General features: G+C 36.1%; 62 protein-coding genes, 4 long non-coding RNA genes and 1 pseudogene across 79 annotated transcripts in view; 29 read left to right on the top strand and 38 right to left on the bottom strand.

Annotated features, from left to right (window-relative positions):
* The window catches only part of LOC9319208 (oleosin 1), an 828-nt gene extending 447 nt beyond the window's left edge, over positions 1 to 381 (top strand). The window contains exon 1 of the mRNA XM_002885217.2: positions 1 to 381. This exon is cut by the window's left edge and continues 447 nt beyond it. Within this exon, the coding sequence (XP_002885263.2) occupies positions 1 to 107 (107 nt within the window). The 3' untranslated portion in view covers positions 108 to 381.
* A 1,416-nt stretch (positions 382 to 1,797) lies between these two features.
* LOC9319207 lies at positions 1,798 to 2,827 on the bottom strand. Its single transcript, XM_002883094.2, has one exon. It carries the CDS (start codon positions 2,587 to 2,589, stop codon positions 2,002 to 2,004), a length of 588 nt encoding a protein of 195 aa, XP_002883140.1. The 5' UTR covers positions 2,590 to 2,827; the 3' UTR covers positions 1,798 to 2,001.
* Positions 2,828 to 12,728: 9,901 nt separating this feature from the next.
* On the bottom strand, positions 12,729 to 15,464 carry LOC9321329 (transcription factor TCP18). 2 transcript variants are annotated; one of them, XM_021030568.1, is made up of 5 exons: positions 15,076 to 15,464; positions 14,079 to 14,952; positions 13,873 to 13,968; positions 13,300 to 13,748; positions 12,729 to 12,989 (listed from the first exon to the last, which is right to left on the bottom strand). In XM_021030568.1, exons 2-5 carry the CDS (start codon positions 14,722 to 14,724, stop codon positions 12,915 to 12,917), a joined length of 1,266 nt encoding a protein of 421 aa, XP_020886227.1. In that variant the 5' UTR covers positions 14,725 to 14,952; positions 15,076 to 15,464; the 3' UTR covers positions 12,729 to 12,914. The 2 variants fall into 2 exon arrangements, with proteins under 2 accessions (XP_020886227.1, XP_002883139.1); XM_002883093.2 differs by having other exon boundaries at positions 12,729 to 12,992; positions 15,076 to 15,463.
* A 6,374-nt stretch (positions 15,465 to 21,838) lies between these two features.
* LOC9319206 (DNA mismatch repair protein MSH2) lies at positions 21,839 to 26,502 on the top strand. The gene is made up of 13 exons (XM_021033289.1): positions 21,839 to 22,142; positions 22,246 to 22,295; positions 22,525 to 22,557; positions 22,647 to 23,720; positions 23,861 to 24,415; positions 24,503 to 24,613; positions 24,714 to 24,803; positions 24,909 to 24,980; positions 25,059 to 25,169; positions 25,255 to 25,381; positions 25,524 to 25,717; positions 25,856 to 25,999; positions 26,090 to 26,502. The coding sequence occupies exons 1-13, from the start codon at positions 22,094 to 22,096 to the stop codon at positions 26,291 to 26,293; spliced, it is 2,814 nt and encodes a 937-aa protein (XP_020888948.1). The 5' UTR covers positions 21,839 to 22,093; the 3' UTR covers positions 26,294 to 26,502.
* A 1,883-nt stretch (positions 26,503 to 28,385) lies between these two features.
* Positions 28,386 to 32,864, bottom strand: LOC9319205 (histone deacetylase 15). The gene is made up of 18 exons (XM_002883092.2): positions 32,749 to 32,864; positions 32,307 to 32,490; positions 32,025 to 32,210; positions 31,800 to 31,902; positions 31,613 to 31,677; positions 31,397 to 31,472; positions 30,910 to 30,974; positions 30,752 to 30,807; positions 30,467 to 30,590; positions 30,234 to 30,359; positions 30,069 to 30,119; positions 29,888 to 29,956; positions 29,554 to 29,662; positions 29,303 to 29,382; positions 29,117 to 29,199; positions 28,990 to 29,035; positions 28,735 to 28,909; positions 28,386 to 28,653 (listed from the first exon to the last, which is right to left on the bottom strand). Exons 2-18 carry the CDS (start codon positions 32,439 to 32,441, stop codon positions 28,544 to 28,546), a joined length of 1,659 nt encoding a protein of 552 aa, XP_002883138.1. The 5' UTR covers positions 32,442 to 32,490; positions 32,749 to 32,864; the 3' UTR covers positions 28,386 to 28,543.
* Positions 32,865 to 33,787: 923 nt separating this feature from the next.
* On the bottom strand, positions 33,788 to 34,874 carry LOC9319204. Its single transcript, XM_021033658.1, has one exon. It carries the CDS (start codon positions 34,519 to 34,521, stop codon positions 34,363 to 34,365), a length of 159 nt encoding a protein of 52 aa, XP_020889317.1. The 5' UTR covers positions 34,522 to 34,874; the 3' UTR covers positions 33,788 to 34,362.
* An 8,915-nt stretch (positions 34,875 to 43,789) lies between these two features.
* On the bottom strand, positions 43,790 to 44,474 carry LOC9319202. The gene is made up of 2 exons (XM_021033779.1): positions 44,209 to 44,474; positions 43,790 to 44,118 (listed from the first exon to the last, which is right to left on the bottom strand). Exons 1-2 carry the CDS (start codon positions 44,314 to 44,316, stop codon positions 44,011 to 44,013), a joined length of 216 nt encoding a protein of 71 aa, XP_020889438.1. The 5' UTR covers positions 44,317 to 44,474; the 3' UTR covers positions 43,790 to 44,010.
* Positions 44,475 to 44,578: 104 nt separating this feature from the next.
* Positions 44,579 to 47,647, bottom strand: LOC9321328 (carbon catabolite repressor protein 4 homolog 3). Its single transcript, XM_021033778.1, is given in 14 exon segments — positions 44,579 to 44,790; positions 44,876 to 44,960; positions 45,059 to 45,144; positions 45,220 to 45,319; positions 45,425 to 45,531; positions 45,620 to 45,652; positions 45,737 to 45,829; positions 46,180 to 46,269; positions 46,370 to 46,451; positions 46,548 to 46,600; positions 46,766 to 46,831; positions 46,916 to 47,085; positions 47,273 to 47,421; positions 47,423 to 47,647. Coding segments are annotated over 14 exon segments (1,305 nt in total). The 5' UTR covers positions 47,554 to 47,647; the 3' UTR covers positions 44,579 to 44,730.
* Positions 47,648 to 50,310: 2,663 nt separating this feature from the next.
* LOC9321327 (protein ASPARTIC PROTEASE IN GUARD CELL 1) lies at positions 50,311 to 52,214 on the top strand. Its single transcript, XM_002885215.2, has one exon. It carries the CDS (start codon positions 50,505 to 50,507, stop codon positions 52,005 to 52,007), a length of 1,503 nt encoding a protein of 500 aa, XP_002885261.1. The 5' UTR covers positions 50,311 to 50,504; the 3' UTR covers positions 52,008 to 52,214.
* A 6,953-nt stretch (positions 52,215 to 59,167) lies between these two features.
* Positions 59,168 to 64,301, bottom strand: LOC9321326 (protein CASP). Its single transcript, XM_021032734.1, has 19 exons — positions 64,007 to 64,301; positions 63,448 to 63,558; positions 63,132 to 63,310; positions 62,900 to 63,049; positions 62,575 to 62,663; positions 62,369 to 62,478; positions 62,110 to 62,204; positions 61,949 to 62,004; positions 61,673 to 61,838; positions 61,458 to 61,550; positions 61,203 to 61,331; positions 60,959 to 61,078; positions 60,770 to 60,850; positions 60,264 to 60,371; positions 60,022 to 60,165; positions 59,830 to 59,931; positions 59,652 to 59,731; positions 59,485 to 59,577; positions 59,168 to 59,399 (listed from the first exon to the last, which is right to left on the bottom strand). Exons 1-19 carry the CDS (start codon positions 64,104 to 64,106, stop codon positions 59,339 to 59,341), a joined length of 2,067 nt encoding a protein of 688 aa, XP_020888393.1. The 5' UTR covers positions 64,107 to 64,301; the 3' UTR covers positions 59,168 to 59,338.
* Positions 64,302 to 64,934: 633 nt separating this feature from the next.
* LOC9321325 (protein PLANT CADMIUM RESISTANCE 7) lies at positions 64,935 to 66,021 on the top strand. The gene is made up of 4 exons (XM_021033873.1): positions 64,935 to 65,126; positions 65,242 to 65,313; positions 65,471 to 65,683; positions 65,787 to 66,021. Exons 1-4 carry the CDS (start codon positions 65,072 to 65,074, stop codon positions 65,846 to 65,848), a joined length of 402 nt encoding a protein of 133 aa, XP_020889532.1. The 5' UTR covers positions 64,935 to 65,071; the 3' UTR covers positions 65,849 to 66,021.
* Positions 66,022 to 66,709: 688 nt separating this feature from the next.
* On the top strand, positions 66,710 to 67,733 carry LOC9321324 (protein PLANT CADMIUM RESISTANCE 4). Its single transcript, XM_002885212.2, is given in 4 exon segments — positions 66,710 to 67,071; positions 67,179 to 67,250; positions 67,348 to 67,557; positions 67,663 to 67,733. Coding segments are annotated over 4 exon segments (552 nt in total). The 5' UTR covers positions 66,710 to 66,872.
* A 1,434-nt stretch (positions 67,734 to 69,167) lies between these two features.
* Positions 69,168 to 70,251, top strand: LOC9319200 (protein PLANT CADMIUM RESISTANCE 5). Its single transcript, XM_021030327.1, has 4 exons — positions 69,168 to 69,363; positions 69,451 to 69,522; positions 69,618 to 69,827; positions 69,984 to 70,251. The coding sequence occupies exons 1-4, from the start codon at positions 69,168 to 69,170 to the stop codon at positions 70,058 to 70,060; spliced, it is 555 nt and encodes a 184-aa protein (XP_020885986.1). The 3' UTR covers positions 70,061 to 70,251.
* Positions 70,252 to 70,446: 195 nt separating this feature from the next.
* Positions 70,447 to 73,253, bottom strand: LOC9319199 (aluminum-activated malate transporter 9). The gene is made up of 6 exons (XM_002883086.2): positions 72,706 to 73,253; positions 72,257 to 72,394; positions 71,908 to 72,177; positions 71,690 to 71,826; positions 71,445 to 71,591; positions 70,447 to 71,324 (listed from the first exon to the last, which is right to left on the bottom strand). The coding sequence occupies exons 1-6, from the start codon at positions 73,100 to 73,102 to the stop codon at positions 70,620 to 70,622; spliced, it is 1,794 nt and encodes a 597-aa protein (XP_002883132.1). The 5' UTR covers positions 73,103 to 73,253; the 3' UTR covers positions 70,447 to 70,619.
* Positions 73,254 to 73,729: 476 nt separating this feature from the next.
* Positions 73,730 to 75,501, bottom strand: LOC9321323 (calcineurin subunit B). Its single transcript, XM_021031735.1, has 7 exons — positions 75,344 to 75,501; positions 75,082 to 75,167; positions 74,875 to 74,999; positions 74,684 to 74,780; positions 74,479 to 74,588; positions 74,082 to 74,156; positions 73,730 to 73,964 (listed from the first exon to the last, which is right to left on the bottom strand). Exons 2-7 carry the CDS (start codon positions 75,149 to 75,151, stop codon positions 73,914 to 73,916), a joined length of 528 nt encoding a protein of 175 aa, XP_020887394.1. The 5' UTR covers positions 75,152 to 75,167; positions 75,344 to 75,501; the 3' UTR covers positions 73,730 to 73,913.
* A 6-nt stretch (positions 75,502 to 75,507) lies between these two features.
* On the top strand, positions 75,508 to 76,734 carry LOC9319198 (protein SLOW GREEN 1, chloroplastic). Its single transcript, XM_021031734.1, has one exon. The coding sequence runs from the start codon at positions 75,615 to 75,617 to the stop codon at positions 76,575 to 76,577; it is 963 nt and encodes a 320-aa protein (XP_020887393.1). The 5' UTR covers positions 75,508 to 75,614; the 3' UTR covers positions 76,578 to 76,734.
* A 31-nt stretch (positions 76,735 to 76,765) lies between these two features.
* LOC9321322 (NADH dehydrogenase [ubiquinone] 1 beta subcomplex subunit 10-B) lies at positions 76,766 to 77,912 on the bottom strand. The gene is made up of 3 exons (XM_021031736.1): positions 77,574 to 77,912; positions 77,275 to 77,332; positions 76,766 to 76,970 (listed from the first exon to the last, which is right to left on the bottom strand). Exons 1-2 carry the CDS (start codon positions 77,860 to 77,862, stop codon positions 77,301 to 77,303), a joined length of 321 nt encoding a protein of 106 aa, XP_020887395.1. The 5' UTR covers positions 77,863 to 77,912; the 3' UTR covers positions 76,766 to 76,970; positions 77,275 to 77,300.
* A 2,750-nt stretch (positions 77,913 to 80,662) lies between these two features.
* LOC9319197 (protein CUP-SHAPED COTYLEDON 2) lies at positions 80,663 to 83,659 on the top strand. Its single transcript, XM_002885209.2, has 3 exons — positions 80,663 to 81,649; positions 82,273 to 82,541; positions 82,960 to 83,659. Exons 1-3 carry the CDS (start codon positions 81,496 to 81,498, stop codon positions 83,479 to 83,481), a joined length of 945 nt encoding a protein of 314 aa, XP_002885255.1. The 5' UTR covers positions 80,663 to 81,495; the 3' UTR covers positions 83,482 to 83,659.
* A 673-nt stretch (positions 83,660 to 84,332) lies between these two features.
* Positions 84,333 to 88,826, bottom strand: LOC9321321 (CRM-domain containing factor CFM3, chloroplastic/mitochondrial). Its single transcript, XM_002883083.2, has 8 exons — positions 87,821 to 88,826; positions 86,908 to 87,376; positions 86,688 to 86,818; positions 85,947 to 86,291; positions 85,624 to 85,780; positions 85,198 to 85,490; positions 85,041 to 85,100; positions 84,333 to 84,910 (listed from the first exon to the last, which is right to left on the bottom strand). Exons 1-8 carry the CDS (start codon positions 88,739 to 88,741, stop codon positions 84,746 to 84,748), a joined length of 2,541 nt encoding a protein of 846 aa, XP_002883129.1. The 5' UTR covers positions 88,742 to 88,826; the 3' UTR covers positions 84,333 to 84,745.
* Positions 88,827 to 88,902: 76 nt separating this feature from the next.
* On the top strand, positions 88,903 to 91,471 carry LOC9319196 (protein SAWADEE HOMEODOMAIN HOMOLOG 2). Of its 3 annotated transcripts, none has more exons than XM_002885208.2 (9): positions 88,903 to 89,165; positions 89,429 to 89,514; positions 89,607 to 89,652; positions 89,751 to 89,952; positions 90,120 to 90,195; positions 90,310 to 90,361; positions 90,447 to 90,590; positions 90,675 to 90,794; positions 90,925 to 91,471. In XM_002885208.2, the coding sequence occupies exons 1-9, from the start codon at positions 89,112 to 89,114 to the stop codon at positions 91,192 to 91,194; spliced, it is 1,050 nt and encodes a 349-aa protein (XP_002885254.1). In that variant the 5' UTR covers positions 88,903 to 89,111; the 3' UTR covers positions 91,195 to 91,471. The 3 variants fall into 3 exon arrangements, with proteins under 3 accessions (XP_002885254.1, XP_020888724.1, XP_020888723.1); XM_021033065.1 differs by having other exon boundaries at positions 88,928 to 89,165; positions 89,751 to 89,943; XM_021033064.1 differs by having other exon boundaries at positions 88,928 to 89,165; positions 90,928 to 91,471.
* Positions 91,472 to 91,568: 97 nt separating this feature from the next.
* LOC9319195 lies at positions 91,569 to 96,138 on the bottom strand. The gene is made up of 13 exons (XM_002883082.2): positions 95,572 to 96,138; positions 95,093 to 95,167; positions 94,888 to 94,995; positions 94,717 to 94,749; positions 94,545 to 94,634; positions 94,341 to 94,466; positions 94,098 to 94,241; positions 93,601 to 94,011; positions 93,389 to 93,523; positions 93,076 to 93,294; positions 92,725 to 92,985; positions 92,508 to 92,636; positions 91,569 to 92,413 (listed from the first exon to the last, which is right to left on the bottom strand). Exons 1-13 carry the CDS (start codon positions 95,764 to 95,766, stop codon positions 91,829 to 91,831), a joined length of 2,511 nt encoding a protein of 836 aa, XP_002883128.1. The 5' UTR covers positions 95,767 to 96,138; the 3' UTR covers positions 91,569 to 91,828.
* Positions 96,139 to 97,839: 1,701 nt separating this feature from the next.
* LOC9319194 lies at positions 97,840 to 99,059 on the bottom strand. Its single transcript, XR_002333310.1, has 4 exons — positions 98,878 to 99,059; positions 98,371 to 98,439; positions 98,098 to 98,221; positions 97,840 to 98,005 (listed from the first exon to the last, which is right to left on the bottom strand). It is a non-coding gene; the product is annotated as an uncharacterized LOC9319194 (long non-coding RNA).
* A 473-nt stretch (positions 99,060 to 99,532) lies between these two features.
* LOC9319193 (VQ motif-containing protein 20) lies at positions 99,533 to 100,954 on the top strand. The gene has a single exon (XM_002885207.2). It carries the CDS (start codon positions 99,854 to 99,856, stop codon positions 100,682 to 100,684), a length of 831 nt encoding a protein of 276 aa, XP_002885253.1. The 5' UTR covers positions 99,533 to 99,853; the 3' UTR covers positions 100,685 to 100,954.
* Positions 100,955 to 101,029: 75 nt separating this feature from the next.
* Positions 101,030 to 105,066, bottom strand: LOC9321319. 2 transcript variants are annotated; one of them, XM_021031977.1, is made up of 10 exons: positions 104,714 to 105,066; positions 104,112 to 104,332; positions 103,585 to 103,819; positions 103,339 to 103,508; positions 103,116 to 103,255; positions 102,861 to 103,038; positions 102,409 to 102,746; positions 102,009 to 102,196; positions 101,572 to 101,928; positions 101,030 to 101,493 (listed from the first exon to the last, which is right to left on the bottom strand). In XM_021031977.1, the coding sequence occupies exons 2-10, from the start codon at positions 104,294 to 104,296 to the stop codon at positions 101,263 to 101,265; spliced, it is 2,022 nt and encodes a 673-aa protein (XP_020887636.1). In that variant the 5' UTR covers positions 104,297 to 104,332; positions 104,714 to 105,066; the 3' UTR covers positions 101,030 to 101,262. The 2 variants fall into 2 exon arrangements, with proteins under 2 accessions (XP_020887636.1, XP_002883125.1); XM_002883079.2 differs by having other exon boundaries at positions 102,009 to 102,253; positions 104,714 to 105,060.
* Positions 105,067 to 106,235: 1,169 nt separating this feature from the next.
* LOC110229891 (putative F-box protein At3g18330) lies at positions 106,236 to 107,526 on the top strand. The gene has a single exon (XM_021031002.1). It carries the CDS (start codon positions 106,363 to 106,365, stop codon positions 107,524 to 107,526), a length of 1,164 nt encoding a protein of 387 aa, XP_020886661.1. The 5' UTR covers positions 106,236 to 106,362.
* Positions 107,527 to 108,287: 761 nt separating this feature from the next.
* On the top strand, positions 108,288 to 109,716 carry LOC9321318 (putative F-box protein At3g18330). Its single transcript, XM_021033641.1, has one exon. It carries the CDS (start codon positions 108,403 to 108,405, stop codon positions 109,564 to 109,566), a length of 1,164 nt encoding a protein of 387 aa, XP_020889300.1. The 5' UTR covers positions 108,288 to 108,402; the 3' UTR covers positions 109,567 to 109,716.
* Positions 109,717 to 109,891: 175 nt separating this feature from the next.
* LOC110229890 lies at positions 109,892 to 113,737 on the top strand. The gene is made up of 6 exons (XM_021030999.1): positions 109,892 to 109,901; positions 112,611 to 112,666; positions 112,753 to 112,878; positions 112,967 to 113,092; positions 113,206 to 113,331; positions 113,411 to 113,737. The coding sequence occupies exons 1-6, from the start codon at positions 109,892 to 109,894 to the stop codon at positions 113,666 to 113,668; spliced, it is 702 nt and encodes a 233-aa protein (XP_020886658.1). The 3' UTR covers positions 113,669 to 113,737.
* Positions 113,738 to 113,788: 51 nt separating this feature from the next.
* On the top strand, positions 113,789 to 114,078 carry LOC110229780. Of its 2 annotated transcripts, none has more exons than XR_002333179.1 (2): positions 113,789 to 113,881; positions 113,999 to 114,078. It is a non-coding gene; the product is annotated as an uncharacterized LOC110229780 (long non-coding RNA). The 2 variants fall into 2 exon arrangements; XR_002333178.1 differs by having other exon boundaries at positions 113,984 to 114,078.
* A 5,637-nt stretch (positions 114,079 to 119,715) lies between these two features.
* On the bottom strand, positions 119,716 to 122,890 carry LOC110229654. The gene is made up of 2 exons (XM_021030268.1): positions 120,008 to 122,890; positions 119,716 to 119,911 (listed from the first exon to the last, which is right to left on the bottom strand). Exons 1-2 carry the CDS (start codon positions 122,819 to 122,821, stop codon positions 119,822 to 119,824), a joined length of 2,904 nt encoding a protein of 967 aa, XP_020885927.1. The 5' UTR covers positions 122,822 to 122,890; the 3' UTR covers positions 119,716 to 119,821.
* An 812-nt stretch (positions 122,891 to 123,702) lies between these two features.
* LOC9321317 (F-box/kelch-repeat protein At3g44120) lies at positions 123,703 to 125,036 on the top strand. Its single transcript, XM_002885205.2, has one exon. The coding sequence runs from the start codon at positions 123,839 to 123,841 to the stop codon at positions 124,955 to 124,957; it is 1,119 nt and encodes a 372-aa protein (XP_002885251.1). The 5' UTR covers positions 123,703 to 123,838; the 3' UTR covers positions 124,958 to 125,036.
* Positions 125,037 to 125,690: 654 nt separating this feature from the next.
* Positions 125,691 to 127,019, top strand: LOC9321316 (putative F-box protein At4g09870). Its single transcript, XM_021033283.1, has one exon. It carries the CDS (start codon positions 125,738 to 125,740, stop codon positions 126,857 to 126,859), a length of 1,122 nt encoding a protein of 373 aa, XP_020888942.1. The 5' UTR covers positions 125,691 to 125,737; the 3' UTR covers positions 126,860 to 127,019.
* Positions 127,020 to 128,014: 995 nt separating this feature from the next.
* LOC9321315 (F-box protein ETP2) lies at positions 128,015 to 129,543 on the top strand. Its single transcript, XM_021033747.1, has one exon. It carries the CDS (start codon positions 128,117 to 128,119, stop codon positions 129,317 to 129,319), a length of 1,203 nt encoding a protein of 400 aa, XP_020889406.1. The 5' UTR covers positions 128,015 to 128,116; the 3' UTR covers positions 129,320 to 129,543.
* A 3,179-nt stretch (positions 129,544 to 132,722) lies between these two features.
* On the top strand, positions 132,723 to 135,542 carry LOC9319192. Its single transcript, XM_021033346.1, has one exon. The coding sequence runs from the start codon at positions 132,837 to 132,839 to the stop codon at positions 135,405 to 135,407; it is 2,571 nt and encodes an 856-aa protein (XP_020889005.1). The 5' UTR covers positions 132,723 to 132,836; the 3' UTR covers positions 135,408 to 135,542.
* Positions 135,543 to 135,649: 107 nt separating this feature from the next.
* On the bottom strand, positions 135,650 to 137,111 carry LOC9319191. Its single transcript, XM_021033014.1, has 3 exons — positions 137,073 to 137,111; positions 136,705 to 136,756; positions 135,650 to 136,635 (listed from the first exon to the last, which is right to left on the bottom strand). The coding sequence occupies exon 3, from the start codon at positions 136,619 to 136,621 to the stop codon at positions 135,797 to 135,799; it is 825 nt and encodes a 274-aa protein (XP_020888673.1). The 5' UTR covers positions 136,622 to 136,635; positions 136,705 to 136,756; positions 137,073 to 137,111; the 3' UTR covers positions 135,650 to 135,796.
* LOC110230359 lies at positions 136,705 to 138,741 on the bottom strand. Its single transcript, XM_021033015.1, has 4 exons — positions 138,062 to 138,741; positions 137,254 to 137,954; positions 137,073 to 137,173; positions 136,705 to 136,756 (listed from the first exon to the last, which is right to left on the bottom strand). Exons 1-2 carry the CDS (start codon positions 138,620 to 138,622, stop codon positions 137,877 to 137,879), a joined length of 639 nt encoding a protein of 212 aa, XP_020888674.1. The 5' UTR covers positions 138,623 to 138,741; the 3' UTR covers positions 136,705 to 136,756; positions 137,073 to 137,173; positions 137,254 to 137,876.
* Positions 138,742 to 139,403: 662 nt separating this feature from the next.
* Positions 139,404 to 146,079, bottom strand: LOC9321314 (zinc finger protein BRUTUS). The gene is made up of 14 exons (XM_002883077.2): positions 145,435 to 146,079; positions 144,783 to 144,992; positions 144,463 to 144,657; positions 144,023 to 144,387; positions 143,420 to 143,648; positions 143,106 to 143,274; positions 141,778 to 143,010; positions 141,441 to 141,612; positions 140,864 to 141,082; positions 140,625 to 140,762; positions 140,284 to 140,518; positions 140,137 to 140,196; positions 139,963 to 140,034; positions 139,404 to 139,881 (listed from the first exon to the last, which is right to left on the bottom strand). The coding sequence occupies exons 1-14, from the start codon at positions 145,759 to 145,761 to the stop codon at positions 139,741 to 139,743; spliced, it is 3,765 nt and encodes a 1,254-aa protein (XP_002883123.1). The 5' UTR covers positions 145,762 to 146,079; the 3' UTR covers positions 139,404 to 139,740.
* Positions 146,080 to 153,162: 7,083 nt separating this feature from the next.
* Positions 153,163 to 156,018, top strand: LOC9319190 (AP-3 complex subunit delta). The gene is made up of 2 exons (XM_021030959.1): positions 153,163 to 155,856; positions 155,894 to 156,018. The coding sequence occupies exon 1, from the start codon at positions 153,231 to 153,233 to the stop codon at positions 155,811 to 155,813; it is 2,583 nt and encodes an 860-aa protein (XP_020886618.1). The 5' UTR covers positions 153,163 to 153,230; the 3' UTR covers positions 155,814 to 155,856; positions 155,894 to 156,018.
* On the bottom strand, positions 155,894 to 156,498 carry LOC110229875 (non-specific lipid-transfer protein 2). Its single transcript, XM_021030962.1, has one exon. It carries the CDS (start codon positions 156,431 to 156,433, stop codon positions 156,143 to 156,145), a length of 291 nt encoding a protein of 96 aa, XP_020886621.1. The 5' UTR covers positions 156,434 to 156,498; the 3' UTR covers positions 155,894 to 156,142.
* Positions 156,499 to 158,573: 2,075 nt separating this feature from the next.
* On the bottom strand, positions 158,574 to 160,844 carry LOC9321313 (L-Ala-D/L-amino acid epimerase). Its single transcript, XM_021030960.1, has 6 exons — positions 160,389 to 160,844; positions 160,129 to 160,239; positions 159,618 to 159,834; positions 159,120 to 159,453; positions 158,979 to 159,040; positions 158,574 to 158,876 (listed from the first exon to the last, which is right to left on the bottom strand). The coding sequence occupies exons 1-6, from the start codon at positions 160,812 to 160,814 to the stop codon at positions 158,803 to 158,805; spliced, it is 1,224 nt and encodes a 407-aa protein (XP_020886619.1). The 5' UTR covers positions 160,815 to 160,844; the 3' UTR covers positions 158,574 to 158,802.
* A 476-nt stretch (positions 160,845 to 161,320) lies between these two features.
* On the top strand, positions 161,321 to 162,661 carry LOC9321312 (reticulon-like protein B9). Its single transcript, XM_021030961.1, has 5 exons — positions 161,321 to 161,550; positions 161,722 to 161,902; positions 161,995 to 162,136; positions 162,233 to 162,302; positions 162,392 to 162,661. Exons 1-5 carry the CDS (start codon positions 161,439 to 161,441, stop codon positions 162,559 to 162,561), a joined length of 675 nt encoding a protein of 224 aa, XP_020886620.1. The 5' UTR covers positions 161,321 to 161,438; the 3' UTR covers positions 162,562 to 162,661.
* A 1,998-nt stretch (positions 162,662 to 164,659) lies between these two features.
* Positions 164,660 to 165,070, top strand: LOC9319189. Its single transcript, XM_002885199.2, has one exon. The coding sequence runs from the start codon at positions 164,694 to 164,696 to the stop codon at positions 164,919 to 164,921; it is 228 nt and encodes a 75-aa protein (XP_002885245.1). The 5' UTR covers positions 164,660 to 164,693; the 3' UTR covers positions 164,922 to 165,070.
* A 24-nt stretch (positions 165,071 to 165,094) lies between these two features.
* LOC9319188 lies at positions 165,095 to 167,116 on the bottom strand. The gene is made up of 4 exons (XM_021032922.1): positions 166,788 to 167,116; positions 166,300 to 166,701; positions 165,585 to 165,999; positions 165,095 to 165,510 (listed from the first exon to the last, which is right to left on the bottom strand). Exons 1-4 carry the CDS (start codon positions 167,035 to 167,037, stop codon positions 165,309 to 165,311), a joined length of 1,269 nt encoding a protein of 422 aa, XP_020888581.1. The 5' UTR covers positions 167,038 to 167,116; the 3' UTR covers positions 165,095 to 165,308.
* Positions 167,117 to 168,254: 1,138 nt separating this feature from the next.
* On the bottom strand, positions 168,255 to 171,019 carry LOC9319187. The gene is made up of 2 exons (XM_021031861.1): positions 169,743 to 171,019; positions 168,255 to 169,254 (listed from the first exon to the last, which is right to left on the bottom strand). Exons 1-2 carry the CDS (start codon positions 170,954 to 170,956, stop codon positions 168,465 to 168,467), a joined length of 2,004 nt encoding a protein of 667 aa, XP_020887520.1. The 5' UTR covers positions 170,957 to 171,019; the 3' UTR covers positions 168,255 to 168,464.
* A 1,390-nt stretch (positions 171,020 to 172,409) lies between these two features.
* On the bottom strand, positions 172,410 to 174,437 carry LOC9319186 (probable lipid phosphate phosphatase 4). Its single transcript, XM_002883074.2, has 7 exons — positions 174,245 to 174,437; positions 173,767 to 174,004; positions 173,570 to 173,657; positions 173,341 to 173,450; positions 173,139 to 173,232; positions 172,797 to 173,045; positions 172,410 to 172,705 (listed from the first exon to the last, which is right to left on the bottom strand). The coding sequence occupies exons 2-7, from the start codon at positions 173,980 to 173,982 to the stop codon at positions 172,536 to 172,538; spliced, it is 927 nt and encodes a 308-aa protein (XP_002883120.1). The 5' UTR covers positions 173,983 to 174,004; positions 174,245 to 174,437; the 3' UTR covers positions 172,410 to 172,535.
* Positions 174,438 to 176,663: 2,226 nt separating this feature from the next.
* On the top strand, positions 176,664 to 178,274 carry LOC110230210. The gene is made up of 2 exons (XR_002333337.1): positions 176,664 to 177,737; positions 177,929 to 178,274. It is a non-coding gene; the product is annotated as an uncharacterized LOC110230210 (long non-coding RNA).
* A 3,847-nt stretch (positions 178,275 to 182,121) lies between these two features.
* LOC9321311 lies at positions 182,122 to 184,037 on the bottom strand. Its single transcript, XM_002883073.2, has 2 exons — positions 183,633 to 184,037; positions 182,122 to 182,901 (listed from the first exon to the last, which is right to left on the bottom strand). The coding sequence occupies exons 1-2, from the start codon at positions 183,795 to 183,797 to the stop codon at positions 182,332 to 182,334; spliced, it is 735 nt and encodes a 244-aa protein (XP_002883119.1). The 5' UTR covers positions 183,798 to 184,037; the 3' UTR covers positions 182,122 to 182,331.
* Positions 184,038 to 187,910: 3,873 nt separating this feature from the next.
* On the top strand, positions 187,911 to 189,224 carry LOC110229889. Its single transcript, XM_021030998.1, has one exon. It carries the CDS (start codon positions 187,911 to 187,913, stop codon positions 189,222 to 189,224), a length of 1,314 nt encoding a protein of 437 aa, XP_020886657.1.
* Positions 189,225 to 189,467: 243 nt separating this feature from the next.
* LOC9321309 (uncharacterized PKHD-type hydroxylase At1g22950) lies at positions 189,468 to 192,284 on the top strand. The gene is made up of 9 exons (XM_021032934.1): positions 189,468 to 190,042; positions 190,310 to 190,357; positions 190,445 to 190,621; positions 190,705 to 190,855; positions 190,955 to 191,041; positions 191,166 to 191,290; positions 191,384 to 191,502; positions 191,625 to 191,736; positions 191,820 to 192,284. The coding sequence occupies exons 1-9, from the start codon at positions 189,710 to 189,712 to the stop codon at positions 191,850 to 191,852; spliced, it is 1,185 nt and encodes a 394-aa protein (XP_020888593.1). The 5' UTR covers positions 189,468 to 189,709; the 3' UTR covers positions 191,853 to 192,284.
* A 1,900-nt stretch (positions 192,285 to 194,184) lies between these two features.
* On the top strand, positions 194,185 to 196,412 carry LOC9319185 (WAT1-related protein At3g18200). The gene is made up of 6 exons (XM_002885196.2): positions 194,185 to 194,450; positions 194,568 to 194,630; positions 194,731 to 194,847; positions 194,937 to 195,333; positions 195,416 to 195,567; positions 195,647 to 196,412. Exons 1-6 carry the CDS (start codon positions 194,260 to 194,262, stop codon positions 195,810 to 195,812), a joined length of 1,086 nt encoding a protein of 361 aa, XP_002885242.1. The 5' UTR covers positions 194,185 to 194,259; the 3' UTR covers positions 195,813 to 196,412.
* On the bottom strand, positions 196,260 to 198,216 carry LOC9319184 (T-complex protein 1 subunit delta). The gene has a single exon (XM_002883072.2). The coding sequence runs from the start codon at positions 198,091 to 198,093 to the stop codon at positions 196,483 to 196,485; it is 1,611 nt and encodes a 536-aa protein (XP_002883118.1). The 5' UTR covers positions 198,094 to 198,216; the 3' UTR covers positions 196,260 to 196,482.
* A 1,664-nt stretch (positions 198,217 to 199,880) lies between these two features.
* Positions 199,881 to 202,322, bottom strand: LOC9319183 (annotated as a pseudogene). The gene is made up of 3 exons (XR_002333255.1): positions 201,549 to 202,322; positions 201,227 to 201,459; positions 199,881 to 201,107 (listed from the first exon to the last, which is right to left on the bottom strand). The product of XR_002333255.1 is annotated as an uncharacterized LOC9319183 (transcript).
* A 2,241-nt stretch (positions 202,323 to 204,563) lies between these two features.
* Positions 204,564 to 206,914, bottom strand: LOC9319182. The gene is made up of 3 exons (XM_002883070.2): positions 206,373 to 206,914; positions 206,009 to 206,290; positions 204,564 to 205,870 (listed from the first exon to the last, which is right to left on the bottom strand). The coding sequence occupies exons 1-3, from the start codon at positions 206,527 to 206,529 to the stop codon at positions 204,693 to 204,695; spliced, it is 1,617 nt and encodes a 538-aa protein (XP_002883116.1). The 5' UTR covers positions 206,530 to 206,914; the 3' UTR covers positions 204,564 to 204,692.
* A 2,096-nt stretch (positions 206,915 to 209,010) lies between these two features.
* On the bottom strand, positions 209,011 to 210,029 carry LOC9319181 (defensin-like protein 229). Its single transcript, XM_002883069.2, has 2 exons — positions 209,648 to 210,029; positions 209,011 to 209,468 (listed from the first exon to the last, which is right to left on the bottom strand). Exons 1-2 carry the CDS (start codon positions 209,712 to 209,714, stop codon positions 209,260 to 209,262), a joined length of 276 nt encoding a protein of 91 aa, XP_002883115.1. The 5' UTR covers positions 209,715 to 210,029; the 3' UTR covers positions 209,011 to 209,259.
* A 114-nt stretch (positions 210,030 to 210,143) lies between these two features.
* LOC9319180 (pre-mRNA-splicing factor SPF27 homolog) lies at positions 210,144 to 212,361 on the bottom strand. Its single transcript, XM_021033369.1, has 6 exons — positions 212,002 to 212,361; positions 211,357 to 211,535; positions 211,193 to 211,276; positions 210,780 to 210,849; positions 210,551 to 210,684; positions 210,144 to 210,468 (listed from the first exon to the last, which is right to left on the bottom strand). The coding sequence occupies exons 1-6, from the start codon at positions 212,239 to 212,241 to the stop codon at positions 210,414 to 210,416; spliced, it is 762 nt and encodes a 253-aa protein (XP_020889028.1). The 5' UTR covers positions 212,242 to 212,361; the 3' UTR covers positions 210,144 to 210,413.
* A 177-nt stretch (positions 212,362 to 212,538) lies between these two features.
* LOC9319179 (peroxisome biogenesis protein 3-1) lies at positions 212,539 to 215,149 on the bottom strand. Of its 2 annotated transcripts, XM_021033191.1 has the most exons (7): positions 214,778 to 215,149; positions 214,452 to 214,613; positions 214,135 to 214,325; positions 213,907 to 214,037; positions 213,397 to 213,524; positions 213,041 to 213,247; positions 212,539 to 212,894 (listed from the first exon to the last, which is right to left on the bottom strand). In XM_021033191.1, the coding sequence occupies exons 1-7, from the start codon at positions 214,789 to 214,791 to the stop codon at positions 212,651 to 212,653; spliced, it is 1,077 nt and encodes a 358-aa protein (XP_020888850.1). In that variant the 5' UTR covers positions 214,792 to 215,149; the 3' UTR covers positions 212,539 to 212,650. The 2 variants fall into 2 exon arrangements, with proteins under 2 accessions (XP_020888850.1, XP_020888849.1); XM_021033190.1 differs by having other exon boundaries at positions 214,135 to 214,613; positions 214,778 to 215,128.
* A 1,186-nt stretch (positions 215,150 to 216,335) lies between these two features.
* Positions 216,336 to 218,673, bottom strand: LOC9319178 (putative F-box/LRR-repeat protein At3g18150). The gene is given in 4 exon segments (XM_002883066.2): positions 216,336 to 217,010; positions 217,112 to 217,285; positions 217,486 to 217,914; positions 217,917 to 218,673. Coding segments are annotated over 4 exon segments (1,404 nt in total). The 5' UTR covers positions 218,433 to 218,673; the 3' UTR covers positions 216,336 to 216,725.
* A 586-nt stretch (positions 218,674 to 219,259) lies between these two features.
* On the bottom strand, positions 219,260 to 221,264 carry LOC9321308 (carbamoyl-phosphate synthase small chain, chloroplastic). The gene is made up of 8 exons (XM_021030243.1): positions 221,191 to 221,264; positions 221,034 to 221,094; positions 220,852 to 220,919; positions 220,637 to 220,765; positions 220,435 to 220,547; positions 219,999 to 220,346; positions 219,573 to 219,738; positions 219,260 to 219,482 (listed from the first exon to the last, which is right to left on the bottom strand). Exons 1-8 carry the CDS (start codon positions 221,228 to 221,230, stop codon positions 219,433 to 219,435), a joined length of 975 nt encoding a protein of 324 aa, XP_020885902.1. The 5' UTR covers positions 221,231 to 221,264; the 3' UTR covers positions 219,260 to 219,432.
* Positions 221,265 to 223,612: 2,348 nt separating this feature from the next.
* Positions 223,613 to 224,387, bottom strand: LOC110229640 (carbamoyl-phosphate synthase small chain, chloroplastic-like). Its single transcript, XM_021030244.1, has 3 exons — positions 224,258 to 224,387; positions 223,943 to 224,075; positions 223,613 to 223,823 (listed from the first exon to the last, which is right to left on the bottom strand). The coding sequence occupies exons 1-3, from the start codon at positions 224,382 to 224,384 to the stop codon at positions 223,742 to 223,744; spliced, it is 342 nt and encodes a 113-aa protein (XP_020885903.1). The 5' UTR covers positions 224,385 to 224,387; the 3' UTR covers positions 223,613 to 223,741.
* Positions 224,388 to 224,555: 168 nt separating this feature from the next.
* LOC9321307 (protein LST8 homolog) lies at positions 224,556 to 226,777 on the top strand. The gene is made up of 10 exons (XM_021031449.1): positions 224,556 to 224,921; positions 225,004 to 225,105; positions 225,198 to 225,310; positions 225,493 to 225,562; positions 225,730 to 225,807; positions 225,892 to 226,008; positions 226,092 to 226,174; positions 226,255 to 226,334; positions 226,413 to 226,472; positions 226,556 to 226,777. The coding sequence occupies exons 1-10, from the start codon at positions 224,814 to 224,816 to the stop codon at positions 226,660 to 226,662; spliced, it is 918 nt and encodes a 305-aa protein (XP_020887108.1). The 5' UTR covers positions 224,556 to 224,813; the 3' UTR covers positions 226,663 to 226,777.
* Positions 226,778 to 226,890: 113 nt separating this feature from the next.
* On the top strand, positions 226,891 to 228,528 carry LOC9321306 (receptor for activated C kinase 1C). The gene is made up of 2 exons (XM_002885194.2): positions 226,891 to 227,953; positions 228,237 to 228,528. The coding sequence occupies exons 1-2, from the start codon at positions 227,072 to 227,074 to the stop codon at positions 228,336 to 228,338; spliced, it is 984 nt and encodes a 327-aa protein (XP_002885240.1). The 5' UTR covers positions 226,891 to 227,071; the 3' UTR covers positions 228,339 to 228,528.
* A 159-nt stretch (positions 228,529 to 228,687) lies between these two features.
* Positions 228,688 to 233,867, top strand: LOC9319176 (pentatricopeptide repeat-containing protein At3g18110, chloroplastic). Its single transcript, XM_021031443.1, has 4 exons — positions 228,688 to 232,444; positions 232,603 to 232,803; positions 232,937 to 233,027; positions 233,176 to 233,867. The coding sequence occupies exons 1-4, from the start codon at positions 228,927 to 228,929 to the stop codon at positions 233,686 to 233,688; spliced, it is 4,323 nt and encodes a 1,440-aa protein (XP_020887102.1). The 5' UTR covers positions 228,688 to 228,926; the 3' UTR covers positions 233,689 to 233,867.
* A 101-nt stretch (positions 233,868 to 233,968) lies between these two features.
* Positions 233,969 to 238,116, bottom strand: LOC9319175 (myb-like protein L). Of its 3 annotated transcripts, XM_021031447.1 has the most exons (8): positions 237,463 to 238,116; positions 237,318 to 237,347; positions 236,463 to 236,944; positions 236,131 to 236,330; positions 235,823 to 235,975; positions 235,368 to 235,682; positions 234,455 to 234,958; positions 233,969 to 234,365 (listed from the first exon to the last, which is right to left on the bottom strand). In XM_021031447.1, exons 1-8 carry the CDS (start codon positions 237,926 to 237,928, stop codon positions 234,056 to 234,058), a joined length of 2,460 nt encoding a protein of 819 aa, XP_020887106.1. In that variant the 5' UTR covers positions 237,929 to 238,116; the 3' UTR covers positions 233,969 to 234,055. The 3 variants fall into 3 exon arrangements, with proteins under 3 accessions (XP_020887106.1, XP_002883109.1, XP_020887107.1); XM_002883063.2 differs by lacking the exon at positions 237,318 to 237,347 and having other exon boundaries at positions 237,463 to 238,113; XM_021031448.1 differs by lacking the exons at positions 237,318 to 237,347; positions 237,463 to 238,116 and adding an exon at positions 237,232 to 237,305.
* Positions 238,117 to 238,206: 90 nt separating this feature from the next.
* On the bottom strand, positions 238,207 to 244,135 carry LOC9319174 (DNA-directed RNA polymerase D subunit 2b). 2 transcript variants are annotated; one of them, XM_021031446.1, is made up of 8 exons: positions 243,929 to 244,135; positions 243,273 to 243,710; positions 242,673 to 242,900; positions 241,644 to 242,524; positions 240,954 to 241,245; positions 239,922 to 240,815; positions 239,519 to 239,826; positions 238,207 to 238,951 (listed from the first exon to the last, which is right to left on the bottom strand). In XM_021031446.1, exons 2-8 carry the CDS (start codon positions 243,675 to 243,677, stop codon positions 238,450 to 238,452), a joined length of 3,510 nt encoding a protein of 1,169 aa, XP_020887105.1. In that variant the 5' UTR covers positions 243,678 to 243,710; positions 243,929 to 244,135; the 3' UTR covers positions 238,207 to 238,449. The 2 variants fall into 2 exon arrangements, with proteins under 2 accessions (XP_020887105.1, XP_002883108.1); XM_002883062.2 differs by having other exon boundaries at positions 243,942 to 244,135.
* Positions 244,136 to 245,832: 1,697 nt separating this feature from the next.
* On the bottom strand, positions 245,833 to 248,782 carry LOC9319173 (beta-glucosidase 44). The gene is made up of 12 exons (XM_021030372.1): positions 248,479 to 248,782; positions 248,315 to 248,373; positions 248,139 to 248,214; positions 247,975 to 248,046; positions 247,811 to 247,898; positions 247,439 to 247,691; positions 247,202 to 247,317; positions 246,879 to 247,099; positions 246,722 to 246,753; positions 246,532 to 246,634; positions 246,242 to 246,422; positions 245,833 to 246,158 (listed from the first exon to the last, which is right to left on the bottom strand). The coding sequence occupies exons 1-12, from the start codon at positions 248,720 to 248,722 to the stop codon at positions 246,062 to 246,064; spliced, it is 1,542 nt and encodes a 513-aa protein (XP_020886031.1). The 5' UTR covers positions 248,723 to 248,782; the 3' UTR covers positions 245,833 to 246,061.
* A 4,050-nt stretch (positions 248,783 to 252,832) lies between these two features.
* On the bottom strand, positions 252,833 to 255,758 carry LOC9319172 (beta-glucosidase 43). 4 transcript variants are annotated; one of them, XM_021030373.1, is made up of 12 exons: positions 255,485 to 255,757; positions 255,331 to 255,389; positions 255,160 to 255,235; positions 255,003 to 255,074; positions 254,830 to 254,917; positions 254,469 to 254,721; positions 254,259 to 254,362; positions 253,948 to 254,168; positions 253,706 to 253,737; positions 253,517 to 253,619; positions 253,255 to 253,435; positions 252,833 to 253,157 (listed from the first exon to the last, which is right to left on the bottom strand). In XM_021030373.1, the coding sequence occupies exons 1-12, from the start codon at positions 255,696 to 255,698 to the stop codon at positions 253,061 to 253,063; spliced, it is 1,500 nt and encodes a 499-aa protein (XP_020886032.1). In that variant the 5' UTR covers positions 255,699 to 255,757; the 3' UTR covers positions 252,833 to 253,060. The 4 variants fall into 4 exon arrangements, with proteins under 4 accessions (XP_020886032.1, XP_002883106.1, XP_020886034.1 ...); XM_002883060.2 differs by having other exon boundaries at positions 254,259 to 254,374; positions 255,485 to 255,756; XM_021030374.1 differs by lacking the exons at positions 252,833 to 253,157; positions 253,255 to 253,435; positions 253,706 to 253,737 and having other exon boundaries at positions 253,520 to 253,619; positions 254,259 to 254,374; positions 255,485 to 255,758.
* Positions 255,759 to 255,923: 165 nt separating this feature from the next.
* Positions 255,924 to 259,426, bottom strand: LOC9319171 (actin-interacting protein 1-2). Its single transcript, XM_002883059.2, has 6 exons — positions 258,927 to 259,426; positions 258,385 to 258,546; positions 258,078 to 258,264; positions 257,359 to 257,784; positions 256,567 to 256,974; positions 255,924 to 256,486 (listed from the first exon to the last, which is right to left on the bottom strand). Exons 1-6 carry the CDS (start codon positions 259,313 to 259,315, stop codon positions 256,229 to 256,231), a joined length of 1,830 nt encoding a protein of 609 aa, XP_002883105.1. The 5' UTR covers positions 259,316 to 259,426; the 3' UTR covers positions 255,924 to 256,228.
* Positions 259,427 to 259,783: 357 nt separating this feature from the next.
* Positions 259,784 to 261,486, top strand: LOC110230366. The gene is made up of 3 exons (XR_002333467.1): positions 259,784 to 259,956; positions 260,767 to 260,835; positions 260,971 to 261,486. It is a non-coding gene; the product is annotated as an uncharacterized LOC110230366 (long non-coding RNA).
* Positions 261,487 to 263,477: the final 1,991 nt, after the last annotated feature.

Here is a 263,477-nt window from a genome sequence, read left to right as displayed (position 1 = left end):
ATGCACGTAGTCGGATCTATGACACGGCCTCTCACGTCAAAGATTACGCTAGAGAATACGGTGGTTACTTCCATGGCAGGGCTAAAGATGCGGCCCCTGGTGCTTGACCTGAACCGGTTGGTATAGTCTGGTTCAGGGTAGTATTAACCGATCGCGGTACGATTTATGGAGCAGGAACACGGTTCATGGTATTATACTATATTTTCTTATTTTGTTCCGTTATAAGATGAAGAAGAATGTCTAGTTATGTATAAGAACATCGAGTTATCTTGACTTGTAATATTTTATTTTGTTTCCGAGTTTTTTATCTATATATTTTTGGGGAGATACTTACATAATCAAATGTCTTCCGGTTATGTTTGAATAATTAATTTCGAAGAACCAATGAGAGTAAATAACTAAACTACCTAGGTTCGCGTTTTTAAGTATCTTCGTTGATTATTTCAGACGATATGGAAGAACATGTTACATCCTTTTTGTGTTCTTTTTCTAATAATGAAAATGTTCTTTATTCTTTTGAAATAGTCATGTTCAAAGTTTGACAAAAGTTCCAATAAGAACCTTTTGTTGTTAAAACCAATGACTTAATAACCAGTGCGGAGCTATAACCAATTTTTATTGGGGTCAAAATTTTATAAAACAAAAAATCACAAAATATAGTATTTCTCAAACAACTTTTCTATAATTGTAAGCCCAGATTTTAAGAGGTTTACCTGGTCTAAATTATTGTATTATTGATTTGGGTTCAATTTAAAATGATCAAATATATTTTTAACTCAAAAATGTTAGTTTTGGGCTTCTTTTAAAATAAAACATAGACATAAGTTAGATTTATAGGGGTCAATGTAAAATTTTCAGTAGGATCAATTTAACATTTTATCAAAAAACATAAAGGTAATTAAATTTTGTTGGGGTCAGTTGACCCCCTAACTAAAGCATTGCCTCCGCCCCTGTTAATAACCCTCCCTATCTATACGTTTATGAACATGAAAATTGTCTATCTGTGTATTAACATTGTACTGAAATCTAAAGAGAATACGGTGTTGGGTGCAAATATGTTTCTAGTGAATCCAAATTTATGACATCCCTAGAATAAATATTATGCAAAAGAAAAGGATTGTAAAATGTTGGGTACAAAGCCTATTCAGGGAAAGTCTTAAATTATGTCCACTGGTAATTGGTTTGACAGAATTCAAAGATTCCAAACTTCATTAAGAAAATCTTAATTCGAATGTTTACCCTTTATAGTAGCTAATTTATGACTCACTGTGTATTGATGCATGAACTGAGACAATTTATTGTAGCTAGTTTATTAACATTGGAAAAATCAGTCACTGGAGATTTTGAAGAGGCACAGAATACGCATACAATGGTTACATATTTACAAGCTCAAACGTTACATTACGGAAAAAAAATCTAATGTGACATTAAGCATATATAATTAATTAGATTCTAAGACAGTTGGAATCTTCTTCACCCCTACTTTTTTTTTTTTTTTTTTGACTTCTTTGTGTTTTGATTTTGTAGTCAAAGCCAGCCAGACAAAAAAGCCAAGTCAACACCAAAACTTGCTGAACATCAACCGTTGATTTGGTCTAATGTATTTTTGAAAACGATTATTTTGGCGTTTGTAATCATTAACATGGCTAATTAAAGGTCATCATTGGAACCTTTTTACCGCATAGTGGATTCAAATTCTCAATTATTCCATATATATAAATGGAAAAATATAGTTCAACCACATGTAATCGCTTTCTCTAATTAATGATCCATTTGAATGGTAATGAACGGTTGAAATGGGAAAGAAATCTTAGCCTTTATTATATCGGATTTTTTTTTTAACTACTAAAGTTTTAAATTTGCCAAACGTATTAAATACTACATAAATTACACAATAATATGCATGCTTCTACCAATAACAACGGAACAACCAAAGCTCCTAGAGAACTTACCACTTGCCTGATGACACCTCAAACAACAATCAAATTCTCAAACTAAAATTTAAATTTCTTTTCCGGTCGGGTTTAACAGTGACCCGACATAAGAACGGGTCTGGCGCTCCGGAACCAAACTGGCACGTGGCGACCTTGGAGGCACTTCTCTTAGCTGATGTCCACTACAATCGTAGTAGATCACGCCGGAGTAATCCAACGGCTCACATTTTCCTCCCATCAAAATCTCCCTCTGCCAAACGCCGTACTCCTCCTCATCCTCCTCTATCACCATCTCCACCGCCGTCTTCTTCGTCGGACCACCGTTGTAAGCTTTGTTTTTCCGGCCAACCATAGTCATCGCCTTGTTGCTCAAGGTCGTATAAAGCTCCTTAGGACGCACCCTCATCGGAGAAAAAGTCCGTGCGGGACTCCATCCAAACCTTCCTCCTCCTCTGTCGTCTTCGCCACCGTTTCCGTTAGACTTAGGGCTTTCGAGATAGTCTTCGAGATGAGTTTGCTTCCGACTCGTCTTAGGTTTAAGCTTCTTGGAAACTCTGCTTGCGTGTCTAGCACAATTTACCATGAGAGATACGAGGAAGCTCACACTTAGGCGCTTGTGTGCGGAGGAGACATGTTCCGGCGTTGATCTCTCCATTTCTCCGGTTAGTGAAAAAGGGTTTAAACTCAAAAAGATTCGTTTGTTTTTTTGTTAATGCGATTCTCTCTCTTGTATGAAATGGTTGGGTTACGTATATTTATATAAATGCACGCGTTAATGTAGGTCCCTTAATATAAAAGGGTGTTAGGTTACCGGATGACTCGGTAGCCTTTGCGTTGACATCTTTTATTGTGTAATGTGTTTGACATTTTCTTGATTTTCTGTATTGATCTTGTGTTATATAATATGATATCATATCAATGAATAATAGAATTCTATTTATTTGTTTATGTTTTGTGTATAAAACCTAACGAGCATGCGAGAGACATGCATCAACGATCTTGATAAAAACTCTTACGCGTTTGAATTCATTTCTTCATAAATATTATTTGTTTCAATACATGAGTTCTATTAGAAAAATGATTATTGTTGTAAATTCGTCAGCTCCTCCTTAACATTTTTATTTTATCATATTTGGATTTTTTTTTCTTTTTTCTATTTGTTAATTTTTGCATGCTTGGAAAGTTTAAGTTTTCTTTTTCTTTTCTATTTTGGTTCGTGTATATACGATCGAGCACTAGTGGTGGGGCAAATAGCAGCAAGGCAATCAAGTGAGGTGAAAAGCCCACTCAAAATTTAGGTGTTGGCCGATATGCAATAATTTATTTTCTTGTGTGTTGTCACAAATTCACAAACGTGCGTCAGCATTTATAATTATCAACAATACCATAGAAATTCGAACCACATATAAGGCTGATTAATTAGGAGTTAGATATTGCAGCAGGCTGATTCAGCCAAACCCAATTTGACTTTGTTAGGTTATGCGCGACTAAATAGAAGTTTGGATGCGGTCTTTATTTTTTCTAGAGTTTTACATGCAATTAACTGCCAAATACCTAGCGATTAAGGGAAAAAAACGCTAAATACATGCATATTTACGTGTATGGATCTGCCAAATAAATAAGATTTTTTTTTTTGTTTTTTCAATTCTGAAAAACATGCTTGTTAATTAAAAAAAACAATTATAGATATGAGCTCTATTCAGTTTGTTATTACTTAAGTGCATAATGTAATTGTGTTTCGGATGTATATATCCTAAATCCTAGTCAGAATTGCGAAGTGCTGTTTCATGATCACGACTTACATTATCCTCTACGTGTTGCGAAACACGTGTCTAAGTACATTGAAGAATAAGATGAAATGGGTCGGGCTAGCTTTGGTTGGGTCGGGTTAGTGATAGTGGACCTATTTGGCTTCTCATCAACTTGATCTTTGTCACTGAACATCATCAACCAAACACAACGCGACGGTGACCGGTAAAGGGACCCACTTAGTTTTCTATTTCGGTTTTTGTTTTTGCTTTTGTAAAAAAATCTGACTCGGTCTCTCTCGATCGTCGACGTCGTTTATATTTTGTTGCGATAGTTTTGTATGAAGTTTTACGGTTTTACTCCTACATATATAGTGCGATTGTTTGTCTAATTACTCAAGGCAATACTTAATACTCTCTCCGTTTCACAAAGAGTGTGTTTTAAGGTTTTATTTTTGTTTCATAAAGAGTGTCGTTTTAGGTTTTCAATACAAAATTTAATGATTTTTTATGTTTTATGACTATTAGTATTCTGCAGATTGTTTTACTATTGGGCAGATTGTGTTTAAATATATAGTTAATGATGTTTTTGTTTAGAAAAAATAAAAAATTTAATGTTTTCTTAATCTGTGTGCAAAATTCTAAAACGACACTCTTTGTGAAACAGAGGGAGTATAATAATTTTTGTGTAGATTTTTGTACTACGAGGTATCGTCTTTTTCCGTTACCACATTTATAAAGAATCATATATGAACACTTTTAATTCGATGTAGCAATAACCATCAATAATCAATTCAATCTCATTTAGTCTAAAAAGCCACTTGATTCTAAAAAATTACTTCCTCTGTTTCAAAAATATAGGATGTTTTAGAATTTATTTTTTGTTTCAAAATATAGGATGTTTTACAAATTTCTATGCAACTTTAAATACATTTGATATTTTATGACCTTTTATATTCTTCAGTCTTTTATATCATTGGTTGAACTTTTTAAAATTAAATATTAAATGATAGTTTTAAAAACAAAATTAAATTTCTTAAAATGTGTGTTTTTAGGTAAAATATCATATATTATGAAACAGAGGGAGTACTAACTTTTAGTATCATTCACATATGGAAGAAAAAAAAACTAATTAACAGTTACGTTAGCCATTCAATTAATTAAGGCTCATTTATTAGAACATTATGAGACGCTAAATGTAGTTGACCGGCACGACCTATATTCTTTTATTAACCCACTAATCAAGTTTCATTTATTTATTTGTTTTTGAGACTAATGTATAAATTCTCAAAGTTCATTACAATTCATAACCCTATCATATTACCAAGAGCTATTAAATGCGATGTATTAGTTTATAAAATTTTCAACAAATTTGGTGGAAGAGGAATTTTAAATCATTACACCTTAAAATCTTAAATTCAAATAGTTTGGTACAAATAATTAACAAGAAGACTCGGTATTGAAGGGGAGTTAGGAAGCACGATATCCAGGAGTGTTAGGTAGCCTCCCTCTAAAATTAAATAAAATTTACTCGCAACAAAACATAAAATTCAAAGCTAATATTCTTATCCCATTTGCCCATGGTTTACTTGGGTTATTTTATTTTATAACAAATTCTCATTATTCAATTAATACTACGTTTTTTCCATTTTAAAACGTAAGAACTAATCCAAAATTAGCACATACAGACGTGATACGTGATCTCTTCACTATGTGGTTCCAAGAAAAGTTCACCTTAGTGCATGCACGTTTGAATCGCAAAAGAATTTTGATTATCAGATATTTGCTGTTCCATTTAATTAATTAAATAGTTTTAATTATATATTTTGAACTTTGTTTTGTTTGTTTCGAGTTGATTATCTTTATAATTAGTACGAGGCGATTCTAACATTTCAAAATGATGATACAAAATAGATGAGTAGAGAATCACAATCACAATCAGATCTATATAAATCATTATCCATGTAATCAGCAAGTAAATAATTAAAACAGAGAAGCAAAGACTTTATGAGTATTTGTTTTTCCAAAATTAATTTCAAATTTTTTTAATTACGATACTACATATATAAAAACTAGGAGGTAGGCATGTGAACGCAAGTACAACTAGATTAAAATCTGCGCATACGTAGACATGTTAATGTGAGAAGTCACGTATGATGATGATATGCCTCTGGAACCGATATACCACTTAGGCCGAGAGTCACACAATTCGACTCTTCACTAGGCTCAAACTCCCATCTTCCACTCCATCCCGAAAGAGTTATTTTTATTTCTCAAGTTGTACAACCATAAACCAATTGCATCCTGAACTATAAATTTGGATTGCTCACCTGTAATTTGGGCTTCGTAACATAAACCTACTATAGGCCCATTAAGATATGAAAATGTATAATCATCATATGATGATATAGTGTTTGTATCTACGTGACAAGAATCAAGGAGCAAAAGTAAAAGGGATTATTCTTTTATTTTTTTTTATTTTTTTTTTGCTAAGAATATAAATATTTCATAAAAATGAAAAATGTCAGGAGTTACAAGAATGTAAGACTTATAGCTTGGTTCCATGGCAGAAAAAGGATAAAAAACATGGAAGCAAATATCATTCGGTCCACTAAAATCAACAAAAGCAATTAAGCTTTCGGAATCAATGAAGCGATAAAACTATTTTGATGAATCGCCTAGAAGACGCCTCAAGGAGGAAGAAAACACGTTGTCAAACGGCAAAAGCCGATATACTGGAAACCAAGTGTATGGAAGCCTTTCACCGGTAGGCCGATAACTCTGAGCCGTCAACGGCGAAGCACACAAAGCACAAAATCAGTGACTCCACTCGCATCACAAGAAAACGGCTTCATGAACTTTCCATGAGCTCTCTCAGAACGGAACCACACGAACCAAAGAAAACTATAACGCAAGCTCACTCTACCAAGCTCATTCCCCGAGATCGCATAGCGCAGAGCAAAATCTAACAATCCAAAACAACGCTACACATCCGAATGGTCTTACTAGCTCCTCCAAACACGAAGTTAACCAATCACCAAACCAAAGCACAAGCCAACACATATTAAATATTCATTACCTTTTTCCTTCTACAATTGTAATACACATTATGAAATTTCAATATGGGTTATGCCTCAATAGTGATATTAGTACAAATCATAATGATAAAGCTCTACATAAATTTCCAACACACCCCATAACGAATGAGTGGAATTCAGAATAATCAGATGAAATGTAGATAACATATATGAATAGTGCTAAAATAATTTGAATGGACAATTATAGTATATACTCCACAAATTTCCAAAATTAGCATTAGTGAGTTTAATTTACACAGTAAAATTCATCAGTGTCAAAAACTTACACGAATGTGTGGAAAACTAACGTAGATAACAAAAAAACATTATACTGTATGTAGTTGAAAGTTAATTTTTTTTTTAAGTGGAAAGTTAAAACATTATTAATTTTAGTATACTTCTTACCAATTCAAAATTACATCCATTGTTAATTTGTTTCGCACTTATGGAGAATCAATTTCATCGAATAGGAGTTAATTTGCCTTGTAATTTTGATTTTTTACATATAAACTTTTTTTGTAAGGTGACTCATATTATCAATAAATTAATGTTATATATAAATATGAATTTAATCTAATGAACAAAGAAAAAACAAAGAAAATCCAACTTATTTCAAAGTCAAAAATTGTGTGCAGAGAGAATAATGAAAGAAAAGATGTTAAAAATATATTCTATGCTGAAAGAAAACCATGAATATTGTTGCTACTGCTATATCTCATTGTGAATAGAGAGAGGTGGAATTTCTAATAGATATTGGAAGAAATTAAAGTTTAAAAATCATAAACTTATACTTAAAAACTGGCTATATATTAGCCTAATGAGCCAGCTCCCTAGCTCTGCTGGGTATGAATAGCCTTGACCGCTTCTCCATTTGGTTCAACCAAACAACCACAACAAAAAATGATAAAAAATCAAAGAAAAAAATTAAATCAGCAAGATACTCCAGAAACCCTAAAAATCCGCCATTGATACCGGAAGCCTACAGTTCTCTCTATTCCTGTTTCTTCTAGGGTTGATATCTGTCTTTCAGAGCCACACTCTCTCACTAGGGGCTTCTAATTTAATTATAGGGTTTGACAAAAAAAGACAAGGTCGGGTAATTAATTTTGCTGTTTTTTGGATCTCACTAATTCTCTATATATCTATGTCTGGATCTGCATCTCTATCAAATACATTTCTGGTCGGGTTCTTTTGGTTTTTGTAATAACAGTCAAAGTTCTTGTTTCTTATAACCCAGATCTAGGGTTTCTTTTTTCTCTGGTAATTCAGATCTAGGGCTTAATTTCCTTATTTAGTTTTTAGTTTCTTCTAACTTTGTTCTCTTTATTCGGGTTTGATTACAGTTTTTGCAGATTAGTAAACTTCTTATAAATTGAGAAAAAAAACTTGCAGATCTGTGTCCGGTTCTTAATGTTTATTTCTTCGTATCTTATTTTTCTCGATAAGAAAATCAATCTTCTTTTAAGTTCTTCCAATTTGTCCCCTTTTTTTGGTTTTCCAACTAAAAAGAGACATTATTTAACTAATTTGGCTTTCCATTCGATTTGGCATTTTTTTTTCTTCTTTTGGGTCTCGCAATCAATTTGTCTTCTCGACGCAATACTGTTTAAAATGATTTTTTTTGTCATAATTATTTAAAATATTTTTAAAATTTCAAACTATGTTTAAAGCCTTGACAAATATAGGCATGGAGCCTCTTTATTTATCTATATACTTTAAATTTCTGTTGTTCTCACATAGTTGATTTTCTTTCTCTTGTTCTTATTCCATCTTTTTCTGCGAGAATAATGTAACCTTAATCATGCTTTAGGAATCCTCTGATTGTCACTCTCTTTATAGTTCAATCACATTTCCTACCTTACTAGTGCTTTGCTTATTTAATTTGGAAAACATCATACTAATTAATATTCACTAGATATATTCAAAGTTAGCACATATTGTTGATAAAATTAATCTTTTCAAAAAAATTCGACCGGAGTCCAAAATAACTGCATTCTCATTGTGTTTTCATGTTTGGCATTGCATTGCACATGACTTTAGAAAACATAAGCATATGTTTTTGTCGACTAATTGATATAATACACACATATAAGACCGGTGTATCATGAAATGTTATGAAGCTGTACATCATTTTTACTTTGCTTCTTTTCCTTTTCCTTGTGTACTTGTTCATTTTTCTCTTTCTCAAATGTCTCTTTATTCTTTTAATTAACTTACTTTTGTCATTTCAATGACCTCATAGAATGTCATTGAAGTAGTTTTTACATTTTCCATATTCCTTCATAAAATGTCGACACTTCGTGTTTGGGACTTCTTTAATCCCTTACTGGTGTAATCTCTTTCTGATCCAGTTTAGTAATTTTTTTTTTTTTTATCAAGTTTAGTAATTATCTAGGAACTAGTACAATCAAATCAAACTTTAGATTAAAAACAAAACACTAAATCTCCTCCCCCATATTGTCTTATATTTTTGGCGCTAGGATGTAATAGTAATGGATCCATGTATATCATTATATGGGTGTTTACAATTAACTAAGACATGTTCAATTCAAACATGTCGCGACTCAACTTTTTAAGGCATTGTAAATCAAATCTAATTAAAGTTTCGTTACTTTAGTAATTATGTCATTCGAAAGTGATTCGATTTTTTGTTGATAACCAAAAAGTTCCAAATAGAGGTCTCTTATATACTCCATATCTGATATTACAGTCAATATATATCTCAGCATCAGATGCCTATATACTTATTTTAATATATATATATATATTTTAATTCTGATAAATCACGAAACTTTATGAGGCTGTAGATGAATTCTACTAGATATTTTAGTAGTTTGTTTTTTCTAGTGTTCGTATGGATATGTATTTTTTAGGAGCAAAAGCCAAATCATAGACCAAAGAAAAAGTGGGGAACCAAGGTACACAACACAAGCTAATATAGAAAACCATAGATATCCCAATATTAAACAAACATAATGAGATTTTTACAAAAGAGGTACTTTTCATAAGAGAATTGTGAAACTAGGCTCTTTGTAAAATTTATCATTAAAATAGAGATTTTTTCACAATAACAAAATATATTAATAATAAAATCCTAATAAGACTTTTATATAATCCCAAAGTAAAATCTTTTTTTTTTTGAATTGCAAATATGCTTAGTGCCTTAAAATTTTAATGTCTTATTTTCACAAATCCTTTTTTAATTGCTCTTTACATTATGCAAATTAACTTTAACACAATATATATATATATATATATATATATATATATATATATATATTTATGAATATATATATATATTTCAAGTGTAGAATATAACGGTATGTGTGGTCTGAAGCTCACAGTTGTGTAATTTTGGATGATTTAACATTCCTACGCCGGACTACAACAACAACGACCACCCAAGGTCATAAGTTTATCTGGAAGAGGCATCAAATCAAATTAGTGTCTTCTTGTTCGAGGCTATGAAATAGTGAGGGACATATATATATATATATATATATATATATATATATATTCTATTATAGCATAAAAGTGGAATACAAACTACAAAGACCAAGCTTAGTGCAACCTATCATCAGGTTCATAATTTACCCTTTAGGATCTATCTAAAAATACTGAATAAAATTCAGTTTTTTTAATAATATATATCATGATCAGTAGCAAATTCTAGTTTGGGAACATAATAAATATACCAATCTGAGTAAGCCAAACTCTCCAAATTAAGTAACTCAAACTTATCACAATAGAAGTAACTTACTACTCCCAAGACATTTTGATTTATCAGAGCAGAAGTTAATAAGTTATCATTGGTTAAGGGAAAAAGCAAATAGCTTCACATCATTAATTTATGAGAATATATATTTTAAAATGATAAAGTTTCCAAATAATATACTTACACAAATGACACAAATATAAACTTGTCTGTATACAGTATACGCTAACCCACTTATACATAGATCACATTGCCGCATTTTTTTTTTTTTATCAACTGATATGTTGTCGCATTTAAGTTAATAGCCTTGAAAAGTTTTGAATTGCCTGATTACTAGAATTGACGTCCAGGACTCATAAAAGAATATAGAAATAGAGATTGAAAATATATTGAATCATGAATCCCTACTTATATATATTTTTTTCATCAATTTGTCACGTTTCCTTTTGTTTTTGTCATTTGTTGTATTCCTAAAAGCAAACGATAGACAAACTCAACACATAGACAGTGGATTTTAGCAGGTGACACGATTAGCAAGATCGATGATGATGTCCAGGAATGGTTTGCAGCTCAAATTCTTGAGATAGTGGATGCGGAGCAAAGTGATAGACCGTCTGCAGATTTGAATGGTGCTGGATTTCTTCCCGAGGTTAATGACCGGTCTGCTTGGTCTCCTCCACCACCAAACTGGCTAAAATGTAATGTAGGTACCGATTGGTCTAAAAGAAACCCTCTGTTGGGTTGTTCTTGGGTTTTGAGGAATTATCAAGGGTTGGTGCTGCTTCACAGTAGGAATGCCATTCCAAATATCAGGGATAAGGATTCTGCTTCCTTTCAGGCGGTGTTGTGGGCAGTAGAGAGCCTGATTAGTCATGGCATTTCCAAGGTAGTTGTGGAAATTGAGGATTCTACCCTTGTGGGTTGTGTTTTGCGTCCGAAAGCGTGGCCATCTTTCAAATGGGAATCTGTTGAGTTGCAGAGGGTTTTGGAAAGGTTACAGGTCTGGAAATTAGCAGTGGTGTGCTCGCAAGCGAATAGAGGAGCTCGTCTCATCGCGCAAAGTGTTTCTGGTGGCTATAGACTTCGCTCCTATGTTGCCTCTAGTCATCCTTTTTGGCTAGATGAGGTCTTTGCTAGTGAGAGAGTTTTATCCTCTGTGTGATCGCTGTTGATGGCTCTTATTGGGAGTTCCATTTTTTGTATAGGCCATGTTCATATAAATGGCTTAAGTATAGGTGGAAGTTTTTTTTGGTTCCTGTTTCCAGTTTGCGGACATTTGTAGAATGTTCTGTTTTAACCCAAAAGATCAATATAAGAAAACCAGTTGACAAAAAAAAAAAAAGACAAACTCAACACAGAGATATATAATAGAGATAATTAGCTCACAAGTAAAGATCTGGGATGAAATTAGTTTTTGATAAAATCTTGTCGGGGTCTAAAACAATTCTAACATTAGTCCATCCTCTTTCCATATTTAGCCTCACGCGCTTAGTAAACCGACGAAGTTTTTTTTGTTTCTTCCTAGACGAATATGAGTGGTTTTGTAGCGTGCATGCATGTACACAAATGTTAACAACGTTCTATCTACGTGTTTATATGTATATAAATATTAATAACGTTCTATATACGTGCTTACATGTATTTTAATGTTAATAACGCTCTATGTACGTGTTTACTTGTATATAAATGTATTTTACTTGCTAATAACGTTCGTTCTATATACTTGCTTACATGTATTTTAATGTTAATAACGCTCTATATACGTGTTTACTTGTATATAAATGTTAATAACGTTCTATTATATATATGTGTATATGTATATATTTACATATATACATAGATCCAATAGCTTAACACTATAATAACTTTTAACGCTCTATTTATGTGTTTACATGTGTATAAGTATTAAAATCATGTAATATATGTTTGTAGCGTGTTAAAATTGCTCTAATTCGAGAAACAAACAATTATTGTTAGTTTGGTAAGAGTCAGTTCACGTGTTGAGCATTTAATGTCTGTCAGTTCGTTTTTATTCTCTCCCAAAAGTCAAAGCGTCTGTCACGCGCATATCAAAAAAATCAACATGGTTTTTTCGTTATTATTGAGAAATTGAGGGCCACTTGTTACGTGTTTTTTCTATTGTTTGAGACAAAAAAAAACATTTACCGATTCGCAAATTACTTACTCTGTTTTTACCTCTGCACAAATTCTCCCTATATAATATTAACAAAAAAACGTTTAAAGGCTAAACATATCAGTTAAGAATCCACTTGAACTATGAAAACAAAATATCATACAAAATGCATTAATTTTTTTCACATAGGTTTAATATTTGACACTAAAATGAAGAAAAGGCCTTCATATAAACATGCATAAGATTAATTAATATATATCTCTAACCAAACTATTATTAATTTGAGATATTAATGGTTAATCACTATCAATACATGTTTTGATAGTTGTACATGAGGTCTGGTTTCGCCACCAAGGAGTTATGAAGATCCGTAAACTGATGCTGCTGCAAGGTCCCCAAAAAAATTAATTAAAAAATCGATGAAAATTTGAACAATAAAAACCATAATAGTATAAGTCAGTTGAAAAAACGGCGCCTTCGAATCGCTGATGTGGAACTAGATAGTAATAACCAACCCACAAAACACAAAACTAACTCCTAATTAAACTATATATATAACATTAATTAATCAATGTTGGTGCATTAGTGTCATTTAATTTGATATAGCCGCCTCTAAAACTTGAATAATTGTGTATAGCTTTAGTTAAAAACCACTAGAAAAAAACATAAAAATTATAAATGTGACTCGTACCTCAATGGAATTAGCTGCCCCTTGGCTGCGGTGGTGATTAATCACTGGAAATGATGAGTTCAATTTGTAGTTGACTATGTCATAAGATTCGTTTGAAATGTGATCTTTCTTATTCATGACAAATTCGTTGCAAACTGCAAATCGATCGTTCTTGCAAAGTTTTTCGATCTCGTCTTCGCAGTGTGACATCTCAAAAGAATTCCGATTCACTTCGCTAATAGTATTCTTCATGATCTCACCATGATGATGAGCTTCTTCTTCCACAACTTTAACTAATTGTGATCTTCCTTTCATCTTCATCATCATTTTCTCCATTGTTCTATCCTTTGCTCTTTCTCTTGCTTTCGCTCTCTCGTCCTTGGACAACTTCTTCAAAATGGGCGTTCGCGGTTCTGGCCTCTTTCTCTTCCCTCTCATTGACCTACCGTCTACCTTGTTTCCTCTTGTTTCTAATATAAACCCATGAATATATAATTTGTAAACATATATTCCTCTTTTTTTTCATAACTTTGAGAGAAAATTTGAAACTCTATACAATTTTAAAAATAGAAAGGCGACGGTTAAGGTACGTACCGGTCGTGTTAGTATTGCTGCCTCTATCGTCGACCGTCCACATTGATGGAAGTTCACATAGATCAGATGATGTGTCCATGGATCTTAACTCCGGTCCTTATAATTAATTTGGAAATTTACAATTTTAGATTAACCATTTGTAAAGATAAAAAAAAAAAACTTTTCATAAAAGATAAAATTAAAACTAGAAAAGAGAGCATATTTACGGGTATGAGACTCGTCGCCGCTGCTGAAGCTGCATTGGTAAGAAAGGGTTTTGGCGATCTTTATTATCTCGGGTTTCGCTTGTGTGAGCAACCATTCAACGGTTTTGCTGGCTTTATCGAATCCAAGCATGTCTTGTAAGCCAAACAACTCTTTGGCGACATCTAGCGAGAGTCTCATCCTACGATCTCTTGTCCCTTTGGCCGTTTTGATCTTGCTGTGCCTGTCCGTTCTGCCTAGTTTCTTGACTTTTTTCATTTTTGGGTCTGAGATTCTCTGGGAATCTTCTATGTGGGTTATAGTTTCCGAGGGCTCAGCGGGCTGGTCTCCAATGGTGTTATTCAAGGGAAAGTGAAGTGATGGATGATGATTGTCGTTGGGGATGGTTTGGTTATCATCATGGCCATTGTTTTGTGGGTGGAAAGTGGTGAGGAGGGCACAATCCGGGACAAATTCGAATTGAGAAAAAGGAGAAGGTTGTAGGAATTGATGATGATGATTGTTTGATGTGGAGTGAATCAAGATATCGTTAATGGAAGAAGAAGGGCTAAAAGGGAGCAATGGCTGTGAGGAATTATGGTCATTATAAGGGAATAACATGTAGTCGTCATTGATGGTGGTAAGAGTACTGAAAGTGTTGTTGTTCATGTCTTTTTAGGGGAGTTTTGAAGTAACAAAATTAAAAATTAAAAAACCCTAAGACAAAATTTTGAGAATGACACTTGTACTATAATCTTCTTCAGAGACACAAAAAAAGAGAGGAAAATGAGAGAAAGTTTAAATCAAAGAGAAAGATTACTGTTCTAATGACGAAGACATTGATCTCAGCCAAAATGAAAACTAGAAAAGAAAGAGAGTTTTCTTTTTTTCCTTAGCCTGCAAAATCAAGAAAATAGAAGAAAAAATAAATAACAGTAATAGTGATTAGTCAAATAGTACAATATGTCTTTGTTCTAGAGAATCTATGTGTGTGTCTAAATGTGTAGAGAGAGAGAATACCTTTATTGACGCAAAGGACTAATGGTTGAGAAAGACAACACAGGCGATGTATTTAAATGAGTCTATGTGCTATGAACTAGAATGGAGAGAAAGAGAGAGAAAAAGTGAGAGATGGAGAGCCATAGAGAGAGAGAGAGAGAGAGAGAGAGAGAGGCAAAGAGGTCATTATGGGGGAAGGAACAACATACACGCTTTTGACGAATCATTTCTTTTGTTTATATATTTTTCCTAATTCCTAGCTTCGGCATGAAAAAATAATATATTCCTTTTGTTTTTGTGATCATAGATATTGGTTTTAGTTGATTATCAAGATTTTTTCCTATAGTTAGGACCTTGTGTTTGTTTATGTTCTTATATTTCTTTGAGATAGTTCATTACTAATTAATATTTAGATAAGAACTCAGTATAAGTCTTTGATAGATATTAAATTGTTGACAGCTATATATCAACTAATCAAAGATTGTATTTATCTTTAAAATTAATAGCATGAATCAAATGATGCCTAAAAATAGAGTTCAATATGAAATATTTCACTGTATCTGTTTATTATAGAATATATGTTATAAATTTAGTTTTTTTTAGCTATCACAATGATATATTTCATAGGATAACTAATATTACAGTTTGTTGACAAAACATATACTTACCAATTACATTAACCTTTCAATTTAAATAAACAGATCTTTATTATTATTTTTTTAGCAAAAAACAGATCTTTATTTAACTTATTGAAATGACATGTAAAATTTAGTTAATTATATTATTAACATTAGTTTAGTAGATAAAGGTCAAGGTATAGTAAAATGAAAGAAATAGAAGGTAATGAGATTTAATTTTACCCAATAAAATAGACATATAAATGTATGTTTGCATATTAAGAAGATCAAAATTAAAAGTTGGATATAATAAATATAAAATAAATTAATGAAATTCTAAATTATGCTGAAATTAGGATAAATTTTATTTGTACTGCCTGTATTTGGAAAATGATCTAAAGAAGAAAATGAGAAGATTTTAGATTATGTTAAAGGAAATAGGAACAAAGAATATATAATTAAAATATTAAAAAACATCTATTTGCATTCCAATGTAAGAGAAAATTAAGATCAAATAAAATTATAAATCTTTTTTGGTGGTATTTCTGAAAACACTATAAACAAAATTATTTTCATCTTTTTTAAAGAGTATTTTAGTGAATTTCTTATGACCTAATATTTACACTAACTATTGTTCAGATAATAATGTTTGTATTTCCATCTAAAAGATTCTTCCGGTACCTATTAAAGAATCAATCACTATAGATCATATACTCACATATAACTTTAAAAAGGCGCTTAAATTTACCTAGGACAAAAATATTGTTATTCCAATTAAAGCTCCTCCATGCTTAAGTCCAAATCTTTTAATCTGTTGTTTTCATAATTAAAAATCTTATATTAAATTAAAACTTGTCCCATGGCGATCCCTCAAGAAAACCATACAACTCATATTTATTTTTCAAAATTCCATTTTCGGTACCAACTTTAAGTTTAAATACATTTATATTTTTTTCAAATATTATCTATGAAAATAAATAAATTGTGTTTTAAAATATAAAGTATGAATTAATTAGTATATTATAAATATATATATTATAGAGGTATCAAATAAATTTAAACACTATTATAACAACTTATAACCATGCTTAATATATATTTTTCAAAATTAATTTTAGTAATAGATATGATTGTTCTAAATTGTTATGCAACATTACTCTTGTACAAATTTTAGTAATTAAATCGAGAATAGACCAGGTAGTTTTTGAAAAAGGGTAGCTCCTTTATCTTTCGTAGACTTATTGGAATCCAACTGAGTTCAAATAGCAAAACTGACGAAAGCATTGGAAGAAATTTTTTATTTATATATATATATTTTTTTATTGGAAGAAATTTGCATCCGAGATACAAAACTTTAAAACAAGATCAAAACTCGGATGCAAAATTCTGGTCTCATATCACAAAATCCATCTTACTCTAAGACATTGGTTTTCATGATATGGAGAAAATAATCATTTTGCTATTGGAGAGTTATAATACAAAGTTTCATTTTCAAATTGGATGAATGCACGTGGCAGTGTGAAGCCCTAAGAAAATAAGTCTGTAATAATTTAATTTAGGAAGAAAAGAAAAAAGCTTTACCTCTCTGAGTCTCACTGTTCAGTTTTGCATGACCGACCAATCTTTTATTTTCTTTTGACTCTCTCACACACTATCTCTCTCATACTTATGTTAGAAATTTCGAAGTCGCTTTCGCTAAAAAGAGAACCTCTTTTCTCTCTCGTGCTTATCTTGTAAGCTTTTGTATCATTATTTTCCCTTGTATTTTTATGTAAAACATATTTTACAAATATCTCTCTGCTTCTGCATAGGGAAAAATAATATATCCTAAAAGCATATATTAGAAGTTAATACGGTTAACGGTTGTTAAGAGTTTATTAATTAGGTAGTTAGTATTATGTTGACCTTGTCAGCGGTTTAAGTGATGTGATGCATGTTTTTAAAAGTAACTCACAACTCACAAGAAATGAAAGTCAATAATCCACATCTATTTACGTAGATATATATATATATATATATATGCACGTATGTATACGCAGGTAAAGCACGAACTTAGAAGTTACGTGCAAAGATGAAACACTGTCATTGTAAATAAAAACTCCTATTTTGGTCATCCATTGTTATCCACTCTTTCCATTTATACATGCCGCCTTCTCCACCAAATTATCCAGCACATCCCATGCTCTTTCTTCTTTCTCTCTCTCTATCTCTATCTCTAGGCCTGCCATTACCAGGAGGACCACATGCATGACTATAATGGATGGACTTGCTGGCTTCTTCTAAGGTTGCTTTCAATTCTTCTTTTTCTCATAATACATGAAGAAGACAACAACATATATCATATCACAATTTTGGGTTTGTTTCTTTTGAAACATTTTAAAGTTGTTTATTAGTGAGACTCAAAATTAAAGTGTCAATCTTTGGTTAGTCTTTCAATCTTTTTTTTTTCCTTACAAAAGTTGGCATTGATTTTGCTTTCCCCCTGAGTGCTTTCATTATGTGTTCTATTATCTATCTATTCCCAATGTTGTTGGTTACAAATCTCAGTCACTCATTATCATCATTCTCAAAGTACAAATTTATTTTTACTTTGTATAATGGGTTTGTCATCATTTTGTTGTTGTGTGGATCTTAGGTTGATAACGAATCATTTTCTATATATAGCAAAGGGAGTCAATGCTCTTTTAAATTACCATTCATTTGCGCAATTTCCTTTCATGGAAATGTGTCTGGAAAATTATGTGTGTTTGTCACCACTTTTTTCACTGGAATACTCAAATATTGACTACTTCTTCTTCCTTTCATATTCTTGATTTTAGTTTCTTTTTTTCTCTAAAATACTTGAAATTATAAGAAACGAAATTTGAATTTTCTTGGTTGGACTACAAAAGAAAGGAATAAATCTCTAAGAAAATAAAAGATTGCCACCTCACAAATTTTGTGTAGGTACTAGAAATTCAAATGTCGCCACAAAATTTCTGAATAAATCGTCACCAAAAGTTTCTTCGAATTAGTAACAAAACTTCAAGTCTTCAACTATATATATATATATAACTTATGAGTCTGTCATAAAATTATGAAAATCATCCTCTTTAAAAAAAACAAAAACCGCTTAGAATGATTATTTAAGAGTTAGTCTAAACATACTATTTCGGTTCAAACGATTTTATTAAAATCAATTATAATCACCGCTTGTAAAATACATCACAGATTTTAAGTTGGTTATGTCACTTTCGTTTACAGGAATGAAGAGAAACGGTTTTCTTCTTAGCTAATCAAACAAATCATCGCGACAAGCTTAATGGGATGAGTAACAAGTTGATGTAGAGCTTCTTTGAGGTTTAGCGATAGAGATAGCCTATGTTCCTACTTTCACGCTTAAGTTAAGGAGATTTGACAACACCACATTTTCATATTATTATACTGATTTATATATATATGCGTGATTTTTATTAGAAACATATATTATGTAACCAAGTGTATACCTTGTTCAACATTGTAACTTCAGAAAATAATCTAATAGCTTGGTGGGAAAAACAATTCAGAGTATATGGTAGGTTATGTAAGAGAATAAAAGTCATATATATACCACTCAATTTCTACTATCAGAACTCCAAATTTACGAAGTACTTATTATTCATATCAGTGATCTAATAACTGAATAATTTTGTTCAGTTGATTACTTGATCACTTTAATAAATGGTCTTTCTCATGTCTTTATCTTGTTGGTCAGCTTCGCATATCGTGTATATGTTGAATCATATTGTTTTTAATATATATATACAATGATTATAAATTGATTATCTTTTGAAAAAATCTAATTCCAATCCTATATGTCGATGTCTGAATTTTAACCTTCAATTTACTAGTTTACTTAGAAATTGATGTTCTTTCCCCCTGACGATGTAACATCATCATGCCCTTTTATTTTAATCATTTAAAACCTTTATAAATGGCTTCGACCACACTCAAATAATGTCCAGTTTGCTTACTTTATTGTTTCATGCTTCACCTCTAAATATGGTTTATGATGTAATAGGTTGTTTGCATATAAACGTACATCTTATTTATGTGCCATGTATATAGGTGCATTATCCTAAAGACGTCATGTCTTGATATGGTGTATGTAGTTTTATTTTGATCGAATTAATAATAATTAATACTTTCTTTCTTTTTTGGTAAAAGGTGAAATTAATTAATACTTTCAACATAATTGAACGTTATATAAATGATGAGAGACCACTTCTATACATATATCCAGTATTGTATTGTGATTCTATTTACTCCTTATAATTATTTTTGTATGCATGCTAAAAAAATTTGTTTGTTCTATACCATGGCAAAAAGTATAATTTATAGATTTAAAAAACATATATATAAATCGAAACCAGATAACTTTATAAGAAAACGCATACTAAAATTCATAGACTAATGAAAACCCTTTGACAAAATAAAATAAAACTCATAGACTAACCCTTGAAATGATGGATGGTTTTACTTTTGGATGATGGGTTTGATAATTATTAAACGTGTACTAATTGGAGCTTAGTGTTATTAAAAGTTTGATGTCACACAATGTCGAAGTGGGAAAAGACATAACAAATTAAATAGGTTTTGACAGTTCTAATTGCATAAACACACTCACACAAAGACATGTATGGTCAGTATGGATGTATAGGGAAATCAATATATCTATGTGTGAGCGTGTGTGTGACTACTACATATATGTATAGAGATAAGTTTGTATATCATGGGTTTGTTAGGTTGGCTGTACTCTATAAAGTTTTTTGGTATATCATCATGACAAGAAATTGGGGACCCTTGAAACTCTATGATGTGATAATAATATCTTATCTTCTGTCAATACCATTTTCCAAAACTTATAAATTAACATCATATTTACTTTTAATTAGTTTTTAACTTTGTATACTAATTTTCTTGACTTAAATTATAGGGTTTTCTACAAAACAACCATCTAAGTTAATTTCGTTTACAAATTTATCCTCCAAATCTGAATTATGCAAGTCAACCTCACAATCCCAAAAGTCACCCGCAATATAACGACTCTCCCGTATAGCGATGACGTGACACCGATAACTCCGTTTGAAAACATTTAGAATTTTTGCGAAAAAACCCTCCATGTAATTTTTTTTGCAAAACAAACCTGGAGGGTAAACTTGCAAACAAAATTGATTTAGAGGGTTTGTCTTGCAAAAGAAAAATTACATGAAAGGTTTTTCAGCAAAAATCCATTATGTTTTCAAACAGAGTTATCGGGTGCCACGTCATCGCTATACGGGAGGACTGTATTGCGAGTGACTTTTGAGATTGTGGGATTGACTTGCATAATTCAGATTTGAAGGGTAAACTTGTAAACGAAATTGATTTAGATGATTATTTTGCAGAAAACCCTAAATTATATTAAATGTATCTTAGTGGTTGTGGTTACCTCGTCGTTTTGTCACCATTTTGACATTTGAAATTCAAGGAGATGTAACAAAAAAAAATGTTTGATATAGGGTTTTAATAGTTTAAATTCTTACATTAAAATTAATCTTGAAAAAACATAGAATCATAGCATGTTAACTGTACATGTACTCCTTAGATTTTGGAAAATGGTAAAATAAACAAAACTATTTGAGATTTGTACAAACTTATCCTTTTCAGTATCTCTAGTAAGCTAATAAACTTATTTCCAAAAAGAAAAAGAGTGTACTAATGAAAAGATAATGAGATTGATGAAAATATAATACGTTCGAAGTTCATCAAGAATAATTCAAAAATACAGAATGCAAGTTAAGATAGATGTGGAATCAATTAGATAAATATATATAAAGGAAAAAGGGGAATATAACCTGACTATTTGGAACCATAAATGACATAAAGATAAGTTCATATGACTTTTGTGGCTCATCAAAGGCCATCATCGTCCTCTACAGGCAATTTAGTGCTTTATCGTACAAAACCGTCCACTTCCCTTTGTCCAAAGTTTTCCAAATTAATGTTTCAACAGAAATAACATTATCTGAATCATAATATGAAAATATCTACCATTATCCAAATAATTTTGTCGTGAATCATGTTTCTACAAAGAAATGAAATCCTCATTAGAATTTTCTTCTTTATTTGTATAAACTGTGGATTCGCGACTTCTGCTAGGACAGATGTTCGTTAGCCCAGTAAGCCCAATATGAGCTTTAATGGGCCTTTATCTTTTAATAGACCAAACATCGAAACATACACGCGTGGTCGTTGATACACGCGCCGCCGGTTGCCGCCAATCCGTTTTCCCGCCAAATTCGACACCATAAATTTCTTCTAGTCGCTTTCTATTCCAGTTCCATTGGAATTCCACGAAAGAGTAACATTTACACCGGAGTCGCAGAACGTAGGCGAAGGATTTTTGCTTTCTCTATCTTCCAATGGAGGGCAATTTCGAGGAACAGAACAAGCTTCCGGAGCTGAAATTGGGTAATGTTAAACCCTAGTTTTTTTTTTCATTTTCGGATTCAATTGTTCATTTGGGTTTATGGGTGATTCAAAAGGTCTGATTTTGGTTGTGAATTTTTGGAAGATGCAAAGCAGGCTCAAGGGTTTCTCTCGTTCTACAAAACCCTACCAAATGTAAGTTCTCGTTTTTTTGTTTTCTTTCTATTTCTGGGAAAAATAGAGCTTGTCACAGAGCCTCTAATTGCAATAAGTACCACCAATTCAAGTCGGGATTTAGATGCTTTAAAATTAGGGTTTGAAGCAAGTGTAGACATTTTGTTTATTGTGAAGCGAATTAGGAAAAAAAGCTGGAGTCTTTAGCAATTTCTATGCTGATGAGGGTTTTGATTGTTCTTTGCTTCAGGACTCGAGAGCTGTTAGATTCTTTGATCGCAAGGTGAGTTCATAGTTCTCAAATGGTCTAAACTATTTGGTTGTTTAAATGTTGTCATTGATATATGGAAAATTGCTTAAATACTTTTGCAGGATTATTATACAGCTCATGGTGAAAATTCAGTTTTCATCGCAAAGACTTATTATCATACAACCACTGCTCTACGTCAGCTTGGGAGTGGATCAAATGCTCTTTCAAGTGTAAGCATTAGTAAGAACATGTTTGAAACGATTGCTAGGGATCTTCTCCTGGAGCGTAATGATCATACCGCAGAACTTTATGAGGGAAGTGGATCGAATTGGAGACTTGTGAAAACAGGTTCTCCTGGAAACATTGGAAGCTTTGAAGATGTTTTGTTTGCAAACAATGAAATGCAGGACACACCAGTTGTTGTCTCCATATTTCCAAGTTTTCAGGATGGAAGATGCGTTATCGGTATGGCCTATGTTGATCTGACTAGGCGAATTCTTGGACTAGCTGAGTTTCTTGATGATAGCCGCTTCACCAATCTGGAGTCTTCGCTGATTGCTTTAGGCGCAAAAGAATGCATTTTTCCAGCTGAATCGGGCAAATCCAATGAATGCAAAAGCCTGTATGATTCTCTGGAGAGGTGTGCCGTGATGATAACAGAGAGGAAGAAACACGAGTTCAAAGGACGAGATTTAGATTCAGATCTTAAGAGATTGGTGAAGGGGAATATTGAACCTGTTAGAGATTTGGTATCCGGGTTTGACCTTGCGACTCCTGCTCTAGGTGCATTACTCTCCTTTTCTGAACTTCTCTCAAATGAGGATAACTATGGGAACTTCACGATCCGCAGATATGATATCGGCGGATTCATGAGACTCGACTCTGCAGCTATGAGGGCGTTGAATGTGATGGAGAGCAAAACTGATGCTAATAAGAATTTCAGTTTGTTTGGTCTCATGAACAGAACATGCACCGCAGGGATGGGTAAGAGACTGCTTCATATGTGGCTGAAGCAACCTCTCGTGGATTTGAATGAGATTAAGACGAGATTAGATATAGTTCAGTGCTTTGTTGAAGAAGCTGGATTAAGGCAAGATCTTAGACAGCATCTGAAGCGAATCTCAGATGTTGAGAGGCTTTTGCGCAGTCTCGAGAGAAGAAGAGGTGGGTTACAGCACATTATTAAACTCTATCAGGTACTTTCCTCACTTCAATCTGCTTCTTTGGATGTTAACAAAATTGCACTTTCATTGTCCTAAATGTGTTTATGTATCTCTGAATTTATAGGTATGTTATTAAGTTCATTATTAATTAAGTCTTCATCTTTTCTCTGCAGTCAACTATAAGGCTTCCCTTCATCAAAACAGCTATGCAACAGTACACCGGAGAATTCTCACCACTCATCAGAGAGAGATACTTGAAAAAGCTTGAGGCGTTATCAGATCAAGATCACCTCGGAAAGTTCATTGATTTGGTTGAGTACTCTGTAGATCTTGACCAGCTTGAAAATGGAGAATACATGATATCTTCAAGCTACGACACCACATTGGCATCTCTGAAAGATCAGAAAGAATTGCTGGAGCAGCAGATTCACGAATTGCACAAAAAGACGGCGATAGAACTCGATCTTCAGGTCGACAAGGCTCTTAAACTTGACAAAGCAGCGCAATTTGGGCATGTCTTCAGGATCACGAAGAAGGAAGAGCCAAAGATCAGGAAGAAGCTGACGACACAGTTTATAGTGCTAGAGACTCGCAAAGACGGAGTGAAGTTCACAAACACAAAGCTTAAGAAACTGGGGGACCAGTACCAAAGTGTTGTGGATGATTATAAGAGCTGTCAGAAGGAGCTTGTTGATCGTGTAGTTCAGACTGTTACCAGCTTCTCCGAGGTATGTTTAGTTATTTATATTAAGCGTTGGACTGTTACAGAATTGGTTGTTTTAAATCATAGTAAAATATATATTGTATGGTTCTAGGTGTTTGAGGAGTTAGCTGGGTTGCTCTCTGAAATGGATGTTTTGTTAAGCTTCGCTGATTTGGCTGCCAGTTGCCCTACTCCATACTGTAGGCCAGAAGTCACCTCTTCGGTTAGTACAATCTCAAGTTGATTGTTTTGTTCCGAAAATGAATAGTTTTGGTTTTGCAAGTTTATGACATAATGTAAAGAGCATGCTTTACAAATTGTAGGATGCTGGAGATATTGTATTAGAAGGAAGCAGACATCCATGCGTAGAAGCTCAAGATTGGGTGAATTTTATACCAAATGATTGCAGACTCGTAAGTATTGTAATTGTAAAAATAAACTGACGCTTATGTTTTTCTTTGTTGCCCTTTTGACTTGAAGCAATTTCTTTTTTGCCCTTTAATGTTATTTGAAATCAGATGAGAGGGAAGAGTTGGTTTCAAATAGTAACAGGGCCTAACATGGGAGGAAAGTCCACTTTCATTCGCCAGGTATGGCGATTTCCTGTAGTTCGGTTTTGTTTCATAGGCGTATGATTAAAATCGGTTTCCTGCCATTATAAATCCCAGGTTGGTGTGATTGTGCTGATGGCTCAAGTTGGTTCCTTTGTTCCTTGTGATAAAGCATCAATTTCCATCAGAGACTGCATCTTTGCCCGTGTAGGAGCAGGCGATTGCCAAGTGAGTTTAAGTTCATCCCTCGATGAACGAAACTGCTGATTTCCTGAACACTCTTACTCCAACCTTTTTTCCTTTGGTGTTTTAGCTGCGTGGAGTGTCTACTTTTATGCAAGAAATGCTTGAAACCGCATCGATATTGAAAGGTGCTACAGATAAGTCACTGATAATTATCGATGAACTTGGTCGTGGAACATCAACTTATGATGGTTTTGGTTAGTTTCTCTTCAGTTTCTCTTCTTTCATTTGGATGTTTTTAGTACGTTTGCTATTCCATCGCTTAAGACTTTTAATGTTTTCTTTTTTTCCATTTGTGAGAAGTCAATGTTCTTGACATTATCTTGGTGAATATATCAGGTTTAGCTTGGGCTATATGTGAGCATCTTGTTCAAGTGAAGAAAGCACCAACTCTATTTGCTACTCACTTCCATGAACTTACTGCCTTGGCTCAATCAAACTCTGAGGTCGCTGGTGACACCGTTGGTGTGGCAAACTTCCATGTCAGCGCTCACATTGACACTGAAAGCCGCAAACTCACCATGCTTTACAAGGTTTGTTTAATTAAAAAAAACTGCATCTGCATCTGCTTATCTGTTGCAGTAAAAAGTCTCTGTTTAATCTAAATTGCTTGTTTGGTTTTTTTACAAAGACGAAATTAATTTTGTGTGGTGTGTCGTTTGTCTGGTTAGGTTGAACCAGGGGCCTGTGACCAGAGCTTTGGGATTCATGTGGCGGAATTTGCCAACTTCCCTGAAAGCGTAGTGGCCCTCGCAAGAGAGAAAGCAGCAGAACTGGAAGATTTCTCTCCGTCTTCCATGATAGTCAACAATGAGGTCTTGATTCATTTTCCCCATTCGGCAGTTTGTGCTCTATTATTATAAATCTATGTGACAAAGATTAAATTCTCGTGTTGTTGTTTGCAGGAGAGTGGGAAGAGAAAGAGCAGAGAAGATGATCCAGATGAAGTATCAAGAGGGGCAGCGCGAGCTCACAAGTTTCTGAAAGAGTTTGCAGCGATGCCACTTGATAAAATGGAGCTTAAAGATTCACTTCAACGGGTACGTGCGATGAAAGATGAGCTAGAGAAAGATGCTGCAGACTGCCACTGGCTCAGGCAGTTCCTGTGAAGAACCCTTGACGTTTTTTGGTTTTCGTTTTGTAAATAGCCTAAATCGGTTCTTGTAGTTGTGGTCGTTGCTTGGGATGAGACTAAATGAGGGCAAAAACGTTATTCTATAATTTTTGTAAGTAAAGACTCGTTTAATTTGCTCCCTAGTCTGATGTAGCTAACAATTATTTTGCCTATTAGTATTATTAATCAAGTAATTAGCTACCATATCAATAATTACAAAAATATATCAAAAAGTAGAAGAGCCATTTTGCATTACAATGTATTTAAGAGAAATTTGTTTAATAATTCTTATTCACACCATTGCATTGTCTAGGAATTGTTCTAATAGCAAATTGTTTTTATGCTCTTTAGAAACTCGAACAATAGAATTCTGAAGTTAATCAAAGCAGATTGTTAACAAATCAAAACTATACTGGAAAAATGTAGCTAATATCATATTATGAGATAGTTTATTTTGAAAACAATTTAGAATTTTTTCATAACGATTGTTGTTGACTTAAGATAGTTTAAAGAACGAAGGAATAAACATTCATATAAACTTTTAAATAATAGTTAATCTTGAAACATATAAGCCAAAGATGAATATGTGAAATTGTGAATAACAAAATGAATACCGAGGGAGATAAAATAGTTATGGTAACTAATCTTTTTGTAGCTATCTCCTTGTTTTTTTATCACCAATCTATTTTTTTTTGTGATCTTCTCTATTTATAAACCGGTCACATGATCAAATTATAAGATTTTCATTCAAATTTAGGATTGTCATCTTATCATATTAGTTTTTATTGTTGTTTCAGATTTAGTACAAATTTTCAAACAAAAATTAAAATAAGTGGCTATTAGTCAATCATAGGGATCCTTGATTCATGTTTTTTGGATTGATTTATGCTTGAAAACACGTTTTTTTAATCAAATATTTTATTTAGTGCTCTAGTTCTTTTTGATAAAATAATATGCTTTTTTTACTTTTAAACTATTTTTAATCCGTTTTGGATGTCTATATATGTTGATATGACTCTACTTGGGACGTGGATTGGTTGTTGCAACATAGGCACAAGCTTGAGTTATGTTAAGTAGGTTACACGAGAATTAGTGATCCGATTCAACACGGGCATGATTTTGACGTTTCTACCCGAGTTCCTCATGTTGGTTCTCGTGGTGTCTTCCTCTTCAAACGCCGGAGCTACTACGATCACGGGCATTGGATAAATTTTCTTACCGGAGACTTTAATTCTAAACATACCTTTCGTGGTGATGGACTGAATATAGACATCACAGAATTGAGATGAACCGGGCCAAATCGAAACGTCAACAGGACTACTTACCGTAACTTCGGCCAATATGGTATATACGTGATTGTTCACTACAGCTAAGGTGATGTTTCTCTGTGACAGAGAGAATAACAATGAAGAAGATAAACTTTTCTTTGACTTTTTGGGCATTTAATATATTTGCAAGACCACGTACAGTGTTTTATTGAAAAATAAAAAATCAACAGCTTAATCACTACAATGAGAGAGTTGGAATTAAAGAAGAGTATACATGGCAAATATTGAATAAGTTCAACACGTTGAATAAAAAAAATGGATCATGCGCTGCCACATGTTAGTGTATGAGAGGACCGAATTTCGTTGTGTTGTCCACGCACATAAAAATAAATAATTTTTGCTGATTTATTAGTTGTGTTATGTGTTTATATGTGTATTGTATTAAATTTCAAAAATTTCGTAATTTATTTGTTTTATAATGATTATTATCTTTTTATTTGCAAGAGAATATTATTTATTTATTTATTTTTACATTATTTTAATTTATTTTTAATCGATAATTGTTATTAATATGTCATCAGTAAACAATAAAAAAAAATATGAAAATAAAATATGGTGGAGTAAGGTGTTGAATTTTATTAAACAAAACCATTGTAGATGATAAAAATTGAATGGATGTTGAAGTATTAGGTGAAAAATAGAGAAAATGATGTAGAATGTTAAAAAACAAGAAGATGATGTAGAGTGTTAAAAAAAAAAAAAAAAATGGTGTTGAATGTTGAAATCATTGTGATGGCCTAAGTAAACGACGTTTCATAATTCATTTAATCATCTGTTTGTAAAGAAATATATGGAACAATGAAGATATAACTTGATTAATGACCTCCGATTTAATAGTATTCTCTAGGTATCAAAAGTTGAGAGTCATAATACAGTTCCTACGATGGATTAGGAAGAATGCTTTCTAAAATCATAAATCATTTTGATCTTGAAATCATACGCCCTGAGAGAAACTTGTACAAAAGCTTCTTTCGTCCCCATTTCCACCATGTCGGAACCCGAACAAGCTTCCTTTTCATCTGATTTTCTGTAAAACCAGTGAGATTTTATCAGGAGAAAGTAGTATATATGAAGAAGGAGATAGTTTCTTTTGGGAAGGATCACTCACTTTTGTTTTCGATCAGACGTGCTTCCCACTCTGAGAGTAATTTGGAGTAGCTGATAGCAAGTGATGGCCAGAACTTCATTTGAATATTCATTACATCAAGAACAGTTTGTAGGCCTTCTCTTGAAGGCGTGGCTGCGATGGGCAGGTTATTCTCCGGAATTTCACCCAGAAGCACCTTTATAGATTAAGACGGATCATAAGCCTCCGTAACTATATGCAGATTTAAAGGATATCAAGTTTGAAAAAGAGAATAACCTTGATCACTGCTGTTGCAGAAGAAGATATGGAGCGAAGATTGTAGCTGCATTTAGTGAAAACAAGAGACTATTCAAACGCTGCCCCATAAATATAACAGGCTATTCAAAAACGGCAAAACGCATACCCCCCCTCCAGAATAACTAGCATTTTCCCACCGCACAGATCACCCAACATCTGTGTCATTCGAGAATAGCCAGCCGGAGTCACCTGAAAGTAAAAAGAGTAGAACAGAACATTCTTTGGTGAAATCCACAAAACAATACACTGATTCCAGAAGTTGTAAATTTCGGCCCTCGAATATGATGCTTACATCACAGCATCCTAATGGGTCTCCTCTAGCAGCATCAAATCCCGCTGATATGATGACAAAATCTGGAGAAAATGCAGAAGCTGCAAGGGAAGGTTCCACTTAAAATTTGACTGAACGCACATTCAAAAGTGAGACTAATGTATTCGGTTCACTTCTTGAGCATATTAGTCATCATTTAAGCCAAAACGTTTATCAACACATCCAGATAGAGTTGAACAAACTCAAAAGAGGAAAAGTAGAACCCTCTGTACCTATGGGAAGAACCACATGTTGAAATGCAAAGATATAGTCTTTATCACCAACTCCACCGCAACTCCAAGGAACATTTACACAATAACCTTCCCCACCATTTGTACCAACCTGCACCTCATAATTAACATTAGCAAACTATTGCTCTGCTGCATAGAGAAAGTTCAAATAGATTTCGGAAACAGGACCAAAAGAAGAAAATAATCCCAAAATTCAAGACATAAAAATCATAATGCAAACCAAATACACAAATAAGGTATATGCATATATATACCAATAACTAAATCTACTAATGAATGCTGGATGAGACAATGTAAAACAGAAAAGCATGGGTACCTCATCAGCAGCTCCAGTACCGGGATAGAAGTGTCCTCCCTCATGTCTGTGCAAGGATATGTACAATACCTATGCAATGGTTCCCGATGATAAGTTCAAACAAGGTCAACTCACAAAATAATTTAATGCATCCAACACTGTAAAATTGATGCGCAGACACGCATAGCATTAGGCAGCTTACAGATTTGTTTTGTTCGAATATCTCTTGAGTTCCATTTCCATGATGTACATCCTGCAACGGTAGATAAACCATTGATATCAGCCAAACCACAATGCAGAGTATAACGAATTAAAGAAGTTTGAAGTTCTACAAAATCACTCAGTATAGAGTTATCAGTAACATTACCCAGTCCACAATCAGCACCTTCTTTGCCCCTGCTGCTTGTGCTACTAATGCAGCAACGGCTGCATTATTGTGAAGGCAAAACCCCATAGCATGCCTGATGCCAGCATGATGACCCGGAGGTCTAACCTGATACAATCAGATTATTTTTTTGAGACTAATGTGGTGTAATTTCAATTTAAGGCAATTGTGTAGTTTCATCTTTAAATTTAAAAATTATGGTGAATTAGACATACCAAAGCGAAACCATTTTTTACACGGCCAGTGAAAATTTCTGTTGCTAGATCAGCGCACAAACCTGCTGCAAGTCTAGCAGCACGTGCTGAATACTCATTAGCATACGTGTCAGAGGTGAAGTAGCTGCCAGACAATGGTAAAAGAACGGGTTTAAGAGCAAAAAGAGATAAATGAGGAGCAGCTAAGGTAAAGGAAATTTCGATTCAAGTTTGAACAGTCAGGTTAACAAGCAAGGATATGCACGGTGAACACAAAAAAAGTAACAGATGGTTTAAAATTCAAACCTATAGAGAAGCTGGCTTGTAGTATTAACAGCATCAACATGCTCTGAAGTGTGGACCTCAAAATTGACAAATACAAACCAATTATGGAATTTCTTGCAAAAGTACTGCAATGAACAAAGTATTAGAATTGTCTCTAAGACAGTTATGTAGCAGCTCACCATCTGGAGTTCTTGTTTCGTGATTTCCCTTGCATTAATAGGCAAGCATCTTCCAGGAAAAACACCTGCAAAAAATTTTAAATGTGGTGAGTACCAAACTTACTCCCAACAGTATGATATTGTTAAATGAAACATATGATACGAGATATGGGATCAAGTATCAGAGAAGTAAGACAAAGACGCTAGAAGCTTCTTAATTATCGAAGTTATGTTCTGATGTTTTCCTTTTAGAATTAGACTTTTAATATTTTCTTTTTTAGTTTTAACTTACGTCGGTTGTAAGAGATCTATATAATGATCTCCAAATCTTAATAATAATCAGCTTCCAAACATTAACGTTATTCTCAAGAGAGGCTAGGGTTAAGGAAAGTTTAAGCTGCAGCTATTCTTTGTGCAATTCAATCATTACGGAGATAACAAGAGCAAAAGCAAAAGCTTTGGCTCATAACAACATATTGATATTCTCATGACAGTAAATGCAACATACCAGCTGTGGCAAGACTAGCAGCTATAGCTCGAAGACGATCAGGTCTCTCTGGATGTGGATGTGGCTTCACTTCAAACTTTAAAAGCATGCCATCAGCACATATTAAAATAGAAACACTTGCACGAAGAAAAGCTTTGGAGATAATAACGTAGAGATGTCAACAGATACTAGAGGTTTCTCAGGAAAACATAACACATAATGGTAACAGGATCATACTTCTGAGTGTAGCAACATTCTCTCGTCGAACCCAACAGCTGTTGAGCTGGTTGCAGATGAGCTTCCTAAGATCAAGTTAAAAGAAAAGTGAATATGCTTACAGTTACTTAAAATCAAATAACATGGAACTGAGATTAGCAATATTTATAAAGACATTTTCAGAAAAAGCAAGGCAAGTAATTCCTACCTCCATATTTCTCTTCGACTTCAATGAGACCAGTGTCTTTAAAAAAGGGAGACGCTAAATATCCATGCCTCAGGATGCCAGATTCCTTGTGTTCACCGCATATCTACATCAAGAAATAAACTTTACAGATACATAACCAATGCACATTGCGCACAGACGTACGTATGTCACTTTGAGATCATAAAATGTAGTAGTCGATCAAGAAAACTTAAATAAAAAACGTACATAACAGTGGACCATATCACCAGGGTTCGACATAGTACAATTAACACAACACCAGTTTACAAACTCCACAGGCGCCTGCACAGGTTCCCAATCACAATCATCCTCCTCATCATCATCATCATTCAGTAATGCATCAGCACCGTAAATATCTTGAAACGTCATTTCTCTAGAAACCCTAGCTCTTTTCTGCATAAGACATAACAATGACCGATGTCACCAAGAGCAGAACCAACCAAAATCCGTGGCAATGCATTAGAAGGAAAGCCATGGTTATTAGCTTACTGCTGAAACTACAGGAGCTGCATTAATATCTCCATTGCTAAACTCATCGCCCGAACAAGGAACAGCGACATCACCACCATTCACATGTCTTCTCTTTGAACCCTCACAGGACCTCTCAAGAGTTTCTACAACCATTTTACCTCAGTAGTCACTGAAACTACTAACCAGCTGAAGCTGTGCCAAACTAGTAACAAAGAAAAAATCCAATTAGAGAAATTTTAAAAATCAAAAAGTTGCTCGAAAATTCCATATACGAAGAGCTAAATCAATATCGAAGAAAATGTAAATAACTTCACACACAGCTACAACAAATAACTTTACGAAGAACCTAACTTTTCTTGTGTGTTTCGAAATCGATCGCCGATCCAGAACTCAGGAATTGCTTTTTCTCTATGAAAAAAAAGCCGAATAAAATTTCAACGACGGTCTCGAAATATCATACCTGTAAGAATTTCCGGCGAAACGATGAACGGGGAAGGCTGCGTCCGTCGCGTTTAAAGGAGCGTGACCCTACGATAGCACAACAGAGCAGAAAAGAGAGAGATAACGACGGCGGCGACGACGACGTTCAGACTTGAAAGAGTAAAAGATTATTTGGGCTGAAGGTGAAGACCCAATAAGCCCATTAACAAATTTGAGTCAACTATTTATATTTATTTCCTTTTATTCATTTTTTTTTTTCCTTCTGAAACTTTTATTAAACTTGTTTAAATATCATTGTTTACAAACTGAGTAAGGAAATGTGGGCATGAATGATACAAAAGCCACGGATTTGAATTTGAAACAATGTTCCTTGCCAATAAATCCGCACACGAATTTTGCTCACGATGTGTAAAGAGGAAGGAGATCGCCGTAAATCGTTTACTCCAACTCCAGATTGTGTCCAGGAAGTGTTGTAATCTCGGATTAGCTTCTTTGTTGTTTATTATCCTCACCACATTTTGGTTGTCACCTTCAAATTCCACCACGCGATATCCCAATGCCCAAAGCAACGCCGTACACTCCGCCTCCTCTGTTGTTACTCTGCCTTCAAATTGACCCATACCGCAATCCAGGAAGGTACCACTATCATTCCGTATTATCCAGCCGAGTCCGGAGACATCGTAGTTACATTTGATCCATCCTCTCGGGGGTTTCCTCCACCTGTCGCTTCTTCCCCTTCGATTACAGTGGTTCCCTATTGATGGTGCTGCATTGATAGTGTTATCTAACCATTCTTTTGTATCTGCAGCCGCCTGGTTGATAACGTTGCATCGCGAGGCACCATGTTGGTCATCTTGAACCTTTGGTTGGAATTTTCCATTAATGTTATTGAAAGAAAGGAAACTATTACTTCACATAGCCAATTTAGGAAACTTGTCTTCTCGAAATGGATTACAAAAGTTACCATTTTTAAAGGGGATAAGACTTTAGTTGTTATCTTGTGTTATGGAATTTTTGTTTGGTAAGTAACCTAACCAATAACTCTATGTCTCTATCATATATATAGTGAAAAATGTTGGAATCATGAGGTAATCAGAAAAACAACACTGCAGATATATTGTGGAGAGACTAACGGTTAAACTAAACGATAATGACCAGCTAACATAATCAAAATAGGCCCAAGCGCATTAACACATGTTGAGACTGATATATTTTTCCCCTTACTTACAGTTTCCTTTTCCTTCCTTAACCTAATTGGCTAATTCTAACTGTAAGTGAATCCAACTTCTTTTTTATAGAAAACATTTTTGTGTGCATGTTAGTAATCTACAATTTCCATAGTACTAAAGCATCCTCTCTTTGTCTTTTTCTCTCTAAAACCTTATACATTAATATAAATTCTACAAATATGGGAGATAGTATTCCGTTATATATTTAGTTCACAAGAAGAATTTAGTGATATATTTCCCTTATATATAACGACAACGACAACAACAACACACTTACATAAAAAGAGAGATAAACACCGAAATGTCAAAGATGTAAGTATGTGAGCTCTCTCCTTTTTATACCTCTATCATCATCTATGTATATACATGATAACATTTATGTATAAAAATGTGTGTGTTGATGGTCACTTGTGAGAACAAAGAAGCATAGTAATACATTTCCCAATAATGTAGAACCTTCCTTTCTTCTTTTTCAGAAACTCTCCAACTCCTTTTGGTGAAGAAGGCTTGTTCTTCTTCTTGTCCCAATTCTTCACTGCCTCCTCCTTCGACTTCTCCTTCATTCTTTAATGTGTGTTTATAAAACAAGATTTTTTTTGTTTTTTCTTATTATGGGGGATTTAGGGTGTAAACTGATGATTGTGTGATGTTTAAAAGGAAGTGAAGGTTCATCATTATATATATTGGAGTGAGAGAGAAAGAGATAAGGAGAAAGTATTCCCTACCATTGATTTGGGACCCTTCAACGAAACAACCCAAAAACAAAGGCCACTGGTGAAGTGTGACCGACTAGCTTCCCATTATGGTTGAAAATATTTGATGTATTGTTTTCTTGTCTCCTTTCAGTTCAAAGATTCATCATCGGTAGAGATTGATTCATCAGTTCGATTATTGGAATATTATGTTAGAACATACGGTTTTGCATGAGGACCGTCCATATCTGATCTTAATTTCTTTGAATTTAAATTGAACATGCATACTAACTTTATGGTTAAGTACTGCTAAATATAATAAACACATAAAATGCAAATTCGAAGGGATTTGATCAGATTTCGGGTTTGTTTTGAAAACAAACGTCTGAAAACTTCTGCATGACTATAAAATTTCACTAAGTAAAATCATAAGCCTTTCCTTTAGAGAAATGCACGAGTCCAAAGTTATCGAATCACAATGTCGTTATTGTATATATTACAATTATAACTAATTAATCACAATCCACATTCAACCCCGCATGCACATTGTTCATTGTTGATAAAAAGTTATAAATTTAGTGTTCTTCCCTTAGTTTTACGATTAAGGATCTAAAACTTTTAACACATTCCTATTTTCAGAGATTATAGTTATCTACCTTTGAACATCATACGCCACATTCATACGACACTTACGAGTTACGACACATTCATACGGCGAGCAAAGTACGACTAAATCTTATTCTCAAAAGAAACCACCCACTCTACTGACTCCAGCCATTATGATATTTTGCATTTAAATCTCTGGTCAGCTAATAATTGAAATCCATCACGAATTAAGGTCTAGTCAGTCTTCCTTACAATATGGACAGCTCATTTCGAGTAAATCGTCAGAGACCTCAAAACATAATTAAGCTTTTGTTTTTTTGTTGAACCACATATATACTTCTCATCTAAAATATCGCATAGTTGACGCCAACAAAGAAAATGAATAGAAGACTAACGTAGTTTGTATTATTTACTCTTATATAGTTTACGTTCTTTCCACGAGTATTATTGGTTTTTAATGTTTTTTGGGTACTGTGCTTGGCTTTTTGCTAAAAGAAAATTCCGTACATTATACAGGATCTTTTTATGGAATCTCCGACGCACATATCTCTCTTTCAAATAAAAAAGTGTGATTTCAAGCGATTTTACCAATTCTCTTGTTTCTTACTATTTTGGCGGTGCAAGCTTTGCTTCTTCTTTTTTCCTCCTGTTACAAGCAACTTTTATTTCTGTTCTTTTTTTGGTTTTGACTAGAAGAGTGAGACTCAAACTATTTCTGACGAAACTGAATACAACTACCACCACTTAGTCTAGACAAATATATAATCATGTTTTTGTTTTGATTTTCTTTTCATTTTTATTTATGTGAAACATTTGGTGATTCCATCTTTTTCATTTTAAGATTTTAGTGATTCTACTTTGAAAACGTGTAATAATTGAATCCCACAACTCCGATTGAAACTAAACGAAATTAGAGCTTTGACAGAGATTTATCAATCTTTCAGATAAGACGACAAAATAAAATAATTTTGAGTTGCAAGATTTATAAAATTGTATAGCCTCACAAACTTCTAAGAATAGATATGGGACCAAACAAAAGTACCGTTTTCTGATTGTGTAATCTACGTATTACTACATATAAATTGTCGCAAAGTTTAGGAGAGAAAATGTTTACCAATAAAGATTATTGAGCACCAAATAGCTGATATACAGTTCAATAATATAATGTTTCAAACTTTTATGTTAAGAAATCTTACGTTTTTGAACCCAAAAAAAAAAAAAAAATCTTAAGTTTGAAGAAGGATAATTTACGTATTGTAAACCCAACAAAAAAAAAATCCGTTAGAGATCTATGGACATTCAGGATCTAAAATTTGTAAACTAAAAAGCAAATTCAACTATCTTAAGTAGGAAAAAAAAAGAGAAGAGTCAATTTAAGTGGTATATTTATGGTGTATCATTTTCCATAAAAAGTGGGAAATCACATGGGAGATTTATATATTTTCAAACGTAAGGAAGTGAAATGTCGAATCCATCACATCTTTTTAATCATAATTGAGAAAGTAATCAAACTTAATTAATTACGATCTTCACGAAATGGCAACGGGGAGGGGATGCACCATGCACGTGAAGTTCACGGAGACAAGACATCTCTTGCCTGTTGGCTGTTGCACTCATTACAACCTTTATTTCTTTGGCAAACACTCGATACAAACCTTAATTTTTTGGATCTCCACAAAATATTTATATATGTAGGGACGTATCCCTTCATTGGATATTTTTTTTGTTTTTTTCTTGCCAACTTACTGGCTTTAGTATAACAAAGACATGAACCTCGTATTTTCTATTTTTTACGTGTAACATGAGATCAAAGAAGAGTAATTGCACTATATAGCATATTTGACCAAATTAATTAGATAGATGGGATAAATTAACATAGCATTTTTAAATTCTAAGTAAATAGCATAACATTTGTCATGATATTACAACTCTTAGAGCATGATTATTGGTAGTATCTTAGAAATAAATCTTAGGAATATTTAAGTAATATATTTGTAAAAGTGATAGTTAAGATATAGTATTTTTGGGTTAAGATTTTTGTGTGATTAATGGTAGGTTCTTAACATGTGGTTCTTAGAAAAAAAAATATTAATACAAAAATAAAATTTATAATTATAGAAAATTTAATAATTGTTGCAAATTAAAAAAATTAAAACATACATGAGATACAATTTATAACATAAATAACATAAAGCACAAATATTTTAAACTTAATTTCTAGAATATTTTGTCCATATATGCTCGACCAAATCCTTCTTCAATTGTAGATGCATACCTCGATCACGAATTCGAGTTCTAGTGGCCATCGTATCGAAGAAATTTGAAGGCATATCTGTAGAATATGTGAAATCCACCCGTGAACTTCCTGCAGATTCCGCTTGTTCGAATTCGGTCGTATCAAACAGAGTATACCCATCTCGTTCGTCTTCTACTATCATATTGTGAAGTATTATACATGCTCGCATAATATTTCCTATTTTTACCTTATCCCAAAGAAGAGCCGGATTTTTGACAATAGCAAATCGAGCTTGCAAAACTCCAAAAGCACGCTCGACATCTTTACGGCAAGCTTCTTGATGGGTTGCAAATAAAGATGCTTTTTCAGTTTGTGGAAGTGAAATAGATTGGATAAAAGTAGCCCATTTAGGATAAATGCCATCCGTGAGATAGTAACCCAAATTATACTCGTTCCCGTTGACTGTATAATTCACTGCTGGTGCTCGCCCTTTTAAGATGTCATCAAAAACCGGAGAACGATCTAGAATATTAATATCGTTTAAAGTACCTGGCGGTCCAAAAAACGCATGCCATATCCAAAGATCTTGGGAAGCTACAGCCTCTAAAACGATCGTTGGTTTTCCAGAGGCACGTGTATATTGTCCTTTCCAAGAGGTAGGGCAATTCTTCCACTCCCAATGCATACAATCAATGCTTCCCATCATCCCGGGAAATCCTCGAATCTCTCCAATATGGAGTAGTCGTTGAAGATCTTCTGCAGTGGGTTGTCGTAGGTACTCATCTCCAAAGCAATCAATAATTCCGTCAACAAAATGTTCCATGCACTTCATCGAAGTGGTTGCACCAATCCGGAGATATTCGTCAACCGCATCAGCTGCTAAACCATATGCAAGCATACGAATTGCTGCTGTACACTTCTGTAGTGTAGAAAAACCGTATCTTCCTGTAGCATCTCTTTTTTGTTGAAAGAATGGAATTGTGGAGAGTCGATCAACAACACGCATGAATAATGGCTTGTTCATTCTAAAACGGCGTCTGAATAGATTAGGAGGGAAAGTTGGATTTTCTGCGAAATAATCGTTCCATAACTGGATGTGTCCTTCTTCTCGATTTCTTTCAATATGGACTCGTTTTTTCCTCGGTTTTGCGGTTTGTGGACGATCACCGTAAGAATACAAAGAATTATCTATTTCTTGCTGTAAAATATTACTAAATTCTTCGTCCAACGCTTCTTCTAAATTTTCATGGGAAGATGATGCCATTTACAATGTAGAATTGTTTTGGATTTTTTTGAGTAAAAATAGAAGCCTTGGCGTAGAAAAGAAATTGGAGATTTTAGTTGTAGAAAAGAAAAAGAAGCCTTGGAGATTTTTGTTGCAAGTAACTGTTTTTAGAGTAGAAAAGAAATAGAAGCAAAGTAAGAAGTAAAGAGTCTGGACAATTGATATTACAAAGTGATATTACATGGTCATATTTATAGTGGACTACACAAAACATATACATGGTTAAGAAGCAAAGTGAAACATGTGGCTACAATGAATACTTGTGTCCGTGAACAAACAGAGAGGACTTGTGGTAAAAAGAAAACTCATTCAAACATGTGGTTAGAATCAAGACTTGCAGTGTCCGTGTACTTGCTGGAATCTTGTCCTCTTTAACATGTCCCCTTCTTGTCAACTTGTCTTTTTGCTTCACGTGTTGCTAGTGAAGCAACTTGTCTATCCTGCACAAAAACACAAACGTGTTACCATCACAATATCACAACTCCACTTGTTTGTCATGCACTTCAACTATTTCAAGCAAAACTGATTCATACAAACACTGATTCATTGATTCAAACAAGTTCATACAAGCAAAAGACTTAACTTATGACAGAAAACACAAATTGAAATACAACAAAAAGACAAACTTATGATACATGAAACAAAAGAAAGCCGAACTTATGATACATGAAACAAAATAAATCCTTCAAGCATTTGACAACATGTCATTTATGAGCTTGTCTTTTAAGGCAATTTCTGTGTCACTAAGCTCTGTTTTTGCAAGTAGACTATCAAGCATACTATGCTTGCTCTGTTTCTCTTTTAACTCAAAGTTCTTTTTTGAGATCTCCCATATGCCCTGCAACCTAGAGAGACCATTGCCTTCTTCTCCCACAGTCTTTTTTGCGTTGGCCTTTGCAGCCTTAACACCAATAGGACGATGCATTGCTTCCTCTACTCCATGGGACAGTGGCTGACAGCTTGAAGGCTCAACAGACTCCTTAGTCTTTCTTCTTTTAGACTGTCCAGTCGGTTTAGTAGTAGGAGCTGAACACCATTTTTGATCATGGCGAAGCTCTCTCCAAGCATGCTCAAGATTGAATTTTGCATCATAGTCGTTGGTGAAGATTTGGTGAGCCAGTTTCATCACATCATCATCATTCTGGCCACTTGATTGCTGTTTTAACGCAGCCTCATAACTCCCTACAAACTTGCATACACCATCATTGATCTTAGCCCACCTCTGCTTTATGTGATCTGGCTCTCTCCTTTCCACACCTTTCAGATTTGGACTTGCACCATAATAGTTAGCAATGCGTGACCAAAAAGCATTACCCTTTTGTTCATTGCCTATTACTGGATCCTTACTTGTGTTGAGCTAAGCACTGATGAGCACCACGTCTTCTGTGGGAGACCATTTCCTTCTCCCTCTTTTCACCTTGGGTTTGTGTGCAGCTTGGCTTGGAGAGTCAGCTTGGCTTGGAAAGACAGGGACATCATCATACGGATTGGCTTCTAGATTGTGAACCTCTTGTTGACTAGTTAAGAGGTTCACAAAGCCTGATCCATGACTATATGGATATGAATCCATAGCCTAGTTCTCTGGTTGGTGTTGAAAGGAAGCAGGATAAAAAAAGAAGAAGTGTTTTTGGTGTGTGTAAATCAGTATTAAGTTAGAGAAGAAGAGGTTCATATATAACAAGAGAAACGCTTGGTTTGTGTTAAGTGTGACACTAAATTCTTTACCTAATCAAATAAAACACAGAGGCTATAGGCATTGATAACAAAGATTTGTTGTTGAGTAGGCAGGGCATTATTAAAAAAGAGTAGGGGTGTGTGTTTAAGTGTACGTGATAGAACATAATGAGAGATAGAGTGTTTAGGTTTTTATTAAAAGGGAAGAAATCAATTAGACAAGAAGTTTGACAGATAAGAAATGAATTAGACAATAAGTGCTAGGTGTTTTAAGTGTGACATAACAAGCAATCAATACCAACTACCAAGCATTGAGTAAACACAATGTCACTAAGCAGAGCCACCAAGCATCAAATTCAATAGAACCAGTCAATGTCACTATCTCTTTTCAACTCAGCTTTTGCAAGTTCTCCAATTAACCTCGCCAAAAGATAAACAAATCAAAATCAAGCCAAACATAGTTCTCCAATCGACCAATCTCATCAATCACAACTTATCCATATGACCATATGTATTCACCTAATCTAAATCATGAAACATACCAAATTCAACCAAACAACTAATCAAAAACGGATCAAAATCAAGGTTAAAATGAATCAATCTACCATTGTTAATGGAGACACATCAAACAGAGAAACATTAAATGGGTCAAACCAATAGAGAACACATCAAAAAACAGAGAAAACTCTCCATTTCTAAGGGAAACATAGAACACATCAAACGACATCATAAACCTCTAATTTTGCAAACATCAATTCCCATTTCTAAGAACCCTAATTTTGCTAACATCAAATCCCCAATTTCAGAAAATCCTAATTTCGACACCACATCAAATAACCCGAATATTACATGAAAAACAATCGAAAGCAGAGATATGCGTACCATGGAAAACAGATTGGAGCATCCAATAACCAAATTCTTCAATTTGGTGAACTCTCCGATATTTTGATCCCGATTTGGTGAACCAGAAATCGTCGATAGTCTCCATCTTCGGTTGAATGATGATGACGGCAGACGAATGACTAATTTCCGACTCATATCTCTTCTCAATTCATCGGATCGAGCCGGATTGAAGAGCTCTCGCAGTGCGTTTTTGGATGTTGAGAAAGAGAGAGAGAAACACGATGAACTGAGAAAAAAAGTAAAACGCGTTAAATTTTATTTTTGGTTTTGTCTTTTTTCTCGCCCACTTATATTAAGACACATGTACACATCTTAACACACAAAAAACATCTAAGCTAAGATTTACTTCTTAGCCTTTTAATCATTTTTGATTTAATTTTAAATGCTAAAACCTAAGATAATTAACTAAGATATGGGCTAAGATGCTCCGTTAATCATGCTCTTACTCTTATGACTTTTTGTAATGTTTGGAAGTAAATAGCAGCGGAGAGGAATGCTTATGAAAACGGAGGAATGGAGACTTCCTTCCTAGATAGTTGTAGGAGCAGCGCAAAGATTAAATGTGACCTCTTTATGGGTGAGGTCGGTGCCATGGGGTACATGTTAGAGACACCCGTCTGAAAGACCCGAGAGGAAGTCCAAGTCGCAGGTGACGAATAGGTCCATGATGGGTAAGACCAAGGCTGATCTTACATATATGGTAAAATAATATAACAACTTCTTTTTTTTTTCACAAATAATATAACAACTTCTTTTTTCTTTATGTTTTTGGCTTTCAAAATATCGTATTTTCTGATACATGCTAGCTAGAGTTTTCTTTTTTTTTTCTTTTTAAAAATTCTATTTGGCAAATTAACCTTGATAAAAGTAACACTAAAAATTCATTTTAGGATAAATATTTCATACTAGACTGGATAGACAAATCCATAAGATATAGGGACAACACTTGTATACTGAGAATTCGACTCTTTTTTTCATAATTGCCGAATCTAAGGCAGCTCTCCCGAACAAATATGGTTGCCCACCATATATATATTCTATTAATAGGTTAATAAGTTTTCTATTTTTGTTCACTAGGACTAGACATGTCAATTAGGGCCAAAGCCCGCGGGCTAGCCCGGCCCAGCCCTGAAAAACAGCGGGCTCGGGCTAGCCCGAAAAGCCCTTTAAAAAATATTTTGATCTTTTTTTTGTTAATATTTTCGTTTAATTGTAAGATTTGTTGTAAGAAAAAATTTTGATAGAGTTGAAAACCCTAAACATAGTTTTTTTGTTATGTATTACTATAAATCGAAAAAGCAAATATTAGCTCTACTACCTAATTTGAATTATTTTGATTTTATATTTTATCTAGTATAAGTTTAAACAATTTATTTGGATTATTTATTTGATTTTAACTCTCTTTTTAAAAAACTAAATTAGCGTTAGTGGTTATTTAAATTTTGATTGACTCGTTTCATATATAGATTTTTTTTTAAGAGATATTATAAATTATAAGTTTGTTTTTTTGTTGTCGGAAGAAAAGCCCAAAAAAGCCCGGAAAAGTCCTGTAGCCCTGTTAGGGCCGGGCCGGGCTTTAAAATATAGGCTCGGAATTTTTACGGGCCGGGCCGGGCCGGGCTCAAATATGTACGGATTTTGCGGGCTTCGGGCCGGGCCGGACCGGGCTAGCCCGATTGACATTACTTTTTATTTTTATTTTTATTCAAAAACTATGGGTCGGAAGTTGTGGAACCTTTTTACCTCTTCACTGGTTCATCATCCCTACCAGGTTTGCATCTAATTATTAAACTAAATATTCATTCTAAGAAATGAAATTTTATATATTAATGATTCAATTCTTGAGAGAATAATCGATTTTGCCATGATAACGTAACCAAACTGGAACAGTATATGTAATACTTACTAGTATTGTTCTGCAATTGTTGTTTGCTTCCAAACAAATAACAACTCTCCTGTCTTTTTCATGTTAATATTTAATGTTCTGTTTTGGACATGTCTTCATTGTGTGGAATTTACCATAAAATTCAGGAATTGGGTTGACCCTACTAAATGAAGACTCTTTCATTGAGCACAAAGTACACCATCTAGAGATTTTTTTTTTTTTTGGCGTGTCTTTAAGTTGTAGTGGTGAAAAAAAAAAGGAACCATTCCGACCAAACACTTGAAGGTTCAGAAGTTTTGAACTGGATCGGTTCCATATGCTTTGCCTAATTATTATTTTTCTATCTAACCTCTCTAAAATTGTTAGCTTAGTAGAACCATTCTAACCATTCCAAAATCAAAAATTTGCAGATAACAATACATCAATCCTCATGATAGACAGACTTGTTAGAGGATAATTTTATAACATATAACAGACAAACAAAAAAAACATAATTGATTAAGTATTTGGATGGAACAACAATTTTGATGTGTAATAAGAATTTTAGTTGTTTCTTTAAGAAACCTTTCAATAGATGAAAATACATATCATTATCAATATGGCAGCTTCTCTGGTCCACCATCATGGTATATAGTTTTTAAACCAAAGACAAATGAAACCTTTTCATAATGCCAGACCAAACCAAACCGAAAAACACAAAGAGTAAAAACAACATAAAACATATGTTGGGCATTTCATCGAACACTTTGAAGGCATGCTACCAAGAGAAAGCTAAACGGATTCTTCATTGATCTGACTAAGATTCTCTTCTTCTTGTCTCTTCAGCATATCCTTCTCGTATTGATTCTCGTATTGATTCAACGCTTCCTCCATCCTCATCTGCGTAAAACCCAACAGTCTAAGGTCGAGCACAAGCTTTCTGAAGAAGAAGAAGAAGAAGAAGAAGAAGAAGAAGAAGAAGAAACAGACCTTGTAGCTAACTTCGATGCGATGCATTACGTAGAATCCGAGAGTCCCGCCGAGAAGTGTTCCAGCTATGATCCGTGCGTAACCCCATGTCATTGAGCTCAACGCCATTTCCTCACTCTCTTCTCTCCTCTTCCTTCGATTCCAAATTTACAGCTCTCTAAAAGAATATCCTTTAGCGATCTCGTTTTCAGTTTACCGGAACCAAATTAGAACCGTACCAATTGGTTCAATTCTTTCTTTTTTTGGTACATTATAAACCAAGCTTATGTCCGCTTCGGTTTAGATCTAGAATCAAAATAAACTGGTTCTCTCACTTCCAATTACGCTCGAAGAAGTCGGTTTAATATCCTAGAGCAGCACACAAGGACAAGATTCTGATTGCTTCATTTATTTATCGAGAAGTCGGTTTGATATCGTACCATGATTAAGATAATTTCGGTACGCTTATACATTATACATGTACAATAAACAAACATTTGTAACCGTAAGCAAAATTAAGCTGACACTACTAGATATATGCCTTTAACCGTTCGGTTCAAAGAAAAATTCAGAAACAAGTGCCAAGTGATCGCTTCCCAATTCCTACAAACCAAAGACGAAGAAAGCTTAAAGCATTATTAAGCATACAAGTGTACTCACCAAATTTAAACTGTTTGATGATACATACTTGACAAGGAAGGCCTTTGGTTTTGCAGAGAACATCAATAGGAAGTGTATCAAGAACTCCTGCAGGTACAAGACCATCAGAGTACCTAAACCAGACCACACATTTTTTTTTCCAATTAGTTAGTTCATTAGCCAACTGTTAAATTTATCATTTTGAGTTTTGGTTGTGTTTAGAATGTTTTACCAAAGATAATCAACCGTTCCGAGAAATTTCAAGTGATACGAGGTTGCTAGAGGTTCACCAACAGAGTCCCTGGTATTTGGTGAGCCCTGTTGTGTACCATGATCATGAGTATATTTAAGCTCTTGTCATATAGACAGAGACATTAAAGCTTTGTTTGTTACCCTAACTGAGGCGTATGAGCTATTGAGTTTCAAGGGATGCACAGCCCAGTACGAGTTCTCTTGCCCAGTCGCAACTCGGATCTCTTCATTGGTCCAAGAGCTACAAAAACGTCAACCAGAGGTGAACACAATGGCTATTTCACCAGGCAGTCACCAGACAACCATTCACAGTAGAACTGATCAAATCTTCAAAAAACAATCTTACCTGAAAGTTATTGTACTACTAGATTTGCTTCCAGTCTCAAGAACTTTGGCTGGATGACAATTTTTCTGGCCAGAGAGCTCTCTTTTGTCATGTTCCATGACATTCAGCTGTAAGATAAAAGCATAATTCGATTTAAAGAAACTACAAGCGGACAAATGTGTAGTTTGACTGAAGCAAGACAATGAATAGTCATACCTCAGAGGACGCCAAGAAGTTGTACAATGGACTCTACACGTAAGAAGATAAAATCAAATAATGAATAAACAGATACACAAAACCAAAGTGGAGGAGTTTATTTAAAAAGATATGTACCTGGGGAGTGCTATTGAAATCCCCGCATAGAACAATGGGAATGTCTCCCCATTTCTTAGAGAGCAAGTGAGCCTTTGAGCAGAGTGAACGGATCTATCAGTCAAGAAAAAGGCAAATCAGGAACTCCAGAAAAAACATGAAGCTATGAATTCAATACGTTTTCATGCGCATTTGGACAAATACTAGTGACCATATCATGACATATACTAGTAACTTAGACATGTCTTAGACATTTGAACAATGCTTCAACATCTCTTGACTGAGATTCAGTACATTTTCACTCCAAACCCCATGAAAAGAAACAAGAAAAATATGAATCAGCTAAATAGAACTGATGTAGTCTTCAAGCATAGGGGCTGATAAAATGAATCAACATTTTGTAAACTTTCATGACTGTCAATTGCTGGTGTAGTGGATATACCAATTGAAATGACGAGACTTACCTGACCCAGCTTCACATCTCCTTTATTTGGATTATAAAGCACGTGAATGTTACCCAGCAGTATCTTTCTTGACTTATTAGACTTCCGCAGCTGACAGAAAACCCAAAACAAAACTAGATCAATCAAGGAAATCATCTAAGCATATTCAAAAAAAAAAAAAGTTTGTAAAACATTCATAATAACTGCTTACCTCAAGAACAGCAAGCTGTGCAACATTATCGCGCATACCAAACTGGCTAAACTCAATGTTTTCCCTCTCCAAAACTCGAAACCTTTTCAAAACAAGATATTATCTTAAACAATGCTGAATTGATTTTGTTGTTTTTCCTCACACTAATACAAATTAAGTCAAGCCTAATATGTGCTACCTGTCGGCCTTCCAAAACATTGCGCACCCATCAATGTTATCTCCAGTTCGCCGCTGCCATTGCAAAGCTTATATTTGTAGTCCTTCTATAGAAACACAACTTTTGTTGAGGCTTGAGACGAAAAGGTAGATAAAACCAACCGACAACGATGTTTTACATGTCATACCATTCAATTTATAAGCATACAATTTTTTCATAGAACAAGGAAATACAGCAACCTTATAGGAGCCAGCATATCCAGCTTTCTCCGTCGTGCTGAACAGATCAAAATACTTGTCTACTTCCTACAAGGATCCGCAAACAAAATCAACATAACTCTCCTAACACTCAACCCTAGAATCGAGAAAAAACAAGGAAAAGTTCATTACCTGCATACAGATTATATCTGGATTGAGACGAATGAGTTCTTCGCATATCAACCGTTTGCGGTAGCCCCACTTGAGGTAAGGAAAAGACACATTGGAGTACAAATCTCTATGATATGATGAATTTCTATCTCCCAGTATGTTGTATGACACTACAGTGAATCTCTCTGAAGCTAATATTACATAGAGATACACTAGTAAGAACCCAACACATCCACAATTTCACATGCTTCATCAACAAATAGAAACTCAAGCCTAACTAATATCTCAAACGACATTAAGTCTAATTTACAGAACCCTAACTAGTTCACAAGTTCATGAGTAAGAGCATAATTTCCATAAGATCATTATCATATATACCTTGGGAAACTGGAGTTGTATCTGAATCGATCCAATCACGAACAATCCGAGATGACGGCATTTGATCGGGATGTCGACGCCGGGGAAGGGGATTGTGCCATCTACGGCTGTAAGAGCGATTCGAAGATGGTTCGGGGTTTGAATCGGACACACACGAAAGAGGAACGGAAAGATAGAGACGATGAAGGACATTGATGGAATCCAGACGAAGCGAAGGGGATGATACGGTAAGCTTCGCTTGGCCGTGACCAAGAACAACTGACGCGATTCACGCAACGCATTCGATTTTGTGGAGGTTTTGAGACGAATTCAGAAATTTGGAAGAAATCGAAAACCGCACAAACCGCTTGGCGCCATACGGATAAATATCCTTTTTTCTTTTTTCTTTGATCAGATAAAAAAAATACATACTCACCCATGGGCCATGGGCCATGGGACATGGGCCAATACTAGTATACTACACCAGGCCTTGTTTAGCTGAGATCCTGTTTCTGTTATTTGGATTTGTTGTTTTAATGTCTATTGTTTTTTCGAGTTTGATTTCAATTTCTGTGATTTTGTTTCTAATTTGGTAGGATGTCAGTTTTGTTTGTAGTCTAACTTTATCATGCTAAGAACTTGGAGATGATATTTGATTTTGAATTATGATCTCTTTTTTTTTTCATCGTCCTTGTTGTTTTTTTTGTTTTTCAAATACGATGATATTATTTCAACATTTAGTGGAGTATCATTTATTTTGATTTCATAGTAGCTCAGTACGTCAATTTTCTGAGACAGTATCAAGGTCATTTTTCTCAATATATGATTTTATATATTCTTATCGCAGACTAGATGTCATGATTTTGTTTAATCATGATCATTTAGTTTTTTTTTTGTGCCTTACCATTTAATTCTTTTAGTTTGTAAGTTTTCGACGCATATGACTGCAGAGTCATGTTTACGTTTGTAGAAGTTTTACACAATTTTTTAAATAAAATTAACGGTCGACAAATTCGTTTTAATATCTTATTTAGTTTTGTTCTAAATGTGTACTTTAGTCTTAATTTAGTTTATGAATTTAAAATCGGCAAAAAAAAATTATCTTTAAATTTTGAAATCTTATATCGCTTTCTTGAGATTTTTAATGTATTTTTTTTTTGTTGATAAGTAAAAGAGTAGCAACTCAGAACAAAAATCATCTTTGTTTGCAATTCTTTCTTTCTACCTCACTGCAACAAATATTTTATGTCTATTTGGATGTCTTTAGTGGGCTGAGATTGCGCTAAGAATTATCACCAGAGTTGAACCACACAACCAGGTAGATTTGTGATATCGCTTTTACCAATAAAGGTTTAACGATAAGAATTTCTATGAATGGTATGTTTTACACTTAGGATGAATCATGATTTGGAATAAATTAGGCTTTGACATCCTTCCAAAAAAATCAACTATAAAATAAATGAATTGTGTAATTGTATAATAAACAATTTTACTTCCATATCTTTGGTTATTTTAAATAGAATATCGTATTTACAATTCATATTTGCAAATTGATATGCCCATAATAACTAGAGTGAAAAATGTTAAAACGATCATGTAAACATATTTTATATTTTTTTTGTGTTATTAAGTCATATGAGACTAACTGTTGAATTAACCAATAAAAACCTACTAAAAATATTACAAAAAATAGGCCCAAGCACAAGTGTGACTGATATTTTTCACTTACTTTGCCATTTTCATTTGATTTTCTTCAAAAATGTTTTTTATGTTTATAATATTGACATCCATACTATTTTTTCCTAGCATGCCTAGTATAGTGGTACAATCACACAAACTGTACCAATAATAATGGCTGTTCGTTTCTACCTTTTTTTTTTTTTTTTTTTTTTTTTTGCAATATTCCCTTTGACAAAGAAAAACTCTATGATTGCGTCTGCATTATAATGTTCTTTAAACTTTACTATAAAATATTACTAACGAATCTTGAAATACAAATGAGTGAAGCATATTTTTTTTTGGTGAGTAATTAGTGAAGCATATTGATAAAACATAAAAGTGTATGCGATTTAAAACATTACTGATTGAATATGCATAATCTTAATTTAGGGAAAAAAGTGAAGTAGGTATAAAAAAATGGATATAACAAGATTAAAAACAAAAGAGAAATAAATGTTACGCAACAACCAAAGCCAAAAGGGTGCGTTACCATTAATTCAGGGAAAGCGAAATAAACCCAAATCTCTCTTCTAACGAAGTAACAACTCACCCACTTCTCCTATTTATTCACTCCTTTCCACTTTTTACCTATAGCCTTCGTTCATCAATCACCTTAAACAAATTGCATTCACAAAAAAAGGTACAGTACTTAACAAATTTATTTATCTGTTTTTTTTTTCAATTATGGCATCTTAGCGAATATGCACCACAAATTAGCATTAGCAAATATACAACACAAACTAACTTAAGAAATATCCAACACAAAATGACATTAACAAATATCCAACACAAAATGACATTATCTTAGATGATTAAGATAATTCGACCCCTATAACTACTAGTTTCCAAAACTTTGCCTGACTTTTCTCTCGATAGCGATGGTTAAGAGATAGATACAAAGTTTTGAAGCCCGAAAATAACAAAAGGACACAAAGCTTTTAATTTTCTAGGGATAAGAATTAGCTTTGGTCACGTAAAAAAATTAAAAGTGATTAGTTTAACATATAGGAGTATTTTGAATTCCAAGGTCCTTGCAATAAATAAACACACGTACTCTGTAGTCACACATCTCTAGGAGCTTAATATTGGATAATCGCTTGTAGTAAGATATTTAGCAGGTCAAATCCCTATTAACCACTATCTTCTACTCACGTCCGTACAGTAGTATAGTTTTGTGTTGAATTCTATAAAGTACAAATTCTTCTTTCGGTGCCAATAAAAATAAACACAATCTCAAATTACATTTGTATTTTATTCGGTATAAATGTTATGCTATGTTGGGAATCATATGATAAAACTAGATTAAGATTTCTGATTTTATAAACTTTATATTTGTAAAGTTTTTATACCGATCGATGATAATGTGAATCCAAATATTTAACAAGATGATAAATAATTGATTGATGTGGCTTTTATAACCACAGCAATTCTGGCGTGACTCTCTCCGCGACATTTATTTTTCTCTCTATAAATTAAAAACATTACTTACTCTTTTTCTCTTCCACTTAACTCATATCAACCTTCGCCGGAAATAATGGCTTTCCCGCGATTTCTTTCTCTCCTCACCACCGTCACTCTCTCTCTTTTCCTCACCGCGACCGATGCTTCCTCTCGCTCTCTGTCCACTTCAACTAAAACGACTGTACTCGACGTCGTTTCATCTCTCCAGCAAACACAAACTATCCTCTCACTCGACCCGACTCGTTCCTCACTCACCGCCACCAAACCCGAATCCATATCCGACCCGGTTTTCTTCAATTCATCTTCACCACTATCTCTAGAGCTTCACTCTCGAGACACTCTCGTCGCGTCACAGCACAAAGACTACAAAAGCTTAGTACTGAGTCGACTCGAGCGTGACTCATCCCGAGTCGCCGGAATCGCCGCAAAGATCCGTTTCGCCGTGGAAGGAATCGATAGATCCGATCTCAAACCCGTTAACAACGAAGATACTCGATATCAACCCGAGGCTCTAACGACACCTGTCGTCTCCGGAGTCTCCCAAGGAAGCGGCGAGTATTTCTCAAGAATCGGAGTCGGAACTCCGGCGAAAGAGATGTACTTGGTTCTCGACACCGGAAGCGACGTGAATTGGATCCAGTGTGAACCTTGCTCCGACTGTTACCAACAATCCGACCCGGTTTTTAACCCGACTTCATCTTCCACATACAAATCACTCACTTGTTCTGCTCCACAGTGCTCTCTTCTCGAAACCTCCGCTTGTCGTTCAAACAAATGTCTCTACCAAGTTAGTTACGGCGACGGATCTTTCACCGTCGGTGAACTTGCTACCGATACGGTGACGTTTGGTAACTCCGGTAAGATAAACGACGTCGCTTTGGGTTGTGGCCACGATAACGAAGGTCTCTTTACCGGAGCAGCCGGTTTACTCGGTTTAGGAGGTGGAGCTTTATCGATAACCAATCAAATGAAAGCGACGTCGTTTTCGTACTGCCTCGTCGACCGTGATTCGGGAAAATCGTCGAGTCTTGATTTCAACTCGGTCCAACTCGGTAGCGGAGACGCGACGGCGCCGCTTCTCCGTAACCAAAAGATCGACACTTTCTACTACGTCGGACTTAGTGGATTCAGCGTCGGTGGTCAAAAAGTCATGATGCCTGATGCTATCTTCGACGTCGACGCTTCGGGAAGTGGAGGAGTGATCTTGGATTGTGGAACCGCCGTGACTCGTCTTCAGACTCAGGCTTATAACTCGCTACGTGACGCGTTTCTTAAACTCACCACGAATCTCAAAAAAGGAACTTCGAGCATCTCTCTGTTCGACACGTGTTACGATTTCTCGTCTCTCTCCTCCGTGAAAGTACCGACGGTTGCGTTTCATTTCACCGGAGGAAAGTCGCTTGATTTGCCGGCGAAGAATTATCTGATCCCAGTAGATGATAACGGAACGTTCTGCTTCGCATTTGCTCCGACGTCGTCGTCGTTGTCGATCATCGGAAATGTGCAGCAGCAAGGGACACGTATCACTTACGATCTAGCGAATAAGATTATCGGATTGTCAGGGAATAAGTGCTAAAGAAGAAAAGTAGACAAATTAATAGTTTTACAGATATATCAGTAAAACTTTTTATGGAACTACGGTAACAAGAAGAAAAAACAAAAACCTTCAAGTGTGAATTTTTCTTTTATCTTCTTTAATTGATCATAAGTTATTTTCGTCTTTTTATCGAATAATAATAGGATTGATTAATTATTATATAAATTTGAAAATGTTGTTGTCTCAGCAAGAAGTTTTCAGTGTTTAGTAGTTTGTGAGAAGAAGAAGAGTCAATAAAGTATGAAGTTACAACAAAGAAGGGCCTTTTTGTAACTAAAGAAAAGTCTTCAAAGAAACAGACTTGTATCTGTTGTTGTGGCCCCTATGTTGTTCTTCAATATTTTGAATTGTAGTCTGCATTACCAGCTGTCTGGAAATCAATGTGAAAGTTAAGTTGGGGTAGTAAAAAAAGAAAAGCCAGGATAGAAAATTTGCCTTTCTCACACTCACCTTTGAAAAATACTAAATATTTGGTTGTGTCAGCGACTTGAATTATCATTTTAATCACTGGATTTGCCGATTACAATAGTCCGACATAGTATAAAAAAATATATTTCCTCCGTTTCAAAAAAATATCGTTTTAAGATTTTATTTTTGTTTCACAAAAAATGTAAGAATCCATTTTTAATTCTATTTCTTTAGTCTATTAATAAGAGAAATAATTTTATTTAGTATATTGATAAAAAGTATGATACTCTTTGTGAAAGTATATAATAAAGTTTTTAACCAAATTTGTTTTCCAAGTTTTCTAACACGTTTATTTGCAAATGACACGGATTATTGATAACAAATGACACGATCGAATTATTATGTCATTAAGTGCGTAAGCAAATATGCATGCATGGAGCCACGTCTTGGAACGAATGACGAGGGTGGACTTTTAGGGTTAACTTCCCTTAGCCATTGTAACGACTATCGAGTAAGCATGTGCATATATAGTCACGGGCCAGTTAGTTGGCCCGTTATTAATTTCGTCATATAGGTTCTTTTTCTTACCGTTTTCTAATTCATTTTCTATGGATATTCCACTTATTCTTTGTAATATAGCTATATGTAGATGATGATACGGATCACTACTATATACTATACACTACCTTGCGGTGGTATTTAATTAGCTATATGTGGATTATTGGCAAAGAAATTCACAACTTTTAAGCAACTTCAAGAAAATGCCATTTCGTAGTTAACGCTACATGACGCAAACGTAAAAGGTGACGGTGGAATATTGGTAGTGGCGAAACATAGAATGCCATTTCTGTTGAGATTTAATCATATGGGAAATTATTTAAAAGAATATATGATTTTGCGCACAAATACTATGAATTTAATCTGCCATCAGCAATCCTATCCCAACTTTTATTGTAATCGTGAAGTTTTATCAAATCGAAAACTAAATAAATTATATATGAAATTGAAATCATGACTGATTAGTTAGTGCTTCTGATTGTATAAAGTATTCTTCTTCTCAAAATCCCAAAATAGTTATAAGAATTATAAAAAAACAATATCTCAAAAAACTAACATTTAAAAATGGACATAGTGGCGTTGGGGGTGATGAGAGGTGACGTAATTGAAGAATAAGAATCACATGCAAGAGTGGCCCCCCGATCTCATTATGCTCCTTTTGGACAATGCCATATGAATGCTGCCTACGCTATTTCTATCTCCCAAACTCCTTTTAAGATCTTCTAAAATCATATAATACGACATATATAGTTAAATACCAACAAATATCAACATTCTTTGCATGCGTTGTGACCAAATAATAACTATTATTATTGTCTAAACACATGTTCAATTCAAGGTTCGAAAAAAAGATAGAAAGAAAGAATAAGCTTTGATCATGGTTGGGTGCTTAAGATCTCAGGATCCGGTGTGATCACTTGTGATTGGCTTGTCCTCAAGTAATTCGGATGAACTAGCCCTGTGATTTGATTGATGGTTTTCGATTGGAGACTAGTACTGATCTAACCAACAATTTGTTCACATGACTTTTTCAAAAAATATCCGACAAGTTATGAGCGAGCATAAGGGTGAATATTGTGGTCCATATATTTTCGGCTAGGACGAGTTTTGATCATCACCTCTTGCTGCTATTAGTTTTGTTTCCATTGCAAACTAGATACTTTGTTTACACCTCTAATTATCCTCTTAAGATATAAACGCGGGGGTAAACAAGTGATATATATATATATATCTTTTAAAAATGTGTATTAAGGAAGAAATTTAATCATAAAAAAAGGAAATCTAATGAAAGACAAATATATTGTTCTAAGTTTTCATTAATAATGTGGAATGCTCTGATTCAATACAATAAATCCGTATTACATGTTCTAGATGATATTGTTGAATCGTTTTCTAAAAAAAAAAAGAAAGAAGAAGATGATGAAGATGATATTGTTAAACCGATGAAAAAATCTAATGAGGTAATCGATATAAGACTAGCTAGGAAATTTAGGGTGTTAATAATTTTTCATGAGATTTCATTACTTCACATAACAGATTATAATAACATGACATTTTTCCCAAACTTATGTTTTATTCAAATTCTTGATTAACATTAGAGTACTGTTTTCCTGGAATTTTCATGTTTTGTTTTTATTGTATGAAACAAGATTTGTGTAGTCTTCTGGAATAATTGCATAATGGCGATGCATTAGCAACTATTGATTGCATAGAAGTGATGTATTAACGAATTTTAAGCGTCGTAGTTTAGATTTTAAAAGGACAGGAAAGTAAAGGAGCACCGTTCCCTCGTTGTCCTCATTACGCATGTGGGCCCCACTCTAATTTGTTCCTCTAATTTGTTGTCGGCAGGATCTTAACTCAATAGTTAGATTACACGTGTCGCTGTAGCCTCGCGGATGACGAACTTCCATTTTTATTACAGTACCAGTTTCACATTAGATAGTAGATACTGTGGCCACGTGTACCTGAGGGCTGAGGCAGATGACGCCAAATATTACTTCAATTTAAATGAATAATAATACTACTAATTCATGCAATTATGAATTATCCATTGTTACAAGATAATGTATACACTCATACACTGATCAGTCTTTTAATTAACACAATAACTAGATAACAATCTGCGCTATGTGCGGAACAAAACGATTATTAACCAATTTTAATATATTGATGATATTAAAAGTGTTCGATTTTTATATTATTAAATAAACAATAGTGTATTATTGATTAGTGAAATTTTCATTTATGTATTAATGTTTATATTTATCATAATTTATGATATATATTTTGGTATATCAATCAATATACAAAATATTAAGTACTCCATTTTGTATAGATTTTTATATCTTAATTGCATATTTAATTGTATTTTCGTTTTAATTAATTGAGTAAAATACAAAACATAAATTAAGTAGAAAAACAAATATAATTAAAACTAATGACAAAATCTATAAATATCTTAATAAATGTTGGGTTTTAATTAAATGGATTGAAAAACTCTATGAGAACGACACGTCAGCATGACATTTTTGTTAATCACACATGATGAGGTTATTTTTTAAAAATGCTTTTCAATTAATATATAAAGGATTTCCAGTAAAAAAACACAATAATTTTAGATATAATCATTATCGTTATTGTTTACAAGAAACTGTGCATGCCTACATAATTTTACGTATATTATTCTCCTTTTTAACAAATGTCATTTTATCATATTTTATACAAAAAAAAGAACATATACATACACTCTTAGAAAAAAATGATTTTTTTTTAATTCTGCTATATATTATATAGTTTTTAATAATTCTGAATAGGGAAATTACAAATATATAATAAAGTTACATTAAAATCTAAAATCACATGCATGTTAATGAAAATATAAGCAAAACTATCCAACACTTTTTTGTGTGTGGAAACGATGGAGAATTTTGTTTTTGATAAAAAGTTGTTTGGATTATGCATTATTGTTTTAGCGATAAGATAGTTATAAGGATGTTGATATATTTGTCGCAAAAGACAATTACTGGATTTGATAACTTGTGTATATTCGACTGGTAGGTTATTTCAAATAAATTTATACTCCTAATTATAGTAGGACGTTCATTATAGTATCCGTGGGGACATGTAGAAGTAAATTTTTGAAGCACTCAAAACGTTGGGATTTGAATGAAGACGTTGAGTTTCATCAGTAAATGAATGTAAGTGAAGTCACTATATAAATGGGCCACTCATGTTATGTGCATCTATTGCTCTCCAGTCTCCCACACTTACCTTCTTCCAAGTTCACACGCACACAGTAGAACATATATTAAATCATTTGCTTAATGTTATAATCCTTTTAAAATTGATGAAACTGAAAAAATTCTTTAAAAAATATAAGTGAAATTCTATTTCAATAATTGTATGAAAACATGAAACGACATTTAAAAAATATATAAAATCTTAGATTTAGATACATTATAGAGATTTAGATACATTATAGAGCAGAAAGAGTGTAAGTTATGACTAACAAACACATAGTTTTTTTTTTTGAAAAAGACTAACAAACTAATATTTAATCAGGGCATGCATAACTAGGCAGAAAACTTATACTAGTAGGAAAACTTATGATCATATAAAGACAAGACGAGTATGCGACATTAAATGCGTTTATTTAGTTGATTTATTGTAAAGAGAATAATGCAAATTCATTAAATTCTACTTACTAGTTCCAAGATGCGCATTACATTGGATACTTGTGACATTTTTCTTGAAAATGTTTTAAAATTAGAGTTTACTCTATTCACATTGATTCCTCTATCGTGAATTTCGTTTCATAAATTTAGTTCGAGTTTGGAAAATCACGAAAATGGAGGTTATATGTATATATTGATGTATGGATAACGAAATATGGACACATACATTAATTTCGGATGACAAAAAAATATATATATATATGGACACACTGACACACACCTTTGTAGGGTCGATGCAATGATTCCGTTCTCATTTATGCATGAAGGAATGAACTTGTTTTCATGGAAAGGGTGACGACAAGTAATTCGGGGACCTTTTTTTCTGCCAAAGAAAAGAGCATGTGGTTTTACTATTGAAGCTAAAAAAACATTAAGAGTGAAAACGAAAGAAAGGACATAATAAGGGACACATTGTAATATAACAAACTTAAATGACTATACTTGTTGGGCGGTTGACCTAAGTTGACGGATGGAGAAGAGTCGTCGAAAGAGTCTGGTCGCCAAGTGGTGGTGTACATCACTCTCTCTGTTCTTTCGGTCTCCCAAATTATAATTTCCACACCACACACATATTATACTTACGGATATATAAACATATTATAGATACGCATTCGTATGTACATCACATGCATGCCATTTGATAAAGAATTAGAAGAATCTTTGTGGGATTTTCCCATTTATATATGTTTCATCGGATAACATTCTTTTTTTCTATACATTCTATCGCCAATTTGTTTCCTTTTATTATGTGGCGGTTTTGGGAAATAAGGAATGTATTGATCTTCTAAGGACATACATAAGGAATTTCCACTCTAGTTAATTACCAAATTTATTATGTGATGCAAAAGCGTGGCAAGGAAATAAAAAAAAAAACAAGAATATGACTCTCTTCCGATTTTATTCAATCAACAACCATTTCTTTTTGTCATCTAAATGTGTTGTTTATCAATGCTTATGCTCTTAAATAAAGCAAATATACATAAGCTATTTTGGCTACTATCCCAGATGTAAAGAAACTAAACTGATTCACATGTGCTTTGTTGACAACCTCTTCAACCTCATAGAGGGACTTCTACAGTCCAAAGTGTTCTGTCCATTTTTTCAAGACTTGGAGCAGAAATTTGCACTGACCTCAATCAGTATCAAGAAGACTTTTTAAATTTTCCACTGACCTGAAACAAGCGGAGATTACTCATATATATACTGGTTTTACCCATGGGACACTACCAAAGAGTGTCCCCAAAGAAGGTCACTCTTGCAAACTGATTTCAATTTCAACCAACTAGTAATCAACAAAATTCAAAAATTTTGGTCTATTTGATAGCAATGTAAAACCTCACATTTCTGCTTTATAGACGTTTCGTGGACTGCTCCGAATATCTCTTTTGTTCTTGCATGAATTATATATGATAATGAAGAAGACCATGCACAAGTTTGGGGACACTCAACAATGCCTTATGCCTAATTGCCTACATTTCTCATAATCTATAGAAGCCGAAGTTTGACGGCTACTTTTCGAAGCCTGACATATCGCTTATACTCACATGTTTGTTTTTTCAGTGATTCTTACATACTGACTGACCTCTTTCAGAAACTAAATCTGCTTGAAAAACTCATATAGGGAAGACATCCTAAATTTTTGTATGTAAAAAAGAATAAGAAAGCCAATGCTCAAACTGATATTTTGACAAAAGTTGCTAGAATTAGACCAACAACACCTACCCTTGTGGCCTTATGTAACGTCCTACTGTTGTAATGTCATGTAAACATCGATTTTACTAATGGAATGAATGAGAGACAAAATAATTAAGGTTGGAACTAAAACGCGTTCAAATAAAATTATATTCTAGCTAGTCTAAACTTAAAATTGTATTCCAATTTTTTTATCTATTATAAAAAATTTATGTATGTGTAATTGAGTATATTACCAACCTGTATCGCCGATAAGCGTGCAACCTATGAGTTCAGTTACCAGCTCAAAAGCACAGCTCGCAACCTCCCTCCCTTTGCGGAAGCTGTTGCCGCCTTCTCTCAGACACATATCAGGATGTTTCCTAACCATCCCCTTTTTCGGTACGGTTGGATCGAAAACTCTTGATCATGGCCTGTTCTGGAAAATAAGGCCTCTTGGCTCCGGCCTTCCTGATAAAAGCGCTTACCTTACCATCCCATCGATTGTCAAGCAAGCATTCAAAGCCAGTGACCCAGCGACGTAGGTGTAGTTGCCTAACAGATATGAAGTAAAGACTTTCATAATATATTTTCTTGTACTTGAATAGCAAACAATCCTGTCGGCTTTGTTATCATTAAGGTTGTTAACTATGTTTAATGGTAAACCAGATCTCAAAGTCAATCCGTATGAATGTTATGTAATATAGTATATAATGCTCTCGTGGGAGATTATTTTGACGATTATCGCCTTTGAGATTTCTGCAATTTTTCTAAGAAAGCTTTTTCTGTGGCTTTATATATGTATTGAGTGATTCGGATCCCTCTGTACAAAAGATATGATAGTTCAACCGTTTTAAAATTGCCCAGTGAAACAACACTATAAGGACAAGAAAAAACATAACTACCAAAAACGAATTAAGTCCCTAGGGTGAGAGCTTAAAGACCGTGAGGGAGGTTTGTGGTTGCTTCTGTCATCAGAGTCTCCTCTGCTCCATGGCTAACCAAAAAAATGAGAAGAAGAAATTAAATAAAATCAATCACATAATGGACTTATAACCAAAGATAATAATTGGTGTGTTTACCTGAGATAGCTGTAAGCAGACATACGGTAGAGACAAGTGAAGACAAGTACGTGCAATCCTATTGTGTAAAAGAAAGCAAATGTCCTTGCGTATCTGAAAGATCCAATCGTGGAATTGAATAACTTATCGAATTTGAATATGATTGATCTTAAGAGTGAGAGGATTACTTGTTTCCTAGAAGGAAGCGACCACTGCTTAGCGTAATCCGATCTCTGATTCCCAAATCTTTGATCCGTTGCTCTCTTTCCTATTAAACACAAAAAATAGTTGCATATGTAAAAGTCGAATAAGAAAGAAATCTAAGGCTTGTGTTGATGATAGGAGAATGTTTTTTTTTTTTAAAACCTTTTTCGAGAATGCTGCAAAAGGGTTGATGTCATCTTCGTAAATTTTCTTGTATTTTGATTCGACATCCGAGCTGAATCCACTTTCAAGATCTTCCACATACTGAGATTGGAAAACAATATCAACCATGGAAAAAAACCCGAGCACTAGACAGAAAAGGTTCAAGGGAAATGTAATGTAGAAAATAAGTACCTTTTTCGATCCTCGGGAAACAACTTTATCGTGGTTATAGTCTTGGACATAACGGATTTTCCCATAGAGTTTGACGTTGTCAGCTTTGGTCTTCTCCAATTCGTCTGTGAGAAATCCTATCTTCTCTTTTAATCGCCTTATTTCCTGCAATGTTAAGAGAGCACATAATATTCAGTTCAAATAAATCTAACTAGAGATAGAGAAGACGGAGGGAAGAGGATCATTTATATGTACTACTGTACCTCTTCTGTTTCCCGTAATCGTGCTCGGAACCGATCTCTTTGGCTGCAGATGACTTTTAGCATTGAACTTTGATCTTGATCTGATGGAATATGTTTCTGATCCATAGGCTAATAAAAGGAAACAAAAAAATGACAAAGAGCAGTAGTTAGTGATAAGTCTATTAGTTGTGAGGTATATACAATATCATGGAAATACTTTCTAATGTATTGGCAACGAACTTCAGAGACAGTTTGCTTTGAAAATAATTTTCGATCATGGTAATATACATGTACCACAATTCCTGGCAGTATTTTCATTCACACCATAAATAGAAGGCAGAGTGAGCATACAAGTTAGACCGTTTAGATTATCTAGTTGAGAACTTAAAGCTATATGTTACTGTTTATTTAGATCTTAATTCTGAACGATTCAATCCCCTCTCTTTACTTTTAGGGAATTTTCTCAGCTTCAAGAGCATTGCATGAGAAAATTATGACTCATCTATGCATAGGTCAGATAGAAGTACCTCAGACTGCTCAGCCACACCTGCTTCTGAGAACTCCCACTCGTCAAATAGAGCACCTTTTCGCTCTTTTGAACTGTAACCCTGTGTAACAAGTAAATAAGGTTTTCAGTATAATCAAAGACTTTTATCTGGTTTCTCCTTTTTAGTAGCACAGTTACCTTAAAATGGTAACTAAACACTCTTACGTACCTTCAAAATATCATCCTCCAACTTCTGTATCAGTCTTTGTTGTTCATTAACCTTAGCTGTCAGTTCTTCTCCCTTGGCTTCAGCCTTCTCAAGCAAGGAAGTTTTCTCAGAAAGTTGAACCTGGGAGAAGAAGCGGTATTAATCTACCAGTGACTTTGACTAGTGTATGTTCATTGGAAAGGGAAAGAGTAACGAAAAGACAGAATTACAGATGGTTAGGGTTCATTCCGTAGAAATTATGTACCTTTAACTGAGTGACCTCATGTTCCATTTTTCTGTTTTTATCAAGAAGAAGCGACTCCATTTTGCTCATCTCTTCACCAGTGGTAGCAGCATCCCAGTCTTCAGCCTCAATTGAATTGTAACCTACAGCCTAATATGTAACAATGACATTACACTATACACGATAATAGCGTTACCAGAAAGAACAAAGGATGGATCTGTGGCAAGAAGTCAATTAGAAGTAAAAGCACCAAAAATCACTCCAAATGATGTATACCTGCAGAATTTTCACTTTTTTGCGCAGATCATCAACTAATTTTGCTGATGGTCTTTCTCGAAGCTCTTTCTTCATCTCTTCAATGACAGTATCCTGGTTTAATACCAATAAAATGACGGTAGGCTAACATTAGACATGGAAGCGATAGGAAACTGACTTTCAAAACAAAATAAAAATTCTCAGCATAAAAGACAAAACATAGCACAAAATTTCACCTTTTTATTGAGCAAAGAATTCAATTTCTTTATTTCAGCAACATGACTTTCTCGCTCATTTGCTAAAGCTGTCTCAACATTGTGAATCTCCATATTAAGCTCCGAAATAATCTTCTCTTTTGCAGTTAAAGAGTTCTCCAGCATACTATTTGAATCAACATTATCACTGCAGTGAAAGAGCACAACAAAAAATCAAAACAAAGCAAAAGCTTAGATAAGAGGTATTTGAAATTATGTTCCTTGTTATATAGACGCATAAGTGTCATGTCACCTCACCTTTTCTTGTTATCAGTATCTTCATTAGCTGTTTGCAACTGAGAACGCAGATGTCCCTGTTACAAACCAATAAACAAAATTAGGGAGCTAAACACGGCGGTTTCTCTTAAGGCATTCCCTTAATTCAAACATGCTATCCAAGAGAGCATGATATAAAAGACCTTTTCCCTCTCAAGAGTAAGGAGCCGGGTTTGAGCACGCTCCACTTCATCCATCAATAGACTAACTTCAGATTGCTTCGCCGCGGTCTCTTCGTCTGATGTTTTAGATAAAGGTGACGTATATTAACAAGAGAAGAAGGAACTTCGAATGAATAAAAAGTGAAATGAAAATTGAAAAACTATGGATGACTAGTAATGTAAGGGAGACAACCCAATTAATGAAGCACATGAGTCACCATATTAAGGCTCAATGCACAACCTGATTGAGCACGGATTTCAAAAAGTTGGCTCTGCGCTAGCTCATGCAATTTTTGCATAGTGGAGACGCTGTCTTTCGCTTGCCTTAACTGATCTTGCAAAGCTTGCTCCCTGTATAACAGTGAATAAGGAAAGGTTGGTGCTGGCTCGAAAACTCCCTAAACACACAAAGCATTCAGAAAATCAGAAAAGAAAAAAATCTTGTACCTATCCTTTAAAAGCTCCATCGTTTTCTGGTTTTCCTCAGCCAGATTTCGTTGCTTGATCTCAACAACTTCCTTGATTTTTTCTTCCATCTGAATCCAAATACAACAACACAATATCACTGTTAATCTTCGACAGTTATCCGTTACAAGATCTTAAAATAGCATCACTACATAACTCGTCTATATGGCTAAAGTTAATTTGCATTTGACCTCCTAGAATAGGTTATAGTCTCAAAATATTTAAGGAAGATGTGCTTTAGAGACTACTACATTCATGTAGTTTTGTCCCTATATCAATTAGAACAAGAGGCTAAAAGCAAGCTGACCTGTTGCTCAAGCTGGCGGTTCCGTTCTTCTAGCCTTCTTATTGTGGCCTGCTGATTTTTCAGATGAGTGGCTTCTGTCCTAAATTCCTCAAGTTCAACTTTCATTTTCCGATTCTCAGATTCCACTTCAGATAATTTACGATCTTGGTCCTGGAATACAGAAATTAGTTAGTTCTCAGGCTAAAGAACTTTAGGTTTCTATTATGTTGACATTATATAAGTAGATAATTACAGCAATAGAAGCAAGAGCAGGAAACGGATCTGGTGCTTCATAGAGTTTCTGATAGATATTTAGGAAAGCATTCTCCCCAAACTTGGCCCTCTTGGTAATATTATCTACTTCTTCTTGATATCCCTTGAGGAGGGAATTAAACATACTAAGTTTGTCCTCAGGGGAAGCTTTCTTGAAGTCTGTTGTTACCAAGATAAACCAAATAATATGTTAACATCTACTATTATCTTACTCGTGCTTCGCTGGAACTATCGAGGCCCCTTATGAAAAAAAGTTGAAGTGATAAGCAATATAAAAGGTGAAACAAAAAAAGTACCTCGAGTGCTCTCTGCAAGCTTCCGCCGATTCTTTTGGCTGTTTTCTTGATTTTCAGCTATTTTAAGCCCTTGCTCGTCAAGCAGGCTTTTCTCCTTCTCCAAATCAAATTCTGCAACAAGTAGTTTAAAGACATGTGAATGAATCATTCGGGAATAGATTTCTTCAATGATGTCTATCAAACCTGATAAACAGCTGGCAACCACGAAAACAGTTCTCTAACTGAAATTGATTTCGTATAAGTAACAAATACAAAAGCCGGAGAATCGAGATGAAACAAGATATCAGTACTTGCTCAAAAACTAAAAAAATGAGTTGATAACTTTTAAGAGCAATCAACTGAAATTTCTCAATCCGATCGCATTAAACTACCAATGCAATATCACGAACATCCAGTGAGAATCTCATCACGTCTCTAATTTGATTTAAGCTTACTACTTCAGCGGAATCCAAAATAAACCTAAACACGAACTTCCCCTGACTACAAAAACAAGCTCATCCTCAGCTTCGCGTGACTCGAAGCAAACGAATAGATAGGTAGACATGAATATGAAACAAACCTTTCCAAAAATTGGTGACGACAGGAATGGGAGACGAAGAAGACGAAGAGGAAGGAGGAGGAGTTTTATCTCTCTCCGATCCATCTTGCAAAACCTCCATTGTACTCGTATTCCGATCCCGATCTCGTTTCTCCGAAAAACACAATCAATACGAAGAAAGTTTCTGGGATAAGTGATTTCTTTTCTTCTTCGAGTCGATTAATGAATTTAAAGAATTTTGTTGATGTTTTTACTACTTCGATCGGATCTCATCTGCCGATAGTTACATTGGAGTTTTGGTGGTAAAATAGTAATTTGTTACTAAATGTTCCTGCTTTTGTTGTAATCAGTGTGGTCCTAACCAGGCTTCAATATCTAACCAAAAGATCTAGAATAACTAATGGGCCATTCATAGGCCCATTATCATTTAGTTTAATATATTCATGTTTATTGAATTTAAGTTGAAAAACATTTGTCAAATTTCGTTATGACTAATTGACTGTTATTAATTAATGAAATTTTCAATTTTAAATCTAATCTATTTCACTGGTTAGACAGTTTAATAATATAGCATAATCTTTTCCTTTGTTTAATTACTTTTGCATTTTTAGGATATATCTTTCTTTTTTTATTCATAATTTATTTAATTTTTTTATACATAAAATTAAATTCTTTGTATCTTGTATATACAATATATGTGTGTATTAAACCAATCCAAAAACGCGTTTACATATAATTCAAATTAGACTAAAATCTCTCACAATTCCTAATATCTCTCACCTTCCTTAAACAAAAATCATTTTTCAAAACATTTCCTCATTTTAACAAAAAGTGCAACGTACTAGTTTTAAGGGGTGAAGAATCTTTCTCTATGTTCAAACTTCAAAGTCTTTTTTCAACTTTTATGATTTTTCCGAAAGTGCAATGTACTAAAAATTAAACATTTGTAGGTCTCTCGAAGCGACACCATCAACTATATATATACCCATCCTCCATTCTTAAAGCATCTCACAACAAAATTTTATCTTCAAAATTTACGATCTCTTAGCAGATCAACAGATCGATCAACAAAAAATCTACTTTACAATGGAAAAGCAATGGACTTCTGGTCTTTTCAGCTGCATGGAAGACAGCGAAAATGGTTAGAAATTCTATATAAAATTAATCAAGTGTCCTTTAATATTTATACATATATAAATATATTTTCAGGATTGTATAATGATTAAATTTCTTACTTTTGGTTTGCGTTGGATAAGCTTGCCTCACATGTTTCTGCCCGTGCGTCACTTTCGGACGGATCGCGAATATTGCCGATGAAGGAAGGTTCGGTAAGTCATATACATTCATATATATATATATATTATTTTTCTTCAAGTCATATACATTCATATATGTCCTTTTAATTGCATTTGTATTTGTATACATATCTAAACATGCATGTGTGTATCTGAATTCATGTAACGTCGTATATGTAATGTAATGTAGGTTGTGGGAGTTGTGGGGTTTTTTACGGGCTGATATGTTTTGTGGTCGGCTTGCCTTGCTTGTTCTCATGTACTTACCGGACCAAGATCCGAAGCAAATTTGGGTTACCGGAGTCTCCAGCTTCGGATTGCCTCACTCACTGCTTTTGTGAATGTTGTGCTCTTTGCCAAGAATACCGTGAACTCAAAACCCGTGGTCTTGACCCCTCTCTTGGTAATTTACATTGTTTTGTGGACTCAATTTCTATGGAAATTAGCGTCTTTCATGATATGTTGGTTAATTATTTGATTTAACTTTTATTATTTTTATGTGATAGGATGGAATGGAAACATGCAACGGACGATGGCTCCTCCTATGAGTCAGCAGATGATGGGTTGATTTAAAAGATAAATGATTTTCAATATGATTTAAATTAAACTAGGGGTTCACAAAAACAGCACTTTTAAGTGTAGTTTTTATATTGAGCACATTAGTTTAAACTATTTTCAAATTTTATCAATATTGTTTATTTTGATAAATGAAAATAAAAGAATTGGAAGATCGCAAATTTTTACATCCAAGAGGGCTTATTTTTCCCCTTATTCGATAAATTTGGTGTCTAGCTTTGGTACAAAATAAGCTGTATCTAAAACGTCAACTATTTGCGCAAGTCAAGGTCATTCAAGTTCTGAGTTCTGACCAAGCAAATTAAACAATACCCATTAGTGCATAAATCATGTTTACCATTATCAATTATCATTATATCAATAATTTTCAAACTTAGTTGCAGTTAATATTTTTGTTTTCATATATAGAATAGAAATTTAAGAATACCACCAGCTGGTCAACCACCAATAGGCAATATAGAAAGCCAGTAATACCCCAAAACCAATTTTACATAATAAATAAAGATTTAATATCCACACATATTTTGCAGTCACTGTATATATGTACATAAAGTCATAAACCCATATTCAGTACGTAATCGATCATCTGAATCTGTGTATTTGTATATACACTTTAATTTCTATTATCGTCACTTATGATATCGGATCGATATAAAATTTATTACAACTAAATTTTGAATACAATATACGCAATTGGTTATTTGTTTTTAAGGACGGTGATCGACAGCCAAACTATTTTGGGGAATAATGTTTCAAAGTAGTAAGCTACAAATGAATTTAGTTATATATATACAAGATGGAAACAACTATGCGAAGAAAAGTAGAGCATCTCAAAAAGTTTAAACTAATTCAAACTGAGATAACCATAGTTTATATATCCCTAACCTTCTATCCATAATTTTCACAAAAAAAGGATAAGAGCTATTCGTTATAACAAAAAACTTAAAGACCGTACCAAAAGAAGAAGCAAACGTTTTGTGTTGCAAAATCCTAGCCGGGTAATTACTATTATCTATATGGGTCGACCAGGTGGACAGCCGAATGAAGCACAACCACCTCCGGTTCAACCAACGGTTAACCGGAACAACCAGGGAGATTCCCAAAACGGTGCAATTGGTCACCAAGCAAACATACGAACGGGCATACCGTTCAATAACCAAACGCAAAATCGCTGGAGTTCTAATCTTTTCGATTGCATGAACGACAGTGAAAATGGTTAGATAGCTTTTTAAAATAAAATCAATCACGCAAAATTGCATACATATATACGAAGCATAATATGATTATTCTCTTGATTTTGTTGTTGTTGTGCATTGGTCCAGCCGTGATCACCTGTTTAGCTCCATGCGTGACGTTGGGACAGATTGCTGAGATCGTTGACGAAGGCGCTACGAGTAAGTCATTCATACAAACACAGACATTTTACAAACAAAGAATCGTAGATTTTCATTTCTGTAAACATATTAATATATGTGTACATGTATTCCGCAGCTTGTGCGACAGGTGGGTTGTTGTATGGAGTGATATTTTTCATTGGGGTGCCGTTTGTCTACTCATGCATGTTCCGGGCCAAAATGCGAACCAAATATGGGTTACCGGATGCTCCGGCCCCCGATTAGATCACTCACTTATTCTGTGAGCATTGTGCTCTTTGTCAAGAGTATCGTGAGCTCAAGCACCGTGCTTTTGACCCCAATATTGGTAATTTCATTATCTTATTAATTAATCCCTTTGCTTATCTGTTTGATGATTTTTATATAACCAATGCTGGTATTGAATATCATTAACTATAAATTGATGCAATAGGGTGGGCTGGGAATGTGCAAGCACAGCAGCAAGTGATGTCTCCTCCGACAGGTCAACGGATGATGGGTTGACTTGTAAAGTTTTGTTATTTTTTTCACAATATGTTTTAAATAACTTTTTTTTTTTTTTTTTTTTTTGTTGAATTTTTGCCTTTTTCTGGTTAATTTTTTTATATTTTTCATTGCTGAAAATAAATGTAAGGCAGTGATTTATGTTGTGGGAGCCCATGAATAAAACATGAGTGTGATTTCACGTAATTTCTTCCTATTTCCGAAATATGAATAAATATATTGATCAAAATATTCGTAATTCTACAGAAGATTTTAGATTTAATTTCAAGAAAAACATTTTTTACAGATCGGGCGTTGCAAATAGAAGCCAGTATAATCCGAAACCAATTTTATATGACAAATAAGGATTTAATGCATATCCAGTTTTGTGATATCAAAAAGGTTTTGAAGTTAAAGTTACTATCTTGCAGATCACACTATATGTAAAATAATCATTTTTTGGTCAAACCCACATATAGCAAGCGATCATCTGAATTGTATATACACTTTTCATTATCGTCACTTATGATAGCAGCGGATCTAAGTAAATTTAGAGCAATACTTGGGTTCACCTTATAGGTAAATCTTTTTATTCCAATCAAAATTCGCTATATAATAAAAAATATTAAACTTATTTAATTATTAAGTCTAATCCCTAACCATTCTTTTATTAACCCAAACCGATATATAACCTCGTTTAATTACATAATCTAAACCCTAATTCTCCTTTGTAAACCCAAACCGTCATTTAAACTCGTTTAATCGTAAAAAATCTAAACTCTAATTGTACTTTTTAAACCCAAACCGGCATTTAACCTCGTTTAATTATAAAATCTAAATCCTTTATAAACTCAAACCGATATTTAACCTCGTTTAATCATAAAATCTAAACTCTAATCGTACTTTCTAAACCCAAACCGATATTTAACCTCGTTTAATTGTAAAATCTAAATCCGTTTATAAATCCAAACCGATATTTAACTTCGTTTAATCATAAAATCTAAACTCTAACCCTTTCTAATAAAAATTTATTATTATTATTAGGTGGTAGATTCTGATTGGCTGAAATAAAAGGGGTGAATATAAAAGGGTGAATCCAAGTATTTTTCGTAAATTTATTACAAAATCCAACATAATGTTGTTAATACTTGATTACAAAATACGCAATTGGCTGCTTTTTTTTTTTTGTGGTTTTTAAAGAAATTGACAGCCAAACTAGTCTGGAGAATAATGTTTCAAAGTAGTAGTTACAAATGAATTTAGTTATATACAAGAGGGAAATAATTATACGACGAAAAGGAGCCCACCATCACTTATTCAAGCTATAAACATAACCATCATCTATAATGCTTTCACAAAATTAAACGATAAGAGAGTTGTTATTATAAAAAAGTCTACAGAAAAAAAGAGAGAAGAAAATCTGTTTTGTTGGCAAACTCTAGCCGGTTAAAGACTATGGGTCGACCAGATGGCCAAAAGAATCAGGCACCTCCGGTTCAACATACGGCTAGTCCGAACAACAAGGTACATTCCCATAACGGTGCACCTGGTAAGCCGACAAACATACCAACGGGCATACGGGTCAATTACCAACAAACACAAAATCGCTGGAGTTCTGAACTTTTCGATTGCATGAACGATAGTGAAAATGGTTAGATAACTTTCTAACATAACAAAAACTAAACAGTCTACGATTGGTCGTTTTTCAATTTTTTGTTGTTGTTGTGCATTGGATCAGCCGTGATCACATTGATCGCTCCATGCGTCACGTTCGGACAGATTGCGGAGGTTGTTGACGAAGGCGCGACGCGTAAGTCATTCATACATATACACAAACCTTATAAATTAAAAAACACACATAGATGGTCATTTGTGTAAACATATTTACATATTTCTATCACGCAGCTTGTGCGACAGCTGGGTTGTTGTACGGAGCGATATTTTTTTCCGGGGCATGTTTCGTGTATTCATACATGTTCAGGGCCAAGATACGAAACAAATACGGGTTACCAGATGCTCCGGCTCCGGATTGGATCACTCACTTAGTCTGTATGCAGTGTGCTCTTTGTCAAGAGTATCGTGAGCTCAAGCACCATGGTTTTGACCCCATTCTTGGTAATTTTATTTTTGTGATGAATCCATTTTCTCATTAATTATCTTTCTTTAATTATATTTTTTGCATCTCTTTTTTGATTAGATATGTTTTTTGATGATTTTTATATAACCAATGTTGGTTTTAAAGATTACAACTACTATTGATTTGTACAATAGGGTGGGCTGGGAATGTTCAACAAGCACAGCAGCAAGAGATGATGACCCCTCCAACAGGTCAACGGATGATGGGTTGACTAATAACCTTTGGTTATATTGTTGACATATTCTTTTTTCCTGTCTTTTATTTTTCGTTACTTTCTATATTTTTCATGGTCGAAGATAAAAATAAATGTAAGCGAGTAGTTTCATGTTCGTGGATGAACGAAACAGGAGTGTGAATTTCACGTAATTTCTTCCTATTTCCGATATATAAACAAATTTCTTCAAGCTTTTAATCTACATGATCATCAAATTATCAGCAATTCTGCATAAGATTTGAGAGTTGAATTCCCGAGAATAAACCTTTTTGGACAGATTTCGTATCGTTCACAGTAAATATAAAATGTTTTTTATTTCAATAATATGTTGGATTACAATATATACAGTAGACGAAAATAATTAGATTTCAAGCCTCTTGAGCTTATGATGAAAATGGTCCAATACACATTTCCTTAATTCTGATATAAGGTTTAACAACTGCCTCTGATTTTTTACCATTATTTACGAATCTAGTTGAGTTACAGTTTACAGTTAACAGTTTAACCTATAATCTCTCGCGCGTTTAAGTGAAACGCCGATGCAAAAACAAAAACCTTACATCCCAAAACACCCACGGATCTTCTGGCCAAGTCCAACTCTTTCGCCCGAGTATTCAACATCCGTCCCCGTCGTAACAATCTCAGGCTCCTTGAAATTCGCCTTCTGGCTCAACTCCTCGAATGCGTCGACCACGTTCTGCAACCGAGCAACGAACTCGATGAGGAGAGACGCGAACGTAGCGAGAGACAATGCACTCGCGCTTTCATAAGTCTTTGTCGTATCCATCAACGGTGAAGCTCCGTTAGTTGTCTCCGGATGCGGCGGAAGCACAAGCCGTGCAGGCCATGACACCTGTTTTGAGAGAGTAGGTCTATGGTTCAACGGCTGACGATGATTCTTCTCTCCCCAGCTCGGCGGTATCTCTAGAACTGCCTCGCTTAGAGATTTGATGGCGTAGATTGGAGGCGCGTGGTTTTCTGGTGGATCTGAATCTTCGAGGGAGAGCAGTTCTTGAGGCTCTGATTCCTTTATGGCTCGGTTTCCGATCTCCCAGCATTCGGAATTGACGAGAAGGTAAGATTTCTTGTCGATCTTGTGCTGTAATTCTTCGGCAGCTAGGTGTACTTCAAAGAGAAGGTCGACTGGTCCTAGCTTCTCCATCTTCTTCACCTTTTCACCGAGCTCTCGTAACAATTTGGCTCCTTCTACGCCCACTCTCTGAAGTTCTTGCCGAAAAACTTGTCTCCGTTCCTCTGGTGCCTGTGAAATGTTCCCAGATTAAGCTCTAATCATGAACTAATCATGAACAGCTGATTTCTTTATAAGTACAAGAAACATCGGAATCCTTAAAAAACCATACAAGTCTTTCTACTATGTTACCTGGATTTCTGAGAGAATGCAGCCGTGCAATGCCATGACAGTGAATGCACAATGCTTGAGAGCACCGCTGAGCTTGACATAGTTCTTCCATGGGTAGTTAAATGACTTGTATCGTCCATGAGGCGGCTCCCATATTGCGAAACTCATCTTTGCAATTACAACAGAGAAAACACAAACTAATTAAGAGATGAGAAACAATGGAATAAAAACAGACTTATTGAAGATGATTCCGCAATGACAAATACCAGAGACTCTTCTTGGCTGGTTGATTCAACTGCTGATCTGTAACCCTTGTAAACAGGATCCTCTGAGGCTTGGTATGTGAGGATTTTGGATGGGATTCTCTCGTATTCGACACAACGGAGGTATCCGTTCACACAACCTGCAAGACCAAAGAAAACACCAGTCAAGCATCTCCTTCCCGAGACTCAGAAAGCCCAAAACCTTTGTTTTACTTACTAACCTTCAAGGGAAGTCGCAACATTCATAAAATTCTTCACGACAAGGTTATGAAGATCCTCTCCAGCCCATATAGGATAAATAAACATATTAACACCTAAACTAACACCAGCACCAAGAGCTATAAGCAGAAACCGGGAAATAGCCACTTGTATGAACTGCCCAGTTCTGAACCCCGAAATCAGAATATAGCAATACGTAAGCAAGAAAACCCTGAACCCGTATTCATAAGCTTTCATCGACGGATATAGTTTCATGAAAGTTGCGAGAAACCCTGTCAGACAGAAACATATATAAGCAGAAAGAAAACCAAAATGATAGATGTAAAAGAACTGAAGATGTTGTTAACATACCAATGCAGAAGATACTAAGAGTGCAGAAGAGCTCTTCCCAGTCACCGAATAGTGTCGAAAGCTCAGCCATTCCAAGTGCAAGACCTCCAGCTGATAAAGTCCCAAGCGCTCGATTAAACCCTTTGCTTAGAGTTGCTCCTATTACAACCAACAACAGTCATCACAATGTAAAGCTTCTATACACAATTACCATTTTAGCAATGTTAAGCACTGTGAAGTATAATTAAGCTCAATGATACAGTAATCGTCAATTACAGTCAAACAAAAGCAAAACACTTGCCTTTTTAATATAATTATAAAAGAAGAAAACGACGAATTCATTCTACAGATGAAAGCAACGACGCATACTCTTTCTTTAACAAGGAAACAAAACCAAATCCAGAAAATTCAATTTCCAATGAACCCCAAAATCATGGGAAACTAAAACCACTGGGAAAAAAAGAATTTACCGATCGTGAATTCGAAGACGACGACGACAGTAAGAATAGCCCAAACAGAGTATCGACTAAGATCCGGATTAGGTTCCTGATAAAAAATCAAAAGCGCCACAATCGTCAGAGCAAGACCAATCTTCGCGGAGAAGACGATCTTTCTCGGATCAGATACTCCCATATCCCAAGCTTTCCTCGCTACATCTTTAGCATCTTGGTACACTCCAGAGATTTTATCAGATAGATTACCACACGAACAACAGCAACATAACCTTGTTCTTCCATAGTTTTCGTTTTCGAGAAGATCGTTAGATTCGATGTCGGTGAATCTGAAATCGGAGAAACCATTATTGGAAAGAAGCCTCTCACGTTTCTCGAGTATTACATGCCTGAAGGAACCTTGCTTCGCCGCCATTACTAGACGCGGATTCTCAGAGAAAAAAGCTTTGTTTGAAAAAGAATGGTGAAGATATTTTTATTTTTTTGACTGACGAAACGAAACTGTTAGTGGTGGTGGACCTTTTAGTAGGTGAATAAAGTGGTCTATTATGAAGCAAAATGACGACGTTTTAATACCTTTTATTAGTTTATATAATGACTTGTGTGGACAATATAAGTAGATTTCAATGCTACTTTAATTACGTTACGTCACCATTTGTTAATCTAATTACCATAATTAGTATTTGTTAATCTAATTACCATAATTAGTATTTTTTAATCTAATTACCATAATTAGTATTTGTTAATCTAATTACCATAATTAATAAGCTTTCTTGTCGACATACCATTTGTTAATCTAATTACCATAATTAGTATTTTTTGTTTCTTTAACCCATAGTTTAATTACATGCCAACACTTGAGCGTTGAAATTCAGACTCCTTTTTGACAATTCATTACAAGCTACACAAAACAATCAACTTTATTACTTTAAAATATGGAGATTCCGTGATTATTCATTCCATTCCAACTACATAATTTTATTTGTGAGATAAGGATCTAAAGTCTAACATATGCCATTATTGGTAATGCAAAAAGCTAAGGAAACAATTGTAATTTCCTTTAGTAGAACAAGTTTCAATTGAAAATACTTTATAAAGAAACTTAGTAAAAGTGCTGAAAAAGCCTGCAATGGTGTGTGATCAATTAACAAGGATTATTCTAGTAACAGTGTGGACAAAATACAAGATGAGATTTGAGTGTTGTGTTTGATGATATGGTCATAAACCTAATCCACAGGAATTTCAACATCCATCTCCGGTCTACTACTCCCAAAGATCTGTGACAAAATTGGAGATACAAGAAAGGAGATGCAGTTTCAGATTCTTGGAATGTGACAACTTAGAACATTACTGCAATTCTGATGATAACAATCACAATAAGTAAGAAAATGTACCTTAATGAAATCCTCTAGTGTTAAGAAAGAGTCACTTGTGTAGCCCGATTCCTTCAAAACCTGGCTCAGTACTTGCTACAACCCCAAAGTAAAACACAAGACACATGGTCAAAACACTTGTCTACTGAATTTATACACTGATCATAACTATAGAAAAACAAATGAAAGAACTCTAGCTTTTATCCCAAAGTTCGACTAATATGACAAATGAGTAATGGAACAACAAAACAGTTAAAATGGAAATATTTTAGCTGAATAGAGTTTCAGCAGAAAAATCATTACACGCTAACAAAGAAGGTTTTAGTAGATTAATGATGTTTCACTTTTTAGTTATAGTTGAACATAGTGTAGTCACTTTCCATAACCTTAAAAGTTACTAACTTTCTAAACATCATACCTCTCTTTGCTCATCAGACATGAATGATCCGGATAAGTCACGCAACACTTCCATGATATCTTTAAAGGAGACCTTACCGTTGCAGTCCGAATCATAGACTTTAAAGATCACTGGGAAACAAAGAAGTCTGATCATCATTCCATACAATAAAGTGAAAAAGAAGATTTTGCCACAAATTCGATTTAAAGGAAACGTATCAACTTACACTGAACTTTCTGTCTTAGACTAGCCTTGGCACTAAATGCAGACAAGAAAGCCACAAAATCCTTAAAGTTCAAACCATCAACCATCTTAAGCAGCCTCTGTTATTAATAATATCCAACAAACAATTCAAACAAACCTAATTCAATGTAACAAAGATTTCATAGATTTAAGATTAAGGAAATTGTCAAAAACCTGAGATAGTGGATTCATGGCAAACTCAGGTACAGAGAGAAACTCATCAGAAGATATAAATCCCTTTGCGTTTCGATCTAACTGGCAAAACCTTTGATATAGAGATAGAATTTCCTGCTGCTCAACTGAAGCAAAACACACACCAAAGCATTAAATTTTTTGAAACATATAAGAAAAAGACAGAGAGAAGTTGTCGGAAAATCTCACATAGATCATGACAATGGCTCTGAACTTCTTCGATGTCGTATTGAGTCAGCATCGATGAAGTGTTTCCCATTTCACGCCTTCAAAATCTGATTCAAATATGGTTAATCATCACAACCCTAATTAATTATCGATCATGTAAGATTCATGAAATCCCTAACTCAGGAAAATTAATGATTTTTGGGTGGAATTATTGCGGATAAAGGGTTGATTCGAGAAAAAGTGATACTGATTTCAAAATCAAAACATGAATTTATCAACTTACTGATGTAAAAGCTTATCTCTTTCTTCTCAACCCGCTTTTGATTTTCTTGGTCGCATGCGTTGATCTGATTCTTCCGTATCTCGGTCTAAAGTTTCGCCGGAGATCTGCCTCAACAAAACCAAAAGGCCTAAGACCCAATTATTTAAAGGCCCATTATATAAAATCAAGCCCAATAACACTTCACACGCGCGTCTGATATATCGCCATGGTCTCTTTCGATTTTGATTGTGCTTCTGCAACCATTGATACTCTCTGAAGCTCTGAGGCCGCCATGTTTTCGTCTCTCTCAGTTTCTTCTTCACTTTCTTCTTCATTGGTTACTTCTTTCGTCGCCGTCAAAGCGGTTCCGGTCACCGGACCTCTGATTCCCCGTCGCGATCTTCTTTCTATTCGTATCAGGGCTAGCTCGAATCAGAATGGTTCCGGTTATTGTTTTCCAGAGAAGCTGAAATATTTTGCCAAATCAGCGATTCTCATCGGCGCTGCTGTTTCAATGACCGGAAAGTTCTCAACTTTACCGGTGAAAGCAGAATCTCCGGTTACGACTACCGAAGAAGCCTACCAGGAAGTGAAAGAAGAGAAACTGTCTGAGATCGCGCCATTATCTGAGCTTTTGGATTCCACTCCTGAGGCTGTTGAGACACTGAGATCACTCCTGCAGCAGAAGCTAGAGAAGGGAGAAGATGAAGAAGCTCTTAAGCTCTTAGAGAGACTAGTAACTGCACAACCAGATGAAACAGAGTGGAAGTTCTTAATGGCCAGGCTGTTGGGCGAAATGGGTCGTCCCGAAAACGCACGCCAGATGTTCGAGGAAATTCTCCAACGAAACCCACTTTCGTTTGAGGCTTTATTCGAGAATGCATTGCTCATGGACAGGTCCGGGGAAGGAGCTGCAGTGCTGCAGAGGCTGGAAGATGCTTTAGCTGTAGCCGAGGCTGAGTATTTGGTGAAGGAAGCGAGAGACGTGAGACTGATCATTGCTCAGATACATTTCTTGCAGAAGAATGTGGATGAAGCATTGAAGAGCTACGAGCAGCTGACGAAAGAGGATCCAAAGGATTTCAGACCGTATTTCTGTCGAGGTATGATCTATAGCTTGCTTGACAAGAACGTTGAAGCTAAGGAACAGTTTGCGAAGTACAGAGAGCTTTCTCCGAAGAAATTTGAAGTAGAAGGGTACTTGAGGACTCCATTGTCTAAAATGAAGCTTTTTGGTGGTAATGAAGAGAACTAAGTTTAATTGATTATTGATAGCTCTGAATCATATCAGAAGAATAAGACACAGAAGACAAGATTGTTTTCTGAGAAATTATGCTGTGTTTTTGCTTTGTTGAATTGAACTTTGAAACTCCATTTTTGGATTTTGTTTTATCATGTGATTCTTAATTTGATAATAAAGTAAAATTAACTGGAAAGAAGAGAGAGCGAAAAAAGGGACTTATTTGACAATCAGAAACGGATACTGTGGAGTGTAACAATACTCAAAGCTCAATTACATGAATCCATTGGTCCAAAGACCCACAAGTTTCTAAGAATAAGAGAAATTTGCACAGCGTTCGGAAGAAATCAGGGAGCCATTATCTTCTGAAAAGATCCATTTTATGTCCCATATCAAAAGCTCAGACATCTGCATCAAAAAAAGAAGAGCCTTTGAACCAATAGTGTGCACCAGTTTGAATTCCACGTTTGGCACAGTTCATAACATAACAGTGGAGGTTTCACCTAAGCTTTAACACATGTACAACTTTCCACAAGTTTCATCCCTCAGATTGTTGTAATACCTATTTTGCTAGGAATAACTTCTACAACATATTCTAGGTTAACACAAGCATGGAGGCCAAATTTGTCTTACGTTTTCTTTCAGTTTATTAAACAAGTTAAACAAACAACCCACTGCTTCCAGTAACATAAACACAGAACCAGCTTCTTACCTAAGAGATCACTGAGGCACACAACATTATTCAGCTTCAACAGCCTCCGGTTTGGGACCTGCACAGTCAAATCAATATCAGACCAACAATTCAACATGACAGTTTCTCATTCATCGATGAAACAAATGCACTAGCTCAGAGCCTCAGACTAATCTATATCAACATCAATCCAGTATGAATTCGATGATTTTGCTAATCAAGGCACTGATTCATCAAGAAATTAACCAGTGAGAACAAAAAAAAAAACCCCAAAAGAATCGAGTAAAATGCTTCAGCAAAGCATCCACCATTAAACTCACCGTGGAGCGAAATAGGACGATGATCCTTTCCCCAACCGACGCCGCGAGTGGAATCAAGATACTGCTGAACAAGATGACGACATTTCTGGTAGTGATTGACTCCTTCGACGCGGTAACACCATTTGACCTTCTCACGCAAGATCTTAGCTTTCTCGATTTGGATCCATTTCTCTCGAACGATGTGTTCTCTCATTTCAACCATCGCCACCGGATCCTTGTAAGGATTGGCCGGATCAAATCCATCCGGCGCCGATTCTTCGAACTCCGGTAATCCCTTCTTTCTCCCCATTGCTTTTTCTCCTCTCTTCTTCTTCACTCGTCGTCTTCGTGATTTTCTGAGTTTGGGACCTTTTTCTTCATGTTCACAAATACTTTTGGGCCTATTCTTTAGGCCCAATATAAATGGGCCTAAACTTCCAGCATTAACGTACTCTGTGGCCTTTTTTAATAAGTGAGTGATATTCAAATTTTTACTCCTAGAAATAAATAAGTTTAGCAATTTATTAAGTTTTAATATTAGGGGATTGACAAAATATCACTAAAATAAGTTTTCTTCCAAAAATAGTACTATATTTAAAAATTTTCACAAATAACACTATAAACTTTAATTAAATATTAAATATTAATAATTAGTTTAACTAAAAATAAATAAATAAATAAAATTGAAAATTTCCCGCCAAAAAAATTTTTGCAATGCAAATTTATTTTCTCGCCAAAAACAAAATTTCAACATTTTCTCACAAAAAAAAATTTCGTCAAAATTTTTCCGCCAAAAAAATCCACCAAATTTAGGAAGGATATCACAAAATTCATGAAGAATTCTTTGAATTTCAGGAAAAAATTCCTTAAAGGATTGCACAAAATTCATGAAGGATTAAACAAAATTCAGGAAGATTTCTGCGTAATTCAGGAAGGATTTCATGAATTCATAAATTTCAAGAAGGATTCCACGTAATTAAGGAAGACTCTTCCTGAATTACGTTGAATCCTTCCCAAATTTCGTAGAATGCTTCCTGAATTTCTTGGATTTTTTTTTGCGAGAAAATTTTGACGATATTTTTTTTTCGGAAGCGGAAAATATTTTGGAGGGAAATTTTGAAGAAATTTTTTTTGGCGGAAAAATATTAACTTGAATTAGTGATTTTTTTTGTATTTATTATAATTATTTATTAATTTTAAAAATAAAAAATAATTTTCTATTTTTGTCCACTTAATTTTTGAGTGTTATTTTTGTTCCAAAAACTTGATTTGGAACGACAATTTCTTTTTAAGGTTTAATATTTCCAATATCAAACGTTATTTGAGAACTTTTTTTTTTTGATATATCCGATCGGCTGATCCGGTCTGCTCCGGGGGGAACGCACCGAAGTGCTACCATGTAGACTCGTCGCCAACACTTAGGTGTTGGAGTATCATACTGTCTAACCCCAAATTTGGAATGCTTTCCGACTAATGCTCGAAAGTATCCAAATAGCCTGATTCCGAATACTATGTTAGACTTTCCATACAAATGTAATTTTTGTTTCAGGGTTATTTGGAAACTTGCTTTTCTTGTCTACGACACTGTAAACAAGACTAGTATTTTATTTACGTAGATAATGACAAAACATTTGACCTCTCACACAAACTTTCAAGGATTACAGAAATCTACATTAGAAAAGAAAAATCTAACGTGTAGACAAATTTGTAGATTATGTGGACTCCAATCTTACGATTTTAAATGAATTATAAGATGTTATTTCCTGGTGTCACTTCAGCTTGATTATCATATTTTTATTGTTAATGTTTATTAAGTTAGTGTAAATAATATACTAGTTGCAGGGTATGACTGATTCAAGTAGCTATTAATTATTATTTATATTACACTGGTTCAAATAAAATTGATAATTTCATCCATTTACCGAAAGATTTGACAAATGAAACAAAAGAAAGTATACATTATATTGTTCGAATCTTGAAAATCATAAGTTATTCTACAAAAAAAATTGTAATTATTCAATTCATATTGGTTTTTGGTAGGAAATAAAATCGTGATGATAAGTTTGTTTGATAAATAGGTCACCGTTAATAATCTATATACTATACGTGTCATGAGTTATAACCATCATAGAGTAATATTAATTGAATCACAACAAAGATAGAATTATCAGTCATTATATATATATATAATTTCTTGATATTTCTAACCATGCATGTTATATAAATATGTATAGCATATTTAGTAAACTGGCAAATCTCTATTGGAGCATTCATATAAAATATTTATTAACCTGTAGTGTGAATGTGTGATTCTAGAAAGCCAGAAGCCTAGAAACAAGGACGAGAAAAGTATGGAGCTGAATTGAATTAATTGTGAAAAAATTCCAATGGTAGGATTGACAATCTAATTACATATATGACGACCCAACTCCAACATATCTATCTGTGTATCAAAAATCTCCCAATAACTCTGCCTACTACAAAATTTGAAAAATAACAATTTAATTTCATGTCTGTATAAATATAATACACACATTCCATTAGGTTGGTGAGATTTTTTAACCACTCTTCCAGAGTAATTATTTTAACCTTATAGGCGCTGTTCTATTCAACCAGAAAATCCAATGTGAACAAGTTTGATCTTCTAGGATTGGTTAAAACTTTAAAACACAATCTTAAAGAAAACATAGGATAGACTAAAAAAATTCCTCCGTGCTAACCATCCCATATTTTTGGTTTTTTTTTTTCTCTATCAGTATTAGAGAAAAAGCTTTTTAAGGTAGACAATTATATTTACCGAGAGGACCAAATAGAGTATGTAATTTTCGTTGATTTCTGTATGTAATTTTCGTTGATTTCTGTGATAGTTTGAGTGAAAGACAAATACATGATTTGGGTCATTTTATTTATCAACGTATCAAGAAATAACTGGGTCCACCAAATCAATATTTTGGTTCACACCCGATAGTCGAGGAAACATTTGCACGAAACATTTTAACGTAAAATATGAGCTATACAATTCGAGTTATGTATAAGAGTCGCAACGCAATCTGATGTACGAAAACCCAATTTGAGCGGATAATTTATATAAACATATTTTCTTTTTGAACATTGCATGTGTCTATTTGTATGGATGTATATGGTAGTGAGATAAGATCAAAAGACAAGTGTCAATAGAGTAAGATGGATGCAATATGTGTCAATAGAGCAAGAGAGGGATATGATGCAATAATAAAACTGGAAGCATTTACTCTATAATCGCAGATATATAACAGTTATGATTTTGGACGACTAGTCTAGATTTAGATTTGAATTTTTATATAATAATTATAAAAAGAAGAAGCTGAAATGATCATTGAGAAGCCATGCATGCATGTTCACATTACATTGGACATTAGGGCTTCATGGTGGGTAGAATTTGGTGAAGTTGGTTGGACAAATCCTCACATAAATCCATATTATGTTTCTATAATTATATTTATGCAGATATTAAGACGGACGTTATTTTTATAAACATAGTAATGTAATCTAAAAGGAACATTAATATATACGCCGACATATATTTTATTACACACTACAGTTGATATATTAAGGTCATATAAATACACATATGTTTTATAATAATAAAAAGGGTACGTACGTATGGGTAGAGAAATACCTTGAATCGTCAAAATGTTAGCTGTAATTATCAACAGTTGAAAAAGACTACCCGTGGCCGCTTCTACCTCAAGATCGGTATTTGGTACACAAATCATTATTTATTTTAATATATAGTTTAGTTATATAAGTGAATATATAAACCCCATCTATGTCACATTAATTATTGAAAAGCTTCTAAGCAGTCAATATTCTCCTTCGTCCTCTTCAAGAGAGAGAGAGAGAGGAGAAACCCTTCTTTTTCTTTTGTTGTCTTTCATTTAGATTTGTAAAAAGATAACAAGAAATGGAAGAAAATCTTCCTCCGGGATTCAGATTTCATCCTACTGACGAGGAGCTCATAACTCATTATCTATGTAGGAAAGTCTCCGATATTGGATTCACCGGTAAAGCTGTCGTCGACGTTGATCTCAACAAGTGTGAACCTTGGGATTTGCCAGGTAATTATACTTTACTAAGTCTTTATAACATATGTTTCTTGTATACAATTCCCCCGTGTTTATATCATGCATCTCCAAATAACTTGCGTTGATTTGTTTACCAATAATAGTTTTGGCCTTTGGGGATAAGAATATATGTGGGTATGCTTCTTGTTCTATAGTTTTTTTGTCTATGGATTTTCATATAATAATTTTAGAAAACATATAATATAATATAATTTTTTTTAAAATCAATCAATCATGTATCCAGCAAATTGGATGGATTAGTCATATCATATACCATCACTAAAAGACATAACATAACAATATATGGATGAATACGTGCATCGTATACCACCACTTTATATAACTAATATAAATGAAACAAAAGTTTGTTTCAGTAACCATACATTTCATTTCTCTAGGAGACTAAAAATTACGTTATATATAGGTGTATCTAGCCTACCAAACATGTGGAGAGTAGATATAATTTTCTAGCTAGTTATTTAATATTGTACTTGAAGCATTATATTACAATTATCCAAAAAATTGTTCGTGTGTTCGTATATATACGTAGGACATACCATAGTGATGTGATTACTGAAAGTAACATATGCTAATCGAAATAATGTGTACATATGCAGCCAAGGCTTCAATGGGAGAGAAAGAGTGGTATTTCTTCAGCCAAAGGGATCGGAAATATCCAACCGGTTTAAGGACAAACCGGGCAACAGAAGCTGGTTACTGGAAAACCACCGGGAAAGATAAAGAAATATACAGAAGTGGAGTGTTGGTTGGGATGAAGAAAACCCTAGTTTTCTACAAAGGAAGAGCTCCCAAAGGTGAGAAAAGCAATTGGGTTATGCATGAGTACAGGCTTGAGAGCAAACAACCTTTCAACCCCACAAATAAGGTACATTACATATACATTATTAATTTGTCAACTATTTTGAAGTTTGATATATATATGCACATTTTCAAACAAAATTACATAAAGAAACCAATATTGATTAGCTCTCAAATTTCTAAAAACAAGACACATGATTCATTCTGGACTTACAAATATGAATGAAACTACAATTTTGTTAAAATATTAGGGACCATGGGTTCTTACACGCTTGGCACATGCAAAATACCTGACTTGTATACCCTAATTTGTACCAGTATAACCTACTTAAGAAATCAATTATATATAAAACCTACTCAAGAATATTCATATATATAGCTGGTTTTAATCTTAATGTTTCCTAGAGTGGAAATTGCATAAACAAAAAAATACATATACATACACTCATTTCAATCTAATCTACCATATATTATATGATTTTCAGGAGGAATGGGTAGTGTGTAGGGTTTTCGAAAAGAGCACGGCAGCAAAGAAAGCACAAGAACAACAACCTCAATCTTCTCAACCATCTTTTGGATCTCCATGCGATGCAAACTCATCAATGGCAAATGAGTTTGAAGATATTGATGAGCTTCCCAATCTGAATTCAAACTCATCAACCATCGATTACAATAATCATATCCATCAATATTCGCAACGCAATGTTTACTCAGAAGACAACACTACAAGTACGGCTGGTCTCAACATGAACATGAACATGGCTAGTACTAATCTTCCGTCTTGGACAACAAGTCTACTTGGTCAGCCTTTATCTCCAATCAACTCTTTGTTGCTCAAGGCTTTCCAAATTAGGAACTCTTATAGTTTCCCAAAAGAGATGATCCCCAGTTTCAATCATTCTTCTCTTCAACAAGGAGTCTCCAATATGATCCAAAATGGTTCAAGTTCGTCTCAAGTGCAACCCCAACCGCAAGAGGAAGCGTTTAATATGGACTCCATATGGTGAAGGGATTCAAATTAATTCATGTATATTAGATTTGAATTACCCAACTTGTTCTTATGTAATCTCCATCAATTTTATCAATTGTACCATTTACACAAACATACATAGATCATTTATGGGATCAAGTAAATTAATTAGTGCATCTTATATGTGAATGTAGGGAAAAGTCTTCCCATGCATACGTCCTTTTATGTTTATATATGATAGCTAAACATAGATGTCGAAGAAACGTCTTATATATAGCCTCTCTATTTTTCTATTTTATGTATATTTAACGTTGATGATTAGAAATCCATTTTTTTCCATCTTTTCTTGATTTCAAGTTTAATTAATTTGATTTTAAATTTATTTGTGAGACTTTAAATTTTCAGCTACGTTCCACTAATAAATTACAATTTGGGAAGACTTTAAATATACTTAAAAATAAATTATTACTTAGCAAAATAAATGATAAATCTAAAAATAATAAAGAAACTATCCTCACAAAGTTAAATTTTCACATATACATATTTTTGCTAGAATATAAAAATATATAAATGGGCCGTTACTAAGAAGAGCAGATGTAGAGCAAAGGAGCCCAAAATATGCAAATGAATATATATCATCACTTCATCAGCTCTCATTGATTTGGACATTTTTTGGTTTCCATTTGGTTTAACAGAGAGGACTAATGCATGGGTTGGTGAAGCACTAAAGTTCTTGAGTAGTCGATTTGAAACTTTGCAATCACAGTTTAGGGCTATGAATATGTCGCATGACAACTTCACACTGATGTCTTTCATGTCTCTACATCACACAAGGACTTCATATTTTGGATTTTAGCCAATCTTTAAAGGATCATGAAATCACTATACCAACCGACCAAAGTAATATGCATTGGTTAACTAATGCTCACCAGAATGTAGTAGTTGTTCAGATCACAATTGCTGCCAGAACTTAAGCAAAGGTAGTAGAACTAATATACATTTTGTTGAATGTTATTAATATTTTTAAAATAATGATACATTGGCAAAACTTACAATGTATTTAAACTATAGATGCTTATTCTTTTCTCCCCTGACATACACAGACAGGTTCTGCTTTCTGAGCTCGTAGATTTTGTGATCTCTGCGCCAGGAGACTTAAACATTACCCACATTGATGATGAATCATCACTTGCTTTTCTATTCCCACCATTGCACAGACAAAATCAGAACCATTTCTCTGCATCATTGTCAGCTTTAACCTCCTGAGATAGAACAATCTCTGTGTTCAAAACTTTATCAGCTTAGCGCGATGAAATGTCAGCTTCGTCGATATTAGATATTGTAGATTCGCCATCAGTTTCATCCCAATCACTCTCATTATCTTCCACATCATCTTTCTCCTCCTCCTCATCATCATCCTCATCGTTCTCCCATTCTGATTCACTGTATGATGGGGTTTTCGAAGTCTGCAAAACCACCAGTTAGTGAATTACAGCAGAACACACAAGCTTTACGAAAGCAAATGGAGCTTGATAGTGTCAAAAGATTGATTTTATTGGATTATTAGCATCCCCAGTTGAGGAAAAGACCACTTACGAGTTCGCTTTGCATTTGCTCTATTGTTCTCTCCAGTTCAGAAATATGCTGACTAAGTGCCTGCAATTATTGTCAAAAAAAAAAATTCAATAAGCACCCTTTGATCAACTTGTGAATATAAATGCGATTCGTGTAGAATACTTCAGGAACTTCGAACCTCGTGGCGTTGCATTGCAATGGAACGTTTCAATGCTTTTGCTTTTGTCAGAAGATTTCTTGGTCTCAAGCTAATGGGTCTCCTGTAATTCTTCCCACGGTAATAAATAAGCGCAAATCCTTTAGGAACCTTTTCTATTGCCACAAGAACTCCACCACTCTCATATTCTAGTAGCCGGGCTGTGTCCTCAACAAATGCTAGGTTCTTCTGTTTTGATATAAGCTTCACCAATTCTCTGTGCTTCCAATGCAGATGCATGTTCTCAATGACTCCATCAAAAACACCACGGATACCTGTTAGGTTCACGTCAAGAAACAGTTAAATTCATATAACAAGAAGACATCTGTAACGTTCTATCACAACCTTTCGATCACTGCAGGCAGCCATACAGGAAATAGCCACAATACTTAAGAGACCAGGACGCACCTAAGGGTAAGTATGCCTTCATTTTCAATCCCACTTTCCGGAACATAGCTCTTTCTTCCTCGGAGATGACCTCTTGATCATAATCAGGGCCATTTGGAATCATAGAGGCTTCTATTTTGGATAACAGTTTCTCTGCTCTTTGAAACTTTGATTGGGCCTGTTACAAACCAAGGGAGAAGTTATATACACTCATAACGACTTGCTATGACAGTTGCCACTAGACATCTCACAGTAAGCTTCTTTTTCTTATTTTGGACAAACCGTATCTCATAGTAAACTTCAAGTTGCAAATTAACAAACAACAAAACCAAAGGTTTACTTACAAGGTTTAGTTTGTGCTGGATTCGTTTAACAACTCTAGCGTTCGCGACCCTTGAAGCTTCTTCAATCATCTTTTCACGATGGTCCGGAGTTATTTCCTTCCCCCATCGGGCTTGAGCCTCATAAAACTCGGCCAGAGTGCCAGCTTCTGCTGGTACTTTGTCACCAACGGGCTGAACAGCCTCAATCTCGCGATTTCTTACCCTCTCTTCGACATCTTGAATCTCTTTTGTTAATTCTTGTCTTTCTGCCAAAGTAGCTGCCACACTTGAAGGAAGGAAGTCCTTCCCACGATATATTACAATGTAATACTTATTTCTGAGCAGCAAGACACCCCCTGTCAATGCCTATAGCAACAAGACAGGTAAATGAAAGAACTTAGCCTTCCTATGTGAAAGTTTTCTGTTATATAAGCGATGGCCATTCAGATCCTCAAGAGCTTGCCGGAGATAATAAAGGTCACACTATGGTACAAATGCAAGGGTCTTATATGTCCTTTAGTGTCCTTACTTCATTTAGTTTGGATATTAACACCAGTTGTAAGGTTTCTCTAACTTCTAGAAATCCCAATATAAATCATTAGACTTAAATATATGTACATTTTCCTAAACATTACCCATAATATTGGGCTCAGGGATTGACAGAAACTTTTCTGCTATGCACTATCAATTTGTGGATTGTCTTTGTAATTACTTTTCCCTACCCTAACCATTGAACTTTAGATAAAAAAAGATAAGAGAGACCTTCACTTCATCCGCCATTAGTTTGTTATTTGTATTCTGGATACCTCGCTTCACAGCGATCTTTGCAATTAGACTTTTCTCCCAGATCTGGAGTATAGCAGCTGCCAATCCTTGGTGATTTCTGTTCCTGCCTGTAAAGTGAAGATTCAAGCCTAAACATTGGCACACAAAACAGAAGAACCATCTGAAAAAAATCATCTAGGATCAGAAAGCATCTTACCAAGAGCAAAATGGCATGGGAGAGTTTTACCAATCTTCCTGAGATTTGTCATTTCGGCATTGGTCAAATTTGATCTCATCCCAGTAGGAAGAAGCCTGAAAGGTGTTTTATAACCAGGAATTGTAGGAGGTAGTAAGTCAGCGTCCACAGGTAGCACCCCAGTACCCCACCACTCTTGAAAACGTGGACCTAAGCTGTCTAATAGACTGTTAAATTCAGCTTCTTCTTCTGTCATATTCTCTTTACGAATAGGGTTCTTGATGATGGGATCTTTGATTTCCGAAGGAGGACTTTGGTTATCTTTGGCATTTGTTGCTTCATCACCAGCAGAAGATACATCTGGGACAAAAAGAGTCTCTTTAGGTCCAGCCATTTGATTAGAGATCACAGGAGGTCCTTTGTAGTCAAGTCCACGATAAACCACCATTACACTTCCGGCCCTCCATATCACCATCCCTCCAGTTCGACGCTGCCCATTAGAGTAAATCCAATCAGTTTTCTATTAAACCTAAAGTTAAGACATGCATCTCCTGCACTTTCTTGTTACTCAAAGAATTCTAACAGCCATGCTCAGCTCCATCCACTCTAGTTATTCCATACCTCAAATTCACCTTATTCACAACTTATTACTGTTCCCAAGAGAGATTCAATGTCTTTCACAGAGTTTATACTGTTCTAATAAAAGCTTTATAACCATTCTAGTACAGAGCTAAAATGAGCTTAGGTACTTCAGAGTCTCCATTATTATCCTATAAAGATCATGTAGCTTCCGCAAATCTTATCCCCAATAGATAAGAAAACCGTTCTCTCTAGGGATAATCTCGTATCATATTTTGCACCTCAAATTCAGCTAACCTTCTTAAAACCTCTGCTACTGTTCTAATCAATGAAGTATTCAAGAGAAGTAACTAACCTCAACAATCTCATGGGCCGTCTTCATGTCACGAGCAAGCACTTCATGGAACTTTAGCCTCACAAGTTCTTCTTTCCTCCAAGTATCATAAATCTTCTCCATCACTGCCTGCGTTAGCCCAGCTTTTGGTATATTGATCCTTACCCTCAGATACATTCCATCCCTCCTCAACCGCCGTAACTCAGAATCCTCAACGGTAAGCTCCGCCAGAGATGGAGCTCTAGCTCTCCCCTTCTTCATCACCGCCACTCCTCCTTCTCCTTCTACTCTCTCCGCCGCCTGTTCTTCCTCATTCTTCTCCCATGGCAATAACACCTCATCCTCTTCCTCACTCTCTTCTCCCTCAGCAAGCATCATATCAGGTCTCACCCACTCCCTCTTCAACAAATCCCCCAATCTCTCTTCTCCAGTCACCGGCTTCACATCTCCGCCGTTAATTCCACCTCCCTCTTCATCTTCCACATCCTCCTCATCATCCGAACCTAATCCTAAATTCCGTAGCCGAAGAACAATCCTCTCAATCGCGTTTTGTCCTTTATCCCGCTCCAAATACCGAAGTTTCGCTTCCGCTTCCTCCTCCGCCGACCGAATTTTATCTCCGCCGTTGTTTTCACCACCTCTCTTCCCAGCATGATCACCGCCAACTCCGGCGGATGAAGGAGGCCACTTATCAATCCAAGGAGGAGTAGGTTTATGATTCCGTTGATCCACTCGACGATTGTTATTGCTCCTGTTGTTGCTACGTTCGCTAGTACGGAGCGAAAAGAATGGCCGAATAATTTGATGACGCGAGGGTTTCGCAGCTAACGAATAGAATAACAATGCGTGAAGCGAAGGAGACGAACAGTAGCGAGAGCTAGAGGTCAAAGGAAGAGAGCTTCTCAGTGGCATTTCCGTAAAATTAAGTGGAACCAAAGCCATTGACACTAACTGGGAAAATAAAGCTTCAGCGAAGTGTCTTCTTCGCCATCGGCTTGGATACTGAGAAAAAAAAATCAGGCGGATAAGCTGGATTTCTTGACCATATGGATAAGATTTTTTTTTTGGTTTTAAATATTGGGCCTTTTAAAATTGGGCTGTTAAGTTAAAAATAAAATTACACAGGTGAAAAGTTATATAAGCGACGGAGTCGGGTCTGAGTAAAACCGGTTTCGCTGTCGTTGGGTCACCGGCCGTACTAGAGATTCACCGTGAATTCGAAAATTAAGTGAGAGAAGCTCCGATTTGATTCCAGTTTCTGCCGCCAATTTTTGTTTTTTTTTGTGTTCCCCGGTGAGACGAAGGAGATACCATGGGTCGACCTCCCAGTAATGGCGGTCCGGCGTTTCGATTTATCCTGCCCGAGGTTTATCTCGATTCTTTGTAATGTGTTGCTTTGAGGGATTTTGAGCTTCTCGAGCTGAAAAATCTGATTTTTTGGCTCGGTTTTGTTTCTTAGGTTTGGGTCTTCTTTTTGGGTTCATGATAGGGTTTAGATCCTGAAGACCAATTCAATTTTTATAATTAGTTAGTAGAAACTGGCTTGTTGTTTGAGCAATTTGCTTTAATCTTTACGCAAGACTTGAAGGCAATTCGATTTATGTTCTGAAATCTTCAATTGTTATGAAGGTAACGGAGATGGAAGCAATTTTGCTACAGCATAATACAGCAATGCCAGGTCGACATATTCTTGAAGCTCTTGCTGATAAGTTTAGGTATTTTACTTGTTGTTGCTCAATTCCTTTGTTTGAAAGCGCTTTTGTGTCTTTATCATCTAAAATGTGGTTGCTTTTGTTATCTGTCTCAGTGAATCACCTGAGCGGAAGGGGAAAATTGTTGTGCAATTCAAGCAAGTACTGGGTTTTCCCTTCTCGATTCTTAAGTTTTTTTAGACAGAGTTTCTTGGAATTGCTCTTTAAATTAATGGGAATGTTGTTTTAATGCATCACAGATCTGGAACTGGTTTCAAAATAGGCGATATGCTTTAAGAGCAAGGGGAAATAAAGCTCCTGGGAAGCTAAATGTATCTTCCATGCCGCGTATGGATTTACCAAATCAGATGAGGAATGTGGTTCAACCATTAGCCGTTCCTAAAACCACTCATATGACTGGAAATTTACCCGGCATGACGCCTGCCCCTTCCGGTATTTTAGGTGCCTTATTTATTCTACTCGCTGTAAAATAGGTTGAGAAGCTTATTTGAATGAATAGGTTTCACTGGATTTTGTCAGTTTTATTTTCTTATTCATAAGCTTAGATCAGTATGGCGTAGATTGCATAGATGCCACTTTCGTAACTGTTTACTGTTTTTTTCTCATAGTTCCTGGTGTCATGAGGAGTGGTTCAGACAACTCTTACTTAGAATTTGAAGCCAAATCTGCCAGGGATGGTGCTTGGTGATTCCCTTGCATTGAATCTTCAGTATTTTTGGCTGACCTATGATACTTGTCAACAATATCATTACATTCCACTGTTTTTCTCTGATATGTAACTCTCTTGCTTACTTACAGGTATGATGTGCAAGCTTTCCTAGCTCATAGAAACTTGGAGATTGGTGATCCGGTAAATCCAAACCACTTTCTTGTTGACTTTTTTGTTCCCCTTCTTCGTTTTTGCTATTAACAAATCTTTCTGTTGGGTATTTCAGGAAGTGCAGGTTCGATTTGCGGGTTTCGAAGTTGAAGAAGATGAATGGATAAATGTGAAAAAGCACGTAAGACAACGGTCTCTCCCATGTGAAGCATCAGAATGTGTTGCAGTTCTTGCCGGAGATCTCGTACTTTGTTTCCAGGTCTAGAACTTCGTTCACTAAGCATTTAGTGATAGGTGTCATGTAAGTTTATCCCTGACTGGATTTTTGTTATAACATCTTCAGGAAGGAAAAGATCAAGCTCTTTACTTTGATGCCATTGTTCTTGACGCACAAAGAAGAAGACATGATGTCAGAGGTTGTCGTTGTAGGTTCTTGGTGCGTTACAGCCACGACCAGTCCGAGGTTGGACGATCATCTCTCTCCATACTCTTGCGTTTTATTTACCCGTCAGTTCCATTTGGTTTTATGGTTTAGACCCTAAAGCAAAACCCTCCTCACTCACCTATTCTGGATTTCTTTTCCGTTATCCCAGCAGGAAATTGTTCCCTTGAGGAAGATTTGTCGGCGGCCCGAGACAGATTACAGGCTACAACAACTTCACAATGCTGTAAACGATTTGGCTAACTCGAATCAGCATCAGATACCCGCTCTAGATGCGGCTGCGAAAACCCCTCTTTCACAATCTGGAGCTACAGTTCCCATTGTTGCATCCAAGCCAAAAGATCCGAGCCTGAGCGCCACTCCAGCCACTTTGGTTCAGCCTAGCTCCAATGCAGCCACTGTCCCCGCTGGTTCTGCCTAGGCCATGTAATTTCTATCCCCTTTTGTAGCCACCATTTTCACAGTTACTAATAGAGCCTTAGAGGTTAACGGATCATATGCATTTGTAATCTCACACAGTGACTTAGTCATCTAAAGCTGTATCATGCCATGTTACTTGATCCTTCATGTATGATGGAATAATTATGGTTTAGTCCGGTTTATTCATCATCTGTTGATGGTCACCGGTTTACTCTTTTGAACAAACATGCTCGAATCATGTTGATTTATTCTCAAGGCTAAAGTTTACAAGTTAAGTATCTTAAATGTGTACCTCGAGTCATTTAGCTTTGCAACTTTAGTGGGGATGAGAAATTATTAATGTGAAAAATATCTTACTGTGATGAACAGATTACATAACAGGAGAAAAAAAACATTTTGTTTCTGTAGTTTTCAGTAAATGATTGATCAGACTACTAGACTAGACACAACAACAGTTTTACAAACAATTACAACTGTTTTTATTGTTACTGAATTGTTGTTATAAAATGAAACTTACAGATTGATATTTCTAACTTTGTAACAAGGGCTCAACTTTCTCTCTGAACATTTTATCCAATGCCCTACATATCTATCTATATACATCATAGATGATTGTTTGATCGGAAAACAAGTGGCTACATTGGTGCGGGTAATCTTCGGCTATAGGAGGATCCTGTCCCCGAACCCGACCCTGACCGAGATGGGGAATGAGATGGGGCTTGAACTGGGGACGAGTTAAGAATCTCCTTACCAAGGTCTTTGATCTTGTTGATAAGCAGCATTTGCTCTGTCTGAAGCTGGACCAAATACTCTTCTTGTTCGACCTCCAAACTCTCCAGCTCTTCTAAAGCTTCAGAAAGACCTTCAAGATCTCCATCGTCAATCAAATTCTGAAACTTTATCATCACCTGCTTCATCTGGTTGGACAGCAACCGAGCTTTGTTAAACGGGGAACCAGACCCCGCGCTGGCGCGTCTCTGAATCTCTGTGACTTTCCTCGTGACTCTGACATGGACCTCGCCGCATGTCACTCCTTGGAGAGGTATCCACTTATCAGCAGTCTCATTTGGCTTTAACCCTTGGTACTCCACGACGCAGTTACCGATGCTTGAAGTAGGAAGCAGAGTGTTATGGTCTTTCACATGTAGCTCCAAGGAGCTCCCATCATCTGGAAACTCCATTGTCTGGTTCCATTTTGGTTGCAATGTCTTATAAATCACCTGAAAACAACAAGCACCCAAGAAAAACATATGTAAGTTTTGTTATTTTATTTCTTTATGAAGTCTTTTTGGTCCAAAACAGTTTCTATAATACCTTTGTCCTCTGTTTCTTCTCTCCATATTGAACCCTAACATAAGGATCACTGGTTCCTCTAAGATCCGCGGCCACAAGATCCCGTGCTTCAACGAGAACCAATTCAATCATGCCTTTACTTGAATCCGCCTGCGATTAAGCCGGAAAAAAAAAAACTAAACATCAATGAGGAAAAACAAAGAAACAGAGTGATGTTTGTTTTCCTCAAAACACTTACTTTGCTGTACTCGGGATCCATAGCCTCGATCAAAAGCTCTATTTCTCCAGAATTAACCTCTTCAAGCGGAACCCATATATGCATTTCGCTGTTATTGATTCCTTGAAGACTCAATGTAGCTGTACCGATGTTGTCCGTGCCAAGCATCTCTTCCCTATAGCATTTCACCTTTAAATATTCTTCCCCGGTTAACTCTTCGAACTCAAATTTCTGGTTCCAGGCACTCTCCGCTGCGTTCACTATCTTCGTCTTTTGTATAATCTACAAACCATTCAAGAACATGCCAACTTCTTAAGATTTTTAGATCTTGCAATGGCCATTTTGAAGCAAAATCATGAAGAGATTACTTACTTTTCCGTACTGTAACTTGACAGAGGCATCACATTTTCCGGACTTATCTTTAGATACAAGGTTCTTTCCAGCCAAAACCGTCACAATAATTTTCCGGCCGGTTTTCGAGAGGAGGGTAGACGAGCTGTCGAGGGAGTGTAATGAACTCGAATTAACGCTATTCAAGCTATGTGAGCCATCAGAGAAATGCCATTCTTTTAGAAGTAGCCTGACCGTCAACTAAAAACCAAAAGAACAAAGAAAGTGGTCAAAATCATAAAAGAGTAAGAAATTTGGAGAGCAATAATACATTAGAAGAAACTGTATTATCTACCTCGCCGGAGCTAACTCCTTCAAACGGAACAACCATCTCGATTTCTTGACCACAGAACTCAGCGTGTTTCGCAATCACACTGTTATCAGATCCAACGGCCCAAAACATCGTTGAATCATCACCAACGTATTTCAGCTGTACAGAAAAAGATGAAGAACATGTAACGGCCAGTAACAGCAACTACTTAACTGCTTTATTATTCCTTAATTTACCTTAACTTCGCAGCTAGCGAGACTGTCGTATCTGACACTCCCAGGATTATTTTCATAGAGGTTAAACTTGAGTGTCCCTGTATTGTCGTGTAAGATCATGTTAAATGTCGATTGATAAGCTGGATTCGGTCCTGACTTCATCTCGGTTCGTCGAGAAAGTTGTTCGAGTTCGACCTCGACAAATGTCTGAACAGGTTTGCTGCTGCTATTTCCGCTGCTACCGTCTCCAATTTCAGAACTTCTTGACGGGCTTCCCCGAAGAATCCTGCGGTTAAGATTGTTACCAGAGACAACGATTACGTAGATGATTCCCCCGATGGCTGTTTTGTGAAGATCGGTTGCGGGTAACGAGAAACATCCCCGGCGTGGCTCTACCATCTTCTTGTTCAAAGTTTCCGTTAGAATCTTTACCTGAAAAGGGAGAGAATTACGGTTTTGCCCTTTGTAACTAGTAATTTTGGTGGTAAAGTTTGGGAGAAATGAAAATGGAAACGAACCAGCCAAGAGGAGACACCGGGGAGCTCTGTCGCGGGGAGAGATTGGCCACCGCCACCACCGAAAGCAACTCCGATTCTAACTTCAGGATTCGATACAAAGGAATAAAGCAATGCTTTTCCTTCAAGAATTGGTCTGATCAGAATCTGCAAGAATATTTAGTAAATAAACCAAATCCTACGTAGAGAAATAATTTGCTTTCTACGAGTTTTATGAACTTTTAGGAAAACAAAAGTTTTGCTTACATCGCCCTTGATGCAGAGACTATTGACAACGATTCGTGCTGTTCGATTAAACGGTTTGGATAACTTGGCTTGCAACAAAATACTTAGATCCATTGTGTCCCAATTGAAATCCAATCGCATAATTTTCTAAAGAGAAGAAAAACAAAATGTCAAACATCAAAATCCAACCTTTTTTAAATATTTGAAGTTTCATGGTAACTAAACCTGTTCCCCTGATTTTGACCAACAAGTTCCATGGAGTCCCAGCAAAGGAGGGCACGAGCCAAGAGAAAACTCCAACAATTGTATATTTTCCTATCGAAAACATACGAATTAGCATCACTGTGTCCAATGTCTTTAAAAAGAGGTCTCATGGAAAAGGATAGAGATTGCTTACTATTAATCTTGATCTTCGTTGCCTCAATCGTTTCTACGATTTAGATAAAACGAGCAAAAGTTAATGTTTTATTGCTTTTAAAGACCCAAGGATCATAAAGGGGAAGCTCGAGTTTACGGGCATAAACACATGTTAGTAGAAAGAGCATAACTAAGAATGAATATGACTCACCTCCACCATAGAAGAAAATCTGAGAGAGAGTTTCTTGTTCATATAGTTTAACCAAATTTCAGACAGTAACTTGTTCAGCCATTGACAATGTTCCAATGGAGTTATCGTCTAGAGAAAAGGCAAGAACGTGGTATTCTTAAAACGTCGAGCAATACAACGAGAGTTAACGAAACCAAAACAAAACTAGGGTAACAGAAATTCTTACCGACGCATTGAAAACGGTTTGCCTCCACTTCTTGGTTAGATCTTCAGCAAGTATTGCCCTTTGGTAACTTCCATACTACAAAGAAAAACAAATGAACACAGCAAAACTTTAACTTTATGTTCAGATTTGTGCATAGGAACACACTTATTAAGGCTCTTGAAAAATTTACCAATGAAACCTTATTTTAGTAAAACACAAACACATGAGCGAAACTTTAATCTAATCTACCTAAGATTGTAACTCTTCTTTCCTGAAAAAGCAATTTACCATAACTATCTACAAACTGTTGTTGTGTATGCCAAGTTTGAAAATGTTAGGTATACACCAAAAAGCATAAAGCTTCCAACTTTATCTGAGGATTCTAAAGTATCAGATTAAACGGATCCAGACAAAATTATCAAAGGGACAAACTTAAACAAGAGAGGACTTATTAATTTATAAGCTTTGAATATCAGAAATCAATATACAAACGAACTAACCTGAAGAGAAGCCCAAACGGCGACAACGAGAGGAACCCAATTGGAGAAAGCAAAGACCCATCTCTCAATTGCCCAGAAAGCTAAGACCAAAGGAACCAGCACCAATAACGAATGTCTCTCAGCAACTAGATGATTGATAAATTCTCTCACAGCTTCCGTGTTTATCAGACCTTTCCTCTTTATTCTCCGACCCATCTCTTTAATTCGCCTTCAAGCTTCTTCACAAATCCATAAGTCAGTCAATGAAATTTCTCAAGAAGATTTATTTTTTCCGGGAAAATCTGAAGTGGCGAAAGTAAGAAACTTTCCTTGCGGTGCTTATTTCTCTGTTTTTAATTATCACACCATTTGATTTCTTCAACAAACTAGAGAGAGATCCACGGTGTTTTTAAGTGAACAAAATTTCTGGGAAAATCTGAAAGAAATCTGTGGGAGAAGTTTCGAATAAAAAGGATTTTTCTTCAGACAAGAATTACGATCTCCTAGTTACTTGTCGGAAACTCTCTCACAGCTTCTCTTGCATAGAGAGGTAACGGATCTTTAGACAGATTGAACAGTGTCTGTGCAAAGCTAAATCTCCCATTAAATAAAGACTTACTATACAAAAGGAATAATCCAATGATATTTACTCTGCCAAAGATTTTTTAGTTTATCAAAAGTGAAATAAAAAGAGGCATAATATTATGTTATTATGATATAAGATTTCACCAGAATATATTATTTACTGTATGGTTGATCTTTTGGTCAACGGTGTTTAATCACTTAAATTAACAAAAACACTCCACTAGTATTGTAATTAATACTACTACTACTACTTTACTTAGTCCAGCTTTTTGGTCTTACGTCATTTATCTGAAGAGATCGTGAGCGTTTATAAATTATTAGAGAAAACAAGAACTGTCCGATGTGCTTGGCCGCCTCTTATTGACAAGTAGTTTACTTCACTGGAGGTCAGACAGACTCAGACATCATTTTAACGTTGACTATTCTGATTGTTAACAGACGCGTGATGATTGGAGATCTGATAGGCACATTTTGTTTTTATTTTTGTTATTATAGTCTTCGTCAAGGGATACAATAATATTTTACTTTTCTTCTTGTATAATTCCATAGGATACAAATTTTCTAAATATATTTTTCTTATCTTATAGTACTACTTATCTTTTTTTTCTTTTTCTTTTTTTTTTTTTGCTGTCAAGGATGAGAACTAATTGAATGAATATCTCATTGCTTTCCAGATATATTTTAACATATATGTTACGGTAGAAAATGAATTAAGACGAGTAGAAAGAGAAGTTGTTTAAGTTGTAGACAGGTAAATGAAGTTCTAACGCTTGCAGTAGAACTCGAATATGAAGTTTTGATTCTCGAGTGTCCCTCATGGCTGCAAATCAACATTCCATATTTGTACTATCAAAAGTTATACGCTCGATTGTGTGGATGTTTAAGGCAATTCAGAACGAAATTCTACGGAGCGAGAATTTCAAAAATAGAAAAACATGATTATTTATGTCCTATTTAAATTTTAGGACGGGATCGAGATTGAACGGGATGGGATGAGAATTTCTAAAAAAATGACGTATAATATATTACAATTAAAATAAAACATTGCTTGCAATCGTATATTTAAATGTTTCTTTCAATTTGTCTAGCATAGCATGTGCCAAATAAAAGATTTTGGGACGGGTAAAGTTTATTTTGTGATGGAAATGTTGGGAAATTTGAGTATTTTCGAAAACATAATAGTGAAATATTGAGAAAATAAAGAAAATATAGATAACTTCCACTAATTATGTAAAAATTAAATACCTAAACGAAAATACATAAAATATGGGTATTCCATCCGAATCCTAGACCTACACGATATACAGTCACAAACGAGTACACTAACGCTTATGTGATTAAATGTGTGTGGTAGATATGTGACCATAAGAATTTTTTGTCTCAAAATTGATATGTCTTTTCTCTTTCTCTTTTTAATTATGTAATTGTCTTTACTGTAACCAAAAACAAATCCGATTAATTATTTTGTCTAAACCAAATTAAAACTAAACCGAATACCAAACTGATATGAGGTAGGATAATGAATGTTATACCAAATAAATACATCTACAAACATAACTCCGCACGAACGTGCGGGTCCGAATCTAGTAGAGTATTAATTTATAGAAGTTTTACTGTATTTATTATTATATAGTAGCAGATTTGAATTTGATGATGAAAAAACCTTGAAAAAATAAGGTCTCTATCGGATTAAACCATCTCAAATGTTCACAAACTTCTCATTGGATCATGATTTTACTAATACAACAACAAATGTGTCTGACTCAGTGAGTTCCAATAACAGTCTTAAAACATGGACATATCCGGAGGAGCTCCATACATTACATACTCTTCCACGAATACGGTATCAGCCATTTCCCACCTTCTTCCCCTGCATAGAAAGAAAATTTATAGTAAGTTTCATCCGCTTCCATTATTAATTGCTTGAGATGTTATTACCCTTGAAAGAAGAGAGCTATTTACCATGGAACTTGTCCCGTAAGCTTAGATACAGCCTCCGCTAGAAGAAATGCTTCAGAAATGTTATCTCCTTCAGAACAGTAACATAGCAGGCATGTAACGCCCAGGCCTAGGTGTACCAAAGCGCCTGCATGCATATAAGTTTCTTAGTAATCAATAAATCAATAATTTAGAAATTGAACACAGATTATTTCAATGGTAAAGTGGGAGAACACGAGGAAAATTCCGAACAATGAAGGTAATAACACCACCAACGGAGTTCCCCTTTGTTCTTACATGAACAAATGCAGCTATCATCTTTTCAGCAAACTCGAGATGAGGACACCTGACGATATTACTTTCTATCTGGCACGCAAGCAAGTGAAGCAAGGTTGTTGCCAATGCAAAATTATCAAAAAAAACGACAAACACTTGTCGTGGAAAAAGATTATAATAGTGTATATGGAAATTGCAGCTAGCAAGAATCTTCCAAAAAGAAAGATAAATTAACCACAGCATTCCATAGTCAAATTCTCATGGTCTACTAGATGCCCTGGAATACAACCTGGTGGACATATAAGCAAAGAATCTGGATATCCAACAGCAAGTGAAGATGCAACATATTAACGAGCTGTGCTATCTGTAGTAAAACTGAGTCGAATAAAAAGGGAAAATCTCATTTGTGAAGATAACCTATCATAAAAGAGACTACTTTGAGGTAAGAGAATATATGCACCAAAAATGTGAAGGATATGTAAAGAGTTTCGAGTAAATTGAAACTTGAGGTGCAATCAGAAAACTTACACACTTGAGTTCCTAAATATGCTCTAAAAATTTCTTGGCCAAAGCTCCAGGAGCTACTCTTTCAATGGTCTCTCTAGCTCCTGCCACGCATGAAGAAACAGAGAGACTTATTTGAAAATACTTTCAATTCAAATACTAATCCCAACCAAGATAAGCAATATACATATATATAAAGTTTTGAACAAAAGAATGCCCGTCATTACCTCGACTGATCTCACTCTATACTTGATGTCATAAGTTGCATCAGTAATGTGAAGGCTTATATGCAACAGACATCTGAGCATTTTCTTCTATAAACAAACCCTAATCCGATACACAGAAAGCTAACACAAGGATGATGCGAGTGAAATAACAAACTTAATCAGAGAAACTCACTCACAAATGAATCGGGTCGGGTTGATCCTTTAAGGGAAATGGACAGAAGAAGAAGAAGAAGCCATTGTTAAATTCAATATCTGATGATGTAGAGAATGGTTATGGCGGTACGGTTTAACTGGTTCAGACCTCTCGACTACTACGATTCAAATGTTAAATTCGATTCATTTCTTCACGATTATAGTTACAGATAACGGAACTAAACAGCAAAAAATGGAAATTAGTATGTGATCATCCATAATTATCTCAATTAATCATTTACATTTTGAAGTTTAAACCTGGATTTTAGCAACCTAGTGGCGATAATCTCTAACCGTTTATTAGCCTCATAAACTAATCTACATGATTTACTTACGTGGCACTAAGTGCTCACTTGAAACACTCACCAGAATACACGTGGCTCACTGTAACAGCCAGAAAAGAAGTACCAAGCTTATATAAAAGCCAACATCTCCTCCACTCTCTCATATCTTCCAAATGAATCTAAATTTTGTCATTTCGTTTTACTTTCAATAAAAAACTTACTTTTGGTTATGTATGATTCGTTTGTTTATTTAATCAAAAACGTTACACTTTCTCTTATTTCTTTATTATATATGAAATGAGCTCAACGTTTAACGACTACCATCACCATCCAAAGAGAGAACCAAATGAAAACAACTCCGGAATCTTATACACTCCCTCACCGTCACCGTCACCGTCACCGCCGACGTTAAAAGTCAACAAAGACTCTCACGTTATTAAAAAACCTCCGTCTCCGTCGTCTTCCTCCTCCGCGGCGAAGCCTCGTCACCCGGTGATCATTTACACACACACTCCCAGAATCATACACACTAATCCTAAAGATTTCATGGCTCTTGTTCAAAAACTCACCGGAATGTCCCGCTCCGACGAAGATCCCGGCGGTAACGCAACGACAGATCCCGGGGGAAAATCAATCAACCGGACTGTCTCTGATCTAACCGTCGACAGAAAAAATAATCGGAATCGTTGCGGCGGAGGTGGTGGCAATAATAACTACAACAGAAGCTTCTCCGGTACCGGAGCCGGAACCGGAAACGGAAAGGGGATATTTTTTAATAACACGATGATAAGTGAAGATAGTGAATCGTCGTCAGTGATAACAACTGATGAGAACATCGGAGAACATGGACAGGTTAATTCTTCTCTTCCGTATTCGGCGGTGGCTATTCCTCCACAGCCACCGCCTCATCCTCCTCCGCCACCGTCAATGTACGACGCGGCGGGGATAAACTACGGTGCTTATTTACCGATTTTCCCGCCGGCGAATCCAACTGATAATTTCTTATGCGGTAATCAGCCGTTTGCGAATTTTGATGATCCGCTTTTCTTCGCGCCTAATATGAGAAGCTCTTTCTCTTCTTCTTCATCTTCTGGCTTCGATGGCTTGACGGAGTTTCGCGATTTTTAAGTAATCCGGCGTTTAAAATAAATTTTGATTTTTTCTCATTGGAGGAGGTCTTGAAAAGGACTAATAAATTTTGAAATTAGTTATAGTTATTTTTCCTTAGTTAAATCCGGTTTTCTTTTTCTTTTTTTTTTTGTCAACCCGGTTTTCTTTATTATACTCAAAACAATTTTTCTGTGATCATTTTCTTAGTTCACAAATTCATTTTTATTTTTTTCCCGTTGGGCATCAAATATAGAACTCTTCATTTTGTTCAATTCGCAGTTTCTTATTTCTTTTGGACTATAATATATTTCTTTTGGACTATAATATAAAAGTGAAAGAGATTTAAAAAAAAAAAAATTGAGATAAGAAAAATAAATTGTCTTTCCAAATTGAGGTAAGAGTTTCGAGCTGTTACAAACATATAAAGGAAATTTGTAAATAATTTTATTGAACTCAAGACTTGGCTCACGAGATTAACTCAATAATACACAAATTTGCATACAAATATAGATACATACATACATACATGTATAAAAAGTATAGATCATAAGTATATATGTACATAAAATACGTCTGTGGCAACTATAGACGTCTCCTCAGTTCTTCTTCTTCTTATTATTCTTGTCATGTTGAAGGACCACTGGAGCCGCCGGTATACTAAACCACCACTCTCTCAACCGCCTTATTAACCGTTCTGTGCTAGCTCTCCGTGGTGGTGAGTATCTTGTGAAAAGCTCAACAAACACTACCGAAAGCAAGTAGCGACCCGGAACAAAGGCCATCATCGTCGCTGCGACCACAATCGCAAGCGCAAACTTCTGGCTCGCCTGAATAGCGGTTTCAAACCGTGGTTAGACACAGCGTTAGGAGAAGTGGTTGTGTTAAATATAAGAGGGCAGGCTGACCTGAGGGAAAAGCGAGAATAACAAAGCTCGGAACTTGAGAAGAACGATGTTTGCGTCTTGAATGTTCTGTTCGAGCTCCGAGATCCCGTTCTGGACTGCCAAAAGTTGTTCCATTGTGTTCATTGGAGGAGGAGCAGTTACTTTCAGCTCGATCATGAGCTTTTCTCTGCTGAAGCATCTTGTGAGAACCATGAAGATTGCAGAGAAGAGAGATGCCAGAGCAAAGACATAAACAAGCCATCCCCTCCAAATTATGAAAGTGGAGACGAGACAGAAAACGCTAGACTTCATAGGATCATCCCAATACAACACAGACAAAATCCAGTTCCCGGTTTCCATTATCGGAAGCATCAGTTCCTACCAAAGAAAAGAGAAGCAATTCAATGTTTTAGACAACGCAGTTACAAATCTTCCTGTCAAACTTTCTTTTCCTTTACCTTCATCACGGCTATGTTGGTGTCAATGCCTTCCATTTTGACTCCATTAATTGTCTCTTGCGCAAGCACTACCTTCTCGTAGTTCTTACGTGACTCCTTCACTGCTCTCTCTAATGGATTCACATCTCCAACCACTACTTCACCCACCACAAGATTATTCGTGTCTCTCCTGCTCCTAGGACTTGACCCTCCAAACACAGAACCCAGCTGCGAAACCACATCAGAAGCCGAGGAATGTAATGTCCCTGGTAAATAAATTTCATACATATTACACATTAACTTCCTCGAAAATTTCATCTTCTATAATCATATAATGCACACGCTTTCAATTTTCACACTCTTGGTCAAGATAAAGAAGATACCATTAGGTATAAGTTATTTTGATAAGAAGTAGTGCAACCTGTATCTTTGGATTTATTTGATCGATGGAGCTCTCTTGAAGTAGACATCTCTGCAAGCGTCTCAAGAATCAGATCTCCACCGGGAAGCTGATCGCAGAGATTGAACGGGAGAAGATTTTCGTACCGCATTGCATTTGTCAAACTGAGTTCTTGAAGAGCTTGCACACGTATAACGCCAAGGACAGCCTTTGAAAGTGCTTCGTCTCTTGCCAAACCGGTGATCTTGTACTTGTTTATGTATCTGTGAACGTATAATACTTCTTGTATAATAGTGAGCCAGTAATCACGGCGTGTGTGGCCTTTAAGCTCTGGGAATTCCATTACCACTGGTTCTGATCTACAACAGATAGCCATTGAAAGCTGTTAACTGACCATTCATAAAAAAAAGAGAGCATGTTTTCAGTTGTACAAGAGATTTCAATCGATTAAATGTAAAAAGACACGGCCTTACAGAGATATAGACTTGTAAGAAACGGCCTTGTCGAAAAGCCGAGTGCCCCAAGGACCAGTTAACTCAGGTTTAATTATTTGCTTTAGATCTTCAGATAGATCATATCGCTTTGGTGTGTCATAAGAAACAACCTTTAAGGCCTCAAAATATAGTGAATGGTCTGTCAGGATTAAGCGACCTGAATAGTATTGTGGCAAAAGTGAGTGGTACGTACACATGCCAAGACTGTGGCTATTGAGAAAATACAAACAGTACCTGGCCACGTTGATATTCCAATATGTTCAAGAACTGGTTGGGTAGTAACTGTCCCGTCTATTTCCAGAATCTTTTCTCTTTTTGATCGAACACCAGAAAGCAAAGATGATTCGGACTGAGTCCTCATCTTCTTTATTGCTCTATAGACAAAATAGACATTTAAAAATGTCTGCAAAGTGATTCAAGACAAAGGAGTTCAGCTTCTAAGGATAGAAAGTTTTACCTCTCAAGTCCATATAAATACTTGTCATAAACGGAGAACTGAAGCCGACCACCCGTTGCTGAAGTAAGCATTTTAAACAGATTTTCACATATGATCACATCAGCTATTATAGGAACTGCTGGTGCGATCCGTGAGAAGGCTTCTAAACTCACTGTTGCATCTTCTTCTACCTATTTCAAAGGACAAAGATGATAAAGAAAAGATTCTTATAAGGATTGCAGAAGAAATGAGAAAAAGAAGCCTTACACTGAGTAAAGCCTGGCTAGCAACAGCTGGGACTTCCCAGACAACCATCATGTCAAATGTTAAGCGCCGAAACTTTTTATCGGCTAGATGACCTGTTACTCCAACAGACAGTGAAAGTGCCCTGAAACAACAGTACTCTAAAAAGTTCCTTGCAAATAGAGAAGGCTGCTTGAGAGATTCAAATGCTTCTTGTTTGAAACTATCTCGCAGCTCGTTTGCAGAAACACCGAGTATTCTGCATCAATAGCATATAGTCAAACAAATATAAAGACAGACCGATAACCTCATTCTGCATCCAATGCTCGCATTAGACTATGTCTAAACACAACCGCATTGTAGTTTTCTTTAATTAAAAATCAAATTTTCTGTTAACCCCTTTCCAGTTAGAGCAACTTGATGTGGAAACCTATTACTATAGCTTATCAAAACACACACTTTTCATACAAGACAAACCCATATATGCCTCTGTAAACTCATACTGCAAAATGCTTACTTATCGATGAAACATACAGATGAATGGTACTTACTTTGAACACCTGCGGACAACCACATTGGCGATAGGAGAAAGCTCAGGTATCCAATTGGTGCCAGCAGATGGGGATCTTCCCATTTCCTCGATTTCTTCATCGAAAGAACTTTGTTTCCCAAGCAACCATTTAAAAGAAGTATCTTTAACCAATCCTTCAAGCATATTCCGGGTTTTACTCGACATACCAAAACTCCTTAGTTAGTCCCTTACCTTGTTTGCCTGAAACAATTAGCAGAATCATTCAAGAAACTAGATTGATTCCCATTATATGAGATTACAAGAACTGATTTCAATGCAAAACTTAATTTGCAATTCAGCTAAAGGTAGTTGGTCGGTAGGTTTGACACAGAAGATATAACAATTCCTAACTTTTATTTTTAAAAAATGACTATGGTTTTGCCTATGCGATCTCTACTGCTTCATTGATCAACTTGAAAGCTAGTTCTAAAGTTTTGCACAAAATTCCAACACAGAGACTAATCAAATCTAGAGCATCGTAGAAGCTGACAAAGTCGAAAACATTCCAAAATCAATAACTCCAAATCAGACTGCTGTTTATTTCACGAAGAGCATTTGATCAGATGATCTCAACGAACCCACCTCAGATCAAACGTTTTAAAAAACTCGGTTTTTTGCCCACCATCCTTACGCTCTCGAATTAGCGATCAAACTTAGGGCTTTTAACTCTTGATTCCTCGAGAAGTTTTCTAATGGGTCCTCTTGATTCTCAGATTCTGCCTTGATTTTGGGTTTATCGAATAAGAAAACACGCAAAGAGAAGCGAAGCACGACGACGGAGGAGGAGGAGAGAGCGACGGATATCGGGAAAAAAGCTCTGATTCGTTCTCGGCCTTGGTGCTTTCGTTAAGACACGGTAAAACGTGTTTTTTTACACGTCAGCAGACTTTAACGGTTCAGATTAGACCAAATGACCGTCTCATTTAATCTTGTCTCTACACGTGTCTTGTAGGAAATAATAATCAATCCAGATAAGTACCTCTTCTGATCACGTGTGATTTTCTTCCGACAAAATTCCGATAAAACACGGAGAGAAAACAACACTTTTTTTTTTTTTTTAAATTTTTCTTTTTTCTTTTTATTTTTATTTTTTTATTATTTTTTTAATTAAAACATTTATTATAATTTTCTCCAAAAAGACCTAAAGCAAATCGGCGTTTCACCGAAAAAAAAAGAAGCTCGCTGTTTGTTGATAGATGCCCGCAGAGTAACCGGAGCCTGACATCCGGCGGGCTCAAGACCCACAGTTTTGTGGCTACAACCGAAGACCGTGAATTTTTCAAATTAATCCACATTCATTAATTAGTGTTGTTTCTCTATGTTGCCATTGATCCTTTTGCTTTTTTAATTTTTATTTTGTTTGTCAATCTATATACTATCGAGCCTGTTTTGCGATCTGCACTCATCTTGGGTATAGTCATGTCCTGGGATTGATCTTTGTAGTTTTGAGTGCTTAACCTGTATTTAAATCTTTTCTCATATGATACGACTCTTATCACATTATTTTTCATTACATTTTCACTACAGAAAACATTTTTCTTATGTTTTGTGATAATTTTATTTTAAATTAGTTGCTCAATAACCAATCACATATCGGAAAGTACATTATGTTTTAACTTAGAAAAATAAATAGTATGCAAAGATCGTCTTCAAATTTCACGGGAAACATATTGAGTATCAGTTTAATTTTAAACTAATTGCTCTATACAAGTTACATATCTGAAAATATATTTTGTTTTAAATGAATAATTAAATATTTTTTTAATATGTATGAAAAATCGCTTTTAAATTTCGCAGAAAACATAAGCACCTCTAACGGAGGTTTTTCAAAGAGCGTCTAAAGAATTAAAAAAAAAAAATTAAAAGTAAGAGAGAAAATGAGACACAATGTCTCATTTGAGAAACTCTAAGACACTGTGTCTAATACTTGCCATCATTTGATTGGTTAAAGTTTTTTTTAATTAATTAAAACTTAAACAAATAATTTATTTATTACAAAAACATTAAATTATTATATTTGAGAAACTTTTATAGTTTATTACCGTTGGAGATGCTCTAAGTGTTGTTGAGTATCGGTTTATCGGTTTAATTTAAACTAATTGCTCAATACCAAAAGAGGAAAGATAAAAACCAAAACCCTAAAATAATATTAAGAGCCACGTTATCTTAATAGATCAAATGATAACATTGCATTGAGAGCCACCTGCTGCCGTTTTCTTCGGTGACCAACGATGACGATACCAAATCTTCCAAAGGATTTGGTAGAGGAGGTTCTCAGTTTTGTTCCGGCTACATATCTGAAACGTTTGAGCTCTACTTGCAAACCATGGAACCGTTTGATCCACAACGATAAGAGATTCGCAAGAAAGCACTCCGATAACGCCGAAAAGGAGTTTCTGGTTTTCATGTTGAGGAGAAACTTCAGGATTTGTCGGCTAAGCTTCAATCTCCATGGAACTGATCCATCTGCAGAGGTAAAAGGTGAGCTTATCCTACCAGATCCGTATTTTAAGAACTCAGCTGATCAATTCAAGATAGATCGAGTCTTTCACTGTGACGGCCTATTGTTATGCACCTCCCAACTCGAACGAAGAATGGTTGTTTGGAACCCGCTTACTGGTGAAACCAAGTGGATCCAAACCCGCCACGAAGGCGGAACCTTTGTTCTCGGATACTCCCAAGACAAGAACAAATTCCGCAGTAAGAGCTACAAAATCATGGGCTTTTATGATCGTAGTTCTGAAATTTTGGAAGTTTACGATTTGAACTCTGATTCATGGAGGGTTCTTGATGGTATCCGTCCAGAATGGTACTTGGGATACGCTTATCGGTGCGTGTCTTTGAAGGGAAATGCTTACATGCTTGGTATAGATATAATAGAAGAAATGGGCTTAAGCCTATCCTTGCTCAAATATGATTTTTCAACAGAGAAATATGAACCTGTGACTCTTCCTTTTCCCTCTCACGCCCATTGTTTTAGGGAAGCTCATTGTCTTTCCGTTGTTAGAGGAGAGAAACTTTCCCTGTTATATCGGCGAGATAAAAGATCCAAGACTGAGATATGGGTGACAAGTAAGATTGATGACACCACCACCGAAGGAGCAGTTTCTTGGACCAAGGTCTTAGCATTGGATTTGAACAGGGAGCTTCAAATTGCGTTTACTTCAAATTTCTTGGTAGACGAGGAGAAGAAAGTCTTCATGTGTTGTGTGAGTTGGAGGGAAGACGGAGACGAGGACAAGTCCAAAGACAAGGTATACATTGTTGGTGAGGATAGTAAAGTCAAAGAAATTGATTCTGGAGTAAATGCAACCACTGGATGTTGGCCAACTATTCTTGGTTATGTTCCAAGTTTGGTTCAAATCGAGAGAGCTGGAATTAAAAGAGGTGACTAAACAAGCTCTACTACATGTAATCTCTCTCTCTTTTGTGTGTGTGTGTGTGTGTTTTCTTAATTTATCTTGCTTGAATACTCATTTGAACTGATATTTTATGAAGATGTTGTACTGTCAGATATTTCAATTAATTGATCAGTGTTCCTTGCTTTAAACACAGTTTTTTAAAGTTTATGATCAAAACATGTCTTGTAGAGCAGATTTCTAAAGAAGAGACCAGAATTATGTTTCAAAATATCAAGCTTTTCTTAGTCATTAACAAAAGTGATTCATTAAACATGTACAAGGCTTTTGTACTGGAGTAAATGCAACCAGTGGATGTTGGCCAACTATTCTTAGTTATGTTCCAAGTTTGATTCAAATCGAGAGAGCTGGAGGGAAAAGGAAAAGAGTTGACTAAACAAGCTCTACATGTAAACTCTTCTTTTTATATTTTGATTTTTTATTAGTTGCTCAAGAACCAATCACATATCTGAAAATACATTGTTTTAATTTAGAAAAATAAATGATTTTTAAAGTTGTATGCAAAAATCACCTTCAAATCCGCTGGAAATATAAGTATTGAGTATCGGTTTATTGTTTTAATTTTAAACTAATTGCTCTATACAAGTTACATATATGAAAATACACTTTGTTTTAAGTTTTAAAAGAATAATAAATAATTTCTTTATGCAAAAATCGCCTTCCAATTCAGCGGAAAACATAAGTATTGAGTATCGGTTTATCGGTTTAATTTTAAACTAATTGCTAATTACCAAAAGAAGAAAGGTGAAAACCAAAACCCTAAAATAACATTCAGAGCCACGTTATCTGAATAGATCAAATGATAATATTTTATTGAGAGCCACCTGCTGCCGTTTTCTTCGGAGACCAACGATGACGATACCAAATCTTCCAAAGGATTTGGTAGAGGAGGTTCTCAGTTTTGTTCCGGCCACATATCTGAAACGTTTGAGCTCTACTTGCAAACCATGGAACCGTTTGATCCACAACGACAAGAGATTCGCAAGAAAGCACTTCGATAACGCCGCAAAGGAGTTTCTGGTTTTCATGTTGAGGAAGAACTTCAGGATTTGTCGGCTAAGCGTCAATCTCCATGGAACTGATCCATCTGCAGAGGTGAAAGGTGAGCTTACCATACCAGATCCGTATTTTAAGAACTCAGCTGATCAATTCAAGATAGATAAAGTCTTTCACTGTGACGGCCTATTGTTATGCACCTCCAAACTCGAACGTAGAATGGTTGTTTGGAACCCGCTTACTGGTGAAACCAAGTGGATCCAAATCCGCGAAGAACGCGGCACCTTTGTTCTCGGATACTCCCAAGACAAGAACAAATCCTGCAATAAGAGCTACAAAATCATGGGCTTTTATCGTAGTGGTGGCCAAGTTTGGGAATACGATTTGAACTCTGATTCATGGAGGGTTCTTGATGGTATCCGTCCAAAATGGTACTCTGGATTCGATTATCGGTGCGTGTCTTTGAAGGGAAATGCTTACATGCTTGCTAAAGATGTAACAGATGTGGGCTTAAGCCTATCCCTGCTCAAATATGATTTTTCAACAGAGAAATATGTACCTGTGACTCTTCCTTTTCCCTCTCAAGCCCGTAGTTTTAATAACGCTAATCGTCTTTCCGTGGTTAGAGGAGAGAAACTTGCCTTGTTATATCGGCGAGATAAAAGATCCAAGGCTGAGATATGGGTGACAAACAAGATTGATGACACCACCAAAGGAGCAGTTTCTTGGAGCAAGGTCTTAGCATTGGATTTGAGCAGGGAGCTTCAAATTTCGTTTAAGACAAATTTCTTGGTAGACGAGGAGAAGAAAGTCTTCATGTGTTGTGTGAGATTGAGGGAAGACGGAGACGAGAACAAGTCCAAATACAAGGTATACATTGTCGGGGAGGATAATGAAGTCAAAGAAATTGATTTTGGAGTAAATGCAACCAGTGGAAGTTGGCCAACTATTCTTAGTTTGTATGTTCCAAGTTTGGTTCAAATCCAGCAAGCTGGAGGCAAAATGGAAAGAGGTGACTAAACAAGCTCTACTACATGTAATCTCTCTCTTTTGTGTGTGTGTGTGTTCTTAATTTATCTTGTTCGTGTTCTTTGAATAATCCCTTGAACTGATACTTCATTAAGATGTTGTATTGTCAGATATTTCAATTAATTGCTCAGTGTTCCTTGCTTTAAACACAGTTTTTAAAGTTAATGATCAAAACATGTCTTTCAGAATTATGTTTCAAAATTTCAAGCTCTAAGTCCATGACAAAAGTGATTCATATAAAGTGTCTTTTCTCTGAGTTTTCTTTTCACCCAAGTAATCACCCATTCACTTTTAAAGTTCTACCACTAAGCCAAGCATGGTATGTTGTAAATATACGAATTGGTGTTTTCTCTCTCTATCTTACAAATACACACCACTTAAAGTTACAAATATTGGACCAAAAAGCAAAAGTATCTATTATCGGTTTATCCGGTTTAGTTATAATTAATTCTAAATTAAATGCACATAACCAGATATATCTCGGGAAAGAGGAATGATGAAATGCCCTAGATTATTATTAAAGAAATTTTCACGTTTAACATGAAAAAAAGATTTGATCTCATGTTTTGGCAAAGTGAGATTCAAATCTCATGTTTTGACAGTTATTCCATATAATGACGAAAATGCCCCTGACGAAAAACCAAACGGCACAGTTACGTTACGGTTTAGTTTCATATCGCGGTTTAGTTACTTTTTGTTTTGAAAAAAAAAAAAAAAAAAAATTCAAGAAAACGAAGAATTCATCATCTTCGTTCGACATCTCCGAGAGATTCGAGAGAGAAGTAGAAATCAGTTCGGAATTCATTCATCCATCTTCGTTTTCGACATCTCCGTTCGAATTGTCTGCTACTTGATTTGAGGCATTGCATTGAACTCGAAAAACCGGCGAAGAGAAAGTTCCAGTTCTTCCGGCGAAGGCGACCTGAGAAACATCCGGCGAGATACCAACCTTCGCGATGGCTGGGAATAAACCAAACGACGTAGTCTCTAGGAAGAAGCATACGCAGGAAGGCCCCGAGAAGGACAAGGTGGAACTCAGAGTATCCCCGAGGAGGAAAATCCCTCCGAGAAATCCGCCGGAGGAATTGGGTAAGTTCCGATATTATTCCGTTTGTAGTTTCTTTGGGTGTATCGGAATCTTAAAGCTTGTTTGATTAAAGGGATAGAAGTTGCCGGATTTTGCTAAATCTGTAGTTTGAAAATTTGAGAAGTTGAATTGGAAATCTCTGTTTCCGCCAAAATTCAGATGTTGAGTATATAATGATGATAATTACTGTGTACGTACACGAATTCATACATCCGTACTTAATTGTATATCACTTGTAATTGCAGGCAGTACAAGCGTGGCTCCGACTGAAGATCTTATAGTTGAAGAGTTACCACCTAGACTCTTTGCCCTAGACCGGTACCCTGTGAAGACGAAGATGAACGCGTACTCCAAACCGGAGTACCTTTCTGACATAGCGCAAGTTCTTAAGGGAAAAGAGGAGATGAAGTTTCTTCTCGAGTCTCCATTTGGGGACCTTTTTAGGATACCTGCTAACAAGTCTTCCTTCTCAGGTAAGCTTGTTCTTGGACTAATATGTCGTCAGTTAGTGACGAGTAAAGTGAATGAGATGTGGATGGTCTTCGGCGGTCATCCAATAAAATTCGGATTAAGAGAATTTAGTCTGGTAACTGGTCTAGAATGTGGGACATATCCCAACAAGAAAGACGTGAGGGATGTGCTAAAGGTTAAAGCTGGTAGTCAAAGTGTCTGGAAAACCCTGTTTGAGGAGAAGTTTGGGGAGAAGGCGAATCCAACAGTGAATGATTTGGTGGTCTGGCTGAAGGAGGAGGAAACCATGGATGGGTGGAAGCAGCTGGCCTTATCTCTTATAATCTTGGTAGATGGTGTGATAGGGTGCCATAATAACCCCATAAGGCCTTCTGAGTTCACTGTTGAGATGACGAAGGACGTGCAATTCTTCTGCAAATACCCTTGGGGAAGGGTGTCTTTTACCCGTACTTTGGAGAGGATAGCAAAATTCCAAACCCCTTCAGATGCTCAAAAACTGATAAGGTGTGTAAAGGATGGGTCTTATGCACTACATGGATTCCCATTAGCACTCCAGCTGTTTGCGTTCGAAACAATCCCATCCCTTGCTAAGCTAGTACCTGATGATGAAGCTAACAGGACATTTACTCAGAGGTCTATCCATCATCTTGCCTCTCTGCGGGCAATCAGGACATCCAGCATCTTGGAGTGTGAGGCTGCTGAAGAGGTATGTACAATTGTTTATGTACGTACATTATTTAAAAAGTAAGTGTACATTCTCTAAGTGGTTAACAAACTTATTGGTGTAGGTTGAGGTAACCTATCTTGTGAAACCAGAGGACAATATTTGTCCTCCATCCCTGTCATGGGATGATGAAGTTGAGGATCCAAGAGTTGCTTACATTGAGCGACTGTTGTTAGCTGGTCATGAGTGGAAGGAGGAAGAATGGGTTGGAGGTAATGCTGCATTTCCAAAGCAGGAGCGCCCACCACAACTTGGAGAGATACGTGAGTGTAAATGTTGTTTTTATACTTTCTGATTATTGTCCCTTGAAGACCAATCAATGATTAAACTGGTCTATCGTAGGTGTGAAGAAGAGGAAAAGAAATGTACCAGCCCCGAATGCACATGCTTTGAAAAAACAGAAATCTGTTGTGGAAGAAGAAAATGTGGACACTGTTGAGGATTGTTCTGAAGATCCCCAGTTTGAGAAGTTTGTAGTTGAACTTAGGAGGTGTTTCAAGAGGCAGGAAGCACAAAATAAACAAATGCAAGAAGACTTGAAGAAATTTGTCCGTAAGGAGATTCGTGCTGCCTTAGTTCCAAAGGTCAAAAAGACAGAACCAACCAAAACTTCCCATGCTTCACAGGGCCCAAATAAATCGGTGGTTAAGGCACCGATGAGTGTGACGAAGGCATCTAAAAAGATGTCTACAAAGAAAGTCTTCAAGTCTGGAACAAGAAAGTCTTCAAGGCTGAATAATATAATGACGTCAGTTGCTGAGATTACTCAGCTTCCTGATGGTAACTCTTCCTCTGAGGAAGATGACCAGGTATGGCATGTACGTACATTTATATATAGTATTTTAAATGTACGTACATGAAGATTAATAACTGTAACTTGTCTGCTATGGTACAGGATGAAGCCAACAATGAAGGTGGTTTTTCTGTAAATGATGGAGGAGATTTTTCGAACAGAGACGAAGGTATGGTTGACACTGGAGTAGCTAACATTTCAGTTGGTGGACCTACACCTTCCCATCAGGTATGTCGTGTACAAATATTTTTTTCAATTATTTCCAGTTGTGTACGTACACATAGGCTTCAGAAGTGTATGGTATACTATGTTTCAGGATGAAGGAGCACGTGATGGTGGTGAGTCTGTCCTTGTTGGTACACAGTCAGGGACCGAGGAAAAAGCTAGTGCTGACACAGAGATGGAAGAAATTCCATCTCATGTACCTTCAACCTCTGTACAGGTATGTCTTGTGCTAATAGTCACATACTGTTTTCCATAAGTGTACCATTATCAATTATTTTCAGTTCTCCACGTACATATAGCTTAAGAAGTGTATGGTATACTATGTTTTAGGATAAAGGACCAATTGATGGTGGTGAGCCTGTCGTAGTTGGTACACAGCGAGGGACAGATGAAAAACCAACTGCTGACACAGAGATGGTAGAAAATCCATCAGGTTTACCTGCAACATCTGGACAGGTATATGGTCTGCTAATAGTCAAATGTAGTTTTCCATATGTGTACTCACTGAATGACGTGTATGGTATATTTGTTTCAGGGAGAAGAACATGGTGCCGGTCTTGAGAGTGAAGCAAATGTTGGGGAGCAACCAGAAATTTCTGAGGATAATGATAGAGATACATCTTCTCAGGCTGAACACACCGAGGAACCCGGTGTAAGTGTACGTACATTTGTCTTTCTTATTTCCCGTGTACGTATAAGTAATGATTGTTTCAGACATCACAAAATAGAGTATATAGCCGATGAAGTTGATAACTACTGCCACAGGTTGATGCGGGAGATGTACCCAATGTAGTTGCAGAGAGTAAAGTGGATGACTCAGTACTTGAGGGCACCCTAGGGGATCCCCCTTCACCATTTGCAGTAGTTAGGAATGTAAGCTAACTATATTTTTAAATAAAATAGTGTAGTGTAGGCTTGTTTAAATTTATAATCTTCTATTATGCAGGTGTTACAGGAGTTGGCAACGAAAGCCTCCATGGATGTGGATGCAGCTAATGTAAAGGAGGTAAAAATCTCGTGTTTGGTTTAAAATTATACACAGTTATTAACATACGTACATAGGATTGTATGCGTACATTTAAATAATTCTGCATGTTAATTTGAAAAGGGAGTGTTGGAGCAGCAGGGGATTATCGACGGGGTGGAAGAACAAGAGGATTCAAACCCAGGGTTAGATGAAGCAGACACGACAGTTGGTACACTAGAAAATATTGTGAGTATCTTCCCAGTAAATATTATCATTACATTTTGAAATTGTTTAATCATGCTGTTTACAATAATACTTCTTTACAGGATGAACCAAACAACGATGCTTCAGTCGAAGCAGTTAAAATTCCTACGCCGGTTGTACCCAAAAAAATGAAGAAGCAAATAATTGTTGAGATGGATGACGCCCTTCCGGAAGGTTTTAAGGAAACAACAGTCCTCGTGCAGGATGTTCCTGGACGAGCTGAAGATACAGAGGTGGTTATAGCGGCTGGAAATGTCCCTTACAACCCCTTGGAGAAGGTTGATGCTTCCAAATTAGAGATCTTAACCAATGTCCTCCGCGGTCCGAATGTGTAAGTATCGTGCATTATCAAAATTATCCCTTAATTGATACATTGGTTTTCTATAAAAACCAGGCATACTATAATATTGGATATACAGGAAGCACACTCTTTTCGGGTATCGCAAAGTGGACAACGAGTTTTTCTCCATGCTTATAGCAGAAGGACAGTGGGTGGATAATATGGTAAGTTGAAATAGTACATTTGTGTACATTTTTTAAATATGCCTGAATTGTACGTACACTGACTGCCTATGCTATTTTCATTTCAGGTCTTGGAAATGCTCGCAATCTTGATGTGGCACAAGAACGGTCAACAAATGATAGCAAACCGATGCGTTGTTTTGGACTCCTTCCTGCTTTATGAGCTTACTAAGCGTGCTGTCAGCTTCAGGAATTGTAGAAATAAGCATGGGTTCAAATGGGGCGACCGGCTATACGACATGGCCAATGGAATACACATACACCGTGAACCTAGTCTTAGGTGGTTCAAGGATGTCGACGTGGTATATGCTCCGATGAACTGGAAAGGTGATCATTGGGTTGGGTTGGCAATCCACCTCAGAGCCCGGAATATAGTTGTCTATGACGCTCTCATAGAACACACGCGGGAGTCTGTTGCATGGTCAAAGATGCAGCCTGTCTGCGAGATGATGCCGTACCTAGTGAGAGCGATGTGCGCGGATGTATTGCCTGCGAAGTACTCAGTTGAACCTTTTGCCTATGAGAGAAATGTTATGGTCGCTCAAAACCCAAGTACAGGAGATTGCGGGCCTTACGCAATGAAGTTCTTGGAGTTGCTGGCGTTTGGTAACCCAATGTCAGACTTGGTGAATATTCAAGAAGCAGATATGGCCACCTACCGTCAGGTGTACGGAACAGAAATCTACGAGCACGGCAAGCGCGAGTGTGGTAACCGGCGTTTATTGTAATCATCCCTGGATGTTGAATTATTTTTATTTCCTAGTACTTATTTCCTTATTTCAACAACCTAATTAGAACAACGTAATTAATTATGGAGATCCTCAAAATATTTATGTAATCGTGATCCTCAAAATATTTATGTAATCGTTATAACTATCTTCTCTAAACCAACATGTGTACGTACATCTTATATAACGTACGTCTTTTACACAAAGTCGATTTTTCTCATAATAAGATATCTATTTCTTTACTTACATTGATTTGACAACCCTCCCCCACTGCATCATCACTTACGTAAGATTGCATTAACTACAACCATAACTTAACCAACTAACTTCATTGTTCTTTATTTAAGAGTAGGAATTGCATTGTTTTGAAACACCAAATTCCAAGAAATGTCTACACCAAATCTACCAGAAGATTTGCTAGCCAAGATAGCCAAAAAAATGGCTGAAAAATGTTGGTGGTACCTCGGACCTCTGTTAAGATCAGGGCGTGGTGGAAGAAACATTGTCTACAGGCCGGATGTCTTGAAAGATGCTAATATTTATAGCATGTGCAGTGATCCCGATGACTTCCATGCGGCAGGCCATGATCCGAATGACATCAACGCTGAAGGTCGATATAGACCCTTTTTCAAAAGGTGTCTAGAGGCTGGTAACCCGATTGCTATTTACCATGAAGGACTGCGTCTAGTTACCCATGAGTCTGACATTAAGGGCGCCATTGTACTTTTACAGCGGAATGTACCAAGGCACGCCGATGCAACCCTGGCCTGCGCTATTCTGTGCATATGCGACGGGAATGCTCACATGGGTGGTGTGTACCTACGCCTGTTTGCAAACAACCATTACGCTTTGGAATCAGAAGAAACACGTGACATGTGTGAGGAACTCCTAGAAGAAATAAAAAATTATGGAATTAGGTTAAACAACACATACGGCGCAACCTTTTCGTACCCTGAGGAACGTGGTATTCAAACGCCTCCTTGCGCGATGCTGTGTTACATCAGATTTGGACCCTTCAAGAATGTGTGCAACGTATGTTACCTCTGGTGGTGTGCGAGAAGAATTAGTCAAATTCTCTAGGGATTTCTTACGTAATATTATCTGAATTTCTAAGTTTTTATGTTATAATATGTGGCCTTTGCAATTGTACTTTGCTTATCAGTAATGAATATCTTTTTATCTACATCCTTGCTTGTTTCTCATATACTACTCAATCTTATGAATGGTTACAAATAATTGTAATATTTTATATTAAATTGATAAACAAGTTTCTTAATGTTAGATAATGGTGCCTTGTCTACACAGGCTTACGAATTATCAGTAAATACATACTGACCTGATTTAGCCATTGATAATGACCTCTATCTTTTCAAAAAAAAAAAAAAAAACGTAAATTAATGTACATATATACGTACACATCCCTGTAATTAATGTACACTGTCTTTTGTCAGATAAAACGAAATTGCAAAAGAAAGAGATTTGGTTTTTAATGCGTTTCCTCCAGATTTAGCCATATACATGAACTCAATCTTTTCCCCTAATTCGGCGACAGACATCAACTCAAACTTTTAGTCAGAGAACGTAATAATGGTAGACATACGTACACGGGTATACGTTACTGTGTACACGTATTTTAGTTGGTTTGAAACTAGAAATATGAGAAGCGACTTTCGAGATGGTAGCAAATGATGATGCAATGCTGATTGATTTGACCTGTAATAACCCATATCTACAAGTTTTGGAGTGGTTATTTAATGCATACTGTCAAGCTCTATTCATAGAATGACCTCTATCTTTTCCCATAAATCTCCTTACTTTACGTACACGGTTTGCAATTAATGTACACTTGCATTTGTCAGACAAGAGGAACTTTAAAATAATAAAACTTTATTAATGCGTTCCCCCCAAATGTAGCCATGTACATGAACTCAATATTTAGGCCCTATATAAACGATATCACACACACTAATTTATTTGCTCACATCATTCTAAAACTTCCTTCTTTCATCAACTGCAAGATTATTTCTAAACCTCCTTTGTTAACAACATGGCTTTCCCCGCAACCCCTCCAACCGAGATGTACCTTGCAATACAATTGCCAAACCCGATTTCCGTCCTCATCAACTACCTGCCCGTATCCCAGACTCCCATCGAGACCCTCCGCCACTTGGTCGAAGCAAGTGACGTAAACGCAACAGTGATGGACGACTTCATCACATGGCCTCACTTCGTGCAGCCGGAGTCTCCCTTCAGGGCCTACTTCAGCCTCTTGCTGGAAAGGGGTGAGATCCCGGCTATATACCTCGAAGGTGTCCGCCAGGCAAGCAGCTTCCTAACGGTGGCCCACGGCATTACACTACTCAACTCCGTCGCTCCATCCAACCCTCTCGCCTGCTTCGCGACCGGCTTATTCCTAACTTGTACTGGCAACCATGTCGACTTTCTTCCAGTCAGCGATATGTTCTGGGCGATGACACCCACATTAGCGGCAGCTCACGCAGTGGGGGAGATGGTGATGTATCACATAAGCCAGCTTCACACCGAAGGTCCTCGGCTCTGGCAACGTTCATGGAGGTATGTGCACACACCGGCATGTCTTGGCCGTTGCACGTACAGTTCCGGCTGCAGAGGGTGTTTCTTTTACTGGTACGCGAGGAAGATGTGTGTCTTCTATTAGATATGACTTTGATAATGACGGATGAGGCATACAATTTTCCGGCTCATGTGTATGCTTCGGGCTCTACTTTTTAGTTTATTGCTTCCGCATCTAATATATAGTTTGTCTTTCTTAAATGTATGTCCTTCTTCGGGCATTTAATTATGAATGAATGAAGTTTTTGTTGTTTGAGGACAACAAATATGATATATGTATGTTTTCGTGTACGAACATGGGTTTCGTACAATTTGCTGATTGAAGAACCAAAAAGCTAGTAAAACGTACACTGGCAAATTAATTGTAATTGTAGACACTGTACGTATTAAATGTACGTACAGTTACCCAATAGTTTATTATACAAATTCAAGTAATTAGAAAACGACAACAAGTTTATGTAGTTTTACAATACTTAATATAAATCTGGTCATTAATAATAAGAAGACTGGGGAAAACAAATCCCCCTATCTAAAAAACGACCTGCTTGATCTCTTCCACTTCCTGTGTGTCCGGATCGGCAAAGACCTTTGACACAGGACCATGACTCACAACCTTAGGATTAGCTCTGTCGGTTAAACGCCAGAAGACGAGTGCGACAACAACATTGCGCTGACCTAGACTCCGAAAGAAGGTTTGGAATTCCAACGCCTGTTCATTGTGTGCTTCGCATTCCAAAACTTCGTTGCTGCATTAGATTAAAAGAAGAATCAAGTCAGCGTTTAGATTAAAAAGTGTAAGTGAATCAAATGTGAAAAGAACATTTACTATCTATCTTTGATCTTGAAAGGAAGCTTGAGACCGTAGAAGTCTCCGGTCAAGTGGCCAACCTCCAACAACGCTCCAATGACATCTACATCAAGGGCCAAAAAAATAGAAACAAACTTCTAATTTCAAAAATGTGTAAATAAAACGTAACTTAAAAAACATCTCACCGACTAAAACTTTCTTATCAACTGTTTTCTCCAAAATGTAGTCGAATTGAGTGAAATCGTAAAACGATATTGGGTCCCTTCGTAAGGCGTTAGTAACGACGGTCCGATCCATAAACCATATGCCGTAGTCATGAGATGTTGCTCTCACTGGGTCAGCGACGTTACGGACCAAGAAAGTGGTCACAATTTTCCACTCATTTTCTTTGATTCGGTCTATGTAAAAAGGAGCAAGGCGACGATCAATGGTGGCCTCGATACGGGAACGGGATCCCTACAGAATATGATATATAACAGATTTATATAGAATTGAACCTAACGTATGATAAAAAAACACAAACACGGCACAGGGAAACTACCGAATTATCTGCCAAGATAAGGCCGAGTTCGAAGATGTTGGGCGCAACAAACTTCTTAAACACTCTCACGACAAATACACAAATTGTCCACCCAGTGATCTGAGGACACAATTCAGAGATGGTGTGATACCCGTCCATCACACGGTTAGCAAGAACAATCGAAAGACTTTGTGTTTGATTGATGTAACTGCCGAATGTGAAAGGGTTTTCGTTTGAAGGAACGTGGATAAAATTGAGGAGGAGATGTGGCTTAAATAAGGAAATTCCATAACAGACGCGGTGGGTAGTGCGAAAGTGTTCCAACGGTTGAGATGTGTAACCGTTTGTAACCGTTTATTGCATGAAGATTATACGTACACAGACACAACAAAAACGTACACTAACAAAAACGTACACTCAGAAAACGTACATTGTTATACGATGGCAAACATTAAACGTACGTACACCGTCACAACACTTTGGTACACACTGTCCACACATAAACGTACACTGTCTTCGCGGAGACATAAAGCTTATGAGGAGAACTAAATAGGATTTTTGCAAGTCTTCTTGTTATGACCTGCTTGTCTACATCGTGTGCACTGATTCGGAATAAGTCTTTTCTGTCTCTTTTTCTGAAATGACAACAACAATAAGTTAATAATCTACGTATCTTATACTCAAAACATAATGTTTGAAAAATCTGAAGGGGTTTGAATGATAGCACTTACCCGGTTTTCACCTCTAGATGGAATCCGTTTGGTTGTTGGTCTTCCTGGTGGTCGTCTACAGTATGGAGGAATTAGTATCAAATCCGATATATGTTGTGGGATGACAACATCCTTCGGATCTGCGATAGGTAGAATCGGTTCTTGAAAAGAATCGGAAAACGTTTGAAGTCCATACCACCATCCTACAACAACCTTCGGATCTATTCCAAACTCGATTGCAGCTGCTAGACCGTGTTCACATGGGATTCTCAACTTTGTGTACCTAAGACACGTACACGTACACTCGTCCAGAACGACATGAAAATGCTCACCTGACTTGCTTGTAACTTGATAACTCCACGGTCCAGACATCTTAACCGCTAATTTCCCTGACGCAGGCAAATCTTGGAGAAAACGCTCATCAACCTCAGGCGTCATTAAAGACTTACACCTAGCCACTTTTTGCCTCCTCGCTGCGAACCATCGCATTAGGACCTCTCGAATGAACTCTATCATGTACACAATCGGATATGATTTGGCTCTTGTTAAGACATTATTCATAGACTCCGAATTGTTGCTAGACATGATATTGTAGCGTTCCCCTTTACAGTGAGCTCTTGTCCAATGCTCAAATCCAATTTCCTCTAAGTAATTTGCGCATGCAGCACTCTTAGCCCTTAACTGTTCCAAGTATTTTTCAAAATCTCTCACTCTGTAAGCTTTAGCAGCGCTGAAGAATAATCCAGATACACCATACTTACCATAATGGGTGGAGATATTTCGCTCAAGGTGTACTGCACATGCACCATGATGAGCTTTCGGATAAACCACACTGAGGCCTTTATATATTGAAGAATGTCTGTCCGATACAATCATTAAATCTTCATTGTCTGGAACAATGTCAGCTAATTTATCAAAGAACCACACCCATGAAGCGTCAGTCTCACCATCCACAACACCAAACGCTATTGGAAATATTTGGAAGTTCCCGTCTTGGGCACATGCAATGAGGAGACATCCCTTGTAACGTCCTACTAGCTGCGTTCCATCTACGACAATTACCTTCCTCATATACTTCAGACCTTTTATAGAAGCCCCGAGAGATACAAAAACATACTTAAAGCGCTGCGTACCATCAGCTTCAGGTGTAGAGTGTAGGTGAGTTATCGTACCCGGATTAGCTAATTTAAGAAGATACAAATAGGTAGGCAAAAACCTGTAACTTTTTATATCATCCCCCCTTACATTTTCCACTGCAACCTCTTTAGCTCTCCAAGCGGTAGAATATGAAATCCGAACATTGAGATCATTTAGGAGCAACTGTGGTAAATCGACAGCTCTCGGACCCCCTTGCGTAGAACTGTATCTGCTCTTCACTACCTCTCCGAGAAGCTTATAACTAGCATGTTTATTATAATTCTTACGAGTGTCGATGTCACACGTATGGGTGGTATCATACGATGTGATTTTGAAACATTCTGAATTCTTGACAACTTGAGCTGTCAAATGCCATGGACAAGTATCATCAACGCAGACCATCTCCAATCTTGTAGGACATGACCTACGTTGCTTGTAGCAAAAGCATTGTTTGATTGCGAGATAAGACATTGTTTGTTGTATGACTTTTCTGTTCATAAAAACACTCCCGACATACAAAGTCTCACCTGTCGTACTCAGTTCGACTTGTGTCTCATCATCTCGTAAATTGGCTAAATCATCGAATACCGGAGCAGCATCATTATCGAGAATCTCCAACTCGCCACCATGTAATGTAGAAAAGTCATTATACACTTCGTAAGCCTCAGCTGCGGTAACTAACCGATTATCATTCAGTGTCCCACTTGCGGAAGCTCCAATACCACGGTCGATAGTGACTTCGTATATACCATTAATATTGGTATCCGTGTTACCTTCGCAGCCTGTATCTTGTACACACTCTGTAGTGTACGTACATTGGTACAAACCATGTTGACACGTACGTCTTGGAGTCACCGTTGGTGTACGGTCACCCGAATGAGAAATGTTATCTCCGCCAGGTGCAGTAACTAGCCGATTATCATTCAGTGTCCCACTTGGGGAATCTCCAATACCACGGTCGATAACATCATCCCCAGAGACATCGTCTATACCATTAATATTGGTATCGGTGTTACCTTCGCTGCCTGTATCTTGTACACATTCTGTTGTGTACGTACATTGGTACAAACCATGTTGACACGTACGTCTTGGAGTCACCGTTGGTGTACGGTCAACCGAGTTATTTCCTCCAGGTACACGATGACTTGTGTACGTACACTCTGCCAATAGACGACTGAATTCCCCTGGATGTTGAACCGTTTGTTGAGTGAGAATGACGTCCTCCTCAACATTCCCTATTCCATATTCTTCAATAATTAAATCGTTCCACTTGTTGTAATCGTAATCTTCGCCACTGCCTTCACTACCGTCTATAGTAGGATCGAGGGTACTTCCCCCCATAGATCCATCATCACCCTGATAATCATCATACCCAGCACCATCTTCGTTGTCCTCCTCCTCTTCTTCATCCTCATCTGTTTTATCGTCTTCAACGTCGTCTTGCTCATCTACGGCCTCATTATTTCCATCTACATTTGAAGCCGCTAGGATGGGATTTGGTGTCGTTGCACTCCCACACACACGGTAACTCTCACCATCGGTCCTAGGGACAGTATTCCCGAGTGCTTTGAAAGAGACAAACAAGGTGACACTAGGATCCCCACCACGAATCAAAAAGAATGTATCCAGGTTCATTTGATTGTCAATGTATACAGGAGGGCGTTTACTTTCTATCATCACTGACATCTTTCCCGGCATCCAGTAACTAATTATTGGATTGCATTCGGTGCACTTCAAACTGAAAACCTCGCATAATGTACGTACAAATGCCGTGTACGTCATGTTTTGCCTAACACGTACACAACGACCAAACCAGCCTTCCCATGGTTCAAATTTCCATTCTTCTTCTTTGCATTTCCACTCACCCACCATAGTAAATACGGGAATATCCATTACCAACCTGCATCATAAATTCAGCAGAACCCCATTAAATGCAAATGAAAGCATGATTATATCTACAAAAAACAAAAAGAATTCCCAACTACACACTTATAAACATAAATCTATCATCATTTAGCAATTTCAACTAAAAAAAGTGGAAATAAAAATATTCTGGGTTTTTATATAAAAACAATGTTGATCTTAGCACACAATCAAGACCCTAGTGTGTTAAAACAAAAAACTTCTTAACCAATTTCATTACTTACACGTTCAATGCTTGTCTTGGCTCCAAACTTTGTAAATCAAGAAGATCAAACCGATGCAGAATCACATTCGTTCAGAAAAATTTGTTTGTTTCATGGATCATGTTTGTCTCTTACAACTATTCACGCATAAAAACTAATATTAGAAAAAGTAATGATGACTTTTGCATTAATTGTGACATGAGTCATGTCTAAACTTTTTGGACATTAAATACTGATGTCTCATTGTGTTTTAATGTTTTTAATCCCAACTTGTCACTGTACTCCCGCACAAAATCAATTAAGAGCGAAATATATTGCGTAACCGGAACAGTGTACGTAACTAAACCTCTTAACTGAACCGTACAGTGAACCGCTTAACTGAACCGTACGCTTAACTAAACCGTACAGTGAACAGTACATCGATAGGGGTAAAATGGTCAGATTTTGGCCAAAATGTCAAAACATGAAAGCTCATTCTCACTTTGCCAAAACTTGAAAATAAAACTTGGTCAACTGCCATAACTTGAAATTTACCCTTATTATTATATTGAGAGCCAAATGCTGCTGCCGTTTTCTTCAGAGATCAAAAATGACGTTACCGGAGCTTCCAAAGGATTTGGTAGAAGAGATACTCTGTCTTGTTCCGGCCACATCTCTGAAACGATTACGATCCACTTGCAAAAGATGGAACCATTTATTCAAAGATGATAAGAGATTCGCAAGAAAGCACACTGACAAAGCCGCAAAGCAGTATCTACCTCTCATGTTGACCAAGGACTACAGGATTTGTCCTATAAACGTCAATACTCCATCTCTAGAGGTTAAAAATGAGCTTAGCTTACTCGATCCTCATTCAGCAGCTCAATTCAACATAGATCGAGTCTTTCACTGTGATGGCTTGTTGTTATGCACATCCCAAAAAGAATCAAGATTCGTGGTTTGGAACCCTTTAACTGGTGTAACCAAGTGGATCGAACTCGGCGATCGTTACAACGAAGGTATGGCTTTTGTTCTTGGATATGACAACAAGTCCTGTAATAAGAGCTACAAAATCTTGAGCTTTAATTTTTGTAACAAGGATTCTGAAATCTACGAGTTTAGCTCTGACTCATGGAGGGTTATTGATGATATCAAGCCACGCCACTACTTGGAATACTCTAGAAAGTGTGTGTCTTTGAAGGGAAACACTTACTGGTTTGGTATAGATAGAAGACGAAGTCTATGGGACCCTAGCATGGCCTTGCTCAAATTTGATTTTGGAACAGAGAAATTTGGGTATGTTCCTCTGCCTCGTCCATGTCAAGTGCATGGTTTTGAGGCTTCTAATCTTTCCGTTGTCAGAGACGAAAAGCTTTCGGTGTTATTAGAGGACGGTTCTACATCCAAGACTGAGGTATGGGTGACAAATAAGATTGGTGAGAACAATGTGGTGTCGTGGAGCAAGGTCTTAGCATTGTATCCGAGAGCTGATTTTTGGCATGGCGCAAGTTGCTTGCTAGACGAGGAGAAGAAAGTCGTCCTGTGTTGTAAGAGTAAGAGATGGATGGAGGAAGGAGACAAGGTATACATTGTTGGAGAGGATAATAAAGTCAAAATAATGGATTCTGGAGTTTATACAATTGAAGGATCTTGTCCAACTATTCTTAATTATATTCCAAGTTTGGTTCAAATCGAGAGAGCTGGAGGCAAAAGAAAAAGAGGTGAGTAAACAACCTCTAATACATGTAATCTCTTCTTTTTCTGTTTTCAGAATTATTTTTTTATTGGCAAGTTATCTTGGTCATGCATGTTCTGTTCTTTGAATAATCCTTTGAACTGGTACTTTCATAGATACTTCATGTTTCAACTGCGCAGTGTTATATTCTTTGCTTTAAACACAATTTTTATGTTTTTTGATCAAACCATGTCTCGTAATGTTTTAAGAAGAGAAAATTTATGTTTCAAATTAAAACTAAAGCTTTTCTAATTCAATGACAAAAATGATTCTTGAAAGTTGAAACATGTACAAACAAAGCTTTCTCATTGTTTCTGCACTGGTTTTTCTTTTTCACACCAAACTCACTCCCTTACAAGTTACAAGGTGTACAGCTAGATATCATCCAACCCACTAACCTTCAAGTTCTATTTATTAAGCCACCCAAATTACTTGAAACCACAACTTTGCTTGTGTTTTTTTGGGCATTCCAAAGTTGAAACACAAAAGGTGTTTACTCATGAAACACTCTTTGATTGTGGTTTATTGTAAAGCTGAGCAAATATAGTAAATGTATTGAAACGAGAACCATGAATTGTGTCACTGCTGCATGAATACTCTAACAGAGTTAAGAGTTAACCACTATGTTATCATAGATTAGAGTCGCCGCTGCCATGTTTTGTTGGGCCAAACACATGATAAAGTAAAGCCCATAATAAAATGGGACTATAGTTTATAACTCCAACAAGATATATAAGAGCGGAACACTTAAACCCTAAACAGCGGTCTACAACAATGTTGATGTACCTTTCGCAGGATTTGTTAGAGGAGATACTCTGTCGCGTTCCGGCCATATCTCTGAAACAGTTACGATCTACTTGCAAGCGATGGAACAGTTTATTCAACGACAAGAGGTTCGCAAGAAAACACTTTGATAAAGCAGCAAAACAGTCTCTGGTTGTCATGTTGACAAAGAATTATAGGATTTGTTTACTGGACGTCAATCTCAACGAAACTCCATCCATAGAGGTTAGGGGTGAACTTAGGCGAGTCAGTATATCTCAAGTCTTTCACTGTGATGGCTTATTGATATACATCAACAAAGGAGACACTATGATGGTGGTTTGGAACCCGTTTATGGGTAAAATCAGGTGGTCCCAACACATAGATCGTGACAAGACACACTACGACTATGTTCTTGGATCCTACCAAGACGATAAATCAGGCAATACTAGCTACAAAGTTTTGAGATACATGTTTTGGGGCAGCAAAAAAAATTTAGAAATTTGTGAGTTGTACTCTAGTTCTTGGAGGATTCTTGATGTCACTACGGACTGCACGTTTTATGCTGAGTCGACCCGCGCGTCTCTGAAAGGTAAGACTTACTGGTTTGCTTTTGATGAAAAAGACTGGCAGATCTATATGGTTAGTTTTGATTATACAACAGAGAGATTTGGAAGTCGTATGAGTCTTCCCTATCAGTTTCCTATTGGTAGTTATAAAACTGTAGCTCTATCTTGTGTTAGAGAAGAGAAACTTTCAGTGCTATTACATCTCAGAGATACATCAAGGAAAGAGATATGGGTAACAAATAAGATTGATGAGACAACTCAAGTCTTGTCGTGGAACAAGGTCTTAACTCTGGATTACCCTGATCTTGGTCGTTGTTTCCTAACTGGTCTAAGTTTTTTGTTCGACGAGGAGAATAGAAAAATCGTGTGTTGTGAGAGACGTATGTCTGAAGACGAGGCCGCCGACTGGGTTTACATTGTTGAGGAGGATAATAAAGTCACACAACTGTGTTTTGGAAAATGTAACGACTTTGATACGTTGGAGTCGGATCCATATCTGTTTGGTTATGTGCCAAGTTTGGTTCAAATCGAGCATCCTCGACACAAAACTAAAAGAGGTGACTAAGCTACATGCCATGCTACCATTTTCTTTTATTGTGTCTTCCTCTTGGTTGATCTTGGTTGTCAAGTCCTTTCAATAATCCTTTCAGCTCTGATATTATATTAACAAGTGGTACCATTAGATGTGCTTTAACATTGGTTTTTCCTTAAGTGCAATGTTATGATTAAATAATGTTTCCTTACATATATATATATATATATATATATTCTCGTACAGAGAAGGTAAGTTAATAACAGATGTCTAAAGAGGAGAGAATTGTGTTTCAAATTTTAAGCTTTCCTAATTCAGTGACAAAAGTGATTCATAAAACGTACGTGTACAACAAAGCTAATCTCCTTTGTCTCTGCTCTATGTTCTTTTTCACCCAATTCACTTCCTTACAAGTTACAAGTTGCACAGCTAGAAAACACCCTTCAAGTTCTAGTAAGTCTTCGCCATAAAATTTGTATTACGCTATAGGCTCGTTATTTGGAGGCTTGTGTTTGATTCTAATTAGTGAACCATATAGATCTCGTAGTTAACCTTTATTCTTCTTGATAATACTATCTTTAAGTGAAATATAACCGATGTCGATACAAGAAGATGATGTCGTGTTGATATCTTCTTGATTAGTCTATACTTTGAGATCATTCCACGAAGGCATACTTGTGTTGGCTGCAAAGATTGTTGGCAAGCGTATTAGAGACTTGATGGGTCCAAGATCATGAAGGTGAGTAAAGTGACTCAAAACTCATCCAAAACTTTTGGTTTTTGAGACATTACGATCTACACAAATCTTTATAAGTCTCGTTAAAGTCTTCTTGGACCCGAAAGAAAGGAACAACACCGAGTACGAACTCTACAAGAACTTATTGGAGAAGATATCTGTCTTTGAGTTCCCTATCATTGAGGCTTCAAGCTTGAGTTTGTTTGTGTGATCTCTTAATATTTAACTTCGTCTTTAAATATGTTAACATCTTTCTTTATTATGTCTTATTTAGTTTGTCTATATTACTCTCAAAAACACTCTCAAGTCTTAACCATTTGATTAATTCTTTTTTTATAGAAGAAAGATTTCAAATGATTGATTAAGATCATAATTAAGAATCCACATGGTTTGTTTCTCTTGACCGGCTTATACCATCTTCAATTGGAGGCAACCACTAAAATTAAAATCCGGTTTCAATTAAAATCCGGTTATATCCGGTTAAATTACTAAAGAGAGACAGAGAGAGCAATCATTTGTCGACGATTGAATAGGAAAAAAAAAAGGAAGGAGTCATGGCACGACGGAGGGCGAAATCGAAAACCCTAAGTTTCCAAAAGATTCAGCGTTCCACGAAGATGTTACCGGAGCTTCCAAAGGATTTGGTGGAGGAGATACTCTGTCGCGTTACGGCGACATCTCTGAATCGATTACGTACTACTTGCAGAGCCTGGAATCGTTTAATCGAAGATGATCGGAGATTCGCGACGAAGCATTTGGAGAAAGCACCAAAAGCGTTTATACCTCTCATGCTGAGAAAGGAATACCGTGTTTTTCCGTTTAGCGTCAATCTCCACAGAGATGATCCATCTGTAGTGTTCAAAAGAGGGGTTAAACTCCTCTATCGGCTTTCTAATTATCGATTTCGTATAGATCGAGTATTTCACTGCGACGGCTTGCTGTTATGCACCTCCGATGAAAACGAATCTAGAATCGTGGTTTGGAACCCTTTCACCCGTGAAACCAGGTGGATCGAAGCAGGTCTCAAGAGGAGAGACTTCACTTTCCTTCTCGGCTACTCGCAAGTCACCTCTAGTAAGAGCTACAAAATATTGAGCTTTCTTTCTGGTAGAAATGATTCGGAAATCTATGATTTGAACTCTGATTCATGGAGGCGGCTTCTTGATCATGATCACTCTCTAGAGTTGACAGTTCGATACGCTGGTCACAGCGTGTCTTTAAAGGGTAACATTTACCGGTTTCATGGAGAGGAAACAGGAACCAAATCCTTGCTCAGATTTGATTTTGCAACTGAGAAATCCGAGATTCTGCCTCTTCCTTATCAGTGTGATAGTTATGATGCCAAGATTCTTTCCGTTGTTGGAGAAGATAGGCTCTCTGTGTTATTAAAGCGGTGTAGAAAGGGTTCCAAGACTGAGATTTGGGTTACAAATGGGATTGATGACACCACCAAAGCTGTTTCTTGGACCAAGGTCTTAGCATTGAATTTGAGCAGGGACCTTCAAATTACCGATCGTGGAAGTTTCTTGCTCGATGAGGAAAAGAAAGTCGCCCAAATTTGCGAGAGATGGTTCGACAATGGAGACGACGAAAGCTATAACAGTGACATGCTATACGTTGTTGGGGAGGGTAAAAAAGACTTGATAACCGTTTATGAAGTACCTGATATAAGAGTATGTTGGCCTGCTATTCTGAATTATGTTCCAAGTTTTGCCCAAATCAAGCTAGCTGGAGGCAAAAGGAAAAGAGGTCACTGAATAGAAGCTCTACATGTAAATCTCCTTTTTTTTTTTCTCTTAGTTATCTTGGTCATGTTCTTTCAGTTTCAAGCTTTTCTTGTTCTATGAAACTTTGCTTGTGTTTTTTTGGGCATCCAGAGTTGGAAAACATAAAAGTTGTTACTCATGAGATACTCTCTTCTTGTGGTTTAACCTAAAGTTAAGCAAAATAAGTCTATCGATAAGAGATCCTTTAATTGTCACCGATGCATCAGGGCACTATTACATTTTGACCAGCACTGCATCTTCCTCTCATATTAATAAGTTCTGTATCATCTGTCTGTTTAACAACCTAACGATCAGCCATTGTTTAGAGTGATTGCATGGTAAAGCATTTGTCAATTATGTATCATAACTTACAGCTGTAAGAGCGTGTGCCTGCACCTTTGGAATCTGACTCTTATGTTTTATGTAATCTCTAGCTTCAACTCTCAATGTCTGCTGCCATGGTATAACCTTATGTATTTTCTCTGTTTTCATTGTGTGGAAAGCGCATGAGTGCTCTATAGTGTGAATCGGATAGCATGATTGCTCTGCCACAGTATTTCAAAAGCTGTAGATCACACGACTGTAAATCAGATAGCATAAAATGAGACTAGAATGTGTCTCCACTTCCTGTCTTCTTAAAAGACAAATTTCATTATATGCTCAACATCACCAGCTATAACGTCTCTGTCTCGATTCAGTCTAATGTTTCTGCTCCATGTTGTTCTGTTCTACTGTGGATTCAATCTCCCCTTAAGAAATTTGTCTCTGTCTTCCTCTCAATCTCAATTGCTGTGACAACACAATTGATAGAAGCTAGCAAGGGATAACTCATCAAGACCAAAGCCATACACGTAGATCAACTGATCAAGTGAAAGAAGTCAGTACCACTTGTTTTTCTTTTTCATCAATCTGTTTAGCTTTACACATTTGATCATTCGAGTTCAAGACGCTCGGTTTCGTTCTCTTCTATGCATTTTGGATATTCCTCTCTGACAAGTATTTGTGTTAGAATATAGGCTTGTTATTTGGAGGAATTTGCGTAGAATTCCAATTGATGTATGAATATATCATACCTTGATTATTACGATCTTTTGGCATGTTTCTGAGGTTCAATGCTTTTCCTACTGTCATTTACATCAAAGCAATCCCAATCCGTATTGAGTAGGCTCTGGAGAAATCAAAGGATGTCTACGTTTACCTCTACTTCAAGCAAATCCAGTCGTGATTGAATTCGACTGGGAGATTCAGAACTACCTTAGTTCTAAAGTGAAGAAATGTCAGCATGATGTTGAGAAGCCTTGCTTTATGGATATCTGTAGCTTGTCTGAACTCTGGGTTTAGGACTGTTGAAGCAACTACTTTCTGCATCATAATAGTCGTTTTGGATTAGCAATCTCAAATTTTCTGTTATGGACCTTCTCCTTCCGGTGTGAAAGATCCTTCTTCCTTGAATGTATAGAGCTTCCACACAATCTACTCTTACCTGCCGGAAAGTGTCAATGCGGAGATTATGTATTTAGAGAAGTGATGATGAAGGAGTCTCTACCCGAGTGGATCAATTGGCAAAAAAAGAGTGTTCATGTTCTCGGTTTTGGTGTTTTAAACAAGTACCTTCCAGATCAATCTTCCGCTTTCAATTTTGATCCGGTTAACAATCCTCAGGAAATCTTGAAGCAGTCAAGTTCTGTGCTTTTTGTTTAAAAAGTTTAGAAGTAGTTGCTCACAAAGATTCAGCCTGCAAATGCAACGAGGTGAACTTATTGTACCTCCCTGATGACGACGAATACAAATTCAGATTCATAACCGCAGTCTCTAACGGATTCAATCAAATCTCCAAAGCCATCACCTGTTAAAGATGGGGAAGGACAAAATTTGCTGATCGTTGTTGAAATGTGGTTTCGAACTCGTCACATGTTAAATACACACAACCGACTTAACCGCCAGCCTACTATGAAATATTGAACGCCTTTCAGCCGTTTAATTATTAAATAGCTAGAACCGCAAACCCAAGTGGGTTCTAATGAAAATATTAGCTAACTAGCTTATATTTACCTAAATACAGTGATTACAGTCCGTGAAAATATTTACGAGTTGAATCTATGAAACTACAGTGTCATATATTATTTGGCTCTATCATGTGTTATGTATAAGGTAACATTTTTTATACAAATGTTACTCTTTTTGTTTCAAAATATAGGATGAATTTTTAAAATCAAATATTAAATAATAGTTTTAAGTCGAAAAAATAATTTCTTAAAAAGTATGTGCTATAAACCAAAACATCATATATTTTTAAACAGAGTGAGTATAAATTTGATTACTAAAAATAATTGGTTGTGAAAATGATATAATGCAATTATTTTACAATAAGCTAATCATGTAATAGGCAAAACAATTCAATTCAATTCAAAAAGTGTGTTAAAAAAGAGAAAAAAAATAGTCAAACATAATCAACAAAAATACACTATAATGTTGTACAAAAAAGGTACATATTAGTCTTAATATTCAAGTAGTTAACATGTTGTTTAATCAAATGTCTCACAAAATTGTGTTTTCCGTATTCTAATGTAGATGATTTCTGATATCAAAGAAAGAAGAAGCAAATCGAAACTCTATAGAAAGAAGTGTCCAAATAGAATACATACATGTGATGATGTCACTCGTAAATCAAACATAGAGCAGCCTGGAAAAAGAGATAGCTTGTCTAGAGATTAAAGCAAAATTCACTTGGAAAGAGATCGAAATTGGTATTTCTCTTACTATATCTAGAAAGTGTTGATGTTGGTGTTGCTGCTGTATTCATAAGATAAATCTAAAATCATATTATTTACAGCCAACTCCGCACCTTTGGTGCAATATGTCAAGTGCAGAGCAGCATGCAACATTGTGTGCCAACTCCGCACCTTTGGCGCCCACTGAAGAAGTTGATCCCACTCTCCCTGCTGACAAGTGACTATTCAATGTGTTGGTCTGAAGCCAAAAACTCTTGGTTATTTCAATTTCAAGACTTTCTTTCTTTTTTAATTTTGCTGTGAACAAGTGGTCTGAAGCCAAAACTCTTGGTTATTTCAATTTCAAGCCTTTCTTTCATTTTTAATTTTGCTGCTAATCCTCTACTGCTCTCTCCCATGGATTCACATCTCTAACCACTACTTCACTTACCTATTGGTTTAGTTCAGTTTGGTTTCGAACGAGAAATTTAGTTAGGCTTGGGCATAATACCCGAACCCGAAGAATCGACATGAACCTAATCCAAAAAACTCTATCCGAATCCGAACCCGAAGTTTTAAAATATCCGAATGGGTCCTAAATTTCACTACCCGAAAACTCTTGGTTTGGTTGTGTACGAGAAATTTGGTAATTGGTTAATTCAGTTACACAATAAATCTGCCCAAATTACATTTCGCTTCGGTTAACGAGAACCAAAACGATCCATATATAAAAAAAATTGCGCCGACCATATTAACCGATCATTAATACTCGCCGCCGATCTCCGTCGAAAAACCCTATGGAGATTACCGATGAATGGGGACGCAAACTCTGCATCTCCTCCTCTCCCGAAGAATCCATTGGTCCTTTCTTCTCGAACCCGTCAGATTCTCAGCTTCTCTTCTCTTCTCCCTCACTCTCTCCTCCGATTCTCTCTACTATCCCTCACTTCTCTCCCGCGCGTTTTCTCTCCGTCTCCGGCGTCCCTCCGTCGGATTCTTCCGCAATCCATTCCTCTTTCAATATTCTCAATCCGCACGATGATACCGCCAGGGTTCTCTCCTACAATCGCCTCCAGTTTCTACCTTTCCCCAGTAAAAATTCAGTCTTGGTGTTTTTCCCCACAGGGACTAATCTTGATCAAATTGGGTTCTTGCTGCTTTCTACCGGAGATTCCGGTGGTTTACAAGTCACGGGTTCAGACGAAGGTGACGTCTTTGTGGCAACAGAGAGATTATTTTATCGAATTTTGAAGATTTTGGTGCAACCTGTTAGTGATTTTGGAGCGTATAAGTGTTCTTCTTCTGGCGAATTGGGATACGTTTTGGTTTATTGTTTGTATTCGATTCATTGGTACTGTGTCAAGTATGATGAATCTCAAGGTAAGCCGGTTTTGAGAAACTTGGGGTCTAAGCAGTTTAAGAGGTTTATGATTGTAAGCGCTTCTTGGAGCCCTCATGTTACTGGAGAGTGTCTACTCTTGTTAGACAACGGTGAGGTCTTTGTGTTTGATTTGAATCAGAGACATTGTAGACTTAGAGGTTGCAAACTGAAAGTTTCTTGGGAGAGTCAAGGGAAATCAGTGAATAAGAGTTGGTTAGGGTGTGAATTTGGTTGGAGAGTTGGGATTTATATCGTTGCTCGGTCTGATGCAGTCTTTGCTATTACCAGAAGCTCTGAGAATTGCAGTGTGAGATGTTTATTGGAAGTTGAGACTCTGAATATGGCTGGAACAGAAGTGTTTGTTGGGTTTGCAAAGGCGGGTAGTGACGGTTTTCGGTTTATTCTTGCTTCCCAGAGCTATGTATTTCTCTGTGATCCGAGATCAGGAGTACCCTTGTTGAAATGGCAGCATGATGTTGAGAAGCCTTGCTTTATGGATGTTTATAGCTTGTCTGAACTCGGAGTTAGGACCGTTGAATCAAATACTTCTTGCGTCATAATTGGGTCGTTTTGGAATGCACAATCTCAAATGTTCTGTTATGGACCTTCTCCTTCTGTTGTGAAGGATCCTTCTTCCTTGTATGTATGGGAGCTTCCACACAATCTACTCTTACCTGTTGGAAAGTGTCTATGCGGAGATTGTGTATTTAGAGAAGTAATGATGAAGGAGTCTCTTCCCGAGTGGATCGATTGGCAGAAAAAGAGTGTTCTTGTTCTCGGTTTTGGTGTTTTAAACAAGTACCTTCCACTTGGGTCATCAGATCAATCTTCCGGGTTTACTTTGATTCGGTTAACATCCTCCGGTAAGCTTGAAGCAGTCAAGTTTCGAGCTTCTCGTTTAAAAAGCTTAGAAGTAGTAGCTCACAAAGATTCGGCCTGCAAATCCGACGAGGTGAACTTACTGTACCTCCCTGATGACGAGGAATACAAATTCCCAAGTCGATATGAATATCTCGAACTCAACTATCTCTCTTCTCACGCAAAAGGGATGCTCGCTGGGTTTTTAGATACAAAGATGAGGACAAAATCATCGGATTTGCAGAAGAGTAAATCTTTCAGCTTAATCTGGCACGAGGAGTTATGTAAGAAGTTGAAGATTTGCGGATTTGGTAGAGACAGATCTTCTTCTAGCATAACCGCAGTCTTTGAGAATATCGATTCACCGACAAGCGTTTTCGACATTGCATTGAGAGAAACCTGGTCAAGCTTACCTATAGAGATTTTGTTGCTTGCATTCTCCAACTACTCTGAGTTTGCAGATGTTCTGGTAGACAAGAAAAAACCATCTCTCGAGTTCTTAGTTGTTCCAGAATTCCCACAGTTACCACCTTTCGTGTTAAGGAAACCTTCAAGCCGGAGTAACAAATGGTCAAAGAAGGAGCAACCCGGTGTTGAGCTTGTTGGTCCTGTTCTTCCACTTCCAGTTCTCATCACACTCCATGAGTTCCGTAACGGATGTCTCAATTCAGAACAAGAGTTCTCGCCCGAAGCAGAGTTATCTAACCGATGCAATCAGATCTCCAAAGTAACCCGCGAGCTTGCAAACTCAGGTCGAGACGAGACAACCATTTCACTTGACGATGACCTAGACGATGAAATGTGGCTCAACAGTGATTCACAGAAGGAGAAAAAGACGTTCATTGCTTATCGTCCGATCACAAAGACAGCTGATTCAGACAGACTACAGCAAGAAGTCACTACGTTTGTCTCCAGAATGCGTCGTTGTAAAGAAGGTGATGATAATGTTGGAGGAAGAACAGGGCTTGAACTGTTTGGTGAGTTGTCTCCGGTCGAGATTTGCTTCGAAAATCGGGAAGTGAATTTCGACACTAAAGCTTTGCTAACTTCCAAGACGTTTCTCTCTCAATGGCAGCATCGATCATCTTCATATCAAGAGTTTCTTTCTCAGTACCATCTAACAAAATGAGAGTTATCTCCCAGTCCCACGGCTTCACCCATCAATTTTGTAATTTGAGGATTATCGTAGGTTTCTTGGTATTCTTGTCTTGTAACCAAACTGGTACGTAAATATATATACATTTAGAAATTTTCGTTTTGAAAATTCAAATTACGTAATTACCATTTGAAAGACTATCAAAATTTGCAACATATTGAGTTATCAGTTACCTAATCTGGCTAATCTAATTTTATATGATGAAAAATCATAACTGATCAAACAAAATTGTATCTATCAATTTATTATTATACATGGATTTAGTTGCATAATCGCATGCGTTACAAAATGAAACAAAGAGTTGGTTAAAAGAGTCTGGTGTTAAACTGGTCCTACTTTGGGAAGGAAGGAAAAAACTGTTCTTACTTCTTTTTCTTCTCTTTCGTAAGTCGTAAGATGGATCCTAACCCAAACGGAGATGGACCACCGATCACCGGAGCAATCCAAAAACTTCCTCCTCTTCCACCACCATTCTTTCCGGCGTGTTTTTGTGGCCTGAACTGATACGAGCTGCAGCAGAGAGATGAAGGAGGACGCATATGAGATGATTGATTCACCCCTGGACGTGGGACTCCATGTCTCTGCGAGCTATGCTTGTTAATGTCCCTAAGCATTTCCCTCTTCGAATTCATCACTGATCCTGTGGAATTGCTTCTCGTTAAACGAGGAAACGAACAGATCAGACTCTTCTTTATATCGCAGTTAAGGCTTGAGCTTCTTTTGAAGCTCCAAAACGACTTTGATGATTTCTCTGCCTCTGAGTCCGAATTGGCAACGCTCCCTCGACCATTTACGCTTCCACGAGTTTCTTTCACGCTGTATTTTATCGAGTGTTCAGGCAATGGTAAAGGCAGAGGAGGAAGATAGGAGGATAAGGATGGAGCAGAGACAATAGGAGGGAGCTCATATTTGTAGAGACGTTTTGGCATGGTGGATCCAGCTGTTACTTGGAAAGGAAGGACCGGGAGGATCATGCCGTCTGCAAAGATCTCGTCGGCTGGTGAGGAATCTTCAGGATCAAAGTTTCTTGAGATGTGGAACTCGAAATCTGAGTTTGATGAATCTAAAAGAGCTGTGTCTCTTCGAACCGGGCCTGATGGTTGATGTTCCATAGGAGGTCCTTTATCGGACTGGCCGAGATCACCAGCAAACGAAATTCGCTGGTGGTTTGACTCCGTGCAGATCATGATGGTCCTTTTTGCTGGAGTGTTCAAAACAAATTAGTGAAACCAATGAGAAACAGAGAAATGATGAGTAAATGAAAACTAACCTCTGTTTGGCGGAAAGATGAAACTCTGCTCAGAGACTTTCTTTTTGCAGGACTGTGCCAAAGAAAGAAAGTACCAATCTTGGTGAGCAGCGATCAAAATCAAGACATCGTAAAGTCAGATAAAGCATGAATGGGGGAGATGTGAAGGAAATAAGGTTTCCATGAGAAGATGATGAAGGAAAGGTTTAGGTGAACATGATGTTTGGAAACATTTGAGATTAAACGCATAAGTCTATGGATTAGAGGATGAAAACTTCAATTAAAATAATGGATGTGGTGTGCCACTACTAGTGCAGGAAACAATGGCTGAGAAAAAAAGAGAGCATAATATCTAATTAGATTTCAAGGGTATGAATAAATTACATTACCTCTTACTTAAGGCGTCCAACGGACTGTTTTATTGGACCGTGGAGCCTCCTACTCGGCACACAGCATATCCATTATCAGCATATGATCATCCTTACATTATCTTGCAAAAGTTAAACTACATTGTTTTTTTCTTTTCCATACAACAGACAATAATGGAACTCCAAATCAATATATAAGAACCTGATTGCAGCTAGAAACAAGTGTCCCAGTTCAGGTGTTCAATAAATGGAGGAAGGAAGCTGTCTATAAAAACCTTGAGAATGGTGAGATGTTGTAAAAAGAAAGCTTGGTCTGACCCTGCAAAGTTGTCAAAATTATCTAACATGACAAACACTGTTTCTCAGCAAGTTCTTGACACAAACATGCTCAAGAACAGAAAAGCTTTATACAAGCACAGGATCAGAATTTTCGCATAATCTAAGCAAGATACTAATTTAAGTAACTCCTGAGCTGCTAATAGAAAGAAATAAGACAAACTAAATTAAGAAGAACAAAATGTAAGAAAGTTGCAGAGAGCTGCATTATTGATAACCAAAAAAAAAAACAGCCTGGAGATTCCATTACCATGGAGATTACAATTAGCTTTTGGTAACGGAAAAAAAAAAAAACCCCAAGTTGTCTCTTTTACAACAAAAGAAGAATATTAAAGAAACCAAGTAAAATTGGCTTCTTCATTCACTAAAACTGAGCACATTGCTACATATAAATTTTCTTCCTTTTTTACAACGAAAAACAAAGTTGATACATTTTCTTGGATAGAAAAGAGAAGCTGACCCCAAATTTGAAGAAACAAGAAACAAACTTCATGTTTCCACAGGCTCAGGAACATCGTAAGAGTCTGCTGTTACTTCTTCTGCTAACCACAATCCTGGAAATAGAGTCTGCAATGAAAATTCAAAATTGAATTCAGAGTCAAAACAAGGATCAATTGTGTGTGTGAGAGAGAAGAAGAAGAAGAAGAAGAAGAAGAAGAAGAAGAAGAAGTTACATTCATTTGCTTCTGAACCAATCTCGGTCTCTTCTTTGGTCTTCTAGGAGGTCTTTTTCCAATTAGGGCTGAGAAATCTTGTTCGATTTCTTCTCTCAACAAAGAAACAGAGAATTTCACTTTCTCATTCTTGTGCTGCGAATCACCATCACCACCATCTTCGCTACCACCTCTCTTAACGCCAATTTCATGTCTCCGTAGAGAAGAAGAAGACTCGATGATCCTGGTGGATTCATCACCAGGTTCGTTACAAGCAGCTCTTCTGGTCCTCAAATTCCACGGCCGAGCAGCTGCAGCAACAACATCGCCGTTGTTGTCACCTCCATTTCCCAAAACGGAGAGCTTAGGTTTGTTGGCATCGTAGACGAGATCGACCCTGAGCTCTCCAACAAGTCCACCGTTGTGAGATCTATGATCGGGAGAAGGAGAAGAAGAAGAAGGAGATCGGTTGTGGTGAGGAAGCTTGACGCAGCGGAGGAATCTTTGCTGACCCCATCGGAGATAAGGTAAGGTGAAGTTATGGAGGCGTTTGGATCTTTCCGGTGGAGGAGGAAGCTCCATTGATTGATTTTTTTGGTTTCTCTCCGCCGTGGGAAGATGGAAGATTCCTTTCTTTCTTTTTGTTAACAAATTATTTTTGGTGAGCTTTCTTCTCTCTTTCCTTTGGAGCAACTTCAAAGTTTTTTTTTTTTTTTTTGGATTTCGTTTGTGTGTATTTATTCTCACAAATTTTTTATTTTATTTTAATTTCTGTTCGAATTATTCGTAGAGAGATAGAGAGAGTTAGGGACGCGATTGTAACGTTGTACTCGTTTTTTTTCCGACCCGTCTAAAACCAGCTTCACAACTTTGTTACTATAAAATACGCTTTTTTCAAAATTTAGGGGAATGACTAATGAGTGTTTTAGAAAACTAATTTTATAATTTTCTATAGAGCTTTGATCGTTCAGGTTATTATTTTTTAATAATTTTCTATAGAATTAATTAAAGTTCAATATATTATTGAAGGAATTATCAAGTATTTTTGGCTCTCTTGCTGCTTTTTTCTTTTCATTACACAACAATGATGGGTTACGTTACGTATAAAAGAAAGTGTTAGAAAACTTGCTTCTCAGGATTTCACCGCCCGCTCCGGTTCGGTTAATTTTGTCAGCTTTTTTATTTTAGTTAGATTTCTGGTAGTCGTGAAATAAACAAACTTAATCATGCTATCGAAATCAATATACATCATCTTATACAGTAACATGTCCTTTTCTTTTAACCAACTCTGATTACTTTCCCTCGCGAAAATTTAAAAAACTAGAAGCACAGATTTTTTTTTTTTTTACATCAACTAGAAGTATAGATAAGAAGAGTCAATAAAAGTTTTCTAAAAACTGTAACTATTTACACTCTTCAAAGAAAAAGTCTCAGCTTAATGCAAAAACAAATAGCGGATTATGTGGAAGAGAAGGACGAAATGGTATGGGATGTTCCAGAAACAAACGATTTTTGGCTTTGTCCAAGCCAAAATGTATAGTAAGGAAAGGTAACCTAAATAAAGACTCTTCAAAATCTTAATATCTCAAAGACTATACAAATAAAAATCTATCAACGGGCTTCTTCACATTGTTGTGCTAAACAGAAAGTAAAACCCGAAAAAAAGGAGAGTAAAAAGTGAGTGAAACCTCTCAGTGTTTTCAGGATGAGGTTGAGCAGTCTGGGGGGGTTGTTTCGGACTTGATCACACGGGTATTGTAAGAACCACAGCTACCACATTTATGGTACAACCAATGGAACCGTGTAGTTCCTTTGCATTCACAATCATTACATAGAATGTCCTGAAACATTTGTGTGTGTGTGTCATGAAATGACTAGAGTAAATGAAATAGTCAAGAAGCAGCAGTTTTCTTGTTTCTCACCTGACAGCGATTTTTATATTCCTCTGGAAGTTCTTCTGCAGCTAACAGTGCATCAAGCATACCGAAATAAACCTGTGGAGTTTGCAAAAGAAACGAAGGAGAAAAGGTTCAGTGAACGATATTTGTGTGATGTGATTTGCAAATTACGCTCTTGACGGGCGGGGAGCATCTTACAGCCATATCTCCTAATGATTTTCCACAGATTGGACATGTGTAGTGGCTGCAAGTGTAAGCCTGAAAGACCGGAGTAACAGTAAGTGTTTTGATTTTAGGCGATAAAAGTGAACTTAAGTTTAATGAGAGAAAGAGAGATTTGCAAACCTGGAAGCAAGCTGAGTGCATGTAGTGACCACATGGTAAGGCTCTAACTGCTTCACTCGATGTGAAAAGAAATTCGCAGCAAATGGGACAATTTGTCTCGAGGCTCTTCTCGAGGCACTTGTGGTTTACTAGTTTCATCCCCAGGCAACAGTTACATGTCATGCAATGGAAAAAATCGATTCCTAGTCCTTCCCCGACCCGGCAAAGGTTGCAGAATGGACAGTGGTAAACAGCCCTGAAGGCAGATAATTGTTTCTGAAGGTTAGAATAGCTTCTGAAGTTTGATTTTTGACAGTGGTAAATTGATTCGTTTATGCATCAAACTGTTGGGTTTTGCTTACCTTTCATCATCAAAAAGTTTGCAAATACTGCAATAGTGCTTTGCCATTGGGAATCCGTCGCATGAAGGTGTTGTGCAGATGGGACCAACAGGTTGCACCTTGAGGCACCGCATACAGAGCATTTCCGTCACCAATTTTCTGTAATATGTTTCAACAAAATCACATATCACAGAGAGAGAGAAAAATACGAAAAAAAAGAAGTTTCAATTTAATTAGGGGAGATTGGCATAAGATCTTACCTATCCATGGAGTGGTCGCTTACTTTGTCATGGCAAAACCTACAAGTGAACAACTGATCACAACAAGCAGCTCGAAGCTTGCAGTTACGCTTGTAATGCTCGCATCCATATATCTGTTTCTCGGGATCTCGAAAAGACGGGGAACATCCAAGTTCAACTTCACCATTTAATGCAGTTTCTGTTTCCTTAGGTAACTTTTGCTGAGCCGCAATCCATCGACTGATAAAAGCACCAACAGAAGAAATTTAAAATAAATGTTACTCTAGAACAAAAAGGATTCGGGGTATGAGGGACATGTGACTGAGATTATAGGTTCTCTATAGTTCAGAAGACTGTTCAATGAAGGACACACACACATACATACACGGGAAAATAAAATGAGCATATTATTTCGGCTTAGGAAACCGGGAAAGACAGGAGCACCCCTTATACTCTTCCACATTGCAAAAAACAATTTCAAGTAATACAGGGAAATGTATTATCGCTTTGGGGTGTTCTAAGTTTATGTCAGGTATGCTGTATGCATGAAAATGTGGAATAAAGGATCCATGCATGGAAATAGTGAAAGAAATCTGACCTGGTCCTCCAATTTTGTACGAGATAATCTTTTCTCCTCGGATCAAGTGTTGAGTCCTGATAAACCTTCCTGATTTCAGCCTCTAGTTCGTTCTGATTCATGCGGAAAATATCTTTCCACCCCGGCTTAAATAGTTCACCAGTTTGGTCCAAGATTTCTTGATGATCATTATCTATATGAAAAATAAACTTGACATAAGCAAAAAAAACTTAACAAAGAGAAGCTACAGTAGCCAGCTTAAGTATGAGTTATGAAGTCCAAAGAAGAAACATCTAAGGCTGCATTAAACAAGTTAAAATATTAAATTGGTGAAAAATAGTTTAGCGATTGCTTTTACCTTTCTGTGGACTAGGTTTGGATGTTTCTGTTGAGGATGAGTCGGGTGATCCTTTCCAGCATTCATTAAGCCATTCATCGAACATTGTGTTCTTGGTTGCCTGCTTCCAGGTATCCATCATTCTGTTTTGCTCATCTTCAGAAAGGGCAGACGTCACCCATGGTAACATAGATTGGAGAACTTCAGCACCCGTTGTTCCGATTATACGACCCACAATCTTGTCTTGCTCTTGAATGGAGAAGTGTTTGTCAAATAGAGGCCATAGCTCCAGTTCCTCCAAGAAAATATGCTGATCCAAAGTGATTTTAATGGATTTGCACATCCCTTGTAGCTTTGTAGCCAGTTCATTGTACTTCTTCTTGCAGTCACTGTTATCGATATCAGTCTGAACAGTGTCAGTTTGAGCTATGTCCCCCATCACAGAATCACTCTGTAACTTCTCATGAAGAATTGAAAGTTCAGTAAGGACACTATAAATATCACCAAACAACTTCTCCTCCTGTTTATGGTCGAGCGTGTAAGAGTGACTGACATTGTGAAGCGTCTCCTTCGATTCCAGAGCTGGAAATAGGATGTCATCTTCTGCATTACTATGAGCCTTGTAGAAACCCCAGAGTAGGTGAAATCGACCGATAAATTGACGAATAAATGTCCCATCGCAATCAATGAGCTTTCCAGATTCAACATCAAGAAACTCTAGATCTTTGCTTATGGCCTTGTGAAACTTGAATATTGTAGCAACTGGCCGCTCGGCATGTCCAGTACCAAAGCTGTTACTATCCATTTCCCAAATAAAGAGGCTGGAATTAAGAGCGGGTGCAGCAGAGTTTAGCGAAGAAGATCTCATAGCTTTAGCTGCTGGAAGAGAACCAAGTTCCAGACAATTATTGTTAACTCCGAGATCCGGAACACAGCATGACCTACCATTTCCAGATGGCTTGCACCCATTTGCAACTTCTGACGAGTGCGTGGTGGTTTTTTTTTCACAAGACAATACAGCAGTTCGCTTAGCTGGCCTTTTATCTTGATGCTGGCAACACGATTCTGTACTCCTACTAGTGCATGGAACAGACGCACAAGTATTACATGACTGAAGGTTGACTTCTTTAATGTTGTTTAGTGTTTTAACAGGGCATAAACCATTCCCGTTTGGAGACAAGCATTCCCCGGCTTTGCGTCCTTTGCATGCCCAACCAGAGAAAAGAGTAACGAGAGCAACATCTGATTTAGGTGCTGAGGCCACAAGGAAAGCATGTAATCGTGCAAAATTGTGAGTAGCTAATAATTTTGAAAGAAGGTTAAGTTTAAGGCAATACAGTAGATTGTACCTCCAGCTTGCAAGTTCTTCAGAAAATTCTTAGCTTCATCTTCTGTTAAAGATGCCGTCAACCATGGCAAAACTCGTTCAATTAGTCTCAATGGCATTATACACAGGCTTTGGTAGAGAAGTTCTTGTTGTCTTTTCAAGCTGAAGTTCTTTCGTGCAAGGGGTAGCACCTGCAAACATTACAAGTTAGTTGACATCCAGATATTGGTATCATGAATCTCATAGCATATGGTATCAACTGATCTTATGCCAAACTTTCATAGTTTCACCTGTTTACAAAATCAAATGTCACAGCACTTCAAAGCAATAGTTCACCTGAATTTCCTCGTTGTGGAAGTGTCTTTGAATAGTTTCCATTATTTGATCAGCATGTGAGCACAACTTGGTGTAAAATTCAGCAGCGGAAGTAGAAGAGGCTCCAGCACTCTTGATATTTTCAATTAAGCATCGAAACTCGTTAAACTGATTTTCTTCTTCATCGTGCTCCTCAGAAAATGAAAACTCCCCATCTACTGCTGGAAATATGATCTTGTCCTCTGCAAGACTGCAACGAGAAAAGAACAGATCATCTCAAAAATAGTCCCATGACATTTCAATCTCTGTCAGAAGACAAAAAAATTGTATGTTGATATGAACGTGTAACAAAACTCCCTTTAGAATGATAACACTCTAATGCAGAAACGTGCTTAAGCATGAGAAGAGTAAAGGATAAACAACATCCATATAACTTGAAAGTAAAACACATCACAGCTGGCAAACGTGTTTTAGTGGCCATCAACATCAACTTTAAAATAAAAAATCTAGTTATTTACCTCAATAAATCACAACATAGAATAGTCACACAAGAGATAGCCGATAAACAATAGTAAAATTGAAATTATTCTGTTTTCATTGTAAATAAAAGGATGCAATGAATACCTGTGGAAGATGCACACTTCAGCAATATATTGTAAGCGTTCATCAAATGCAGATAAATCCGAAAAATCTCCAGATAGCTGAATCTTCCTAGCCTCATCGGCTATTTCTTTCATCTCCTTGTTGATTGACTTGTGCCAGAGCTTTATCTCATCAACTGGGTGCATCTGAGTATCAGATGAACCAAACTTAGTAAGCTCTGGGTACTTTCTCTTCCCAATCTTGGACCCCTCACATGCGCACTGTTCTCTACTTGCTTTACAAGGAAGCATGCTGCTAGAAGAATCTAGACAGCACTGAAACATAGAATCTTCAATGCGACACGAAGCCACAGTATTGCTTTTCCCTCCCAACCAGGTGAAAATAACCTTCAAAAAGGAAAATATCAATCAACAAGCCAAAGTTTTTCAACTTAGAAATTTGGATCTTAATTCAAAACTTACCTGCTGAAGGAGCTTCTCGCCTGGAACTATCTTCTTTAAGCACGTTTGCATCTCCTTGCTTTCATCTACTGAAATGGAGGAAGAAATCCATGGCAGGAACACAGCAAGCATATTCACAGGAATACTGCAGAGAAACCGCCAGACTATGTAAGCTTGCTCCTCATACTTGAATTTCTCAATAAGTAAGGGGAACACCTGTCAGGAAGCCAAGAACAACAGTAATTAATAAAGGCCAATACGTAATGCTAAATATTGGATCTGTGTTAATAGAACACAACAGAGAAACTACATCTGTGATGTGAAGGAAAACAAAACAATACCTGTTTCTGTTCTTTTGCCAAGTGCTGGCTAACAGAAGTCTGAAGTGCTCCAGTAGAACGAGCCAACTCCCTTCGGTAACTTTCATCAGTTTCCGTGGCAGAATTCAGCAGCTCAAAGAGATGATCGAAAAGATTGCTTTCCCCCTTGTGTTCAAGAGAATATGTTTGCGCTACATTCTTCACACGTATGTCAAGAGCTGAAAATATCACCTAAATCCACAGATTTGCAACCGTCAATAATTTTTCCTCATAACACAACAATACACATATGTTGCAAAAGATCTCCTATCTCCAAAGCACTCAATAGAATCAATAAGATGACCAGCAAGAGACAAACAAAACTAATCGAGACTTACAAGGGTCAGTTACAAAACTAATTAAGATAAAATCAAGTCAGATTTACACACATTTGCAGCTATATGTTGTATTACAGTAGTTTTCAAAAGCATCAACCAAAAGAAAATTTAGCATTGTTTCTAATACAAATTCATGTGGCAACCAAGAACTCCCCCATTGAGTCATCATCCATTGGTAAAACGTAAACTGTATTGAGTTCAAAATCCAAGCAGAGACGGTTCCAAATTCTGATTTAGCAGTTTCCAGAACATGATGAGAAAAAACTAAAAAGAAGAGAGGCAAGTTTTCGCATTACCTCGTCTTCGGCATTGCAGTGATGCTTATAGATGGATCTCAAGAACCGGTACCGTTCACGAAGCAGCCGGAGATCGACATGGTGACCAGTAGCAAACTCCAGCGCCAATCTATGAAGAGTTTCAAGCTCACTACATACTGCCTTATGAAAGAACAAGAAAATCAGGATCGGAGAAATCTCTTCCGCGTCTTCCGAGAACGAATTCGCCACAGGCAACGGACGAGAGGAAGAAGAGGAAGACACAGAACTCGTAAGAACCGTGGTTGAAGAAGACGCCACTCCTCCGCCGCCTCTCGCCGTCTCAAAATCTGGTAACGGCGTCGCCATTTCCCCCAAAGCTTATCTCCGTTTTCGTCCGTGAAAAAGAAATCTCAGAGCACTTCTCTGTTTCCTTGTGACTCGTCTACGACCTTCAATTTTCAAATCTGAGCTGGGTTCACCATGGGAATTATCTGGTTTTCTTCGTGTGTGGTGTTGTTCAACGGAGACGATGAGAAAGAAAGGTCGAGGCGTTGTCTGATATATCGATTTTGATTTTGCTTTTGCTTTCTTTTCTTTTTTTTTTTGCCTTTTTATCGTTTTATTAATGTTTATCTGGAAATTTTTTTTTTTTATAAAATTGTTAGTATTATTATACGATCCTTTGTAAAAATTTATACAAATGATTAAATAATGAATAAAAGTGCTTGGGGATTGGGTGGGTGTTTCTATACATAGGTTTTGTAGCACGTGGCCATTCACATCGCCACGTCGGATGCTGATGCAACCAACCCAGGTTGGCACGTGACCGATTACATCTCGACACGTGCGAGCGTCGTACTTACGAACGCAAATGGTCCGCGAGCGGAGCGAGACAGGGACGCTGGTTCTCGGAGTTAAGGACTTTAATGACTAGGGGCAAAAACGGTATGTAATTGTGCTTACGTGGAATTCATTAGGCTTTTGTTTTGTTAAAATGAATTTGATAGATTTTTTAGACCTCTTTTGTTTAAGATTAATAAGATATAAACAAATAAATATTGCTTTGCTAAAATGTTTATTTTATAAGTTTGAGGTTTAGCTTTCGAGCGAGCACTTTCAAAAGAAAAGATGAATTTGGCTTTGAGGTTTATGAAATAAGATAATGTAAGACAGATTCGAAACTTGTTTTAAATATTCAGGAATGACAGAGAGGAGATGTTGTAGCACCCGTTCGTAATCTAAAGGAGCCAAATAGCTAATTACCTTCTTAATTAAACCATTGATTAAAAAAAAAAAAAACCATTGATTAAATTATTGCTTCACTGTTTTGCTTTGATTAATAAATGCAATTGTGAAGGTTTAAACTTGTTTAATTGAGTTTGCATGTGCTCAAAGGTTTACTAGATTGAGTCAATTAATATTGTGCCGTTACTAGAAATAATTATATTTCAAATTAGTAAAAGATAGAATAAATCATGTTCATAATTCTTATGTAAAGAAGATAAGAGACAATTATTTACTAATCAACAGCTAATGACGACCATATTTCACAGTCGTGGTTATACTACTACCGTGTGGTCTAGTTATTGGTGCAACAGAAAATTACATTCAAACTTAAACTTCGTAGAAAAAATGTTAACTATACAAATATTTGGTAAAACTCTTTTCTAAAACGATTAAAAGAATTTTAAAAATTGAAATGTGGGTCTATATATAGATCTGTTCTTTCATATTTTTATTTTAAAATAGATATGTTTACATATTAATTAAAAAAAAAAAAAAAAAACAGATTGATGAAGTAGAAAATGGTGAAAAAGAGAGGACAAAGGAAGTAGTGAAAAGTAAAAAAGACACAAGAGGGGACGTGTGGGAAGTGTGGCGACAATTGGGTAGCAGCAAGTTCCACTCGCGCTCTCTTCTCCTCAACACATTCCTTTTTCTTCTTTTTTTCTTATAACAAAAAAAAAAGAACATTTATTAGGGGACCAATATTATATTCCATCTGTTCCTGAAAATTTGATTTCACAACAACTTAATTATTTTATACTTAGAAACAACCTAATGAATTCGCCGTTCTTGACTATATTTTTATTAAATATATTTAATAATGTATGAACCAATAGTAATCTAAAACAGTTAATTATTTGTAATCATTACGTCTCGAAATCTACGATTTGTTAATATCAATTAATAAAAAATAAAATAAAAAGCTAGAAAATCAATCTTTGTGGAACAAACCTAAAACATTAGAACATCAAACTTTCAAGAACGGAGGGAGTACTAATAAGTAGTATTCATTATTCTTTTCCCTGATTTCACAACAACTTAATTATTTTATACTTAGAAACAACCTAATGAATTCGCCATACTTAGAAACAACCTAATGAATTCGCCGTTCTTGACTATAATTCTATAAAGAACAAAAACAACACGAGACTAGTCAACTTATGTAGTTATGTAGCCTTTACCCAATGTATATATTAATTAATAAGAGACTAGATCATAATACTATTTAAAACATGTGTTGCAAAAGATACAACAGTGGAAGCTTCCACTTACAACTCTTGAGACACATTTGAAACCATACAACTAATATTTCAAATATTGGGCAACACTTAAGAGAAAAAAAAAAGATCATAATACTATTATATGAATAATCATATATAGCTTTATTTTCAATCTTTTAGGATCATAGATGGTAGGATTAATTTTCTCCCTTCTCCAATTAATGCAACGATAGAGGCATCTACGACCACCTAATTATGATCGTAGAGCTAAATGATTAATACAATTTAAACTAAATTCGATTGGTTGATTGTTTTTAATAGTGTGTATAGCTGGTTTTTGTTCCAAATTATTTGGAAATTTCAAGTATCGTGCAAGTGTACAATATGCAATGGGTTGGCTTTTTATGATCCATCAATATAAATATATAATGATCAATCTCTTTTCATGTATTCTTTTTCCCTCTTTTATTTTCTTTTCTTTTTTTCGTCTAAGGATAATGTCTATTTGTCTCGTCTCCTCCTTTTAAATGCATCCTTACACTTATCTTGTTTCAACATTCTATTTTATATTTAAATTTTTGTTTTTACTTTATTTTTCTGGTTCCATCTGTTTTTTCCATTAGAATTGTCATTTCTATTCATCTAGTAGATTTAGAAAAAACATATCTTTCACTATATGTTTCTACCAATATAACTTGAACCGGTTTTGCAATATTGAAAAATTAAATTTCATGAAGTTTTTTAGGTCTAGATGTTTGGTTAACTCTAATTTTTTGATAATTAAATATGAGACTTGTTCAACTTCATTTTAAATTAGCACTTCGTAAGAGGGTATATTAGTTTTAATTTTAAAAATCTGTTAAATATTTGACAAAAAAAAAATCGACTATTTTCAGTATAAGAACTTGACTTTTTTGTGTCGTAAAAAAAGAAAAAAAAACTTGACTTACAAGTCTACTTTACCATATATAATTAAAAAAACAAAAAATGAGACAGAAAATAAAATAAAGACAATGCACATATGCATCTCAACGTATTTTAAAAGTTTACTGCATATCAAAATTGGATATATATCGTGTTTTCAAAGAAACTCATGAGAAACTGTTTTTATAAAATATTGTATAGTCATTTTTTAGCCTGATTTTTAAAGTTAACTTTCTTTATTTATATATTGATGTGATTGGTACATCATTAACATCAATCCCGACCAACACCTTCATCATTCATGTGTGTCTTGTTCTTAGTCAGATAAATACAAAGCCGTGTCCTCTGGAATATCTCTTTGTTAGTTTCTTCTCTTTAAAATAAACACACAATATTCAATACACACACAAAACTGGACAAATTGTTGTCAATACTCAGATTGCACTAAACAAAGATAAGATGGAAATCAATGCATAACGCATTACCAGTAATGCACTACAGATGAAACTATCAAATATTTAATTTAGTATTGAGTTGTCCATAAACTGTATATAGAGGACAGATTATTGGTAGCTTAACTGGTAACAGTTTACTTTATTTACTTGATGTGTATATAGTATAACATATAGATCTTCATATTATTAGTAAACTCTTAGTATCGGTTGATTGTTTTATCTTTTATAGACAATATCTTCTCACAAAAAAAAAATAGTAATTGTGATTAATATTATACTCCCTTTTTTTTTGTCAAACATATTATTATTTTGAAGGGTAATATTATTGGAATATGATTTTTGAGAATTCATAAGACACAACTTTTATTCATAATACAGAGCTTTTAACTTCATTGTATCTGTAAAATTGTTATACAAAATTATATATAATGTATTTGACAAAGCTTTTGAATATACAAAACCACCATTAATTAAAAATTTATTAAATCTTTGTTTGAATTATTAATATATCTATATATATTGGAGTAGTAGTTTATCATCAACATAAGAGTTTTTTTTTTTGTTAGAACATCAATATAAGAGTTATGTCTACTTTCCGCCACTATATTATATATTTAATTTGTATCAGATTAATTATGAGCTTACAACTTTAATCAATTGACGTGAAACATGACCTAATTTTTTTTCACATTTTTAACGAGAAATTACTGCACAACAAATATATTCTACACGACTAGTAGTAATTTTACTGTTTGCCATTTATATTATACAAATGTTGTTATTTGTTAGTAAAAGTATTAACAAATGGTGAAGTTGACAATCTTACTTAATTCATAAGACTGTTCTTCTTGTATAAAACCAAACACACACACAAAATGTTGAAAAAGAAACACAGATTCCATGTTTAATGTTTTCAGTGTATTAGAATATATATGCGAAACTACTCTATACTACGTAGTTTACATCAGAAACGTACGTCCCATGCCAAATTTTCAAATTGGAATCTCCATGTTTATTACTATTTTGGCTCTTTATAATTAAACTAATTATGTCAACTATTTATTTAGTATGTCCGTACTTATAAAATATCAGATGCGTAAACAAATTGCTCTCTTTAGTAGAGAATAAAGATTTTCCTAATCAAACCGCATTTCAACTTCAACTTTATTTTTAGCCTTGTGAAAACGACAAAACCTTAATAGGTCCATGAAAGCGAGAGCGAAAATCAATTTTCATTTACGTTAATTCATGAATAATTGTTATTGCTAATTCATTTTTAGTTAAACATAGTTTATGTTATTTTTCATTAAAAAAAACATACTGTTTATGAGAAAAATATGATTTTCATTAAACTACGTTTAAGAATATATATACATGTTCTTTTTTTTTTTTTTTGTCGTCTAGATTTATTATTAATTGCAAATTATGAGAACTGTTACATAGACGATTCTACAACTAACAATTCATTTCGACCCTTACTAGATTCACGACAGACTACACTTCCTTCTTCGTAATCTTGATGAATACCTTCAATGATCCACGACCTGGCGACACTTATCTCTTGCACACTTGCCTCCATTAATCTGCAAATTTGTTAATAAATTGCAATACCTGGGACTCGAACCCCAGACTTTTTGGTGTAGAAGCATTAATCAACCCTTGGTCAACCAATGGGCCAAAGGGGTTTCCACATATATACATGTTCATACCAAAAAAAAAAAAAAAAAAAAAAAAAATTGATGAAAGAAACTTTTTTGGTTAGAACTAGAAAGAGCAGTAGTTGGGAGAAATATTCGGAGGTTGGGGAAAATAGATGAAATATTCGGAGGTTATGGATATGTATAGCAAATATATATTTAATTTTGATATATAGTATAAACTTTAACAATAGAAAACAAAATTGATGTTTAAGTTTACTGCCAAATGTCAAACGTACAATATTAAATGGCTGCATATAGGAAGATAGAGTCAGGATCGCGACTCCTTTATGTGACAAGGTATTGGAATTTTTCTCCCGATGAGGTAATTGGTTTAGGACCTTAAGTTAAAATAAATTTTGAAGTTTCAAGACGTGAAGATACTTGTTTAGACTGGTTTTGTAAAGTTTTTTGCTATTTTTGTTTCCCATCAAACATAAAGAAGACTATGAAAAGTAAAAACACATTTATTGACTGAAAATATCAATATTTTTAAATCCGATTCGGACGGTGAACCGGACTACTTTCTGGATCACCGGATCACAGTAGCGGATCCAGCCAAAACTTTTACCCAGTGCAAAAAAACACATTTGTGGGGAATTGAACCTACTACCTCATGCTTTAAGGGCATATCTATTAACCACTGGGCCAATTGCTTCAATATACCTAATGTAAAATCAAAACTATTTATATATTACCCGGTGCAGTTGCACCCCTTTCCACCAACGTGGGTCCGCCCCTGCCGGATCATTGTGTCAACTGGCTTCGACCACGGATCAATTAATTAAATTTTATTTAATGTATTTAATATTTATAGAGATTATAAAGTTTTATAAGTATAAATATAAAAATAATTATACCATCTTTAACATCATATGAAGTCTAACAATAACAATAAAATACTTCAAAATTTTAAATCCAACTAAAAATCTAAAACCGTAAAAAATACCAAAATAGTAAGAAATCACCAATGACGAAAATAAACTAATAAAACATCGCGAATTCAAATTAAAACAACTAATCTCAGCTGTTTCTCTCACCGTTCCATTCATTCTCTTAAGGCAACATTGTGAAATCTTCATCAAATCTAAAACATCAAGAACACATAGTAAAGTCAATGTATTATATATAACTAAAGTCAATTTGAAAAGTTTAATCAACAATTTAAGACTTGTAAGTTTTAGAAGTAAATAAAAAAGTTCTTAAAGTAACTAAACATAGTCTAAAATCCTATATTTTATTTCAAAATCGAATGGATTTTTTAAAACCCATACCCGGCCGGTTCAACCGGTTCATCGGGTCGCAGGTTAATGACGGGTTTTGTGGGTTTTTCCGGTTTTAAAATTATCGGTTATTAGCACTAAACTCTAATAGGAAAAGTGTCCGGGTCGTGGGTTAAACGGTCGGACTGGACGGTCTGGGTCGGACGTGAAAACACTTCAACATATTTAATCTCATAGTGAATGAAAATTTTATTCCTAAATCATTTAACAACGAAAATAATAAAAATATTTTAGCCTGCATTAATGAAAATCAAAATTATTATTATCTGGTTCATAAATATGGATAATTTTAATTGGACTTATTATTGTTTAGTCCAATTTGTTTCATGTAAAGACTCAAACAATATTTAGATTTTTAGTTGGATTTAGAAATTTGAATCACTTTATTATAAGTGTTAGACTTTATATTTTGTTAAATATAGTATGATTATTTTTATTTTTATATTTAAAAACTATATAATTTTTATAAATATTAAATATATTATATAAGTTTTAATCAACTGATCTGTGGTTGAACCAAGTTGACCCAAAAAATAGTTCGATTTATCGTCTGGGTCAGGTTTAAAAACATTGGTAATTACCATAATCATACTATGATGTTGTTGCCTTATTTGTGAGACTATTATGGTAATATGATGATCTCTAATCCCTGAATATTATTGGAGTTTCTTTTTACGCTCATTTGTTGTTTTGTTGTAAAATCCGATGATGCATTTAAGTAGCCTATTATTGGAGTTTCCTATTAATTAAGCCTCAGTAATTTTTCTTTACCACACACACAGGACATAAAATGATTTGACTTCATCTGAAAATATTTATTGGATATTCTTAAGGCCCATTTGTTTCCCGTAAAAGCCCAAACAATATTTCACCATCCTCCTCCTCTTGTTTCACTATATGTCGATCATGAATCGTTTCAGATTCTGATCATATAACTTCAACTCTTAGTGGTATCCCGATTCGTTCTCAATGGCGTCTTCAAATTCGCTCATGGACAACTTGTTCCAGCGAAGCCTCGAGGATCTGATCAAAGGTCTTCGTCTCGGAGAATCCTTTTTCCTTTCTAAATCCTTAGAAGACATCCGCCGCGAAATCAAATCAACGGATCTCTCCACTAAATCCATCGCGCTTCAGAAACTCACCTACCTCGCCGCACTCCACGGCGTCGATATGTCTTGGGCAGCGTTTCACGCCGTCGAGGTCGTGTCCTCATCTCGCTTTTCGGATAAGAGAATCGGTTACCACGCCATTACTCAGTCATTCAACGATCAGACTCCGGTTCTGCTTCTGATCACAAACCAGCTCCGGAAAGATTTGAATAGTTCGAATGAGCACGAGGTGAGTCTAGCTCTGGAATGTTTGTCTAGGATTGGAACTGATGATCTAGCTAGGGATTTAACCTCTGAGGTTTTTACGCTTTTAGGTAGTAGTAAGGCTTTGGTTAAGAAGAAAGCTATTGGTGTGGTTTTGAGGGTTTTCGATAAGTACCACGATGCTGTTAAGGTATGTTTTAAGCGCCTTGTCGAGAATCTGGAGAGCTCTGATCCGCAGATTCTGTCAGCTGTGGTTGGAGTGTTCTGTGAACTCACCACAAAAGATCCAAGATCCTATCTTCCTTTAGCTCCTGAATTTTACAAAATTTTGGTTGATTCGAGGAACAATTGGGATCTGATCAAGGTTCTTAAAATATTTGCTAAGTTGGCTTTGGTTGAGCCTAGGTTGGCTAAGAAGGTGGCTGATCCAATCTGTGAACTTATGAGGAGGACTGTGGGAAAGTCTTTGTTGTTTGAGTGTATTAGAACCGTGGTGAGTAGCTTGAGCGATCAGGAAACGGCTTTGAAACTTGCTGTTGCTAAGATTCGGGAGTTTCTTGTGGACGATGATCGTAATCTCAAGTACCTCGGTCTTCATGCCTTGTCGATTGTTGCTCCAAAGCATTTGTGGGCAGTTTTGGAGAACAAAGAAGCTGTCGTCAAGGCTCTAAGCGATGAGGATCCAAATGTTAAACTCGAGGCTTTGCATCTTTTAATGTCAATGGTGAATGAAGATAATGTGTCCGAGATTTCTCGGATTCTTATGAATTATGCTATTAAGTCTGACCCTTTGTTTTGCAACGAGATTATAGCTTCTATTCTACTGGCATGCTCCCGGAACTCATATGAGATCATAGTTGACTTTGATTGGTATTTGTCTCTTCTTGGTGAAATGGCCAGAATCCCACATTGTCAAAGAGGGCAAGAAATTGGGCATCAGTTGATTGATATTGGTACGAGGGTCAAAGATGCTAGACTGGAGCTAGTTCGTGTTTCTCGAGCGCTGCTTATTGATCCTGCATTGCTTGGTAATCAGTTCTTGCACCCGATATTGTCTGCTGCTGCTTGGGCTTCAGGGGAATTTGTCGAGTTCTCTAAGACCCCTTATGAAATTGCAGAGGCGCTTCTGCAACCACGTACTTCTCTCTTAGCACCTTCAGTTAGAGCAATCTACATACATTCTACTTTCAAAGTTCTTGTCTTCAGTCTCGGGGTGTACTTCTCAGCCCAGGAGCCCACTTCCTCTCCCTTGTTTGAGGAGTCTGCTAGCTCTGGCTCTTCACCGGTGAATGGTATCACATACAAATCTATATCAAGTCTGGTGAATATAATTGAGCTTGGGTTGTGCTCGTTATCTGGGACCCTAGATGTTGAAGTGCAGGAGAGAGCTAAGAACGTTTTAGGATTCATCGGTATGATAAAACACAAAATAGCCGAGAAAGTAACCACTCAAGAGAGTGAAACAGAGGCTTCTAGAGCTGTAGCATTCATGGAAGATGTTTTCTCAGAAGAGCTTGGCCCAGTTACTTCAACTGCACAGGAAAAAGTTCCCTTGCCGCATGGGTTAGAGCTGAAAGAGAGTCTTGAAGATCTGCAAGAGATTTGCGGAGAATTTCTCAAACCAGTGGTGGACTCAAATTCAAATTCTAATTCGTTCTCTTCCTCAGAAAATATCAGCTTCTCTGTTGCTAAACTTAGAATCAGTGATCAAGAAGAAGCCTCATCATCTTCTTCATCTCATCCGCCTGAATCTGCATCCTTACTTGCGGAACACAGAAAACGTCATGGCTTGTACTACCTCTCCTCTCAGAAGAGCGATGACCACAATGATAGCAATGGCGACAACAACAACACGCTAAACGAATACCCACCAGCAAATGAGATATCTGCGGACTCATTTAACAACAAGAAGAAGAGGAACCAATCGAAACCAAGACCTGTAGTGGTGAAACTGGACGAAGGGGATGAATTAAAGACCAAGCCAAATGTTAGTAGTAACGATGAACCTCTGTCTCTTGCGATCCAGACCGCTCTAATGGGGAAAGGAAAGGAGAAGGAAAGAGAAAAATATAACCACGAGAGAGATCTTGATTCAAGGATTAAAGGACGTAGCTCGGGAAGAGAGAATAAAACAAAGAAGAAAAACGGGGAGAAAAGTAGTAAGCATAGATCACGACGACGATCAGACAAAGAAGCAAGTGCAGCGGAACCAGTCGAAATCCCAGATTTTCTCTTGTGAATACTAGCTGGAGTTTGTGTCTCAGACCAGACAAAATGGTGTGTTCTTTTGTACTGTGATTTTCATGTATCCATAATTCATTCTTTTGTGTTTATGAAATATATTTTCTTTTTACTAATTATTACACCATCATACAATATATGTCAACAACAACCAGAATAAGATAGCAAAAATTGAAATAAGATGCATACAAAGCATCACCACACATTGTTATTCGCAAGAGTAGCTCTATTACTTAGAGATAATAAATAAACATCCTTAAACACACACCAAAAGTAGGATTGAGACATATATAGGATGATCATAAACAGCAAACACTTTTCTGTTTTTTAACACCTTGGGATGGGGAGTCTGCAACGGTTAGAGACTTTACGAGCGTTGGGAGAGCTGACGAAGCGACGGAGGCTAGGGTTTCTCATGTAACCACATAGGCATGGCTTCTGTTCCTTCAGCTTTGCACAGCACAAAGCCGATGGTGGAGAAGACGACGTTATCGCCGCTGCACATGGGCTTAGCTGCATTGGCGAGCATGTCACGGCTTCTGCCGCCGGGGCAAGAATCATTAGGAGAACCGTCGCTAGAGCAAAAAGGGAAACCCATGTGGTCTTGATCATCACCATGTTTCTTCTTGATCTTTTGTTTGTTTCTGAGTTTATAGAAATGTGTTTTGGTGTGTTTTGGGTTTTGACATCTCCTTTCTATTTATAGAGTGGGAAAGTGAAATGGTTTTTCTTATTAGTTTTTTTATTTATTTATTAAGAAATATATGGATTGAAAATATTTTATAAACCAGTGTATAATTAATCTATTAGTGCACACTTGCTTATAGTGCGGCCTCTTATTTTGTTTCGTTTTTTTTCGATTTTTGTTTTCATTTTAGTTTAGCATTGGAAGAACATATTTATAATCTAAAAGTTTGGTGGATGACCTTTTGCTGAGTTGTTAATAAAGAGCTCAAAATTTTTTATCATGCATTGGAACATTAATCAAGATCCATGGGTAAAATGGGGGAAAGTATTTAAAAAAAATGCGACACTAATATCTTAATTATATTCATTTGTTTTCAGTGTTTTCTTGTTTTAATTGTCAACGTTTTTAGTCATTGTATTGGTGTGGTTTGCTTACTCCCTCTTTTTCTTGTTTTGAGTGGAAAGAAGCACTACAAAGTGAGACAAAACGTTTAGAAAACGAGTATAAAATATAAATCAACACTCAATATGTATATCTAACTACATATATATTTTTAACTCCTCTCTATTTATCGACAAACAGTAACTAATTGATAAGAGTGAACATTTTCACTACAAAACACACAACAAATACGATATATTTATCCATGAAACAAACTTTTTTTATATGGGTTCACAAAAGAAAGAATTTAACAAACGAAAAAAAAAAAGTGGGGTCGAAGTGGGAAGACTTAGGAGGCGAAAGAGGCGCCGAGGACTTTCGGTGATGGTACTTGCCTACTTGGTGTCGTGCCAATTTTTGTTGCCGTCTCCTTTATCGTCATTATTACTTCAATGAATCTCTCACACACACACACACACTGGGATCAAATATATATTGTAGAATTTGTAAATGTATAAATATAAAACAACATCAAATAATTAATATTTATTTACAAAATGATGATATTGAGATGAAGCGTGCGTTTTGGGATACGTGTGAATAATCATTGCCACAATCACTCATTGAACATTCTTCTTTTGCAGTTCCTTTTTAGCACAATTGTAGTAAATTAATGAACATATCCTATTCTCTCTTGAGTGTAGCATTTGAACTGAAACTACAAGGAGAACATGGAATGTTTGGTGCGTAGCTCACTACACATATGTTCACACTTCACACATTGGTTGGTTGTTGTTGTTAAAGCTCATACAAACATGTGTCTTCGACTTTGAGGGTTGATGTCACTATATTTTTACTCTTTCTTTTTCATCAAAAACTAGAAAATGGAGATTGACTTTTTTTAACAACGAAACTATAACTTTATCACTGAGAAACATGGCAAAAAAATAGTATTGAATCTCTTGATAGAAAGTGGGTCCAATCATCTATCGTGATATAAACTTTAAGGTTCTCACGCCTAGTGTGTCACAATTTCGGTTGTTATTATTGCTCTTTTTTTTCTTTTTTTTTTTTCTCTTCTTATATGTAATATATTGTGTAAATGTTTTATTACAAGTTCCTACTAGTGCATTAATAATTATCTTACCGCATGTTTGATATTAGAGATTAAAAAAAAAAATTGTAGATGGTGCTGGTTGCTTTTAGAAAAAACGATTATCAAAAAATAACTTCTACCAATACAATTTGAATAAATAATTTGTAATTTGTTTGTTTCTATTGACAGTTTATTTTTCTGTAATTAAAAAATAAAATAAATAGCCAGTCCAGTACTTAATTAGACCTTTACCAGAAATCTATTGAGACTTTCACGCCTCACCAGTCACCAGTACTCACCACCATACCTACCAGTTTTACTCTTAAGGCTTGCCTTTGATTTATAAAATATGTTTGCCCAAAAAAAAGAAAAGCAAATTCATTTTCACTTTCTCTATATTAACACACACAATAATGACTAAAATAAAAGTCTGTGATTAGTTGACAAAACAGACTCTGCAATTGAAATCCCCAATAATCAAAGATACGTTCATCAAGCTGAACAAATTTCAACGGCCGCAAGAGATCGAAACAAGAAGCACTTAATTGTGATCTATAACAATCTCTGTAAATTAGACCTGTGTTGTGTGTGTGTTTCAGACAGATATCAATCAAGATCAGTGTAATGAATTTCCTACATTTATTTGCTACTCCCTGGGGCTGAAATTACAAAGCTTGTATATTACATACACTCTCAACTAACACATACTGAGAATTTAGGACCAAGATTAGCCTTTCCAAAACCCAAAATCAACATTAAACTTGAGATTGACATACTATGACACCAAAAGAAAAGGAACCTAAGTAGACTGAAGGAATTTCACTAAGCAACATCATTCCACTGAAGATATCCTCCGTGACCGCCTTCATCGTTAAACTCGTAGACAGCGCCCCAAGCTGCCAACAAAACCACAAGCATTGCACTTGTTCATTTTGAATTTCTATCATCTTTTTTTAACAGGGAAAGATGCAAGATGAAGAAAACAGAGACTATTTTACCTTTGTAGCCACCTTGAACTGGATCATCAGACAGAAGAAGCGGAGTGTCCAAGTCGATGAATCTGTGTATTCCTTCTTAACGTGTTAGAATTATGATGGTCACATTAGAAAGTAATGTGGTGTTTACATATTTAAGTATACCTGAAACATCCAAGGCCGGCAGCAAGGTGACCGGAGAACCCCATTGCTAATCTAGTCTCCACCATTCCCCCCATCATAAGCTCAATTCCAGATGACTTAGCCAATTCAATTACCTCAAGGGCCTCGAGGATTCCGGTTTTGGCGAGTTTGATGTTAACAACATCTACGAAACCACCTTCTATGATTTTCTTGAGATCAGTCAAGCCTCTGCAACTCTCATCTGCTGCAACAGAGACTCCGAATCTGTTCTTTGCAGTTCGAGTCACGTGACTGAGACCTTCCCAATTGTCTCTGTGGACGGGTTGTTCAAAGAGAACCGGTGTAACCTTCATTTCTGGGCAAAACAATCACAACAACTCAGGTTTTAACCGAGAAACGAAAGGCCGGCTAAAAATTTGAACAGGCTGGGAGTTTACCAAACACCAATGCTTTTTAAAAACCCTCTACCGCTCAATACCTAACTGAGAAGACTCAAAAATGATTCAGAAACCTTTTTACCATGCAGCGTCTCGAGAACTCTAACAGCTTCCTCTGTTTGATAACCCTCATTTGCATCCAAAATAAAGGAACAAGTAGGGTGGACTGCACGTATAGCCTGGAGAACTTCTAGGTCAGCCTTAAGATTCTTCCCGACCTTGAGCTTCAAGGTTTCAAAACCTCGTTTTCTATACTTTGAAGCCAAAGTAGACGCTTCCTCCGGAGAAACTATAGGAATCTGAGCATAGACCAACAAACATCCTTTTAAACCCACATCTGTGAAAATCACACAAACTATGATACTTGAGTAGTTTTCCAGTGTTTTCAAGCCATTAACATTCTACAAACAATTCAAAATCCCATCTTCAAAACCTAAAAGTGCAGTGTTAACACATAGAGTCTAAGTAAGACTCAATAGTTATTTATACTTTTAGAGAAATTCTCAACAACTGGAAACTTTTCCATTATGTTTTGCAAACACACAGAAAATGAAGGTGAATTGTACCAGGAAGAGCAAAGGTTAGAACCAAACTGTAATGTCGGTAGTAATAATACTTGAAGCTCCACCAAATAGTTTCCACAATGGCATTCCTACACTCTTTGCTGCAGCATCAATCATAGCCATCTCCATCCCAGCTCTTACCTAAACCCATTTCAGAAATTTTCTTCCTTAAAGAGAAAGATCAAAGCCAATGTAAAACCCAATTCAACATAAGCTCAAAATCACAACTTTAGCCTCAACGGCTTAAATCGCATTTGATTCAGCAGACATGCACAAGATGTCAGACTTACAGAAGCAAATTGATGACCAGGGAGAAATCTTTCGATCTCCTTAAGAGCATTACCAAGTTTCATATCCGGTAACTCTCTCAGAAACTCACCAGTTTCCCGCGCTTTTACCATGGCCGTTATCTGATCCTCCGCCGTTACCGACGGCAAAATCGGAGCTTCTCCCCAACCGACACACCCATCGCTAAGCTCAATCCGAATCGCAACGTTATTGACTGAATCAAGCCGTGAAGAAGCGATAGTGAAAGGTGAGAGCAGAGGCACGTTCAGTTCGCGATTCTCTGCTTTTAGCACCCTCACGGTGAAATTCTCCGTTAGGGTTTTGAATTTAGACGTCGCCGACATAACGGAGATCGGAGATTTCGGCGAATTTTGGATATTTAGAGTTGAATTGACGAGTGAAGAAGAAGAAGATACGATCGAAAACATTTTGGCTTTTAGGCTTTAAGACTTATTTTAGCGTTTAAATATAGTCACTTGAATTATTTTCGTGTATTCAAATATTAAAAATTTTAATTAAAATTTTCAAATGTTACATCCTATTTTTCAGAACCATATCTATAATTGGAAAATGTTTTCAAGTTAAGATGATTTTTAACTGTTAATTTGTTATATATGATGGAAAACACATAAAGTTTTGTAGATGCTACACAATACACTAAACATATAGTCTTTTAAGTTTTTTTATCAATGAATTCCGTTCAATTTTTCTACGAGCAACATTGGTTTTAAGGCACTCTCCTTCGTTTTAAGGAAGATTGAAGTTAAAATATATGCAACGTGAGGGGTTTGAATAGTTTATTTAGAGATGAAGATGAAGAAGTAATGGGAGAAGGACCAAGGCCAAAACCATTCCCATTCTTTGCTTCTTGAATATGTTTTTGTTACCTTTGTTCCCAAGCCTAGAACCTCTCTATTCCTCTTTCTTCTTATATTTGTTGCTTTTCCCATATTCTCCAAAATCCAAAACAACTATTTTACATAATCCATCACTTTCATTTTCATTGTTGTTTTTACCGTAAAAACTTTTATCTTAATAAATTTCATCTAATCATGCCAATATTTACGGGATCTTCCGATTCTGAAGACGAAAGAACGATCCATAAAACAACTAAGCTCTTCACTCGTCAACGATCGATTCACTCTATATTTGGAGGTGGTAAAGGTATTTATCTTTTAAACTTTTTTATCGGTTCGATTGTTATGTGTATGGTAAACGCACATGTTTATATCCATCAATTCTCTTCAAATACCACATTTGCTATTATCCAAACTTACCACCAAATTATAATGTAGACAAACAAGAACATTTAACAATTCGTATTTGTGATAACAGTTGCTGATATTTTATTATGGAGAGAGCCGAAAACAGCAGCAACATTGGTGATAGGAGTGAGCCTCTTATGGTTCTTAATGGAAGTAGTGGGATACAATTTCATAACCCTAATTTGTCATGCTTCCATGACCTCCATGCTTCTTTTCTTCATTTGGTCCACTGCTTCTGATTTTCTCAACTGGTTAGTTTATATCTATAATTACTCGATTAATCTTTTTAAGAGTTCCTTATCAATAATACAACAATAAATTTAATAAATAAACAAAAATGCAGGGAAAGGCCAATAATACCAGAAGTGGTACTAGACGAATCATCTTTCAAACAATTAGCAAGAAGCTTTCATGTTAGATTCAACCAAATCTTAGCGAAGCTTCTTGACATTGCTTGTGGAAGAGATCCTCCACTCTTTTTCCTCGTAAGATATTATATTTAATCATTTCTACTAATATAAATTTTGGATTACTTAATTATTATTATTTTGCTTACATTGGGTACTAATATTAATTTTCAGACGACCATCTCACTCTATATCCTATCCATCATCGGGACATATTTCAACTTTGTGAATTTTCTGTTCTTAGGTAAGAATAAAGTCATCATACTCAACTATATATGTAGATATAATTCCCTTTTATTAATTAACGGAATAATTGGACGTCGTGCCGTTCAGGGTTTGTAAGCATGCACACCTTACCGGTTATGTATGAGATGTACGAGGACGACGTGGATAGAGTGGCGGGTAAATGGATGAGGAAGATGAAAAAGCTGTACAAGAAAGTCGATTCGAATGTTCTTAGTAAAATCCCAAGAGGAACTGTCAAGAACAAGAAATTTACTTAATTCTGATCATTGTTTACTTATAGAGATAATATGATTGCTACTGTATTTATGCGACCTCAACCCAAATTAATATACATATCTGTTACTGGTTTTGTTTTTACTGAAACAAAAAGTAGAAGAAGTTAAGATCTGATCATGATCATCAAATGGAATAATGATGTGAAATTGTGAATCAAGCCTAGGGAAATAATTAACAATTAGAACTTGTTTATGGTAACTTTCTCTGATTAATGGTTGGTCTAACTAGTTTTAACCTTGATGAGTAATATTGAGTATAAACTATAAATCGACCAAATAACTTGAAAAGCGGGTATCATCATCGCTGCAAAACTGGTTGCACATAATATTATATCACCATCGCAGTCCTAAAACTTGTTATTTTTTATAATAATGTTAATATTTGCCAAAACCGAACTATTTTTTTTTTAAATTAACTTTCTTCTATCAAAAAGAGAAAAAAAAAAACACTTAAATCGAAAGCGAAAGTATGCAAAATTGGTCGGATAAATATCAAGATACGTTTGTTTTATGTATGGGGAAAAATACAAAAAAAAAAAACCAAATTTTCGTTTTTTTGTCCAAAATACCAAACTTTAAAATACCAAACTTTGTCTAAAATAGATAACAATCTTTCTACAAAATTGTCAAACAGATTTTGTTATTTTGAAAATGACAATGTTGATAATGAGTAGGAGTTAGACTTTTGTTTTAACCTACAAATTTTCATTTGGTAACAGTAAAATCCTGAAATTGTAATTCAAAATCGAAAAATTTCCGACTCTATCTTTCTCTCTCGCTTGACATCGACTACTCTAACGCAATATAATTTTCAATCTTTCTTTTATTAAGGAACTTTAGTTTTTCCAAACATCTGAAAAACATGAACGGAACTATATATACCCAAAAATCAATGCTCACAGCCTCACACCTAGCTGGTTAAAACTGTACTTACGTCAAAAATATGGGGTATAGAATTTTATAAGTTTTGTTAGAAAGTTAGTTACTTATAAAATGAAAAGTTTGATATTTTGTGGTAAAAATTGGAAGTTTGGTATTTTTGGCAGTTTGATGTATATATAAAAATCTATATTACGAGTTATATATTCTTGTTTTGTCAAAAGTTTCGGAAGCTTTTAGATTACGAAATAACATATCCATTTGAATTAAATTTGATTAGTGGTAGAAGAAGAAGATGCCATATGAAAAAGAGGGAAGAACATTGGGTCACGTCGAAAGTCCTTTAATTAGAATTTGATTTCGTAATGGTCAAATTTGTACAAACAACAAAAATGGAGTCCACGTGAAATAGGGGAGAGAGAGAGAGAGAGAGAGAGAGATGCATAACCAATTGATATTTTTTTTTCTCTTCTTTTGTAGATTGTTTGATAAACTCCCTAAAATAACCAATGATAAATAATTAAACAGTACAGAAATTCTTTTGACGAAAGTTATTATCCAATGATTTACTTGTATATTTTGGATTTAACAAGTGTCCTGAACAATTACTTAAAAATTAACAACTAAAAAGAAGAAATTATAAAAATAAAATACGAGGCAAATCATGCTGATCCACACATTATATAGATTATTGTATTTGACTACTCTTACCCTAGTTTAGAATGTTCAAAACCCCTTATCTTCAACTAAATTTCATCGAAAAAACCATGCATAATCTTGACCTATGTATGTATTCGCACAAAAAGATAACTATGTATGTATAATTGATCAAATATTATACTTTAAATTTCTTAAAAACCATGCATAATCTTGACCTAAAAAATTAAATAAGCCTAACCTCGAACCTCAAGGTTTTATAGTTTTATTAAAAACATAATCTTCAACTCTAAATTATTACAATTAAACTGGATGCGATCACCAACTAATGTAGGGGAGTCCACAGTCAAATGTGTTTAGAAGGGGAGAGGAGAATTGTAGTACCAAAATAGGTGACTTTTATGGTAAGTCTTTGTATTGGAGTCTCTCTTTTATATTTTAAACAAAGAAATCTTACTTACTGCTCGAATAATTTATTAAAAGTCAATGGCCTTACGTATGAATTTATCGGCTATAAGTAGGAAAGCTTTTCACGTTAAAAACCTTAAACCTCATCCACATCAACTAGAGAACGAGAGATGGCGAGACACTTATTAGAAGATGTAATGAGCATGGCCACCACAACAACACATTTCGATGCTAGTTACCTGTTTCATGTTGTCTTCTTGGCTGTGATTGGTTCTTGTATCCTCTCGGCTCTGTTATTCTCGTGTGCCGATGGAGCCTCCGACAACAGAGCCACTTCCGGAAACTCTACCGGTGGCGGAGGTTGTGGCGGTGCAGGTTGCGGAGGTGGTTGTGGTTGAGAATTCATTTGTCTTCGTCGGGAAAATAAAAACAGAACAGTCGACCACTTTACTTTTGTACTATCTCTATACAGCTCCTTTCTTTTTTAGTAAGTGTAAGGAAAATAGATGTATATTAAAGCAAAAAAAATAATACATTTGGTCACTTTCATTCTGAACCAGTAAACAACATATCCAGAACCTTAACTTTAAGAGAGATTCATAATTCTAAGAAAGCGTTGACTAGTCTCAAGGTTCATGTCTTCATGAGATACAATAAGCAAACCAAACTAAAATAGGAGTTACCATCAAAAAAATTTCATGGATCCGGATCAATTGATTGCCAAAAAAGAGACGATCCTACAGATTATTTGGTGAGACAAGAAGAAAAGGCGGGAAAAGTCTTTTTCAGGCGTTGATGGCATCTGATTCTTTAGACCTTATGATCTTGGCTTGTAGTTTCTGCATAAAAGCTGGATTGGCTCGGAGTCTCTGTTTTACATATGAAGTTCTTATGTCCTCAGCGATCTTGTTGGCTTTCCCAGCTTCCTCTATCAACCCGTAAAGAGTTCTTAAGCAGTCTTTCCTGTTTTCCTCTCGGTGTTCAAACCTGTGACAGGACAAAAACATTTCATGATTCAACATTCTTGTCTCGTGAAAAGCTTAAAATTTCTAGTTCTATACCTTTCGCTGGTGATTGTAAGCTCGTCTTTCCCCGAATGGTATCTTTTCCCCACAAGTTCCCTTAGCCTTTTAGCCTGATGCTTTGAGAGCCCGAGCTCTTTCACTGTAACAGACATTTTCACTTTCCTGTTCTTTGGATGCCACGCATCACCTCCAGGAGCAAAAACTATCCTTGACTGCCACCTGAGGATTGGGCCTTTACCGGGGGGATCATCCAAGTCAGTTTTCCTATCGGAAGCATCTGTTTCACCAAATTGGGGAGGACCCTCAGCTTCCATTTGATCCCCATACTGAATTACCATTTCATCTTCAAATTCCTTGAAAAGCTCATAAGCTGCTTCAGCCTCAAGTTCACCTCTTTCACACATATCCCCAAGCTCATTAAACTTTGCCTCAACTTTTTTCTTCAAGTCATCTAATGAACATACAGTTAAGCGGATGTTCATATGTACACATGACAGGAACAAACCAACATGTTCGCTAAACGACCCTACTGATTCGAGAAGCAACTAATTTGGCATAGTACATTACCTTCAAAGAGTTAAAAAAAAAAGCTTAACTACAAAAGCTAAGTCCCACTAAGAGAGTGTGTTTAGCTATAAGGCGCACATGATTCTATTAATCAGCCACTCAAAGGCTCCTAGTAGGTATTCAAACATATCTATGCCTAAGGATGTAAGTCGAACGGGAAGATGAATTTGAAAACAAGCATTACCAGGAAGAAGCTGGTCCCATTTGAGCATATCCTCAAGAATCTCCTCGCATTCCTTAGTATCGGTAAGACACCCATGTTGGATGCCTTCTCTAATCATGTGATCCCACTTCTTATCGTCCATGTTGAAAAATTCATTCTTCCTCATCTTTTCAGCTACATACTCGGGAGAGTTGTACAAATCCTCAAGCTCTTCGTCAGTAGAATGCGCATCCTCGAAATCAGATTCAAAATCTTCATCCTTGACATCATCTTTGAAAGGTAAAGTCTCGATTTTTTCAATCAATTCATCATCAGTCTCTGCGTGTTTGTCAGCAAGTCTTCTCTGTAGAAGTGCTTCAATAACTCCGGGCAAAGCATCTTCATTACCCTCATTGAAATACTTCTCTATACGGCTTTTAAGCTCTGAGACCACCAAAACCAATATATGAATCTAACATTTCAAGTTTGAGGAAGCCACACAAGCTTGAACAGAGAGTAGAGTGGTTTACCTTTGTTGCTTACATCTTCTACAACGAGATCCTTCTTATCGGAGGATTCACTCGGCGAAGAATCAGGGGCAGTAGTCGAGTTTTCACCGGACGAGTCGGATTCGGAGGAGAAAAAACTGAATTTGAGAGGAGCTGGAGAGGCGATTGGAGCGAGAAAGGGAACATTGGGGGAGATCTGATGGGTTATACGAGGAGAAAGAATGAATCTGCGAGCGCAGAGAGATGCATTCCTGAAGAGAGCTCCTCTCATGGCGGATCAGAGAGATTTAGGGTTTTAGGTCGCCGTTCGTAATCCCAATTGTACAAAAGAGGGAATTGGCTTAAACGCTGTAAATATTTTTTTTTTTGTCGTAAAGCTGTAAAAACTATTTTTTTTTCTTTCAAGGATGGTATTTTTTTATAGATGATAACTTATTACAAGTGTGTGTAGAATAGAAACTGTTGAGGAGAGGCAAACCCAAATTAACCTGAGCTAATATTTTACAAAGATAACTAAAACACAAACAAATGATCAAACTGAAAGAAAACACCAAGTGCGTTGTCTCAAACTCGACAAGTTGGCTCCTTTGCTGTGACTGTGATTGTTACTTGACCCTTAGTTGTCTTCATTTTCATAAAATTTTCACTGCACTAAAGAAAACACCCTAATATACACTGATTAAGATAAAAGAAACGGCCACAACTAGCAAGTTTCCTTTCAAAAGGATCCACCATCAAGAACTTAGCAGAACTAAAGCACATCTTTATTTTTCCTACCACAACAACGTAGAAACCAAGAAATTGTAACTCAGAGTAAGGATCAGTGATTCTCTGAGTTAGTATCATAACTTGAGACTTTAAGGAGCTTGTTGGTTAACCGGACAAAACTTGATACCATTTGCTTTTCCATATTCTTCACTTAAGAACTTTTACGTTTTGAACATTCTCCAATTTTAGCCTTAGATCCTCTGTTTCTTGCACAACCTGCACAAGCCCTGTTGTCACTTGATGAGGATTCAGTAACTGATTCCGGTCCACATCTTGTTGAATAAGCAGAGGGGTATACTACATAGGAGGTTGTGAAATTGGTCCTTTGAGAAGAGACATCTGAGCTTTGAGAGGGATTCCTGGGAGGAGAATTAGAGCTTTCACCTTCTTCCCAAACTGGAACCAGAGGGATTTCAGATTGATCAACAGTGACAACTGCTTGTTCCCAAACCTCATGTTTTTCACTTCTATTTTAAACCAACGAAACATGCCTGATTGTGTGAAAACAAGATATCCACAAAATAGATATACTGGTTTGAAGAAAAATTGAATTTGAATAGCTTTGTTTGAAGAACAATTGAATTTACGTTGTGTAAAACTGTCAGATGTGTTATTGGAAGATCGTTCTATCCTATGTATCCCGTAGTATATACTATATACTGGTTCCATTTCTTGGGTTTTTGTGTAATCTTCGGATCAAGATAAATTCCAACATACAACTTAGAAAAATTATCCAAACATTTTTTATTTATCAAATATAGAAAAAGAGAGTGTCATTAGCAAACTACGATAAGAACAATGAAATAGCAAATCCTATGTATATCTAACGAGATGTAACACGACGTTACATGTGTAATAAGCAAAAAGACCAGAGCGGGCTGTGTCGGCTATACTTAACACTTTGCGCGTTTATTACCAAAGATCCAGCGTTTAAAGCGGCTGAGACGCAGCCATATGTTGTTGCTGTTTGCCGCCGTCAAGAGCCATTTGCTTGGACATATCGGCTAGAGCTGCTGCGGCTGCTGCTGGTGTCATGCTTTGGTATGGAGACGCTAATGGAATGGCAGTGTTGGCAGCAGGAGGTTGTGTGTGGTAATACACTGTCTCGTTTGGGGAGTTTGTGTATTCATAGGGTACACCGTAGTTGGCGTTTGCGTTTGTGCTATGTTGAGGAGCTCCAGTACCGTAATTGGCGTTTGCGTTTGTGCTATGTTGAGGAGCTCCAGCGTAACCCATGTACTGATGCTGTTGCTGAAGCTGAATAACCTGAGGGGGAGCGGCACGGTAAACGTTCTGGGCAGCTTCAGGCCTCGAGTTTGTGGCAGGTTTTGAGTTTGGGTAGAGTGGGGGAGTTCCTGCTGGGATATACTGCTGAGATTGCGGGACAGACATCACGTAAACAGGGTAGTTTTGTTGCTGGTGAGAGTAAACAGGGATGTATTGTGATGGATGAGGGATATACTGAACGCCTTGGTGTAAGAAAGGTTGTTGAGCCAGAGGTTGGTGTTGTTGTTGATCCATAGTTGTATATGTACCTGGTTGAGATAGGACGTGGGAGTTGGTTTGGGCTGAAGTGTTTTCAGTCTGAGGTAAGACCTGAGAGCTTTGGACTGATGTGGTTTCAGGCTGCGTCACTGGAGGAGCTCTTGGCAGAGCTGGAGGTTGGTCTTGGTAGTACATCGGCTTTGAAAATGAATTAGCAGAAGAAATACTAGTATCACTGTAATGTATAAACAACAAGAAATATCAGCATTTAGAATCATCAGGCTCAAAAGAACAAAGGTAAAAAACTCTTATAACGTTATGGTTCAATGTGAAGATCAGAGAGTATTCCAATACCTACACAAAAAGCTACTACTACAAATTGAAAAATCTCTGATTGTATAGTGTAAAACAAAGATGCGGATGAAGATCATAGAATATTCTTATGCGTTTGACAGTTTAAAATGATTTCTCCATTATAGATTCATATACCATACTTCAAACCAGTGATCTATCTCTTTTAGCTACTTACCCTACCATCAGAAATTCAGAATGTAATACAAACCACATGTAAAGATCATAGAACAGCAACGGTGCAAAGACAACCACAAATTCAAGGCAAGCTAAAGAAATTGATGAAGAAACCAAGAAGCTGAGATCAGATATTACCTAGATCATTGGAGCTATCTAAATAACTAGAGAGAGGCCAGGGGAAGATGAAAGTACCTTGCAACGGAATCAGGGGATGTCAAGCCATACCCTCCAATAGTTCTAGGTGGGATCGCTACTGGTTGCATCGGCAAAGGTGGCTTCCTGTAGCCAGTTGATACACCTGAATCGGATCGATCGTCATCCGGTGAAACCTGGCCATTGCTTGTAGCAGCCGCACCATCACTAGGTGCGTTGTTATACGCCATCGTAGCAGCATCGTTCATGGCACCAGACGGAATCATCATTGGCCGATTTGCCATCAAGCTTGCGCCATCATCAAATTGCCTCTGAGTTTGCATATTTGAGAAGGTCATCTGTGCCAATTGTTCCTCTATCCTCTGGTCTTCACTGACTCTAACGCGAATCGGTGGCAAATTGGATGTGGAAGGAGAAGAAGAAGAAGATCCTATCGAAGAGCCAGCGGCTTCCATCATTGGCGAATCAGGCATCGAGCTCATATGCATCTCCTGATGCGAAATCACACCGTTAGCAACCAAATCCGCCCGCTTATTGTTCTCGCCACCAACATTAGTTTCTAGGTTTTGGATCTCGGTCTCTCCGCCGCTAGCTTCGTCGAGATTCACCAAGGAGTTATTCACGGCGGCGGAATCTGATAAACCACGAGGAAGCAAACCAGATTGATTCAGAGCATCGACGAACCATGTGTCGGATTTCGCGCCGTCAAGCAGAGACCCCATAGTAGCGGCGGTCTCGAGCTTATTAGCGAAAAGAAACAACCGGAGCCGTTGCGTAGCAGTCGCCGTCGCTGAAGAAGTCGCGCGATCGTATTCCTCAATCATATTCTCCAGATCTTCATCGGTAGTGATGGTGACGAGTGAATCGAGATCTTCGCTAGGGAGCTGATACTTGAGAGTGAAGGACCGGCCGTTGAGAAGCATACTGGAGAGACGAGATCGGAGCGAAGACAGTGACGCACGTCGATCAACAACGACCATACGAGTCTCGCCGCCGGAGTACGTCAACGATTTGTCGTGTGGACGAGGCATGATGTGGCCACCAAAACTACACATAAGACGAAGCTTAGCGCCGGGAACAGCCGGAAGTGGCTCCGGATGACCTCCGGTATCAATAGCAACGGCGCGTGGAGATCCATCAATCGGTTGCTGAACGGCTACGCTCTTGACTGCCGCCGGAATAGCGGAAGAGACGGCGGCGGCGGGAGTAGGATTTGGGGTTAGCTGCGATAAAGAAGGGAGTGGGGTCTCCATGGTTCGATAACGACGGGATAGGTTAGTTGGACGGATTTATATATTGATAATTCGAAACTAATCCTTTATTAATCGTAAACATAACTTTCTTATTAATAATTAGTAATCAGATATGTTATTGATTTTTTTTATTAAAAAAAAGAAAAATAAATTGTGATTTGTATTAAAAAAAAAAAAAAAAAAAGATGTAACGTTAGATTCTCTGCAGAATGATGAGCTGGAGAAATTCACAGAGATGATTCATCGCCAGGTAATTTATATTTATAAATTTGGTACCATCAGATTCATATTTTATTAACTTAATGCGTAATGACAACAAAAAGTAGCTCTAAAGCTCTTTACGCGTATCGAAACTAAAGTATTTCTGAAATTTTAAGATTGGGTTTTCTGTTTTTAATTAATAAAAGATCTTATAGTTTTTGTCGGCAATTGGTAAATAAATAAAGTATTGTATACATCTGAATAAAACAATACAATTTGGAAATTTAGTAGTATAAATGTGTATTTGTATCAGAATATAACGCGTTGATGGTTGTGTTTTAGAAAGCTGTGTACTAGATAATTTTATTTTATTTGATGTAGAATGTTTAGCAGTACTATATACTATATAGTATGATTATTTTGTGTCCTTTGACATAGTTAAAACTTCTTTACGAGTTCCAAACATAATTCTAGCTTGCTGAAATATGTTTTCCGCTAAGTTTTATAGAAAAATAATTCTTACCTATTTTATAGTTGTGTCACTGTGTGAAGTTTTAATTTTAAACATCGTAATTATTTTGTTTAAGAAAACCACTCACAGTCTGGTTTTTCTTTTTTTTTTAAGTTGTAAATAGGGGAAACTAAAAAAAGTCTGGTCATGAGAAACAAAAAAAATTGTTCATTTTTATATTTTTTGACATCTTAAAGATGAGAAAAATATACTCTGTTCAGATGAAGTGGATCCCGAAGAAGGCGGATGAATCTGGACCTTATGGGAAAATTAAACCAAACCCATGTGGATAATTTTCGGTTACAGTGTCCGGTTTACTTCAACCGGACGTTACATTGTTCGGTTCCCAAAGTTTCCCCTCAAAATTTGACTTGACTGTTGAAACTTGATAAAAAAGGGTTAAACATTACCAGTTGCCACAATCATGAACATTATGAGTCTTCTTCATAAGCTTATCTTTATTCATTTTTTTATAAAAGTGGTGAGCTCAGATTATATATAGTAGAGTACTATAGACATATTAACACAGTACCTTTGATTGCTCCAAAAATAATACAAATTGGGACGAAGTATCACTTTGCTTAACTAATACGGATCCAATGTGGATGCAAGTTGAAGCCGGAACCCAAGAGAGGAAATTGGGGAATCGAAGTTAACCAATTTGAACCAAACCAAAATTTCCCAAACATAGTTAACAACAATGTCAACTTAATAACATACTAATTATATATATCCATTATAAACCAAAATGAAAAATGTATATGTTAAGAGAAGGAACAACAATGTATATTATCAGTAAGTGACAACAATCATACAATTAGAAACTACACGGCTAATTAACTTTTTTTAACATTGCGGAGGAAATTTTCAAAAGTCAGAATCAGTGCTTTCACGGTGGCGATCGTGCGGCGAGGAGGCGGAGGTGCCAGGCTCGACGTCGTTGTCCAACGTCCCCCGAGAACCGGTTCGAGTCATTGTCGTGGCTCTACCAGTACTCCTCTCCGCCAACATTCTGAAATACGCATGTGGTGCCCATCCTGTTAAAATATAAATAATCATATTATCAACAACAAAAGCAATGACATGATAGTAAATTTTTGTAACATTTTATTTTTTTTGGTTTAATACCGTTTTCGTCGTAAGGGTATGGAAAAAAGTGGAGGTAAGAGAAAGAAGCGACTATGAGTCCGATGATAGCTCCGACGAAGACATCAGACCAATGGTGCCAATAGTCGTCTACGCGTGATATTCCGATGAGAATTGATATGAGTATCGGTAAGAACACAAGGCATAGCTTCGCCACGTGACCTCTTCTGTCAAATACTTTGATTTTACCCGATAAGTACCACGCTAGGAAAGTCAAACCAGCGAAGGACCCTGCATGTATACCGTAATCATCAAGCGGTTAACTTAAACCGGAATCAATTCATATGTTACTAGTCTTTTAAAAACTTTATTAGAAGAACTTACACGAAGTGTGACCACTAGGGAAACTCTTGTAACCTTCTTTGATTATCTTTTTAACTCCATGACACACAACATCCTTAGTATCCGGATCAAATTTCTGCAGTTCTTTCAGATTCACACAAAATAAGAAACAATTCCCTCATGATACATGATACACTAATTAATCCTCGACTTAAGAGAGATGGATCCATAGAAATGTACATACCGGTTTGCCATTGGGAAAACATCGGTAAAAGAAGTTAGGTCGTGGCCTACCAACAGCGTCTTTGATGGAATCAGTGGTGACTCCAGTCACAAGACATGAGAATCCGATACCTATACGCAATTTCCAAACATTCTTATCACGCTCATCAATTGTATGGATTTCGGTTTGGAATTCAAGTACTATAGGACTTGATGCATTAGAAGATGATCAGTAGTAGAAATTAACTCACCGAGAATGGCGTGATGAAGATCATAAACATCTCTTCGATAGTAATAGTACACTATGAAGATGCATATAGGAACCAATATACAAATAATCTACACACACACCATACATATAAATTGTCAATCAGCGACAATCACATTGCTTCCTTGTGATGGAAGGCACAATGAAGGTATAGGTTTCTTGGTAAAGAAGTTTACTTACCGGGACAGCCCACATAGGGATGGTGTCTTCATAAAATGGGAACGTGAGATCGGTTAACATGTCTGGTCCAATGTAGCGATGAAAAGGTTCGATAACATTGAGTACAATGTCGATCAGACCGAGGACTACGAGGATGAGCCAGTCACAAAGATGTTCTCGAGCCACCTTCCATCCATGGCTCTTTACCGAGTGAGATCCAAGCATTATCTTAGCCATCTCCCAGGCTCATTAAATGTACCTGAAATATCAGTTTCATTGTAACATCTATATACATAATTTATCTTCGATCTTGTTGTTTTTTCTTCAGAATCAAACTTTAATTTTGTTATGCAAACGTTCTCCGATAAAATATATACTACGGTTTGCTTCTTCTTTTTTTGTTCGTATATCATAAATCAACGCAACCTTAGATTCATCATGCAAACATAAAATGCATTGACAAATTACACAGAGAGATAATGGAATAAAAAAATGATACCCGCTGGTGAAACGCGAGATCAATCGATCGCGGATCGAGGATCAAACAAACCCTAATTAATCTGATTCTATCACTACTAAAATTGCAATTCCCAAACGAATCTATGAACAATTCCTTAATTTCCTTTTCAAAATGGTGAATGGGATGATTTTGGGGTGAGATGAGAAAGTATTTGTTTTATCGCAAAATTCAGTTTTTTTTTTTTTTTCTTTTCTTTGGAACGGTTAGGATACTTTTGATTTTCTTATTGAGATGGATTTGTTTTGGTTTTATCGGTTGAATATCGATTTAAATTTTAAAACCATAATAACTATGATTAAACGGACTTTTATCTTAACGGACAAGCGAACAACATGTATAGTAGTAACAAACTACTAATAAAAATTGAGATTAGTATTTTTCTTTCGACTCCACTACTAACTATCAGTCTATCACGCACTAATTACCCCTGAAAATATATACATATACCACATGATTATTACGTAAGTGCTTGCAACCAATTGATGAGTTCAATAATCGGCCCAATAAATATCTATGTACGTAAGATTCGAAGCCCATGCTTCCTTCGAAACCCTGTTTTGCATGTGGATTTGAATTCAAATTATGATGATACGACATTAGTACTAATGCAAATGAGGTGAATTACGTCCTAGTGAAAAGAGTTTGTTTAATTACAACATAAAAAGAGTTGTAGTTTAAAATCTACTTTTTTTTTTTATGAATCGATTGCATGTAAATAACCATTAATTAACTGCAATAAGATAATTATTTTATTTTAGTGTTACGTAATTTTGTCAGAAACTCCGCATCAGAAGTTGAGAACTAATAAATGAAAGACACGAGTTATAATTGGATGGTCATGGTACTAGATATAAAAATGACTAACTCGTTCTCACCCACCATCCAATATTGCTTTTAGATATATGGTTGTAATGCCAAGACTACTGTGAAATAGTGGCGTGGTCTTATTTTCGTAGATCATAGTCTTTGATTATTTGATATGCTTTTACCCTAATTAATAAAGTATCAAAGAAAACAAAACCATTTTCAGAGACACGTAGACTCTCGAGTCATAATGATAAGAATTTTCAAAGGTACACCAAATCTGAATTTCAAAATTCGATGGTCCGTCTACTTACACTCTACACTACAATAAGACATAATTGGTTTTGTAATGAAGAATATGGGGCACACAAGTTTCAGCTTTAAGTGGTACTGATCACTCTCTCTCAATTACAATCTCTTATTACCACATGGTGCCACTCTGTTCCATTTCAATAATCAATTAATGATTATCTCATCAGTATATATATATAGTACGTACTCTTCCCCACTTATTTAATTCTATTGTCTATCACTCTTTAAAGTCCTCCTCCTCCAAATCAAGTTGTTATGATTCCTTTTTTGACCTCTTCTCTTTCTCCAATAGGAAAGCTGAAACTACTTCCAAAACATATCACCCGCTTACTGTTATCCAACAAGTCCATTATTGCATAAGTCATATCCATGATTTGATATGAATAGACTTTCACATTTTAACCCCCAAAGAAGTAATAAGTGTAACTGAAGAAGACAAAAAAGAAGTGAATTACAAGAGAAAAAAGACAAACCCATGAATAACCAAACACTAAGTTTTGATTCCCTTCTTAATGTCATAGTCCCTACTTTGGTGATCTGTCGTTTTCCCTCTTCAATTTTTGATAAAACTGTCTAAATTCGCCAACCCTTCCGGTTTTCTAAACAGCGTTACATCTTACCAGTTTAAACTGGTGTTTTGTTGGTCACTACTAACTAGCTTGTTTTTGTGGTGATTTAGAAACAGCCACATTGAAGTGTTTCTTATATTAAACTACCCTTGAGACATTAATATCGCATTCAAAGATAAAGTAAATTAGTCAAGTGCGTTTAGCTCAACCAGTTAAGAGGTGCATTATATTGCTTCAATGTCACCACAATCGAGTTCGCGTTATGCATAGAAAGTAATGATCTAGTTATAGATCTGTCACGAGTGTTATCAAGTTTTGTAAAGAAAATTAATAAAACAATTAAAGGTCCAAATTTTCCTAGTTAAAAAGAAAAAAAAAAGTTATCTATACAAAACTTTATGCCTTAAAGAGTTAAAACATGAGTGAGTATATATATTTATAGACATAATAAGTCATTTATGCAATTGTACTGATTTTCAAAATAAAAACATCCCAAATAACTTTTTATTCTATCGTAAAGGTAATCGAGAACTATTTATCAAAAAGATTAAATAACAAATGTGTTGATCATCATATAAAACGCATTGTTAGAGATGATCACTGTTCCGGTCATTTATTTTGCTAGAATACTAGTCACGATAACTAGTTACAAAAGTTACTATTTTTGGTTTTGTCGGTTGAAACACACGAAAGGGTCAATTTTAGTCCTATTGTTGAGAAGTTAAATTGGTGTTGCTACCCTACACACCTCTAACATTGAGGACGTACGGTTGGTTGGTGGGTTTAGGGTTTTTGCCAGCCATTGCCAAACAAAACTTTGAAGTCAAATAAATCTCCTCCACATCTGATCATGTCACATGATTACCACATTGATTGGCTCGTGTTCCCAGCCAGATTTTGGCATCGTTATACGGAAGAATTCGGTGTTATCTACGTATTGGATGCCGAATATTAGTAATATTCTGATATTAGAACTCAACAGAATAAATCATAAATTCTAGCCAATTATATTCTAATGTATCGCTTGATACCTTCAATTAGGTCTAGAGGATGCATATGGATGAATATTATATTCCAATTTTGAACTCATATTGTTTTTTTTTCAAGTCATTCTCCTAGTGTTTTGAAATCTTCATTAAGGATAAAACTTATCATATGCATGATTTCATTTTTCAAATGAAGAATTTTATGTTGGGTGTTGGATATATCTTTGTGTGGAGGGGAATGTAGCTAGATGTAGAAAGAGTCAACGTTTGGGTACATTCTGTGGAGAGAGGTCTCTCAACTTACTCCTATATATATACACATTACTCTCCATTTCTCTTTGTCACTTCATACACTCCCTATTGTTTATATATACTTAACACATATATATATTCAAACATTAATTAGTACATATTATACATACATACTTTATGATGTTGCATATATCACACATACGTTTGAGAGTGATGCTGGTTGTTGACAGAAGATAGAGAGCACTAAGGATGACATGCAAGCACATACATATATCATCACACCCCATGTGGATGATAAAATATGTATAACAAATTCAAGAAAGAGAGAGAGAGAGAGATCAGATGTAGAGGGAGAGGGAGAGAAAGAGACTGCATCTCTACTCTTTTGTGCTCTCTATACTTCTGTCACCACCTTTATTTCTTCTTCTCTCTCACCTACATATACGCACAGTCACATCTATGCATAATACTAACATGGGTGCATATATATCACATATTAGGTGATTTAAGTTTAGTTAACATTACTTTCTTGTCAATGCTTCAAGGCAGGTAAAGGTTTTTCTTTTTTGGTAACTTGATCTGTCATATCATGTTATTTATGTCTAGACCAATGTGGTAATATATATCGCATTTTCTATACATTATAGTATAATGCAGTTTGTTTTAAATAGTTTCGTCATTATTTGCAAGAGTACATTGGGTTGTCAAATTTTCTTTACTTTCTTTAATTCATTTGGCAGGTGTTTCAAGAAGCTTCAATGACATGAACAAACAAAAATCGCGATGACGCTGTCAAGCATGATTATCTTAATCAGATCTTCTAAGCAAAGTTCAACAATAAGTCACCATCCACTGAGATACAACATTTGCGCAAAGATTCGGCAACAAAAAAAAAAAAAAAAAAGTTCAACAATAATTCTGGGATATGTAAATTTTGCATTAGCTTAGCTAGTCATGCACACACATAACAATATCAAAATCGATCTTTGGATTCGACCTACATAACAAAAAACAATTTGTCGATTTGGTATACTATTATAGAGGCAAGGAGATTGGATGGATGAAAATAGAGTAAAAGTTCTAAAATTGGACACAGAACAAAAAGTCGAAGAAGATTAAAATATCAATAATTTTTCTTCTTCAAGGCAAGTGGGTACAACTTGCAATGCGTCTTTCTTTGTCTCTCAAGGAGTATTATTTTAGGAAAAAAACCCAAAAAACCGCCATCTATTTTTTTTTTGCCGTTTAATACCCGTGTTATTAAAGTTGGAAAAAAAATATCTCATTTAGTTTCGGTTGCCTTTTAAAACCTTCATTTTTAAAAAATTGGTAAAATCGTACCTCAGAGTTAACGACCGTTAACTTTGCTAACGGAAGCACTAACTGCGGTTAAAACATAACCCATGATATTTAAGAGTATATATACAATCTCTTTTGACAATTTTACGAATAGATTGATCTAGTCAGGTGGTTTAGTGCGGGAAAGCTGTCTAATTGAACCCGGGTTCGAGTTCCCCTTTTGTTTTTAGACGTTTTTTTAATTTTTTCTTTAATTTTTTTTTTCTTCAACTTTTTTGCTCGCTGAGATGCGAAGATTGTGCAGCCTAGATCTACTGATTTCTCAATTGTGAAGATTGGAAGATCCTAATCCGAGATTTTCTCAATTCAATCTCCGACGCGAAGCAACTTCTCCCTCCGTCAGTGAATGGTGGCGCACACCTTCTCTTTACGCAGATCAAACCGAATCCATGTGTTGATCGATTGTTGTAGAAGAAGATGAAGAAGGCTCTGCAGATTTCGATGGGTGGGAGATTTTGTTGTAGAAGAAGATGAGGAAGACACAGAAGAAGGAGAAAAAAAAATTAAAGAAGGAGAAGAGGAAGATACAAAAGAAGGAGAAAAAAAATTAAAAAACGTCAAAAGATGGAAGGGGGATTCGAACCCATGTTAAATTGGACAGTGTACAAGCATTTAACCACCTGACTAAGTCAATCTATTCGTAAAGTTATGAAAAGAGATTGTATATAGATACTGTGAAACACCATGGGTTAAGTTTTAACCGCAGTTAGTGCTTCCGTTAGCAAAGTTAACGGTCGTTAACTCGGAGGTACGATTTTACCAATTTTTTAAAAATGAAGGTTTTAAAAGGCAACCGAAACTAAATGAGGTATTTTTATTCCAACTTTAATAATACGCGTATTAAACGGCAAAAAAAAAAATAGATGGCGGTTTTTTCGGGTTTTTTCGTAAAAAAAGAAATTTAAATTTTCTATTTTTTTAGTAATATTAGACCTCAACTGTTAAGAACACCCATCGCACAACATCATTAAAAATGTCTTTAATTAATTTTATTTATTAAATATTAATCTAAAAAATTTAGAACCAATCAAAATATGACACAAAATTTAAGAGTGTCTTCAATAAGGGCTTAAGTGTCTTGTTAAAGACATTTTTGTTTCTCATTCTTGATGAGTGTCTTTAATCTAATATTAAAAAATAAAAGAAGACACTCCATTTATCACTAATGGAAGTGCTCTTAGTAGTTGTAAAAGGTATTTCTCATTGATCATATTCGACGGCCAAGTGCCTTATATACACAGAGTTTACATTAACCTAAACGAATCAAACCGACTTATATTTGTCGATATATACAAAGCCCAACTAGGCCCAATACCCCCCCCCCCTCAAGGTGGCGTGTGGAGATTACACACACCCAGCTTGACTAAAACGATTCAAACTCCTGACGACCCAAGCTTTAGTCATGATATCGGCGAGCTGAGACGTCATGTGGACATGTTTAGGGACAATAACCCCTCAAACGATTTCATCACGTATGAAATGAACATCTTTCCTGACATGTTTAGTACGAGCATGAAAGACCGGATTTAAAGCTAAACTGATCGCCGATAAGCTATCGGAATGGAAGTGATAGGAGCGGAACACTCAATACCAAGAGCTGGGAGCAATTCACGTAACCAAAGAAGTTCTTGCACCGTATCGGCCATACCATTACTTTCAGTGAAAAAAAAGAAGAATAAAGCCCAAGAGATTACAATATTACATAGTAGACTACTATTATTTGGATTATTTGTTTGCATTTAATTTACGCGAGGATTTATAACATGAAAACTCACAGGCAAACTGTTACATTAGAATCCATTAAATCAAAGACACTCCGTTAATATGTATCTCTTGAAACTCAACAAACACACCCACGCACAACAATAGACCAACCATGAACCATCTTAACTTAAAAAATAGACAAAACATCCATATAAATGCAGCCAGCATGTAGCGTAAGAATGTAAGATATAGAGATAAAGAAAAGATAGATATTAGGCCCGGCCCATTCCAGAAGTTTCAAATCCTTAGAAATATTCGGAAAAAAAAACCAAAAAACGATCTATTTCCCATGAGAACTATGACATCGTACTAGATAAAACCCAATCTACACGACGTTGCAAATGTCCCTGAATAAATATTTTAAAATCTATATCTTTCCGAATCCATAATTCAAAACTTATTTCTCCATAGAATTGGGTTTAATCGGTTAACAATCTAAACCGATACTAAACCATCTAAAACCAACACTTAACCTTTTTTTTTTTGTCATCCGAAATTAATTAAAATTCAAAAGAACCATTCCTGAGGAATGTTGTTTACAAATGTGATATGAAGCGGTTCTGTACGAACTTTTTGTGCCAGATTATCAGCTTTGACATTAGCTCTACGAGAAACTAAAGATAAAGAAAAAGATGAAAACTCCTCTTTGTCGCTCTGAAATTCCTCCAAATACACTGAAAACGCCGCCCATTCGGTTGGAGAAGACACCATCTTCACCAGGTCTGAACAGTCTGTAAAGAACGCTACATTTTGATGATCTGCACCAATCATACACTTCATCGCCCAGAGAAGGGCCTCGACTTCGGCATGTAGTGGAGATAGACTTCTACGGAGGTTCGCAGCTCCCATGGTTGGCGGCTCTCCATTTGACGATGTACAGAACCACCCTGTACCGGAGAACTTATCACTTTCTTTCCACGATCCATCCACGAAACAACGATATCCTGAATAGTTTGAATCAAAAAAAACCTCCCTCACTTGGGACAGAGTTGCCGAACTCACAACACCATGATTTTCTTCTTGGAGCTCTAATTGAGCTGCTTGCCATAATTGTTTCTCTTTTTCTGCTAACCGTAATACCTCTAACGGGTCTTTATCTATATTTTCAAAGATTTTTTCATTCTTTGTTTTCCAAATATACCATATAATCCATGGAAAAGCTGAAAAATCAAAGTCTGAAGGTATTCTCCAAAATAAGTGATCCAAATTCGCAAAAATGGATTTCGTGGGAAAAATCCCGATCGCCGTTGGAATCTGGATTTTATATTTTCCAAAGGATTGGATTTCAAAGGATTGGATTTCCGAAAATACCGTCCTTTAAAAATCTTCGCAAAAAGAGAATCTGGGACCGTGATCAACCGCCATAACTGTTTAGCTAATAATGCTGAGTTAAAGTCGTCTACATTCTGGAAACCCAAACCCCCTTCCGATTTGCTATTGCATAATTTATTCCAGGCCATCCAATGCATACCTCTAGAGTCACCATTCGAACTCCACCAAAAATTAGCAACCGCACTAGTAAGTTTAGAAATAATTGTTTTCGGTAGTCTGAAGCACGACATAACATAAGAACCAACACTTAACCGAATTAATTAATTCAAGCAAACCCAAAATCCAATTTTGGTGCTTGCTTGAGTGTCGCGCTTATTTATTTCTAACAATTTTGTTCTTGTTTTGTTTCCAGTTTTCTTACTTAAACAAGCCTAAAACTAAGAACCGAATAACCAAACATAACATACCATGAAATTTCCGAACTCTGGTCCAGAAAATTCGCTTATAAGAAAAAAGCTAAAACCGTTACGTTCAGTGATGAAGGAGAAATACATTATTACATTTGAGAACAAATCCCAAGAAATTGTTTGTTTGCGTTTAGGTAGGCGTTTGCGTTTTCATATTATAATATTCTAATCATTGTAACATGAAAACACAAATACACAATCGCAGCCAATGTTGTTCCATCACATTACAAAAACACTCCGTTAATACTCCTCTTTATACACAACAAAAATCAGAGAAGAATCTACAGAGCATGAACTGCTGATTCGATTTCACCGTCCATTGAATCAGCCGTTTCTCTGAATGACTGGCTATGGAGATGCCTGGTGAAACTAGTGGTCGTGTCCAAGAAATATAGAATCGAGGACATCATACAACAGCACACAAACATCGGGATTGGCCCGAAGGTCCATAGGAAGAGCGGGAATGAGAAGTAGAAAGCCCGTAATCCGAGAGACCAGAAGTAGCTAGCTCGGTTCAGGTTTCTAGAAACGTACTCGCAGTGCTCTCTTTTCCCTCTCGAGACAGGCACTGTGACTAGAAAACTTACGTGAGCGTAGTACCTGATTGACTGAATGTTGCAGAGAAAGGCCATGAGGAAGCAGATCAGGATTGCAAAGTTCTTGATTGATGCTAAGCGAGGGCTTTTGTTCCCGTATATGAGACTTGTCGGGGTGGATTTTGAAGCTGACGAGTTGCTTACAAAGACGCCGATGATGGAACATAGAGTGATTGCTGTTGTGGCTAAAAGGGTTGATGCCATTATGTTGTTCCGGATTGTCTGAACAGCCAAGGTACCATTTTTCAGTGGTTCCTGAAAACAAGAATAAATAAACTTATATCATCTACTGCAAAAGAAACAACAGTGCGACCAAGACCACTGATAATTCGAACAGTTCTTGTTTGGTTAGGAACAGCTCCAAGATTCTAGCTGTTCCTATCCAATGAAAGCCATTGACTAGCTCCAAGATTCTAGCTGAAATTTGTGTAGAGATAAAACTACGGGGATCTGTGATGCATAAATCTACCGAGAAGAATATATCCTCCATGAACAAGAAGAGTTCTTGAAAAATATTTAGCTTCCAAGGAAGATAGCTAACCATCTATCTCAGCATTGATTCTACTTATGAAGATTCACATCTAACCATCTATCTCATCATCTTTACTCTCATAAGCCCTGCTCAATTTTGCTATTCAATGTTTGGCAGATTCAAATTTATGGTTTACTAGTTTTTAACTGACCTCGAAAACCTCAGAATCATGAAAAATGAATTCAAAGAGGAAAACTTCATAAACTCAGGACAAAAAGCATTCCCTTTTTGCCCTAATTTCATAAGAGAGCCGTAAGAATCTCAATCAATACCCCAATTCCTAAAATCGCGAACAAAGCAGCTCTATTGCCATAAACCTGGCGTTTCAAACAAGAATTACCAAACAATTCCCACAGCATAAACCCTAATTTAGACCTCAGAATCAGAAATACCAGAAAACCCCAGAATCTCAAAAAATAGGAACAATAGAAATGAGAAGAGAGAAGAAACGTACAGTCATCATAGAGAAGACCCATTGTCGTCGAGACTCAGCGTTGAGAGAGATAACAGTGAGCTTGGGACGGTGGAGGATGGCGTAGACGAGCCAGACATGGTAAGCGACCATCACGACCAGACCTGTCGGCACAAGCACTAAATCCAAAGATTCCTCCTTCCACATTTCTACTTCGCCGCAGATATAGTTTCGGTTGTTCCGTGATCGGAAAGAGTGATGGCGGCCAAAAGATTTTGGAAGAGGCAAGAGACGAAAAGCACCAAAGCTTTGAGAGCGAAATTATCATTCACACGTGTTAACTTAACAAACTCCAGAGAAGACTATCGATATCTCACACGTGTTAACACTAACAGACAAACTCAAGTCCAACGAACTTCTCTATCAGAGAGACAGAGACTATCACTCTCTTACGACGTTAGGTAAGGGCTTTCGGTTATCCGTTGGATCCATTTGGTTTTGGTTATTTCGGTTTTGGTTATTTAGATTCATCCGTTAGTTTTCATTCGGTTATTTTGTTTAGGATATTTTCGGATATTTCGATTATTTTTTAGTATTTTTGGATATTTTGGATATATTTCGGTTATTTTTGAGTATTTTAACTATTTTTATATATTTATTATTATTTGGTCTATAAATAACTAATTATTTTGAAAATATAATGGTATTTCGGGTATTTCAGTTACTCAAAATATTTCGGTTCGGTACCGATTCGGTTACGGTTATTTTGGTTATTAAAATTAGTATTTATTCAATTACTTTCAAATTTTTGGTTTGATTCGGTTTGGTTTTTGTTGTTTCGGTTTCGGTTCGATACATTCAGTTTGGTTTATTTGTGCTAGCCTAGTTACACATAGTCTTGTTCAAATAGAAGGACAATCCGTTTAGGTTTGGTCGGAGAAGTTTTTCCGGCCCAAATATTGAAGCCCAAAATCAATTTGATTTGGATTGTCAAGTCGGCCCATATATTTTAAAAATCTATGAGTGACGTTATATCCCGTAAAAATTCATCTAAATTTTGATTAGCAAAAATGCAAAATGAATTCACTTGACTTCACTAAAGCCACAGAAATAGATATATTTTCAATGTAATTAATATATACAATTCGATTATACAATTCACTAAACATTTTATACATTATCTTTTCCGAATCTATTGACCAAGTCCAAGTGAAAAATATATTATCCCAAATCGATTTTGTCTTATATAAAGTCTGCTTCGGTTGAATCAATTCTATCGAGATTTTCATATATGTGTTTCGAGATCTACACCAAACTGCGATTTGAATTTATTATTAGTTTTTTTTTTTTTTTTTTTTTTTTATTAGTTAGGAACTTCATGAGAAATACTCTCTCTATCCGTTTCATAATATATGGCATTTTGGACTAAGTTTTTATTTTACAATATAAATCGTTTTCAAATTTCAATACAAAATATATATTTCTTCCGTTTCACAAAGAGTATCGTTTTAAAATTTTATTTTTGTTTCACAAAGAGTGTCATTTTGTATTTTCAATGCAAAATTTTGAGTAAAAATCTAATTTTAACCTTATTTCTTTAAGAGAAATTGTTAAAAATGCCCATTTTTCAATACTCTTTTTCAAAAATGCCCCATTTGAGAGTCCATTTTTAAGTTTGCCCTCTTTTAATTTTTAAAAACCATTTTACTCTTATTTGAAACAAAATTAGGTCTACAAAATACAAAATATTTTTTGGCGGGAAAAGTGATCCCGCAAATTTTTGGCGGGAAACGTGATCCCGCAATTTTTCCGTCAAAATTTTTTTTTTCGAGAAAAGTGATTCCGCAATTTTTTTGGCGGAAAAAATTTACAAAGTATTTTAAAGGTTTTACAGAGTATTTACAAATGTTTTGTAAGGTTTTACAATGCATTTTAAAAGGTTTTACAAGGTAGTTATAAGGTTTTATAAAGTATTTATAACTTGTAAAACCTTATAAAAAACTTGTAAAACCTTATAAAATAGCTTGTAAAATCTTATAATATCTTATAAATACCTTATAAATACGTTGTAAAACCTTTTAAAATACATTGTAAAACCTTATAAATACCCTGTAAAAACCTTTAAAATACCTTGTAAATTTTTTCCGCCAAAAAAATTGCGGAATCACTTTTCCCGCAAAAAAAAAAATTTGACGGAAAAATTTTTTGGCGGGAAAAATTTTTACGGGAAAATTTTATAAGGTATTTTAAAGGTTTTACAAGTTTTTACAAAATCAAATTTGTAATTTTGATGTGTGCACATTCTCATGTTTTCCTTATATATTTGTGATATCTTTTATTAAAAGAAGGGTAATTTAGTCATTTTGTACATAAAAAAGGGTATTTTTAAAAATAGACAGCCAAATGGGGCATTTTTGAAAAGGGATATTGAAAAAATGGTATTTTTGTGAGTCTCTCTTTCTTTAATGTATTAATAAAAGAAATAATTTTGTTTAGTGTATTATAATAGAAATTTTAATAGCTTTCTTAATATATGTCTAAAAGTGTAGAATGATAAAACAGAGGGAATATTACTTTTATATTTTGTGATATTTATATTATGCAGTTTTTTTTTATTGGTTGAATTTTTAAAAGTAAATATTCTTAATCGGCATGTTTATCCTAAAATGATTTATATATTATGAAATGGAGGAAGTACAATTTACTCCCGCTACTTGAGGAGAAGTTATTTTCTTGTGTGCTTGTTTGTTGTTTGTATTGTGAGTTGTGCAACAATAAAAGAAAAGAGATTGAACTTTTTGTTTGACTTTTTAAACATTTTGCTTTTTTTGTTTGACATGATTTTGCTTATAAAATGTGAACATAATTTATTGGTGTAAGTGTCAAAAAAGTATGGTGAGTTGTGCAACAATAAAAGAAAAGAAATTGAACTTTTTGTTTGAATATTTAAACATTTTGCTTTTTTTTGTTTGACATGATTTTGCTTATAAAATGTGAACATAATTTATTGGTGTAAGTGTCAAAAAAGTATGGTGAGTTGTGCAACAATAAAAAAAAAGAGATTGAACTTTTTGTTTGACTTTTTAAACATTTTGCTTTTTTTGTTTGACATGATTTTGCTTATAAAATGTGAACATAATTTATTGGTGTAAGTGTCAAAAAAATATGGTGAGTTGTGCAACAATAAAAGAAAAGAGATTGAACTTTTTGTTTGACTTTTTAAACATTTTGCTTTTTTTGTTTGACATGATTTTGTTTATAAAATGTGAACATAATTTATTGGTGTAAGTGTCAAAAAATAAAACCCCCAAAACTTGCCTCCAGGCTTGTAATCCACAAAAAGAAAAGTCCATTTTTTTTAAGTAATAGTGTCTAATACAAACACGTTGGGTTCTCGACATGATCTGAAACAGTCCGTATTGAAGTAAAGTCGTAAGGCCTTCTACCCTTGGGTAAAGCACCTTCGAGGTTAACACATCTTATAGTCAGAGACGACGAACAATAAATTTAAAAACCAGATACGGATATGGATATCCGCGGATAACGGATATAAATCTCATACCTAGCTCTTATACACTAGGTTGTTTTAAATTATCATTAAAATAGTGAAGTTTATATATAATCAATCCTACGACTAGGTTTCAGTGGACAAATAACTTAACTTGAGAGTTGTGCAACAATAAACAATATGCTAAGCTGTCGTTTATAAGACAAGAGATTTAACTATTTGTTTGAAATTTTTGAACATTTTGCATTTTTTTGTTTGACATGATTTTTGCCTATAAAATCTGAACATAATTTCTTGGTGTAAAAATAAAACCCCCCAAAACAATTGCCTCCAGTATGGATTCAGTGAAACTTCAACCTACACATAAACACCCTTTAACCCTTGTAGCTGGTCAATCCGAATGCAAGGCTTGTAACTTTCATACCAAAGCCGATCATTACTATCATTGCTTTACTTGTAGAGATTCTATAGTAAACTATCACAAAGAATGCATAACGTATTCCACCGAAATCACCCATCCGTATCATCCGATACACCCTCTACAGATTTGTACCCGCAAATTTTTAGAGACTACGGAGAACTGCTTCTGGTGCAATAGATACATGGGTTACGTATTCTATCGATGCTCCATCTGCAATTTGAACATCCATCTCTTCTGCGCTAGCCAACCCCAACTTGTTCTAACATTGGATCCGGGTAAGAACCACCATCATCCTCTAACAATATTTCCTAGAATGATGCATTTCACCTGCAATATCTGCGCACGTTTTGGCCATTGGTTTCCTATATACGCTTGTGTCCAGTGCGACTTAATGGTTCATCGTAACTGCTTGGATCTACCACGCGTGATAAGGATCTCATGCCATGAACACCGAATCTCTAGGAAACTATATCTTCCTCCAGGGAGACGATTATGTGGAGTTTGTCACTTGGAGGTTGATCCCAGGTATGGAGCCTTTCTCTGCACTAAAAGTTGCGATTATGCGGTCCATACGCTATGTGCAACATTGGAGAATGTTTGGGACGGGAGCGAACTTGAAGATGTCCCTGAAGATGTGGATGAGCTTCAAGATGTGGAGCCATATGAGGTTATAGACGACAACCTCATCAAACATTTCAGCCATAAACATCATCTGAGATTCGTTCTCAATCTGGATGGTGATAAAACTAGTCGTTGCCAAGCGTGTAACCTTCTTATCGAGTTTGAGAACTTGTACACGTGTGATCACTGCGATTTCATCCTTCACCAAGAATGTGCCAACTTTCGAAAGAGGAGATGGCACCCGCTGCATCGTCACCCGCTTACTCTAAAAGCTGATGATAACATGACCGTGTACTCTCCCCACAGGGCCCGCAGTGGATTCTACTCCTGTTCTATGTGTACTCGGTTCTCTAGCGGTTTTAGGTACGTCTGTGAAAAAGAGAATTGTCATTTGGAAGTAGATGTACGGTGTGTTGCAATACCTGAGAAGCTCAACCATAAATGTCATCCACATCCTCTGTTCGTTTGTTTGATGAACACAAGTAGCTTAACATGTGGGAATTGCAGGAAAGAATCATACATAGTTCTATATTGTCTACAATGCCCCAACTACTTCATGTGTTTCGAATGTGCTACTTTACCAGATAAAGTATTATACAAGCACGACAAACATCCTCTCATCCTCTGTTGCGGTGAAGAAGAAGAAGAAGAAGAGGACGCGAAAGAAGGTCACTACTGGTGTGAAACCTGCGAAACAAAATTAGATCCCAAGCAATGGTTTTACAATTGTAACGATTGTGGGGTCACTCTACACATTCCATGTTTGCTTGGAACCTACCCATATTTCAAGCCTGGTCCAATCATGATCAAAGCCGCTCGTCTCAACGAGGAAGTTGAAACGATTTGGCACGATACTCCTACTGAACTTCTTGAGTGTTACATTGAGGAAATTCCTATTCGATTTGAGGATGACTTGGACATTATTGCCAACAATACTCTTAGTCGACCTTTGTGTTGTCATTGCGACCGTCGCTGTCAGGATTCTGTAGCTTTAAAGCAGGAACAAGACTTCTATTGTTCCTTCGATTGTCTCTGCAATCGGAAACTTTACCATGATTCTGTTATCTTCCCTAAACTTAAGTAATTTTATTTTTCCGAGTCATTGTCGTTGTCGTACGTTGTATTATAATCTCTGGGAGAAGAATTTGTTCGACTCCATGAAATCTGAATGGTGTGACATAACTTTATTCTAGCTATCCAAATTCATGATTCGATGGTCATATAACCGGTAATGCTATGGAACCGGTAATTTCAATTTCAACCAAATAACAGGTTCGAATTATTTAATGGGCCTTAAAAGTGGGCCGGATAATCATTTAGTAACTCTTATAAAGTGTGTGACTGGACATTTCGTGCGTAATTTAACAAAAATAAAAAAAGTAAAAAAAATCTTCGAGGGAACATTCAGAAACCCTAACTTCAACGGGAACTCAAAAATCAGAATCTCCAGATCGAGAGCTAAAAAAGCCGATTTCAATTCTCTTTAAGATTCTGGGTTTTTGCTTTTGGAATGTAGTGTGAAGAAGAAACCCTAGTTTTTCTCACTTGAATTCTCTAGCTTCTGCAGTAATGTCAAGTGAGCAGCGAGAAGGTTCGCAGGAGACGACGACGACGACGGTGGAAGGTAACGGAACAATTGGAGGCAATAATTCTCATTCGGCGGTTGCTGCGACATTGAGAGCTACTTCTACGATGGCTTCTTGCCAGAGACTAAGGCTAAACCCTAACAACGAGCATAGACCAGATACTTACGAAGATCTGCAGCTTGATTTCCCAAACTCGGTATATTCTAGTCTCGAGAAGTACTTGCCTCCGAATATGCTGGTCTCGAATCGCGATGAGAAAATCAAATTCATGACTGACATTATGCTTAGGCATCTTCCTCATGGAGAGCGTTCTAGAGTAAGTACTAGATTTGGACCTTTCTCTCTGAATTGTTTGTGTTTACTTGTGTTGGTGAGATGGGAAATGCTTTAGAAGTTCTTTAAGTTTTACATTTCATTGATGAAAATTTGAGCTTTTGCTGCTATGAATTGGCTTCACTTTATTGAAGTGGTTATTGATCAATCTGGTTAGATGATGGTAGAAGATATTGCATGTGTGGTTTGAATATGTCAATATGAGCTTAGGATTTTTACAAAGTAGTTTTGTTTTTGGATGATGCGACAGGCTCAAAGGCACAGGGATTATAGGCAGAAGATTATATCAAATTATCAGGTGTGAATCCTTTCTTGAACTTCACTGTGTTCTGTATTGCTCTGCTCCAGTCATTTGTTAGTAGTTTGAAGTGTTTTCCTACTGCAGCCACTTCACAGGGAGTTGTATACTCTAGTTCCCACAGTATGTTTTGTTCCCTCTTTCCTTAAGGCGATAAATGAAAGCACAGAGGAAAGCTTCAGAAACATAATATCTGAACCGTCTCCTGGTGTTTTCGTCTTTGACATGCTCCAGCCTAGCTTTTGCGAGATGATGCTATCCGAGGTAATGTGTATCCTTTTTTGTTTTTCTCTTATCCTTCTCTTTACCTTCGTATTTTGTTCATGTGCTGTTTTTTGACCATGCAGATAGACAATTTTGAAAGGTGGGTGGGTGAGACCAAATTCCGGATAATGAGACCAAACACCATGAATAAATACGGCGCTGTGCTTGACGACTTTGGTCTGGATACCATGCTTGACAAACTCATGGAGGGTTTTATACGTCCCATTTCTAAATGTATATATAACTTAAATTCACTACATAGACTATTATTGGAAAGTCTGTTTAATATGTTACTGTGTTAACTAAAAAGCAACTTCACATCTTTTTTTGTAGTATTCTTCAGTGATGTGGGTGGAGCATCTCTGGACTCTCACCATGGTTTTGTTGTTGAATATGGTAAAGATAGGGATGTTGATTTAGGTGAGGCCCTTTGACATATCCTGCATAATTTTCACATGACCTGACTAGTTGTCCTAAATGCAGATATACTCCAATACTCACGTAATTCTGGTTGAAAATAATCAGATGTTATATAAATTTGCAGGCTTTCATGTGGATGATTCAGAAGTAACGCTGAATGTTTGTTTGGGTAATCAATTTGTGGGAGGGGAGCTATTTTTCAGAGGTACACGGTGTGAAAAACATGTGAACACAGCAACAAAGGCAGATGTATGCCACTCTTTTCTGTTGCTTTCTTGTCTTTTAACATTCTGTATATGGCTGATGGCTAATATAAACAACTCTTCTTTTATGCGAAAGCAGGAAATATTTGATTATGATCATATACCTGGACAAGCTGTGCTTCACCGTGGGCGCCACCGCCATGGTGCCAGAGCCACAACATCCGGGCATCGGGTCAATATGCTACTATGGTGCAGAAGGTAAATAACAACTGAAACTTGCCTCTGGACTGCCATGCATCTTCTTTTTTTTTTGCATTGCAGTTGACTTTCATTGTTATTCGGTTTCGTATTAAGCTTGTCTTTCGTGTTGTTCCTTGCAGTTCTGTGTTTAGAGAGCTCAAAACTCATCAGAAGGAATTCTCCAGCTGGTGTGGAGAGTGCTTTTGTGAAAAGAGAGATGAGAAAGTGCGGTCGATTGATGCTCTAAGAAAGGTAAGCCTGTGATTGATCAAGCTTATGTAGCTCTCTGTTTACTAGAATGGTCGATGATTCTATGCTCTTTATTGCTATTGCAGAAATTGTTTAAAGCACGTCACACCCAAGCTTGATGGAACACTAGTAAGATGAGCAATTGATGAAAAACTAGTAAGATAAGCAACAACATATATTGGATGACTTTAAAACTTGAGATCAAGCTCTGAAGAATTGCTCCTGTTTTAAGCTGACTTAAAACTGAGCCTATGTAGAAATCATTTGAGGTATATGGGTCTCTGTTTATCTTTTCTCAGACTCTTTGATAAAATTATGTACATGAAATCTAGTCTCAACTTCACTTGTATTACAAGGAGTCATATTGTTATCCGATTTTTGTTTTTTTGTTTATTCTTTCTTATGAGTACAAGGAAGAATTGGTGTTATCTAATTGGATGTGGTGACTCTGCTCTCCTAAGTCTCCATATTCGCCTCAAATCGTTTTCCTACTGAGTTGTACTCTTGACCGATGGCTAGAGCCGCAAATAATGGATTTTGCTCTTATAGAACCCGAATCGATTACTATGGTAGTCTCTTTTGAATAGAAATGAACATTAGGGCCATTGTGCACGTTGTTCTAAATAATGGAAGAGAGAAGAAAGTTTAGAATGTGTTTTGTTGCTGTCTTGTTATTTGATGGCAAGACAAATCGAAATTGGTTGTGAAACGGTACTACCAACCCAAATTATAGTTGACTTTAAGGCTGATCATTGAATCCTTATGGATCTGTTATTTATGTCTCTTACAATTCATTCTTCTCACCAAATTCATTTCATTTTTCGGGTTTCTTGGTATCTTTTGACTATCTATGTAGATACGATGTTTATATGATCACACTAATTGCAATGTAGATGAATACACAATCCATTCATCTTCATGATAGTATAAGATCAATATGGATTCTTTGCGGTCTGATTTAATATTTTAAAGGATTTGATGTCTAGGTGTGTGCTAAGTCGTTGAAAACAAAACTAATTCATCTTCATTCTGCAGATTTTCTTAATGTTAAATCTGAGTTCAACAGGGATTCTTTAGGATCTGACTGAATTTTTTTTCCAGAGATTTGATGTCTAGGTGTTTTTTTTTTTGCCAGTTTGTTATTGATATTTGGTGATCTGATGATTGTGTTGTTAGTTTTGGATTCTGAAGTTGGCATATTTTGATTATATAATTAAAACTGAGAATTTTCATATCATGGGCTGAATAAATTGAGAATATTGCATGTGTCCCTCTTTCGGGCCACTAAAAGAAAAAGAAAAGAGAGAGTACATAGTAAACATTATTTTAAGTGATTGCTAAAAATTATTTAAAACAACAGTTTCTTAATACATTAGAAATTAGGTCAAGTTATATGTTTAACAAATATTTTAGGAAGATGCCATAGTTTTAAAATCCAAGCTAATTGATGGTACATTTGGTGTAGCCGTTTTTTGGAATATAATGACATGAAACAAAACAAGTTAACTGAATGAATAAACGGTGGTTAGTGCTCCTTGGATGGATATTACTAGTAAACTTATCAATCAAATTATTAATGGTTTTCCACATTCAAGACAAGATGCCTAATTATGAGGTACATCACATGCTATTCGATTCCATAAACTCATCATTATTACATAAGAAACGGCTCTATAAACATAATAGAAACCAACTGAATCCCCAAATGAAGAATTCACTATCAAAAACTATTTTGTCTACTATAGTTCACAAATTTACTTTCAATTCTTTTTTTTGTTAATATGTACTAACTTTCGTATATGTTTAGATCCTATATAACGAACTGATTCGAACCGAATCCAAAACGATGAAATTTTTATTATCCAAAAAGTAAAACTAATGATATGTTTCTTCTGTTATCCATAGAATTTGTATTTCAAATTAATGATACGTCTAATTAAAAATCCAATTGTATTAAAAAAAGCCATATGACAAAATGTATCAAATCTAACCATAACCATAGTATGCTATTATTCTTAAAAACTAAAATCGCCAACTTAAAATAAAAGTAAACATATATGTAGATGTCAACATTTAACGGGAATATTGATAAAATAGGGGTTTGTATAACTATTGTCGCCGTTTCACAAATTCAAATTGGATGACATAAAGGACCCAAAATTTTCTCCTCTCATTAAACATGAGTGAAACTTATACCAATACATACATATCCTTAACACCCATAAAATAAAATAAAAATACATACATATATCCAAGTCACATAAACATTCAACCTCCGAATCGAATTATTACAGTCAAATAACCATCTTATATCAGTATATTATTCATAATCATTAATTGATAAACAACTATAGTGGCCCACTTGAAGAAATTATGTACCATCTCTTTCTTCCTTAATTGATTATTGATAATTATTTTTCTGTATTTTAAATCTCAAGTCACCACCACACACTTTAGTATAAAAGCAATCTTAATGTGCTATCAAAATTCAAAAAGAGAAGAGCTCAAGAAGAAGAAGAAGAGACAATGGGGAAAGGAGTAGTATCAGAGAAGGTGAAGCTTGTGGTGGCATTGATCACACTTCAGTTCTGTTTCGCAGGCTTCCACATTGTCTCAAGAGTTGCTCTTAACATTGGTGTCAGCAAAGTTGTGTACCCTGTTTATCGGAATCTCCTTGCCCTTCTCCTCATAGGTCCCTTCGCTTACTTCTTCGAAAAGTAAGTCCTCACATCTTTCAGAGTTTTAGGGCTTTTGGGATACGATCTCAAGTTAATAATATTGTTTTCTTTGGTTGATAATATTCTTAACAATGCGCGCGCTTTGTTTATCAACAGAAAGGAAAGACCTCCACTCACAATCTCTTTACTGGCGCAGTTCTTCTTCTTGGCACTCATAGGGTAAAGCTTAACCGGAGAACACAATAGTAGCAACCGATTCCTCAATCCTTTAATCGATAATTATAGTACTGATTCTCTCTTTTTGTGTGTTTAACATCAGAATCACAGCGAACCAAGGATTTTACCTATTGGGACTTTACTATGCAACTCCAACGTTTGCTTCCGCAATGCAGAACTCTGTTCCTGCCATCACTTTCATCATGGCTTGTACACTAAGGTACCCTAGCAACCTCTTCTTCATAGAAATTTATCGTTTTAATCATTCTCTTGTGCGTGTCTAACATTGATTTTCCGCAATGAATCAAGGTTAGAGCACATAGACCTGGTCAGGAAACATGGTGTGGCCAAAGTATTGGGAACTCTTGTGAGCATCGGTGGAGCCACCGTGATCACATTATACAGAGGATTTCCGATATTTGACCAGGGCCTTAACATGCAAAAGGAAGAGGTGATCGGATCTGACAAATCATCGCACAACTGGAAACTCGGATGGTTATACCTTATGGGACATTGTCTGTCATGGGCTGGTTGGATGGTTCTTCAAGCTCCTGTTCTAAAGCAATACCCGGCAAAGCTCACTTTAACATCCTTCACATGTTTCTTTGGTCTGATTCAGTTTCTGGTCATTGCTCTGTTTGTGGAAACTGATCTTAATAACTGGATCATCGTCTCATGGGAAGAGCTCTTCACCATCCTATACGCTGTAAGCTCCCCTCTCTCATTCTTTTCCATGATCTGAATCAATGAAATTAGCTAAATGAATGTTTCTTTGGCCGTGCTTACAGGGAATAATAGCATCAGGGTTGGTGGTGTATCTTCAAACATGGTGTATTTACAAAAGCGGTCCAGTCTTTGTCGCTGTCTTCCAGCCTCTCCAGACACTTCTTGTTGCTGCAATGGCGTTTCTTATTCTTGGTGATCAGTTATACTCCGGAAGGTAAAACGCATTGAAAACGGGAATACTGGGTCTTGTTCCTCTCTATTGCTCTATCTAATGTAATCTTTTTGCTTTGCAGGATTGTTGGTGCAGTGTTCATAATGCTAGGGCTCTACTTAGTTCTTTGGGGGAAAAACGAAGAAAGAAAACTGGTTCTTGAAGAAAGTCAACAAGATCCAGAGTCATTGACCAAAAATCTACTTGAGGCACAACACCAGAAGAGTATTTCTGAATCTGAAGTGTAAAAGTTTACACTGCTGCAAACATAACGCATTACTGCTCTGTACATACACACAAGAACTTGTCCAACACACAGGCTCCTCAAGTGGGTCTCTCATACAACTGATATTCTAGTCGTTTACTTTGGAGTTGTAATCAAAATTGGGTTGCAATTTATTTATGAATAAATGAAAAGATGATAACATTAAATCAAAGTTGACAATAGAAAAGCAAATGTTCTGATCTGGTCTGGTTGGAGACAGACCAATGATCTGGAGAACTCATGTTCATGCAACTGTGTACTGTCTTAATCTTTCATACAACGAATCTATAACATTTGTGACCCAGTATTTGATTATCCAGATAGGCTGCTAATTTTGTGACCCATGATCAAATATTTGAGTCCCAGTGATCGAAGTTCTGATTCTACTCCTACAATTTTGACTTTTATAACCAAAACTAGTCAACATATGAAACAAAAAAAAAAAAAGAGAAATCTTGATATCACAAGTCACTAGAAAGAAATACAATCGCACTAAACCACAAATTAAACAACTTAGCTGCAATAGCACATGTTGAAAGAAAAGGGAGTCTAAGTTCAAAACCATTGTGCAAACACAACATGACAAAAAAGAAACAAAAGCTTAGATAGAGCATAGAAGTGTTCTGGGACCTGTTTTGAAAGAAACTACCACACTACCTCACAGTAACGATGTCATCAATCTTCAAAATCATCCTTACGCATTCAGTTGCTAGAGTGATCGCGCTGGTACTCACAAGCAGGGGCTGAATAACATTTTCGTCCAAGATATTAGTGATCTGTCCTTTCCTTACGTTGATCCCAGCGTTGATTTCCCCTTGAGCATGCTTGTTCCTGAGTTCAGTCACAATGGCGATAGGGTTTAACCCTGCATTCTCGGCCAGTGTGTAAGGAATAACCTCGAGGGCTTCAGCGAAAGACTTCACACAGTAACCTTCCATCCCATGTAGCACCTTAGCCCAAGTACCGAGCTGCCTTGAGAGCTCAATCTCTGGTGCACCACCTCCTGCAATCAAGAACCTCTTGCTCACCAGACACCTAACCACACATAAGGCATCATGTAAACTCCTTTCAGCTTCATCTAGAACAAGCTGGTTGGAGCCACGAACAAGAACAGAAGTAGTTCTCCCCATGTCCTTGATTCCAGTGATCTTCAAAATCTTTCCATCTCCAAGGGAGGCTTCCTCAACAAGATCAGCATGGCCAAGCTTCTCAGCTCTGAAATGCTCAATATTGGCGATTGGCAAGCAGTTCAATGTCTTGGTGACGAATTCAATCTCATCTCTCTCAACATCCTTGATAACCATGATTTTAGCTTTAGCCAAATAGTGAAGAGATAGATCAGTCACAGCATCCCTCAAAATACTCTTCTGGATCAACAACACATTGCAACCAGTTGCTTTGATCTTCTTAATCATCCCCAAGATGTAATTCCTCTCTTCTTTCAAGATCCTATCCATCTGAGTATAATCAGAGACAACAATACTCTGCTCGATATCAGTCTTAGGAGGTGAGATCTGGAACTGAATCACAGCGATCTTAGCATTCTCCACACGAGTCGGTCCACCAGCAGCACGACTAACCTTCTTGTCAAAAACCAAACCTTTCACCGGATGTGTATCATCCACAGTCCCACCAAGCTTCTTAACAATCTTAATATCACGCAAATCGACAATCTCTGGCTTTTCCGGATCTATAACAGAGAGAACCGCATCTACAGCTAAAGGAGCAAGCAATGTAGAGTACTGACTAACAACCTTACTGTTAAGCGACGTGCTCGCAGATTTAACAAGTGAATCTCGGTCAGTGAGCTCCACCGGACTAGCCATGGCGGTCAAGACATCAATCGCCTTAGCACAAGCCTTGTGAAGCGAATCTGAGATGACAGTAGGGTGGATCCCGTTTGTGAGAAGCGACTGACACTCCTTGAGAAGCGCACCGGCGATTATTACGACGGTTGTAGTACCATCTCCGGCAGCTGAATCTTGAGATTTGGAAAGCTCGACTAACATCTTCGCTGCTGGCTGCAAAACCTCCATCTTGTTGAGGATCGTAGCTCCATCGTTAGTGATGATTACCTCACCGTTCGCCGTGGAAATCATCTTGTCCATTCCTTTCGGTCCCAAACTCGTACGGACGGCGTCTGAGACGGCGCGAGCAGAGTTGATGTTCGCGAATCGGATATCTTCTCTCCGCTTGTTGTCTACGAAGGATTCTGCTTTAGATCCACGGGGCTTCGAAGCCATCGGTGCCGCTACCGCCGCCATTTTTTTTACTACGAGTGAGAGAGCTTGAGATCTCGGATTTGATTTCGACGGGAAATGATCTCGAACGGGGAAATTTGCAGAAAACCCTAGATTAAGAGTGTTCTCGATATGAAAGAGAGAATAGAGAATTTGAAAAAAGCCCTAGGGTTTACGCTGTTGTTTGAAGAATGGGCCTGTTTTTGGGTTTTTATGAGTGAAATTTATTTAGCCCAAAATGCCCAGTTACTGCTTCAGACTTCAGTGTCTTTTAAGGGGACGGTTAAACAAATTTCAGAAAAAAACTAAATTAGACCAAATGATCTCCGGCTTGAACCGGTTTATGTCAACGCTCAGTATATGGTAGGATTGGGAGCAAGTAGTTCGAGCATTAAATTAACCTTCATCGCAAGATTTTGTAGTATCTTTACATACAATTCATATTTGCCAATTCCATATTTTGTTTTTTCACTGAATTATATTGATATTGGATTCGGAAAGGTTACACATAACTGACATGAGAAAATAAGAGATTAAACTTCAAAGAAATACAATGCTCGACCTAGGGCTAGGCAAAAAAACCGAAAACCGAAAAACCGAACCGTACCTAACCGAAATAAATGGTTTGGTTTGGTTATGGTTTTGTATAAAAACCCATTTGGTTGTAATTTTTATTTAAGTTTCGGTTTAGGTTTGGTTTGGTTAAAAACCGTAAAACCAAACGGTTTTTTTGGTTTTTTATTAAAGTTAAAAATAATTGTATATATATATAATGTCCATTTGATAATATCATATCTATCGAACTATCGAAAAACAAAACCCTAACCCTAACCTAAACTAAAATTCTATATAAATCACATGCCGTCATTGACTCTTTGTTCTTAAACTCTCTTCCCCTACGTGCCTTCCCTGCAACACAAACTTCCAGGTATTTTTTTTTCTATTTTTGGTTCTCTTTGTCCTATTATAGTATTATCTCTTATCCTCAACTGATCAATCATCACAATTAATAATCGTAGATGGCAGATTCAAGTCAAGACCCTAATCCTGGTGAAAAAAAGAATGCAACCGATGATCCTTCTTCAACGGCCAAAAAACAAAATGTTCAACGGTCGGATGTATCAGAGATTAATAGGCAGCTTGAAGAGGCCAATCGTGGCTAATGAGTGATATCATTGAGTGATGACGATGATACAAATTATTTCTGAATTTTGTTTTCTATAGCTTATTAGCTTTCTAATTTTTACAAGTTTGAATTTAAATTTAGGATTTGGGTTTACAAACTAGATTTTGATTTTATTTACGCATCAAACTTATAATTTTTTTTGGTAAAAACATGAAAAAACCGGAACCAAACCGGAACCGATCCGAACCAAAATACATAAGGTTTTTAAATGGTTTTAATTTTTCTAAAACCGAAAAACCGTAAAACCGTTAAAACCGAACCGTAAGAAAACCGAATTTCATATGGTTTTTATATGGTTTCACTTTTCTTAAAACCGAAAAACCGTAAAACCGAAAAAACCGAACTGAAACCAAACCGAAAAACCGAACGCCCAGCCCTAGCTCGACCCATAATCTACAACAAAATGAGGAAAAGAGTTTTCGATAATACATTGCAAAATTTAAACAAATCTTGTCTCGAGACTAAATGAAGCTCTCATAGTTCACCATAAATACTTTTCGCACAACAAACTATGAAAACGGGCTTCAACATTAGTGGCAAAAACAAGATAGTGGAATTTGACCTTTTCCCGGATGAACCGTATTCCGTAAGATAATCGAGAAGCACTTAGACATTAGTCAGGGAAGAGACAAAACAAGGTTATTTACTGGTAATTATTTCGATCCGACTAGAATAATTTACAGTACACGAATGCTTGAAATTTACTTATTTACACCGACTGATTATGTAATAACTCAAGAGCTTTGACAAGAACCGGCTTGAACCGGTTTATATCAACGGTCACGTTCTGCTGTACCAAATAAACCGACTTGAACGTTCCCCACCCGCGTTTTGCAACCGCCGATGGATCTCTAACGACCTCGTGATCACGTCCGTACTGCTTCGCCAGCGTACTCTCCTCCGCCGCGATCTTATACTCCAAATACCTCAGATTCATTCCCTTCGACGGATCCTCGAAATCCGTGTTCGCAAGCCACTCGAATCCACCGATCGGAAGAATCTGAATCACGACCGCGTTCTCTGGTAAGAACACCATGTTCGTCAGTCCCGCGCCGTGAACGCCAAGCATCACGTCACAGGAATTCACAGTTTGTGCGAAACTCGCAATTCCGGTGTTTGCTTCCACCACCACGACATTGAATCCCATCTGTCTCGCCGCTCTAGCGATTTCATCAGCGTTCACAAACGCTCGCGATATGCTCCTCGACAAAATTAGAAGCCGTGGCCTCCGCCACGTAGACACGGCGGCGTTTCTCAACGAGTATGCGTCTCTGAGATATTTCCGGAAATCGGACATGGAACACTCCGAATTCGAAAGATCGATCGTTAGTTCTTTGTCATAATCACGGTGGCGATTGAGACCGACAATGACGCTGCCGAAACAATGCGTTTCGTCTTCTTCGTCGATGTAAATCACTTCATAATTCGAAAATTTCCTCACTAATCCCTTAAATTTGCTGATCCACCATGGATTCTTGTTCGTCACGAGGAATTGAACTTCACCGTCGAATCTACGCGCCGTCGTGTACAGAGGAATCACGATGTCCGTGAAATCATGGAAATTGTTCAACGAGAAGCCTCCGAGGGAGAAAAGAATCGCCGGAACGCTGTGATTCTTAACGCAACGTGATAAACTAGCGTTTTGTATTAATTTCACCGTCCATTCTCTCACGCGTTTCATGGCCGCACCTTGGTCTTTTCTCGCATAAGGTCTCATATGCCACGTTGAATTCCCGGAAAACGCAGACGTACGTGATCGCCGCAAGAACAGTTACGTCGCCGCTTAGATCGCAAAACTCTTTGCTTCCTAGCTTGTTACAGTGACAGATAGGTTTCTCCATTTTATTGCACTCTGAAAATTCACTCAGGACAAAAACAAAAGAACATTCTCTGAATCAAAGTATACAAAAATTGACTAAAAAGCATAACAACTTAAAGACAAATGTAGAGAATGATTTGACGTATGTTGACCTGAAATAACTTCTTCTTTGGAGATTGTAGTGTTGGTAGTACAATTAAACGAATCAAGATGATTCTTTGGCATGCTTGTGTCGTTGCAGACACTAAGCTTGTGATCTTCAGAACTGATTAGGGTCTGAGTAATGAGTTTCTCAGAATCTTCAGATGTTGCATTCTTGCTGCTCCTTAACGCTTGCGGTTCTGTTATTCTCAGCATCCTGTGCCAACTGATATTTGTAACTCCACTGAGGAAAGAAAGAAAGAAAGAAATCTACGTTAAAATGATTGTTTCTGCATTGTCTGGCTTTTCAGCGAACCGTGTTAAGGGACTTACCGATTGGTAAAGGGCTGAGATAAGGTTTAACGACAGTGCAAAGAGTGAAGACAAAGAGAAGAGAGGCAATGAAAGCTCCAAAGCCAAGTCTCATCTGATCAGTTTTGCTAAAGCTACGAGCAAGTATTGAATCGTAAAGAAGATCCTTCTTTGTCATCTCTTGACTCTTAAGTTACACAAAGATTTCTTTCTTGTCCAGCAAAAACTCTAGAATCAGAGTTTACTGGCTAATGTAGAGATATGAATTAAGGTCAAGGTGGGAGAGCGAGAGGATGGTGTGAGGTATTTAAGAACTTGTTTTACGACATTAGTCATGTTTTTTTTTTTTGTCACTATAAGTGTCTGGATTTTAAGACAGGATCAAGAAGAGAACGTTTAGGTATTGAAGATCAAAAGATTTAAAATGAAAATAAGTGTAGTGTTAAAATTAGAAGAGAGCTAGAGTATGCATGTTCAAAGTGGTCGAATCTCACCATGATTTACATTCCTACCAGGGTTCGATCTTGTATTGGCAGAGTTTATGTAAGAGGCACGCATGAAGTAGTTTGTCTGAAGAAGTATTTTTCTTTTTTTGCTTCATTTTAAATCATTTAGCTGCATATCAAAATTATAGAAATAACATTTTTTTAAATACAATTTAATTTGCAGCCAAAATAAGAGAAGGATAAAAAGCATGACAAAAATATCCGTAAAATGGTGGAAAAGCTTTTCAAAACAGATTAAAGCTGACCCACAAACTGTAAAAAAGTAACATAAAATTTAGTGTAAGCTATAGTTCCTTTTTAATCTGTTGGTATTCTTTGGAACTTTTCTAATAGATGTCGGTTTAATCTAGTTAGTCGATTGGGCATGATCAGAATAACTGACAGTTCCAAAATTTCGATAAAATATAATTGTTTTATGATAGACTAGATATGGACCCGTGCGTTGCACGGATTATCGGTCGAAATTGTCATTTTTATTATTATTTTTGTAAGCTTAACTGAAATTATATAAAAATATGTTTTAGTTTTAGTAAATGTAGTATTTTAATTATTTTTTAAATATAGATTAGTTATGCATAATGTACAATATAAAATACTATTTGTAGTTTTGTTTATTATATGTTACAATATGATATTTAATAAATGTTCATATGTGTATTATTGAATTTTAATAAATTATCTACATTCATCGGAATAGTGTATAAAACTCTTTCTAATTTTAATGTGGGCAAGATGGAAACAAAATTATAACAATATGAGACAATCTATATGCACATCATGTAACTTTACTCGATAATATGAGAAATCCTCAAAACAAAGACAAATTCATAAGGAATTAGGGAATATATACTAAATAACCTAAGACTAAAAAAGAATTAAGAAAATAATATTAACTAAACAATGTCAATTTGCTATATGATTTTTGTCAATTTTAGGCCCATATTATTCATGAGTTCTTCGCTGTCTCTTTTTTCTGTCTTCACGCCGGCGAGAAGTCTCAAATCTCTATTTTCTCTCATTAGATTTTTCTTATTTTTACTCGATCTCCTCTTTCTTTTCTTTCTCTCGATCCCTCTCGTTAGATTTCATATCACTATTTCTCTCTTTCGTCGGGCATCACAACCGAGTCTCACTAATCCGACCCACCAGGCCACCACCACAACTGAATCTCACAACTATCACAATCACCATCAGCATCAATACTAAATCTCGCTAATTCCGACCAACCATCTTCATCAATATTTACCGCCGCCACCACCACCACCAAGCTTAAACCACCGTCATCAACACCAACACCACCGTTACCACATCTTCCCCTCTTTCCCCAACTACTTTTATTTCTCCACCTTCTTAATCTCTTCCGACACCGGGTCAAGTTTCTTCGACAACAACTCTATTTCATGTTCAACGCCGTTCATAATTCTTAATTTGCTTTCATCGTCATATATTCTTAATTTTTCTATCTATCTATTTATTTATTTTTATCTATATAGGTGAGTATTTAGAATCCTTTTTCTTTTAGGATTAATAATTGATTATAATTTTTTTAATTATCATATTATACTAATTTCATAAATCTTTTTTAATTTTAAGAAAAAACTATTTTTTTTTCTTTTAGAATTAGTAGCTTTAAATTAGAATTAGTAAATAATTGTTTAATTTCTATTTTTATTTAATAAGATACATATAGTTTCTTTATAATTATCTTTTTTATTTTTGTTATTTTTTTATTTTTTTATAAGATATATATGTATAGTTGCCTTATAATTTTGTTTATTAAATTTCTATTTTTATTTCATAAGATACATCTAGTTTTCTTATATTTATCTTTTTTAGATTTTTAGAATTATTTTATATAAGAAATGTACGTATAATTTCCTTATAAATGTGTTTTTTTGGTTTTACACGTTGATAAACTTGACATGTGTGTATAGTTTCCTTATATATTTTTTAAAAAAAAGAATAGAAGGAAATTTTTGTTCAACACGTGTCAAAATCTGAAATCGATAAATTTGACATGTGGCACGATCCTATGAGTTATTGACTTTGAAAACCATGCTTTATATAATAAGATAATTTAATTATCATATTATACAATAATATTGTATAGTTTCATAAATCTTTTTTAATTTTAAGAAAAAACTATTTTTTTCTTTTAGTAGCTTTAAATTAGAATTAGTAAATAATTGTTTAATTTCTATTTTTATTTAATAAGATACATATAGTTTCTTTATAATTATATTTTATATTTTTTTATTTTTTTATATGATATATATGTATAGTTGCCTTATAATTTTGTTTATTAAATTTCTATTTTTATTTCATAAGATACATCTAGATTCCTTATATTTATCTTTTTTAGATTTTTAGAATTATTTTATATAAGAAATATACGTATAATTTCCTTATAAATGTTTTTTTTTTATTTTACACGTTGATAAACTTGACATGTGTGTATAGTTTCCTTATATATTTTTTTAAAAAGAATAGAAGGAAATTTTTGTTCAACATGTGTCAAAATATGAAATTGATAAATTTGACACGTAGTACGATCCTATGATTTATTGACTTTGAAAACTATACTTTATATAATAAGATATTACGATCCAACTATTACAGTATACGACTGCGGTAAATATTTAATTTACACCGACTACCTCTACAGTAACTCAAGAGCTTTGACAAGAGCCGGTTTGAACCGGTTTATATCAATACTAACGTTCTGATGTACCAAATAAACCGACTTGAACATATCCCACCCGTGTTTGGCAACCGCCGATGGATCTCTCACGACCTCGTGGTCGCGTCCGTACTTCTTCACCAGCGAACTCTCCTCCGCCGCGATCTTATACTCCAAATACCTCAGATTCATTCCCTCCGAAGGTCTCTCGAAATCCGTCTTCGCAAGCCACTCGAATCCACCGATCGGAAGAATCTGAATCACGACCGCGTTGTCTGGCAAAAACACCATGTTCGTCAGCCCCGCGCCGTGAACGCCGAGCATCACGTCGCAGGAATTCACGGTTTGTGCAAAATTCGCGACTCCGGTGTTCGCTTCCGCCACCACGACTTCGAACCCGATCTGTCTCGCCGCTCTCGCGATTTCGCCGGTGTTTTCGAACGCTCGCGATCTGCTCCTCGACAAAATCAGGATCCGTGGCCTCCGCCGCCGGATCTGGCTCGTAATCACCGCGGCGTTTCTCAATGAGTAGGTGTCTCTTAGAAAACTCCGGAAATCGGACATTGAATATTCCGAATTTGAAGGATCGATAGTCAACTCAGTGAAATACTCACGGTGGCGAATGAGACCGACGGTGACGCTGCTGAAACAATGCGTTTCGTCTTCTTCGTCGATGTAAATCACTTCGTAATTCGATAGTTTCTTCACTAATTCCTTAAATTTGTTGATCCACCATGGATTCCTGTTCGTCACGAGAAACTGAACTTCGCCGTTGAATCGACGCGCCGTCGTGTACAGAGGAATCACGACATCGGTGAAATCGTGGAAATTGTTCATCGTGTAGCCTCCGAGAGAGAAAATCATCGCCGGAACGCTGTGATTCCTAACGCAACGCGAGAAATTAGCGTTTTCTAATTGGTCAGCGTTTTGTTCCAATTTCACGGTCCATTTTCTCACGCGATTCATCGCCACCAGGTCACCTTTTCGCGCGTAAGGTCTCATATGCCACGTGGAATTCCCTGAAAACGCAAACGTGATCGCAGCTAAAACAGTCGCGGACTTACCGTGGATTCTTACGTCGCCGCTTAATTCACAGAACTCTGTTCTTGCTAGCTTGGTGCATATAGGTTTCATAGTTTTCTCCAATTTATTTTCATCTGAAAATTCATCAGAAGACAAAAATATCAATAAATTGACTATATCCATAACATTTTCAAGAAAAGTACCAGTAAATTGACTAAAACCATAACAATTCAAGAAAATTGTAGAGAATAATTTAAAGTATATATGCGGACCTGAAATAACTTCTTCCTTGGGGATTGTAGTGTTGGTAGTACAATTAAACGAATCGAGAAAATTCTTTGGCAAGCTTGTGTCGTTGCATACACTAAGCTTGTGATCTTCAGAACTGATTAGGCTCTGAGTAATCACTGCACTGGATGTAACATTATCTTGATTCGTTTGGATAATGAGTTTCTCTGAATCTGCGGATGTTTCATTGTTGCTGCTCCTTAATGCTTGCGGTTCTGTTATTTTCAGCATTCTGAGACCAGCGTCCACTGATAATTGCATCTCCACTGAAGAAAGAAAGATAAACGTTATTATTAATGATTGTTTCTGCGTTTTCTATCGTTTTGGATAACGTTGTGAGGGACATACCGATTGGTAGAGGGCTGAGGTAAGGTTTAGAGACAGTGCAAAGAGTGAAGACGAAGAGAAGAGAGGCAATGAAAGCTCCATATCCAAGTCTCTTCTTCCCAGTTCTGCTAAAACTACGAGCAAGTATCGTGTCGAAAAGAAGATCCTTTTCTGTCATTTCTTTGTCTCTTTAGTTACACAAACTTGATCTTTCTTGTGCTACAAGAAAACTCTTGAAAAACCAGTCTTCGTGCTAATGTAGAGAGATGAATGAATGTGAGAGGATTGTGTGAATACTTAAGAACTTGTTCTACGACATTGGTCGTATGGTTCTTGTCTCTTATAAATGACTGGATTTCAAGACAAGATCAAGAAGAGAACGTTGAGGTGTTGAAGATAAAAAAAATTAAATGAATATAAATAGTGTATTATTAAAAGAAGAGGATCTTATTAGTTTTATAAATCAGGCGAGTGTCGGCATTGGAGAGGAAGGATTTGGAGGGCATGAAGTATTAGTCGAAGAAGCAGTCTTAGTAAGCAGCTTAATGAATGCTCCCCACGATTTTTCTTTTTAGCTTCATTTTAAATATAATAGATATAATTATAAAGAACAACCAAAATAAAACTTTAACAAAGATAAAATTGTCAAACATGATCTTCATGAGCATTGTGTTTATCTATGGTTTAATCTCGTCTCTTTCTTGTGGTTTGTAACTTTTTCGAATTTTGGATATCAAAATTATTCTAGTGAAAAAAAAAAGATTTCAGTAGGAGTAGCAATCTAGACTTCGAGACAATTGTTCTAAGCTGATCAAAATGTCCCATAACCCTGAGAAACTATCCACTTTCTCAAACCTTCCAAACGAATTTATTTTGCTTAATTTACAATAATTTTTCGTCATTTTAAGCTAAATGTTTGTTCAGCCATAGCTAAACGTACGACATGTTAGTTTTGCAAAATTTTCTCTTCCAAATTAGATTGTTAATGAAGATTTTTTTTTTTTTTTTTATAAATGTGTGGTTGACAAAAGAAAACAAACAAAATTATTGAAACTACAACTTACACAAAAAAGAGTATATATATAAATTTTAGTTAGAAAAATATATTTAAACAAAACTATTGAACATATGGAAATTGATTAGAAGTTCATAACTAGTACTTTTCTTTAATAAAATAATGAAAATGAAAGAAACTTTGTAGTTGACTGTTATGACAGACACAACCAAAATCTAAATGATTGATTGTTAATTGTTTAGTTTTTGTTTCGTTGAGACCAATTAACGAAGGAGGCAGAATCAAATGTGGCCTGAAAGCTATGAATCAACTAACAGTTGGTGAAATTTTTCTAGATTTTTGTGAAACTTGGTTGTTCGATTGTCGACTTTGGACTTTTTCCAACAATCTCTCATTACATTTTTCTTTTTTCTATGTATACTTGAATTCAATAATTGATGTATGGTCTTATATGTGAAATTTTAAGCATCCCCATCTAACTAGACTAACTCCGTTGAAAAAAACTATAGAGTAGTTAAAACATAAATAGTGATATCGTTACCCTAATGGCTAATCTAATAACAATGGATGACAAACACCATATACATGTCAAAAATTTAGATAATTATTAGTAGTAAAAATGTTTTGTGAATTTGTGATCATGTCATATACGGAATGGTCTAGTTCTGAAACTGTATCATCACCAATCTACTGGTTATAATCATTGGTGCATATTTTCAATGAATATTAATGATTGCTTTTGTTGCCATAACTTGAGTCTTGGAATCTGAAGGACTAAATCTACTTAAGAGAAGCTTATGTTTAATCATCCGAAACGTGCGGTGATTACCTCAACAACCAATTGAAATCTGTTAAGCAAAACATGGTTTTTCTATTAATAAATTAGGTGATAATAAGATGCATCACAATAATAATAGCAATATAAGAAGGTTGTTAAGTAGGAAAGAGACATTCTAACAAGTTACGTGTCTTGTAGCCTCTTTGGTGGGTCGCATGACGATGTACGTGTGCACCTTCCAATATACGATTTTTGTTTTGTTTAATTGTAGTATGAAATTTAAAACTATGTCAAATACATATATAAAATATATTTATTTAAATTATTTGTAGAGTCATCGCCTCATCGGTAGGAATGCATAATTTTTTTTTGTCTTGTGATTAAATTGGTGTAAGATTAAAAAATAAAAGATCATAAGCAAAGGATCCGCCACTTTAATTTTATTTATACATATGTTTTTTAATGTGTCTAAATAACATTTGACAAAGGAATGCTGAAGGATCATTTGCAATACAATGCATGGATCTATTCAAATTTGAGTAGGAAATTCAATTTGTACCACACAAAACATATCAATTAATATTCCTCAGGACCATGTAACTTATATATTTGTATTAGTAGTAGGAATGCATACTCGGAAGTGTTCATGTATATAACTGCTGCATGTAGTACAACATATAAAAAATAATGTTAAAAGCTCTTGCATCTTGCAATGACTTTCACATATTGGTATTTCTTTCTTTCTTTTAAAGTCTTATGTTTATATTTTCTTTTAATGTTAGACGATATATAGAAAGACCAACATACATGATTCTGATAAAAATTCAAATTATAGGAGATTTTTTTTAATACTAAATAAGAGATCTAATCCGAAAGGTTGTAACTTCAGAGATATTTTAGAGTAACATGGAAGGAAGGAAGTAAAAGGGTTCATTTCATCTCACTGGTTAATTAACCTTTGGTTCATGCAAAGTTCCCTTATTTCTGATAAACAAAAAAAACGAGGCACAAGGCAGTGGCTTCCATCAATAACGTTAGGTATACTTTACTTTTAACTTTGAGAATGTCTCTTTGTTAACAAAGAGATTATTATGGTTATGGAAGGAAAAGAAAGTTTAGCAAGGAGAATATGGAAATTTACATTTGCAAAGACGTCTGCTATTGAGTTCATCATAAATGCCACACTCGCAATGAAAAGGGTATTCCTTAATTTTATTAAAGCCTCTTATGCAAGTCTTGTTTCCGTTCCACCCACAATTTTGTTTGAATACTTGCGACTTTTCGCACACCTTCTTCACCCTCTTCGGCGCCACCGATTTCACCTCTATTCGTTTTTTTTACACACGAAAAAATAATGTTTAAATTGTAAATGAAAACGTATATTAGTAAACAATAATTGATAATGGTAATTAAGTTTTGTTTTTGGATAATGTAATGCAGCAGCAAGTTTTATAATTTGAATAATACTCATCTAAATCAAAAGAACAATAGTACATTACGTACCTCTCACGTGACTAAGAACATAAAACATGAGAACACAAGAAACCATAAACAAAGTAGTAGACTTCATGAAGATACTGTCTTTGTTACATGCAAAATCTTCCTGTTTGTTTTTTCTTTTCTTTGTTTGATACTTCCAGAAACAAAGTACGTAGTAGAACTTGTTAGTTTCGCTATTGTAACGCGTGTGTTATTTATTACTACTAATCTTTAACGACAATTGGCAATTGCCCACACCAAAAATAGTTATTAATACTAAATTAGGAGAAAAGAAAGTAGATGTGTAAGATCAATTCAACGAGATCGAGAAAATTAGATTTTTAATCTTAGAAGAAAAAATGGATGGAGGAGCTTGTCTGCATTCTGATTACAGGAGATCCGGGATATATATGCACATTTTCATAGAGGGAAAATATATGACTATTATATTGTATTTTAAGTAATCAATGAGAAAAAAAATTCTCAAAATATAGTAGAGACATGATATATTGCTAGAAGGTTAAACCAACATCATTTTTCACTGCCAAATCGTAAACGTTATGCTTCAATAAATTAAAGAGTTTCGAACTTTCGATAATTTCAAAAACAATTACTTGTCCCACACACCACTAGACAGGGAAGCAGATGATTTCACAAAACTGCCAAATAACTGAAACTGTCTCTCGTCTTTGATTCTCTAGCGCACAACTCAAACCAAACTGGCCAACAGCTGTTCGGGTCTGAGCCCACTTTACGTAAGAATCAGTAAAAATCCAGCAAGGGAGGCGCCTCATTGCATTTGAAGTGGCTCGACGTTCTCTAGTTTCTCTTCTAAGTTCCATCCCCTTAAACACACAACCCCACGAGTATCAGTTCTGCGATTAAAATTCAACTCTATGAAAAGAAGTAAGACGAGATTTTCCTCACCTTTCAGCAGCTTCTTTTTTAAACGAATCCATCTGTGTCTCAAGCATGGCACAAGCAGACTGAATCTCCATATTCTTCACGCAGAGCTGTCTCCATTCTTGAGATAGAGCATTGAGCTCGTATGATGTGGTTTGCTGGTATGGCCACAAAACAAAGTTTCAGATTACCCCGTTAACCAAAGAGAAAAGTGCAAGGAGGAAGATGTAAAATACTTCAAAAGTGTCATCACCTGATGATACTTCCTTTCCCGATTTACTTTTTCAATTTCCTTGTTCTGCTCCTGCGCCAGTCTTTGCATTCTGGAAAATAGAGTTCAAATAGAATGTTGAGATCAATCTTGCAGTGTTTAAGTTCCAAAAACTAGATACTAGGTATAGTTTGATAAAGAATGACCTGTCCCAAGGACACAAAGAGCTTCTTATAAGAAAGCACATGAAGAAAAACGAAAAGCAAGTCTCGTGTACTAAAGCTTGCATACTATGCAAGTAAAATGGACAACAAAGAAATCAAGAATGCTTCAGCAGATCATCTAGGATATATACAATCCATCAACTAAAGAGCTTAAACCCTTTTAATCCCAAGTTACAATGTAGACGACATTCAATACAATCAATGCTGCTGTATATATAAATATGAACAAACCTGGTCAAGAATACTTCTAGCCGATGGTTGTTCTGTCTCCAAAGCTCGGGGCCAAGTTTTGACATCAATTCCAAATTCTCAAGCCTGTGAATGAACAAATCCACGTTTTAAAACAGGAAACCAGTATGTATAGAAGAGAATCATGATTCAGAAACTTTGCTTACTCGATCAGCTTCTGTTGCAATGACCGCTGATTCTTCTGAAGATACTGCTTCCAGGCAGCAGCATCATTACTCTTATTAGCAGGCGGCAATTCAAGCTTGTATCGGGATTCAAAATCTATCCGCACTGGAGGCTTCCCAGCTCGAACACGCTCATACTCTTTGCCAAGAACTGGGCAGTTCTGATATTTGTTTTAAACCAAAGAAACGAGACAAAACCAATCAATTCCTTTAGACCTAAATCATAAAACTAATTAAAAGATCATAAAATTTCTACTTTCAAGAAAAGGCTATCATATCGGCAATCAAATCTTCAGTATAAACCTTAGCCATACAAGAAAAGGTCAGCTGCTCATGAGGATTACGAACCTTAAAACTAAAACTAATTGAAGCTTCGATAAATCACCCAAACTCTTTGCTACTTTTCTCTCCGTTAAGAAAACGAATAGAAGAAGAGAACAAGAACCCTAACATAACAAACCCAAAATCAACACTCCGAATATAAAGTCCAAGATGAAGCAAAACCCAGAAACCAAAAGATTGGAATTCACCAAAATTTCATCGAATTCTCTTTCAACCCTAATCCAACAAACCGGAGCTAGAGAAACGAACAAACAAATCGATAAAAGGATTCACAGTGAAATTCACCTCGAAATCGAACTTCGGAAGAGGAGGCAAGTCCTTGAGAAAGTCAGCTGGCTTCTTAGAGCTCCGACGCATCTCTTCCTCCACCAAGCGGTCGACCTCCGATTTAATCAAGGGATTGCCATAGTCGTCGTCTATATAAGGAAGCGCATCGATAACTTCTGCATTCGCCGCACTAGCCCATGGCCTCGCAGCCTCCGGCGCCGCCTCCAGCATCAAAACGTCCCCATTGTTCGTCGCCATAGTCGTCTCTCGACTTCAGAAATCGAAAGTACCCAGAGAGTGAAGAAAGAGGGAGAAAACCCAATGAGAAAATAGTTAATACCGGTTCAATAGACCCGACCCGGTTTTATTGGGCCTCGGAGTTTTAGGGCCCAAACAATTGAAAGATGTAATCGTGATGATTTCCTTTTTTCTTTGTGTTGCAATATTAGACTATTTTTTTTTTTTTTTTTGGGTTAATGGCAGTATTTATATTAAAGAACCTGCAAATCTTTAATTTTCTTATTGATAAAATCATTTTTTTGCCATGGTTATAGGTATTGAACAAATTATTCTAGAGATGTTTGATTTTACTATTTTGAAGTAAATTGAAAACACAAAATAAAAAGTGATGAGCAAACAATTTGGCAATGGGGGTTTAATAATGATGCTACTGAGGCATATTTGCGTATAAAAGAGTAAAAAAGAGTTTAACTTCAGGCAAATCTCGGATGAGTTGCAAGAACCGGTTCTTGCTTGGTTCAGCTGAAATCTCTGGCATGGTCTTCTCAATCTGTGGTAATAGCTTCGCCAATTGCATCCCTTTGGCTAAAGCGGTCTGTGTTTCCATCTCCTCTACTAACGCCACGGCACAACACTTGAGTGAGATCTCTGCTACATTTGTAAAATCATTGCTGCAACAAGAAAACAAGACCGAGAAATGTTTACAGGATATATTGCAACATTCTTGCTTTGAGCATTAAAGCAGAAACGAGGACAAGGCTTTAAACAAGTGAAACTTGTTAGTCTTTTGCGGGTTTAAGAGCAGAGACAATATTACCTTGTGACTACTTCCCGTGTCTCGGTTATGAGTTGATGAAACTTGGTAACAGTTGCATCAGAAGAGGAAACATCACTGGTTGCGTCTTGGGACATCATCAGATAATCTACCCAGTGATGTGGACTTCCAGTGCTCATAAACACATCGAGAATCCGCATCACAGTTTCTTGAAGAACCCTTGTGGTAAACACATCCTTCAACTGCTTTCTGCAATTAAACACACATAATTAGATTTCGCTATACATTCATAAAAGTATAATGATCTTTATAGGCCATTTGAGGCACCATAAAATCAATCTTCAAAGATGAGAAACAAGTAAGAAATCTTTGATAAGTAGGTTTGTAATGTAAATTACCCCTTTAGAACTTCTTTCACTGCACCCTGCATATTAGAAATCAAACTCGGTATGCCACTAGTCGCAAGAAAATCAGCGCTTGCCAAAAACTTTTGTTCGTCATCTCTATCTATGAGATCTAGTTCTTCCTGTAAAAAAACGTGTAAAAGAAATTATGTTGGTAAAGATTGTGGTAATCAAGCCAAGAGTTATATCTAAAGAGTCTAAGACCAATGAATACACTAATTTCAATAATTTCAGAAGGAAAAGAAAAAAAATAATCAACTTATACCCCTTGAAATCTCAATTTGAAAATTTGATATCTCAAGATACAATGCAACAAGCAGAATGAAATTACACAAAGAAATATATCAGAATGGCCAATTTGCTAGAAGTGGCTTATTAAAAGTGATAATAAAACTAAACATTTACTGAAATCTTAACCAGAAGGAAGCAGCTTATAAGTCTTGAGCCATTGATACACAAACAATGATTCTTAAGACAATAAAAGAGAGAAGTAAAATGTCTTACAAGTAAATGGGAGCTCCCAAGACCTCTAGCAGTGTCGATATATAAATGTCTGCCCAAAATATTGACTTGAACCCTAATGTACAAACTAAGCATAGTGACAGACCAAAGCGACAAAACCATCCTCGTGAAACCTGAACACAACAAAAATTTTTTTGTTTGATTAGAATATCCAATGTTGCCACAGATAATGTAGAGCAAGAGAGAACAAGTAAGGGAACAAGAACGCACTCAAAATTTTGAGCTCATTCCAGAGATGAAGCTTCTCAGAAGGAATCAATATTCCTTTTCCTTTGCTTAGCTTATCCATAATACTAGAGACATCAATCTCTTCAACTAAACGGCTACTCAAGTGATGCATTGCGTGAGGCAATGTAGTAGTATCAGCAATCATCTGAATGTTATCGAAATGGGCCTTCATTCTAACAGAGAGTATGGAGAGAACAAAACCAAAAACAAGAATAAGCACTAGAAATTGAGAAACAACCAAACTTGGTAAAAAGCATAAAAAGACTCTGTCTTTTGGTGTGAGGTTACAAAAACTCAACTGGGTTTTGATGATCTCGTCATTTTCACGCTCATAAGCAAGCTCTCGTTCCAAATCAGCGAGCTTACGAGTATGAGCATTGTATAGTTTGTAGAGTAAATACCCACTTCCCAAACAAGTCGTCGTCACCAAAATCTTCCTTCTATGTTTCCTCCAGAAACCCCTAAATATTTCACAGAAACACAATGAACTTCGAATCAATCGTTACAGGGTTAAATAAAAAACCTAATTTCTTTCTCAGTTGCAAACGTTATCTAAAACCCTACGGAACTTGAAATCAATAGCGAGAGAAATGAACACATAAGGAGATTAGAATTTAGAACACACCTGACTAAATCCATGACCTTTGAAGCAACTACTGGATTCGAACCAACGAATCCATTGGCTGAAAACTTTTCTAAAAAGATAAAAAAAAAAACAAAAAGCTTCGTGTTGATCAAAGACAAAGCCTATAGACAGAGATAAAGATGGAAGATAGAGAGAGGGAGAGGAAAGGAGGCTAAGATTTCCTTGTTGTGTTGTTGTCTGGCTTGAAGGTAATTCAAAACTGAAGGAATTTTCCGGCGAGGGATAGCTTTTTAGCTCCGATCTCTCCTTGGGTGAATAATGAGAATGTTATCACTTCAGGCGACACAAGAGATTCTCTAATTTGGGAACTGAATCTCACAAAGCTCAGAATCTCCTTTTTCGTTATTTAACCGAACTAAACCGAACCAGAGTCAATTTGCTTTATTAGGTCAAGCAACATATACAGTTCCGACCGAAAGATATTGAACTCAACTCGGTAGTTTCAATAGACCGGTTTTATCGTTGGTTATCATTGGTTTAGAAAAATCAAATAATATTTGACGATAGTGTTGGCGCATGTTTAAAAAATCACTTAGCGCGGCGGTGAAGGTGAACATAGCGCCTAGCAAAAAAATCAAAGATTAAATGGAGATTAATCAGAGATTAGTTTTAATGCTATTTTTTTTTACGTCTAGATTTATTATTTATTGTAAATTATGAGAACTATTACATAAACGATTCTACAATGGACAATTCTTTCCGACCCTTATTAGATCCACGACAGACGACACTTCCTTCTCCATGCTCTTGACGGACACCTTCAATGATCCACGACCTGACGACACTTCTCTCTCTGCGTAGAATCCTGGCGAACGGCTATAATTGTATTTCGCTGGAGATCTCCTGCACACTTACCTCCTTTAATCTGCAAATTTATTAATAAATCATAATCTCTGGGACTCGAACCCCAGACCTCTTGGTGTAGAAGCATTAATTAACCTTTGATCAACCAATGGGCCAAGGGGGCTTCCACTTAATGCTATTTAATATTTTAAAAATATATTAATCCATTATAAAAAAAAAATTTTATATAATTTTGTTTTTAAAATTGCATTACACATGAAAACAAGAATTTAAAGTCAAACTTATGATTTTTATACAATTTATGAACATAAGTTGGACGTTTTGAATTTTAGATCCAAAAAAAAAAATTTGGGCTAGGTGCCGTCTAGGCTGGTTAGGCGGACGCCTAGGCGGTCTAGGCGGACAAAAATCAGATCACCGATTTTTTTTACCGATTTGGATAAAATCGTCGCGGTTCTCACCCGATCAGTGCTTAATTAGGCGACCGATTTTTAGAACATGGGTGTTGGCTACTGAATCAAACCGAACCCTGATGTGTAGATTTTGTATCCATGAATTGGCTACATCAGCTCAAGAAATACTTTCAGTTATATATATATATATATGCTAATTTAGGTACGAAATTGAATCCAACATTTAATAAACTGGACCAACATTACCAGTCATTTTTGTATAATGAATGTTCAAGAAACAAACCGGTTCCAAAGACATTTCCGGTTTACAAGTAGGCCAACGTTGTAGAAAGCAATTCAATTCATCAAATGATCAAAGCCTCCCCAAACCTTTGGACTGAACTAGAGACTTTCAAGACTTCTTATCACTTTGGTTTTCAGAAGTAGATTTGATTCTCAAGCCAATTCTCCAAACGTAATTAGCTGTTTTATAACTATCTAAAGCCTCTTTCTTTCCAACATAATCTGGATCCATCCAATGATAAGTCTACTTGGGTCTTCTCTCGTGTTCTCTATCAGAAACTTGTTTGTTATCATCTCAAATAAAGAACCACACCAAAAATGACATGTTATCCCATGATCGAAAAGAAAAAAAACACAACTTCAATAATTTTTCCAATATTTGGGGTTTTTTTTTATGAAAAAAGAGAGAGATTAAACTCGATAAATGCCTATGATTCACATGACATCGGCATGGTTGAGAGAACAATGGAGACATTTTTGTTGCGAGAAAGTGTCTTGGAAACCAGTTCTTTGAACTTACCGTAAGTGTCTTCCAACTTGACGACCATTTTCTCTAATGTTTTTGTGGTTTTAACCATACGTTTCATGAATGAAACCACGTGCTTTGGCTCTACATCACAACGGGATCTGTTCCAATAGGTCCCATCTTTTGATCTCCAACACAGATCCGGATTCATGCCTTGTGAAGCCACGTATTCGTCAAGATTCACCTCCTATACAACAGGAGAAGAAAAAAACATCTTCTTGGATTATTCAAACTCGATTATATATAGTTATGTCAAGAAAAAATAAAAGAGGTTTATAGTAAATATACCGGGATGGTGTTGCCATTTCTTATGTGTAACTTTAGCGTCTTTGAATCAGGTGAATTTTGTAATATCCTTTCTATACCATGAATATCATTCTGAGAAATCGACGTCTTCAGAGCCAAAGCTTTAACTTTGAACATCGGAAAAGAAACACCACGTAACTCGGCAAGAGATAAAACCTAAACAAATTAAAAGCACACTAAAAAAGTTATACTACCATGCGCATAACATAGAATTAAACGTTCCTAAACATATAGAAAATCAAGACCAACGAAAACTAGTACTTCATCAGCACACACGGAGTGTGCTACCAAGTACCAACTCATTCACGATGCGTGTAACCAGAGTTCTAAGGCATTAGAGAATGCAAAAAACATACCTGAATAAATATTTCCCCAAAAGCAAGCTTCTCAACATTCTGCAGCTTTGCTAGCATCTTTAGCACCATGTCTTGAAGAAAATCAGCTTTGGTGGTTCTTTCATATGGGCAAACGACAATGTTAAGTTTAGCTTCGGCTAAAGACGAGACATCAACTAAAGTACATGGGGACACCTGAGAGCTTGTCAAAATGAGACAATGGATATATGGTGCCACAATCTGCGTTGGTCCCAAAGTCCAATGGTTGCGTTCTACTTCTAATGTTCTCAGACGCATCGATTTGCTGAGAACAAGAACCTCCAGTGCATCGCAAAAACACAGTTTTAAGCTCTCGAGAATGGGACAACCAGAGAGAATCTTAGCCATGTATTCATCAGAGAGACGACATTTACGCAAAGACAGCTTCTTCAGACATGTCCACGACACGGAGCATGCATGTTGGAATCCTCATATCAGCGCAGTCTAATTAACTCCACAAAGAGTTGCTTGACAGAAGAATTGATGTAGAAGAAATCAGGAAACTTGTACTCATCGGAATGCCATAAAGTCATAGACAGATTCTCCACGTTACGTGATATGAGGAACTCGATCCAACTGTCGAGGTGGGGAACATTTTCGGACAAGTTCGAATGGAGCTTAAAACTCATCATCTTGGAAGATGTATAGCGAGTTAGGGTTTTATTTATAAAAGGAGCCTCCACTCTATTACAACTAAATGATAGAGAAGGTGTACCACACCATACATGCCTCCATCGTTTTGACAAGAGGGAAGTTTTGATGGCGATTTTGGTCTGAATAAAGGAGAGGATATGTTGTAGGATATCATCAGGTAAAGAGCTTATTAAGTCTAGTACTGCTTCTTTGATTTTCGTGGGGTTGCGACGAAGGCCTTTGCGGCGGCAGCTACGGATTTTTAAAGCAGCGGCGGTGGAGCTCTCGCCTGCCATCAAAATTTGCGATTGTAATTAGGGTTTATTATTATGGAACAACTTTTATTTTTTTAGACCGTCGGTCTTCTTTATCATATAGCTCACATATCCTCTCGCATGTAGTAATTCGGATCGGGCCGACAAGAGTTAACCTATCTATATTTTCACTATTTTTAATATCCAAACATAGTACAACACGTAACTAAATCAAAATGACAAAAGGCACGAGCCACGGGGTGTGTGTGTAAACTTCAACTTTGACCTATAACTTTTTAAGTACAATACGGTATTGTCAATACCAGACAGATTATATATATTTTTATTTTTCTTAGGGTTTATTATCAACGAATGGTAATGTTTAGAAAACCCATTTGTACTATTTTTTTTTTTTGACAACATTTGATATTCCAACTCAAACCAAAATTTTATCAAACCAACCACAGAACAGTTGTTAATTAGTTCTAAACCTAAGAAACCAGAAAATCCAAAATAAGGAAGAAAAATATATATAAACCAGAAACCCAAATTTTGGGATCCATAAATATAGCTTACGAAATCAGGTACTAGAGGTTCTTTCCCTCTTTGGCTTTGGTTAAAAAACAAAACCGTAGTCTCTATTTTTTTACATGATGGCTCGATACAGACAAGCCATCCAAAATGGATTGCTTGTCATTTTGTCAGAAATTGGACTGCGGTATTTTGCACAAGTGCGGTTCTCTTGACCAATCCACTTCTAATGCACATTTTGCGTTATTTACAAAATACACATTACAAGTGGATTGGCCAGGGAAACCACACTTGTGGAAAATGCCGCAGACCAATTCCTAACCAAATGGCAAGCAATCTACTTTTGATGTTAGTATTAATATCAAACTTGCATAAGTTTCTCAACTAAATTGTCTTATTTCGGCAGTCATAATGATATTCTATTTCTCACACGACACAAAAAAAAACTTCGCAACTCCAACTTCAATCCACCTAAACAAAACTCCTTCCCTGATCACTGTTTTACCCGAGATCAAGTGCTCTGTTTAAATCTTTTCATGAGCTCCACAAACTCTCCAAATGCTGCATATATGAAAAGATTAGGCAAAGATTAATGCATAGCCTTTGCGTTTTGATAGTTACCAGACAAGAGGGAAAAGAATAGTGTAATACCGTTATCGGAGTCATGAGGTCCAGGAGAAGCCTCAGGGTGATACTGAAGAGACATGACATTCATTGCCGGAAAAGAGAGACCAGCGCAACTTCCATCGTTGAGATTGACATGAGTCACTTCGACACCGGAGGGGAGAGAAGCTGGGTCTACTGCATAGTTATGGTTCTGCCAAAATCCGTACAAGTAAAATCAATCCAAATCTTCAGCAAACATGAAGAGAGACGTTTTTTTTACTGTACTAGGAAGTGAAAAGCTGATTTGACAGCCATGTAACAACACACAAGTTCTTAGAGTTACATGTATAACTAAGTTTTGATCAATAGTTTCTATTTTTCCCATAGTACTTAGAAAATATATTACAATTGAAAGATTAGACTTTGCTAGTTTTGTGTGGTAGTATACTGTAGAAAGTAAACGAAGCATACCTGAGCACTGATCTCGACATGGCCGGTTCTGTTGTTACAAACTGGATGGTTTCCTCCATGATGACCAAACTTCATCTTATAGGTTTTACCTCCAAGAGCTTGTCCAAGTAACTGATGACCCATACAGATTCCATAGACAGGAACTTTTCCTAGAAGCTCTTTAACCGTTTCAACTGCATAAGGCACTGCAGAAGGATCTCCTGGACCGTTGCTGAAAAGAATTCCATCTGGATTCATTTCAAGTGCCTCTGCAGCTGGCCATGTTGATGGGACAACCGTGATTTCACAGCCGTATGATGCCAAGCGTCTTAGGATGTTTTGCTTGATCCCGAAATCATATGCAATAACCTTTTGAAGTGGAAGTATGAAAACAGAATTAGAAGGTAGTGAGGAAATTGATGAGAATGTGAATTCGAGAAGAGAAAGTAAAACTCACTCGGTAGGATTCCTTGTGATGTGAGGAGGTTGTGTTAAACTCCCATTCAGGATTTGTTTTTTCAACCCATTCGTAGGGAGATTTACACGAAACATTGCTTATTAGATCAAGGCCTAAAATAATTAACCAAGCAGATAGACAGAGCTCAATCACATATTCCACGCTGATCATATTTTAAGGAGGGCAGTGAAAGAATTCGGACCTACGATATCCCAAGAGCGGGACATATGCAAAAGTTCCTCGTCGGTTTTAGATCCATCAGTGCTAAGCACACCGTTAAGACTGCCGCTTTCTCTTAATCGACGGGTTATTGCCCGTGTGTCAAGATCATCTGGTAGGATTAAAATGAGTAAAGTTCTAAACCCAGTTATAATATCTAGAAATCTAAATTAAGTGCCAATAACCAAACACACTTACAGATTCCCATAATGTTCCTCTCTGCTAGATAGTCACCAAGTGTAATCATACATCTCCAGTTTGAGGTACTGCAAAGATTGTGATTTGCAAAATTTATCATATAGATGTACTGAAAAACGGAAAGAGATTCCAATAGACTAAATATTCTTGGAGGTATGAGGTATCAGACTTGATATGTTTACCTGATGCTAAGACTTCTTATCACCAAACCAGCCAAAAAACATTGCCTTGATTCTTCATCATCTGGGGAAAAGAAAAAGACAACATATTTAAAAGTCAGAACACTATATACAGTATGGAAGAAAGTTTCAAAAACTTCAAACTGGAATTTCTACTCACCGGGATTGACACCGGTGTTACCGATCTGAGGATTTGTCATTAGCACAAATTGTCCAGCATAACTAGGATCAGTCAGAATCGAAACAATGGCTAGAAAGCCACTATGTGAGAAAATAAAACCTAGAATGCCACTTGTCTAATTTTAATTTCGTGAAAAAATTAATTTAAATCAAATAAATATGAAAAGACAAAAAATCCTTACCCTAATCTAATCCTATACTATTATTTGGGGAGTACACTTTATAAGATACCCTAAACTAACCTTCTCTTTTATAAAAATTTACTTAAGAATGCCATTAGAAATAAAATTTTATAGAGTAAATTAATTCAACTCATTAAGGATAAACAAGTCAAATACTATTTTATGCAATTTAATTATAAAAACAAAAATCTATTATTAATTTCTTTAAAAAGAATGACCAATCAAAATGAACATATAAGATTTGATATCGAACTTACCATATTAATTTGTTATTAATCATTATACTTCACCTCTCATCTTTATATGATTCTATTTCTATAAATAAATAAATCATTATATCATCTATATAATAAAAAAAAAAAGTAAATTTTTTTCCGCATATACCAAGATTTGAATTTTTATAAACGAATATAAATTATTCAATGTATGAAAGAACAAATTTAACGGGTCAAAAATTCATATTTGAGTAATATATTCCTTTTTTTTTTTAAATATCATCAATACTTAATAGATCAAAAATTTATGAAGTATAAATACTCTAATTTTATTTTTTGAAACAAATATTTATAATAGGCGGCGGGTTGAATATAATATATTATATAATGAAATGAGTTATGATCCTTATAACTATTTGAATATTATATTTAATTTCATATCATTTTTTTTAAAAATTCATAATTTTACATAGTACAATAAAAAATTTTAAAGATTTTAATTTGGAACATTTTTAAAAAGTTTAATTTAATATATTAAAGAATATCATAAATATTTAATAGATTAAAATGATAAAAAATTATAAATACATTAATTTGATTTTCTAAAAAGATATGTTTAAAATATTTATAGTAGGCGGCAGGTTAAATGTAATGTATCATTTGGTAAAAGTTATGATCCTTATAACAGACGGCATTTTAAGATTTTATGATAAGATGGGTTAAATAAGATTTGACACTTCTAAATGTTTGAAAATTTGATTCCGCAAGCAATTTTGAAAATAATAAATAATAGATTATGCCGCAATATTTTCATAGGGATTGTAAAATGAATATATAGACTCCACACACGGATTGAATTTGGTATTATTATATATAAAATATATGTTCATAACATATTTGATTATGTAAATAATTGGTAAATCCCGTATTAGCTCAAACAAATCTCTATTTCAACAACAAATGAATCAGAATTTGAAAAAATAATTTCCTAAATTAATTCAAAATAATAGCTAATTTTCTTAAGTAATTCAAAATAATCTACGTTTTAGATGCGATTCATTTATGATATTTTAATTTTTGATCTAACTAAATTATATGCACTCTCATTTTGTGGTTGTTAACATAAATTAACTCATTGTTCAAACAATATTAGTTTTTTAAAAAAATAATCTTATTTTCCGTTTTCATATCTTAAAAAAAATATCCATAATTGAATACTATAGAAAAAAAAAATATATATTCATTCTAATATTATATATAGGGATTGACAAAAAAAATATTATTTTTTCACTTACTATTATAATATATCACAATTTTATTCTAAAACATAAAATTTATAAATTTTGTAATAAATGAAATTCAACCCGTACTGTAGTACGGGTGATGATCTAGTTATTACGTATACTTACCCTTACTTTTATCAATCCAATAACATAACTACTCTTCTTCTTCTTCTTCTTTCACGCCTCCTCTTATTTTTCTTCTCCTTCTTCTTTACTTTTTCTGGGTTTTTTAGATCTTTCATTCTCTTTTTCTCCATCATCATCATCAATAAAACTCTAGATCTTTTCTTCTTCTTGGATCTCTCTTCGCACTTCTTTATAGATCGGATCTCTCTTCATGCTTCTTCTCCATGGATTTCTGAGATTTAAAAATCATGGATCTCTCTTCAAGCTTCTTCTCCATGGATTTCTCTTCGTGCTTTCGTCATTTGTAGTGCACAATCGTTTGGTGAGAGAAGACGGTCCACAAACTTCGACGAGGAAGGGTGATGGTGATAATCGGCGACAACGATAGTGAACAAAGCAAGAAGAGACAAATTATTGAGTGTGACGACGCTAGAGTTTAGAATTAGGGTTTAGAATTACAAATTGCTTTGTTTCAGTAGAACCATTTGTACCAGTTGTCCATAACTATTTGTACCAGTTGTACCGATTTATAGTTATACCATTTGTACCAATTGTACTATTATCTTTCATTTGTACCATTTGTACCAGTTCTCCTATTATCTCTCAGTTATACTATCTGTACCAGTTGTACAATCATCTCTTAGTTGTACTATCATCTCTTAGTTGTACCAATCGTCTGATATTTCATTAAGGGTAATTTGGGAATATCACATTTACAGTGGCATTCAGATTACAAAATGGCATGCCGGATTCATTTTCTCCAATAAGTGGCATACTAGCCTGGGACTCGTCAGAATCTCTTGATACCTTTAAGAAAGATAGAAAGCAATCAGACTCCATTAAAGATCAAGCAAAAACATCAAGCAATGTTAAGACATAACTGATGATAAAAACAAAACTTAACCAAAAAAAAACAAGAAGCTCACCCTGTCAAAGAGGTGTTAAAAACCAATTCAGCAACACGGGTTCCAGAAGCACCAAAAGACTTAGCCGACCACACAGAGCCATCTTCTAACACAAGCCTAGCATTGTATGAGCTCCAAGGTTTCTCCAGAAGTCCTACATACCAGTAAAAACACACATTTTCAGCTTATTAAACTAAAAGAATCAATAACCAAAACAATGATTAAGGCACGAATCAAGAGCCTACAAGTAATCTGAAAAACAAATCATATATACATCAAATTTGAATCGAAAGCCAATTTCAAACAGTGCAAATAAGGAAATGGGGAAATCGGTGCCTGTAGAGGTGAGTGAAGAAACGGAACACTGGAAGACGGAGACCCTAACTCCTCCGCGACGGTTCAACGACGGCTGTATAAATAATCCCGTCGGCAAAACAAATCCCAGAGCTTTCGTAGCCGCCATTGTCGCCGTTTCAAAAAGCTTCCAATGAGTCTCAGCCGTTATATACTGTCAGTGAACAACAAACAGAGTTTTGTTTTTATCCTCTTAACTTATATAAATAACAAAATAACCCTTTACTTATTTACATATGTTTATATAAACCCCAACAGATATATATTTATACTAAAACCACCCCGCGCTAATTAAATTATGAGAGAAGCTCGGAAAAACCCTATTTTCTTCTTCTGCCACTTTCTTCTCTTCAATTTACACTTCTCTGCCCTTTTTTTTTTTCTTTCTTTGTGTTCCTGTTTTTGATCCTCAATCAGGAAACCCTAGCTTGTTCTTCTGTTGATTTTTTCGAAAAAGGGGTTTGTTTGGTTTCTGGGAATCAGCAAAAATCACGAAATGGTTGGTTCATTATTTCGATCGGGATAAAATCGATCGAAAATGAGTCAGCCTTCTGTGATTCTTGCTACAGCTAGCTATGATCACACGATTCGATTCTGGGAAGCCGAAACTGGTCGCTGTTACCGTACCATTCAGTATCCTGATTCGGTCTGTTTCTCTCTCTCCATTGAGTTTGTGAATTCTGAGTTATAATAAGACAAATTAATGTTTTTGATGTTTGTATTTGCAGCATGTAAATAGGCTTGAGATAACCCCAGATAAGCGTTATCTAGCTGCAGCTTGTAATCCTCATATACGGCTCTTTGATGTCAACTCCAACAGTCCTCAACCTGTAAAAATCCTTTCTTTTTTTCCATGTGGTGTTTTGTTTTCTTTCTGCCTTGCTTGAATGATTTTGATGGATTCGTCGTGTGTATTAATTAGGTGATGACTTATGATTCACACACCAACAATGTTATGGCAGTAGGATTCCAATGTGATGGGAAATGGATGTATTCAGGATCAGAGGATGGTACAGTTAAGATCTGGGACTTGAGGTAGATTATGCCATCTTCATGTTTGTTTCTTTTAGCTTAATGTTAATTAATACATTCATTCAAGTGTGGATCCTATAAAAAGGCAAGGACATTGAATACAAAGTTACGAAAATCCTCACAAGTCAGAAGGTTACACTAACTGAAGCATACATCCTTAAGTTGACTCTTAAACCAAATTGCAGGGCTCCCGGTTGCCAAAAGGAGTATGAAAGTGTTGCCGCAGTTAACACAGTTGTTTTACACCCAAATCAGGTACATGAAGTCATCTGTTAGTGTTGTGTTGTGGGAATCAGCTTCATTTTATGTTTAAGAGAGTTGTGCTATTGCTACTGTTGAAACTGCTTTGATTCTGAGAGTTGTCTCAGCTGTTATCACTATCTCCTTTGTCTTTATTTTGAACTTTGTTTTTTTTGTTACAGACTGAATTGATATCTGGAGACCAAAATGGAAATATACGTGTATGGGATCTCAGAGCAAATTCGTGTAGCTGCGAACTGGTAATTGCCTTTGACACGTCTTAATTTTTTATCCTAGTTTCATTTCTGAGTATCCCTAGATAATCACTTGGGGTGTAACTATAGGTACCAGAAGTTGATACAGCTGTACGGTCTTTAACGGTTATGTGGGATGGGACAATGGTGGTTGCTGCTAACAACCGTGGAACATGTTATGTATGGCGCTTGTTGCGTGGAAAACAGGTAGTGTTCCTGATTTAACCATGCCATGCTTTAGTCTCATTCCTGTGATTGTCCATGCCATTTACTAATTCCTTTTTTTTCAGACGATGACCGAGTTTGAACCCCTTCATAAGCTGCAAGCTCATAATGGCCACATCCTTAAATGCCTTCTCTCTCCTGCAAACAAGTAATGTGTTTCTTATACTTCCTCTGAAACCGTTTTTCTTCAGCCTTTCCCTTTCAAAGCTCTTACATATTTGTTAGTAGGTATCTAGCAACCGCATCGTCTGATAAAACCGTCAAAATATGGAATGTCGATGGTTTCAAATTAGAGAAAGTTTTAACAGGTATGGTCTCCATATTATTGTTAACAAGATTCGTTCTCCATTATCATCTCTTACACCCTCACCAATCTTATCTAACAGGACATCAAAGATGGGTCTGGGACTGCGTCTTCTCAGTGGATGGAGAATTTCTTGTAACAGGTACCACTCTCTCTTAAAGTAAACCACTGAAAAACTTAACAGAACAATCTTTAAACTGGTTTTTATTCTGTGATGTTGTACAGCATCATCAGACATGACGGCTAGATTATGGTCGATGCCAGCGGGTAAAGAAGTGAAGGTATACCAAGGTCATCACAAAGCCACTGTGTGCTGTGCACTCCACGATTAAAACCTTATAAGAATCAATGAAGCTAAATTATGGACAAACTACGATCGTGTTATTTGTGTTTTAGAAAACTCTTGTACATTTCAATCGAATTCGTTCAAATTGCTCTTTATGTCTCCTCTGTGATCAAACATTTCTCAACTCCACAACAAAACAACAAAAATGCTCCAACAAAAGTTTATCGGAAGAGGCCCATGTGGCCCGTAAAAGCAAATTCAACGTCTTAAACCTGTACGGGCCAAATAAGTCAGTCTCTTCGCAGAAACCACACTAAACCCTAATTTGTTCATTTTTAGACCTAGAGTATAAATACCAAACATTTCAGTCGACCTCGAAATCTCTCGCTCTGTTACGCCATTTTCGTGAGTAAGAAGAAGAAACCCTAAGAGTCTCTCCCCCAAAACCTCAAACCATGGCCGAGGGACTCGTATTGAAGGGCACTATGCGCGCCCACACCGACATGGTCACCGCCATCGCTACACCGATCGACAATTCCGACATCATCGTCACAGCGTCGCGTGACAAATCCATCATCCTCTGGAAACTCACCAAGGACGACAAGTCTTACGGTGTTGCTCAGCGTAGGCTCACAGGTCACTCTCACTTCGTCGAAGATGTTGTTCTCTCATCGGACGGTCAGTTTGCACTCTCCGGAAGCTGGGACGGTGAGCTCCGTCTCTGGGATCTCGCTACTGGTGTCTCCACTCGCAGATTCGTCGGACACACGAAAGATGTGCTCTCTGTAGCATTCTCTGTTGATAACCGTCAGATCGTATCAGCGTCTCGTGACCGTACGATCAAGCTGTGGAACACACTCGGTGAATGCAAGTACACGATCTCTGAGCAAGGAGATGGTCACAAGGAATGGATTAGCTGTGTGAGGTTTAGCCCTAACACGCTTGTGCCTACCATTGTTTCTGCTTCATGGGATCACACCGTGAAAGTCTGGAATCTCCAGAACTGTAAGCTGAGGAACTCTCTTGTTGGTCACTCTGGTTATCTCAACACCGTGGCTGTCTCGCCTGATGGTTCGCTATGTGCCAGTGGTGGGAAAGATGGTGTTATCTTGTTGTGGGATTTGGCTGAAGGAAAGAAGTTGTATTCGCTTGAGGCTGGCTCGATTATTCACTCGCTTTGCTTCAGTCCTAACAGATACTGGTTGTGTGCTGCTACTGAGAATAGCATTAAGATATGGGATCTTGAGAGCAAGTCTGTTGTTGAGGACTTGAAGGTTGATCTTAAGGCTGAGGCAGAGAAGACTGATGGTGGTGTTGGAACTGGTAACCAAAAGAAGGTATGACATTATTCATATGATTTCTACTTATTGTTCGATAGTAATTGGTTCTCTGTTTATACAAATCATCGTTTGAATTGATAGGTTTAGGGAATGCACCGAAAGTAGTGATGCATTTATATTTGGTTATGACAAAAAAGTCACATTTTGGTTAGAAATTGCATAAGTATGTTCATAAGAATCTTTTCCCTTGCCCATTAGCTCCAAAGGTTTTGACTTTGATGTTAACACATAGGAAGAGATTGATAATGGTATCTAATGGGAATGTGTAATGAAAATGCAGGTGAATTACTGCACAAGCTTGAACTGGAGTGCAGATGGAAGCACATTGTTCAGTGGTTACACTGATGGAGTTGTCAGAGTCTGGGGTATTGGTCGTTACTAGAGACACATGAAGAAGAAGATGAGGAGATTGAGGAAGAAGACTGATGAGTATTACAAATTATCCAGAAATATTTAGCTGTTTTTAATTTCTCCAATTTTTCCAGACTGGATTAGTATTGTATTAGTCCCTCCCAGACCTCTATTTTGGCAATTTTTGTTTAATTTCCAGAAAAAGAACAACAAAGTCAAAACGCTGATCCATTGATTATCATCACCATATCAAAAGGTCAACTACATTCGTGATCTTGGGATTGGTCTTATAAAGGTTCCATCTTCAAGGTTTATCCATCATTTCAAAATATTGTGATGAATTATCTTGGGCCACATTGTGATCAAAAAGGTGACGATTTTGGTTGCAATTACATTAGTGATCTTGAAATTGGTCTTATAATAAATGATCTTCACTGTAACTTTCTTCTTCATCCATATCATTTCATTGCTCAGCTTAATCACGGTAAAACGGCAAGGTGTTTGTTGATAAAAATCTAAGACAGCAAGGAGTTGTTACTCAGGGACTCCTAAAGAAGAGCACCACCACTCTCGCTACTAGTCATCTATAACGGATTTATGAAGCTTAGAGAAGATATTAATGGCGGTTTCTGCAGGGGCTCTAGCTTTTCCTGCTTTATCCGTTCGCGCCACTCTTAATCCTGAGAATAAAGATGAACAAGGGAACATCAGCACTAGCTCTACCCAGAAATTCACTTATAGTCGAGCTTCTCCCGCCGTCCGATGGCCACATTTGAGTCTCCGTGAGACTTATGATTCCAGAGCTTCAACACCGTCACAACCTCTTTCTTCTCCGGTTTCTCCCACCGATACACCGGATTCAGCTGAATTCGTCGATTCAATTGGCTCCAGCGAGCATCAAAAGACGAAAGATGAAACCGCCGTGGCGAGTCGGAGAAGGAGAGTGAAGAAGATGAATAAAGTGGCTTTGATTAAGGCCAAGGATTGGAGAGAGCGAGTCAAATTTCTGACGGATAAGATTCTAAGCTTGAAACCTAATCAGTTCGTTGCGGATATTCTCGATGCTCGTCCTGTTCAGATGACTCCTACTGATTACTGCTTCGTCGTGAAATCGGTTGGTCAAGAGAGTTGGCAACGAGCTCTTGAGGTTTTTGAGTGGCTCAATCTCCGTCATTGGCATTCACCTAATGCTCGGATGGTGGCTGCTATACTCGGTGTTTTGGGACGGTGGAATCAGGAATCGCTTGCGGTTGAGATTTTCACTAGGGCTGAGCCAACCGTCGGAGATAGGGTTCAGGTGTACAACGCTATGATGGGGGTTTATTCACGTAGTGGCAAGTTTTCAAAAGCACAAGAGCTGCTCGATGCAATGCGTCAGAGAGGGTGTGTTCCAGACCTTATTAGTTTCAATACTCTCATCAATGCTAGGCTTAAGTCTGGTGGGTTGACTCCGAATTTGGTTGTTGAATTATTAGATATGGTGAGGAATTCGGGTCTTAGGCCTGATGCTATCACTTACAATACTCTTCTTAGTGCCTGTTCGCGGGATTCGAACTTGGAGGGTGCAGTGAAGGTGTTTGAGGATATGGAAGCTCATCGGTGTCAGCCTGACTTGTGGACTTATAATGCTATGATTTCTGTTTATGGAAGATGTGGGCTTGCTGCTGAAGCTGAGAGGCTCTTCATAGAGTTGGAGCTTAAAGGTTTTTCCCCTGATGCAGTGACATACAACTCTTTGCTCTATGCTTTTGCCAGAGAAAGAAATACGGAGAAGGTGAAGGAGGTGTACCAACAGATGCAGAAAATGGGGTTTGGGAAAGACGAGATGACTTACAACACGATCATTCACATGTATGGCAAGCAGGGGCAACTTGATCTTGCACTACAGCTTTATAAGGACATGAAAGGTTTGTCGGGTAGGAACCCTGATGCTATTACTTACACTGTTTTGATCGATTCTCTTGGAAAAGCAAACCGAAGTGTGGAAGCCGCAGCTCTAATGTCTGAGATGCTTGATGTTGGGATCAAACCAACTCTGCAGACCTACAGCGCTCTCATCTGCGGTTATGCCAAGGCTGGGAAGCGAGAGGAGGCTGAGGATACTTTCAGTTGCATGTTGCGCTCAGGCACTAAACCTGATAATTTAGCGTATTCTGTAATGTTGGATGTATTACTAAGAGGCAACGAGACAAGAAAGGCGTGGGTTTTATATCGTGATATGATTTCTGATGGCCATACACCGTCTCACAGTCTGTATGAGTTGATGATACTTGGACTTATGAAGGAAAACAGGTCAGATGACGTTCAGAAAACCATCAGAGACATGGAAGAATTGTGTGGCATGAACCCACTAGAGATTTCATCAGTGCTTGTTAAGGGGGAATGCTTTGATCTTGCTGCTAGACAGTTGAAAGTGGCTATCACCAATGGTTATGAATTGGAAAACGACACTCTATTGTCTATCCTGGGTTCCTATAGTTCATCAGGCAGACATTCAGAAGCGTTTGAGTTACTTGAATTTTTGAAAGAACACGCCAGTGGATCTAAAAGACTTATAAACGAAGCACTAATTGTTCTACATTGCAAGGTTAACAATATAGGCGCTGCTCTAGATGAATATCTCGCTGACCCATGTGTTCATGGCTGGTGTTTTGGCGGTTCAACCATGTATGAGACTCTATTACACTGCTGTGTAGCAAATGAACATTATGCTGAAGCTTCTCAAGTTTTCTCTGAACTGAGACTATCTGGCTGCGAACCTTCAGAAAGTGTTTGTAAAAGCATGGTTGTGGTGTATTGCAAGCTTGGCTTTCCAGAGACAGCTTATCAAGTGGTTAATCAAGCTGAGACAAAAGGCTTCCACTTTGCTTGTTCACCTATGTATACTGATATCATTGAGGCTTATGGAAAACTAAAGCTATGGCAGAAAGCGGAGAGTGTGGTTGGCAACCTAAGACAAAGTGGACGAACACCTGATCTGAAGACATGGAACAGCTTGATGTCAGCTTATGCTGAGTGTGGCTGTTACGAGCGGGCAAGGGCTATTTTTAACACAATGATGAGGGATGGTCCGTCTCCTACTGTTGAATCCATCAATAAGTTACTGCATGCTTTGTGTGTTGATGGGAGACTTGAAGAGCTCTACGTTGTTGTTGAAGAATTGCAAGATATGGGCTTCAAGATTAGCAAAAGCTCCATTCTTTTGATGCTTGACGCATTTGCCCGGGCTGGAAATATCTTTGAGGTAAATAAGATATACAGTAGCATGAAAGCTGCTGGTTACTTACCCACGATTCGCCTTTATAGGATGATGATTGAGCTTCTCTGCAAAGGTAAACGAGTTAGAGATGCTGAAATTATGGTCTCTGAAATGGAAGAGGCCAATTTCAAGGTTGAGCTTGCTATATGGAATTCAATGCTGAAGATGTATACGGTTATCGAGGATTACAAGAAGACAGTTCAAGTATACCAGAGGATAAAAGAAAGTGGACTGGAACCAGATGAGACCACTTACAATACGCTGATTATAATGTATTGTAGAGACAGACGACCAGAAGAAGGGTACTCACTTATGCAGCAAATGAGAAATCTTGGTTTGGACCCAAAATTGGACACATACAAGAGCTTGATCTCTGCTTTTGGTAAGCAAAAATGCCTTGAACAAGCTGAACAACTGTTTGAAGAGCTTCTCTCAAAAGGTTTGAAACTAGACCGTTCATTTTACCACACGATGATGAAAATATCCCGAGATTCTGGAAGCGACTCTAAGGCAGAGAAGTTATTGCAAATGATGAAGAATGCGGGAATAGAACCAACACTTGCTACAATGCATCTGCTTATGGTTTCATATAGTTCTTCAGGAAATCCCCAAGAAGCTGAAAAAGTTCTTAGTAACCTGAAAAACACAGAAGTGGAACTAACAACTCTGCCTTATAGTTCAGTTATTGATGCTTACCTTAGGAGCAAAGATTATAAAAGTGGAATAGAAAGACTTTTGGAAATGAAGAAAGAGGGCCTAGAGCCAGACCACAGGATATGGACTTGCTTTGTTAGGGCGGCGAGTTTTTCCAAGGAAAAAAGCGAAGTCATGTTGCTGCTTAAAGCTCTTCAAGATATTGGTTTTGATATTCCTATCAGGTATGGATGATCTGATGCATTCCTTAAAAAGTATTGTTCTGTTAAAATCATGTTTGTGGTTTTTCTTATTATGATAATATAAATCTGATACAGGATCATATCATATAGTACTGATTCTTATGAATTTTTTTCTCTGGTTTTTTAATGATACCTACCAGGCTTTTAGGTGGAAGACCTGAGTTGCTAGTTTCTGAGGTGGATGGATGTTTCGAGAAACTGAAATCCATAGAGGACAATGCTGCTCTCAATTTTGCGAATGCTCTTTTGAATCTTCTCTGGGCGTTTGAACTCAGAGCTACTTCATCATGGGTTTTCCAATTGGCAATCAAAAGGGGTATCTTCAGTCTCGATGTTTTTAGGTCAGTCTTGTATACGTTCATAAATGGTGTTAACACTCGCCCATGAACTAGTCAACACTTGTTTCTCATGCAAATGTTTCCAAATGCACCGAGTGTTTAGCAATAACATTTGTGATTGACTTTGATTTTTCAGGGTGGCGGACAAGGACTGGGGTGCGGATTTCAGAAGATTGTCGGGAGGTGCAGCACTTGTTGCGCTGACTCTATGGCTTGACCACATGCAGGCACTTCATCTCTTTCTTCTCTCTTAATATCTCTGCATCCTCGCATCATATTCCACAGATGCCTACATAACTGAATATCGTTTGACAATCATTCTCATATTCACCAATAAGGCAATAACCCTCTATAACAATTCTTCTCCCATTTCAGGATGCATCACTCGAAGGCTACCCAGAGTCTCCGAAGTCAGTAGTCTTAATCACAGGGACCGCAGAGTACAACGGTGTATCCCTTGATAAAACGCTAAAGGCGTGTCTTTGGGAAATGGGTTCTCCATTTCTCCCCTGCAAGACGAGAACGGGACTGCTAGTGGCCAAAGCTCACTCTCTCAGAATGTGGTTGAAGGACTCGCCGTTCTGCTTCGACTTGGAGCTAAAAGACTCAGTGTCTTTACCAGAATCAAACTCGATGGACCTGATTGACGGGTGTTTCATAAGACGTGGACTTGTTCCTGCGTTTAACCACATCAAAGAGAGACTTGGTGGGTTTGTGTCACCAAAGAAGTTTTCGAGACTGGCATTGCTACCAGACGAGATGAGAGAACGAGTGATAAAGACAGATATAGAAGGACATAGACAGAAGTTGGAGAAAATGAAGAATAAGAACAAAAGAAACGAAACAAATGGTGTTAACACTCGAAGGAAGTTCGTCAGAAGTAAGTGATGTCATGATATTGTACCTCTTATTACATAAGCTCATTAGTGATTATTTTTTTGGTGCGACCAACTCATTAGTGATTATTGTATACAGTTTTGATTTTTCTTTTTGTGGATACTAAATAGAAATAAGTGTTCATGTAATATTTATCAATAGGGTTTAATAAAACAAAGTATTGCATCTTACATCTTACATCCTATTCTCAGTTAGTCTTTCTACAAATGCCTAGTTCAACTTATTTCTTGTTGAATTCAAGATATTTGTTGTTGTTGTTAGAAATTTAGAATCAGTGAAACTATTCTAAAGATGTTTGGAATAGACATATATTTATACATGCAATAAATTTCAAAATTTTCAAGAGCAAAAGAAACAACTAATTTGGTGCATCTTGGTTCTTTTTAGGAACTACTGCAGACACTTTCTTTCTCCTAGGCGTAAGTTTTTTTAAACCAGTGTTGTTGTTCGATGTTTCTGCAACACTTTTGCGTTTTCGTCTTTGTTTCTCCTTTGCATTGCCTAGGATCTCGTTATGACATTCCAATTCCAACAACCTCTCCTCTCCTTCATTGTTTGGTTCATTTTCACAAACAGTCTCATTCTCTTGTCTACATACATCTCCTGAGCATTTCTTTAATGCTTTTCTCCGTCTCTTTGGTTGTCTCTCTGCATCTGACTTCTTCTCTCTGCATCAACAAAAACGTGTATTTAGATTCAAAAAAGTTGTGTGTGTGTGTGTGTGTGTGTGTATGTAAGGAATAATCTATTAACTTACTTGGCCTTGCGTTTCTTCTTCACAGTTACACTATCGGGTTCTGGCTCTAGAGATATCTCCGGCAGTGCCAAAATAGCGCCTGTGACAAGAGAAGGACGCTCTGATTCCCGGTCAACAAAATTACCTACACTACCTTCTTTTTGTAACCTTCTAGCTTCTTGTAAAAGAGCCACTTGATGAGGATATAATCTCTTCCATCTCCTCAAGCACTGACTGTCAGTACGACAAGACAGTTTAGAAGCAACCTTAGACCAGCTATATCCATGTTCTGCAATTGCTTCTCTCAACTTTCTATCCTCTTCCTCAGTCCACTTCCCACGATTTACTTTGGGATCTAAACAATTTAACCATCTCTCCCGACACTGAGTCTGGGTCCGTCCAGGAACAAACTGAGAAATCTTATGCCAGTTTTGAGATCCAAAGAGTGTCACAGCTACTTTCACACGCTTGTCTTCCTCTAAGCTCCATGTCCCTTTTCTGGTCGGGCGAAGCGACTTTTTCCATCTGAGAGTATAGAAAGGAAGGAAATAAGATATTCAAACATGTATCTGAATGTAGACATAAACAAACATCATAAAATGACAGAAAATAACCTTGAAACGCATTCTAAAATCATTACAGAAATGTCACCAATGAGTGCATATTGAGGTTATGATATAATCCAACATCGACTAAACATGGACTTGATGCCTTGATGGGTGGTTTATAAACCCTATAGAGTATTTTTCCCAAACAAACTAGCTCTTGAGACAATTGGTCGGACTAAACTAAATCAAATTCATATAATTTGGTAGATGGAGGGATAGGGACGAGGCTACCTCTTAAGATTTTCGTCTGAAAAAATTGTCAAAATACTGCAGAAATTGATTTCTAACTCATAAAGAAATGGGTGAGCGTAGAAGATAAAACTGACCTATTCGAGCACTGAGGTCCAGTTCTTCCTTTTAATACATTTGCAACAGATTGCCAGTCTTTATCGCCAAATAACTCTACTGCAGCACGAAGTTGATCATCTTCCTCTGCAGTCCATTCTTTTTTCAATATGCTTGGATTCAAGCTTCTCTGATATCGAGTCAAACATTGAAATGGGGTCCTATTTGTCCCTAGTGAGACCGCAATATCAACCCAGTCTGTAAGACTCTTTTTTTCGATAATTCGGAGTAGGTTTTTGTCCTCTGCTGCAGTCCACGGACCGTGGTTAATCAATGGATCTTCCGAGCTCATCCACCTACAATGAGGTACAAGTTAAGAAAATCCACTAATATCTCAAAATAAGAGACAGAGTGATGGTATATGAAATGTGCACCCACAGATGATTAAAAGCTGATTTATCTTAGTAACCAGAGTTTAAATAAAGGAGGAACTTACCGAGCTTCACATTCTGCAGCAGAACGGTCCTTGATATCCAACAAATCCCAGTTAATTTTCGGAAGAAACTGTCTAATCATTTCTGGTGTGATCTCAAGATTTCCGATCGATTCATTGATGGTGTCTATATCATATATAGATCCTTCCAAGTCACTGTTAAGAAATTTCTGTCAGTCAACTCTTTCGGAAAAATTAAAACGAGAAAAACTTAAACTAAGTCTGCATCTGAAAAAATCTTAAGCAGCAGGTTTAAGGGTACTAGGCACCAGAATATGATAGCACTTTAAAAGAGGATGAGTAAGTAGTACCTGGACTGTTCAATAGCTTCAGAGAGCAGTATTTTTTGAACTTCTTGTTTTAGACCTTTTGCAAGTTTTTTGTTCTCCTCAGTAGACCATTTTCTGCGTTCCACTGAAATTGGATATTTCTCTAGTACCATCCTATAATTTGCAACACAAGGGTTTTCCGCTGGACCCAACATCAAAGGAGATATCTTTTTATCATTACCCTACAAAAAAAAGACATAGGATTTAAGATAAGAAACATTTTCCATCAGGGTCAACAGAAAACAGCTGAAGCAGTACTTTTTGAATGACTACAAAACAACAGCAGAGGCAGGAAAACTAGATCAAAGTATTACCTCGGAGCTATCACAAGGCTCAGATTTTCGTGTTGAGATTAACTCGACACGAGGATCTTTCTTCTGAGAGAGTGCCAGTTTAGTAATTCTCTTGCAAGAAGCTTGAAAATCTTTAACTATTTTAACATTTTTCTTGTGTTTCTCGTTCTGCTCGATCGTTGCTTCAATTTCTACCAATTTTCTTCTAAGAAATTTCTGATATGCCCTGTTCCTCCTGATTGCATCAACAAAGGCTAGTGCAGCTTTAGGGAAACTTGAACTCGCAGCTGATACCTGGCATGTCTCCAGGTGGTCAGGAGGTTCAATGGAAGTCTTTTCATGTACGTCCTCTGAATCTGGCACTGTGACAACTGATTTCCCGTGATCTGGAAAGCTTTCACAAGTATTAGATCTACTCAATAATTCGCTTGAAGGTTCATTATCCAAGTCATGTACCTGCTTTTTCTTCCCGGGAGAATCATTCATGAAATTTCCTTCCGAATCTGCAGAAAAAAAAGTAAGAAATGACCACTAAAACGTAAGCATCTTTTCCACTTAAAACACTGGATAAAAAGACAAGCAAGCAAACCAAATAAGAAGAATTTATGGGAATTAACGTCAGAGACCATACAAGCAAACCAATATCATCCTAGCATCATGAACTCACTATATCAAATTATCAAGACTCAAACATAAGAAGAGAGAGCTTCTAACTTATTCCATCAGGGACAATACATATATGCATAAATAGACAGTTAAAACCCAAATAAAAAGATGAAAAAGTCTGCACCTTTCACACTGATTGTAGCTTCTACTTAGAAGCTTATAACAACTAGCTTCCAATTGTGAAATTGAAGAGAACCAAATTAATCTTACCATCAGCAAAACTATCAGTTGAAGCAGAGTCTTGAGATAACCATAGAAGGAACAATCCAAAGGTAACACAGAAACAATATCTAACGAATCAGTAGCTAACGCAAATAGAAAAGAAAACAAATAGAGATTTCAAAATGGAGCTCACCGAAATTCTTATAAGCAGAGAATCGCCTACGAATAGCTCGAAGGGTTTCAAAGGCATCATCTTCGTCATCGTCAGATAAACCAATTGGAGGAAGAGACACATCCATGGACAATGCCAATTGGCTCTTAATGCTCCGAATCAACTCGAAATCATCTTCACTCTCCGAATCCGAGAGCAAAGATAAACCAATGGGAGGACCACTGCTTAAATCTGCATCTTTGGAAGATGCTAATTGGCTCTTAATGCTACGAAGCATCTCAAAGTCATCTTCGTTTTCTGAATCCGACGGCATCTCTCCGCCACCGCCTCCATCCGGTTCAATTGAACCGGTTTTTGCCGCGAATTTATCGGAATTAACGTCAGAGACCATGCAGGCGCGTCTTAAATCTTCGAGGTCTTCACCGATGTCATCTTCTTCGTCATCGTCATCATCGTCATCAGCTTCGTATAGGCTGTTCCGATTCATCGCGATACAGAAAGAGAAACAAAGTGAAATCGAAGAATGCGAGAAACGGCTCCAAGCGAAGGGTTTATGCCTCTAGAAGAAGAAGAAGACGATGAATGTTTTCCTACAACTTTTAAGGTTTTTATTTATGTCTGAACAATTTAACATGGCGGCATCAGAACAAACGGGTCGGGTCAGGTCAAGTCGGATCCAACAGTAATTAGGTCGGATCATTTATAAAAAAAAAAAACCTATTATTAAAAGTCGAATTTAAACATAGAAAACCAGATATAAACCGGTTAGCGTTGACAAAAGAACTGATTTTTTAAACCCGATCATTAACGGTTAAAAGAGTCAAATCTCACAAAAGCAACACTAAAGGGTTAGTTCTGTGGCTTGGTTTAACGATTTCTTCGGTTCGGATAACCCTTGCCGAATCAACCAAACCAAAACCATTACTACTAACCAGAACCGGGACTGAAGCAGACTACACATAACATGGTCTTAAGGCATTAAGCCATTTACATAACAAAGACGGGGAATCAGCAGAGCTTGGTGTCGAAGTTGAGAGTGATGCCCATGCTGAACAGCTCCTGACACAGAAGCTTAGCTCCATACGGGACATAGACCCTAACCACATGGTCTGAGGACGCGCAGACTCTGCAATATGGCCCTCTGATCTTTCTTCCACTGCTTGGAGTCCTCTCGATCACATTCGCATAGGTCTTACATTTTCTGCAGATGTGCATCTGAGAAGAGTCACTTAGAGTGAAGAGACGCTCGTGCAGATTAGCTGATGCACCGTGAGCTATTAGACAGTCTCGCTCCATTTCTCCAAATTTTATTCCGCCAAACCTCTTCTTGTCTGCGACTGGCTGACGTGTGAGCGGGTGGACTGGTCCGGTGTTCCTGAACTTGACTTTGTCCTCTGACATGTGGACAAGTCGCTGGTAGAAAGTTGGGCCCATGAATATCAGAGAACGCATCATCTCACCCGATCTACCATTGTAGACCCTTTCGTTTCCCCATCTTGAAAAGCCGGCCCTAACCACAAATATTTACCATTGGCAATCAATCAGGACTCAAGAATCAACAATGATCTAAGAAAGGTTCAATGAATCATACATAATCAAAAGGCTCACAGCATCAATCCTCTAACTAATCATATACTAACACATGGCTTTTGAGCCCATTCTGTGTATCCTCTATACGTTTTGCAGGCACAATTTAATCAACCAGAGAACATCCAACTTCTTAGTTTCTTGGTCTTACAGAGATATTTTCCCGTCATATATAACTCATGCTCACTTCTAGTACTAGGAAACAAAACAAAGATCCACTATGACATGTTTCAAGCAAGGTGCTCAAATCTAGCTTAGTGCCTTGTGCAGTATATTAGCTCGATTAGCTTGTATTATGCATATCATGTCAACTTCTGAGCAAAGTCCCCAAGTTCAAACATCTTTAACCAGACAATATTATTAATTAGTTCCTACCCTTAATGATATCATCCATCTTTACTCCCTAGGAAGCAAATGTCAATCTGTTATAGCATATAATTCAATATTCTGATTTACGAGCTAAAACCAAGAGACAATGTGAAGAATGTACCTGTGAAGCTGCTCGGTGATTTCAGTGACACCCGGAGTGGAGAAAGGAGTGGCATGACGTGTCAATTTGGTGTATGCAGCAGAGCTACCCTCCTTCTTTTGTATAGGACTAGCAATTCCTTTGGAGAGAGCAGCCTCCAAGAGTTGACCTGGTGTTTGCCTAGAAGGGAAAGCGTGCGGGTTTATAACAATATCAGGAACTATGCCTTGGATCGTGAAAGGAAAGTTCTGCTGTTCCTCTAGATAGCCTAAAACACCCTTCTGGCCATGCATACTGGAAAACTTATCTCCAAGGCATGGAGAACGAACCTGCAAGATGTAAAAGCCAATCAATAGAACATTCGATTCATCATAGGAATGCATTCTCTGAATAACAGCTCGATTTAGTATGATTTGGAACTTACCTGTCTCAGAGAAACCGCAGCAAAATTCTTCCCTTCATCATTAGATGATAATACCACTTTTTGCACAATTCCTCTCTCAGTGTGCTTGAGCTTTATACTGTGATCAGCCCCAGAATCGGTGCATCTGCCAATGACAATATCTCCAGTACTCATGTTAGCACCAATGAAAGGAAACCCGTCATCTTCAAGGCTGTCTACTTTGCCGATTTTGCTGTATGTCTTTCCAAACTTAACAAGCTCATCCATCTTCTTCCTCTTCTCCGAGTCTTTAGTATCAACCTCTGCTTTGTAGCTTCTAATCTGCTCTGAACGGAACATACCACGTTCCAATGAAGCCTTGTTCATCACAATGGAATCCTCTTGGTTGTACCCGAGATGAACATTCACAGCAACAATTGCGTTCTGGCCATTAAACAGCACTTCTTTTTTTAGACACTCCGACGCCACTGTCTTGAACAGTGGCTTCTGGGGATAGAACAGCTGCTGGGACAGAGTATCGCAGCGGATGTTAGGGTTCGTTGATGAGAATCCAATGGCTTGTTGGCAATGCTTCTGGGACTGGTAGAGAACTCTTTTCCCATGATCGTGATTTGCAAATGGGACAATTGCACAGCTCACACCCAACAGGAATGACAGGTCCAATTCGCAATGCGTGTAATTCTTTGGTTCCTTCAGAAGCTGTTTGATTCCCCATGCTGTATTACAGTCTTCTTCTTCCTCGATCCCGATCAGCTCGAGAATCCCTTGGTCAAGAAGATGCTTAAAAGGATACTGTGTAGGTTTGTCTTGCTTCAACTTGTGGAGATTTTCCACTACCAAGAGAGGTCGGAGTAGTCTACCAGCGTCAGTGAAAATTCTCACCTCATTATCATCTTTATCTCGCTTGATTTCCATCTGCAGAAAACGTTGTGATACATATATATAAATAATATTCGACATAGACACATTTCTGAAGCAGAAAAATCCAAAGCAAATATCAAGCAGCACAAGAATATCAAAATATGGGAAGAGATTTGCTGAAACAGAAGATACCTCACGAGGTAATTCACTTTGGCGCCGCCTGCTTTTTAACTCCGCGACAAAGGATTCAGAATCTGCACATAATCCAACCCAGTCTCCATTGAGAAGAACTTTGTGTTTGCCACACAATGGTGTGCTGGTATCATCCATCAGCTCTTCCATTCCACAAGCATAGAGCATTTCCACCACAGACTCCAATACTTGAGTGCTAACAAGTCCAAGAAGAGACATGTTCTTCACTAGACCACAATTTTCACCATCTGGAGTTGACAAAAAGCATACTCTGCCCCAGTGAGAGGGATGCCTGTGGCCAACATTAAAAACAATGCAGCCATAGTTCAGTTTCCCAGCACGATTTAATTGTGTAATCGCTCACATTGAAAAGGAACCAAAATGGATATTTCAACACCGGCATCAGGAAAAATTCAACAGATAGATTGACCAAGGGACAAAGAAACAAGAAAGACAGTATCAAAGTTTCTTAAGAGCAGCAACATCTATACAAAATCAGTATTATACACAGACAAGACTCTGCAGAAACAGTGATCGCCATCATATAGTAAGTTGAATAGGTTAATACGAATATCTTTAAAACAGTTTGAAGACATGTAACATTGAGTAAATGCAGACCATACCAGTTAGTTAAATAAAGTATGTGGGATATCTTTCAATATACCAAGGGGGGTGGAAATTTTCACTTACGGATATCTAGCATCTCCAACCTTGCCGGTATATAGGACTTGCTGTCGCGTTCTCCTCAGATCAATCAGACTCTGCAATGGATTTGCACGACCCAAATTAGCAACAACACCTGAAACCCTTTCCATCTTCCTGAAAGGATGAGACCATGCTCCAGTGGAGAAGGCTCGATTAAGCCCATTTGTGATAACGGAAGCATCCAAATAATGCTCAATAGGCTTCAATTCTCCCTCGCCTGAGAGTTGTTTCTGCATGGCCCTTGTCATCTTTCTCCTAGCATGTGCCAGATGCACCCTTATTTCCCTTTCCAACAGTTCTCCAGCGAGCTCAATTCGCTTATTCCGGAAACTGTCCCGGTTTTCACATTTTCGTTTTCCCGCATACGCGCTCAGAAGGCACTTCACCATATAGCCCAGGAATCGGGCTTTCTTCTTCAAACCTTGAAGGCCTGGAAACAAATACAGACGGAGGCAATCATCCACACTTTCAGCAGGAGGGAATTTGGTGCTTTTGATCTGATGTTCAACATATGTTAGGGCATTGTTCCCACAGCGAAAAGCTTCACAAACTGCATCAGCTTCATGGATAGAAGCTATGAGACTGTTGGTAATGCTTGCATCAACACCATCAAAAGCAATTAGATCCATGGCTTCTTTGTCTGACGAAACACCCAGCGCAAAGAACAAGAGCCAGACTGGAATCTCAGTCGACAAGAAGTACACTGTCAGTACTTTCTCCCTTCTCTTATAGTCATCTGCTTTCTCATTCTCCGAGAGGCGCACAATGAACCTATTTCTTTTAGTTTCGGACCTGAAGGAGACAGTCCATGGTGAATTAGAAATCCACAGTCTCTTTGTGCACATCTGTTCTTGAGCTATAAACACCTGCAAAACACAATATAATCACGTTAGGAAGTTGTATAACAACTTGAAAAATAAAACTAATTTCCACTAAGCTATACATTAAAATAGTTCAAAATAGAAACCCCATGACAGTGGATATGCAAAAAGATCCCAAACTGGTTTAACTCACCTTCTCAGCCCCCTTTATCACAAAATAACCACCCTGATCAAAGGCACAATCCCCCTTTTTGCAGTTTTCTTTTCCTTTCTCGCTTGTTTTGCAAAGGACAGATTTCACCATGACAGGAATGCTACCAATTAGAATGTCCTGCTTTTTGACATCCAGTATCTCCTTCTCGACATATTCATCTTGTCCCGTCTTGAATTTGTCACTTTTAACAACAGTTTTTTTGAACACCTAGTGAATTTATAAAGTTAAGAGGCAGTTAGACAATAAACTACATTTATAAGAATAAGATACATGGACAGAAAAACAGAAACATCATCAAAAGTTTGACAGTACAAGAATCATTGCACACAAGCATGAAACACTCAATTAAAGCACAGTGAGGAATGGGGAAGAACTAAATAAATAAAAAGCTTAAGATTGTTTTCTCTTATATTTCAGACCATGTGTTATTTCACTCTCGACAACATAGACATATTGCATAATGTTGAACTAAAAAGTGATAGTTAACTGGTCTTTCTGAGTTTTCAAGCAAGGGAAATCATTCATCAAATCCAGACAAGCCAACTTAATTTTCCACAAATATTTAGTTAGTTTTGTTACCTCAACTTGGACATTCACTTTGATCCTTGCTGAGTATGTCATGTTCTGAAGCCTGGCATGCCATGGGAGAAACTCAAGCTCCTTGTCATCCGAAAAGAATGTGGGCTTCTCAAAGGTGACTTCTCCGAATTTCACTGTTGCGTATCTCCAATCGCCATCCTTCTTCTTTATTACATCAAAAGACGGTTCCACAAGCATCTCACCAAAGGACTCGAACACATTCCGAAGCCCGTGTTCGATGAAGAAGTTGTAGGAGTTGAGCTGATGACTTATGAGTCCAAACTCTTCAAAGAAGGATGTAGCAGCTTTTTTGCAGAAACTTTGGAGAAAAGTTTCCCCTAGCTCAGAAAGATTCATCTGCCCAGCAATCTCGATCTCGTCAATATCCATCTCATTAATGTCCATCTCTGGTATACCTCAAAACACACTGTACGAACACTGAAACAAAAACCCCAAACAAAGATACAGAGAAATGATTAACAAGTCGTGAAAATCATGAACCACGAAAATGCATCATGCATGATGCGATCAATGATGTATACAAACACGAAATCAACAACCTTTCCCCTAGAACCGAATCATTCTCCAAAACACAGGAAACTAAAGCATATTCTCCGGAATTTCCAAAGCTTAAAAGCAGAATCAAAGCGTAATACCTAAAATGTGTACCTCGATTGCTTAAGCTGGCACGATGGAGTAAAACGGCGGTGTCGGAGGAAGGCAGAGTAAACGTCGCCGGAAAATCGCTGAAGATGCGGAGAGATTCGCCGTAGAAAACGAAGAGAGTCAAAACCCTTGGCACACTTTTCCAATGGTTAAGCGAAGCAGTCGACGAGGAGTGAAGAAATTGAGTGTCGCTTGTTGAAATGACGGGTCTGTCCTTATATTGTTCTCGCGTTAGTGTGCTTTATTTAGTACAAAATAAAGGGTAATTACGTCAATTTTAAGAATAACTTTATGCTTGCAAATTGCAACTTTAGAAATCTATGAAGTCCAAAGACCGTTATGTTATATATGGATAGAAAATTGAAACTTAGCTAGCCACAATTACTTGTTACCCGTCTTGTATCCGTTAATTCTCGCGTATTTGATTTGAAAAAGTAAATTTTCGTAGTAGATAAACCAAGTAACAAGTAATAAAATTTAAACTCTTTTCTAACTGTTATCCGTCAATTCCTTTTAAACATTATTATCATGGGCTTTACTGTCAAAAACCAGGAAAACGGCCAAAATCAACCCGACCTATTTCCATGCGGCGTTTTTATACCCGAACTCTGATGTATGGTCGTTTCCTATCCGAACTGATCAAGTATTCAAATTTCCAACCTGAACTTATCATCATTAGTCAAAACCAACATTGACTTTACCGGTATTAGTCAGCCATTAATTTCCGATGACTAAGCATACATTATTGCGATGATGTGGCATTACGCTGGCTGACGTGGCAAAGGACTCCAAATAAAAATAAAAAAATCATCACGAGTAGGAATCGAACCTGCAACATGAAAACGAGCGTTCATCCCTTCAGACCATTAGGACATTGAAATTTTTTATGTTCTACTGAACAACACCTAAATATATTTCGAAAGGTAAATCGTTAAAGAGGAAAAAAATCCAGAAACCAAGATCGTCCAATTGAAAAACCTAATGAAAGCAAGAAATTCATCAACTTCCATTATTCTGTGAAATCATATTGAGATTCTGACGTCTGACATGTAAAATCTGAAATCTATGCTAATAATCTGAAAACAAGAGTATCAGGAAGACGAAGAACAAGAGAGATTGTGTTTCGAAATTTGACAACGAAACATCTTGTCGACCACAACGAGGACGAAGAAGAAGTTCGGAATTGGGGGATAATTGATGTAGTTTAGGGTTATTGTTTTGAATTATGAGATTTGGTTTTACGAGATTAAGTTTCTAAGGCTTCAAATTCGGGAACATTCGGATGTAAATTCTGGGTTATTGTTTCTGAATTTTGAGATGCTGCTTCATCTTCTTCCCCTTCGTCGACATAGAATTTTGTTAATCCTTTTTTTACCCTTTGAATTTGTAAATATATTTAAAATTTATTCTAAAAAACTCAAAAAGTGACAATGTCCTAGTGGTCTAAAGAGTTGTATGCTAGGCTTCATGTTGCAGGTTCAAAACCTAGTTGTGATGATATTTTTCCATTTTTATTTGGAGTCGTTTGCCATGTCAGCCCGCATAATGCCACGTCATCGCAACAATGTATGCTTAGTCATCGGAAATTAATGGTTGACTAACATCGGCAAAGTCAATGTTGGTTTTGACTAATATTGATAAGTTCAGGTTGCAAATTTGAATATTTGATCAGTTCGGATAGAAAACGACCATACATTAGAGTTCGGATATAAAAACGCCGCATGAAAATAGGTCGGGTTGATTTTGGCTGTTTTCCCGTCAGAAACCCGTAAAAATGTTGTTTTGGTGGATACCAAGCCAAGACGGATAGTGAAGAAAACAAAAGAAAGTATTTCTATAATTTCTATGAAGCGAAGGAAAAAAAAGAAAGTAAGAAACAAAAGGAAACTTTGAGTTGAGATGGAACGCTTATTCAATTAAGTTGCAACGAAAATTGAAAGTTGCAAGGTTTCATAATGCAAATTTATTGCTGCTTAAACATGTTTTATTTGCGTTGAAAAGACAGAGTGTTCAAGATACAATTCACCCCCTTAAACTAAACAAAGTGACTAAACCAGCCCCCTATTTCTTCAACGATCATTTTCAACCCTTAAAGTCTAAATCCATTGATGGATACATTGAGATCATTTGTTGTTTCGTTTCAGAAGTTGCTTAAACCATTGAGCAGACATCTTGGGGTACCTCTTCAATGTTTTGTAATCAACATAGACGATCCCGAACCTATACAATAAACAAAAACAGATATTATAACCTTTTATATTCTAAATATCATACATTGGTATAAATTTAACTAGCTTACGTACCTTGATGTATATCCTGATAACCATTCGAAATTATCAAGCAAAGACCACGCAAAATATCCAACCACATTGGCTCCATCATCCCTAGCTTTCTTAAGGTTGGTTAAGTAATCTTTGTAATACTTGATTCTCGTCGTGTCGTGTAGTCCTTGAGCTAGAGTGACGTTTCCCGGGTCATCCATACCTATAAATTATGTTCAAAACATTTATGAAAATTCTAACATTTCTATTAATCTTAGAAATATAACAAAACAAATATAACTTGATTGAAGATTTTGTTGCTCTATATATACCGTTTTCAGAGAGAATCATAGTTGGGTTGCCGTAACGTTCCTTCATATACATCAAGGCCTTGTACATTCCCCATGGTACGTTGTATAACCAATACGAGTAAGCCTATAAAATAAATGGTTAAATTCATAATGTAGACACTTGTATATTGATTAGGGAAAAAGCTCATAATCAAGTGTATATGATTCTCACCCTTGGACCAATTGGCTTCCCCAACTTAGCAACTGCAAGTGAAAAAAACAATCTTTTTGTCAAAATCATATATTACTCCCTGTCATGATCATAATCTAAAGCTTGTAACAAAATCCAAAATCTACATATATTCGTAGTCAATGGTCCAATAACTTACAGCCAAAATCCACATTCCAATCTTGTTGATAACCCAAAGCCTTAGGTTTGGTGGTGGGATGTGGTTCGGACATGTAATAAGTCGTGTATTGGTTTATTCCCACGAAATCTATGGAACCTTTCACCATTTTCACTTCTTCCTTCGTGAATTTTGGAAGCCTCTCTTTCACAATGTTCTGCATCGTCTTCGGATACTCTCCATATACTATTGGGTGAATAAACCTTCAAACATTACCCGAAAACAAAAGATATTCCTATAAGCTCACCAAGATTTGATGGTAAAATATAAGTTTTTTTTATATGTAAAAAAGTTTGAACATTTACCATCCTATATGGAAGTCTCTTGCTCTTTGAGCTGCAAGATTATCTGCTTTACTTCTAGTAAGTGGCTCATACCAAACGAAATCTAAAAGTATCCCGATTCTTCCCTTTTGTTTCGCCTGGAAAAATGCAAGAAAATATGATTTGTCTACATATTAGAAGTCATATAGGTTTGTTTTCATCATATCACATCAAGAAAATTAAGTAAACATATATATTAGAAGTTATATATTTGTTTACTTGGTAATATTTGCGGTATCTTTGGACTGCTGCTGCGTGGGCCAAGATAAGGTGATGAGAAACAATGTATGGTTCAGTCGCGGAGTTTCCTTCAGTACAATTTCCAAATGCTTTAGAGCATCTACCCGGCGCGAAAATACCGTTATCATAACCTAAAGCAGCTACGACACGCGGCTCGTTGAACGTCATCCAATTTTTCACTCTATCTCCAAATGTCTTGAAACAAAACTCTGCGTAATCCGCAAAATCGTTCCTGTGAAATTTGCATAATCAAAGTTTGTAACTTTTGAGGAATTTGTAAAAGAATATATATATATATATATATATATATATATATATATATATATATAGCTTATATATGTTGGTGCTTACACTACTTGTCTACCAAGCAAGCCTTTATACTTCTTTTCCAAAGCCAATGGAAGATCGTAGTGGTACAGATTTGCATAAGGTGAAATCCCTAAGCATTAAATAAGATTTGTTATACTTAATTTATAATCAAATCGGTTTGATAAGAAACGTTATGCATTTGATACCTTTTTGGACCAAGTAATCAATCAATCTATTGTAATAAGCAACTCCTTTCCAGTTGACTTTACCACTCCCCTCTGCATTCATAAGCTTAAAGTTATTATACTAATCTTAATCAAAAATTATAAACCATATATGATTACTTATGTACATGTACGTAATATAATACCAGGGAATATTCTGGACCACGAAATGGAAAATCTGTAAGCATCAAAGTTCAGTTTCTTCATCAAATCCACATCTTCCTGAAATGTGATTATCATGAACACATGTAACGAAATCAAAATTTAACACTTACGAATATTTAGAAAAATTAATTAAGATTCAAGATTAGTAGTGTAGTACCTTGTAACGGTGATACTGGTCCACTGTTATCTCAGCCGTGGCATTCTTGGCGATAGTCCCTATTTTTTTTTTTTTGTATATCAATAACAATAGTTAATTATGTAATTATGTTTGTTTGTTTTTTTGGACAAAGTAATTATATTTGTTTAAATTGTGAACTATACCAGGAATCTTGACAAAGGCATCCCAAATGCTTGGGCCACGACCGTCTTGATGAGTCTCGCCTTCGACCTGATAAGCTGACGTGGCGGTTCCAAACAAGAATCCTTTAGGAAAACTCTGTCTACTAAGACCACCTGTGTCGAATTTGATTTTTTCTACGGACGGAGAGGATTCGCCGGAGGTGAAAGAAGAGAGTAGGAGGAGGAGAAGGAGGAGAGGCCATGGAGGTGAGATGATGTATCTCATGGTAAGTGAGTTTTTGTCCCGTTTGGTTTGGGGAGAATAATTATTGGAATATTTATAGGCTTTTTTAAGCCTTTTGTTTTCAAAATACATGAACCAACGATGGTAATTGTTATGGGAGTGGATAAGTTGAAAGTTGGATTTGTTTTCATAAATAGGACAAGGTTGTAAGCATTTGGAGTACTTTGTAATATGAATTTAAAATTGAATACTAAAAGAAATTAAATAAAAGTATAAAACTCGGTAGTGAATTTCACAAAATTCGAATTTATAGAAATATAAGTATATCATATAATTTTTAAAAAAATATGTTTAGAATTTTGGTGAAAAGAATGTGAGACAGGAATTGTCTTTTTTTTTTAATAATAATAATAATGAGTTTAATTTGAATTTTGGTCAACATTTTACAGTTGTAACAATTTCCTAAGTATTATTGATGCTTATGCATTGGGAGATGACACAAAAGGACATCATCTTATATAGAGGAGAAAATCTGAATTTGCAACAATTTGATTTGTTACCAAATTATAAATTTCTCAGCGAATCTATATATAGAAGCTGATCCATACTCTTATGATATCGGGATTTACTGCCAATATTACATGAAATTGTTCCATAAAACATATAACTAGTGTTGATTCATGCATTTATCTATATATATTTGCTTTTTTTAAATGTTAAGTTAATAATTGTTTTATCCAACTTTAAACGTATAAACCTTTATGAGCTTTAAAGTATAAATAACTTTTGTTTTAAAGTACGTATAATATATAACAAATCAAAATCTACATATACATTTTTACAGTACTTTTTTGCTTTAATTCTTTTGGATCCGGGTTTGACCCGGTTTTAGTCTATTCGGATCTTGGATAAGCAATTTTAGGGATGTTGTCTTAATTTCAAACTAATAAATGAAGCCTTTATTAATTTCAAACTGAAAAAATTTATGGCAATATTAAAACGAAATTAATTCATATTTGTTAATTTCCTTAACTTCTCCCCACACCTAATTATTAATTTTCTTTAAGAGAATATGCGTATAACAAAACAAACAAGTTACCTATTTTAATGGTAAATAATCTTATTTGTTATATATATATATATATATGATATCTCTAAACTAACCATATTTGTTATTTACCTTAACTACTTCTAACCATAATTATCTAACTACTTATTTTTATATAGAAAGAATATGTGATTAAAATAAATATTTTGTAAATATTAATTTGGGGACAAATTCTTATGAAAATAATTTTTTTTGTTATAAAATTTAATGTTTGTTATTTTTCTAAATTATTTTTGAAACTAAATTACATAAATACTAATAATAATTTGTCTACACCATAAAATGAAAATAGTTATTTATTTTAAATTTTTATATAATATTACGTAATTTGTTTTAGTTATATTTTCTGATATAGGTGAACAAATTATTTTCGTATTTATGAAAATTATAAAATCTAAATTAGTTTAAAATTTGAAATAACTATAATCCTAAATTTTAATCTTTATGGGTAGGTTTTTTTTGTGACCAAAAATATTCAATTGGATCTTTCTTTAAATTTTGGCAATATCCAAAACGAAATTAATTTATAAACTCTAAAAATATCTATATTTTTAACTATTTCTATATCTAAATTCTTTATTTATGACATATATTCTTCACGATTTTTACAGAAAAAGATATAAAATATGATGAGTTAATGCTAATTAACAAATTTGAGCTAATTTTTTACAATCTCTCGACCTAATTTAAACAGAATTATATAATTCTCATTTCACTTTTATTTGATGTTATATTTATATTATTTTGAATTATTATAAAATAAATGTAGTTAATAAATTGGGTATTTTTGATAGAAATAATGATAATCGAATATATGAGTATTTTTGACAGCAAAAATAAGAAACCTTACCGGACTTGTATGGTAACTTCTATGTAAATTATTCAATTTAAAATCGAATATTAAATCAACAAATACAATTCCGAAGTATATGGTAACTTCTTCGTTATTTAGGGAAAAAATTTCGCTAAGATATATAGAATCTTCTAATTATCAGATTAACCATCAAATATTCTCTACGATCTTGAACTATGGAAAGTCATAAAGTTGGTTTACTGCAAAATTATAAAAATCGCGAAAGCGCAAATCAAATATGTTAAGATCTTTAACGATAGAAACTAAAATTAATTTCGTTTAGATATTCTGATGCGATTAACTATAGCATATCTACGCTAATTACTTATAGAATATTTTGCAGAATATGCTTTTCTTAAAACCCTAATAAAGCAACCTAATTCTAAACATTATAAATATAGGCTCTGCTATTCGGCAAATCATTTTTCATTCATCCACACAAACTTCTCTCAGCATCTATGCTTCAGTTTTTGAGCAATCTAATTTTTATTTTTCATTGTGTATTCTCTATTTTCTATTAATGATGTTATGTTTCTACGATTTTAATTCTTTTTTTTGTTTTGATATCTCAGCATCTATGCTTCAGTTTTTGAGCAATCTAATTTTTATTTTCATTGTGTATTCTCTATTTTCTATTAATGATGTAATGTTTCTACGATTTTAATTCTTTTTTTTGTTTTGATATCTGTTTAATACAAACGCGTGCGGCGTGTCTAAGTATATGTTTTCCTAAAAACATAGTATTTTCCTTACCCCTAAAACATTCATTACCAAGATTTCAAAATTCCATTTTACCGCTAAATCATAATTAATATGACAGATTTTTATTGTAAACAATTTATCATTTTTTCATACACTACACAATTTTCTCTACTAAAAATATATAATATTAAAATCAATGTCACAACATGTAAAATTAATATTTCCAGCGGTATACCGCGGGCTCTCAACCTGAAAAAGAAAAATTAATTTTATTATTTAGTAAAATTATAGGCCCGCGGTGTACCGCGGGTTAATTTCTAGTTTAACAGTATGTTTGCAGATATTCTTTGTTTTTTGTGCTGTGTGACTCAATGGGATTCATATTCCGAGGCCTTTTATTTGGATTTTCTTGAATTATTTTGAAATTTACTATACGGACAGTACCGTCTCAATATATAATAAGACCTATGACAAAACAAAAAAAATAAAACTCTTAGTAAATTTTTTTTAAAAAAAATTTTGGGCCTTTTTTCATTAAGAAATTTTGTGAAATTAATGTTGCACCATTGGCATTTGCCTACTTTGCCTAGGGATAGAGACGAGCCTGTATACGGATTACATAAATCAATCGCAATGTTGCTTAACAAAATGTATAGCAAAATCGGAATATGTTTGAACTTTTCTCATAAGATAAGAACAACTATGTTATGTGTAATAAAGACGTAGGAGAAGTAGAAAAGGAAAAAGACAATAATGACCGCAAGAGAATTATCGTGTCCGGCCCACATTTTGAAAAAAAAAAGCCATCACGCGAATCGTAAAGCGCCAAAGGAAAAAACGTGAACACAGAGAAGCCGACAAGGGCAAACTGGTCAAATCATAATCCATTAAGTTCAGTCCTCGAGTCCTCGTGGACCATGCATGCCCCACTTTCTTAGACTTGTCTCACCCATCTTCACGTGAAAACGTATTTTATTTTTTTCATAGATAGTTCTTCATTTAACTCTCGATAGCACAAACGGCTAGTGAGTAAGTGAATGGCAACAATTGAGAAACTAAGAAATAATTTAAGCCCACACATTTCAAAGAACGTGCATTAGGCTTAAAATATCCATTGATGTGATAAACGAAAGTACGAAAACTAAAGATTTTTTTTGTCTGTAAAGACCAGGCTGATAAAGATATGTGATGTGAATCGTGTTATGAGATTTTTCAGTGGAAGAGGAATGATTACATCCATTATTGAGTCGAGTCTAAGAAGCATTTTAGCCTCTTGTTATTATTATCACAACAACGCGACAATTTATTGGCTTTTTGCCATTCACATGCAATACTTAGTCGCCCTTAAAACAACATCCACATATTTTTTTTGATACAAGTGATATATTTGGAAGAACTTACATATCAATTTTACATACAATATTTTTATAATGTTAAATAACTTCACAAATAGAATTTGAGCCCTCAAAAAATGAATAGGAATTAAGAATATAGAAGATCATGTTTCCAAAATAACCATTAACACGAAACAAGAAAATTGAGGATGAAGATGATAGCACACATTGTTGAATGTATAAGTTCTATGATAGAAAAACCAAATTTCTTGCTACTGTTTTATGGAATGTAAGCGTCGAAATGTCAAAGGAAGACAAGTTCTCAAGTTATACACATATTCATTCACCTCTCGTTAACAACCCGAATCATGGACACATTGAGCTCATTTCTGGTCCCGTTTCAAAAGTTGTTTAAACCATAAAGCAGACATCTTGGGGTATCTCTTCAAGTCCTTGTAATCAACGTACACTATTCCAAACCTAAGGGAAAAAAAATCATTAGAAGTACCTTAGAACATACATACTTGCATTTTCTCAGAAATAATCAAATACCCCAATTCATTAGTTAATTCCGCACCTTGAAGTATATCCTGATAACCATTCGAAATTATCTAGCAACGACCACGCGAAATATCCAGTTAGATTGGCTCCATCGTCTACTGCTTTTTTAAGCTGTGCTAAGTAGTCTCTATAATACTTAATTCTTGTTGTATCATTTTGTCCTTGAGTTAGAGTTATGTTGCCCGGATCATCCATACCTATAAAGATTATACACTTAACATCGCTACAGATCTTGGATTTAGAACAAAGAGATATTTTGAGGATATTGTTGTTAATACCGTTTTCGGAGAGAATCATAGTTGGATTGCCATAACGTTCCTTAATGTACATCAAAGCCTTGTACATTCCCCATGGTACGTTGTATAACCATTCAGAATGTGCCTAAGTAAAATCAGATTAATTCTTAATCAAACAACCAAATAATAAAAGAGAGTAACAAAAATCAAAAGAAAACATATATATCTCACCCTTGGACCTATTGGTGTCCCATTCTTTGCAACTGCAAATATTAAGATTTCTCAGTATTCATATGCTGCACATTGATATTGCCACAGTCCAATCCCATAAGGACGAACCAGCCTTAGTTTTGGTCCAAGTCTATAGACTAGAGTTATATTTGTTCTCACATTAGCATATTTGCTTTTATAACAATCATTCATATGGCATAACCTATAAATGTATTATGTACATATGAACAAGAAGAACTTACAGTTAAAAGTGACGTTCCAATCTTGTTGATAACCCAAATCTTTAGGTATGGTGGATATTTTAGGATCTGACATGAAATAAGTCGTGTATTGGTTTATGCCCACGAAGTCTATGGAACCTTTCACCATTTTCACTTCTTCCTCGGCGAATTTTGGAAGTCTCTCCTTCACGATGTTTTGCATTGTATATGGGTACTCTCCATACACTATTGGGTGAATAAACCTTCAAACATAATCCCCACGCAAAATCTATTCTTATAAGCTCACCAAAATTTAATTGGTAAAATATGAGTCTAAGAGTTTGAACTGTTACCATCCAACATGGAAGTCTCTTGCTCTTTGAGCAGCGTCATTATCTGCTTTACTACTCGTAAGTGGCTCGAACCAAACAAAATCCAGTAGAATCCCAATCCTTCCCTTTTGTTTCTCCTGAGAAGAATTAATCAGTTTGATCTTTACTAACCATTTACATGTTTTATATCAGACAAACAAATTTGAAGGAGCCTAGAAGGTTATTACATACCTTATAATTTTGGCGGTATCTCTGGACGGCTGCTGCATGTGCCAAGATAAGGTGATGTGCAACAATGTATGGTTCAGTCGCGGAGTTTCCATCAGTGCAGTTTCCAAATGCTTTAGAGCATCTACCCGGCGCAAAAATGCCGTTATCATAACCTAGAGCAGCTACTACACGAGGCTCGTTAAACGTCATCCAATTCTTCACTCTATCTCCAAATGTCTTGAAACAAAACTCTGCGTAATCCGCAAAATCGTCCCTGTAAATTGCCTCATCATACTATATCAAAAGATTGGATTTTTTTTCGGCATTTTGCAGTAAGAGAAGAAAGATTAGAAGATAAAATAACAAGTTGGTTGGTGCTTACACTACTTGTTTACTAAGCAGGCCTTGATACTTTCGTTCCAAGACTAGAGGAAGGTCATAGTGGTACAGATTCGCATACGGTGTAATCCCTAACCATTAAATTTATATTCACAAAAGTTAATAATCAATCAAATCAAGTGTCTATGAATGTATCAATGTACTATAAATCTATACCTTTTTGGATCAAGTAATCGATCAATCTGTTGTAATAAGCAACTCCATTCCAGTTGATTTTACCGCTTCCCTCTGTTTTCATAAGCTTGAAGTTATAAACTTATCTTAAATTAAAATATAAGCAATGTGATTAATTTTCTACATTATCAAGTAATACCAGGGAATATTCTAGACCATGAAATAGAAAATCTGTAGGCATCAAAGTTCAGGTTCTCCATCAAATCTACATCTTCCTGAAATGTGTGATTAACATGAACACCAAAGTATATTTATGATATAACCAAAAAAAACAGATATACATCATGCTTTAATTAAAAATATTAGTGACCTTGTAACGATGATATTGGTCCACTGTTATCTCAGCAGTGGCATTGTTGGCAATTTTACCTGTTTTTTTTTTTACCAATGGCAAAGAAGAAATCGAAATGATTAAACTAATCAGTTTAGTGAATTTGTAAAATTAGATTGATAATGAGATTAACCAGGAATCTTGACGAAGGCATCCCAAATGCTTGGGCCACGACCGTCTTGGTGGGTCTCGCCTTCGACCTGATAAGCTGACGTGGCGGTTCCGAACAAGAATCCTTTTGGAAAACTCTGTCTGTTTAGATCGCCGGTGTCCAATGGGACGGCGTCTCCGGACGGCGAAGAGTCGCCGGAGCGGGAAGCAGAGAGGAGGAGGAGAAACAGAAACATGAGAGGCCACTATGGGACACGATGTGGGGGAGAGAATTATGAGCGAGGATCAATGTGGGTCTTGCTTGAGGCTTAGAATAATAATGCAGATTAGTTTTTATTTTATTTTTGTTAATAAAGGTTAATTAACTATTGATCGCTGATCAGATAAATTAATTGAAAATTCTCCTCTGTTTTCATCTAACTTCATAAAAATGTGTGTTAAGTACATTTGACGATACCAACTTTTGTAAGAAAAAACAAATATTTATAGAGCTCAAAAATCATTGAGGGAAAGCATAATCTCATGTCCCATTCTGTATCAGTAATCTTCTGATAAAAAAAAAAAAATCTGACCCAAGATCTCAGTTTCAGACAAAAACAGAGCATTCATTTTTGACAAAAGATAATATGCAGACAAAAACAGACACAAACACATCAACACAGCCACGGCCAAACAGAGATCCACAAAAAGCTTTCAAAAGTAGTAGAAGCTTTCCAAAGAGACAAGATGGGACTTGTCCAGAGATCTTTCTAATTTACCTCAAGTCTTATTGCGGAGTTAAGCTCCAGACGCGGATACAAGCATCTTCACCAGAACTCACTACATGGGAATCATCAGCAAAACCCAGACCATAAACTCCACCTAAGTGAGCTCCTTTTATTGTCATGCGTGAGGCAGCAGGTTTGTCCACTTCATACACAATCACACAGGTGTCTAAGGATCCTGTAGCAACCATAGTGCTGTTTGGAGACCAAGCTAAGCAGTTTATGCGGGCACTATGGTACAACATGTTCTTGAGTTTCATCTGTTTTACAAAAAAGGGACGATATAAGATCAGTGTTTGTGTTCCAGATTCATGGACAGATTCTAAATAATCTTAATTACCTCTCTGGAGACTCTGTCCCACACAACTGCTTCTCTGTTCAAATCACCTGATGCAAACATAGAGAGATCCGGAGAATAACGTATAACACTGATAGCGCCTCTGTGTTTCTCGAGAACTGCTTCCTCGGTGAGGGAGTCACCATTAACAGAATACAGATGGAGTTTACCGTCTTGGCCACCGATGATGGCTTCGGTTCCATCAGGTGTTACTGCCAAAGCAGTGACAGTGAATCCAAGGTCGATGGTTGACACTACTTTCCCATCACGGAGAAACACAACTCCTGACTCAAATGTCACCAGAAGGAGATCGGGTGAGAGTGGTGCAAGGCTTAGATCCTTTGGTTGGTTTCCAATGTCGACAGACTCTTCGTTTGTGCATTGATCGTCTTTATAGGAAATCCTGGATATCTGAATTAAAATCACAGAGTGAAAGAACGTGGATTAGTTGCTTCAATAATAATAATGCATGTAACAATTATAAAGAATAACCTACGAAATAAAACATTAGTCCTGCTAGTCCCACAAGGTAAAGACCATTTGGCCTTCAGTGATGGCTCTTTTAAATTCTCTCAACCACAAGATTATTAGTATATTCTTCCAAAGTGTTAATAATCTTAAGAGACCATTGTATCTTTAGCATTGCCAATATTCAAGAGAGAGAGAGAAAAAAAAAATACTCATTCACTTGTTTCGTCCTTATATTCATTCCCCTAAACACCAAAGTCAGACACTGCAGAAATCAAGGTGACAAGTCCTACATGTGAAAAAAAACTTAAGTGAGAATCAATTTACCTTATTGTCATATCCAGAGGTCACGATCTCTTCTTCATGAGCAGCAAAGCACTTTATTTGAGAGTTTTGTGTCCGGTGCAATTTTCCGCAAAAACCACGGCCTAGCATCCATTTACATATCAGTCCATCATAACTACCGGATAATATGTAGTCAGCGGCTCCTTTAAGCACAGCTAAGGAAGAGACGTTCTTCATGTGCCCCGAAAACTGAAAGGGGGATTTATCAAGTTCGCTTGCTGAGAATATGCTGATTGTACCACCTAGAGAAACAGTGACAATATGATCATTCTGCCACAGACACCCAACAAGCATATCGTCCACTCCACCTGATGATCCAGGACAATTCAATGTAGTCTTCAATGTTCCGCTACCGTTGTCCGATATATCCCATACTTTGGCTGACTTGTCGGCAGAAACAGTGAGCACCTGGTTGATGATTCAACATATACAACACGTGAGTACAGACGTAGTATCAGATCAACCATGATGTAATCATGTAATCAGCAACTAGAAGATAGAGACTCATTAAGTCTTCATATATACACCCAAAATTCTAAGCCACGATTATAGCTCATTTATGTACATACTGGAGCAGGTTAGACAACTTACTTTCATATGCTATTCTAGACCCCGTTTAAGCCTAATGTAGTTTGAGACTAATACGAGGGAATCAGACAAGAATTGAGAATACGGTGCAACAGACAGACATAACTTAGTACCTGTTGACCATCAGGACTCCAGCTAACTGCATAGATGCTACCTTTATGCCCATCATCAGAAGAGAGTTCTCCCAGTATCTCACAAGTCTTTCCATCATATATGATTCCCTTTTTATCTGAACTCACAGTAATGAACTTACTTCCATCTGGTGCAAACCTCACACAGTTGACAAAGTTGGAATGCTCTCTGTTGACCAATAAACAACAAACTCGTAAACAATTCGAAAACACACAACCAAGGAATTGAACAACAAAAAAGTGTTTTCTTTATTTAAAGAAATGGAGCAAATGTTTTGAGTTATCTGACCTGCTTGAGAGCTTGAACTTAAAAGGAGGACCTTCGTAGAAATTCACCAGAAAATCTTCCCCACAAGTTACAATACGGAACGGTCTAGTTGGCTTGATAGCACAGCTAAGAACTCGCCTAGAATGTCCATCAAACTCTCCCACATTTGATCCTGAATCCCACCTAATCAAGCAAGACAAGCAAAGAGTCAATAATCCAGCAAAACTGAGAAGAAGAAACAAAATGCTCAATTTCAATGTGATTGATATCGATCCGATTCAACAAAATCAATGCAACACCAGTAGAAAAACAAAATCTTTAGCCCAATTGATCAAAGTCAACGAAAACAACTTCAGCCAAATTTGAATTCCCGAGATCGGAATAGCTTAGTTCAATAGAATTGAACACAATTCAATTTCGTCCACTTTACCAAAATCTCAGATTACCATGAGGACAAACCATAATCCATTGCTAGAGAAGACTAAACTTTAATCTCACTTCGTTGAACTTAGCACCAAAAAAAATCAAATCTTTATCTAAGAACCAAACCAAACCAAACTCACATGAAAGCACGAACAAGAGATTTCCCTTTGCCATCACCAGAAGCAACGATTCTCATCCCATCAGCCGACCACTGAAGATCATCGATCCGACCAGCCAAGACCTTAAACTCTTTCTTCAACACATGATCGTTATAAGCACCCCAGATTCTAACAGTCCCCGACACATCACCCGACGCGATCCACTCTCCGTTAGGAGAATATCGCGCCACCGTAGCTGGGTAAGCGTGTTCACCATAGATAGAGACCTTTAAAGGATTGTTGAGGTCGAGAGTCACGACGGATCGACCATTAGTGTAGAGGATGGTGTCGGACTTCGAGTCACCGGAGATCAGGATTCCTCTACCTCTCTCCGTCGATGGAACGCAAGCATAGGTTTCGGAAAGCTCCATCAAAATCGAGAGGACTTTGCAGAGATCGTTTTGAGTGGTTTTTGGGTTTACGAGAAGAAGAGAGACGAGGAAAATGGAAGGACGGTTTTGAGTCTTTTTGAGTTTTGTTTGACATTTAGCTTTTTAATATTTAATTCTCTTAATTAAAAAGATAATGTAGTAATAATCATTGTTGCAACATCACTTCTCTGGCACAAACGGATTAATAAACAAAAAAAAAATGTAAAGTGTAGTTTAATATGAGAAAATTGGAAATAAAGGATATCTACTTAAAAATTTGTTCATATATCCCTTCTTCTTGTAGATTGGTCAAATAGGTTTTTTAAAAATAAAAAACCCAATTTTACCCTCATTTTCTCTCAAAATTAATAAAAATTGATTTTAAAAATAAAACTATGTAATGTATTTACTAAAATTAAATAGAAATCTAAACTTTCCACTTGAGAAAGAGTCTCTCAATCACCTAGACCTAATTAACTGTTTTTTTTTCCCTGTCGTAGATGAACATGTCGAGGTAAAACAAAAAGGACCCTAGTCTCTCTCAAACGAGCCCACCGCCGTATCTCCACCGACTGCGTGTTTTCCGGCATTGTTGGTCCTCCGGTGTTCATCTGGGCGACGATTGAAGACTGAATCAATAGGTACGTTGTTCTACTCTTTTTTTGTGATTGAAATTATGTCTTTTTCTCATCTCAAGTCACAATTTTTGTTACTCGTTTAGAAATTTGCGTTCATATAAACAAAAATTAGATTTGAGACTTGTAGATCGATGTGAATCTTTTTGTTCTCTCGATTTAGTTGCAAGTCACAATTTCAATTTGCATGTAGAGTTGTTAGTAACTTTGAATTCGTGAAACTCGATTAAAGGTTTCAATTTGGTGAGTTTTAAAATTCCAAATTTAAATTGAATGTAGATTGAATAAGTCTTTCGCTCTTTGATTCCAAATTACAATCGAAGTGATCTTTTTGTTCTCTTTTTGATTTATTTAGTCCACTATTTGTGTGTGTGTGTGTGTCGTGAGTAGCTCAAGTACGTGTCTTGTTTTTTTTATTAGTTATAGGTTTTGTCTCTTGTAAATCTTCTACATCTAAGTCAATTGTAAATCTTTTTAGCTAAAGCCATCCACATATCGTCATTGGAAATATTTCAATTGCATGTAGATTGATTAAGTCTTCTATCTCTTTGATTCATGTTAATGTATATGTGTTTGTGTTGGAATTCATTGATCCTTCTTGAGCTTTTTAGATATTTGATTTTAAACTCTCAGCTCTTAAGTTTATGAAATTAGAATTCTTTTGTGATCCTTCTTGAGCTGTTTAGATATTTGATTTTAAACTCTCAGCTCTTAAATTTTGACATTGTGAAGCTCTTAGGTTTATTTTAATATCAAGTGTTTTGTCTCTTAATAACTTTCAATATTTGATAAAGCTAGTTTGTTCTCTATTTTCAGGTTTTGGATCTATATTACATCAAAGGTTATCAATGGAAAACAATCTAGGAAGCACGAGTAAGACATCAGGTTCTCCTACCAAAAAAAAAGTAAGACAACAGGTTCTTTAACATACTAATTTTTGTTTGCTAACTGCAACTATGCACTATAATTAGTCATCACTGTGAATGGTTTTATTTACATATGTTTGTTTTTTATGTGCAGCCACTACTAAGGAGTTTCCCAAGCGCCTTTTCGGACATGGTAAAGAGCCTGAAGTTGAGAAAATTAACAACAGCTGCAGATTATCGATACTTAGGAAAATCAAAGATGCTTTGCCACATTGAGTGTCATATGCTTAATCTAAGCATGGATTTGATAAACGATAGGAACATCAAAGAGGCGCGCATGAAGATTGATGTAGACCTTTGGGAGGCTGCTCATGATCCTATCTTAATTGAGCGAATGGAGAACTATAAACCTCCACATCAATTGTCTGATATCCTTGAAATTGATTGAGATTAATTAGCATTATGGTTTTTTTTATCGTGCAAACAGATTATGTACTAGTCTTGCGACATGTAGTTTGTATGACCTTTGTTTTTTGTTCCTAATTATTTAGGCATTTTATGAAAGTAAGTTTCTTGAGTTCGTCTCTAATATCTCCTTTTAGCTCGAGCAAGATGATTTTTTGTTCTCCACTACTTCTTGTGCTTATCTGTTTTATACGTGTTCTACTCATGTATAATTTGATCCATTACAAACTTGATTATGAACACAAACATTAGAGACGAACTCAATAACAAAAAATGATCATAAGTAGAATTGAATCCATAGTTCAAAACTAAACCACGGACTTAACTAATACTAAATCTATAAATCAAAACACAAAAAACAAAAATATAAGTTTAAGTGAATGTTATACTCAAAACAGCAAAACGAAAATTATTAGAATAAAATCAAAAGTGGTGGACTAAGACGTGTAGTATTAAGCCGTGTAGCTTTTTAGGGTTTAGAAAACGTTTTAGGTTTTAATCTTAGTCTAAAAACTGTAGACAACAACTTCTACATCTTTTAGATCGTAATCTAAACAATAAATATTCATTTAAATCGTAATCTAAAAAAAATATTTTGTTTTCTTTTCTAAAGATTTACTTTCTATATTTAGAGCATTCTAAAAATTACAGAAATCGAAATCTGCAATACCGTAGAATATACATTCTAAACTCAGATTACAATTTCTAACGATGGCAGAAGATGTAGAAATTATTAGAACGTCTATTCTAAAATATTTAGAACATAGAGAAAAACGTAGAATGCATGTTCTAAATATTTTAGATTTATGATTTTAGGATTTCTAAAATTCTCAGAACAGAAATCTTATCTGAAATACGTAGAACATGTACAAAAATGCAGAATACACATTTTGAGTTTCGCAGAACTCTAGAAAACGTGTTCTACCAAAATTAGATGAAACTTTATCTATCAAAAAATCAACTTTTTTTAAACCAAATCAAAAAAATTCCACTTCAAATCACTTCTACTCTTGTATATCTACATGTTTTTATGATTATTTTTTAAAAAAACATTTAAATTATGGTGTAGGGGTAAAATCGTCCAAACTGATAATCTCACAAAAAAAGTGTATATGGACAAATTTTTAAGTAGATATCCTTTATTTCCAATTTTCCCGTTTAATAATTTGTGCTAATCTTTTTGTTTATTAGACACAAAATAACCATATTACATGTAGAGTAATATGAATGAAAAATATTAAAATTACATTGATTTTTGTTGGCAATACCTTGAACAATTTTTAAAAATTATTCAGAAATTGTTCTTATACTGTTATTTGATATGAGTGGAACAAAATTATTTGTCTATCATCTTCATTTCCATTCATCTCCTATCAATTCCTCTCATGTTTTTACCATTTACTCATTTAGATTGACACTAATGGGTGTTATATTTTTGTAAAAGAGGTATATGTGCGGCCCATGGGCCAGTTAGTTTTTAAGCCAGGCCAACTATATTATGCAATAATGCCAAGTCAATGAATCGCTAGCAGTTGATTGGCGGCATTAGTGAACGTCTATGGGTCTGACTCGTTTAAACGCAGCGGTTGCGGTTGCGGTTGCGGAAGTTTGCGGAAGTGGACGGTTGCGGTTTCAAGCGTTACCAAGCGTTTTGAACGACTGGTTTAGCGTTTGAAAATGGATGCGTTTGCGGAAGTTTTATGACTGGTAAACCAGCGGGTGCGGTAGCAGTTAAATAAAAAATGACTAAAAAAATAAAAAATATTACAAAAAAAAGAAATAAAAACACCAATATATTATTATGATAATATTAGAAAAATTGAACATGCTTAATAATTAAAACCATAAATAAAGTACTAAATAATTATTCAAAAATAAAAAAATTTTATAATAAGATAGTACTTTATGTTGGGTCGTTAACACCAAAAATTGTATCAAGTAATGGGACAAACTGTAAATAACGTTGAATTCAATCAAAAAGCAAGTAATTTTCTATTCGAGAAAACAAATCGAAACATATATTCAATCAAAAAGAAAAGCAATATATAATGAAAGAAAAAAATATTCAAATTGATTTTCATCAGTTTGGGTGGAAGACATTGAGAAAATAAGGTTTTAGAATATTGATTAGGGTTTCTGATGAGAACGTGCTACAAAGATGAAAGATATATATAAGATTAATATATTTTATAATAA

Source organism: Arabidopsis lyrata (genome assembly GCF_000004255.2).
Source record: "Arabidopsis lyrata subsp. lyrata unplaced genomic scaffold ARALYscaffold_3, whole genome shotgun sequence".
In the NCBI taxonomy this organism is placed as follows: domain Eukaryota; kingdom Viridiplantae; phylum Streptophyta; class Magnoliopsida; order Brassicales; family Brassicaceae; genus Arabidopsis; species Arabidopsis lyrata.
Note: the sequence above shows the minus strand (reverse complement) of the source record. Positions and strands in the feature narration are given on the sequence as shown.

Excerpts from the sequence above, each read along its gene's own strand:
- LOC9319198 (XM_021031734.1), top strand. The coding sequence starts at position 75,615 with ATGTTTTCGTCTCTCTCAGTTTCTTCTTCACTTTCTTCTTCATTGGTT.
- LOC9319186 (XM_002883074.2), bottom strand. The coding sequence starts at position 173,982 with ATGGCTAAGATAATGCTTGGATCTCACTCGGTAAAGAGCCATGGATGG. Across the intron at positions 173,233-173,340 it reads GTTTTCCCAATGGCAAACCG|AAATTTGATCCGGATACTAA; the intron begins GTATGTACATTT and ends AAAGAACTGCAG. Across the intron at positions 172,706-172,796 it reads ATACCCTTACGACGAAAACG|GATGGGCACCACATGCGTAT; the intron begins GTATTAAACCAA and ends ATATTTTAACAG.
- LOC9321317 (XM_002885205.2), top strand. The coding sequence starts at position 123,839 with ATGACGTTACCGGAGCTTCCAAAGGATTTGGTAGAAGAGATACTCTGT.
- LOC9319196 (XM_002885208.2), top strand. The coding sequence starts at position 89,112 with ATGGGTCGACCTCCCAGTAATGGCGGTCCGGCGTTTCGATTTATCCTG. Across the intron at positions 89,166-89,428 it reads TTCGATTTATCCTGCCCGAG|GTAACGGAGATGGAAGCAAT; the intron begins GTTTATCTCGAT and ends ATTGTTATGAAG. Across the intron at positions 89,653-89,750 it reads TTGTTGTGCAATTCAAGCAA|ATCTGGAACTGGTTTCAAAA; the intron begins GTACTGGGTTTT and ends AATGCATCACAG.
- LOC9319171 (XM_002883059.2), bottom strand. The coding sequence starts at position 259,315 with ATGGAGCTTTCCGAAACCTATGCTTGCGTTCCATCGACGGAGAGAGGT. Across the intron at positions 258,547-258,926 it reads TCTCTTGTTCGTGCTTTCAT|GTGGGATTCAGGATCAAATG; the intron begins GTGAGTTTGGTT and ends TTGCTTGATTAG. Across the intron at positions 256,487-256,566 it reads GGGACAGAGTCTCCAGAGAG|ATGAAACTCAAGAACATGTT; the intron begins GTAATTAAGATT and ends TTTGTAAAACAG.
- LOC9319200 (XM_021030327.1), top strand. The coding sequence starts at position 69,168 with ATGGGTCGACCAGATGGCCAAAAGAATCAGGCACCTCCGGTTCAACAT. Across the intron at positions 69,364-69,450 it reads CATGAACGATAGTGAAAATG|CCGTGATCACATTGATCGCT; the intron begins GTTAGATAACTT and ends GCATTGGATCAG. Across the intron at positions 69,828-69,983 it reads TGGTTTTGACCCCATTCTTG|GGTGGGCTGGGAATGTTCAA; the intron begins GTAATTTTATTT and ends TTTGTACAATAG.
- LOC9319193 (XM_002885207.2), top strand. The coding sequence starts at position 99,854 with ATGAGCTCAACGTTTAACGACTACCATCACCATCCAAAGAGAGAACCA.
- LOC9319205 (XM_002883092.2), bottom strand. The coding sequence starts at position 32,441 with ATGGTTGTAGAAACTCTTGAGAGGTCCTGTGAGGGTTCAAAGAGAAGA. Across the intron at positions 29,200-29,302 it reads ACCCATTAGGATGCTGTGAT|GTGACTCCGGCTGGCTATTC; the intron begins GTAAGCATCATA and ends TTTTACTTTCAG. Across the intron at positions 28,910-28,989 it reads CTGCAACAGCAGTGATCAAG|GTGCTTCTGGGTGAAATTCC; the intron begins GTTATTCTCTTT and ends TAATCTATAAAG.
- LOC110229890 (XM_021030999.1), top strand. Across the intron at positions 113,093-113,205 it reads TACCTTCAACCTCTGTACAG|GATAAAGGACCAATTGATGG; the intron begins GTATGTCTTGTG and ends ACTATGTTTTAG. Across the intron at positions 113,332-113,410 it reads TACCTGCAACATCTGGACAG|GGAGAAGAACATGGTGCCGG; the intron begins GTATATGGTCTG and ends TATTTGTTTCAG.
- LOC9319175 (XM_021031447.1), bottom strand. The coding sequence starts at position 237,928 with ATGAATCGGAACAGCCTATACGAAGCTGATGACGATGATGACGATGAC. Across the intron at positions 236,945-237,317 it reads AACTGATAGTTTTGCTGATG|ATTCGGAAGGAAATTTCATG; the intron begins GTAAGATTAATT and ends TTTTTTCTGCAG. Across the intron at positions 235,683-235,822 it reads GCTGCAGAATGTGAAGCTCG|GTGGATGAGCTCGGAAGATC; the intron begins GTAAGTTCCTCC and ends ACCTCATTGTAG.
- LOC9321326 (XM_021032734.1), bottom strand. The coding sequence starts at position 64,106 with ATGGAGGTTTTGCAAGATGGATCGGAGAGAGATAAAACTCCTCCTCCT. Across the intron at positions 63,559-64,006 it reads CGTCACCAATTTTTGGAAAG|AATTTGATTTGGAGAAGGAG; the intron begins GTTTGTTTCATA and ends TACTTGTTGCAG. Across the intron at positions 62,005-62,109 it reads TTACTCTTGAGAGGGAAAAG|GGACATCTGCGTTCTCAGTT; the intron begins GTCTTTTATATC and ends GGTTTGTAACAG.
- LOC9319195 (XM_002883082.2), bottom strand. The coding sequence starts at position 95,766 with ATGGGTCGGAGAATAAAGAGGAAAGGTCTGATAAACACGGAAGCTGTG. Across the intron at positions 95,168-95,571 it reads CCGTTTGGGCTTCTCTTCAG|TATGGAAGTTACCAAAGGGC; the intron begins GTTAGTTCGTTT and ends TTTTCTTTGTAG. Across the intron at positions 92,986-93,075 it reads TCAAGTTACAGTACGGAAAA|ATTATACAAAAGACGAAGAT; the intron begins GTAAGTAATCTC and ends AATGGTTTGTAG.
- LOC9321314 (XM_002883077.2), bottom strand. The coding sequence starts at position 145,761 with ATGGCGACGCCGTTACCAGATTTTGAGACGGCGAGAGGCGGCGGAGGA. Across the intron at positions 140,197-140,283 it reads TGCACTCAGCTTGCTTCCAG|GCTTACACTTGCAGCCACTA; the intron begins GTTTGCAAATCT and ends CCGGTCTTTCAG. Across the intron at positions 140,035-140,136 it reads AATCATTAGGAGATATGGCT|GTTTATTTCGGTATGCTTGA; the intron begins GTAAGATGCTCC and ends CAAACTCCACAG.
- LOC9321313 (XM_021030960.1), bottom strand. The coding sequence starts at position 160,814 with ATGTTTTCGATCGTATCTTCTTCTTCTTCACTCGTCAATTCAACTCTA. Across the intron at positions 159,454-159,617 it reads AGTTCTCGAGACGCTGCATG|AAATGAAGGTTACACCGGTT; the intron begins GTAAAAAGGTTT and ends TGTTTTGCCCAG. Across the intron at positions 158,877-158,978 it reads AGTTCAAGGTGGCTACAAAG|CTTGGGGCGCTGTCTACGAG; the intron begins GTAAAATAGTCT and ends TTTTGTTGGCAG.
- LOC9319185 (XM_002885196.2), top strand. The coding sequence starts at position 194,260 with ATGGGGAAAGGAGTAGTATCAGAGAAGGTGAAGCTTGTGGTGGCATTG. Across the intron at positions 194,451-194,567 it reads TTCGCTTACTTCTTCGAAAA|AAAGGAAAGACCTCCACTCA; the intron begins GTAAGTCCTCAC and ends GTTTATCAACAG. Across the intron at positions 194,848-194,936 it reads ATCATGGCTTGTACACTAAG|GTTAGAGCACATAGACCTGG; the intron begins GTACCCTAGCAA and ends CAATGAATCAAG.
- LOC9319174 (XM_021031446.1), bottom strand. The coding sequence starts at position 243,677 with ATGGACATTAATGAGATGGATATTGACGAGATCGAGATTGCTGGGCAG. Across the intron at positions 241,246-241,643 it reads GTTGGAGATGCTAGATATCC|GCATCCCTCTCACTGGGGCA; the intron begins GTAAGTGAAAAT and ends TGTTGGCCACAG. Across the intron at positions 239,827-239,921 it reads CTGCGGTTTCTCTGAGACAG|GTTCGTTCTCCATGCCTTGG; the intron begins GTAAGTTCCAAA and ends TACATCTTGCAG.
- LOC9321318 (XM_021033641.1), top strand. The coding sequence starts at position 108,403 with ATGACGATACCAAATCTTCCAAAGGATTTGGTAGAGGAGGTTCTCAGT.
- LOC9321329 (XM_002883093.2), bottom strand. The coding sequence starts at position 14,724 with ATGAACAACAACACTTTCAGTACTCTTACCACCATCAATGACGACTAC. Across the intron at positions 13,969-14,078 it reads CGGCGACGAGTCTCATACCC|GACCGGAGTTAAGATCCATG; the intron begins GTAAATATGCTC and ends ATTAATTATAAG. Across the intron at positions 12,993-13,299 it reads GGGCAGCTAATTCCATTGAG|CAGCATCAGTTTACGGATCT; the intron begins GTACGAGTCACA and ends GGGACCTTGCAG.
- LOC9319199 (XM_002883086.2), bottom strand. The coding sequence starts at position 73,102 with ATGGCGGCGAAGCAAGGTTCCTTCAGGCATGTAATACTCGAGAAACGT. Across the intron at positions 72,395-72,705 it reads CGTCTTCGAATTCACGATCG|GAGCAACTCTAAGCAAAGGG; the intron begins GTAAATTCTTTT and ends TGGTTGTAATAG. Across the intron at positions 72,178-72,256 it reads TCTTAGTATCTTCTGCATTG|GGTTTCTCGCAACTTTCATG; the intron begins GTATGTTAACAA and ends TCTGTCTGACAG.
- LOC9321325 (XM_021033873.1), top strand. The coding sequence starts at position 65,072 with ATGGAAAAGCAATGGACTTCTGGTCTTTTCAGCTGCATGGAAGACAGC. Across the intron at positions 65,127-65,241 it reads CATGGAAGACAGCGAAAATG|CTTGCCTCACATGTTTCTGC; the intron begins GTTAGAAATTCT and ends GCGTTGGATAAG. Across the intron at positions 65,684-65,786 it reads TGGTCTTGACCCCTCTCTTG|GATGGAATGGAAACATGCAA; the intron begins GTAATTTACATT and ends TTTATGTGATAG.
- LOC9321323 (XM_021031735.1), bottom strand. The coding sequence starts at position 75,151 with ATGGGAAACACTTCATCGATGCTGACTCAATACGACATCGAAGAAGTT. Across the intron at positions 75,000-75,081 it reads GAGCCATTGTCATGATCTAT|TTGAGCAGCAGGAAATTCTA; the intron begins GTGAGATTTTCC and ends GTTTTGCTTCAG. Across the intron at positions 74,157-74,478 it reads TGTCTGATGAGCAAAGAGAG|CAAGTACTGAGCCAGGTTTT; the intron begins GTATGATGTTTA and ends TTGGGGTTGTAG.
- LOC110230359 (XM_021033015.1), bottom strand. The coding sequence starts at position 138,622 with ATGGAGCTTCCTCCTCCACCGGAAAGATCCAAACGCCTCCATAACTTC. Across the intron at positions 137,955-138,061 it reads TGGTTCAGAAGCAAATGAAT|ACTCTATTTCCAGGATTGTG; the intron begins GTAACTTCTTCT and ends TTTTCATTGCAG.
- LOC9319172 (XM_002883060.2), bottom strand. The coding sequence starts at position 255,698 with ATGTTTCTGTTTCTCCTCCTCCTCTCTGCTTCCCGCTCCGGCGACTCT. Across the intron at positions 254,722-254,829 it reads CTGCTTAGTAAACAAGTAGT|GGACGATTTTGCGGATTACG; the intron begins GTAAGCACCAAC and ends GGCAATTTACAG. Across the intron at positions 254,169-254,258 it reads AGAGACTTCCATGTTGGATG|GTTTATTCACCCAATAGTGT; the intron begins GTAACAGTTCAA and ends TTATGTTTGAAG.
- LOC9319190 (XM_021030959.1), top strand. The coding sequence starts at position 153,231 with ATGGCGTCTTCAAATTCGCTCATGGACAACTTGTTCCAGCGAAGCCTC.
- LOC9319204 (XM_021033658.1), bottom strand. The coding sequence starts at position 34,521 with ATGAAGGAGAAGTCGAAGGAGGAGGCAGTGAAGAATTGGGACAAGAAG.
- LOC9321309 (XM_021032934.1), top strand. The coding sequence starts at position 189,710 with ATGTCAAGTGAGCAGCGAGAAGGTTCGCAGGAGACGACGACGACGACG. Across the intron at positions 190,622-190,704 it reads GCGAGATGATGCTATCCGAG|ATAGACAATTTTGAAAGGTG; the intron begins GTAATGTGTATC and ends TTGACCATGCAG. Across the intron at positions 191,737-191,819 it reads CGATTGATGCTCTAAGAAAG|AAATTGTTTAAAGCACGTCA; the intron begins GTAAGCCTGTGA and ends TTGCTATTGCAG.
- LOC9319188 (XM_021032922.1), bottom strand. The coding sequence starts at position 167,037 with ATGAGAGGAGCTCTCTTCAGGAATGCATCTCTCTGCGCTCGCAGATTC. Across the intron at positions 166,702-166,787 it reads AGAAGATGTAAGCAACAAAG|AGCTTAAAAGCCGTATAGAG; the intron begins GTAAACCACTCT and ends TGGTGGTCTCAG. Across the intron at positions 166,000-166,299 it reads ATGGGACCAGCTTCTTCCTG|ATGACTTGAAGAAAAAAGTT; the intron begins GTAATGCTTGTT and ends TATGTTCATTAG.
- LOC110229875 (XM_021030962.1), bottom strand. The coding sequence starts at position 156,433 with ATGGTGATGATCAAGACCACATGGGTTTCCCTTTTTGCTCTAGCGACG.
- LOC9319173 (XM_021030372.1), bottom strand. The coding sequence starts at position 248,722 with ATGAGATACATCATCTCACCTCCATGGCCTCTCCTCCTTCTCCTCCTC. Across the intron at positions 248,047-248,138 it reads GTGGTCCAGAATATTCCCTG|AGGGGAGTGGTAAAGTCAAC; the intron begins GTATTATATTAC and ends TTATGAATGCAG. Across the intron at positions 246,159-246,241 it reads TTATCAGGATATACATCAAG|GTTCGGGATCGTCTATGTTG; the intron begins GTACGTAAGCTA and ends TTTATTGTATAG.
- LOC9321312 (XM_021030961.1), top strand. The coding sequence starts at position 161,439 with ATGCCAATATTTACGGGATCTTCCGATTCTGAAGACGAAAGAACGATC. Across the intron at positions 161,551-161,721 it reads TATATTTGGAGGTGGTAAAG|TTGCTGATATTTTATTATGG; the intron begins GTATTTATCTTT and ends TTGTGATAACAG. Across the intron at positions 161,903-161,994 it reads GCTTCTGATTTTCTCAACTG|GGAAAGGCCAATAATACCAG; the intron begins GTTAGTTTATAT and ends ACAAAAATGCAG.
- LOC9319189 (XM_002885199.2), top strand. The coding sequence starts at position 164,694 with ATGGCGAGACACTTATTAGAAGATGTAATGAGCATGGCCACCACAACA.
- LOC9321311 (XM_002883073.2), bottom strand. The coding sequence starts at position 183,797 with ATGTGGAAGGAGGAATCTTTGGATTTAGTGCTTGTGCCGACAGGTCTG. Across the intron at positions 182,902-183,632 it reads GGGTCTTCTCTATGATGACT|GAACCACTGAAAAATGGTAC; the intron begins GTACGTTTCTTC and ends TCTTGTTTTCAG.
- LOC9321307 (XM_021031449.1), top strand. The coding sequence starts at position 224,814 with ATGAGTCAGCCTTCTGTGATTCTTGCTACAGCTAGCTATGATCACACG. Across the intron at positions 226,175-226,254 it reads CTTCTCTCTCCTGCAAACAA|GTATCTAGCAACCGCATCGT; the intron begins GTAATGTGTTTC and ends ATTTGTTAGTAG. Across the intron at positions 226,335-226,412 it reads ATTAGAGAAAGTTTTAACAG|GACATCAAAGATGGGTCTGG; the intron begins GTATGGTCTCCA and ends CTTATCTAACAG.
- LOC9321327 (XM_002885215.2), top strand. The coding sequence starts at position 50,505 with ATGGCTTTCCCGCGATTTCTTTCTCTCCTCACCACCGTCACTCTCTCT.
- LOC110229640 (XM_021030244.1), bottom strand. The coding sequence starts at position 224,384 with ATGGCGGCTACGAAAGCTCTGGGATTTGTTTTGCCGACGGGATTATTT. Across the intron at positions 224,076-224,257 it reads TTCTTCACTCACCTCTACAG|GACTTCTGGAGAAACCTTGG; the intron begins GCACCGATTTCC and ends ACTGGTATGTAG. Across the intron at positions 223,824-223,942 it reads TTTAACACCTCTTTGACAGG|GTATCAAGAGATTCTGACGA; the intron begins GTGAGCTTCTTG and ends TCTTTCTTAAAG.
- LOC9319202 (XM_021033779.1), bottom strand. The coding sequence starts at position 44,316 with ATGGCGTTGAGCTCAATGACATGGGGTTACGCACGGATCATAGCTGGA. Across the intron at positions 44,119-44,208 it reads GCATCGAAGTTAGCTACAAG|ATGAGGATGGAGGAAGCGTT; the intron begins GTCTGTTTCTTC and ends GGTTTTACGCAG.
- LOC110229654 (XM_021030268.1), bottom strand. The coding sequence starts at position 122,821 with ATGCCGGGAAAGATGTCAGTGATGATAGAAAGTAAACGCCCTCCTGTA. Across the intron at positions 119,912-120,007 it reads CATCTAGAGGTGAAAACCGG|AAAAAGAGACAGAAAAGACT; the intron begins GTAAGTGCTATC and ends TTGTCATTTCAG.
- LOC9319206 (XM_021033289.1), top strand. The coding sequence starts at position 22,094 with ATGGAGGGCAATTTCGAGGAACAGAACAAGCTTCCGGAGCTGAAATTG. Across the intron at positions 24,981-25,058 it reads AGTCCACTTTCATTCGCCAG|GTTGGTGTGATTGTGCTGAT; the intron begins GTATGGCGATTT and ends TATAAATCCCAG. Across the intron at positions 25,382-25,523 it reads ATCAACTTATGATGGTTTTG|GTTTAGCTTGGGCTATATGT; the intron begins GTTAGTTTCTCT and ends TGAATATATCAG.
- LOC9321322 (XM_021031736.1), bottom strand. The coding sequence starts at position 77,862 with ATGGGGAGAAAGAAGGGATTACCGGAGTTCGAAGAATCGGCGCCGGAT. Across the intron at positions 77,333-77,573 it reads TCGTCCTATTTCGCTCCACG|GTCCCAAACCGGAGGCTGTT; the intron begins GTGAGTTTAATG and ends TTGACTGTGCAG.
- LOC9319184 (XM_002883072.2), bottom strand. The coding sequence starts at position 198,093 with ATGGCGGCGGTAGCGGCACCGATGGCTTCGAAGCCCCGTGGATCTAAA.
- LOC9321321 (XM_002883083.2), bottom strand. The coding sequence starts at position 88,741 with ATGGCTTTGGTTCCACTTAATTTTACGGAAATGCCACTGAGAAGCTCT. Across the intron at positions 87,377-87,820 it reads CGGCCCATGAGATTGTTGAG|CGTCGAACTGGAGGGATGGT; the intron begins GTTAGTTACTTC and ends TCTAATGGGCAG. Across the intron at positions 85,491-85,623 it reads GAAGGCATACTTACCCTTAG|GTATCCGTGGTGTTTTTGAT; the intron begins GTGCGTCCTGGT and ends TGAACCTAACAG.
- LOC9319207 (XM_002883094.2), bottom strand. The coding sequence starts at position 2,589 with ATGGAGAGATCAACGCCGGAACATGTCTCCTCCGCACACAAGCGCCTA.
- LOC110229889 (XM_021030998.1), top strand. The coding sequence starts at position 187,911 with ATGGTTCATCGTAACTGCTTGGATCTACCACGCGTGATAAGGATCTCA.
- LOC9319176 (XM_021031443.1), top strand. The coding sequence starts at position 228,927 with ATGGCGGTTTCTGCAGGGGCTCTAGCTTTTCCTGCTTTATCCGTTCGC. Across the intron at positions 232,445-232,602 it reads GGTTTTGATATTCCTATCAG|GCTTTTAGGTGGAAGACCTG; the intron begins GTATGGATGATC and ends GATACCTACCAG. Across the intron at positions 233,028-233,175 it reads TATGGCTTGACCACATGCAG|GATGCATCACTCGAAGGCTA; the intron begins GCACTTCATCTC and ends CTCCCATTTCAG.
- LOC9319192 (XM_021033346.1), top strand. The coding sequence starts at position 132,837 with ATGGAGATTACCGATGAATGGGGACGCAAACTCTGCATCTCCTCCTCT.
- LOC9321316 (XM_021033283.1), top strand. The coding sequence starts at position 125,738 with ATGTTGATGTACCTTTCGCAGGATTTGTTAGAGGAGATACTCTGTCGC.
- LOC9319182 (XM_002883070.2), bottom strand. The coding sequence starts at position 206,529 with ATGACAGAAAAGGATCTTCTTTTCGACACGATACTTGCTCGTAGTTTT. Across the intron at positions 206,291-206,372 it reads CCTCAGCCCTCTACCAATCG|TGGAGATGCAATTATCAGTG; the intron begins GTATGTCCCTCA and ends TTCTTTCTTCAG. Across the intron at positions 205,871-206,008 it reads CAAGGAAGAAGTTATTTCAG|ATGAAAATAAATTGGAGAAA; the intron begins GTCCGCATATAT and ends ATGAATTTTCAG.
- LOC9321315 (XM_021033747.1), top strand. The coding sequence starts at position 128,117 with ATGGCACGACGGAGGGCGAAATCGAAAACCCTAAGTTTCCAAAAGATT.
- LOC9319179 (XM_021033190.1), bottom strand. Across the intron at positions 213,525-213,906 it reads TTGGGAGCTCCCATTTACTT|GAAGAACTAGATCTCATAGA; the intron begins GTAAGACATTTT and ends GTTTTTTTACAG. Across the intron at positions 212,895-213,040 it reads ACACGGGAAGTAGTCACAAG|CAATGATTTTACAAATGTAG; the intron begins GTAATATTGTCT and ends TTCTTGTTGCAG.
- LOC110229891 (XM_021031002.1), top strand. The coding sequence starts at position 106,363 with ATGACGATACCAAATCTTCCAAAGGATTTGGTAGAGGAGGTTCTCAGT.
- LOC9319191 (XM_021033014.1), bottom strand. The coding sequence starts at position 136,621 with ATGATCTGCACGGAGTCAAACCACCAGCGAATTTCGTTTGCTGGTGAT.
- LOC9321306 (XM_002885194.2), top strand. The coding sequence starts at position 227,072 with ATGGCCGAGGGACTCGTATTGAAGGGCACTATGCGCGCCCACACCGAC. Across the intron at positions 227,954-228,236 it reads GAACTGGTAACCAAAAGAAG|GTGAATTACTGCACAAGCTT; the intron begins GTATGACATTAT and ends ATGAAAATGCAG.
- LOC9319197 (XM_002885209.2), top strand. The coding sequence starts at position 81,496 with ATGGAAGAAAATCTTCCTCCGGGATTCAGATTTCATCCTACTGACGAG. Across the intron at positions 81,650-82,272 it reads TGAACCTTGGGATTTGCCAG|CCAAGGCTTCAATGGGAGAG; the intron begins GTAATTATACTT and ends GTACATATGCAG. Across the intron at positions 82,542-82,959 it reads CTTTCAACCCCACAAATAAG|GAGGAATGGGTAGTGTGTAG; the intron begins GTACATTACATA and ends TATGATTTTCAG.
- LOC9319180 (XM_021033369.1), bottom strand. The coding sequence starts at position 212,241 with ATGGCGACGAACAATGGGGACGTTTTGATGCTGGAGGCGGCGCCGGAG. Across the intron at positions 211,536-212,001 it reads TTCCGAAGTTCGATTTCGAG|AACTGCCCAGTTCTTGGCAA; the intron begins GTGAATTTCACT and ends AACAAATATCAG. Across the intron at positions 210,850-211,192 it reads CTAGAAGTATTCTTGACCAG|AATGCAAAGACTGGCGCAGG; the intron begins GTTTGTTCATAT and ends TCTATTTTCCAG.
- LOC9319181 (XM_002883069.2), bottom strand. The coding sequence starts at position 209,714 with ATGAAGTCTACTACTTTGTTTATGGTTTCTTGTGTTCTCATGTTTTAT. Across the intron at positions 209,469-209,647 it reads TGTTCTTAGTCACGTGAGAG|AGGTGAAATCGGTGGCGCCG; the intron begins GTACGTAATGTA and ends AAAAACGAATAG.
- LOC9321308 (XM_021030243.1), bottom strand. The coding sequence starts at position 221,230 with ATGACAAATCCTCAGATCGGTAACACCGGTGTCAATCCCG. Across the intron at positions 220,920-221,033 it reads ATAAGAAGTCTTAGCATCAG|TACCTCAAACTGGAGATGTA; the intron begins GTAAACATATCA and ends CAATCTTTGCAG. Across the intron at positions 219,483-219,572 it reads ACCTCATGACTCCGATAACG|CATTTGGAGAGTTTGTGGAG; the intron begins GTATTACACTAT and ends TCATATATGCAG.
- LOC9319187 (XM_021031861.1), bottom strand. The coding sequence starts at position 170,956 with ATGGAGACCCCACTCCCTTCTTTATCGCAGCTAACCCCAAATCCTACT. Across the intron at positions 169,255-169,742 it reads TCCCCTGATTCCGTTGCAAG|TGATACTAGTATTTCTTCTG; the intron begins GTACTTTCATCT and ends TATACATTACAG.
- LOC9321319 (XM_002883079.2), bottom strand. The coding sequence starts at position 104,296 with ATGTCGAGTAAAACCCGGAATATGCTTGAAGGATTGGTTAAAGATACT. Across the intron at positions 103,820-104,111 it reads GTTGTCCGCAGGTGTTCAAA|AATACTCGGTGTTTCTGCAA; the intron begins GTAAGTACCATT and ends CTATTGATGCAG. Across the intron at positions 103,039-103,115 it reads TGGAATATCAACGTGGCCAG|GTCGCTTAATCCTGACAGAC; the intron begins GTACTGTTTGTA and ends AATACTATTCAG.